Below are 250,549 nucleotides of genomic sequence, written 5' to 3'. Positions count from 1 at the left end.
ATACTCGGAGCAGCCTAAACGCTGACTGCCAGTAGTCAGGAGGGGAAGATGGGGTGGATCTCTAAAGAATTGCCCTGTTTTGTACACTCCCCCTGAAGTTCTGGTAGTATCTGCTGTCAGAGATAAGATACGGGGCTAGATGGACCATTGGTGAGACCCTGTATGGCTGTTCTTTTCCTCGGGGTTAGAGAAGAAAGCACCCAGAAAACTGAAGTGTACCATATTGAAACTTAAGTTCTTTTTAGTTTATGGTAGTCAGAAAGAGGTGGGTACACCACTTGTTTTGTGGTTTGTTTTTTATTAGCCTAGATACTGTTATTGTGGGGTCTGACCCATGAAAGATACTGAGAGCTCTTACATCTCATTTAAATCAATGGGAGTTAAGGATACTCAGCACTTTACAGGATTGGGCCCTTTGTTACGAAGTGTAAGCTTGCATTAAAATGGACCTAAGAAAAATAGTCATTTTGTTTAATGACTCAAAATGAGCAATTTTAAATATTTTACCATCTCCTTTATAACCCCATTCCATTTCTTTGATCCCTCTTTACCTGTCTGTTGCATGTTACTCTGTTTTTTCCCAGAAGCCTCGCTCCTTTTTCAGCATCTATTGGTTATATAAGCCTGCCTTACTTTATATGATATATGAATCCTGTTGGGTCTTGAAATATGTATTTAAAGTTAATTCATCAAGATAAAAATCATTTTATGATTTCAGTATTTAAATTGACAGTAGCTTTTATAGAATATTACTAGATCAGTATCTGTCATTGTCTTCTCTAAGGCAGTGGTTCTTAAACTCTTTTTTTTCGTGGACCATTTGAAAATTGCTGAGGGTCTCGGCGGACCACTCAATGATCTTTCCAAATGTTGTTTGTACCATTAGCTAACTATTGTAAAGCAGTTTGGATAAAAGCACTATATAAAAAAACCCTTAATAATAATAATTGTTTTGTTCTACAGATAAAAGCACACAACTCATATTTTTATATCAGTAGTCTTACTTGCTAATGCGATGGATGTGCCCTCTCACTCCTGCTGTGACACCCCTTTCTTCCCAGCCCCGCTTGGGGGTTCTCTCCCCCATCACACCAGCCACAGATCTGGGGCTGGGAAGGGAGAGGGTCTCTCGCCAGCAGCCACAGCCCTGGAGCTGAGGAAAGTTGCCTCTTTGTCTAGCCGCCACAACTCTGCACATCCCAAATTCCTCCCACTCCCTCTTCTCACCCCACTGCCCCCTCCCACCTACTCCCTGTTCCCCCCAAGGCCACCACCTCACCTTACATGTGCGTCTTCTCCAGGGTCCAGGCACCTAATTAGTGGAGCCATGCCTGCGCAGCTTCACTAATTAGGTGGGTTGCCCTTCATTCTCTCATGTGCGGCCACCCAGGTGCGCACCTTAGAGGAAAGTGTCCGTGGACCACCTGAATGGAGCTCACAGATCACGGGTGGTACACAGACCACAGTTTGAGAGTCTCTGCTCTGAGGTATTTCAGAAGATTTTTAAATGTTTTATCATAGTTCATAAAGCCCAACTTCTTTCTGATACTGCAAATGTACCAACAATCTGATACATATTAGATGGTTAAAGAAAATAAATAAAACAGCTTAATTTTCATAGTCATAACAGAAGTGGTATTTAGAACTAATTTAGATATTTTTTAAACCCTTCCCTTAATTTCCATTAAAGCGAAAGTAGTTAGTTGGCATGATGAAAACAACTTGAATGCAAAAAACAAGTGTTTCCTATTTTTTTATAATAATATTTGTGTCTGTGCAGAAGGCTTTCATCAAATTAATCTCATAGCCTAGTATGCCCTATTCCCCGGTAAAAACTTGCCAATTGATTTATAACTTCGTAAGTAGCAAATTTTACTTCAATATTTACAGCATTCAATATATTTCTTTCTACAAGTATAGAAAAGCACAAATACTGTAGAACTAAGATAATGTTTAATGGTCAACTAAGGTAAAACAGGCAAGTTTTTTTTAATGCCAATGGATGAGTCAACCTCTGAATATAGTAATATGTCTTTCCTCTATGGGAGACCTAGTAGGGGATGAGACTGTACATATCGGTAAGCTTAACAAAGGATCTGAGTTATTTGTCTAGGAGCTGTTCTTTTCCCTCCAGCTCCCTTAAAAAGAATCTGAATAGCTCTTAGAAAACTCATCTAGCTGAGGAAGCTGGTTAAGGTCTTTCTTATCTGTTAATTGCAAAAACTAATCTGGGAAACAACAGGATAATCCTGAGGTCTACATAAACTGTGCCCTTTCCTTTTTGATATGGCTCCTTTTTGGGTGCGGGAGACCTTATTCAGAGTAGATTTGGCAGTGGTCACTCATGCTATCAAAATCTCCCTGTCTATTGATAGAGATACTGTTTCTGTGATTCCATCTGTTTAAAAAAAAAAAAGTGATTGCAATTAAAAGAGAGCCTGCAAGCTGTACCCAAACATACATCCCACCTATGCTTCTAAGGGATTACTCCTTTTTTTATGATCCAATTTTCAAAGGCTTGCATGGGCACAAATAACGTTTTGCATGCTCCATCTGGGGCTCAATGCAAAGGCAAAGCAATAAAAAAAAATCATTTTGAGCAAAATATCACAGCGAGAATAAGCTGGAATTATAAAATGTTCTGGATACATAAACAATTATTTACTTTGTGTCCCAACTGCTGCTTTTCAGAAGCTTCAGCATGTCCACTCTCTGTTTGTGTGAAGTGTGTGTAAATAATTTTTCTGGTTTATTTTTTTTAAAGACTACTGAAAGAAAGTAACAGAAAAGTAAATGGTAATGAATAGAAAAGCAAATATATTGCTTTCTTGTGAAATCATCATTATACCTTTCTCTATCTGAAAGTTAAATCAGACAGTTTCATATTCTTTCTCTCTCTGCTTTTTGAGTATCTCATCATTATTATCTCTGTATTATAAAGTAGGTATACACAGTATTTTCATAGAACTTTTATGTCAATGAATTTTTAATGAGATCATCTAAATTCTTTTATTTTAGTCAATCACGTTTCTATGGATAACTGTTTTTGCAACTAGTTGATGAAATGATTAATAAGACCGCACTTCAAATTTAAAGGCAACTGTTGTGTGTCAAATGCCATTGGGTTTCCCAGAACTGTACAAATAAAATTAATAATAAAAATACCCCTCTGTCCCTTTCTAGAGAGACATCAGAACGAAAGGGCAAATCCTGCATATGTGCACATGATTAATTTTACCTATATAAGTAGTCTAATTAGAGACATGGCTTGAGTAGGCTGAGCATGCCAGGTTACAAAGAGTTTGAGTGGGACAATTTGTGCAGAATTATACCATTGCTCTTCAAGGTAATTCCAGCTTTAGTGCACAAGAAGCTTCTCCTTCCCCAGTAACTGACCCAAATGTTATATATTCTTCTTGGTATTTGTGCATATGATCAAATGCAATATCTGGACTGTCCGTACTCCAGGTGAGTCTGAACTTTTTGTCTGAGCTGTTTATGACATCTCAGCACTTTTTGGGTAGGGAGGTTAATAAAGTGCATAACCTCCCCAGCTTGACTGTTGTCAATTCTTTTGTAGAATTTATATTCTGGCAAAATCATTAGTTAGCAGTTTGGCAAGTCCAATAGGAGTTACTTCTATATCTGAACACGCACTGTCATGTGGTCTTTACTTAGTTTGAGATGGATGTAGGAATCTCTGGGCAATGCCTGCAGAGATTCCCTGCCTATTTTTTGGTCGACCTAAAGTCTCAAAAGTACCTTCCAGGATATATTCACCAATGTTTTGATTTAAGTAAAATTTGAGACAGTAATGAATATTATATGGGAAGCCTTAACAGTCTTTGTAGTGCGGCTGCCAGACATGCTGCTCTGAGCGGCATGGTAAGGGGGAAGGGTGCAGGGGGGTTGGATAAGGGGCAGGGGGTCCTGGGAGGGGATGATCAGGGGACAGGGAGCAGTTGGATGGTTCTGCAGGGGCGGGGGCTGTCAGGGGATGGGGACCACAAAGGGGTTGGATAGGCATGGGAATCCTGGGGGGCCTGTCAGGGGATGGGGGTTTGGATAGGGGCTGAACAGTCAGGGGACAGGGAGCAGTGAGGGGTTGAATGGGGGGGCGGTGGGGGCGGTTAGGGGTGGGAGGTCCCAGGAGGGGGCGGTCAGGGGACAAGGAGCAAGGGGGGTTGTATGTGTGGAGAGTTCTAAGGGGACAGTCAGGAGGCAGGAAGTGGGAGTGGGCTGGGGCCAGGCTGTTTGAGGAGGCTCAGGCTTCCCTACATGGCCCTCCATACAGTTTCGCAACACCGATGTGGCCCTCTGGCCAAAAAGTTTGCCCACCCTTGGACTAGATGGAAAACATAGATTAGTGAGAATGTACTTATTACCTCTGATTCCACTGCATTTTGGACAATGTCTCCCTCATTTCTTAATCCAGAAAACATAGAAAGTTCTCACTGAACTTCATTCCATTTAGTAAAACTTCTCAACAAAACCTATGTTGAAATGGAGTTAAGCTTGAGAGTATATATAAAACCAATTAATTTACCTGGAAATTCTCAAAGATTATTCAGTATAACATATACTCTATTTTCCTTCAAAATTACAGCACCTTGAGGCCTGATTAAATGTTCTGAGAACCTCTGCTTTAAGTGCAAAATTAAACTCAACCTTTACAATGGCATCTTCCAACTGACCCATCATCACAATTTAAATTAGGTAATTCTCAAAGCCCTTGACTATTCCAGGCAGCATGAAGATTCTTTCCCACAAAGCTCAAGTTTGTCAGCATCCATTTAGTCAAACAATGTCCATTCTGACTGCTCACTTACAGCAGTTCCATGAAAACATCATGGAAAAGTTCAAACACAGAAGCAGCCAGGGCCTATTATGCTGACCGATATTGTCTCATTGTTTTCCTGTACTCCCTCATCAGTCTGTATCCATCTGTTGTCACCTCTTGTCTTGTACTTAGATTATGTTTGTGCTAAGAATTGTTCTGTTTTGTTTTGTTTGTACAGTGCCTAGCCCAATTGGATCTTGATCCATGACTGGGGCTCCTAGGTGATACAATAATACAAATAAAAAACCAGCACCAGAATCTGTATCTATTGGGTTTCTGGGCACCAGAATCTGTAGGTCAAAACTTTTACCATTCAAATCTGATATTTGGTGCTTGGAGTCAAATTCAGTCTTTAATCAGTTAAACATCATTAGTCCTTCAGAGAATCTAAGGTAGTAGTTTATAGTTTAGAACTGATGGTGGAAAGTTTTGAAACATTTGTCACCTATCAAGTAGGTCATCAAGCAAGAGCAGAACAGTAAAAACTCAAAAAACTTTAATTGATGGTTAAATACTTCAGTAGTAGATTGAGGGAGAGAAAGAAGGAAGCCAGAGATTAAAATCAAGAATCCTAAACTGCTCAGAATGACATTTTCTAAATCTACCAATATGTTACTAACTGGAAAAAAAAATAATGTTCAGGTGGATTTGCTTAGCAGAAAGACAATTCATTCAGACAAAATGCAGCACAAGAGAGCTGCAACTGTTGAGGAATTCCAGTAACACATTTAATGATACTTGATCTTATTACCAAGTGACTCAGATTCTTCAGCTTTTATAAAATCCATTTTACAGCCTTTAAAAACATATTGGGTTTTGCCCAGCTCTTGGTTTTTTGACTCCTACCCAAAAAGAAAAGTGTAGAAAGTGTATCTAATTTACCTCAACTTAGCCAAGGAGGTTGTGATTCTCTCTGGTGACATATGTGGGTTAACGTGCTCTCTTGTAACAGAAAAATCTGCTGTGACATGCTGTAATTCTGTGCCTAGCACAGTCACACTGAGACCTCAGTGGTTCAGGAGCCAAATTAGCAGCCAACATTACCCAGAAGAGCCACAGTAGTATGAATTAAACGTTTCATTTTCTATGTTTATATATATGAATTATTCTCACATCAAAATGACTGACCAAGTATTATTATTTTATCAACTACAATTGGGTAATAACATAATAAAAGCATTCTGATTGGTTAATAATTAAATCACAGTGTTTTAATGTCATGTGCTGCAAAGAGTCTCAGGAGACACATTAAAGAGCCACATTTGCAAGCCTCAGGGCTTGTCTATACTTATGGCTAAATCTGCACTGCTGCGATAGATGCAGCGGTATCGATTTAGTGGGTCTGGTGAAAACAAGCTAAGTCAATGGCAGAGCGCTCTCCCACCAACTTCTGTACTCCACCTTCCCGAGAAGCGTACGGTAAGTCGGCAGGAGAGCATCTCCCATCAACACAGCACAGTGTAGACACCGCTTTAAGCCAACCGAAGTTATGTCAACTTCACCGACATAACTTATGTAAGTGAGGTAGCATAATTTAGGTCGACTTGCTCAGACTGAGGGCTGATCTACGCTAAAGCTGTATCACTGGCCTAGCACATGATGACTATATGGACAACCAGCAGCTAATACTTTGTAACTGGCAGGTGTTAATTGCTTGTAGCAGTACCAGCAAAGAAGAAGAGTGTTCATGTATGCAGGGGAGTGTACTCCAAATAGATCATGCAGACTTCTAGAATCCCAGAAGACGATTAGCAACACACAGTTTCTAGTCTGTGATTTAAAGATTACTTTGTGGTGCTCCCCAAGTTTGTGAGGCACTTCACCACTACCTGCCCTTAGCCTGAAGGAGGCTTTTCTATGTTTGCTGTGGGTCAGCTCCCTGAAATCAACAGCTTCTGGTAGCACAAGCACTAGCCGCTAGGCGTTTGCAGGTCTCAATCTCTCTGTGTAGGCAGTGCTAGGCACATATCAACCCTCAAGTCCTTGGAGACTTATTTGTAATATCTTGCCCCTTATCCTGTGGGGCCCAAAGGAAAGTACGCATAGGCTTGTAAGTTTCAGCTCAGGATCAGCACTTTGCTTAACATCATAACATGTAAATATCTTGATAATAAACCTATGCTTATTTTCACTATAAAAGAGTTGAGATTCAAGAAATAGTGAGTAAGAATATTGGAAACAAATGGTTACATATAAAACAAAATCATAACACACTTTCTAGAGACTAACTTTAACTATCAGGTTAACCTCCCGCCAAAATAAATTTATCTCACCCAAAGTTCTCTGCAGAATTTTCAGCCAAGGCTGGCTGAGATTCCACTTTCATGAATGCAAACATGGTGTCCTTTACTTTGTAGGTACAGGATAACAGGATATCTTCTTTTCCTTCTAGAAATACCTCCAAAGTTCATTATCTTTACTCATGGACAGGATAACTCCTGTGGCTTGTTTTTTCCTTTGTGCTCTTCCTGTTGACTTCATATCTCTTCAACTTTTACTTCATATGTAAATGGACATCAATTGGACATCAGTTGTGTTAGCTTACACTGCTTAATTTACATCTCAACAGAGAGATACATGTTTCTTAACTCCTGTCTGAAGGAACCAGTCTGAGACATGTCACCTTCTGGTGACCTGTTTTCACTTTACATGCTGAAGAACATAATTTTTAGTATAGATACATGACTCCTTACATAGTATCTATATATTTTACAATGATAGTGATGACGAGTGGGACACCAGCTTTCATTTGAGACCTCACATGACATTCTTTGGTGAACCAGAATCAGGAAATTCCTGTAACCCCACCACACTCTGTTGTCATTTGGCAGTAAGAAGCTCTTGAGTCACATATATAAAAATATTATTTCTGATCCTAGGGCTCAAAACAAAAGTCTTTCTTTTTTATTTTTGGGTAAATAAATATACTGGGTAACTGAATATTGGCCATCTACTCTCCTCTTGTAGCTGTCACCCTGGCCATTAATGAAAGCAAGATACACAGCCTCAACTTATTTCTATGTTGCTTCTTCAGTTCTCCAGCATGTGGTCTTAGAAAGGGGGCAGCTTATTTCCTCCCAGGCTAGATAGCAGTACCAAGCATGTCAGTTAGAGGGCATACCTTTTCTCACACAATTTGGGAAGATGGAGTTCTAAGGTCATTCCTGAAGCATGCGTTACTGCATGATGATATATTACTGTTCAGCCTGTTTTCTCCTAAAATGTCATGTCAGAGAAATTATATAGCAGATTAATAAATCAGGTCAGATCTACTCCGTATATGTTTCCTTCAGTCCTGTCTTGCCACATTCAGCTCAATGGTTTTGCAGTGAAAAGATGCCCTAAGTTATACATGGAAAATGAGAGATTCTCCAAACCTACAAGTCCTCGATAAATCCTCAGGTCATATTCATATTGGACTAACTAATCAGCTACTGATACTAACAGTAATAGTGCTCTGTCAATATTTCTTTTTTCTTCATGATGTTGCCTCCACAGAGTCCAACATGCCTAGCCATGGAAACTTTTAAAGGAATAATTGTCGATTATGTGGTGTACGTAAGTTCCTAGAGCCCTACATCCCATAGATGGACCTTGTGAAACCCCCATCCTATGCAACTACTGAATTCCTTTGTTTATCATCTGGAGTAGTAATGGAACAAACTGATCTCTTCCCCCCCCCCCCATCATAATAGATGCACAAGTCTCACTGTAAGGTGCTTTTTAAAAGTTGCATTAAGTTTAGGCTGAAAAGTTTCTGATTTATTATTTTACTTTAATGATTTTTTTTAATACTTTTGGTTAAGATGATGGAATTTAGAAGCTGATTCTCTTTCCCCGTGATGTTCTTCAGTTCAAATAGATGTGAAAAGTACCCTTTGTGGCTTGGGGGGAGGGAACTCAGCTTTATTATTTATTATGAACAATTATATTGCTGTAGTGCCAAGTTGGGGCACCATTGTGCTAAGCACTATACAGACATAGAAAATGGCAGTCCCTCCTCCCAAAGAGTAAAACGACAGTAGGTCAATAAGACAAATGAGTTCAGGGTGAGTAAGAGTGACAAAAATAGAGGGTAGGCAATTCATAGCCAGTAAAAAGCAGTAATCACAGCTTGTCACCTCCCTACCTGTTATCAAGTTGTAGTTTACTGTATGAATTATGGAAGAGGTCAGTTTTGCAAAGGGACTTGATGGAGAATAAGGTTGTAGCCTTAGGGATTTTGATTAGGAGGTTTTCACATGCATGAAGTGGCAGCATGGGGGACAGTACAGAGAAGTGTCCAAGTTGGCAATAAGGGCTGACATCATTGGCACAGTGAAGGCCATCTGATGGCTCAGAAAGCTGATGAAGATAAATGGTAAGGCTTCAAAGACACAACCAAGAAATTCGTGTTTGATGCAGTGGTGGATACAGCCCATGGAGGGATACAAAGATGGACATGAGGTGGTCAGAGTGACAAGTCAGGAAGATGAACCTGGCAGGAGGATTTAAGGGGGTAGAGATGAGGTTGCAATGTATTTGGCATCAAGGGCAGAGAGAGGAGGAGTAAAAAATTGTTATGTAAGTGATTCAGAAGCTGAAGTCCCACTGAAAGTAAGTGGGCTTCGGGTCCTAAGGCACTTGAGTACTTTTGAAAAAAAATTTCCACAGAGATTATTCTAGTAAAGGTATAAGCTGATGAAGGTCTGAAAAAGAGCTTTGGTTCTCTGGACAGACAGAAAAGGCTGAATTTTTGAAATATGGAGATAGACATGGCCTAGATGTATACTTCTAGAGAGGGCTGAGTTAATGATTATACCCAGATTATAGGCCTGTGTGACTGGGAGGATGATGGTGATTGAGAAATCGAGAAGAGGGGAAGGCATGGCGGGGGAGATTAAAAATTCAGTTCTGGAACGTATTGAGCTTAAGTTGTCAGTTGGATATTCAGAAAGAGATGTCTAAAACATAGGCTAAGGTATGGAAATGGACGCAGGAAGGCAGGTCTTCACTAGAGAGAGATTTTCAAAATTGTCAGTACAAAAATGACATCTAAAGCTTTGGATAAGAGGACTTAGAGATACAGTGTAGAAAAGAAGAGCAGATGGCCAGAGACTGAACCTTTGGGGACATCCACTGAAAGAGAGAGGAAGAGGAGGACCCACCAAATGAAGGCAGTCATGTCTGCAAGGCCTTCTCACAGAGAGCCCAAAAGGCTCCAGAAGACTGTTTTGTAATCACCTCCTGCAAAATGCTATTGTAGCTCAAGAGTCTGGGAGTTTTCCTAAAAAGGGTAACTTCAGGCATATGTAGTGTGACTCTTGGTTACAAAGTATGATGCGAAATCCTAGGATGAAGGGGATTCATCCTCTTGTAAAGAATCCCTATAAAGAGCTGTCTAAGTGGATTCTGCTTCAGAATATATTGTCTCCACAGTATCACAATGACCTTCCTTCCTCCTCTCTACTTCTGATCCCAGCTGTAAGTAGATTTGGGAGGCAGGGAGGGATGGGATATTTATGCTATTTGTTTATGGAACACAAGGCTTTGGGGGGGTTTATATGTACTGTAACTGCCAACTACTGCTTAAGAAGGTTCCAGTGCTAATTCTACAGCAGAGCTTTGTTGAAACAGAACATGAGTTACTGTTGGTAAGTAATCCCTTTTTATGCAAGTTAAGAAGTTGTTTTGTTTGAATCATATTTTTACATTTCCTTCCTTCTGAGTTACCATTGATGATCTGTGCTACTCAGAGCACTTAAAATCACAATCTTTTTAAAAAACATGTCTATGTACTGCTAAATGTGAAGAACATATATTTAGTTTGGTTTTGTGAGCTCTAATAAAACTTGAATTGCTTGCTAGTGTTACAAAAGATTCCCTTTCTGTGTAACCAACCAGTTTACAGAATGCAAGATGATCTGTGGGCACAGATGCAACAATGTTCCACTTATGCTTTTACTCATATGTCCAACACATATAGTGCTACAGTCTTTCCTTCCATTATGTAGGAAATATGAATGATAGATATGTATGCACATCTTCAAGAGAACAACTTCTTGTACATGTCACTCAGCAGTTGATTTTATATTCGTATTTCACTTTTGTATCTGAAGTATGCTGAACTTTACTCACTATAAGCCAGATTCATTCTTGATGTAACTCCAAAGACTGAAGTAACACTGGGGTGAGTTTTTGCCCTGTAGATAAAGGTATATAATAGTTTTTTTAAGTGATGAACTATAAAAAATTAGGCACAGAGTGCCTGTTTAGTGTTCAGAAGACTGATTTGTCTTTCAGAGTTTTGGCATGTTTTTCCATTTCACATGAATGTGTTTATTAGTTCTTTGCAGGAAATCAATGCAGTATCAAAAGCTCATTAGTCTGAATATACATTTCTTAATTAATGTGTGGCTAGTTCTCATAACCCTAGTGAAACTTTTCAAACTTTGAACGTGTGTGGGCAGTAGGATAAGTTGGTTTTTTTTTAATATAATTTGAAAACATAAGGTGAAAATTTACCATTTTCTCTGTCTCTTTCCCTAGGTGGCTCCACTACCTGACTGCAGGCTTGTTTGCCATCAACTGGCATCTGGCACCCATAGAGCAATGCAATCAGCAATGGTTGCAGAGAATCTGCTGCCAGATGCCCCCTAGTATGGAAATGAGATCCAGACTCTGGTGTGATGGGTGAGCTACTGCAGGGAGGATGATTGTTGAAAATGGTTTAGGCCAGGTAGTTGCTGGCAGAGCACCCCTACAGTAGAACCTCAGAGTTAGGTTCTTCTTCGTAACTGTGAAATGTATATAACACTGAACAAAACGTTATGGTTGTTCTTTCAAAAGTTTACAACTGAACATTGACTTAATACAGCTTTAAAACTTTACTATGCAGAAGAAAAATGCTGCTTTTTACCATCTTAATTTAAAGGAAACATGCACAGAAAGTTTCCTTACCTTGTCAAAAAAAATTATTTTTTTCCTTCATTGTTTTTAGTAGTTTACATTTAACATAGTACAATGCAATTTTTGCTTTTTTTTGTCTCTGTTGCTGCCTGATGGCATGTTTGCGGTTCCAAATGATGTCTGTGATTGACCAGTCAGTTTGTAACTCTGGTGTTCGTAACTTTGAGGTTCTACTCTATTTGTATGGTGGAGGTGGAGAGGAGAAAGGATTGGAGAGAAGGCTCCTAAAAACGCATTGTTTCAGAGGGAAAGTTGCTGAGCAGAGAAGTTTTTGAGTGGGGAGCAGAAGCTCAACAGGACCGAGGTAGGGAAAGAAAACAGTACGGCTGGAAGTGCACCAGGCAGCCAGTGAGGTAGTTGTTAGAAGGCTGGGAAAGAAAGGAACAGAATTAATGTTTTTCCAGTAAATTGTTTCTAGCTCAGCTCCCTCCTTCCCCTTCCTTCTGCTCTTTTGGATACATCGAGCCTCCCACAGAACCTTCTAGTTGAGTAGTGTCCCTTTACTAGTCTTGATGAGCTCCTGCTCCACTGCTCTTTGGTCTCTGGTCTCACCAAAGTCTGGATCCTCTTCATGAAAGAGAAGGTGCTAGATAGCAAATCCACTCCATCTGATGCTTATCACCTTATTCAGAACTGCCAGATCCCACTTCCTATCACACAGTACCAGTTCCTTGGGTGTCATAGGTTTGCTGCCAAGAAGTGGAGCAACCTAACGGAGAGAGAAAAGGTAAAAAGAAAATACTTTGACCTTTTTTTCTTTTTTTCTTTACTTTCAGGAATTAACTAAAAAATCTACAATTATTGTTCTTCTTCGAGTGCTTGCTCATATCCATTCCAGGTAGGTGTGCGCGCGCCACGTGCATGTTTGTCGGAAGATTTTTACCCTAGCAACACTCAGTGGGTCGGCTGGGTGCCCCCTGGAGTGGCGCCGCTATGGCGCCAGATATATACCCCTGCCGACCCAGCCACCCTTCAGCATAGTTAGTTTAGTAATAGTTAGCGGGGTTCGGGGAGTAGCCCCTTCCCCGCACCCGGTGCCGGAGCCCATGCCCGGCTCACCGGGTTTTAAACCGTGCTCGGCCTGCCACAAGCCGATGCCGACAGGAGATCCGCACGACTCCTGTTTGAGGTGCCTCAGGGAATCGCACTTCACAGCTAAGTGCCCCATTTGCAAGGCTTTTAAGCCGAGAACAAAATGGAGCGGGACTTTCACTTACCCCTCCACCTTCGGCACCGAGTGCTGATCAATTGGCAGACAGAAGTGCCTCCCCGGCACCGGACCCTGCCGGCACTGCCAAGGCCTCTCGGCACTGGCCGTCGCTGGCACTGAAGTTGACTCAGCATTGCTCCCTTTCTCCGAGGTCGAAAAAGCCCACGACTCCTCCTGCCAGTGCCTGACAGCTCCCCTGCACGTGCTGTGGTTGAGCTTTCTGCTCCTGCTGCTTCCGTGCCAACTGCACCACAACCAGAGAGCTCGTCCAAGTCGGATCACCTGGCACCGCCACCTGCTGGGGCACCGACGACGTCGGCACCCTCAATCCCGGTCCCACAAGGGCCGTCGAATCCAGTGCCTGACTGCTCCCCGGCGCATGCTGTGGTTGAGCTCCCTGCTCCTGCTGCTTCCGTGCCAACTGCACCGCAGCCAGAGAGCCTATCTAAGTCGGATCGCCCGGTACCGACACCTGCCGAGGCACTGATGATGTCGGCACCGTCGATCCCGGTCCCATGAGGGCCATCGAATCCGGTGCCTGACAGCTCCCCGGTACACGCTGTGGTTGAGCTTACTGTTCCCTCCACGCCGGAGACATTCCCAGCGGCGAGGGATCTCATTGCCATGACAGAGTAGATGCTGCCTGAACCCCCAGCACCGCCAGTGCGGGTAATACAGTCTCTTGGCAAGCCTCCCTTGATATGACCATCCTCTGTCGGCACAGCAGAGCAGCACCATTCATGATCACGGTCCCGCAGACGCTCCAGGTCCCGTCGGCACTCCCGCTTCCGACACCACTTGCAGTCCCGATGCTGTTCTCCTCCTCGGTACCGGTCGCACTCGCCGCACCGGTCGGTGTCCCGTTCGCTGACCCACTACTCTCAGCACCGTTCCAGCTCCCGGCACCACTACAGGCACCATGACTCCCATAGCCGCTCCCGACATAGAGCCTCGAGATCTCGGTCGACCTCCCGGCACCACTCTGGTCGCAGGTCCAGATCTTGTTCCAGGTACCAGTACGCCTCCCGGTACCAGTCCCCGGTGCCGAGTTGGGCAAGGTCCAGTAGAGTCAGAGACTCTGACCACGATTTTTCAGCACCTCCATGGCCATCCGGACACGCATCAGTATCATCCCACGCGGACAGCTCTTATGCTCAGGACCGCGATTCTGATGTGCCCACCAACAACCTGAGAGCCCATCAGGACCTCCTAAGGAGGGTAGCACTCTATATGGACCTCCAGGTGGAGGAGTTCCTGGAGGTAGGGGACCCGGTAGTGGACATTCTATCAGCGGTTGCCCCACTAGAGGGGCCCTACCCATTTATTCGGACCATCCAGGCGAATGCCGATACTCTATGGGGGGTACGACTACTTGTATGTCCGTCCTCCTCCCTGCTCACTAGTCGTTCAGTCCGTTAAGGAAAGGGAATGGCATGGCCAGCAGGCGCCAGCCCCGAAATCGAAGGAGGCTAGGCGAATGACCCTACTCAGCTGCAAGATGTACTCTGCAGGGGCCTTATAGCTCTGCGTAGCAAATCAACAAGCCTTGCTTAGCCCATATCATTATAACACCTGGGTGACGGTGGATAAGTTTATGGAGCTTCTCCCTCAAGACTCCCGCCAAGAATTCACTGCTCTCTTGGAGGAAGGAAAAAAGGTGACCAGAGCTTCCTTCCAGGCCTCGTTGGATGCAGCAGACTCAGCAGCCAGGGCTCTGACATCGGGTGTTACCATGAGGAGCATCTCATGGCTTCAGGTTTCAAACCTCCGGCCGGAGCGGCAGTATACCATTCACGACTTACCATTTGATGGTAAAGGCCTTTCCGCAGCGAAGACAACCCCAGGCTGCAAAGCCTGAAGGACAACAGGGTCCTAATGCGCTCTCTCAGCGTGCATATGCCGACTACCTAACGCTGGCCTTTCCGTCCCCAGCCACACTGCCGTACTCTGTGCCTAGCCACAGACAGGACTCTGGCAGACGGCGTGGCTGAGGTGGTCGCAGACGACCGTCAGGACCCCTAGAGGGCCAACATCAAGGTCCCTCGCAATCACCACCAGAACCAAAGACGAACTTGCGAAGGTGCGCCCGAGAGCAGCGTACCAGTTACAGGCGGGATCCCACTCCTACTTCCTCTTGGCATGGTCCCAGTTAACTTCAGATTGCTGGCTCCTACACATGGTGGAGTATGGGTACCACCTTCAATTTGTTCCAGCCCTGTCCCTCTTCAGGGACCCCTCTCAAGAGCAATTCCTCTTACAAGAGGTGCAGACGCTGATGGTGTGGGCAGGGGTGTTGTTCCATCCGCCCCAGCCCTCACTGTCCCTGACGACGGACGCGTCATCTCTCTGCTCAGGTGCTCACCTTGGTCACCTTCGAGATTAAGGCCTTTGGTCTTCTCAGGAGCTGGCGTTCCACATCAATGTCCAGAAATGAGAGCAGTCCACCTGGCATGCCAGGGGTTCCAGCAGCAGCTGTGAGGCCATGGTGTCTCAGTGTTTACAGCCAACACAACGGCCATGTGCTACATGGTCCTCCTCCTTTTGTCACGAGGCCATCCATCTCTGGGACTTTTGCATAGCCCACTCGATAAATCTGGTAGCGTCCTTTCTCCCAGGCGTTCAGAACGCCTTGGCGCTTCGACTCAGCAGGTCTTTCCTGTCTCACGAGTGGTTGCTCTGCCCCGATGTGATGCATTCTGTTGCCAGAAGTGGGGATTTTTCCCCACATAGACCTGTTCGCTTACCATGAGAACAGGAAATGTCCGAGATTCTGCTCCTTCCAAGGTCTCTCCCCAGGATCGATTTCCTCATGTCGTGGAAGGGCCAACTCCTTTATACCTTCCCACCGTTCACCCTGGCTCATTGGGTCCTGCCCAAACTTTGCAGGGGCAGGGCGTGCATCATCATGATCACTCCAGCGTGGTCCAGGCAGCAGTGATACACCATGTTGCTCGACCTGTCAATAGCCAACCCAATTACCCTGCCACTCCACCCAGACCTCATAACTCAGGACCACGGCAGGCTTCGCCACCTGGACCTGCAGTCTCTTCACCTCACGGTGTGGCTTCTGCGTGACTAAACTGGGGTAGCAGGAAGCCTTCCACCTGGTCAACGTACCTGGCCGAGTGGTAGCGTTTCCCCTACAGGTGCGAAACACTTGATCTTACTCCTACTGAGGTCTCCATCCCCTCTATTTTGGACTACCCCTGACCTACAACAGCAGGGCCTAGCGGTGTCATCGCTGAGGGTACACTTGGCAGCCATCTCTACCTTCCACCCAGGCTAAGGTGGTCGTTCCGTGTTCTCACACTCTATGGTTTCGAGGTTCCTCAAGGGCTTGGAGCGCTTACACCCTCAAGTATGCCGCCCAGCCCCAACCTGGGACCTCAACCTGATTTTAACCAGACTTATGTCTCCCCCATTCGAGCCGTTAGCGACCTGCTCGCTGCTATACCTGTCTTGTAAGACAACTTTCCTCGTAGCCATTATATTGGCCAGACGAGTCTCTGAGCTAAGGGCTCTTACGGTGGTTCCGCCGTACACTATGTTCACAAAGACAAGGTGCAGTTATGACCACACCGGGCTTTCCTCTCTAAGGTGGTTTCGGCCTTTCATGTTAACCACATTCAACGCAATGAGGACAACAATTGCATTCCCTGGACGTCTGTAGAGCGCTTGCATTTATATTGAGCGGACAAAACCATTTCGTAAAACACTCCAACTCTCAGTCGCAGTAGCAGACCGAAGGAAAGGCCTACCTGTTTCCTCTCAGAGGATCTCATCTTGGGTGATGACGTGCACCCGCACTTGTTATGATTTGGCTCACATTTCCCCAAGCCACATCACCGTGCATTCTACCAGGGCTCAGGCTTCATCGGCCACCTTGCTGGCTCATGTACCTACCCACGAGATCTATCGCGCAGCTCCATGGTCCTCGGTCCATACTCTTAGCATTACGCTCTGGTTCAACAGTCAAGAGATGCTGCAGCCTCTGGCTCAGCAGTTTACATTCTGCCACATTTCACTCCGACCCCACCGCCTACATAAGGCTTGGGAATCACCTAACTGGAATGGATATGAGCAAGCACTCGAAGAAGAAAAGACGGTTACTCATCTTTGTAACTGTTGTTCTTCGAGATATGTTGCTCATATCCATTCCATACCCACCCTCCTTCCCCTCTGTTGGAGTAGCCGGCAAGAAGGAACTGAAGGATGGCTGGGTCGGCAGGGGTATATATCTGGCGCCATAGCGGTGCCACTCCAGGGGGCGCCCAGCCGACCCACCGAGTGTTGCTAGGGTAAAAATCTTCTGACGAACGGGCCTGCGCGCGCGCACACCTAACTAGAATGGATATGAGCAACACATCTCGAAAAACAACAATTACAAAGGTGAGTAACCGTCTTTTCTACTGTCCAGGAGACTCCCCTGAGTTTGAAGAATTTCATTAGAAAGTAAAGCCACAATTGCCGATAGTACAAGTACCTTACTTAAGAGCACTATAAAGAGAATTTTCATGTTCCTCTTCATCAATATGCAGTTCTGCTCTACTCCACTATATATCTATGTTAAATTGCTATTTTTCTGATTCATGATCAGGGTATATAGCTCAAATAAAGCATGAAAAAACCACTTTTTTCTATTGACTAATAATACTTATACAAGCAGTATAGACATGCACTGTTATGATTAATACAACTCAGCCAGATTTTGTAGCCATTCCATACACAGCTCCCCATTCCACACACAACTCCTATTTGATATTGGTGGGTTTTGCCTGCATATAACCATTTGCAATAAGGAGCCCACTTATTTCTATATTTTGTTTCCTCTTTTTCATGTTCTCTAGTCCTTAGATTTAAAATTGCTTTTCTATGAAACAAGACTGTAGGTTGTATTTGTTCAAATTTCAATTAAGCTACAGAGTGTCATATTTAGAAGAAGTAATGAGAAACCATTTATATTAGATGTGAACCTGTCATCTAACTTTCCTTTTTTCAAACTTCGTGGAATTCAGTGCTCTTGAAAGTTGCTGTGCTGAGACTCCTCTATCCACCAAATAGGTACAAGACAGACAATGACAGCACAAGTTTCTACATACTGCTCCACAAATGTGCCACAACCTTCATTTAGCATCACCAACTATGAGAGGGTTGTGGCAAGTCTCTGTGACAAACCAATTCTTGGCCTCTGTGCTAAAACCACCAAGATTGTCAGTTAATGCCAGTGATGTTTTGCAGTGGGTACTAGACTTGAGATTTTTCAAAGACATAACCAAATAGACATCAAATGGAAAACCTTTTGGCTACCAAAAACCTGAGCTGGATTCAGACTTGCATCCTAGAGGCGAATGTCTGATTTTCCATTATTGACCTCTTTTGACATTCCATTGCCCTCTGCTCTAGGATTTACTTCTGGTGGTCACAAATTAAAATGGTTAGTTAAGACTAATTTCAAAGAAGTAAAAGATACTTGAGCAAGCCTTTTATCTGTTCAGATTTTGTTAGTAAACATTCGTCAGCTGTGACATTCACATAACAGGTACATCCCAGGTAGAAGTTCCTTGCTCTGCCTAAAAGGCAGATACTCTTCCTCTGTAGAAGGGTTATAACTGCCTCACTCCACAGAGTACAAGGATTGAACAGTTAGTTTTATTTTGATTTTTTAAAAACCCTCTCAGTAATTTAAAATGACCGTTAACCTTTCAAACAGTCACAGTTTCAACTTTTCACTAGTATAATGCTGTCTGTATTGTAGTGGGCTATTACAGCTGTCTGAAGAAGTATTATTTGATGTCTGTAAGCACAGTCAGTAATCAATAGCTTGAAATTTGTGCCATTTAAATCCTTTGCAATTTGCCACATCATTTTTTATTTCATTCAATCTGCTTACTGTAGAATAAAAAGAGTTTTGAACCATTGCCACAAAGCACATTTATGTGTGAAACAATATTCATTGATATAGTGGCAAGTAGATCATTTTGACATGTATTTTCAATATTAATTGTACTTATTGATTTGTTTTGTACAAATTGTAAATTTATTCAAAATATCTCAGTCGATGACAATATTTTGGTAGTGATGCGCAACTATAGAAAATTATCACAGTTGCACAAAAAGCATGTTCCTGTTAAATATTTTAAGAAAAATTATAAAATCGGTAATTAATAAACTAAAATACCTTTTGCAGATGTTTTGACAAGGGTAAGTGGAATGGTAAATCGTTGTTGTAGCATTGCTGACAGTGTCATTGTTGTTGAGGTTCAGAAGGGTATTGCACATAAATTCCTATCTTGTGAAACTATTGACTAGAAAGAAATAGGAAGATGCATTCTGGGTGATATATGCCCCCATAGGAAAAGTCTTTTGCATTGGAATCCTGCTTACAGATCATATTCCACATGCACCTACACATTAAAGACAAAGTTTAGTCAACTTTCTTATGTCTTTGCACAGATTCACTAGAATGTTGATACTGTCCGTTGAAAATTCCACTCAACTTAATGTATATAGTGCTAACGGAACGTTGGGAGAGCTTTAGTTTATCAACAGAAACTAACTGTGCATGCAGAAAATACTGATTTTGGTTGTCTGCTTGGAGGCTCAAGCCTGACTGTTCATGTCTGTTTTTTCTTTTTTCTGTTTCTTAGACACTTTTTGAGGAAGAAAAAACTACTTAAATGTGGTGTTTTGGTGCTTGATAATACCCCTTACTTTGCTTCTGTCAGTCTGACCTATCTTGCCCAAGATTACACAAATTACAAAATAACCATGTTCAGAAAAAGGTATTGTTCAAATTACTTTATATTTTAGCAGCTTTTTGGGCTCTCCTCCTTGTATTCCCTGCTAGGTATCAGGATTTGACTTTTTTTTTATTTTTTATTTTTTTTTAAGGTTTGCTCCAACTTGTTACGAATGATGACCAATCAGATAGCCAAGTCAAACTTGGAGAGGCCTGTACTTCAGAATGGTGAGTACATTGCTGCAGCTTTACATTTAATTTGAAAATCTATATTTTATCTTGGTATTTGTTTGTTTCCTTTTGTCTCATCAGCCATAGTTTCTTGTGCTTTCTTCATGATCGCAGTTATTGTCTGAAATTCAGCAATGTTACAACTTACTAGAGACTTCCTGTTCTTTCTCACTTGGGGCTAGTAGATTCCTAACCTTTATGCAACTATAAACAATGCAGCCCAATTGGCCTTGTTTACGCTACAGAACTTGCTGTGTTCTGAAACCTGGTGTTTAAAAAAATGCACGTGGGTTTCCAGTTTGGAAGAGACAGAAAATCAAGTTTCAAGGCTTGGTAATGTGTTTGCGAACCTTGATTATTATTCTTATTTAATATTCATATTATAGTAGTGCCCGGAGGCCCCAGTCAGAATCAGGGCCCTGTTGTGCTAGGTGCTCTACAAACATCAAAAAGTACACAGTCTCTACCCTGAAGAGCTTGTAGTCTGTTAGTACAAGTGTGTTAGCTGTATATTAAACAATTGTTCAGAATCAGAGGTGATGGGTCATGTGTTATAAATGTAGACTCAGACTCCCTTATTAGACTAGATTTAAAGCCATTACCTGTGTGTAAAGAAATCTCGGTGTAACTTATACCTTCTTTTGACTCCTGTTTGTGTAAGTTTAAATAAAAGAGGGTGCCTATTTTAGCTTATGCTTTCTTAAATGCTCCAATCAGTTGCTTCTTTCTGTGCTCCTTTATTTTGACTACTGAATGTGTAAATTACAAACTCTCTTACTTTCAGTTAGATTCACTGGGCGAAATTCAGAGATGATATGTATGGGAATGTGTGGGTGTATATTGCATGGTGGTAATTTGGTATAAAACTACCTTAAGAAGAGAGGGACTGTCAGGCTTGATCTACACTTAAAAGTTGCACCACTACAGCTGTGGTGGTTAGAGGTGCTATTTGATTTTTTTTTTTTTAAACCAAGGTAGTTATTCTAGCATAAGCTCTAGCTTGAATGCAGTTATTTTTATATGGTTATTTTTATGCATCCACACTAGGAGAGTTTTGCTGGTTTAACTATACTGATATGGCTAAAACAGAAAAAACTTTGTAATATAGAGAAGGCCTTAGCTGTGTAATGTACATATTGGCAGGGAGGATGGAAGATGTAATGTACATCAATTTTGACTCATTCTAGACTTAGACTCACCTCTAAATTTGGCCCACCATGTATAAAATCCATTTCTGTAGTGTAGATGGGGCCAGTCGGGTCTTGTGTCGTCAGAAGAAATGCAAGTCTTCTCGAAGTAATGGCAAAGAAAACAAATTATTATATTAATGCCCAATAATTTAGGGGAGAAAACAGGGGACTGTTTTTCAGAGATGTTCCCAGTGATTTAAGTTGGTGTACTGAATATCAGACCCTAGTTCTCTCATTTTCATTTGTAACTAACTAAATCTAAAATGATTAATAAGAAATAGGGAACAGAAATTTGATCTTGTTTGTATATGAGAAGGCTCTTTCTGCGGTTTAAAATTAACAAATAGAAACAATGTACATATTTTAATTAAAGGGTCACTGTCATATATTTTGAGCCCAACATTTAGGTTTTGTAAGATGAAAGTCTTTAAGAAAGCCTAATATTGACATAAATATTTTTATGACTTTAAAAAAAATTTCAGTGAAAACTGTTTTTATTGAGTTTCTTTGCCCGGAAGTGATTACAGAGTTACCCAGGAAGCTGCACAAATTGATATTCTTCATGTGAATGAACTAGCCATCCTGAAGCAAAGGCAGAAATAGTGTAAATTGGCAAAGCTCCATTGATTCCAAAACAGTAAAGCTGCTGAGTCAAAGACCACAGAACGTAAGAATGGCTATATTGGCTCAGACCAAAGGTCCATCTAGTCCAGTATCCTGTCTTCCGACAGTGGTCAATGCCAAGTGCTTCAGAGGGAATGAACAGAACAGGTAATCCTCAGGTGAGCCACGCTGATTTGCACCATTTTAGCTCTTAATGTATTTTAACATTGTACCTTCTTAAAATGTACAAAAAAGTGGTTTTGATCCTTGCTAGCTTTGATATCCCATATTTGCTTTACGAATAACCCTTTATTACTAACAGTAAAGTAGGCAGATTTTCATTTGTGTTTGCATCATGATTATTTTAAAATAGCTAGGTAGTCAATAGGTACTTCAAGAGATCAAACTATCTGTGGACATTAGGAATAAAGTCTCAGATTTGCAATTTAGGAGATACCCAACTATAACTGCTCAAATGTTCTCTGTATCTGAGATAAATACGTTGATTCCCTTGCCTGTAAGTTTCATTTACATATGAGTCAATATTTAACATGTCATCATCTATATTGTTCCTCTTGTATGTTTAATTGCTTTACAGCAAGTTTTTGTTTGCTTACTATCACTGTTTGCATTATTCATTTTCATGAATTGTTTTATTGTAGGAGCATGAGTTATTTCCAGTAGACGCTAGGGGGCTCTATGACTCCACCTTTTGAGATAATAAACACTAGAATGGTAGAGGTAGGCTCAGTCTGTCTAAATCATATTTTTTAGCCTATATATTAATGTACTGTCTATACTAGCTAAAAATAGTGCAGCTAAAATAATATGTTTTTAAGATACATACCTTTATAAGTGGCTAGGATTTTTTCACATTTTTTAATTTCTCTGTCAAAGTAAATATCAGTAGTTTTATATTTTCTTCTGATTTTTACGACTCCGTATTTCTGAAGTCTGGTGCAGTGTTTCAGTATATTTATCCCATATCCTGTTGAAATTCAAAATCAACTGATGCATATTAATGGGGTCTATTCTGTCATGTATAAGATCACTGAAGAACGCATCAACTTTTGTCGTTAACTGGGCAGATAATATTTAAAGCACAGCATTTCTGATGATTGTAGCTGGCAATTGTGAGCTTGGAAAAACTATTGGGTGAACAAGCTCACTTAAAAGAATTGTTCTGTGAATTAATAAACAGTGCAGGCTCAATTAAAGTCTATGGTGGGAAAAAGCACTGAAATGGAGGATCCAGAAGCTTAATCTTCCCTTCTCATACACTCTGAAGGTCTGGGGAGTGTGGCAGGAAGGGTATGGCACTTAATGGTAATACTTTGAGTCAGCCTTCCTGTCTTTGTGCTCCTTTTGCTCTCTGACACTTGTTGGAAGCACTAAACCCACTTCAATGACAGGTTCAGTAAAACTCCATCTTATTACCAGGCCACAAAAGCCCTTTCAAGGTTTCATAAACTCTTCAAAATTGATTTGGGGGGGGATTGTGCAGGTTTCTGTTGTTTGAAGGATGGACAGCATTGTTACTTAATCTGAATTTTACAAAGATTAAATGCCTTGGGCTAAATCTTTGACTTATTCAAGCAACTACTTATATTGACTTCATGGAATAAAGGTAAATTCAGGACAAGTAAAGCAAACTAAATTCCCTCCCCTTAATAATTTCTGCATCTTCTCTCTTCTTCTCTCTCATACTCTTGGAAGAAAAAAGCCCTTAAAAGTACTGTTTTCTGGATCCTTTCCCACTAGTCTCTTGTTCTCTCTCACTCTGTGTCACCCATTAGTTCAACCTCAGATTCACTCCACCTGTTCTTTCCCAACAGAATTACATTTAGAAGTTCATGGCATTGTTCTTTTTCTCAACATACTTCCACTCAGCTGCTCCATCAGAGCCACACTTAATAAAATTTATACTTCTCATGGCTCAATGGCCTTGACTTCAGTATTTTCATTCAGGTTTGCTCTGTGAAATGAGTCTATGTCAGGGATGACAAACATGTGGCCTGCACGCTGGATGCAGCCCCGTCAATGTATTAATTTGGCCCTCACGTCAATTTACCATTCCATTGTCATCGTGGACTGCTGCCAGCAATAGCAATTGACACAGTGCTCCAGCACTACAGCTTTTGCACATGGAATCTGGCTGCAAAAGCAAAACTGACTAGTATTTTAGTCAGTTTAATTTTGCAGATGACTCCTTTTTATGTGTTTGGTGTAGAGTGACCATTCACTTACATACATAGGGGCGGCTCCAGGCCCTAGCGCGCCAAGCGTGTGCTTCAGGCTGCAAGCCGCAGGGGGCGCTCTGCCGGCACCGCGAGGTCGGCAGGCAGGTTGCCCTCGGCGGCTTGCCTGCAGAGGGTCCACTGGTCCCGCGGCCTCGGAGGACCTCCCGCAGGCAAGCCGCCTAAGGCAGCCTGCCTGCTGTGCTTGGGGTGGCAAAATTCCTAGAGTCGCCCCTGTACGTACAGATGGGGATGCAGAAGGAAAGCCATTAGCATTCCACGTGGAACAAGTACAGAACATGCCATTATGTTTGTAACACTGGCCCATGGATTCCATTTGAAAATGTCATTTGGCCCTCAGCACAGAACGAGTTTGATACCTCTCGCCTACTGAGTGCATCCAGTTTCATGCAATAAGGTAGGGTCTAACCTGAAAACTAGAAAGCTAGTAAATTTTGAAGGGTCTCTTTGCCTAGACTCACTTTGAAATAAAGTTTTCTGAAGCTTCCCTTTTACAGTTGGTTTAGTATGTCAAATAGTCCCCTTATCATCACTACATTTTATCTTAGTGATAGTTATTGTTCTTTCTTATAGAAAAAGAAATGAAACATCTTTTTGAGGAAAATAGAAAATGTCTATGAAAAGTAGGTGCTTGGATTAATTTTGTTTTCAATTGACATAGATTTGAAAGTTAGCAAACTGAATGAAAAGCTTCACTTTGTTAAAATAATATCAGCCAGCACAGACATAGCTTTTAAAAAAACCCTTAAAAAGTGAAGTACCAAGAGCAATGCCAACTGTCATGGCTGCAATCAGAGTGGGGCAGCTGCCCAGGGCACAAAGCTGTGGGAGTGGGAAAATGGGGCAGAAATAGAGGCAGCACCCCCGACTCACTTCAGCAGGGCACCCAATCTGGGTTGTGGGGGGCAGCCAAAAACTGGGGGGGGGCATGTGACCTTGCACCCCCCCCCCACACGTCACCTCTGAGCAAAAAATGACTAACCCGCCCCCACCCCCCTCATATGCTTGCTCACCCCAGGCACTAAAATGCCTAGTTACAGCTCTGGAAACAATCAAGCATCCTTGAGGACCGAGAGGCAGTGGAGCCATCATCATGGAGGCTGAAGTCCAGAGTGCAGTTGGTGTCTGCCTTGTTTCTAAGGGGACACCTCTTCACATCTTAAAAACCAGCATTGTAATTGGCAGTGTTTTTGTCAGTCTCCGCAGAGACAGAATAAATGTGGAGTGTGGCTAATTACTGAATTGACATATTGGACTGGATTCTGGTACAGCAGTATAAATCAAGAGTAAGCCTACTGAAGTCACCAGTATAACTAGGAGCAGAATGTAACCAGAGGATTGAATTTCCCTCTTATTTCTAGAGGCAGTCTCTCCAGAGCAATATTTTAGGCATGTTAGAACAGACTTGTGCTTCGACTGCCCATGCTGTTCCTGTTCTGTAGATAATGGGACATCAGTGTCTAGTGTTTTCAGTCTGGTACCTAAGCACTGAAAAAAAAAATAAAAGGTGACTTGAAAACATGATTTGTCGCAGCATATATTTAAACAACACTAATATGACATGACAGGCACTTCATTTCAATAGGGCTGCATACTGTGAGTGCCTTCTGAGGCACGAGGCCAATGCGCAAGTGACTTTAGGTATCCAAAAATACAATACTCTTCTACAAAAGTTCTGTAATACCTGCTCTGCCTGATGGCTAATAAGAAATGAAAATTAGTTTAAAACTAAGGGAGGGAAGTGATACCCAGAGATTTACTAAGGACAAAATTAAGTCAACAATGGTAAATAAGAACTCTAGGTGTAGAAAGAATTCAAAAAAGATTTAATCATTTCTGTTACAGTGCAGAAATCCTTGCAATTTGCAACTAATTTTTTCATATCCATGTGAAGGGGAGCGGTTATATATTCAGAAAAAAGTTATTTAGCACTGTGGATTCTGCCTTGGTTTTGTTTTCAAAACATAGAGTTGGGCTGTTAAATCTGTTTGAAGTAATGGGATTTTAATCTTTTTCACCTTTCATGGGGTGCTAATTTTTCAGTGTTCACCAAACAGATGTGAAAAAAAAGAACTGTACTTACACAATATCTATAAAACTTGGAATGCACAAATTTCTAACTGGCTTTTGGGGCTTTCATAACCATTTCAATGATATCCTATGTCTGACTTTTAACATTATTATCAAATATAAATTGAATTTCATAATAGTGGCAAAACTCTCTAGAAAAATATTCCCCGGAGGATCATTACTCCTCTTATGTGGTTAAGTTACTTAGACCCATATCCACAAAGGCATTTAGGCACTTAACTAACATTGAAATCAATGGGAATTAGGTGTCTAAAGACATTTGAAGATCTGGGCCTCAGCCTGTAGCTTCATAGTTTAGAACACCATCCAAGGTGAGCGGCCATTAGCTCAGAAGAGCCCTGTTATGTTATTTCTTATATATACACACCACATAATACTGTTAAATATATTACATAACAGTAATATAGCATCAAGTTATTACATTTTTGTGGTGGTTTTGCAAATAGTGAGCCTGATTTTCTTCTCAACTGCACTTATTTTACTCTGGTGTAAAATCTCTTTATTGAAGTTATTCTTGATTTATGACAACGTAAGTGATAGGTGAATCATGCCCGCTATACCGTAAGATATTTATACATATTATGTTGTGTGATAATGTCAAATTTGGAAATGAAAAGAATAATCTTCATCATCCAGTCCAATTTGTACTGAAACATTTGCAAGGCCAACTTGCTTCACTGTTTTAATTATCAGCTGTTTCAAAAGCTAGAAACAATCATTTGCTGAATATGATACTGTAAATGTCATTGCTAAGTTAGTGCACTTTAAATATTTTAAGGACTCTGAGATTTAGCGATAAATTAAAATACAAAGAGCTGAGATTTAAAAAATCAGGTTATGACCATTTGCTCAGTATCACATTATGAATATACCTTTGTAAATTATGCAGAAGTTCATAGATTTTCTTTTCCACCTTGGAATAATATACATTTCTCACCTCTGAAATGTGAATCCTTTGTGACATAACAATTAGTTGCATTGTGACATCACAAATATTATGAATTCATCTATGGAATAAGCAGCAGGGATGGATGAGATTCTAGAGAATCAAGATTCCCTTTTCATGCAGATTTGCATGTTTAAAAAAAGAGTGATGGAAGAAAAAAATGGGAAAACTTCCTATTTAAAAATAATTCTCCCTTTGTTATATTTTCTGTATTTCCCAACATATGCCAGTGATTCTGAGCTTGTCTTAATGACAACTATCCTACAAAATTGTTATAAAATGGTCAGCTTGACTCACTTTCTTATCAAAAGTAACCAACAAAATTTACCCTAAAGAAAAGAATATTCTTTAGTCAAAAGGAAAACAAAGCTTGTTGTCAAAAATATGTAGGGAAATATACTTATTTTTGTTGTTGGTGGTGTTTTTTATCTCAACTCCAAACAATGTATAAAAGTAGAGAAATATGAACACTTGAATCAGGTTTTGCTGTATATAAAAACTTGAGAAAATCTGGAAGCTAGCAGTATTTTAGCTTAATTACATTTTGGTTGGGTTTCTGGGGAACTCCATGTAGTAGCAACTGTGGGGAAACCACTAAATAGCTCTCTGTTTGAACCATCTGTCATGAATATGTGACATATGTTTGCTTTGTTTATTCAGGAGCCAAGTGTAAATTGATACACTGAACTAGAATTCTGTCCAAATGGTAGTATATATGGACCCATCTAATAAACCTGGGTACACACAAATATCTGAGATCTATGAAGTTTGCTAGTAATTTGCAGTTCATGGAAAGTACTGCTAACTGTTTACACACTCTACTATGACCAAACTAAGCACATTATATACAAGGGGAAGGTGGTGGGTGACTTTCTATTCTGTAAGTATCTGAGTTGTATTTGAATGTAGGAGGACTCTAATATAAAAGGGAACTAAGCCCTCTGCTCCTCTAAATAGCCATTGTACTATAAAGAAGAAAAATGCATTTTGATCACTTGATGATTGCCTGATCTGTTCATTCCCTCAGAAGCACCTGGCATCAGCCACTGGTCTGAGCCAGCATGTTCGTTCTTATGTTACATTTTTATATTTTGTAATGAAATACTTAGTAGAGGGCTGTCTGGGCATCTCTCTGGTCTCCCCTATATGCTTTAAGCCCTACATTTGCCTTTGGAGACTGCAAAAATAAGACTGGACTATATGAACAATCATGGCTTTCACATGGGCGGTCTGAGGTACCTACTCAAGCACGTCTTGCTTTCCTTTACAACCTATTTCTCTTTCCCCCAGAGCCCAGCGCACCCGAGGCTGACTGCAGGGGGGAGTTTTCCTCCTGAACAGTGGTGTGGAAAATAAGTTGCACGTTTTAACTTTTGAAGTGGCCAGGGTGGGAGCATGTATTTGAGATCGCAGCAGATGCTTGTTTAAATAGGTCTCCTCCTTGCTCCATGGGTCCCTGTTTGCTTCTTCCCGCAGCCTGTGGAAGGGAAGGGGGCGTGCGCTAACCCAAGTCCAGGCTTCACGCTGGAGTCACGTCCAAAAGTTTCTTTTTCAGACAGCGGGGGGAGCTGATTCGTGTGTGTGCATAAAGCGGAGGCACCTTTCCGCAACCACCACCCGCCCCCCCGTGTGGGGGTGGGGCGGAGGGGAAGGAGTAGGAGGAAGAGGCAGCCTAGGGGTGGGGGAGGAGGTTTCTTCTCATCAAAGTGCAGTCAGGGTTCACCGAGGGACTCCCACCTTGCTGTCAGTAATTTATTAAGAAGTCAGGCGGAGGGGATCCGGAGCGGAAATTGTCCCGGCGGCTCCGTGTTCCGAACTCCTCCTGATTTAGCATCTCTCGAGCGATACAAAACTAACCCCTGGGGCACAGAGCCTGGCTGGCACCTTTCCGTGTGGGTGCTGGGAGGCGAGGAGCCCTGGTAGTGACGGCCCTGAGCAGCTGTCCCCGTGGGTGCTTTGATCGGGGGTGAGGGGGAAACAACCCCCCACCCAGCCAAACTTTCTGTGGAGTCCCCTCCAGGCCATGCCCTGGTTTGCCTAACGCCTCTGATGGAGCCGTCCGGCAGCTGCACCTGCCCGGATTGTATCACACCCAGCGCCGTGTGAGTGATCAATAGCTCTGTCTGATACCTGCGCCGCCTTATTCAATAGAGGGGGCCGGTTGTGAGCGCATCCCAAAGCCCAGATTACCAGCGCGTCAGCGCTGAAGGCCCCCCAGCCGGGTCCCCTCACACCGCTCATTCCGGCAAGGGAGAGACGAGCACCCACCGCTTGCGGATTTTGGGGGTGGCGGTAGATTCCGGGGGGAGAGGCTCCACTCAGGGTAGCCAGGAGCTGTATAGACACCATGACTTGGAGGAGGCTGAGGCTCCCTGTGTAAGTGGAAAGCATTTATTTTGTGTTCAGTCCGGAGCAATCTTTGATGGAAGCCAGGCTGCGGGACTGGGGGGAAAATCGCCTGGATTTTTTTCCCCCTCCCTGTTTCCGAGTCCCTCCCTGGGAAAAAAGTGCTGCCCACCCAAGGAGGCAACCGAATCGCCTACTCTGCCTCTGTCTGTCTCACACGCACCGCGCAAGTGTCTCGCTCTCCCCTTGCAGTGACTGCTTGTGTTTTCAGGTTGCTCGGACCTGAAATCTAAGCGAATAATCTCAGCGTTCGCCCCGCTGCTGCAGCTGGTGGTGTTACTGGTGAAGAGGGGGGTTTCTTTCATTTCGATGGATCTGAAATCAGAGTCTCTGGACCGCCGTTGTTTGGGAATATCTACACGCTGAGCCTCTTTGGGGTGGCGCATCAGCTCATCAGGGTGAACCATCTGAAGAGAACAAGATGTTTCTTGCTACCTTATACTTCGTTTTACCCTTAATGGGTAAGTTGCCGGGGTTTACATTGGCGCTTTTCACAGGGCTTGGTAAAGCGTTTATGGGATCTGATGTCTGGTTTAAGGAGAACGGGGAAGTTGCCAGTAGTTTTGACGGATTTGAATGAGCACAAACCACATTTAAAGCTTGGTGAGATTTAGCTACTGCCTGCAGAGCCCGTTGTTAAATTGGGCTCTAGTGAGTTGGGGGAAAACTTTTCAATAGTCGTTTTTCATCTTAATAACACTGTGGGTTGGGGTAGGGAGGGGGGTGTCATCAGTGAGAAGAATGATTGATTGCATCGCTTACCTGAACGTGCCTTCCTGCTTGGTGGCAAATATTGTAACAATACATGTTTAGTGTGTATATTGAGGAAGGGAAGGATTTTACTGGCGTTGGGGAGTGCAGGAGGGTGGCTCGTATCGTTCGCTGTTTCCTTCTCCAAAAAAGCATCCTACGTGTCGAGAAATATGGGAACAAGGGGGAGAAACATAACAAACTGCCTTTAAAACATGACTTCAGTAAAAAAAAAAAAGAGCTAGTATCAGTCGCCGAAGAGACTTCTCCGCTCTCGGGTTTCGCATGAATGTAATTGAAATCACAGCAAAACCCTTATAGGAAGCCAGGGCGGATATTTAACCCCTCGGTAGAACATAGGCGGGGAAGGGTTATTAATTAAAGGAAGGTTGATGTAAGGAACAGTGACTATTTTACTATGCACATTAACCTCTGTCCTTTCTGTGGAGTTCCGGTAAAGAGATTTGAAGGCGAGCCACCCTCTTGAAACCTCATTTATCTTCCCAAACATTCAGAACAAGCTCCTGGCTTTGCCCCGGGCTGAGTCAGCTAGCGAGCGGCTGCCTTTGGAAAGGGGTCGCGCGTTTCTTTTGTTAGAAGGTGGGCTGCCCTCCCCAGGTTGGGCTGGCGCGGAGCCCAGTGTCTCAACAAGAGTTTTTTGGTTGGTTTGTTTTTTTCTCTCTCTCTAGATGTACTTTTGTCCGCAGAAGTGAGCGGGCTGCTTGGCGAGGACCGTCTGGACTGCGTGCGAGCCAGCGATCAGTGTCTCAAGGAGCAGAGCTGTAGTACTAAATACAGGACACTAAGGCAGTGTGTAGCCGGCAAAGAGAGCAACTTCAGCCGGGCGACAGGCCTGGAGGCGAAAGACGAGTGCAAAAGCGCCATGGAGGCGCTCAAGCAGAAATCTCTTTACAACTGCCGCTGCAAGAGGGGCATGAAGAAGGAGAAAAACTGCCTGCGCATTTACTGGAGCATGTACCAAAGCTTACAGGGTACGTTGCGAAACCCAGAAACATTCCACTCCCCAAAGGCAGGGTGGTTTCCCAGCTCTTCTCAGCCGCAGCTAGCTACCACCGCGCAGACTAAACGGAGGGTCTGACCTCATAATTAACATTGTGCTCTTCAGCTGCAAACTGAGGATCTTTCATCCGACTCAGGAACAGCTGCTGCTGCAGTCTCCCGGTGTTGGGCAATTCACAATTAGGGTTTCCTCCAGAGGACTCCGGTTGACCTTTCTAAACCAAAGTCAAAAGATTAGGGCATTAGCAAGTGCAAAAGCGCCAGGAACAATCAATTTGTGACTTCACCCTAAATGAGTAGTTTAAACACTCATTAACTAATCTCACTTCACAGGGACACGATGGGAAACTTAACTAATTAGCTCCTGGGTGTAAGATAAAACTAGTGTTTATTTTTAAAAAGGCCCGTTCTTCCTGGTCTTGTATTTACCAACAGGATAGAGCTATATGAAAGAGGATTTGGTACTTTGCATAGCATGCAGAGGAGAGAGTTGCAAATAGCATGCCAGTGTTAAATGATAAGGTTGACTTTATACCCATTAAAGTCCTTGTCCCATTGAGTCTACTTGGAACAGAATCAGGTCCTTAGGTAATATTGCTATGTGTCACCTGCCTGGATTTTGCATTGCTGAAGACCCCCAAATGCCTGCTGAATTCAGTGGCAGTTTAGGGCCCCATCCTGCATTTTTGTGTTGGCCTAGTTTGTCTCAAACATCCATTTTGAAGGTGCTTCCAGCATTATATTGGTCCCTGGAAGCTATACAGTATGTATGCATTAGCCAATGAAAATGTCAGTTGGAATATTTTAATTGATATGTCTCTTTGCTCCAACTTTCATCATAAAGTACAGTTGCTACATTATAAATCAATTTTCTTCCCAACTGTTTTGATTAAAAAAACACTTCTGCTCTTTCTCTTCCAAGAATGAGTTGATGTGAAACTTCCTTTTCCCCTCCCCACCATCTCTTCTCCCTCTGGCAGCTGAAGATAGGCAGCACCTGTGATGTCACAGACTGCCTCTTCTGATTTGTGACTTCATTCCATGCTGGAGGAGGGAGGGAGTTAACAGCAAGAAATACTTCTTTCTTTCAAGTGTTTCCATCCTCTCCCTTGGGAAGAGAAAACAGCATGAACAGTAAATGGGAAACACCTTGTGACATTAGAGTGGGTTTCTTTTTAACCCAATCTAATTATTTTTAGAATAAAAACACCATCATGTGAAGTAACAAAACCTCATCCGCAAAAGAATGTGTAAAAGAAACCCAAATCTTTTGTTGTCTTTAGGAAATGACTTGCTTGAAGATTCCCCCTATGAACCAGTTAACAGCAGATTATCAGACATATTTAGGCTAGCACCAATCGTATCAGGTAAGCAGACTTAAAATTCTTTACTAAAACGTGACTACAAGCTACTTCTGTCCAGTTTGGTCTACATGAGTTTTCTTGGTTTATGGAGTAATCCTCTTCCGTAACTACAGAGCAAAGTGATTACTTTCTGGATCTGGGAAAGTCAAAATATGGTTATGGTTCCAAAATATTTGAAAACAACACTAAAATTGAAGAGGGTAATTCCCTCCACCCCCCTTGTTTTAGCATTTGTTTTCAGAAATTGACTAATTTACCTGTAGGTGGCAATCTGATTCCCTGTGTTTGTAATTTACAGTACAATGCCTTGTTGGAAATGTGGCTATGTAAGTTACCTCCCATTGACATTAAGGTATTTTATACCTTTTGTTTTAAAGAAGATGTTTTATGATTAAGAATAGTCTCTCTTGGTTGAATTAACTGGTTTAGTTTTTAAAGAGCCTTTCATAGTAGTTTTGCTTTGGAAAAAATCTGCTGTGTAGTTATCTGGCGCATTTTCTTGTACCATGCAGATGATACTGTTTGTGTTTTCAGACTTAAATATTTTTGGTCCCAAATGAATATAATTTATTGGAACTGTGGATTTGAGACAGTCAGATGTGTTACAGAAAGAAGTCATTATACTTGTTTCTGGTTTCCAAAATGTCCTGTAAGGATGTGGTCTGTATAAAATACCTTCACTTATATAGTGATTTGATGTCAGCTCATTGAATATAGTACAGTATCTCATCATAATTTATATACAATGTAAACAGTTAATCTTGCAATTAACTGCATTGTTAAGGAAAACAGCTTTGTTAATCACACTTTGAAAGAGAAAAGGTCTATAGAACCAGAGCAACAAGAAACTTGGAGTGATTCTTCAAAAGAGCCTAAGTCCCATTTTCAAAGGTGACTTGGGAGGAATAAAATTTTCAGCAGTGCTTAAGTAAATTAGGAGCCCAAGTCTCTATGAAAGTGAGTGGATTTTAGGTTCTTAAGTGCCTAAGGGCCAGAATTTTAAAGATATTTAGGTACCTAAAGATGCAAATACGTACCTGTGCACTTTTGAAAATCCCACTAGGTGTCTACATTCAGATGTAGGTACCTAAATATATTTAAAATCTAGCCCTGAGTTACCTTTGAAAATGTGATTAGGTGTCTAAATCACTTAGATGCTTTTGAAAAAAATTGTTCTTAGTCTAGAAAGCTAGCAGTAGGAGAGACAATAGGGACAGGAGACAACAGATCCAAGCAGGGATCTGTTGTCAAGAAATACAAAGCCTTTTCATTTTGGTGTTCTGGCAGCAAACCACCTAAACTCTGCTCTTAAAGTTTATGGTTGATCTACTTAAGACCAAATTTTGATCAACCTTGACATTCTTCTGATTTGAATGGAAATGTCTTTTGTTACAATTTTTCTTTTCTTGATATACCGTTTCTTTGCCAAGGTAGTTTTAAAAAATGTGTGAAATTTCTCTGCTGCTCTGCAACAACAAATTATATACACTGTCCCAACAACTGTAATGATTCCTACAGCCGCCATTTATGATCGTGGTGCATAGGCTGAGTCTGAATCCTTGTGTACTTAAATTTCCTATTGTCTCCAGTGGAAGTTTTTGGGTGTGTAAGGATTGCAAAATTAGATCCAGAGAAGTAAATAAAATTTGAGTTGCATTGTCCTTTATATTTCATTACATATAGAGGAAAAATGCCAATATTTAGTAAATGTTTAAGGAAAAATTAGTAGGAAATATTTGTATTGTTAAGATTATGATTTTTTCATATGTCTGCATTTAACCAGGGTAACAGAATTTATACAGGATTCTCAGATCTTGATTGTTTTTCTTTTTTTCTGATTTGTATTAGCAGAGTTGCCTGTCGGCAAGGTTTTCATATCTTGTCTTCTGCCAAACCTGGTCAGTTTTTATGTGAAATATAATTAGGTTCATATTCACCTGATGAGGGTGAATATGGCTATCAATTGAGGGCAGAAGTTTGGCCCTGTAGCTTTTATAACTTATTTTTGTGTGTAACTACATGTGCTTTTTATGTAGTGTACAGTCCGGAACAAGCTTTTTAGTCACTTATCAGAAACAATTATTATGACTTTGTACATTATTTCTATTTTACAAGACGTGGACAAGAAACAAAAGTTTGGCTGAAAATGAATGCAATAATACACTTTATCCAGCATATGCATGTCTAAGAAATAGAAGTGAGGTTTTTTGTGTTTTTTTGTTTTTTTTAAAAGCACTTACTCTAATTGTCAGTATTAGTCTCATATTACATAACTCAGGAATTATTTTAATTTATCCATTCTGTGTTTTGTTTTCGGTAGGCAATTTCCATAGTGTTGTGTTCTCTAAACCACATGGTGTTGTCAAACATTTAATATTTTAAAGTAAAATGAAGAACTTCTTTTAATAGGGTCTGTTACACTTGATTTAATTACTGTATGAATAATATTCAGTCTGAAAAATGTCACTAATGTAAAAAACTAAAAAATCCTCTTTAGTAATCCATTTATTTGCTTATGGACCCAAAGGGTCTCTCATTGAGATGAAATCCACGGCAACTAAATTTTGCATTTGTACCTCTAATAAACCTGCAAAGAAGGCCTGTATTCTTGAAAAAGAAAGGGTAAAGTGGAGAAGTGGACTGAGGGTTAGTTGCAGTTGAATTAAATTTACCTTTTTCCCCACAAGTCCCTTCCTTAAAAGGGAGCCTATGACACACCATCCTCCTAACTCCAGGCCTGTGACTCTCTCCCAGTTTAAGGCCAGGACCATCTGACCTTATAGACCCAGACCTCAGATTTGACAGCCATTGTTGTCACAATATGAGCATGCAGCAGAACCTGAGCCTCGGTGTTGGGCTCACATAGGTTTGTTTTAGTAATCGTGTCCAGCTCTGGAACTTCTCTATTTCAATTGTGAAATTCATGCTACGATTAGGGTGACCACCTGTCACTAACTGGACGGGACAGTCCTGAAATGTACATTTCCAGTCTTGGTCATGGGTTGAATGATTCCGGGACAGCATTTGTCCTGGGTTCCCTGTGTGCCTGCATGAGGTTCAGAGGCAGTGCTAGCCTCTTCCCGGTGTGTGTGTGTGTTGGGGGGGAGGCACTGAGGTGGGCCTTGGTTCCCCTGGCCATGAGGCCTCCACGCTAGGCCAGAAGCCTGGCAGTAGTAAGAGCCACCCAGAGAGCCCGGGAGCCCTGGACTCTCCACCTGCCCTGGAGAGTGCTCCCCGGGGAATGGGGACATGGGTTGGGGCTGCTCTTGGTCATCCCAGCCAGCTGCCCAGGGCAGATGGAGGGTTCAGGGCTATGCACAGTGGCCCGAGCCTGGGTAGCTCTTACCACTACCTGGCTCTGACTTCCAGGCTGGCCAGGGGGTAGGGCCAGGGGGAAGAGGAGGGGCAAGAGGTGGGGCTACTGCATGTGTCTCGGTTTTGCATTTTGAAAAAGTGGTCACCCTAGCTAAGACGCAACTCTGTACATTAGCCTAAGACCTGGGTGCCTTTTTCAGATAATAGCATGTAGTTCATTTGAGGGTTTCATTAAAATCTCTGTTTTTTGGCTAAACCATAACTGCTTTTGAGACACAACACCTTCTGGGACATTTATCTCCATTACAACTATAGTGAATATACAAATCAATTGATTAGGTTTTTGGAGATTAGCTTTATATCATTAACCTCTATGCCTCAGGTGTGATCTTTCATTAGTATCTCCAATGTTTAACTTATTTAAAATTCAGCGATTTCATCTTCAACACAGAACAGTTTGGCCTTCAACATGTGAAGATGAGTAACCCACCCCTTAAAATGGCATTTGACATGTTCCTCACAACTGGAAATATAAACTCGAAAAGTAAATATTATAATTGAGGTATTCATAAAAACATAACTATGTATAATTGAAGAAATATTTACAAAAGAGATGGTTTCTGAAATGCATCATTCACTTCAATACAAAATAGAGCGCCATTGAAGCAGAACAAAACACCTAGGGCCATTTCTGTGAAGTGGTGTAAACAGAATACATAGTGACAAATAGAAGAATATTTAATTCTACTCCTTCAGATGACCTAATATATTATACACACAGTATTAAACTCGACTCATGAGTTGAATGATTAATCACAGACTCATTACTCTGTTAATCTTTGTATATTTTTTCTCATTTATCCATTTCTTTTGGAAATATGTACTGATTTGCTGCACGAGGCATGTTCTACAATAGTGGTTCTTAAACCATTCTTGGTTCAGGGAGAATTTGCTGGTGGTTTGTGGGGAATTGGCTGGTCACATGCTTTTGGCTCCTTATTGTTTCCAGCTGTTAAATCGCATTCAAAGACCCCTAAAAATAAATAAATACTTTCCTAATGTTTCTTTTCCATGTAACTGACTGCTGTAGTTACGACATGGATGTTACATAAGTGACAATGTGCATTAGGCAGTGGTTCTCAAACTTCATTGCACTGTGACCCCCTTCTGACAACAAAATTACTGTGTGGCCCCTGGAGGAGGCCCTGAAGCCTGAGCCCACCCAAGTAGGGGGGCCAAAGCCCAAGCTCCACCGCCCTGGGTGGGCGAGCTGGTCAAAGCTGAAGCCCCAGGGCTTCACCTTTGGGCGAGGGGCTTGTAACCTGAGTCCAGCCATCCAGGACTGAAAATCTTGGGCTTCAACTTTGGCCCTGGGGCCCCAGCAAGTCTAACGCCATCCCTGGTGTCCCCCTTAAAATGGGGTTGTAACCCACTTTTGGTCTCAACCCACAGTTTGAGAACTGATTCATGGACACCTTCCCTCTAATGCGGCGATCTTTTATAAGACATGGGACTTGTGTAAAGGTTTGAGAACTTTCATTTGTAAAAGATGTCTAGAAGTTTGTACTTTGACAAACATAGTGTTTTTAGAATTTATTATAGTATTTTTTACATAAACTTATAGATCTGTAAAAGCGGAATTTAGGAGACAGCACATTATGCTCCAATAAGAATCCTTAAATTCCATATCAGCAACATACCATGTGAAGTTTACATGTTTGATTTGCATAGTGAATAAGCTGTAAGTACAAATAAAGCAAATTATTTTCAGTAAGAGATGGTCCTCTAACGTATTAACTCCAGCACTTCCCATTTTAATAACCTTATGCTTCTTATCACATTAATTATGCACATCAGTGAGAGAGTTTAATAACTATCTTGTGTACACTTGTAACTTGAGAATGTTTAAGTATTTTATAGTGGGAGGCTAGTCTCTGGCTCTCCTTCCCCTTGATGGTAGTATAGGGAATCAAACACAGGAGGGACTGGGGTGTTGAGCAGAGAAGAGAGAGTAGTTTGGGGGCATTCTCTCTCCAATCCTATGAGCTTCAAAAGCCCCTTTCTAGATATAGTGTGTGGTTGGGTGTCCCGGGTGAGTGTGTCAGTGATGAGAGAGGAGAAAATATACTGCAATACACTTCCCTCAGGACCTGGTGGAATTCCATCAGAAAATTCACACCAGAGTTAATGCTGCTATGAGCATTAACAGCAATAAAGAGACAAGGCAGGCGAGGTGGTATTTCTTATTGGACCAACTTCTGATGGTGAGAGACACAAGCTTTCCAGCTATGCAGAGCTCTTCTTCATGTCTGAGAAAGGTACTATGGCGGTGTCAATGGGCCACTTCCCCTTGAATGGTCCCTTAGAATTTGTGCTAACTGCTGTTTAGCTGTGACACCTTTAGTGCCTTTCCCTGACCTGAAGAAGAGCTCTATGCAGCTTGAAAGCTTGTCTCTCACCAACAGAAGTTGGTGCAGTAAAAGATAGTACCTCACCTATCTTGTCTCTCTAATATCCTGGGACCAACATGGCTACACACTGCATATATTAACAGCAATAACAAACAGACCCATACTCTTCTCTCCATATATTTTTACCCTTCTCAGAAGTGCAGTAGGACACGTGGTAGAAAAGGGTCTGAAGCTGTGTGGCTTCCTGAGAAGACCTGCTTCCATCAAAGGAAGAGTAGAGTGGTTCTTCATATGAGTTTTCTGGTGCATTAAACACAAAAGGAAACATAGGGTTTCTATATCTCGCCCTTTGTCCCTCTGTAAGATCAGGATTCCCAGCCTACAGATGGGACGATTGAGAGGAAGTGCCATCAGGTGAACTCCATAGAAAGTCCAGCATTGCTTTTCCCAAATTTTCACAATCATGACTAATTTCTTCCTCCCCTCCCCTCCCCTCAACATTTTAAGATGTTTGAGTCCATTCTCTCTGATTCCATATTTCACGGGTGTAATTCTTGTAACAATGCAAGTTAAGTGTATCCGACGAAGGAAGAAGATGCATCTTACTTGTAATCATTGTTTTACACTCTTTCTTTACTAGGCAATCTTCTTTCTTTTTATATAAGCCCCACATTGCATCTTTCTTCTTTTTTTGTCAAAAAAGATGAGTTAGTTTCTGTACCCTAGCCAATGTGATGCTTTCTCCTTTTGGATTGTGGTGTATGAATTAACGGCTTTTCCTAGTGACTTAATACTGTATGATGTACCCAAATCCTACAGCTTAGGGCAGTGGTCCCCAACCTTTTCGTCTGGCGGGCACCAGACAAAGGACCATGGCAGCGGTGGAGCACCTGCCGAAATGCCGCCGAATTTCTGCGGCGATGCCTCTCGATGTCGCTTGTCGGTGGCAAGTGGCGTCATCGAGAGGTGTCACCGCCTAATTTCTGCAGCATTTCGGCGGCGACGCCTCTCGATGATGTCACTTGCCGCCGACAAGTGATGTCATCGAGAGGTGTCACCGCCAAAACACTGCAGAAATTCAGCAGCATTTCGGTGGACACTTCACCATTGGCCAGGATGCGGGCGCATTTAGATGCCAACACGCGTGCCATGACACCCACGGGCAGCGCGTTGGGGACCCCTGGCCTAGGGCCTTTAATGCTGGGTCCATTTCTAAATGTGTGTGTGTGTGTATGTGTATATGTACACACACATCAAATATTATATACTTTCTCTTATTTAACATTACCTGGTCTTTTTGAGAAATCTCTATAAGAATATTTGAGATTCATTGTATTTTAAAAAAGTATGTTTATGGTAAATGTTTGTTTGTTGGTATGGTAAATATTAAGTTTATTGGTTTCTCCTGACAGCTTAAAATACACCAGTTGTCTTTTACACGGTTACTTTTTTTTATTTTAAAAGATGAGGCCTTTCATATTAGAGTTACTTTCACCCAGTTTCAGATACAGTGAATCAGATCTTATTAGGTTAATAGGAGTCTTGCAATTTATTTTAGAGGGAACAGGCATAGTATATCATAATTATTTAATTGATTATGTTTCCTATTGTAATTTTTTGTCCTGAGTCCTATTTTTTTTTATGTGCATAGAGGACTTTTGGGTTTTGAGCACTATAAAAATAAGAGTGCATTATTAATTATGATTGTACTTGTATGATCACAATACATAATTGTATTTTTATGTGTGAGATGATTTTTGTTTTCAGAGTAATAGTCTCTGAGCCAGTGTGATGTTGGTAACACTGGTACAAATCTGAACTAACTCTTGTCTCCAGTGAAGTTTTGTGGCTGTTTTCCCTGTCCAAGAAAACATCAGGAATCTATTTTAGTGGCATTTAACAAAGGAAAAATAGTTGTTTTTTTTTTTTTTAAAAAGCTAATATGAAAATATACAGTGACATTTCTGTCTGTACATTTGCTTTGCAGAGACAAGGTTTGATTCCAGTGATAAATACTAGTTGCTGAATCTCTCTTCTCCTTTCTATAATCAAATTGGACCATGTTTAAAAGAAAATCATGTTGGTGGTTTTTGACTCTCTGAAGCTCTTTGAGTTTCCTATTTTGTGTGTTCCCCATAGGATGAATCTGACTCTGACAGGAGAATTAAGTTCTCTTCTGAAATGGCAGACTGGCCAACATAGGGTCTACTCTTATTCCCACTGACCTCTGTAGAAGCAGAAGGGGCTGTCTTTCCCAGTTATTACTCCCCCAGTGCTTATGGGGCAGGTAGATTCTTCTCCCTACCAAGAGTCCAGCCTAACAGCTTCATGAACCTAATACACCAGGAGGTAACACAAAGGCCATTAATAAGGGAAGGGAACCTCTGGCAACATAGCAGAGAGTCTGTGAAGGTAGAGTCAGCATCTTTATGTATGCTGTGGAGAAATGTTTTGTAGGGACTGCTTTTGTGGTTCCGCTGAGGAGTACATTTTGGGAGGCCAGTTGAGAGACAAACATAGCCAGAGGTTCTGTGTACAAGGTGGAAATCCTTGCAAAGTGCCACATCCTCTCTTTTCCATACCCAGGTATAGTAGCTGCTTGCTGGCTTCATAGAAGCATTGGGCCTTACCTGAAGGAACAGGGAAAATGTCTTCTGTCCCCTTAATGCTTCACTTAAATCTTCCAAGAAAAGCTTGTTTACTCAGCCCTTGTGTGGTGGACAAGGCATCACTCTAACATGCCAGTCAGCATTCTCTTTTGCCCAAAAGATTATCAAATACTTTCTAAATTGAAATGTCTGTTTTATAATCATGAAGTGTCTCTTACTGGTATGTTTTAAATTATATTGGAAAATTTGTACTCTAAATTATTCTTGTCAGTCCAATTCCAACTAAGAATTCTTCATACACTTTTTACACCATTTTTTTGGTTAAGGGCTGGATTGTCTGGCTATGCTGAAAGAATGGCAGGAGATTTTAGATATGGGTTTAATCAGGCTGCACCTTTATTATTAGATATCTAGGACTAACCTAGGGGATAAAATATGTAGTGCAGGTGAAACCCCCACAATTAACTGCAGGGTTGGGGGGTGAGTGCTTTTACCAGTTCTCCCCTCCCACCCTTTCTGTTCATGTCCCTCTAGCAGATTCACTGCCAGGAAACTCCAATTCCAGCCAATTTTTTTTTTTTTGGTGGGGGGGCTTCCACCAGCTCCCCCTCCTCTTCATCCATGTCCTTCCAACAATTGCCTTGCCGGGACCTTACCAACCATCCCCCCTCGTAGGACGCGTTTAGGTGGACTGCAATGATGGGAGGTTGGCTCAATTTCCAAGCACCTCTCCTTAATTCCTTTTCCAAGCCATTAATCCGTTCTTTTGTGCCTTAATTTATGGAGTACCTGCACTGAATGTCCACTGTACACTTAAATAAAGAGTTGTGACATATGGCCTACCGCCCATTATGCTATGCATAAACAGAGCCCACCTGAAGCTGCTGTGAGGAAGATGAAAAAACCTCCAATTGCACCTGGCCAATATGGTGGTAAGCACAGGCGCCAACTTTCCTTGGCACCAGTGGGTGCTCGTGCTCCCCCGCCCTGACTCCGCCCCCTCTCTCTCTCTATTGGACTCCTCCTCAAATCCCCACCCTGGCCCCACCTCTTCCCCGAGTGCTCCACATTCCTCCTCCCCCCTCCCTCCCAGCACTTGCCACGTGAAACAGCTATTTCACGGTGAAAGTGTTGTGAGGGAGGGGGGAGAAGCAAGATGCGGTGGTGTGCTCAGGGGAGGAGGCAGAGCAGAGGCAGAGGTGATCTGGGGTGGGGGAACAGGTCAAGGAGCTACCGGTGGGTGCAGAGCACCCACCAATTTTTCCCTGTGGGTGCCCCAGCCCCGGAGCATCCATGGAGTTGGCACCTATGGTGGTAAGGGAAAAATTCCTTCTCAGCCTCCCCTTAATGGGGCGGCTAGCATAATAACCACAGCAGACATAACTAAACACCTGGCAGGCCCAGGCTGACCTTTTTAAATGCCTCATTCCCAAGTGTCAAGTATCAGAGGGGTAGCTGTGTTAGTCTGGATCTGTAAAAAGCAACAGAGAGTCCTGTGGCACCTTATAGACTACAGATGTATTGGAGTATAAGCTTTCGTGGGTGAATACCCACTTCATCAGATGCGTCAGCCACGAAAGCTTATGCTCCAATACATTCCTAGGCGGTGAGTCATCCACCAGCTGACTGCTTTTCTAGCAGTTTTATGTCTCCTCTCCTCCCCTGAAGCCAGAAGTTATTGCCTGGTTTTCCTGGGCGGCCAGACAACCCTCCCTCCCTCCCTGCCCCCTCCAAAGACCTTGCTCAAAGTGCAGGGCAGTGATTCTCTCACTTTTTATTCATGTTGAATTGCATCTTCCTCTACAAGTAGTTCCATTGATTTCAGTGGGATTATTTGGAAAGTGAGACAGAGGAAGGGACTAGAGGAGTGAGTGAGACAGTCATCCCAAGGTCTCTGCTCACAGAAGCAGTTTTAGATTGGTACAAGGCTTCTAGCAGCAAAGACCTCAGCAAGAAGGGTGGTATGGCGCACAAGGTGTCTGCAGGCTGTGCTCTGTTGTGGGGACAGGCAAGCAGCCACTGAAGCCCCAAAAGCAGGCAGTGCTGGTGGTTGTGGACAGGACATGGCAAGTGTGGCAAGGTCAGGAAGGGAAGAGGAGGAATGAGAGAACAAACTACATCTGACAGATTTTAGTCACATTGTTTAAATGACTACTGTAAAGCACTCAGATAACAGGGTGACGAGGGTGGTGTAAAAATGAGGGTGCACTGATTAGGTTATTCTTGTGGCAGCCTCCATCACATGGCTACTATGGATGACTTTAAGCTTCGTCCCTTGATGGGCCCACAAAGAGAGAATGGGCAATAGGAGCAGCACCCTGGAGTGCTGTAGCTCTGAGTGGCACAGTGAGGTGCAATTTACAACAGGTGTTTCTAGTTCTGTCTTTAATGTTAAAATAATTATAAAATTCATTTTAGAGCACTGTTTTTAAATGTGACTAAGGAATTACTTTCACAGTACTAGTAGTATCTGTCAGCTATTGACAGTAAGTTAAAAATTCTGATAGTAAAGTGCTTGTGGTTTAATGAAGACAAATAAGAATTCTTGTATTGTAAGACAGAACTTATTTGTCATAGGATAAGATAATGTATGTTAGGGTTCATCTCAGTTAAGTTTCAGGAAAGAATGTGGTTACAGTATTTTAATTTTAAAAATATGTTTTTGTTTCAAAATAAAGATTTTCCAGTGTAAACTTGGTAATATATTTTTACATTAGTATGTTGCTAACTTTTTTAAAAAACACTTATTTTGGCATATTCTATCATTTTCTGTGGATGAAACTCATGCAATAACTTAAATCATTGCTGCTGACACATCTCATTAACAAATTTTGTTGTATTTCTCAATAGTTCTCAATTTATGACATGTAGTGCATAAAAGCAATTTTTATACCTTTCAAGCTATTGTCCTGTACAATGTGTAGTCGAACTACAAATGTAACATGAGATACATCACACAGTTTAATGGCACAGCGATAGCTCATCCTATATAGAAATTTGAAGAAATGATGGGTTGTAAAGAGTGCTGGAGATATCAAACAATTTGAATAGAGCCCATAAATAAAGATGAATTTCTACATTCGCTGGCTATATGATTTTATCACTTTCTGGTGTCCGTAAAGTACACTTTTCCGTTAAAGTCTTGTTATGCAGCTGACGAGGTTCAAAAGTGTTCATGCTTCCACACACTCTTCTTTTTAAATTCTATATCATAGGGCCCAGTACTAAAACTCAGGATGGCAAAAACAGAACTCATTTCTCCTCTCTTCTCTTCCATCCCAATAGATAATTCCATGGTTTTGCCTTTTCCCCAGGTTCAGAACTTCCCTGTCTTTCTTGATGCCTCTTTCTCCTTTATTCCTCTCATTCAGGCTACTGCTAAATTTTGTAATTCTGTCCCTTCTTCTCTTACAAAATATCCAAAACCTATTCCTTCCTTTCCATCCTTGGTCCAGATCTCATGTCCATGTATTGGTAAACTCCTTTGACTTCATTAATATCCTTCTCTCAGGTCTTCCTGATGCTCATCTTGCTCCCCCTTGATATATTCAAAATGCCTCTGCCAGAATTTTCTTTCTTGTGTATGACTCTGAACCGAGGCGATGCATGGAGGGCCATAGGGGATCATGCGCCCCCCCCGATATTTTTGGTTGTGCTGCCCCTAACCCAGACAGGCTGGGTGACCTGCAGGGCTGGTGTTGCTGCTCATCCCACTGAATGTTCTTTCATGCCCCTGTGGGTTGCGCTCCACAATTTGAAAACCTCTGTGGTGGTCACGTGCCCCCTCCCCTGAACTTTTTAAATTGTGCTTCCTCCTTGCTATCAACGAGGTGTCATCTCTGAACATCCCACCTCTATTTTCTGTGACCCTTTGCTGGTTCCACTCTCTATTTCCCCCCCCGCCGCTCCTTTTTTTTGTTTCTTTTCCCTTTCAAGGCTCTGCACATGTCATAAACAGATAGCTAAGGGTTAATGTCTCTTTCACCTGAAGCACCTGACCAGAGGACCAATCAGGAAACCGGATTTTTTCAACTTTGGGTGGAGGGAATTTTGTGTCTGAGTCTTTGTTGTCTGTCTGCTTGCTTTCTCTGAGCTTTGGAGAAGTAGCTTCTACTTTCTAGTCTTCTGTTTCTAAGTGTAAGGACAAAGAGATCAGATAGTAAGTTATATGGTTTCTTTTCTTTGGTATTTGCATGAATATAAGTGCTGGAGTGCTTTGATTTGTATTCTTTTTGAATAAGGCTGTTTATTCAATATTCTTTTAAGCAATTGACCCTGTATTCATCACCTTAATACAGAGAGAACATTTGTATGTATTTTTTCTTTCTTTTTATATAAAGCTTTCTTTTAAGACCTGTTGGAGTTTTTCTTTACTTCAGGGAAATTGAGTCTGTACTCACCAGGGAATTGGTGGGAGGAAGAAATCAGGGGAGATCTGTGTGTGTTGAATTTGCTAGCCTGATTTTGCATTTCCTCTGGGTAAAGAGGAAAGTGCTTTTTGTTTCCAGGACTGGGAACGGAGAGGGGGAGTCACTCTGTTTGGATTCACAGAGCTTGTGTCTGTGTATCTCTCCAGGAGCACCTGGAGGGGGGAAGGGAAAAAGGATTATTTCCCTTTGTTGTGAGACTCAAGGGATTTGGGTCTTGGGGTCCCCAGGGAAGGTTTTTCAGGGGGACCAGAGTGCCCCAAAACACTCTAATTTTTTGGGTGGTGGCAGCAAGTACCAGGTCCAAGCTGGTAACTAAGCTTGGAGGTTTTCATGCTAACCTCCATATTTTGGACGCTAAGGTCCAAATCTGGGACTAAGGTTATGATAGCACAGCTCTGCCCTTTCTTTCTTATTACTGGTCCACCACAACTCTCCTGTTTGACTCTTTCCCTTCTTATATGCTGCCCCTGCACCTGACATATCCTTTCTTGTCCAATACGGTGTGTCAGCCAACCCTTCCTTTCGCTCTTTCTTCAACGCTTTCCTCAACTCTGTTTTCAGAACCTTGAAGTGATTCTCTATGAGCAGTTTCGAATGCAATTAAAAAACAAAGCAAACGTGATGTGTACAGTTCTACCCAAGCAATCCCATAACTCATTCCTTCCTTCCACACTATCTCTTGTACCTGTTGTATGTGGTGTTCTTTTATTTTTTTTTAAATCAAACATACAGAAATATGCTAGAGATCTCAAAAAACAAGTGAGGACTCAGTAAAGTGAGACAAATGAGGACACAGATCTTTCATCAACTTGGACACCAAAGGTGTCCCTTGATCAGTCAATATCTCCTTGGGTAGCCCAACTCGCAAAAAGATCTGTACTAGCTCCTTAGCTATTCTCTTGGAAGCCGTGTTGTGTAGGGGGACAGCTTCCAGGTATCGGGTTGCATAGTCTAGTACAACAAGCACATGCTGATGGCCCTTGGCTGTCTTCTGTGGTGGCCCAACCAGATCCATGGCTATGCATTCAAATGGTACTTCTATTATTGGAAGAGTTATCAAAGGGGCATGCAAGTGTGGGCAAGGGCTGTGTAGCTGACACGCCGGACAAGAGGAGCAGTATCACCAGACATCTTTGTGTATTTCTGGCCAAAAGAACCTCCGCAGGATCCATGTCTGGGTTTTCTCTACCTCAGGGGTCCTCCAAATAGGTGACTGTGGGTTAGGCTCAATATGGCTTTTTGATGTTTTCATGGCACCAGAAGTTGATGTACCTCTTGCTCCTGCATTTGTACCATGCGGTACCTGAGATCTTTTTTCACTATAAAGTAAGGTCCTGGACCCCAGACCTCCCCATCCACGGATATCCCATCTACCTTGGTCACCTCTTTCCTGACATTATATCTAGGGTCCTCCACCTGGTGCCGCCCGAAAGTCTCTCTCTCCCAGGACTAACCTGCCCAAGCTCCCAGGAGCCAGCTTCTGCTTCTTCCAACGGCTCACTGCCATCACGGCTGGGGCTAGCCTCCAGCTCACCTTCCATGGTGGTAGTTTATCTGATGACTGCTTGTGTCCATCTGCCTACTAGCGCAGTCTTCTGGCCCTGGGTCAGGATCTGGGTTCCCAAAGCTTTCACAGCCTTCCTCTCTTTTTTTGTGTGTGTCTTCTGGGTTCTTTTGGGGGTGAGAACAAATCCTGAGAAATCTCAGAGAACATTAGGGGTTGACATTCCCCCAATGACAAGTCGCTGTCATCAGGGTCCCCACCTCCCTCCAGCCTCTCTGGGAGGAGTAAATGATCAAACCCTGGATAGTCCCTCCCAGTGACTACAGTATATGGGAGTTTAGGAACTATGCCCACTGTCACCTCAATGGGGTTCCCCTGAACCTCTATCTCCACCAGGATGGTGGGGTAATGGCTCACAGCCCCATGCACACGCATCACTGCTTCGCTTTTGGCTTGTGGCAGCTAGCTACTTTTTACCATCTTACCTGATATAAGGGTGATAGCACTCCCAGAGTCCACAAGCACTTTGCTCCATTTATCTTCACAGGCCTAGTGTAGTTATGGGGGGTGTAGACGGGTTCCACCGGGGCTCGACCCTCTCTGAGGGGGAGGGGAGCCACACCGGCCTCGATGTCTTCCCTGCAATTACTGTCTGCTCTGGCCTGTTCGGCAGGTCAGAGCAGTGACAAAGTCAGAGGGGGCCCAGCCCTTGATTCAGGCGGGGCACCAGATACAGTTTAAACAGTTACAGGCCTCTCTGACTGGGGAGAGGGGAAATCTGCCACCCGGTTACGGGTGGCAGGGGGAACGCAAGCCCACCCACTCCTCTGCGTTCCAGCCCGGGGCCCTGGTAGCGGTTGTCACCGCTACTGGTGGTCAGTGGGGTCCTGACCGCAACACACTGACATGGGCAACGGTAGCTCTGCAGCCTGACTGGAGTCAGCTGCCCCCGGGCTACTTCCTAATTCCCCCTCTATTCCTACCTGGTCCGGGGCCTCTGTTCCGGAGACGTCCAGGACCATCGGTTCCTCCCAATCCGGGCTGGGCGGCAGGTCCGGTAGGGTTTCGGGGAATTTGGGCACGCCTGGTCTGGGGGCTCCTTGGGGCCGTAGTAGGGGCGAGGCAGCTCCGGCAGCTCCTCGTCGTAGCAGGGGCGAGGCAGCTCCGGCAGCTCCTGGTCTTGACCTCTGGCTTGGGCAGCCTCCCAGCCACGAGCGGCGGCGGGCACGTCTGCTCCTGCTGGTGGCCGAGCTGCAGCTGAAGGCTGGAGCCCGGCTTTTATTCTTCCGGGTCGCTGCCTGACCCTTTGAGGGGCGGGACTTCCGCCCAGCAGCCCCGCCCCCGTGGATGACTGATGGGGCTCGACCCTCCATGAGGGGGAGGGGAGCCACACCGCCTCACTACAGGGGGCTAATGCGACACCCGCAAGGTGGATAAGGGATCACGGAACCTCTCAGCCCCCCAAGTTACATTGCATAGGCTCCTTGGTGCTGAGACACTGTGCTGCTATGTGTCCCCACTGCCCACATGCATAACATCTATAATTGTTTCTAATCATTCCCCTATCACAGAGGTTAGGGGTTTAGTCCCAGGGTTCCCCCCACTCAAGCCACTCCCTTCCTTCTGGGATCCCTGCTGGTTTTCAGCCCCAGCCCCCTTCTACCTAGGACTCCCCAGGGGTATGGCTGCCCAACCTTCCAGGGTTGGGGTCAGGTGCTTGCTTCGAAAGGGCCTTTCCTTGGGTAGTCAGGTCAATTCCCTGGCTATCATGCGTCTTTCTACCAGTGTGATCATCTCGTCATAGGTGGATGGATCATTCTGGCCTGCCCATTTGCAGAGATCTGGTGGCAGTCCTCGTATGTAATGGTCCATGACCAGGGTCTCCAAAATCTCCTCCAGGCTGTAACCACTCCGTGCGAGGTGTATGAGGTTGAATAGCTGGGACCTCCGGGGTTTGTTTCCTGGTAGTGCCAGTCATTGAACCGTTGGGGCCATACTGCTGCTGTCACCCCTGATCGTGCTAGGATCTCTGCCTTCAGCCGGGTATAGTCAGTGGCGTCCATGGCAGGCACGTCAAAGTAGGCCTTCTGGAAACAAAATGGGGCAAGAATGAAGGTCCACTGCTCCTGGGACCACGTCTCATGCTGAGTAGTCCTTTTGAATGAGAGGAGATATTGCCTCTACGTCATCTTCTGATGTCATCTTTGGCAGACAACCAGTGGCCCTCAGGGTTCGCGTTCTATCGGACCCCGGGCCTGGGTGGTGAGGATCTTCAGCTGGCCCACTACCTCTTGCAAGAGGGCATGATCTTGGGTCACTTTGTCCATTAATAATTGATTGGTTTCCTGCTGTAGCCGCATAGATTCTGGCTGTGCCATTGCCTGAACCCAGGTGCCCTCCTGCTGGGCTGCAGTGGCTTGTACCAGAGCTCTTACTACCACCTCCATTGTGATACAAAGTAAACAACAAAATCTAAAACCGTAGTGCACTTTTTTGTAAACCTCTTTCTTCCACCACACTATGAATGTTAATCCCACCTCTAACACCAGTTGTGACAATGTTCTGTCCTTGTCTCTGTGCATCCCATGTTTCCTGACAGATTTTGCTAGCCTCAGAGGCTCACTGTGACCCTCCACATAGCCCTTCTCTCTCTAGAGGCAAGAGTCACATTTTACTGAGCCGTTTTCATCATAAACCAGCAAGGGAGGTGAGGAGAAGCAACCCTCCCTCACCCAGTCTCTGTCTCCCAGTCTCAGTGATTAATTGGGGAGGGGAGGGGGGAGCCTAGGCCCACCCACTCTCTACTCCCAGGCTCCAGCCCAGGAACCCTAATAGTAGCAGCTATGATAGCTGACTTTTTGGAAATAGGACATATACAATTCCCTGAGCCACTTCCCCACAGCAGCCCCCACTCAATATCTCCTTCACCATTACCTCAGGGCCTCCTTCCTTGTGCCTGATATGGATTTGTACTGCTTCGTTCCTCCAACAGCACAGCTTCCTCCTACAGCTTCTGACACATGCTCCTCACTGACTAACTGGAAGGCTTTTAACTAGTTCCAGCCAGCCCTTGATTGACTTCAGGTGTCCCAATCAACCTAGCTATCTCCATTGCTTTCTTAAAAGATCTTAATTGGCCCCATGTGTCTTGATTAACCTGGAGCAACTGCCATTTGGTTACCATGATACCAAGGATTTGTTCAGCCTGGGGCTAACATACCTGTTCCTCACTACTTTACTATAGCCATCTGGCCTTGTCCCGTCACAAAGCATACAGTCTAAACTCAATATGACACCACAGTTGAGGGTCATAGACACATGGAGACAAGGGGGAAGAGGACAAAATGAAAAGGTACAAACAATAAAACCATGTGGCTACTCAGGCATATGGCCATCCTGACAACTATTTATTTTTGCTGTTGTTGCACTTCCTCCATCATTCCTCATACACAAAATAAAGAAGTGAATTTTTGGGACAGATGACAATATTGTGTGGAAGGCAGCTAAATGAATGGATTTCAGGAGTGTGTTTGGTGTTCATATAGGCCTTGATTCTGCAAAGACTTATGCACGTGCTTCACTTTATACACGTGAGTGCTCCCATTTGAAGAGTTAAACGTGTACCTTGGTATTTGCAGGATTGGGGCATTATAATCTGCCTTTTTTGGGGCATGGTGTTTGTAAAGCACCTAGCCCTTTTGGGTGCTAAATAAAAATGCAATGGATTTAAAATGTATAGATAACAAAGTACAGTTTGTAGTTAAGTGTTATGCTAAGCACTTGAGTGTCACAGGATTCCAATATATTTTAATAGATTACAGAGAGGGGGAAACAATTTTGTTATTTAGATTAGTGAGCATAAAGATTATGTATTTGGATTTAGAAACTTAAAAAAAAATCAGAAGAGGTAAAATTATTTATAAAACATAAATATTATAAGTAGTAAACTAGTATTTGCTAACCTCATTTCATCTAGTAGGGGGATCTTTTATATGGAGAGAGACCTATATCATAGAACTGGAAGGGACCCCGAAAGGTCATCAAGTCCAGCCCCCTGCCTTCACTAGCAGGACCAAATACTGATTTTTACCCCAGATCCCTAAGTGGCCCCCTCAAGGATTGAACTCTCAACCCTCGGTTTAGCAGGCCAATGCTCAAATATCTTCTTTTCTAGATGCACTGTCTTGGAAGAATATTTTTAGGAGAGAAGGATAAGTTTGAGATTTTTACAATTTTTGATATTAAAGATATTTTGAAAGCAAAGTTATGAAAGATTTACTTGCTGTTTTACTAGTAATCCCAATGCACTGTTTAAATATATTGAGATCACCAGTTAGAGCTTGCAAACAGATTAGGAATCTATTCTTCAGAGTAATAGCTTGGCATTATCATTTGAAAAGCAGATTAAAATGTCTGTTAATATTGTTTAGTGCAGTATAGGAACACAAGTCTTAGATGTTAATAACAATGGAGATTACTTTATTGAGCAAATTAAAAGCAATTAAATCTTAACCACAAAAGCTTTTGTAAAATAAATACCTGATCAGAAACCCAATCCTGTGGGCCTTATTCACATCCCTATTGTGGAACTACTCACAGGCCTAAGTGCTGCAGGATCTGAGCCTGACTACAGCATCAAATTGTCATTATTATTGATGATCATTTATATGGCCTTGTAAATGTGTATGATACTATACATTGGGATCCAGACAAACAAGATCTTTCCCCCAAAAGGCTTATTATTTGCCCACACTAGAGAAAATAAAACATGACAGAAAAGCGCAAAGTGTCCCTATTATAACAAAATCTATTATAAATTGATAAATCTACATATCCAATTCTTTAATGGTCTGCATAGGTAAGGGCTGCATGTATTATTCCCTCATGAAAATTATGGGGGTTTATACATAAATTCATATAGATGGAAAAAATGTCACTTCTTTCACTGTCACTTCACTTAATTTTAGTTGTCTAAAGAGTGAAATGGAGACAGGAAAACTTGCAATGTTCTGATGACACTTAAGACCTGATGAAGTAAGCTACTTCGATATTTTGAGAGGTCAAATTGTGTGTGTTTCTAAGCAAGCATTCTCCAAGGCTGATGATGAATGAGATGTGTCTTCCTGGTTTCCAAATTTCCCACCTTCACAGCAGAAAATTAAAGGGGACTCTGCAAAGAAGCCCAGCATGTTAAAATGTACTTAATCATCTCTGTAATTTGGTGTTAAAATTATTGGAGCCTTGGGTCTTTTGTGCAATTTTAAAAAGCAGTCTAGGTTTGACAGCATTGCAGTGCAATTAGTAGGTGAAGACCTATATACAGTTATGCCTAGGCAGAAGGAAAAACAATGTTTTCAAAATGTTGGAAATGTGGACTAATTGCAATTCTGATTTGGGGAGTCATTTAGCTTTTGGTCCTGTTTTTTAGTCCATTTCTACTATAAACAAAATGTAACTTTATTTCCAATCCACCATGACCTTAAGTCTTGGAACACAAGAAGAACAATGGCTGTCAGCAGAAGCATAAATGGGAAGTAATGCCTTCTCAGTTTTCTTAACTTATCCTTCCAGAATTAATGTTATCATTTATTTGGTGTTTTTTTCATTTTTAAGGAAAAATGTAGTCAAGAAAAGTCTCTTGACAGCCCTGGAAATACTATTAAGCTCTTTCTTTATAGACAGGTATGGCAGAAACAAAACTGAGTAAAACTACAGCATTGCCCTGCCGACACATCTCATTACAGACCTCAAGGCACACAGTCTCCATGTCTATATGGTCCTTGGCTGCTTTGTTGGGACTGACAACATGGGTACTGGTCATAATAGTGATTTCTGAAGCATGGACATCCACCCTCTAAGCAATAATAACCACCGACTGATTCCACATAGATTACTATACTTCTATATGATGGTTATTTTTGGTTACTGCCTACTTTGACTCTATTTGAACCAGTGGCTTAAAGGTAAAAGGCTTCATATATTTCATTATTCATTGTTCATTCCTTGAGCAATCCAGTGCCATGAACAATGCATAATTCTGATCCATCTTTTTTATTTACAAAACATGTTATATGGTCATTTATATTACAGTGATAACTGTGTGCGTGTGTGTGGGGGGAGAGCTGTATGTCACTAATTATGTTAGTCTATAACAAACCAGGAGATGTTTACAGTTGTGAAATTGTCAATTTTTAGGTTTCTTTCCATTGTTCTGTGGCAGATTTACAGTATGTAGGTAACTTTCATTAATGATGATTGGAATTAAGCTTGTAAATTCTCTATGCCATCAGTAGGAGAGTATTCTTTTTTCTTTCTTTTATTTTAGATCTTAAACTTGATAGATTATGGTAATACTTCAAAGGAAAATGTCTGCATAAAAATCTAGCATAAATCAATGTGTCCAAAGCCAACAAAACGAAGTTTAACTATTACTCCACTTTTCCTTGTTTCAGAATTAAATCTGTAGTGTTGCAGCTCTAAGTACTGTAGTCACAATTCAGCTTTTTAAAATGAATTTGGGACATGTAAGCGTGTATATTTAATCCTGGAAAGAACAAAACAGAAGCCACATCTAAAAAGTAATCAATAAGTCACTATACCTAGGACAGTAACTTGAGGCAAAAGAAATTGATACAGTAAATGACAATCTTTTCTCGAAAGCTATACTCACTGGGATCTTCAGAAAACAATCGCACCTTCCTGTAATGCAAGCAGTATGCAATATCTGGCCTTTATATAGTAAACTGAAGTGAATTAAAATGCTGTCATTTAAAGTAAAACAGTTATTTACAAGATACAGAAACGCTTTTTTCCACAAATGTATAAAACAGGACAAAGGGCATTGTCCCTGTTAACAGATATTTGTGCTAACTGGATTGCTCAGGATTGCTTTGTAAGAATCAGTACTGAAGCATGTAGGCTGCTTTAAGTGACTAGTTTCAGTCTGTTACCAGAATAAGAAATATCTATAATGGGCTTAAAGTTCACCAAAAGGAGCTACTTTAAACATTTCCTGTTCTGATAGCTGCCATGGGAAGAACTCTTTGTAACCCATAGCGCTACAGTCTCTGCATAACAGGTTACACTTCTTTTGTGGCAAAGGGTGTCACTGGTAGAGGAAGGCGACAATTTATAATGTTCCTCAGAGTACATGCTGCATGTTGAGCAAGATTAGAGACTCACAGAGCATGTCTTACAGAAAGAAGGGTTGTTACTTATCCTTCCTGGTGACTTTCTACATTTTTAAAGGATTTTTCATATTTAAAATATGTTTTAACTCAAAGTTTTGGTATTTGAAGTTTATTTTACAAATCATCCATTCCCTAAATCTTCAATAATTGCAATGGTCTAATTTTTCATTACAGCTTTGTTGTGTGAGATGCTATTAAAAATAGATTATTTCCATGTTTTAGTTTAAAAAATTACTATTTATATTGAGAATCCTTTATAACAAAATATGAAAGAGAAACTCAGGTGTGTGTAGGGAGGGTTGTATTTTTTTTAAATTAGGTGACTTCTTAAATGTCTCTTATTAGTGTACAGTAAACGCATGTATTTAAACTGTTTGTTTTTAGAGAGTAGCAAAAGTATTTTAAATACACATCTCTCTGAATCCTCCTGCAGCTACTTAAAAAAGGCCTTGGCCAGCTGCCGAATAAGGTCATGTAGTATATATTTAACTAGAGGAGGCAAGCTCGCTGAGGATTTTTTTTACCACTGTGGGACTCCTGCTGTTCACATTACTTCTGAGTAGTTTGGAATATGTTTAATTTGTTTGTTTTTAACTAATTTGAATTCCAATTTTTGTTAAGGGCTCAATGTGTGCTGGCATTGGACGCAGGTGCAGCCAGCTTCCTTGCATTGGGGGATACATGGCATTTTTATTTGACAGAAGTACTTCTCCATTTCACGTTTTTTATGCAGAAATTAGTATTGTTAGTATTTCTTCAAGGCAGTTTTTCTGTGCTTCTAAAATTAGCACAAAAAGTTGTACTGGTTTGTATAAATTATGACTTGAGGTCATTCTTTTGACAGCTTTGCCCGTAATTGCTTGGAGGTTTCAGTAGGAGTTTGTCAGAGCTCTAACTTCCTTTCCTCCCAAGTTGCTCTGTGTTCTGCTCCAGTCGAGCAGATATAGTTACTTTCTGACTCCTGTGCACGCCAGGCCTGACTATATTCGTGATTGGTTATCCCAGTGAAGGCTGTACTGCTGTGGCTAACAAAGGTGCTTGAACCCTTTATAGCTTCATAAACAGGGTCATGAATTTGGCCCATAATGTTTTCAGGAATGACTATGTAGACAAGTTGCATGCATATATATGCAACTAGATCTATTTCTCTGGTAGCATGTCCTTGTTCGGTGAAGGTGGTTTTAAGTGCGTTTAGATGTGTATCCTGGACTTTCTTCTTGAGCTGTATTCTGTGATATCTGAGTGCCTAGCCATAGTTAACAGATTTTTTTGTGTGTGTTTGGGATAGTTAATAGATCCATGGAGGTAAGTGTGGCAATCTGTGGGTGCCTGGCATATAGTTGTCTGTAGGGTTCCAGTGTTGAAGCTGATTGTGGTATCCAGGAAGTTGATGCTGGTGCGGGAATCTTCTAGAGAGAGTTGGGTGATTGAAGTTGTGTTGGAAATCTATAAGGAAGTTTAGTCATTTGTTCAGTTGATGAAAATATGTATATATGTATGATGTATCTCAGGTATATCATTGGTTTTGTGGTGCATTTGTCCAGTCTGGACAAATGGACCCACCCATCCAACTCTCTCTAGAAGACTCCTGCACTAGCATCAACTTCCTGGACAACATGATCAGCTTCAACAATGGAACCCTACAAAGGGGCGCATGAAGAGGCTGGCATACCGGGGAGCCATCCTACTACCCATAGCTGTTCTCATAGTTTGGACAAAGTGTTGTTGAATGTAAAATTGTTATAGATGAGGATGAAATGGATGATTTTGGGGTGGAGATCTAAGTTTTGTTCATAAATATTTGCGGCTGGCAGCGCTACTGGCGTTTTGAGGAGTGTTGATGTATAGGGAGGTGACATCCATGGCAAGGATAATATTCTGTAGGAGGTTGTTAACTTAAAACTGCCTTCATCAAACAAGGACGCTCCACCAGAGAAGTAGATTGCATCATGGAACAAGCTACCCAAAGACCCCAAGAGAATCTGCTTCATTACCGGGCAGGGGGAGAGAACCACCTCTGACGTTGTCACCTACCACCTCACGCTAGAATCCATATGGCATATCATTAAACAATTACAAATCATACTCAATGGGACAACATCCTGAAAGAAATCTTTCCTAAGCCCCTTCTTCTGGCCTTCAAACAACCCCCCCCACCCCAACTTTGTTAAGCTCATCGTCAAAAGCAAACTTCCTATTGACTAGAAATACCAACTCAAAACAGCTACAGACCTTGCCATAATAACAGATGTAAAACCTGTAGACATATCTCCATTGCTACAATGATCAATACCCCCTGTACCACACCTTTCAAGATCCATAGGTCCTACATATGCCTATCACAACATGCAGTATACCTCATCCAGTGCACTAAATGCCCCAGTAATAATTCTGTTAGTGAAACCAGGCAATCACTATGCTCTCAAATGAATTCTCAGAAAAATAAGGAAAAAAGCCCCTTATCACCTGCAGTTGAACACGTCTCACAAAATGATCACTCCATAACTGAACTCTCCATCCTTGTCCTCAAAGGAAACCTGCACAACATCTTCAAAAGATGAGCCTGAGAGCTTAAATTTATAACTTTGCTATACACTAAAAATCATGACCTTAATAAAGATACTTGATTTATGGCTTATTTCAGCAATCTGTAACCTACGAACCCCTTTTTGTTTGTTCTGACTGAAGAGGTGTTAATGGGCCACTTTACCATGAATAGTTTCTTTAGCTGTGATACTGAGGGCAAGTCTACACTACAAAATTAAGTCTATTTAAGTTACATTGACATACAGCCACCACAGTAATTAAATCAATTTGTTCATGTCCACACTACCCTTCTTTTCTCAGTAGTGTGCGGCCTTACCAGGAGCAGTCCACTGATTGGCTGACAGCACCCCACAATGCCGCATACTATCAGCTGCCATGGTCTGACAGCTGGAATAGTCAATGCAGTGTCCGAACTGACACTGCCTTGACCTAACTACATTGACCGAAGCACTACGCCTATCACAGCAGTGGAGTTATTACATTTGGCAGGAGCAACGTTGTAGTGTAGATGCTTTCAGAGTTAGGTTGATGTAACTCTGTAATGTAGACCAGGCCTGCGTAAGTTTCTCAGACCTGAAGAAAAGCTCTGTGTAGCTCACAAGCTTCTCTTTCACCAACAGAAGTTTGTCCAACAAACGATATTACCTCACCCACCTTTTGTCTCTAATATCCTGGGACTGACACAGCTACAAGAACACCGCAGAAAAGAAGGCAAGGCTCTTAGCTATCCTAGGACTTAGGGAACTGAATTAATATCTGGCCAAAGAAAACTCCTTAATGGTCCCCTCGGGAGGAGTTCTGTTTTTCTTAGTAGATAATGACTAGGTACATGTTGTGGACCTTGCAGTTCCAGGGATATTTTTCAAGCACTGGATGTATCTTTGCTTTATCATCATGTACTTCCAGTTTTGTGTTTTTGTTTCATGGAGTTACATCGTTTGGCCACCGAACTGAAAAATCAATTATTTGCCCAGCTGTAATAGCCCAGACTTTGCTTTATTCTAAACTGCCCGTCAGTGGAAAAATTACATCTACTCCTGTCTCAAATGGTTACATATCTAACCTCAGTCTAGTTGCAATAGAATCAGAGGAAAACAAATGATTTGCAAGTTTAAATCTGAAGTTTTGCCAAGCAGACACAAGTAGTTGTGGGGGAGGAGAATTGTGGGTTCAAGTATTTTGTATTTATGTATCAAGTGTTGTTTTTAAAGTGTGTGTATATTTACAAGGCTTTTTTTAAATGCTTGAGTGAAGTCCAGAAAATCTCATATGAGATCTGGTCTTTAACTGTATTTCAGTTCTTGGATGGTGGAAACACTGCAAGAAAACCAAATGTGGTGCCACTCTGGCCTTATACATTGCTCCTGGAAACAACAACAAATCCTTTCATCTAGGGAATTGGAATTTACAGCACTACATCATGACAAAATCTTTGTTATGGACTAAAATGACATAGATCTGAGTTTGGGTTTTATACTTAGCTACAGAAAAGAATGTATAGAACTTATCTCCCATCCTTAAAGAGAGTCTCTTATGTGCTCTGTAGGCCTGCAACTCCCATTAGGTGAATGGAAAGACTCCAGTTTACTTCCATAAGAGTTATCAGGTCACACATGCATATATAATTTCTGTTAATTTCACTGGACCAAATTCTGTAGTCCTTATTCAGGCAATACTACTTGGATCAGAATAGAGCTTTGCCTGAGTAAGGAGTGCAAAAAATATAGTCCATTGGCAGTAGTGTGTGTGTGTATGTATGGGTAAACAAATATAACCCTTAACTTAATAACTATCACTAATGTACAACTCATTACATTACCCCAAACTGTGCATAAAGATTCAAGTACAATGTTTAAAATATTTTTTCTTTTGATACTTATCATTTTTATCATTGTAAAACTTGTTTTTAATCACTTTTTAAAAATAATTGCTATACAGCTTTGGTAACTTTGAAGTATCTTTCAATAAGTTTTCTGGACCCTGCTTATGTCTAGAGCATGTATGCTTTATAACTACCCAATCCACCAATATTTAAATGGCCATGTGTTATCTGGGAAAACTCATGCAGAGAATCAGCAGCTCTAACCATAGGAATCAATCAGCATAGTACTGCAAACTAGGGACCTCTTGTACCCTCTACAAGAGCAGAACAGCATGAATTTTATAACTGATGAGTGTACTTCTAAGTTAATTACCATTTAGAGTCTAAATAAAATAATTCTCCAGAAAAAATTGGGGATGAAAGACATTTTAGTGGCATATAAACATATAACTGGAATTATGATCAGCAGTTATATTTGAGTCATAAGTTGGGGGAAGTGTGATATGACACCGAGTAATAAATGTTTACATGACTGTGGCACTGTATAGACATTAAGCAAAAAGACATGGTTCTTCTCTAAGTGATGGAAGCATCATTGCTTGAGAAATTTTAAAACTATGCTGGAAAACTTACTGGAAAGTATATTGCAATACTGCACTGATGGATAGCTGCACTGATTTGGATAACTGCACTGATTTGATCCCCATTTTGAGTCCAAGTTGATTAATTGAGGAACCAAAGAATATCTCAGAGCATGGATTCAAGTCCTTTTCTGAATGAAGCTTTGAACCAAGGTGGAGTAATTCTCCTTATGAAGCAGAAAGGGAGATATCCAGAGTACTTTACACAGTATCCAGTGAATTTTTTCCCACTGATTCTTATTTTTGAAATCTTCAATCCCTCTAGTGACTCTAGTTGCATTTGGGTGAGTTTCAAGTTACCAGATTTTCCAAGCACAAGTGGACCTTTTGTGAGAAAACTGGAAATTGCTTTATTTTCTTTCATTGATATTTTTTTTTCGTGTTATTTGTGCCAATCAGTTGAAGTTTCTTACGCTATCTCCATGTGAGTCCAGGTTAAATTTTGAAACCTGAATAAAGCAGCACATTGCCAATTGTATTGTAATCAATACACCCATACACAGCTCTTTTTCATAGGGCCTATGCAATTGTTGCTATGAGTTGCACCAGATTTGTAATACTCTTATGTATTTCCATCTTCTCTTTAAGGACCAAAACATTCTTATACAATAAACATTGACTCAGTCTCACTGTGTTTAAAAACACAATGCTTCAAAAGTATCTCTTGTTGCTTTTTGGTTTTGTTTTTTTTTTAGTCCTACTTTGAGAAAAATGTTACTTTTCCAAAACAGTTGATTTGATTGTTGTGTCGAGTACATTATATTCCATCTTGCCAAATAGTCATAAAATGTGACTGCTGTGGACAAATCAAGTACATTCAGAAGCATAATGTGTAAGAAGGTGATGTGGAAAATATATTGCTTTGAACAATAAAGAATGCCCTTAAAGATTTATAAAAGGGCAGTGTTTAATCATTTACTTCTGGCTTTGACAAAAATGTCCATCTCTTTAAATTAGTGAGGCAGGCGTTTGCAATGTATTATGTAATGCAACTTACCCCTAAAAAGGTCATGTTTTGACACAGGGGAAAAAGAAAGGACAAAGCAAGGGTTCACAATTCAGTTGTGTTCCCCTTACTATTCTTCTTTTCTTATTTCCAATGTCAGAACCTCTCAATTTTTCTTTCTGTCTGAAGTTTTATGATGGTGGTATTTATTATTATAATGTACAAGGGCCTCTCTGAGAGAGAATCATAGAATCATATACGTGTAGGACAGGAAGGGAGCTTGAGGTCTTTCAGTTCAGACCCCTGCTTTCAAGGCAGGACTCAGTATTATCTAGACAACTCCTGACAGGCTTTTGTCTAACTTGCTCTTTAAAATCTCCAGTGATGGACATTCCACAAGCTCCTTAGGCAGTTTATCTCAGTGCTTAATTATCCTGATGGTTAGGAAGTTTTTTCTAATGTCCAACCTAAACCACCCTTGCTGCAGTTTAAGCCCATTGCTTCTTGTCCTATCTTCAGAGGTTAAAGAGAACAATTTTTCTCTCTCCTTGTAACAGTTTTCAAGTACATAAAAGGTAATGCCCTTCCTCAGTCTTCTCTTCTTCAACCTAACAAGCCCAGTTTCTTCAATCTTCCCTCATAGGTCATGTTTTCTATATCTTTAAACATTTTTTGTTGCTCTTCTCTAAACTTTGTCCAGTTGATCCACATCTGAAATATGGCACCCAGAACTGGACACAATACTTCAGTTGAGGCCTAATCAGCGTGGAGTAAAGCGGAAGAATTATTTCTCATGTCTTGCGTACAACACTCCCGCTAATACATCCAGAATGGTGTGTGGGATTTTTTTTGTTTGTTTTTTGCAACAGTGTTATACTGTTGACTCATATTTAGCTTGTGATCCATTATAACCCTCAGATTCCTTTCTGCAGTACTCCTTCCTAGGTGGTCATTTTGTATGTATGCAACTGATTGTTCCCTCCTAAGTAGAGGACTTTGCATTTGTCCTTATTGAATTTCATCCTGTTTACTTCAGGCCATTTCTCCAGATCTCCTGATCATTTTGAATTTTAATCCTACCCTCCAAACTCCCATCTTGGTATCATAAGTGTACTCTCTGTGCCATTATCTAAATCAGCAATGGAGATATTGAACAGAACCAGACCCAGAACTGATCCATGCGGAAAGGGTATTTTATAAATGTATTGTCTTCAGATATTCTAGTTTCTAGGGTTTCAGAAGCATAGTCAGCTCTAGACTATAAATACTATGAAAGCAAGTAATAATATATAAATCCACAGTGGTAGGATCCCAGTGGAAGGGAAGGTTTTTGAATCTTTCTGCCTACCTGCTGCCATCAGAGGAGGTGAATTGAGCCACCCAATACCTCTTTCCCTGAAGAAGATCTGTGGAAAAAAAAGGGAAGCAAGCTCTACAACTCCCATCAAAAGACGCTGTTTGGAGACAACCACCTTTTTACTACCAATAGCAAAAAACTTCTGAGATAAGTGAGGCAGAAGAAATCCTGCTGCAGCAGTGATAGATCTTCAAGGGTAGGAAGGGCGTAGTGCACCTGATTGGGCAGGTAGCATTACAAGGGGAAGGAAAAATATGGGACCTGATTTAAGAAGTGGGGTTACAAACTGTTTGGACAAGACTTGGATCCAAAACTTTACAGTTTGAGGGTTTGCTTTATCTCTAAAATATTATCCTTAGTATTCTCTGTCCCCTTCTTAATTCACATTTTATTTGCTATTTTAACATCTGCTGCATATTAAGCAGACATCTTCAAAGAGCCATCCAGTGTGATGCCTAGATCTTCCCCCAAGGGTTTCAAACTAATTCATATCCCATCAAAGTGTTATAAGTATTTTAAACTGTTCCTTCCAATGTGCATGGTATTTGTCTATGTGAATATTATTATTATTATTATTTATTATTATTTGTATTGCAGTAATGCCTAGAGGCCCAAGTCATGTTTGGCATCCAATTGTGCTAGCTGATGTACAGACATATAGTAACATATGGTCCCTGCCCTGGAGGCACTAAATTTCATTGAACCTGGTGATGCTCAGTTATTTAGCTTGTTTAGGAATTTTTTGAAGTTCGTCACTGTCTGCCTTTGTATTGACTAATGTCAAGTTTGTCTCCTCATCAGATTTAACTAGTGTATCCCCAAACTGGAATCCATAAATATTATGATGAGATTTCATGAGTTCTGCGTGACTTTCTCAGGGTGCCCAGGACTGAGTCATATTGTTACCCCTTGCCTCCAATGAGAGAGACTGACTTTGCTGATGCTTAACTAGGTGTAGTTTCCCTAACACCTCCAGCCTGAGCTACACCAAACATTCTCCTCTCAGCAATGCTAGCCTCAGTTTGCTGCAAAGATCAAAAATAGGTGTACCCTAGTTCCCCAGCCCCTTTCGAGCATTCCCCTATGATATCCAGCCCGTCACTGGCTTCTCACAGGAATACCAGGTTTGCTATATACACTAGCTTGCTTGATTCAAGTGAGGATCAGCTATATAATATCTCAGCACTGAGAAATAATTTATTGTGAAAACAATCATAATCTTTGATAATAAACTTAAGATTTAAGAGACAGGGAGCAAAGATAATAATGGAATCAGAAAGGTTACATATAAAACAAAATCATAAGTTTAATGTCTAGAAAGCATCATAACTTAATAGGCTAACATTCTGTCTAAAGCAGTCTGTTCTCACCAAAGCCTTCTCTAACTAGAAGCTCTATAGGGCAGGTTGGGAACTCATTTTCATTAATGTAATCACAGTGTCAATTACTTCCTCAAGTTCAGGATAAAGAAATGTCCTTTTGCTTTCCCTTATCCTTAAAACTCATGGTTGGACCCTTGAGTTAGGATGACCCCTCTGGGGTTTATTCCCTGGTGTGCTGTCTGCACGTTGACTTGGTATGCAGAGGGGGCTTCCATTGTGTTGGCTTACAATGCTTAATTTACATGTGGACCAGGGCAGATGGGTATGGTTTGTCCAGCAAAATCCAATTTGTCAGCCCTAACTTGATTCAGACTTTAGGAACATGTATTAATTATACATATACAACTTTTTACATAATATCTGTATATACCTTTCACAACAATATTAATGATCAGCGTGATTCTGACTTTCATTTAAGATCTTACATGATATCATTTATGGATAAATATCATGGAAGTGGGATGCTAGGTGTAATGAGTTTGTCCAGCCTGTTAGGAACAGTGAACCACTTGCCACTGAGGGGATCTTAGGGTCATTGTGTGCTATGGAGGAGCCCATGGGAGTGCAATGCTTAATTTGCCTTGCCTCATGACTGCTGTGTATTCACAGTTAATAATAACTTTTGAGGAACATTACAAATACTCCTAACACAAAACCACACTCAAATGTGACATGTATACATATTAAAGCAAATATATATTTGGTACCCAATTCTCTTCACTTGATCACTTCAGTGACAAACAAAGTGATTGCCATATATTATTTGTAAATCTTTAGTAAAATACTTCGGGAACATTTTGGATGAAATGTGCAATATAAAGGTAAGATCATTATCAGTCTAATCAATTTTATTGATAAAGCTACTTTTTGGAGATTATTTAGGGCTGGGACATGTCAAAAGGAATTTGCTGCAGAATCAGTCCAGTCAGTACTGCAGGATCCTAGGAACCATGTCTCATTATTTAAACTTTAATTGCCTTTGACACCCAGAGACTCTGACTAGACAGTACTTTTGTGCCAAGCCATCATTAATAGTGCTTACTGGCATTCTTTTATATTTTTTAAATTGCACATTAAAATAAAAAACTAACCAGGAGCAAGATACTCTATGCAGTGAGTATCAGTAGACATATGATTTGAATTCAGGCTTACTAGCTGTAAACATTAACTAGCATCTTTGATATACCTCATGGGCTCTCCATAGGGAATATATAGATGTGATTTAAATTAACCAGTTGACTCATAAATACAACTGAAAGAGCATTTCTCTTGAAGTTTGAAAAACAAAAAAAGAATTTGTAAAGTTGGCAGTTTCACTCTAGAGGTGATTTGAGACATAACTGCTATACTGGGAAAATACTTCCTTACAGACAATAGATTTTGAACATACTTTGGAATGTCCATTTCTTAGTGTGTGTGGGAGTGGGGGGGAGGACACAGGGCGGGTGAAAGGATGTTTCACGCCCTAGGCAAATCTTCCAGCCCCCCGCCCTGAGGCGCCCCCCGCATGGCAGCTGCCCCCTCTGCCCTGAGTGCTCCCCCCCCCGCGGCAGCTCCCCTAACCCTGGGAGCTGTGCGGCAGCTCCCTGCCCCATCTCACCTCTGCTCCGCCTCCTCCCCAAGCAGCATGCTGTCGCCGCTCCACTTTTCCCAACTCCCAGGCTTGCGGCGAAGCCTGGGATGGAGAGAAGCAGAGTAGGGTGGCGTGCTCAGCGGAGGAGGCGGAGCAGAGGTGAGCTGGGGCGAGGAGCGGTTCCCCTGCCTGCCACGCGCCCCCCCCACTTGCTGCAGGCCGCCCTCCCCACGCCCTTCTGCCCCAAGTTCCTCCGCCTAAATGCCGACGACGACCGGGCCGGCCGAAGATCTGGCTGCCACAGTCGCTGCCAAAGGACCCGAAATGCCGCCCCCCAAATGCTAGTGCCCTGGTTGCACCGTCCCTGTGTGTGGATAGGAGTGGGGGGCATGGGGTAAGGAGGAAACTGCATATTGTGAAGATAAATGTGTTTATTAAATGCATTTTGTTGAGAGCTGTCACGCCTGGATGTATGATCTAATGAAATGCTCAACGTAGTTTGTTACTCAATAAACTTAGTATAGTAGTGTGTATGTTGGGAGATAGTCTAGTCACCAGACTTGCCTGTTGTTTGGACTGCTGGTAGTCTGCAGAACACTCCCAGGTAGTCTATGGCACTGCATCAATCTGTTACACTAGTATAACACCTGTCAGACTTCAAGCAATGACTGACCACCTTTCCTGCTGGTTGGTGTCCTTAGAGCTTGTTTCATGAACTAAACTAAACTAAAAAAATAATCACCATATGCCTCGTGCTTCACATCTATCTTTATTGGGTGTTTCTTTGATGTAATTTCAACAATTAAATTTGTGGGTGACACAAAAATGCATGGGCAGAGAATGGTATTGTAGCCAGGTCAAGCTTCAGTGACTGAAAGCAGGGCTGCCTGGGGGGTGGGGGCAAGTGGGGCAATTTGCCCCAGGCTCCACAAGGGCCCCCACGAGAACGGCCGAGGCTCCAGCCCCGGCCCAACCCCGCCTCCGCCCCTCTCCTGGAGCCTCAGTGCACCCAGGAGCGTCCCTGAACAGCTGCAGCGTGGCTCCGGCAGGGCCTGAGCCCCTCCCCGCTCAGAGTGGAGGGAGCTCGGACCCCACTGGAGCTCTCAGCCCAACCCCCTTACCACACAGCTCTGAGCGGGGAGCAGCTCAGGCCCCGCCGGAGCCATGCTGCAGCTGTTCAGGGATGATCCTGGATGCAGTGCGCTGAGGCTCCGGGTGAGGAGGGAGCTGGGGATAAGGGGCAGGGAGTCCTGGGGACAGTCAGGGGATAGGGAGGAGGCAGAGTTTGGGGGTGGTCGGGGACAGGGAATGGGGGGGTTGGATTGTGGGCACTCTGGGGGTCTCAGCAGGGGGGTAGATAGGGGTTGGGGCAGTCAGGGGACAGGGAGCAGAGGTGGGGTCCCAGAGTGGTGGTTGGGGGGAGGTCTCTGGGGGGATGGTGATGGGATAAGGAGCAGGATGGGTCGAGGATTCTTTTGTACTGATGACTCTCTTCACATAGCAAACCACGGAGTGTGACCCCCCCCCTTATAAATTGAAAACACTTTTTTATATATTAACACTATTATAAATGGAGGTAAAGCAGAGTTTAAGGTGGAGGCTGACAGCTCACGACCCCCAGCAATAACCTCATGACCCCCTGAGGGGTCCTGACTCCCAGTTTGAGAACCCCTGGATTAATTTAATTATAGCACCCTGTGTCCATTCACATGCATGTGCTATTTTGAGTGTTTCAGTTTTCACAACATAGGCTCATCCCAGATTCTGGACTAGCTCAAATGCTTAATTCATGGAGTATGTACATAGCTATGCTAAAGACAAATCCATAGTAACTGTCTCCAGTTAGTGAGAGCCCATGGAGCCAGTCTCTAGGAAACAGATAAATGCATGGAGTTTGTCTATTAATGATTATTAGCCAGGATGGGTAAGGAATGGTGTCCCTAGCCTCTGTTTGTCAGAGGGTGGAGATGGATGGCAGGAGAGAGATCACTTGATCATTGTGTGTTTAGGTTCACTCCCTCTGGGGCACTTGGCATTGGTCACTGTCAGTAGCCAGGATACTAGGCTGGATGGATCTTTGGTTTGACCCAGTATGGCTGGTCTTATGTCCTAAGCTAAATGAACCCAAAGTTATGGAAACAGATGAGAGTCCGGGAAGCCAGCAGAATATCAGAAACCTGCAAAAATCTCTGACTGGATGGGCTCAAGTATTTGGTCACAAGCTGAGATGGTTCAAAAGTTTTGGATTTTTTTTAAGCAGAATTTTTGTATTGTTTCTTTAAGCAATCAAACACAGCAAGCAGCAAATATTTGGCCACACACTTCTGAAACCCCAAACCATATTCAAGTTTTGGCAGACTAATTTCAGCTTTTCAATTAAAAAAACCACAACAAATTTTGAAGGAAAGCAGACATTGTCCATGATTTTTTTCTGCTTTTTAAAAACCCCTAGTTTTTGATCCAAAACAAGTTTTGACAGAAAATATTTGTCCAGCCCTTTTAATGAGCTTTAGTACCTTTTAGCACTAGCTGATGCTGAGATACCTTGTAAAGACGTTTTCTCAAAACTGAGTTTGTGCCGAGATGCAGAAGGTTTATTTTTCCAAGGGCCGCCTGTGGGGGGGAGCAAGTAGGGCAATTTTCCCCGGGCCTGCAGGGGCCCCCATGAGAATATAGTGTTGATTAGTATTGCAATTTTTTTTATGGAAGGGGCCCCTAAAATTGCTTTGCCCCAGGCCCTCTGAATCCTCTGGGCAGCCCTGACTTCAAGAGATTAGAATAGTGAAAGCTGCAAGAAACAAAAGGAGATTAGATTCTAGTAAATGTGAAATTGTACATACCCAGGGCGAAGAAATAAACAGCACAGATATTAAAATGAGAGGACCTGACCAAAGAGACTGTCATCTTAATTCTATCCCAATATATCTTCTTATGTAAGGCAACAATTCAGACTATTGCAACTATCATCAGGATTGTGATGCTGGAAGGGAAAGCTGAGTAATGTGGACCAATTCTCTCATGCGCACAACATGAAAAAAGTGTGTAAACTGCTGTAGTAATATAGTTAGGTAGTTTACAATTCAACGTTCAATATGACCTTAGAAGGGACTTCAGAGAAAGTAATCTATGTTGCTTTGCTAAACTAAGATAAGTCATCAATGGTTGTTAAGAGGGAGTGAATTTTTAATATATTTTTATATTCTGGAGATTTTAATAATACAGCCTAAAGTATTTGTACCTGAACTTGTTATGCTTGAATTAAATTTATTATTGCTTTAAAAGCAATTCAATTTAAAAAGTTTTAAATGGATATAAAATGTAGTGTTAACATAGTACTACAAATTTCAAATTGAGGTTTCGTGTTCTACAAGGTATGAACAAAAAAGAGCACTATATCTAAATATATGTATTTTAAAAACATTTTTGTGGTTAATTGATTATAAAGTTTCATCTGAACTATACCAATGAAACAATCATGCCTTTTTTAAAACTTACTGCTTAGAGCTGTATCATTTGTTTTATTTATGTCTATAATCTATTGACAATCAAAGATTATGTGATTTGCATGTGTCTTGATAGTTTGACTTTTTTCTGTTCTTTGTCAATATTTCTTTGAAGCGCGGAGAGGCTAGCATTTGCAGGCCTTGCGGAAGAGCTGTATTTGAAAGAGGAAGTCATAGAGTCCTGGCAGACTGGCTCTGCATTTTTGTACTGTAATGGAAACAAGAAATGATTGGGAGTTGATGTTCAGAAAAACACAAATTGGGAGTGATGCTAGCAAAATGTCTAGAAAATGATTCATGACAGTATCAGATTGAGATGATGAAAAAAATCTTCAATTGTACGTACTACTAGGAGGCAGAATAAGTACAGAAGTAAAGAAAATGGCAAGTAGAGGCTTGTTCCTAATCATAAAAAGTGAAGGGAGACCAAAAGTAGAAGAAATGGCAAAGCTTTACATAGCCAGAGGCATAGCGAGCGCCCTACGTACCCTCCAACTGGAGGGGGCCCCGCAAGGAAGGGGGCCCCTAAAAGTGGCAAAAAAAATGTAAGGTATAACTAGGTAAGTGACATTTATTGACGCTATTGCACAATCCATGTCGGTTTTACTGACAAAACCGTGAAGTCATTATGATACATCATAATGCTATTGGCTACATCAGTTGTCTGTCGGTCAGTTTCGAATTTTAGTTGGACCCATTCAAAGAATTTGTATTTGCGTTCATAATGGCGGTCAGCGGATAAATGTTATTTATTTAGTTGTTTAGTTTTTTATCGTTTCCAACGCAGAAGCGTTCTTTGTGATGTCTAAGAGAATGTATAAGAGCGGAGCTAGTAAACGAAAGGCAGCAAAAGATGCCGAGAAGGAACTTGAGAAAATTCCAAAGTTGTCAACGTATTTTGCGCTGCAATCCAATGTACAGGTACAGGCACGTGAAATGGACAGCGTTAGCAGCGACGAATCGTATCCAGAAGTGCTTCAAGTGAGGTCGAAGGTGAAGCCAGTTGTTTTACCAAACAAACTGTGACAGATATTCCAGCTGCTGCCGGGAAAGAAGTATCTGAATCTGAACCGCTGACTGATGATCCAGGAGATTGGCCGTCTATAATATCGGACAGGCAAGTGTGTGACATTGTTGCATGTGGCCCACCGCAGCAGAATGAAAGTTACGAATTTCCATTTAACGAGGAAAGACAGAGGTTCACAAGTACTCATTTCTATCGAACCATGGCAAATGGTGAGAAAATAAGATGTTCATGGTTAATGTATTCAGTTCAGAAAGATGCCATTTTTTGTTTTTGTTGTAAATTATTTGGCACTGGCGACATACTGCTTCGTCGTGGAACATCTGCTTGGAAAGCACTGTCAAAAAGACTTCAGCAGCATGAAACGGGCAAAGGTCATCAAGACTGTATGGTGAAATGGTTTGACCTTCGGTCAGGCATAGTAAACCGTACATCTATTGACCAACTCGAATTGCAGGCTTTTCTGAAAGAAAGAGATTTCTGGAGAAATGTTGTCAAACGCATGGTTGATGTCATTATTTTCTTGTCCGAAAGAAACTTGGCATTTTGAGGAAGTAATGAAAAGCTCAGCGATCCTTTGAATGGCAACTTTTTGGGACTGTTTGAATTGCTTGCAAAGTATGATACTGTCCTCAGTGAACTTTTACAGAGGATTAAGAAGGCAGAGACACATGTTCAGTACCTCAGTCCACAGATCCAAAACGAGTTGATTCAACTTGTTGCCAGTAACATTCAAGAGGCCAACATAGCGCAGCTTAAAAAAGCAAAATATTATTCAGTTGTTTTGGCCTGTACTCCTGACGTGTCACATGAAGAACAGATGTCTGTGGTGTTACTCTTTGTTGAATGCAACGGTGAAGATGGTGTCAATATTCGTGAAGCATTTGTTGGTTTTCTTAATGTTCATGATACAACTGGCGAGGGCTTATTGGAAGCGTTTCTTGAAAAGGCAAACAACTTAGGAATAGACATTGCTGACATGAGAGGTTATGATAATGGCGCAAATATGAGAGGAAAGAATAAAGGAGTTCAAGCTCGCATGCTAGAAATAAATGACCGTGCCTTGTATGTACCATGTGGAGCTCACGTTTGGAATCTTGTGATCTCAGACGCGGCAAAGTCATCGAAATATGCTGTTGACTTTTTCAGTCTGATTAACAGAATATACGTTATCTTTTCTTCTTCACCTTCACGTTGGGATATACTTCAAGAACATATGCCAATATCTGTTAAAGGGTTATTGGACACTTGTTGGGAGTCGAAAATTGATGCTGTGAAGCCATTGCGTTATCACCTTGAAGAATTGTGCAACGCTTTGTCATCTTTGCGAGAATATGCGCTCGAAAAGAAAGATGGCAATACAGCAACAGAAGCCGGTGCGCTTTTAGACCATGTTACTACGTGGCCTTTTGTTCTGACTGTATACACGTGGTACGATATACTATTTCATGTCAATAAAACCAGCAAATTAATTCAGTCACCAGATGTGTCAATTGACGTACTGCAGGCAGAAGTCGGTGCTACAATGAAGTTTTTGGAAGACTATTGAAATACAGGATATAACTCTGTGGTCACAAAATCACGTGAAATAGCAGAGCATATGGGTATTGAACAGGTGTTTCCAGAAACCAGGGTGCGACGTAAGAAGAGAATGTTTGATTACGAATATGCTGATGATTCGAGTCGTCTTTCTGCCAAAGAAAAATTCAAATCGCAGTTCTTTCTTGTTCTCACTGATCAGGCCATATTTTCTGTTTCATCGCGATTTGACCAACTCGTGGAGTGGTATAAGTTGTTTGGATTTCTGTACAACGCTAACAGCCTGAAGCAGTGTCACAGAGAAAATGAACTGGAGAATCACAGCAAAAATTTTGAAAGAAAAATGGGAGACATTGATGTCAACGAACTCATAATGGAATTGAATCATTTTATTTATGTCATCAAGAAAGAGAGAGGACTTGTCACGGCAAACAATTTTTTAACGTACATATACAAGAACAGCCTTCAGGAGATATATCCGAATCTTTGCATTTGCATCAGAATTCTTCTGACCACACCAGTTATTGTCGCTGGTGCTGAAAGGAGCTTCAGCAGAATGAAACTGATCAAGAATATCCTGCGCTCAACCATGACAGATGACAGGCTTTCTGCGCTTGCAGTTATCGCAATCGAAAACAAGTTTGCCAGATCTCTGGACTATGACGCATTGATTAACCAATTTGCGGAGAACAAGGCTCAAAAGAAGTGCTTTGCGTAAATACGGAATACATGTACACTGTAGGCCTATGTAAACATAATATGAACCCTGTATATTGTATAAAATAAATACCGCATTCCAGTTTCTGCATTGTAAGGGGCCCCGGACATATGTTCGGAGGGGGCCACGTTCTTTGTTGCTACGCCCTGTACACAGCATGTATCAAACATGAGAGAATTCAGTGAAGTGAAAGTAGAATACTATCATAATTTGGTTTCCATAAGGCAGGAAAAAAGAAAAGGAGACTTGAAGACCTAGGGAAGTTGCACTTCTCTGCCCAGAATTTTTAACATTACCAAGATGAACAGGCCTCTCAGAGAAAAACTACATTTGAAAACATGGGAAGTCACAAATACAGAAAGCTGACTGATTTTATTTAGTTTAAAAAAAATCAGTCCTGGGTTCTGTCTTCTTTAATGGCATGCCTAGGGTTATGATTTGCACTTCTATAGCACCTTTTATCTTAAATACTTTCATATTCTCTGCATATTAATCAAGCCTTACCCAGATGTGGTAGAGAAGTATCTGACTTTGCCACTCACTTATTGTATACACATGAAGAGGTCAGACAGCCTTCTTGCCTCAGTTTCCCAAACAGCATCATGTGGATATAAGGGGTAACCCTGTGTAAAAGCTCTTTGAGATCCCCAGATGAAAAGCAAAGCCCACATGATCAGGGTTTAGCTGATCGCCATAGTTGGGGTGAGGAAGGAGTTTTCCTCCGGGCCAGGTTGGCAGAGGCCCTGGGGGGTTTTCTCCTTCCTCTGCAGCGTGGGGCACGGGTCACTTGCTGGAGAATTCTCTGCTGCTTGAAGTCTTTAAACCATGATTTGAGGACTTCAATGGCTCAGACATAGGTTTGATACAGGAGTGGGTGGGTGAGATTCTGAGGCCTGCGTTGTGCAGGAGGTCAGACTAGATGATCATAATGGTCCCTTCTGACCTTTTAAAGTCTATGATTCTCTTTCTGCAGTAGTGATGGTGCTGCGGGGGAGATTGAGCATGATGAATTTGTTTTCAAAAATGGAATAATCCCCTCCAATCCTACAGTCAAATTATCCAGTTCATACCTTGTTTAAACATGTATTTTATTTCATTCCCTCTCCCCCAAATAACAGGGAGGGCAAAGACCAACAAAAAAGCAAAGGAATGGAAAGGAAGGTGTAAAAAATAAAAGGGAGGAAGTGGGGCTGGGAGGGAAAAGGAGAGTGATCTGTTTTCTTCCACTAGGAATTAAAGATTTCTAAAAAGTTAGGTCAAATCTTTTCAGATTTGTCTGAGGTCCCACTTCTCCAAAATATTACCTGCTGTTTAGCTGCCAGGTCAGTCAAGTTGCTGTGTCATGCTTCTGTCCCTGGAGGCAATCTGCTCTTCTCTCTGAGCAATATGAGTTGTTTGACCACAAGCACGACTGGAGAGAGAACCAAGCTTTTCAAGCCTTCTGGGAAGTAACTTTAAAGGAGTTAGCCTTCAAATTGTACAGCCTTCAAATTGTACTGCCTACTTCTAGTCAAAAGGACAATCCCAAAATATGTGAGCAAGTGTGGCTCCAGGAGATCCACCCACATATTTAGCAACAGTCTGTTTGTAAGGCTCATGCACTGTAACCTATATGAGGTCCAGTATGAACAAACTGTAATTTTCTGCTGAATCAAGCTGAATTGTAGCTAAATAGTAGAGTTTTTAATGCTTTGAAAGACACTTTCTTATTGTCTAGGGTTCAAGGATACACAGAAATCTTTATTTCTGGTCAGGCACGGGAAATCTAAATGGGGGGGTGTCTTTTGGGCCAGGAAGTTGTTAATTGTTCACCCGTTCTTAATCTAAAAGAGATTTTTGTACAAGGAGATATATTAAAATATTTCCTAAAATACTTTCCTCTAGATACTTCAGTGCTAAAAGAACAATAGACACTTAAAATTTCTTTCCATAAAGACAGATCCACAGTAGGACTGAAGAATTTTGAAGCTTGATTTCTAATTTTTTTTCGAATCTTAAAATGTATTGGCCTCTTGGTGGAAACTTTCTGTGAGAAAGCAGTGTCTTTGGGCTGGGATTCTCTGCAAAGATTGGGATGGGTGGACAGAATTCTCTTCTCTTTCCAGGCTGCAAGTACTGATTGAACTGCCTGTGGGGGGGGCAGGAGGGTGTGTGTGTGGGCGGGAGTTGCACTTAATTTGCAGGTCATCTGCCCCTGCTTTGCTGACAAACCTTCTCTGGGCTACTGCAGATGCTCTGCAAGGCACAGCCAATGGCGTACAGGGGTACAGACCCAGCCTCTCTCATGACTTGTGTGAGCATTGCCTTAGGGTATGGCTACACTTGAAACTTCAAAGCTCTGCCGCGGCAGCGCTTTGAGGTGCAAGTGTGGTCACAGTGCCAGCGCTGGGAGAGAGGTCTCCCAGCGCTGCACATACTCCACATCCTGATGGGGTTTAGCTTGCAGTGCTGGGAGCCACGCTCCCAGCGCTGTAGCACTGTTTACACTGGCGCTTTACAGCACTGTATCTTGCAGCGCTCAGGGGTGTGTGTTTTTCACACCCCTGAGCGAGAAAGTTGCAGCGCTGTAAAGTGCCAGTGTAGCCAAGGCCTTAGTTTTGCAGAGCAGCTACTTGTTCTGCTGACTTTCAGACTGTAGAGGGAAGTTAGGGCAACACAGAGTAGATTTGAGACTCTGGATCATAACCTCAAACTGCCAGTTCCTTTTCTTCTGTAATTGTGAGGTGAGGTTCAACAGTACTGGATGCTACATGTGTGAAATTCTTTCCTTCATAGCCCTTTTTTCTCTTCTTTAAATTAGGTAACTTTCAATGACTCCCTTTTAATGGGACTAGCTTGTTGTAGGAAGCACAGAAATGAGTTTCTTTGTGCAACGGGACTGCAGTCACAGAGGATCTTTTTTCTAGGTTATAGTCTATTGTATTTCAACAACTTTCCATTTAATTTGTCAGCCTTAGTTTTGTGCTGATAAAATTAACAGTACCATATCTGTCTCTTTGGGATCAGGTATTTTTTGGAACAGAAATTGGGCAACGGTCATCTTTGAGGGGATTACTGTGAAAATGGTTGAACTTTCAAATGAACAAAACATTATCAGTTGCATGAATTTTTCAGATTGTGTGTGCCTCCCTGTAAACAAGTTTTATAGACTACACTAATTTTCTCACAAGGAATCCCAGATACTGCAAAATATTCTAATGTATGATATGCATTAGGCTTGGGCTCATATACAATTACTTTGGAATTCCTTTTTTGTTAATAAAGCCAGATACCAGAAGAGGTTCTTTATTTATTTATTCTTACCTTGACTTTGTAGCTTTAATATTCTTGCAATGCATGATATGACTAAACCTCATGTTAGGTGGGCTATTTGAATGAACATGTTAAGGAAAATTAGTTTATTTTTTATAAAAAGCAACAAAGAGTCCTCTGGCACCTGATAGACTAATAGATGCATTGGAACATAAGCTTTTGTGAGTGAATACCCACTTCATCAGATGAAAGTAGTGAAAATTTCCAGAGTGAAATTTCCACTACATTCATCAGACGAAGTGGGTATTCACTCATGAAAGCTTATACTCCAATATGTCTGTTAGTCTGTAAGGTGCCACAGGACTCTTTGTCGTTTTTTACAGATCCAGACTAACACGGCTACCCCTCTGATACTTTATTTTTTATGAGATGTTTATAAAGTTATTTTGTTCCCGTAATGATTTCTCTAGTCAAAGCAATCATTTTTTAGCATTCTCTATCCCCCCTCCCCCGTCTTCTTAAAAGTGAATTTACTAGTGGCACATTGTGCTTAATTTACTGAATTTGAGAATATGTTTCTATCTATCCACATATCAGTAGAAACATCATTCCTGATCAAGACAGAGCTTGTAAGAATGAGAAGGTGGTGCAGTTTCCATACTAATTCAGTCTTTGGTCTTTCTACTGGGACTATAAATAGGGTGGCAGGATTTTTCTGTTAGTGTTAGAAAAACACGCAGATATAACAAATAATGGTAACTCACTAGGCAGATGTGATGCAGTAGACTCCACCATAAATAAAAGTGGGTATAGACCTATGGCAGAGAAAGCTAGGGGTTTGTCCACACTTATCTGCACTGTTGTAGCACTTCCATGTTGACGCTACTTGTGCCAAAAGGAGGGGTTCTCCTGTTGGTGTAAGTAATCCACCTCCTCAAGAAGCAGTAGTCCAACCATGCACCAGACCCAATTAAATGTCTGGTATGTGAGAGAGGTGGGCATATACTGTCCCTACCCAATATTACTTTAACACTTAAAATCCATTCCAGGGCTTGACTACACAGTGCATTAATCTGCACCAGAGAGGTGTAAATTCTAGTGTGCACTAGTGTGTCATACATTAACTGGACCAGGTGGACCTTATTGACCACCGTAAAAGTTTCCTAGTGCATGTTTATGTAGTCCCATTTCAAACAGTACAATGTTAATATGCACTAGGGAACTTTTAGTGCATGCCAGCAGGGTCCAATCAGGCCAGTTACTGTGTGGGACACAATTGTACACTAGAGTTTACTTCCCTCTGGTGTATGTAAACAAGCCCCCAGTGTCTTGTACAACTCCATGTCTTGAGGAATAAAGCCAGACCCTAGAAGAGAGGATATATTTTCACTTTGTGAGTGTAACTTGTTTGAAACTGGCTGAAAGCTCTGCCGGGGGCCAACTAGTGAGTTGTGAAGTAAAGTGGGTATTTGTCCATTAGGATCTGGAGTAAGAAGTGTGTTCACATAAACCACTGATATATAGACCCTCATAATCATAACTTTCAGTCATTGCTCACCTGACCCACACTTTAGCTGGTGATCTAGGAGGAAATCCTCACGAGGGATAGCTCAGTGGTTTGAGCATTGGCCTGCTAAACCCAGGGTTGTGAGTTCAATCCTTGAGGGGGCCACTTAGGGATCGGGGGCAAAAATTGGTCCTGCTAGTGAAGGCAGGGAGCTGAACTCGATGACCTTTCAAGGTCCCTTCTAGTTCTAGGAGATAGGTTTATCTCCATTTATTATTATAATGGGAGTTTTGCCATTAACTTCAATGGGATCAGAATTTCACCCCTAGAGATCAACAGTTCTGCATCTCAGAAAAGCGTGAGTGTATCCCTAAAGCAGGGGTCAGGAACCTTTCAGAAGTGGTGTGCCGAGTCTTCATTTTTTCAATCTAATTTAAGGTTTTGCATGCCAGTACTATATTTTAATGTTTTTAGATCTCTTTTTATAAGTCTATAAGATATAATGAAACTGTTGTTGTATGTAAAGTAAATAAGGTTTTTAAAATGTTTAAGAAAATTCATTTAAAATTAAATTAAAATGCAGAGCCCCCTGGACCGGGGGCCAGGACCTGGGCAGTCTGAGTACCACTGAAAATGAGCTCACGTGCCATAGGTTGCCTACCCCTGCCCTAGAGCATCCAGTGGTCTGTGGAAATGTTGGCATTTGCAAAAGACAGAAGTTTGTTAGGTGGTTTTGTCAACAAGTGAGATCTAGTCTAAAGAAAAGTCAAATGTTTGCTTTAATGCGACTTGCATGAACCCCATTAATAAGACAGTTTTATCCCTCTTGGGTTCACTGTTCACTGAGTTCTTTGAAGCCATATTATTCATTGTAGTAAACACAACATCGAACAGTAAATATTTGCAGGAAAGGCTTCTTGTTATATTGAAAGGGCTAGAATGGGAGGAAAAATGTGACTGCATTGCTTATAAACTAATAAGTGCATCCTCTTAGAGTTTACTAGTGCCACATGCTGATTTACTGACATCCTTAGTGCTGTAGTATATAGCTACATTATTATCCAGAAACTGTGTAGACTAATACAATGTGGTTATGGACTGAGATAGTAAACTATTACACATGGATTTCAAATGCAGTCAGATTGAGTAGTGTGTATCTTTTCACTGTTATCTAATGAAACAAAGCAGTAGACGAATGAAGAGGAGCAGACACACTTAACCTATGTGGCTTGTACAGTATGCTAATTATTCATTTAAATACAGGACAGGGGTTCATGGCTGTGCAGAACAGATTAAATCATATTGGCATAGGAGTCTAACTCTACTCAGAGATATGCAGATGGGACACCTAGTGGAGTGCAGCTCTCCGTGGGCAGATTTTATCCATCGTTGTTTAATGAACATCACATTTGTTATTTTAATACATAACTAGCAAAATACTTAGTTCACTTATTGGGATAAGAATTAGAAGGGGGTACTTTGAAAATGATGCAGACGACTAGAAATTTATCTGAAGTTTACCTGAACATTTTTGGCAAGAAAATAGGAATTGGGATAAATTAAACTTGTCCTCCTACTTCAAATCGCTGTTTCTAGAGTGAGAGAGTATGTTTTAATACTTCCTGGAAACATATCTATTATATTTGACTTCACAAAAAGGTTGAGATGCATTATGGCTTCTAGTTGGAGATAGCCCAGTTTTCCCTACATGGTATTAGCTTTCCATTGTGGATCACTGGTTGTTCGATAACAGTATCTTTCCTATAAAAACTCACTAGAATAGTCCTTCTTGAGAGATTATCAATATGTCTTGATTTTATCTGGTGCAAAAATCTTCTGATATTTCTCATATTTCCAGTCCTTGCCCCAGACAAACCCAGAGAGTACAAGGGCATGCAATTTTTTTTAATATTCTACAGTAGGCTTTATCATGTATATTACACATACATTACAACCATCCACTGACATACTAGAAATGTACATACATTGTTCTTAAACATCATGCCCACATTTGGTACTAAATTCTACCCTGTTTGGCAACCTTAAAAGAGTCTCTAAGGATTGTCATGCTTATTGGCAACATCTGCAGAGAGACCATGTCTCTACAGGTCTAGGTTTCATCTCACGGATACGACAGTATGTGGAAAGCTTGCAATACCACTAATACTTTCAAATTCATCATTCATTTTAAGGGATTGTAAACGCAAAGACTAGAGTAATATTCCAAAACCTGATCTTTGAACTAGATTGCTTTCATTTTTTTTATTGGACAAGCTTTATTGTTAATGACCATTCTTTGGACAACATAATCCTAAATGATTTGCTTGATTTGAGATTGATATAGTACTTTATAAACTCTAGTCCATATGCTTATACAAAGTGCCTACTTATAGTAGAGTACAAAGAAGATGCTATTTTTAGTTTGTTCTTATGCAAGTTCCTCCTCTTTTTTGGCCATAGTTGATAGCTCCTCTAGCATACTTAAACTATATGGTATTTCTGCAGTGTGAGTGGTGATTGTGCTCAAAAGCTCAAGTTTTTTTAAGTAAATGGTTGAGTTTATATATTTGTAGGAGATTATAATCAATGACAACATTTGGTATGCACCTTGCTGGTGTGAAAGGGGAGGGAAAAACAAAAGGACCCTCTTCCACTTCTGCACTCTTGAATTTAGTTGGGTAGAATTCCCCTATTGCACAGAATAGTCCACTGGAGGATATTCCTGGCTAAAAGGAAGAAAGCATACCTTGTTGAAATAGAGCCACGTTCAGCCCTCCCGAATGTGTTTGTATAGTGTGTCTCCAGACTTACTTTTTGGAATCCTGCTTTACTCTGGCAGAATTCCTGTTACACTGAATGCACTGGTCAATGGCACTGCTTATCTTCATACTAGTGCTTCTACCAAATACAGGTGTAGCACAGAGCAAACAATAGTATTTCAAAATACATTTATATTGGATCATTCTGTAACCTGTAAAAAGAAACAAACCAAAATGGAGTTCTGCCTGAATAAAGACTGCTGGATTTGATGCATAGCTCTCATAATGCTATAATGATGATATTGCTATATATTCAAACAATAAATTACATTAAAGGCTCCATTCTTCTCAATTTGAAGTCAATGGGCATTTTTCTATATACATCAGTAGGAGGAGAATTGAGTCTTTGAATAAAAACAAATGGGCCGTATTCTCTGCTGTCTTACACTTTCCGTAGTCATTACACCTTTTTAAAGTGAGTATAAAACTATCAAATCTGAACAGAATACACAAGTTGCAAGACCATGGAGAATCAAGCCCAAATGTTTTAAATTCTGATTTCCAAGGGCATTATGGAAAAGGGGTACAGGAGAAATCTATACTCTCTGTAGCATTGACTTGAAGTAGAGGCATGAAGGACTGGTTGGCCATACTACTGACCTGGATTTCACTATCTCATCCTAATCCTGTGGAACCATGATATCCATTTCTGACATTCTCATGAGATTATTCCATAGTGTTACCTAAGTTTGAGTCATGCAGGTGGTGTTCTAAAAATCTGGGAAGCTTCTGCGTTAACTACATGAATCAGACAATGAATACATTTTTAATTAAAATATCCATCAATAATAATGCATTTTAAAATTGTTCATTCACTTGAAAACTTGTGCATCTTTCTTTTGAACAGAAGGAAATTTCAATGATTTTGTTGGCATATAGTAGAGAAAGGAGATGTTTGTCTGTCAGTTATCTATTAATTTTTCTATTAGCACCCGTAATGCCACTGTTTCTCCACAGACTTGCTTTGTAAGGCATACATTCCAACATGCTATGTTACATTATAAGTTACATTTAGCTGAAGTCAAACAAATGAGCAAAAGAGAAAAGTTGCTGAGATTGTTTCTTTAATGAAAGAGCTTTTGTGGTGATGTATTTCTTTAGAGAACCTTTCTAGTTGATGTAAGGCATCTAGATGGCTTTAGGTGTAATATATTCTATAAATCAACAGTAACTACTACCAAGAATATAGATTATATTTTTATGTTAACGTGGTATAAATTCATATTGTGAAGCAATCTTTGTGTGCAAATCACATGACAGATTTATCATTTGAGATGATAAAGTACTTAAATTTTATCTGATTTTTTTGCAAGCACTGTCTGAGTACAAAGGCTAGATTTAGGTTTATTACAGCTATTACTAATAACTTGCCAGACTTTGTGAGATTTGCTGTTATACTGATAGAATTTGCCAGTCAGTAACAATGATATGCTGAATAAGTGTAATAATCTTAAAATCCCTGGCTATCAGAAACGTAATAGTTTATTTTAAAGACTGAAGCAGCAAGCAGTCAATTATCACACATTATTGTATGGTGACAGTTTTCTGATTGGGAGATATCAGGATTATGAACTCTAAATAAAGTAAAAACATATTTTAAAATTATTTACTCTGCTGTAATGTAACATGATGTTTACACAGACGTGTACTGTGTAATAATGCCTGAAACTGTCTGGTCAGTGTCTCACTCTTCTGCTTCTGGGTATAAGGTAAAATTACTGAGCTAGATCCACAACTGATATCAATTCATGTAGCTTAACTGAATTAATTGTATAGATTCAGTCTTTGCTTGCAATATTAAAAATCAAACAAGGAATATCTGTATTTAGCAAATATGATATCAAGGCTACCATAACCAGTAGCTCCTGGTAGAATGCCAGCATATTGTAAAATGAAAATATTTGCAATATTTTATTTTAATTCTCACCTGAAATCCAATCAGTTTAACTAATAAGGGCTTAATTCAGAATCTTTCTTGAAGGCGGCAAAGGAAAAGAAATAGAAATATGTTTTACCTCTGTATGCCATATGGGCCACCCAAATTCCACCACTGCAAATACTGCTATTTGTATGTGCAGATAAGATGATTATCTTCGAACTCCTACTCCTTCTTTTGAAGTATCACTCTGATGTACAGTTAGAATTTCAGTTTGTGTACTATTCCATGATTTCAAATTGTATAGCATATACTGTTATGCAGCATAAATTGTACATGGCATTGTTTAGTTTCTAGACCACTTTAAGCTATGATTTTAACATCTGAACTAAATCAACCAATTGTCAAACAGTTGGTTGCAGTTAGTTTGCATACTTCATTCTCATAGGTTAAAATGTTCTAATATTGTCTTTTCTGGTACTTTAGGAAAGTCATAATGTATTTCACAGTTATGACCTCCTAGCCATAAAACATATCCCTCTGATGTTGTCATAGAAGTGAAATAGTATATATGGAGATATACCTATCTCATAAAAGTGGAAGGGACCTTAAAGGTCATTTGAGTCTAGTCCCTTGCCTTCACTAGCAGGACCAAGTACTGATTTTCCCCCAGATCCCTAAATGGCCCTCTGAAGGCTTGAACTCACAACCCTGGGTTTAGCATGCCAGTGCTCAAACCACTGAGCTATCCCTCCCCCACCAAATATGACTTATTTGCTTGCAAGAATGTGATTTTTATTTTTTTTAATAGCCAATAAATATTGTGTTAGTTTTCTGGTAAAAAGCCTGAATTTTCATGTTTCTGTAAAACCGGCAAAAATTGAGTGAAAGAGAACCTCTGTGTGTGGGGGTGTGTATTTGTGTGTATAAGTTGTTATAGTCATATTTATTCATATGTAGTGAGGAATATCTCTGGAGAATTGCAGTCTCAATAGATTCCTCAAACTTGAATGCTCAGGGACTTCTATAGTTTCAAAGTTTTAACCTTAAGATGCTCATAGGAGCATCTTGTGTACTCTTGACTTGGTGACTTGAGATGGCCTTCTGCAGTTCAAGGTCAATGCCTTTCCAACATGTACAGAGGAGGACTTCCTGGGGATCATCAGTGTTTTGCAGATTGTCTGTGCCTGTCAACATCTACCTAAACTATGTATTTATATGCCCCCCCAGCACACACACACCGTAGTATCTGTTCTAGTTTGTAGCAGGGTTCTTTGGCATCCAGCACCTCTTTCCATGGTATTTTTTTCTTTTACTGTCTTGATGAGTTTCTTGAAGAAATTTATTTCTGGTCAAAGCCCCACCATCACCAGTGAAGTAGTAAAGTCCATCTAAAGGTTATGAAAGAATGGTGTAGGGACTGATGTCTCCCAGAGCACAGGCAGTTTGTGCAGCATCAATGCTGAAATGGAGCTGCTATACCAACACAAGCTCACAGTATGTGTGAACTTTACAGTGTAGTGATGGATGTTTATATTAAGTATTAGAATTATGTGGTGCTGTGAAAAGCACCCTAAATTCCCTTCAACAGTGGTGATCACCTCGATGAACCAAACTCTGCCACTGATGCCCTTCTGTGCAAGAGGAATGTGAAAAAGTCCACCAAAATACAACTGGAGACGGTAGAAAGTTGACCCATCCTTTTGTTTTGTTTGCAATGCAATAGGTTCTGCTGTTACAGACAGACAGATATGGGTTGTTTTTTGTTGTTTTTGTATGATTGCATCTCACACTGATGCAGTCTAAGATCTCTCATTGATCAGCCTAGCAGAGCTGCAGTTTGAAGGTCATCTGAAAACTCTGTTTTGGGGGTATGAGATTTTTTTCAGTTCATTGGCTGCATCAAAGAATTGGGAAATAAAATAGTTTTGGGATGACCCAAAACAAAATTAAAAACATTTTTATACAACCAGAAAGTTGAAAATACGTCAGTTTGTAGTTAAATTAAAAATTCATTTGAGTTGAAATGAAACATTTCATTTTTATTTTCAACGTTTTTCAACAGTGTAGCAATGTTGCAAAAAAAGTGAACATCATTCTGGGATGTTTTAGCAGGAGTGTTTGTAAGCAAGACACGAGAAGTAATACTTCTGCTCTACTCCGTGCTGATTAGGCTTCAGCTGGAGTATTGTGTCCAGTTCTGGGTGCCATATTTCATGAAAGATGTGGACAAATTGGAGAAAGTCCAGAGAAGAGCAACAGAAATGATTAAAGCTCTAGAAAACATGACCTGTGAGGGAAGATTGAAAAAAATTGGCTTGTTTAGTCTGGAAAAGAGAAGACTGAAAGGAAATATGATAAGTTTTCAAGTACATAAAAGATTACAAGGAGGAGGGAGGAAAAAATGTTCTTCTTAACCTCTGATGATAGGACAGGAAGCAATGGGCTTAAATTGCAGCAAGGTTTAGGTTGGATATTAGGAAAAACTTCCTAATTGTCAAGGTGGGTAAGTGCTGGAATAAATTGCCTAGGGAAGTTGTGGCATCTCCATCATTGGAGATTTTTAAGAGCAGGTTAGAAAGGCACCTGTCAGGAAGGGGCTAGATAATACTTAGTCCTGCCATGAGTGCAGGGGGCTGGACTAGATGACCTCTCGAGGTCCCTTCCAGTCCTATGATTGATCTTTTTTATAAAATGGAAGTACATTTCAAAATGAAAAGACATTTGGTTGTTTTGGAAATTTGGGTGTTTTTTTTGTTTTTTGTTTTTGTTTTGTTTTTTGTTTAACACCAGAACAATTTGGTGAATTTGACATGAATTTGCTAACTGTTTTGTTTGACTGGAAGAAAAAGTTCATCCAGCTCCATTGGACAGTGATAAAAATAACAGGTCTGATGCTTAGAAGTGCTGAGCACCCACAACTTCAGCTGCAAAATCACTATTTTTTTTTTAAAGAGACGACATCCGCTGACCTTTTTAGTCACTGAGTCTGCTCTGGTGAGAGCCCTGAGTCTGTAGAGATCTGGTGCCTAGATTTGTCCTTTACAATGAATAAGAGAAAGGAATCAATTATAGAGGTGAGCTCTCAGTGCAGCTAAAAAACCTTCAATTAAACAGTAGTGTCAAAAAGGTATGTGAAGGACAGATAAACATACTATAATGTGCAAACTCATTTTTTCATTAGTGACCTTTTCTATAGTAGCTCTCAAGCTGAAGATAAATTGAAGATGGCATTGTGCTGTCCCTGATTCAGTGCACTGAATAGAGTTCTCTTATCACTGAGAGAGACACTGTAGTAGCGGGACATGTCATTGTAATCATCTTCCTCCTCTTCCTTTTCCCCAGCTCTGTAAAGAAGCACTTAGAAAGAACTGGTCCACGTGACTGCATAAAACTATCCTATCTTACCCAGCTTCAAATCTTAAGGGGCCACCATTTTCTTACATTATTGCCAGAATTCACTATGTCCCAGCACAGAAGAGTATGAGGACATAAGCAGACTACCTGCAGGTCACAGTGTAGGTGGGAAGAATAGCCACAGCAACTCAGGGCTACTACTTTCCCTTTTATACAGGGTCAGGAGTGGGCAAGCAAGGATGGAGCCGGGGCTGGAGTCTTACTTCCACCCTCCTCCCAACATAGCAATGTTGCAGTGCAACTGAAATTGAGCCCCTGTTGTGGGGAAAGTAAATTATGCCAGCCAGGTGAAGGCTGATGCGGTCGCCTCCTCCACTGGAGGAGGAGGAAACCAGAGACTAAATTGTGCCTCTCTAAGTCCGCTATGTAGCTGCACTGCCTTTTTTACTTAAAGTTCAGGCTAGCTGCACAATCTAGCCCTTAGAGCAGGGCTGCCCCAGGGGAAGGGGGGGCAATTTGCCCCGGGCTCCCACAAGAGTTTTTCAGGGCCCCTGGAGCGGGGTCCTTCACTCGCTCCAGTGGCCCCGGAAAACTCTCGCAGAGCCCGGGCCCTCGGAGCGTCTTCTGCTCTGGGTCTTAGGCAGTAATTTGGCGGCTGGGGGGGGTCCTTCTGCTCCGGGACCTGCTGCCAAAGTGCCCTGAAGACCTCCGGCGGGAGGTCCTTCCACCCCGGGACCCGCTGCTGAAGTGCCAGGTCTTCAGTGGCAATTTGGCAGCAGGGGTTGCCCGCCAACGAAGACCCCAGGCCCCTTGAATCCTCTTGGTGGCCCTGCCTTAACGGTTAGGTGAAAGTGCTTGTGCACACTAATCATGCAATGATCCAACATTTCCATACCACTTTTGTAAAATATGAAGGTGCAGATTGAGTGTTAGTTTAAAAAATGATAGAATTGGACTCTCTATATTAAAGGTGTATGATCCAACATGTCCTGGTTAGTCCAGGTCGTCTTCTCATTCAAATCTCAGTGGAAACATATTCATGGGTCTTACATTAGTCTTTACGTGTGGGCTCTGTAGTTCTCTCCCATTAAATACTGCAGCTTTTATTTTTATTTTTTTTAAAGAAGATGAAGTTAAACTTTTCATGAGATATTACTGGTTGTTAGGAACATGACAGAATCATCTAGAAATCCATTTGTGCTATTTGTGACAAATTATGAATCTGCATTGATTGCTATTGGTGTGTGTGTGTGTGTTTATCATTTTTGGCTAGGGATAATCCTTCCATGTTTCCACAGTTTTATTTCCCTTACACATACACCCCTTCCAACTGCCACCGCCAGCTCAGTAATCACTCTCTAGCCAGTGTTTGGAATGTGCTGTTTCTGCGGCTGCTGGTAATGCCTCTCAATCAGCCAACAGACAGGACACATGCAGAGATGTTTGGCATCCGCTTCCCAACTTTCTAGCTAGCAAGCTTGTACCACCTGGTACCCACTGACCCAGAGTTCCCTGCTCGTTCTCGAGCCCAGTGCTTCAACAAAGATGCTCTCTGTGGGCCAGATTCATTGCTGATGTAACTTCACTGAAGTCAGAAGAGCTACAAAAATAATTTGGCTCTGTGTTTTATACTTCATACTGCTAGCGAAGCAAAACACTGAATAATATTTTGTATTGCTTTATTGAGATTTTAGTCACAGCTGTAGACAGAGTTCTCAGCTTGCGTGGAAATCTGAGATTTCATGGATTTTTTTGCTTTCAATCTGGCAGCTCCCAGATTACATGGATTTCTCTGCTCTGCCTCTTACTCTTCTCATTGCAGAGGAATCTAGTTTGGAGTGCATAAAAGCTCTGATTACGCAGGGACTGCAAGATCTGGCTGGTGGAGGAAGGTGGTTTCTGTTCTCACAGGAGCTCCTCACCCCTCATGATGATTTTTTTTATTGAAAGTTTGCTATTAGTTTACTTAGAAAATGTAAATGTGAATTCCCCTTTTCGTGATACCAAAGCCTCTGTTTTGACCATGCCAGAGATGTTTCTCCATTATTCCATTAAGTAGTAGGCAATCGGTGTGGCTTTCATATTTAATTGTGTTTCTGTAAATACCCCCAGTGGCTTCTGTGATGCATGAATATAAACAATAATAATCTAGAGGTTCTTCCATTTAAAATTCTTCCATCAGCTTTCCCTCTCAAATTCACCAGTGATGTTTCTCAAATGTTTCATTCTGTGGACTACTGGCAGTCCATGGCTTGTAATTTAGAAACTGATATACTCAGTACAGGTGCCATTTTAAGCTTATTGAGCAAGTGGTATCACATGCTGAACACTTTTACCCACTGTCCCATATTCTCTGCTTCGGACATTGAGAAATACATAACTGTATGACCATTTTGAGGCAAGTTCCTATATTACAGAAAGGTGGTTGTAATAAATACCCTAGATTGCCAGGATGATTGACTTGGGTGCATATATCATGACCAAAGTCTTGTGTTCATCCAAAATGGTATTTGCATTAAGATAACATAGCAATTGCCATATAATCAAAAAAGGACTAGATAAGCACCTAATATGCAGTAATCAGTGGGTATTGAATTCATATTTCCAAGTAGATATGTATGTAAGTATCTTTCACTGACAGGTTTATAATACAGGTCAAAGTAAAACAGATAATGATGATTGCAAGATTTTGCATTACTTATAGATGTAACAGTCTCTTTGAGGCAAATCCAGTTCTTCCTTCCCCTCATGTGGAGGTTCTGAAAGCCTGTAAAACAGCCTAACTGACATGGTTCTGTTGAAGAGGAAGGTGGGGGGAGATTGCAGAATCCATACCAGGGGAGTTGTCCAAAATACAACCCTGTGATAAAGCACATACCTATGTGATCAATGGGAAGTGATGATGATGTCTTCATATAGTGGTGAACGACAGACTAGAATGATAGAACACTTATTTCAATGTCTCAAGAGAATGATTTTAGTTATATTTGTGTCATACTTGATTCGGGAGGAGGATTTCTCAATTTTTCTAAAAATGTACCATTTTGTCTGGAATGTAGCTACATGTCACTTGCTGTGGATGGATTTGTCTGATTTCATGTCAAATCAGTGCTTATCCACAGAAATCTAATTTTGTTGGGGTTTTTTACACAGAAGTCTATATGCTGGTGAGCATCAGCTGGCATCTCTGCCCCCACATCTGTATCTATTTCAGTCTTCTCAGAGGACAAGGACATACATTTGATGTTTTTCTCTTTTTTCTTTTCTTTTTCTGGATCTAGATGATGGTCATAGTGGCTGGCTGATTGACAGTATATGAGAGGTCAGATTAAAGGCCAAAATTAGTTCTTTTATAGATGGGTCAAGCTCCATTAAATATATAGCTGTACAGGAAAGGGCTGAATTTGGGCCTTTGAAGTCTGGATGGATGACTTCTGAGTAGAGATGAAGGAAATTGGTTTGACTGAAAAAAGAACTGACTTGCAAAAAATATTAATGTGGGTTCAGTTCAAGTGCAAAAAAGTTGAAATAGCTTTTTGTCAAATTACTAATTCAGCAAAAAGTCTCTTCTTGTCATAAACCTGGCCCAACTAGAAGTGGAATGTTCCAGAAATCTCAGAAGACAGTTCTTCATGAAAAACTTCTCAGACACCCAAAAGTGGAGTATCCGTGGATAATAGCCATCAGCTATGTTCTGTACATTTGATATAGAAATAGACTTCATGTTCATCTCTAAAACCATAGACCTTTATCAGTAGTGTTAAAGGAGAATCTTTCACTGTCAGTTACAGATATGCTTATAGCTTCTAATAAAACAGCCATTACACTCAAGAAAACCTCTAATTCTACACTAGCAAGTCTGACTCTGATTCAGTATCAGGCAGTGACTTTTTGCTTTTGTCAGATTTGCCTCTTCCCCCTCCATGGAACGTGTCTGAGAGATTGGGAGCTGTAATTTGTTTTAACTTTAGGGCCCAATACAAATCCTATTTAAATTACTAGGATTGCTACCATTTATTTTAATCTGAATTGGATTGGGCCTTTATCATTAATGACTAGGAATAATCAAACTAATGTAAATTAATCCTGTACTGAAACCAAAAAACAGCTTTTACTGGCTCATGTACTGAAATCTCAGCACTTTTATCCTTTGAATCCTTAAAGAAGAGACACACATGATGGGAGAGTCTTCAGATTTAGGAAAAACACAGCATTGGTTTACACTTTTACTAGTTCTCTTTGAAAGAGAATATTTGCCGGAATAAGGGTTAGAATCTGTTTGGGTTTGTTTGTTTTAATGAAGCTTTAATTCCATAATAACTGATGGTATTTGCCTTGGAAGGCTTCCTACACATGCATAAGAAGCAGGTAAATGGATTTTGAATCCCTGCAAAAGCATATGCCAAAGCGAAAGCGGGGTATTCCTTAAAGAAGAAAAGTAGCCTCATGATGCATGCACCATATTGAAAGAATGTATGTGTAAACTCAACCATCTCTGACCCTCAGGTGGAATCCCTTCAATCTAGTTTCACTTGGAGATCTAGAAGTTCTAAAGCTAACTCCTAAATACAAAAGCAAAAAAAATAGGCATTTTTTCCCAACCCATTAATGATGTCAAAATGTAGTAATTATTAGCTTTCATGAAAATGAGGGCTACTTATCTAATTCATAAATCATAATAGTTCTCTGATGCAGTAGCAAAAACAAAATGACTTTAATGTAAATGAAATCATTACACAAACGAAAGTAATTGCAGAATATGTAGCAATTAATTTATTTGTTAACCATATTTTTTAAAAAAATCAATGAACTGCTGGACATTTACTCCTCAATTTTTGAAACAGTTCTCAGAAGTAGCTAAATGACTGCCATTATCTTGAATGGGAGCCACATGGCTAAATCTATAGGGAGTGCTTTGAAAATGTGAGGGTTAGTCCTTTCTTCTGCTTGTTTCCTTCCAATTACTTTAAAATGTTTTCATGTATTTGGAGGACTTCAGAAGACAGACGTGTAGTTAAAACACTACAATTTAGCACTTGTATAAGTTACCATTTCCCACACAGAAAAAGGTTATAGTTAAAAATACATTGTTTATTTGATGTTACAAGATTTAATACTTCTGCTTGTTCACAGTGTAACCATTGAAAACCTTATTGCCTGTTGTCAAAAAGTCATTTTAATTTAATTTTTGAAACTTAAATCTAAAGGTGAGAGCATGCTTCCTTTATAATTATACATACTTATTTGAACAGCATATGGTGAAAATATATAAGGCTTTCCAATGCAAAAGAATAGAACAGGAACACTAGGCTTTTATGGTGATTGCACCTATATGGGGGCTTTATAAGCTTACAATTTGAATCATTTATAGATGCACACTCAACACAGTTCTAACATAACTAGCACTGTGTGGGTTTTTTGCTGACTAAATGATAGGCTAAGCAATTTTCAACAAATGTCTCCCAGTAGGCTGTCATCATAGAAGCCTTGTAATATTGCTTTTCAACCTTAGTACTGGCAGCTATCCAGAAATTATTACATTTATACCAGACTGCTTTGCACCAGGCACTTGCCCTTTTACTATATGGGAACAGAATGAACTTTACCTGCCTACCTTTACCTACTTTCTCTCCAGTTGTTTTTGTTGCAAGATTTTTTTATCTGTTTTCGCTCCATGCTTGTAGGAACATAAAAATCGATCAAACACTGAACTGATCCCTTTCTCGTAACTTTTGAGATTATTTTAATTTGATTTGTGTAGGGAGAGATTTTGAAAGGAACAAATGGGAGTTAGATGCCCTGCTTTCATTTGTTCCTTTGAAAATCTCCACTAGTTAGAGTTAGTTTCAGACTTTGAGTATTACACAAACAAACTGTACTTTGTAATATTTAAGTTGTATGCTTAATTTAAATATATTTGATTTAAAAGCCATGTTCAAACTGTATTGGGGGGATTTCAAGTGATTGTGTGGTGACGTCTATAAAAACTCTTATGTTTTCTCAATAAATACATTCAGTTAACATCTGTTACTATCTCACTGAAGGGTATGAAGCTTTAAAAAAGTTAAGTAGAAGAGACTCAAGGGCGTAGGGTGTGGAGAAATTACATTTAAGCTATATTTTGGGGTCAAGGCCAATTCAGAAATAAATTTGGGTTCAGACTTGCTGTCACTATAATATCACAAGCTTTTAGTGTCTCATTTAGAGCATGTTTGAAAGGGAAATGGAAAACCAGTTCATTACAAATTTAGATCCAACTTGGAACCCAAACCTCAAGAAATCAAAAGAATTTGGAATTGAGAATCCCATTTTAGCCAATTTCTAAGTACAATTGTACTTTTTTTTTTTTACTAAGTAGAAAAGCTTTTTAAAATCATTTAATGAGACTATTTGACTAGATTCTGTAACCTTCCTTTTTCCATCATCATACATTGTGCTCAGTATTTTGAAGATTGTGTTTATATATGTAGTGTGTAGTAAGGGACATATTTAGAAATACATAGTACTTTATATTCATTTTCTGTTCTCATGTAATGAAAGTGAAATTGTAAATTCTTTGAAAACTTGCAGGAGTCAAAAATCTAAGAACTGTTCACAAATATCCACAAATTCTGCCCTATGCAAGGTACTTGAAGACAAGTAATGCTAGATATATCTTTTTTTTACAGAAAGCCAGCTCCCTCATCAGTGACCCAGTGAATTAATTTTCTTTGTTTGTGTACATCTTCTCTGAAATTAACAGCAAATGGAAAAATTTGCCTTTCCATGGATCTTGAAGTTTTATTTTTGTTGTGGTTTTCTTGGTAGTCCTCAGACATGAATATGATGTTTTAGCTTAAGAATTAGTTCTTTCAAACTATTGCCAAGTTCCTTCACCTCCTATGAGGCAGCCTGACTTCAACCTTCCCTTCTACCACCAAAGAGTTTTGGGAGGCAATGTTGTCCAGTGGATAGGACACTGGACTGGAAATCAAGAAACCTGGATTGTGTTCCAAGCACTGCCACTGACCTGGTATATGATTTAAATTACCTAGATTAAAAGTGCTACATATGAGCTGGTATTATTTTTAAAGAGCTATTGAAGCAGGAGACCTGGACTTTGGGTTCCCACCTCCCAGGTGAGTACCTGAAGCACCAAGCTATAGAATTATTCTCACTTTCTCACTCAGTCACTCACTCACATGCATACGTTCTCTCTCTCTCACACCCCATTGACCCTTTCAGCTTTTATCCAAAATGGAACAGCTTCAGCAGGGAGATTAAGGGAGCCCCACACCACAGTATCCCATGTCTGCTTAGAAACTCTGCTGAGAAGTGGGAGACCCCCTATTCAAATCCTTTCCCCTCCCCCTCAGATGGAGGGGGGGGAATTGAACCTCGGTTTCCCACATCCCAGATGTGTGAGCTACTCACTGGGCTAAAAGTTATAAGGTGGGCACTGCCTTCTCCTCAGCTGTTTTTGTTTTGAATAAAACAGGTGGCAAGCAATGGCTTGTGAACCTAACCTCTCTGACTCCAGGAGAGAGGTTCCTGGTTGTGATCACAAGCAGGTATAGGTATCTCCTCACAGCCTGGAATTTGGTGCCAAACTCCATGAGAGGGATGGGGCTTATGACACACTGCTGTCATTGGCAGCTCCCATTGGCTAGCTTAGGTGGGTCCCCAGCTAGCATGCTGACTTTTGTGGCTCACATTCTTAGGTGCCCATCTCTTCCTATTTGTGGTATAGGGAACCTAGGCACCCAACTCAAGCTTTGTGGATCCCAGTGTTGTTCCTGTGGGTTTTTTGGGCATCTAAAAGTTAAGTCACCATGACACTGAGCATTGCAATGCTGTAGTCCCTTTGTGGATCCAGGCCAAACTCTTCAACTCTTCAGACTCTTCAGAGGTAAGCTTATAACAGAGATTTATGAAGACACACAAGAAGGGAAGTATTTCTTCATGTAAATAGGAGAAAATTACGTTTCTAGAGTTAGACTTTTTGGCTCCTATATATAACAAAATAGTAGTGTTGTTGTTTGAAGAGTTTCAGTAATTTTCCCCCAATCTTCATGTTCAGTTCCTGAGCATTATTTCTATCATCTAAAGGGCATAGTTAGCCAAGTATGGCTGGGAAACAAGGCAAAGATACAACAATAAGAATTTCACATAGACTATTAACTTAAAACTTCCAAGAGGCTTTATTAGTTGCAGGGAGAAGGGTCAGGTCTCTTTGTGAATATATCTCATGCTGGCTTTTAGCCTAACAGCTTTAAGGGACATTAGCTTGGAACTGAGCAATATAAGCAGAAAGACGTCTGTTGCTGCTGCTTGGTGGGAGCTCACAGGTGCTTGTAATAAAATTGGTTATAAATCGTTTCATTAGTTCGCAAAAAGCAGATTTCTTAGAATACTGTACCTTCATTTGCCAGAAATACCTACTTTGTTTTAGACTCTATATATGAATGAAAATGCTAATAGAAGTTTGCTTACAATTAATTAAGATGAGGATATATGGGACTTACAATGGATATACAGCATTCTTCCATTTGCATGCTGAATACAAAAGATAATTGGAGAGGAAACAATATGGCATTTAATGCATCTATTTTCCAAAAAAATAGATATCAACCTTCTAGAATTATATAATATCATGGACCCATGAGTAAAACTAATCAGATATGCCACATGCCCTCATTTTGTAAGTCCAATAGCTCATTTGACTGTTAGCAAAGCCTTGCTTAGTGATGCATCAATAACTAGAAACTGTCACACTCTATATATGAAATAACACTTTTTTTCCCTCTTGCTATTTTGTTCCTTGAGAAAAAAAATCACATATCACATTTCATCTGTAGTGGAGTACAAACATATTTGGACACATCAAGATGGCTATAGACCATTTTTTAAACATCAGAAAGTAACTCCAGAATTTTTAGGGTTGTAATTATGAAAATGTATTTGTTACACAGTAGGCAAATATGAGGGGTTGTTCACCCTAAGGTAACTTTTTGCATTGCACAGAGTACTTTATACTGTGTAATCTGCAGGACCGGCGCTAGGGGTTTGAGCGCCCTTGGCGCACGGCAATTTCGCCACCCCACGCGCTGGTCCCGTGGCTCTGGTGGAGCTGCCGCAGTGGTGCCTGCGGAGGATCCGGTGCTCCGCGGCTCTGGTGGAGCTGCCGCAGTCATGCCTGTGGGCAGTCCACTGGAGCCGCGCGAGCAGCCGACTGTCCGCAGGCACGACTGTGGCAGCTCCACCGGAGCCGCCTGCTGCCCCCTCCGGCAAAACGGCTCCCACCAATTATTCTGGCGCCCTAGGCGATTGCCTAGACTGCCTAAATGGTAGCGCCGGCCCTGGTAATCTGAAATTAATATACATAGGTTGCCATGCAGTTGAGAATATACATTTTAGAAGCATGAGAAAGGAATTTTTTCATTATAAACAATATATTTATGCATATTACTCTGTTAGAAGAGCCTCAGCAAGCTGTTCGCTAGTGAATTTAGCAAACAAGTCTTTCTAAGCTCATAGATTTCACTCATTAGTCTGGCAATGAGGAGCAAGTTGCAGTTGTGCCAGTCAATGGCTAAGCCTCCAGAAAGCACCAAACCAGTCCCAGCACAGAAACAAACAGAGCAGAAAATGTTGTTATATCATCCTATTTTAATATCCTTTTCTTGGCAGATCATCATAGCACAACTGAAAAACTACCTTGTTACAAATAACCTTTTATGGGAAGTTTCAGATAAGAATGAGGCAGCAAGTCATGGAGCTCAGCTGCTGGATTGTGTCCCTAGCTGCAAATGAAGTAACTAGGATAAGTTAATTGTTATCAGCATCCATCTTCACAACAGAACCATATTACACATCATTCATCAAGATGGTTTAATTATTAGAGATCAAGCTGACATAGAGCATGACTGGCTTGTGCATCTTTTTATTCAAACAATGAATACATTTATTTTTTGTGGCTCATTGGAAGGAATAACATAATGCGATGAAGATTAATTTAATGTATTATTTACTTTAACAAAAATAAGGGGGCAAATAAATTCAGTGATCCTAATAAAAGACACTAGACAGCCTCTGCTGGAAACTGAAGTTATCCACAGATAAGATACAGTATAGACATTGGCAATATAAGCCTCCTTCCCAGTGCCCTGTTTATGTGTACCTCAGTGACACAGAGGCCTTCTGGTGCCAGCTGGCAAAGGGGTCACTGTTCTGACAGCAGCTCATAACAGGCCTGATCTCACTAGCACCCCGCTTTCTTGGAATTTAGCCATAAATGTTTTCATGTAAGATCTTAAATAAAAGCCAGGATCACACTGACTGTTAATATTGTTGAGAAATGTATCTACAGATATATCTAAAAAAATCATATTTGTGTGATAAAAATATGTTCCTAAAGTCTGAAGCAATCCAGGGTTGACTAACATGTTTCTAACAAAGGATATATATTTACCTGTCTGTCTCAGATCACAAGTAAATTAAGCACTGTAAGCCAACACAATAGAAGCCGTATTTACATATGAAGTCAACAGAGAGACAAGACACCAGAGGTTCAGTCACACAGGATTGTCCTGTCTCTGGGGGCAAACAATCAACTTTGTGTAAACTATAAGGAGAGTACAAAAACACACTCCTTCATCCTGCCCCGAGACAGTAAATGGACAGTACATTTACATTCATGTTGGGGAAGAGTCAACATGGTTTTTGTAAAGGGAAATCATGCCTCACTGATCTACTAGAAATCTTTGAAGGGATCAACAAGCATGTGGACAAGAGTGATCCTGTGGAAATAGATGTTCAGAAAGTCTTTGACAACATCCCTCACCAAAGGCTCTTAACCAAAGGTCTTCTCATGGATTGGTAACTGGTTAAAAGATAGGAAACAAACGGTAGGAATAAATGATCAGTCTTCAGAATGCAGAGAGGTAAATAATGGTGTCCCCTAGTGGTCTGTACTGGGCCCAGTCCTATTCAACATATTCATAAAAGATCTGGAAAAAGGGGTAACAGTGAGGTGGCAATATTTCCAGATGATAGAAAACTACTCAAGATAGTTAAGTCCCAGGCAGACTGCAAAGAGCCACCAAAAAATCTCTCAAAACTGGTTGACTGGGCAACAAAATGGCAGATGAAATTCAATGTTGATAAATGCAAAGTAATGCACATGGGAAAACATAATCCCAACTATACATATAAAATGATGAGGTCTAAATTAGCTGTTACCACTCAAGAAAGAGATCCTGAAGTCACTGTGGATAGTTCTCTGAAAACATCCACTCAGCATGCAGTGGCATGTCAGCAAAGCTAACAGAATGTTGGGAATCATTAAGGAAGGGATGGATAATAAGACAGAAAATGTCATATTGCCGCTATATAAATCCATGGTACATCCACATCTTGAATATTGTATGATGATCTGGTCACCCCATCTCAAAAAAGATATATTGAAATCAGAAAGGATTAACCATTAGACATAAGGCTTTTTAATTGTTCTGAAGCTGGAATTCCCAAGTAGATTCTTGCAGTTGGAATGCTTTTTTTGTCTGTCACTTATGTCTTATGGGATGATTCTGTGGACAACTGGTAGTAGGTAATATGTTCACCCTTTCTGATGACATAAATGGCTGCGAAGTGAGACCTAAGATACTATTATACTCGAGGTTAGCATTTTTAGATGGAGCTCAAAGTCCAAACACAATGGCATTTTCTTCTAAATTCACCATCTCATGTAGAGGCTTATAAGCATGCAGTTTTCTAAAACTGGCATAGTTCAGAGGGGGATTTTAGTCTGTCAATACACACTACAAACTATGTATTTTTGGAGCCATGAATGTGAAGAATCTTATAAATCAGAGACAAAAAGCTCTTCAAGAGGAGTTGAAGTTGTAGAACTGGAACTGAAGATAGGAGTGCAAGTCTAAAACTACGAATTTTAATACGTAGGTGTTTTGTTTTGTTTTTTTGCAGTATTTTCAGAAAATATAGAAAGAAGTTCTAACAACACTGATGGCTCTTAATTTCCAGGCCCTTAGTGCTATTGTTTGCAGGTTTTTCCCCAGGGATCTCTAGTCCTACAGCTCCCACTATGTGTGAGCAAGAGTCAGTGGAAGTTCTGATTAAAGCGATGCTATCAATTTAAAAAACACACTTCTCTCTGAAAATGTGTCACTATTGTTACAAGGAACACCCGAGAACTATAATTGAAAGAGATTAGAGGAAAAATAATTCCTCTTGGTTTTTCCATTTGTTGACAGCATTTTTACGTAGTCTTTTTCACTGTTTCCCCTATCGTCAGTTTCTCCTTTTGTTGTGTGGATCTTTCACACAGCAGTGGGAAGAACATTTCATAAAAATATTGGCACGTGATTGTAAAATCACTGGCAGGGTGATTCAGGGCCAAGTGTATCACCTGAATCTACTTTTCATGTATTTTGAAGTTGACTCTGCCTCTTAAGTACCATTATATATGTAAAAGGCTCTTAACCAAAGTTCTGACAAAATGGAGAGATTTAAACCAACATCCAAAGCAGTGGACTTGACTTTAGCAAAGCTTTTGATACGGTCTCCCACAATATTCTTGCTGGCAAGTTAAAGAAGTATGGGCTGGATGAATGGACTATAAGGTGGATAGAAAGCTGGCTAGATCATCTGGCTCAACGGGTAGTGATCAATGGCTCCATGTCTAGTTGGCAGCTGGTATCAAGCAGAGTACCCCAAGGGTTGATCCTGGGGCTGGTTTTGTTCAGTATCTTCATTAATGATCTGGAGGATGGTTTGGACTGCGCCCTCAGCAAGTTTGCAGATGACACTAAACTGGGAGGAGTGGTAGATATGCTGGAGGGTAGGGATAGGGATACAGAGGGACCTAGACAAATTAGAGGATTGGGCCAAAAGTAATCTGGTGAGATTCAACAAGAACAAGTGCAGAGTCTGGCACTTAGGACGGAAGAATCCCATGCACTGCTACAAACTAGGGACTGAGCGGCTAGGCAGCAGTTCTGCAGAAAAGGACCTAGGGGTTACAGTGGACGAGAAGCTGGATATGAGTCGACAGTGTGCCATTGTTGCCAAGAAGGCTAACAGCGTTTGGGGCTGTATAAGTAGGAGCATTGCCAGTAGATCGAGGGACGTGATCATTCCCCTCTATTTGGCATTGGTAAGGCTTCATCTGGAGTAGTGTGTCCAGTTTTGGGCCCCACACTACAAGAAGGATGTGGAAAAATTGGAAAGAGTCCAGCAGAGGGCAACAAAAGTGATTAGGGGACTGGAGCACATGACTTATGAGGAGAGGCCTAGGGAACTGGGATTGTTTACTCTGCAGAAGAGAAGAGTGAGGGGGGATTTGATAGCTGCTTTCAACTAACTGAAAGGGAGTTCCAAAGAGGATGGATCTAAACTGTTCTCAGTGTCACCAAATGACAAAACAAGGAGTAATGGTCTCAAGTTGCAGTGGGGGAGGTTCAGGTTGGATATTAGGGGAAAAAAAAATTCGGTAGGAGGGTGGTGAAGTACTGGTATGGGTTACCTAGGGAGGTGGTGGAATCTCCTTCCTTACAGATTTTTAAGGTCAGGCTTGACAAAGCCCTGACTGGGAAGATTTAGTTGGGGATGGTCTTGCTTTGAGCAGGGGGTTGGACTAGATGACTTCCTGAGGTCCCTTTCAATCCTGAGATTCTATGATTCTTTTAAGCCTGCCAGCATCCTTGATACCCTTTATCACTGACCTGCCCATGGGCTGTGGTTGAAGTAGACAGGATGGCGCCTGAGTGTTTCCATTCTTTCCTCCAAGAGAGATCCAGGAGGATGGTCCTGGCTAATTGCTTATTAATTCTCTCCCTGTCTCACTTTCACGGTGTTCCTCAAGGATATATTCTGTCAGTCAATCTGTTCAACATGGACACAAAGCTGCTGGTGAGACAGTGAGACTTAGGCTGTATCATCATTTTGCAGATGACATAAAGCTCTACTCTTCCATCAAAAGCAGATGGTGCAGTGTCTTTGCTTTCTTAGTGTCTAGCCAAGATCAGAACTAGAATGACAATTAGATGATTGAGGTTGATAGAGATGATGCTGGTTGTCTGGGGGAATGGCATAGTGTCCTTCCCATTGCGGGAGGATAAGAGGACAATTTAGGAATGCTTTTGAATACAAGAATGCATTCAGATTGTTAAGGATTGTTCAGTGACATCATTTGCCAGACGCATCTTTTTCATCTGTCTGATTAGGTGATTATGATCATTTCTGTCTGATATGGATTGTTTATGCCTCTGATTTTATTATTGCAATGTAGTGTACTTGCAGCCACTCTTAAAGGCTGTTTAGAAACTACAGCTAGTATAGAATGTAACTGTTCACATTCCTTGGTGGTATTAGCTTCAGGGAGTATATTACACCAATCCTTCAAAGAGTGCACTGACTCCCTATTTGCTCATATGCCATTCACGCTGCTGATACTGATTTATAAAGCCCTGCTTGGGAAACAACATGTCTCATCATATACTGCTATAGAAGTTTAGTTACCTGGAGCCCTTTTTGCTGACAGTCCATAATTTCGAATATCTGGGGCCTTGAAAAAAATGCAGCTAGCTACAAACTCCCATTGAAAGATTTGGTTTTAATATGTAAAGTACCTGCTATCACTGGAAAGAGGATGGTTCTTTTACGTGAAGTGCTGGAGTGAAACAGTAATTCAGATCAGGGATCGAAAATCTTCCCTCACTTCTATGCTCCCGAGCCCCATTCAACCTCTTCACCTACTCCAAATTCCTACTTGCCCCCGGCAAGCAGACATGTGGGATTTTGAAACCCTAATTCAGAGAGCAGCTGCCTCTGTTGATTGGAAGGGAACTGATGTGGATGATGCCATGGACTCTTTATATAACCTAATGCAGAATGTTTGGATGCATGAAAGGGTGTGGAAATAAACTGCTTTGGACCCATCTTCCTGGATGGTTCCAGGACTCTGGGTGCCAAGACTTGCACCCCCATGCATGGGGATCTTCAGGGGCAATTTTCTTTCTCCTCCAGCTGGAGGCATAAATATGAGGGGTGGGGGTAAAGATCTGCATCAGGGTTCTGTTGTTCACCATCAGGAAACATTTGTGAGCAGTAAGAAAATACACCTTCTGCTATTTGCTACTCAATATGAAATGAAAATACCTCCCGCACACAGGCAAGAAGATACTATTACAAGAATGGTAAAGTTGAAACAATTTTATGAATTGATATATATTAGAACTTGACAAAGCTTTCCACTGATAGGGTTAAAAACAGAAGTCAGTGTAGCTATACCAGTCTATGCCACGTGTGGATCTGGCCCAGAGGGCTTCTCCCAGTGAAACCCATAAAGGCTGGCTAGAGCATCCAGAACTTGATGGCCATTCAGGGCAATAGATGGGTTGAGCACTGTGTTTGGATAGCTTTGCAGAGATAGCAGCTCACGTGGGCATTCATGATAGATAAACCTGTCTGAGGACCCCCATTGTATTACAGGGTAAAAGTGGGTTAATGACTGGGCTCACCAGAACTAGTCCATGTTCACTATTGAGAACAATTAGTATTGTGTGATTCTAGTCCTTTGTGTCCCTATACTCTCAGCACAGTCATTGTGCTGACAGGAAGACAAAGAAAAAAAATCAGAGTGCGAGAGTGAATGCAGACCCCATGCTGTAGCAGCTACTAAAGGGTTAATGGGGCGCAACACTGCCTTCTCAGCTGGGGCTGATTGGTAGTACTGCAATAGCAGGGAAAATAAAAGGGCTGCAGGGCGGAAGGAATTGGTGGCTGCCAGGGAAGCTCAGAAACCACTGAGCACAGGAGCTTTCATCAGTGGATGCGCAGGAAGCCACCCAAGTAGATAGACCTCCGGAAGAAGAGGATCACAAAAGTAAGTCTTGGAAACAACCTATAGGAGAGGCAAGATAGGAAGCAGTAAGGGATTAGAAGAAACTGGTTCCAACTACTTCCCACAGGGTTCCTTGGACTGGAACCCACAGAAGTGTGTGGACTTGGGTTCCCCTATCAGCCCCAGCAGTTGGGTTAATAAAGCCTGAAGAACAAAGGACCCTGAACCCCAAGATGCTGGAGTCTGTTGACCCTTTACTAAAGTTACCGGCCTCCTGACCTAACAATCTCTCCCCTCTCAAGAGAGCGAAGAGACTGTTAACGATCCAGCCAGAGGGCTAGAGTCAGAGGAAGGAACTACCAGACATGGCACTGAACAGCAATTGCCTAAACAAAAAGGAAACTGAGGCAGATGTGCCCTAACACCCAAGTCAATCACATGGGGGTGTCAGCAGCTGAAAGCAACCCTGGCACAAGGCCATATTGACACCAGGAAAAATTCATTTTTTATGATGATAGCTATTTCATGAGAGTTGTTCTAAATCCCTGATATAGATAAGGGGAGGTGGTAGTGATGTAAAATTACCTCTTGCCTTGTCTACACTCATTCTGCTGTGAGATGGCTTTTTCATGTTGGGGGGTTTCAGTATTAAAAACTCTTTTCATGGATCAGAGAGGGAGTTGTTTTGCCTATAGGACTGAACACAGCAGTGTCTTAGCTGGGATTATTGAAAGTGGAGTTTCAAATGTGCAGTTTTGCTGTTGTTGCCATTGCATAGTTGGATATTTGTTGCTATTGTAGATTTGTATATTTTGTGAATAAAACGGGGAAAAAATACCGAGTCTGTGTGACCAGATTTTCTTCCAGCAGCAACATGACCTATTGTCATGCCCCCAATGTCTAGTACTGTTTAGCAAAGGGGCAACAGTATAATACTGTAATCCATTTTTCTCTGCTGTGAACCTTACAGAAACCAGTTTGAAACCTTGTTGAATTTGTCCCTTTATATTTCTTTGTTTCTAATGTTGACTGATGCAGACTAGTAACCTTATACTACTGCATTATAATTCAAGCTACAGAGGTTCATAAGAATTTATCACATGCTGTTAAAGTGGCTGAATAACGAAGGGTTGATGTTTAATAGTCATCACTTCATTGTGCTTTTCTTTTCATTCTATTTGTCTACTTGAATTAGTGTTTGACTGAGCATTGATAAGGATACAGATGTTTGAGTTAAAATATTTGTAAAGTCACAACTTTGGGGGAATATATCTATGGAACTGTGGAATAACAAAAGAACATCTGTTTGAAGGGCAATATACATTTCTAGTTTTTATTAATTTCCTTGCCTTTGTTTTACAAAAAGTGTGTGTGTGTGTGTGTGTCCAGTGTACCAGAATGTATTTGGAAATGTCTTATTAACAATATAGCAAATTGAGCGGTGTGAGTTTTCTTTTGGAAATGCCATTGCTTTTTCTGAATGTTCACCTCCACCCACTGCTTTAAAAGCTTTGGGCTAAGACATTGTTGCCTGAACCGATCAGATGTTTGATCTAAAAGAACTACTGAATACGTACAGTGGGTTATGATAATGAATATGCATTCCTTCCTGTTGAACAAAAAGAATGCTCTGAATACAGCATTATAGTAACTAATGATTCGTGTGAGAGACAGATATTATACAGTATTAAAGTTTCATATCATGGGCCTAATCGTGCAGTCCAGATATATATTTCATGTGTCTTTATTTCTTTGGAAATGGCACCTACTCTGTAGCATCCTCCAGATGTGCCAGGTATAATAGACAATCCTCAGATTGGGTGCATACGTAGCCAGTAGCCTGTGTTGTTCAGACAGGCAGACTTATCTGCTGGTTAGATCATGGGATTATGCATCAGAAAACCTGGATTCAGGTTCTGGCTGTCCCACTGACTTTTTTTTTTTTTAATTATCTCTTTGTCTCTATTTCCCATCTGTACAATGGGGAGAGTATTACTTGTGCATCTAACTGATTCATAGGGGTATTGCAAGTAGGGTGACCAGACAGCAAATGTGAAAAATCGGGACAGGGGATAGGGGGTAATAAGAGCCTATATAAAAAGACGACCCCAAAATTGAGACTGTCCCTATAAAACGGGGAGACATCTGGTCACCCTAATTGCAAGAATTAAAGTTTATAAAGTGCTTTGAACATGTACATCACTATATAAATGCTTATTATTATTTTATTGTGTGTGATACAGCATGGGGCTAAGATGAATTGATATCAGTTATTTAAATCACACATTTTAATAATGGTGTAAATCAGCAAGCAGGAAACCTTGATTTAAATAATAGATTTTAATCTTGGTTTGCATTTGTACTTTAGTTATTTTCCTAAAGAAAGGTTGATTCTCATAGATTGGTAACCATTAAAACATGCTTACTTGCAATTAAATATAGCCTGTACAGGAAATTTAGTGGTACTTTTTGCTAACCAGGAAGATACAATATATCTATACAGATTTAGGTAAACAATTATATAGCTTAACATACACATTCATATTTTTAATTTTCACATTTTTTAAAGTTAGAAAATGGTGAATGATGCATTTCTTAACTACTAGATGACAATTTTTATTTGGATTTGTGTTAATCTCCATTCAATTAAATTAACCAAATTCAATTAAATTTTCAATTAAAATAAACAAATAGCTTATTTAAATTGTTTTTTATTAGTTTAATAAAAGTATCTTAAATGTGCAGGATATCTAAGAAATAAAAAGTGATTTTTTTTTAAAAATATGTTTTGCATTTAAAACTAGCTGATTTATTAAAGATAGTATTATCTGTACTTAGGAGTTGAACGGATGGTTTCGGCCATCGTATCCTTCAAGATTTTAGAACTAATAGATTTCATCCTCTCACACTTCATTTTGATTAATAGATTGCAAGAGGAAAACATAACCTGCTTTTTTCAACTCCAAATTGGCTTCTCAACTTTTATTGAACTAGTTATTGAACAGAACTAATGAAATAAACTGAAAGGAATAAAATATTTTTTCCTGCACCTGCAAAAGAGACTGTTGTTGTCAAAAGTTGATTTAGCACTTCTTCACTTCCACTGGTTCAGTGGTTTCATTTTTAAAAAAACTTTGGCAGAAAACATGCACAGCCTGAATACAGATCTTTATTTTATTTAAGTGATTTTAATAGATTATAGTAAGTTTAGACCTTAACATACTTTGTGATAATTTCAATTTTAATTTTAAATGTTCATTTTTAAAGAGAAAATTATATTTAATTTAAAATAAGATCAGATTAAAATTACGAAATGTTTTCAAATCATTTATTTTTATTCCCCCTGTATGGAACTATACATGTGACTAGTTCTGGTAGACTCTACTTAATGTACTTTGCAGTTTACACATGCTATCGCAATGACAAGTGTTCAGTAGTAATGTTGCTTATTGAACTACTGGAAAGTGCTCAGATACTTTGGTGATGAGTGAGGTATGAGAAGCTATATAGACTAGATTAGAATCTCTTGCAGATATGCTGTTCCTTACATTATAAGCAAAGAAAAGTTATATTGAGTTGTTTTATCTAAGGATTGATCTGAATCAGATCTGCCTATGAATCCCCATGCTGTTAGCACAGGAATATCTTGTCAATACAAATACAAAATACCAGAAAGAAAAATCTCAAACACCTTAATGCAATCTACACAGTATAAAAGACACGTAAATTCTGATACAGCTTCCTAGAAAAAGACGATAAGAAACAGAAAATCAAACAGTCTCTATCAAGCTCTTTAGTGTAATATGACATTCTAACATTTCTTTTCTCATAAATCTCTCTCTGGAGGATGGGGGCATGCTGGGGGTTTTCTTTGCCATTCTTTCTGATATATATTGAAGAACAATTAGGGAAGCTGACATATAGTTTGTTTTTGCTAATTGGTCATTTGAAGTCTAAGGATAGTGTTTTATATTAAAGGTTGAAGAATGTAGCTGCTGAACTTATGGATGCTTCTTGGTAAAATTGGTATTGTAATCTGTTTCGGCAGAGTCCCACGTTTTACTTCTGGTATCACAATCAGACATTTTATTAAAGCAAATATCACAATGGGAGAAGCAGATTGTCAGAATAAATATTTGCTGTTAAAATTTAGAGGTTCTAGATTATATTTAGTGCTGAAATTTTCTGCATATTGAATTTCATTTGACACTTAGGTCACCAGCATGAGGTATCAAACAGGCAGAGATGTGCGATTGCATGGGGAGGAGGTCGAGGGTTCAGATCTGGTTGAGACTTGTCATCAGCATAGAAGTGGTGTTGAATGACGTGAGAGCAAGTACGCTCACAGAGAGTGGAACTGGGGAGAAGAAGCTGATGAAATTATGCACCAAAGGAGTGAGATCAAGAAGAGAACAATGACCCAGTGGAATCCTAGGAAGGACAGTAGTGTCAGTAAGAATGAGTCATCACCTGTTGTAGATGCAGCAGAGTGATTAAATGGGATGAGTAAAGAGAATTAAATGTTATATTTTTCCAGGAAAAAGGCAATGCTGATTTTTATTAAGAATATTGTCAATTGAATGTAAGGATCAAAACCTTGATTGAAACTGATTTCAGGAGAGAGCTGGAGTTGAGGTAGTAGGAATAGCATGCTGAAGGAGTTTGGAGAGAAAAAAAGAGTGCTATATCTGAAAAGACCAGTTAGAACAAAGGAGTTTTTTCTTAAGGTAGCAGACCTTAGTCCTGATGCATTCAATTCCAACACCAGTTTCTGATTTGAGGAGAATATCCTTTAATAATTAATGGAGCCAAATGGGACACAGCACCATATCTGTTGTTGCAGTTCTCAGCTTCTTAGACATTGTCTCAGTTCCCTATGACCCTATGTCTAGAATCCTTCTTCAGCTTCAAACTATGTATACTTTGTCTTCAGATGAATAAAAAAGGGTATCCACTGATGCTATCAACAAACAGATAAATAACATTTTAGATTAGCATATCAACACAGACATTACATAACAAATATAGTAACTGTCATCCAATGTTGCAGTTTAAATAAAACAAACTCAAACTGTTCTACAATGCCATTTAGTGACATTGAGGGGGCATGATTTTCAAAAGTGACTACAGACTTTAGGACTCAATTTCTAGGTGCCCAACTGGAAATACCCTAAACGGGTCTGATTTTTAGAAAGCAGGTGTTCAGCACTTTCTGAAAATCAGCCTTCTTTAGTGTGTCTCAAATGTAAAACCCTTTAAAATTGAAGCACATAAAATGAATAGTTGTTCTTGAAAACCTTGGTCAAGCTTCCAAAGTCATAAATGTAACTATTACAGCATTTCTCCATTGTAAGTTGCTTGTGTATATGTTTGCTTGTGCACAGAGTTATCCTGTTCATATACTATTTGCTCATATTGCTTCCCTCTGAATCATAGTGTTTTTTTCTAATATATCATGAACTGTCACCCATTCTTTGTGGGAATTATTTGATTAGAGTCCTTAGAGAAATATGCACGTCACTTTAAATTGATTAGAGGAAGACCTATCTAGAGTGAACATTTAAATGTTCAGGTTTCTCTTATATCATAAGATATCCTGGAGGACTTTTGAACGTGAAAAATAAATCCATAATTCTCTGAAAGACAGTAAATATTATTTTTAGCTTTAAACACTGAGAGAGAAATCATTTTAAAAGCTTATTAAAATGTTATATGAATATTTTTTAAAATATAATATATATTATCACTGATGCATATCCTTTCAGATGAATAATTCACAGCCATGACTAGTCACTTTTGATAATCTATAGTGCTATGCTGTGTTGGTGTTCTACTGAGAGATTAACACTTATGGCCCAAGGAATAAAACTGAAAAATCTAATTCATTTGTTTGCCTATTCACAGTGACAGATATTTTCTTAAATTAAAACCTATTAGTCTGAGTTCATAATCTTAAAATTTAATTGGTTCTAGCTCATTTTAGTCTTATAAAAAATTATGTGTGATAAAGACCCTCTGTGTGTGTGTGCACAAAATAATTATACATGCAGGATACTTAAGATGAAGTGGGATTTGTTCCGTCATAAACAGATGGTTAAAGGTTAATGTCTCTTTTACCTGTAAAGGGTTAAAAAACTCAGTAAACCTGGCTGACACCTGACCAGAGGACCAATAGGGGGACAAGATACTTTCTAATCTTGGTGGAGGGAAGTCTTTGTTTGTGCTTTTTGTTTGGTTCGTTGTTCGCTCTCAGGACTGAGAGAGACGAGACATCATTCTAGGCTTTCCCAATCTTTCTGAATCAGTTTTTCAGGTTTCAAAATTGTAAGTAATAGCCAGGCAAGGCGGATTAGTCTTATGTTTGTTTTCTTAACTTGTAAATATGTCTTTTTGCTGGAAGGATTTTTACCTCTGTTTGCTGTAACTTTGAATCTAAGGCTGGGGGGGGGATCCCTCTGGTCTATATGAATCTGAGTACCCTGTAAAGCATTTTCCATCCTGATTTTACAGAGATCACTTTTACTTTTTTTCTTTCTTAATTAAAAGTTTTCTTTTCATGAACCTGACTGATTTTTTCCTTGTTTTAAAATCCAAGGGATTGAGTCTAAACTCACCAGGGATTGGTGGGGGGAAAGGAGGGGAGGATGGTTAATTTCTCCTTGTTTTAAGATCCAAGGAGTTTGTATCGATGTGAAGCCTCTCAAGGCAACCCAGGGAGGGGAAAGTCTGGGGGGAAAAGGAGGGGATGGTTAATTTCTCCTTGTTTTAAGACCCAAGGGGTTTGGGTCTGGGTTCCCCAGGGAAGGTTTTGGGGGAACAGAAAGTGTGCCAGACACTAAATTCTGGCTGATGGCAGCGTACTAGATTTAAGCTAGTAATTAAGCTTAAAAGTGTTCATGCAGGTCCCCACTTTTTGTACCCTAAAGTTCAAAGTAGGGCAAAAAACCTTGACAGTTCCTTTGGTGTAATTAACTCTTTCTACAATCTGTGCTCCATGAATCTATATTTTGATGTAATAGTTTTCAACAGTCAGAAGAGAGACAGACACCAAATTTATGTGCAATATATATGCAACTTTGTGACTAAAAGAGTAATGTCTCTCAAAATAAGATGCAGAGAAGAGATATGGGAGACAGTGAATGGCGTGTGTAAAAGTATGCAGTATTAATAAGTAGAAGATAATGCCCAGGTAACTGGGATAATATTGGGACAAATAAAGCTCTCACTTAAATGCAATTCCAGGGATTTCAATGTGTATTTTGTGTAACAGAATAGAAATCAAATCATTATTTGTAGATGTATATAGTTAATTCAAAGTAAAGGAATAGAAACATGGAAAAACATTTAGAAGAAAAAGTGTTCATTTTAATTTAAAAAAACACAAAAAGCTTGATTTATTGTAAATAACTCAGATAAAGAGAGAAGGCTTGATTCTGAGTTTACTTATACTTGATTTCCACTGCTATCATTCTAAAGACTTGAATGGTGCTATTCCTAATTTATATCAGTGTGCAGCATATGAGGATCAGAATAAGCTCAGAAACTGGTACAATAGTTACTGTGTCACCCTTACTGCAGTCATTCATTTGCAGATTCAAACATCTGTGCTGAAAGAGAAAGAATGACATTTTTCTAAAATAGACCTTACGTGGGTGAATTTCTGGCCCCATTGAAGTCAGAATGGCAAAACTCCCATTGACTTCATTAGGGATAGAAAAACACTAATTATTTAGTAAAAAAAAAAAAAAAAGTCTTTATACAATGTGAGCAAATCAGAACCTAAAAGTCAAAGCAGAATCTTAAAAAAATTCAAAATGCTGAGTTGATGTGCAGAATATCAGAACTGTGCTATATGATTCATAAAATGTTCAAATTTAGCAATTTATATGAACAAAAATCTTAAAATATTAACTCAGTCTTTTCTTATTGCCAATATTTATTTATTACTTTATATGGTGCACCTGTCACCAATTTTAAGGGCACATTTACAATATTTAAAAAACAAACACGCCTAATAAATACTCCAGTAAGGGCTCAACAAATCCATTCTGGGATGCTGACTGCTTTCTCGATGAGTGTAGAGGTGGGAGAGAGCCCTCAATTTCTAAAGAGTTTAAGTTTTTATTGGGAAACACACACACACACGTATTATATATAAAGGGTAAAATTTTAAACTTGGCTGTTTAAGGTTAGTTTCCTAAACAGACGTGGTATAATTTTCAGAAATGTTCAGTAATCCTACCTCCTCCTCAAGTCAACAGTAGCAGTGAGTGCTCTGAAAGACCATGCCACTTTGATTTAGGCGCCTGCATATTAATTTAGAGGCCTAACTTTAGGCACTCAGGATTGAAAAGAATGTGGACATGGGTTCTACCCCTTATGTTTGAAAAGCTATCTTTTCAAATGTGAACTGAAAGTAAACCAATGGAATATTTATTGCCTTGTTGAGCCTGTAGAAAAAAACACTTCAGTACCTCATCTGCTGCTCATAGTTTTGCAAAAAAATAAAACTGTCAATGTTCCAGTCCCTTTCATTGCTGCTATTGAGAACCACATGGGGCAGCAGTTATACTTTTAAAAAATCATGTCAGTCATGCGGCTGCTATTTTTGAACACTATGAGCAGCAAGCACAGGCAAAGACTGGGTTATTCAGTGGGGATTCACCAGTACATGGCGTTAGGAGAGAGGTAGAATAGCAAAGATCTGTGCTTTTTCTCCTTGCAATGGTCAGGAGGTAAAGCGTAGGCTAATGCTTGGTAAAAGAGGAGACTTTACCTCCTCATTGCAGCCAGAAAGTTCTAGGAGGGGTGGTAGAATTAATGTTAGCAGAGAAACTTCCCCTTGAAGCTCATAACATACTTTCAAGAAAAGAGAAGAATATCCTCCTCCCTTCTAGCAGCTAGAGAGAGAAGGGATGAAGCTTCAAAGTTATCCTTTACTAGGCTATTACAAAAGACAGTGTCCCAAAATGAGCAAGAGACAGCACCAGCAGCTAAAGGTGGACTGGGCTTCTTCCTCCCTGGAGTTCAATAATAATGTTCTTCTCCCTATCTTCAATGCCACATGCGAGTAGGTTTCTAGTTATTTTTTCAAAACATGACAAATATAGCAGCATCAAAAAATTTGAACATTTCCTAGCACCCTAAAAAGGAAGAAAAAAAAAGAACCCTATTGACCCCACCCCTTTAGATTCTTGTGCTGCATCTAACACTGTTCTACTGGAGCACATTTAGGACTCAGGAAAATCCTGATTAAATAGATGGGCCTTGGACTGAGTGCAAAGATCAAAAGACTCAGGCTTGGTTAAGAATTACACAGTATTATGTAACAGAAGTTATTCTCAGTGTTCTGTAGATCTTAAATTAAAATAAAGACAGAATTGTGCTCTGCTAGCTCCAAAGAGATGCAAAGACTTTATTTTTCAAAGTATGTTACTTTGATAGTATGAATTCTGTCAAGTGGTCCATAGAATAAATTTGCACACAGTTCAACAAAACATGAGCAGATTAAATAGGATTTGACATTAAAAGACTCAACATTGAATGAAAATCGAAAATAAATGCCCACATTCTCCCCAGAAGACTATTCCACCCAAGGCCTAAGCATTAATTTAACTGAATGAGGAAGCCACTAGGGCAGCTGTCGGTAGCTTATTTGATTTGTGAATAAACAATGGCTTCATTTTAAATGCTATTCACTCATACTCTCTACACTAATGTAAAATCAAAAACACAAAAGGAACTAATTATTTTTAAAACACACACTTTTCCCAAAAAGGTTTAATAATTTGAAGTTTTTAGTTTTCACACTGTGAGAAAATCAAATAATAAAAACTTCTGTTTCATTATTAATTTTTAACTGCTTCTAATGGTAAGAAGCCCTGAGGTTATGTCTTATAGTTAATTGATATTGTGCACTTGGCTGTATATTAATGAGATGTTAGGGTATCATAGGTCATTCCAATAAAATCTTTGGGCTTGTCAGCTTGAATTATGTATCTTTACATCTGTAGAAAACAGTGACAATATGATAATTACAGTAGTTGACACATGTTGTTATAGTTTGCTAGCACAATCAAGTACATCATGTCCAAAGTGCAGATGCCAGTCTACTCTGGCACTAATCATCTATCAAACAGATTATTAATGATGAACAATTTTATTCAAAGAGAAGCATTTAGAAGTACAGTGCATTTTCATAGGGGAGCACACCAATGGCCCTTTGACACTAAACAGCTTTAGCGACATTATACATCCGGCATCTTACCAATGCTAATAGAGGTGAAAACAAGGGCCTTGATCCTACAAAGCCATATGCACGTGTTAAAGTTTATGCATGTGTTCTGTATGCGAAGAAAGGTTTGTGGAATTGGTGCTAAAATTTGTAGTTTGATAAAAGAAAAAGTATTAGTATTCTCTTGAATGAATAGCTTAATATACGCTGGGCTCACATTTATATACTTTTAGATTTTACCATATGCAGGATTTGGAGAGTTTCTATTTAGGGAGTCATAGTACTATGGTTTACTGAAGGAGAGCACAGACACTGAATAATTTAGTTTCCATTTCATTTAAAATAGTGGAACTCAGCTGTCCCAATTTGCAGTCAATTCATATTTCCCATTCAGACTTACTGCCCCATGATCAGATGCTTGTTTGAAATATAATAAAAAAGTGTAGAAGTCCAAAAGAAGAAGGGTAATATGCAAAATGGGATGGATCTGTTCCAAATAAGCGAATTTTATCTGTTTCTGAATGCAAAAATTGAAAATAAACCAAACTGAGTGCACAAGTTAAAGATGCCCTGGTGCAACTGGCACTTCTACAGCTGAGAACGCAAGATGAAACTAACCTTGAAAACATAATGGCAAACAATCTATGGATAAATTGTTCTTGAACAATTTCTCTGATATATTAAGCACAAACAGGCTAGTTTTCTCATCCAGCATACATTACAGACTCACTCTCCCACCCTCTCAGCCCTTGTCCTGAGTAAAAACACACTTATTCTGGATAATGCAAAACAAAACAAAAAAAAAAATTCTAGCTCTGTGGGTCACATTCTAATCTCCATCACAAAGAAGGAAGTCTAGAATGATTCCATTGACATCAGTGAAGTTACTCTGGATACTTTAAGATCAGGGTCTAGTCCTGTTTGTCTCGTTTCCTTTGTTTCTTTTACTGAATTTCAAGGTTGCTGATTTTCTTTGTACTTAAGTACGGAGTCACATTGCTTATTCATGTATTTTAGCAGGATTTTAAGAGCTATTGAGCAACTGGAACTGTTAAATAACTTTCTATAGCACAGGGGTCAGCAGCCTTTCAGAAGTGGTGTGCCGAGTCTTCATTTATTCACTCTAATTTAAGGTTTCGCGTGCCAGTAATAAATTTTAACGTTTTTAGAAGGTCTCTTTCTATAAGTCTGTTGTATGTAAAGTAAATAAGGTTTTTAAAATGTTTAGGAAGCTTGATTTAAAAATTAAATTAAAATGCAGAGCCCCCTGAACCGGTGGCCAGGACCCAGGCAGTGTGAGTGCCACTGAAAATCAGTTTGCATGCCGCAGGTTGCCTACCCTTGCTATAGCAGTATGTTTGTTAATCTTGTGTGTCATTAAGATTGATTTTCTGCATCCTGGCATGTGAAGATCACTGTTGTGGTCTTTGACACATTGCTCACAGATTGTCAAGTGCCACCAGCAGCAGAGAATATACAATCAGCAGGGTTTTGGATAGGGGTACAGAGACAAGGGGACAGAAGTGGGTGGAACCTTGGCTCTGTCCCCATAATATGGCAGACAGTACAGCAGAACAATGGAGTGGGGAAGTAAACTGGACCAGGTATAGGGCTGAGATCACTCCTCTCTTGGAGCGTGGGGGTACCAAAGACCAGATGGTGATTCAGAGTCTGCTCTTGGGTAAGTGCAATTACATGCAGCCTCTTACTCAGGATTTGTTACAATACCACAATTGATGTGTTCAAGTACATGGTTAACCACGTGAATGACTCAAACCCACATGCATATGTATTTTTTAGTACAGTTGACTACTACACTGTATATACCATGCATAGACAGGGCTTTATAGAAAGCAAAAAGTATGTGGAGGGAGACAGATAGCACAACCCACACAGACACATACACTGATATTCCAGACAATACTGATTTTCAATCAGAGAAGAGCCGTGTCCCTGACTCAGACAATCTCTGAAGTAACCAGCAGAGCTGACCAGCTGTGAAAAAAGAACATTCAGCATTTTAATGGGTGTAGCAGTGGGTACACTTCTCCCCTTGTGCGATGTCTCATTGAACTGATACTCAGGAAATGCAGCTCTATGCTGCCCCCACCATGGGCCAGGACCTAACAGCCCTAACTGAATACAGCAGAGTTGAAATACAGTATTATAGGTTATGGATTATACTACCAATGCTACAGTAAGTGTTAGTGGGATGAACTGATTGAAAAATCTTGCTTTCTAATACTTATTCATCTAATATTTATATCCTGTACTTAGAAATGGATGGGGAAAGCACAGTGTCTCTAAAAGGTTCATTCCATCTCTACCTTCTAATTTCTATTAATCTAATTCTGGACTCTTCTCTCATGTATTTTGGTCTCGTGACATCATTGTGTTCTGGTATGAAAAACAACAAAAACAAAAAGCCCAAACTCAAAACACAAATGAATGTGATAAATTCATTTCTTATTAGAAATTAAGACTTTTTTCTTTATAACTTAAAAGCCAGGTGGTAATTACAGAAACACAAAAGAAAGTCCAGGAGGAAAATTACCATTGTTAGTAGGATTATTAAAATAATCTTTAAAATGTATTATTATTTTCAGTTTTAATTCAGAAGTCTTTAACTAAAAGAATTCTTCTTCCTTGTTGCTGAGTGTCTAAGGCCTGGTCTACACTATGCTGTTAAATCGATTTTAACAGCTTTAAATCGATTTAACGCTGCACCTGTCCACACTACACTGCTCTTTATATCGATTTAAAGGGCTCTTTAAATTGATTTCTGTACTCCTACAAAACGAGAGGAGTAACGCTAAAATCGATATTACTATATCGGATTAGGGTTAGTGTGGACGCAAATCGACGTTATTGGCCTCATTATTTTACAGTAGCTACCCACAGTGCACCGCTCCAGAATTCGATGCTAGCCTCGGACCATGGACACACACCGCCGAATTAATGTGCCTAGTGTGGACGCGCACAATCGACTTTATAATATCTGTTTTATAAAATCGGTTTAAGCTCATTTGAATTTATCCTGTAGTGTAGACATAGCCTAAATGTAGGAACCAAATCTACATTTAAATACTCACCTAAATTTGACCTAATTGCCAGTACCATAGGGGCACAATGGCTGTCAGCCACTGTCTCTCAAGTTTGACTCCTTTTCCCCAGCCTCAGGCATTTTCTTACATAAAGGAAGAATATTCATTTTAGGAAGAAAATCAAGATTTTAGAGAAATACATGTAATATCTTCACAAAAGGGTGGGGTGGGGGTGGAGGGGAGGAGAACAGACTCAACCCCACTGTTTCAGACACCAGGTCTTTTAATTAATTATCTTCCTTAATATGGCATCTCAAATAATATGCAAAATTTCATTCAAAATCCAACTATTCGCTGGAGGAAAGAGTGCATTTTATCTTGTTCCCTCAAGAACCCTAAAGCCATTTTACTAATATTTATATTCTAATCTTTCCATGCTCACTTGTAAAAGCTGATAATTAGGAAAGTCTCTTTGATGGTCAGAAGCTGCACACTATGTGTGTGTGCATGGTAACAGGATGAATCACTGCCTGCACTAATCCTGTAAGAGTGTTAAAGGTCCCATGTGATGGTTACCGTGAATGCTAAAATCTGCCCTATGTTATGCTACTTTCCACTAATCCTAAAAAAATTAATGGTAATTTATCATGAAAAAGGGTTAATTATACATTTGTTTCTAGTGTAAGCACATTAGACCAGACTCAAATAATATAGCATTTTTTTTTTATAAAAGGAAGAGGGTTCCACTTAAAGCATTTGATCAGAGACTTCACTCAGCATAACATCTATGACAGGTTGGGAGTGGGGAAAAGAAAGGCAGGATAACGATAAGATCCAATAGTAATTTTAATTACCATTATGGTCCAGTTTAAAAGTTTTGACTTTTGTTCTTAATACAAAATATATAACATCTGTTTTTATCTCCTCTGCTTCCTGTTTTCAAAATGACTTTGGATGCCATGTCAGATTCAGAAAACAGATTACAATATTTGGTTTCCTTTTTGTTCCTTACTAGAGTAATTATGTATAGACAAACTTGTTCCCTTAAATACTTTGCTATAATTAAATCAAAAGTTTTTAGCGGACATGAAAAAATGACAAGAAAACCCCATATTTTGAATAATTTATTAATATTAGCAGAATCCAGTCCTTAAGTACACCCTTGGCATTTCACCCAATGTCATGTATTGTTATTTGCAGTATGTACTATGGAAACCTACTTTTATAGATTTCTTGCTGTTCAGCATGATCCAGGAAGCCTGCTCTAATATGAAGTGTTTCTGAGTATCTGACAAGGGAAGGATTAAAAGACTGGAAACATCTTTTGCAGGACTACTCTGTTCATCAGGCCCAGTAATATCTTAGCTAACTTGCTCTTGGAGGATTTGACCACCTCCCTCAGTCAAAATTATTCTGATACTCAGTTTCTCTGTTAGGGAATGTATAGTGACCCATAGCCTCAACTTTTTCAAATTTCATTTTTAGGCCACTACTTTTTGTTCCATTGTGTATAGAGATCCCCATTAAAAGGGTTAACATCTGCCAAAAGTTACCTCTCAGATAATACATGTCTTCATACAAAAATAGGAAGTGATGGTTGTATACCAGATACCAAACTATTCTACTATTGGCATATATTGTCTTTTTAATAGCAAATCACTGTCAGTAAGGAAATGGGATTATTCACATTATATCTTTGAAGTCATTTATATGTTATGATCATGCACCATATTTTATATTTTCCTGAGCTGCCTTGCCAGGCTCATTTAGGGCCAAATTCACATCTGACAAATAGGTACAGCTCCACTGCCGAGTTGCAATTCATTTATCTTAATAATAAATTTGACCCACAGAGTTTTATGTTTTATTGTCCAATTTTTGTATCATCTCTTATTTTCTCTAGTTATTCAGTGTTTTAAGTGCTGGGATTACAGTTGTTCAAAAATATTCCAGATACACAATGGTTGTTAGAGGGCTGTTTACAGCAACACTAGGATTTAAGGGGCCTATCCTTCCCTCCACAGTGTGTGCCTGGGGGGTGGGTGTGTGCCTCTGGAAGAGGAGTTACACCCTTGTGGAATGTTCCCCTTTTCCTCAGCCCCATGGAAATTCTTCCAACAAGCACTTGGAAGGGGCACTGCTTCCCCCATTGCACCGTGAAGGGGCAGCTCTAAGGGGAGCCTCTAGAAGAATGGCTTCTCCACGAGCTGGTGGGGCTGCTTGGCAGAGGGGAGGCCAGCAGCATCAGCGTGGATGCACCTCATCTCCTACATGCCCAAGAATTCACCTTTGGGGGTGGCAAAACACAGGGTACCCCGCCATATAAAAACTAAGAAAATTCTGCAGGTTGAAATTCCACATACAGGAGATTGGAACTGTTAGTTTTTACACAATATATTTCTGAATATAATTCCCAAAAGAGTACTGTTGCTTCAAAAAAACAGACAGTATTGCACTGCAAACTCACCTTTACTATCGATCCCTGATCTCTGACTTGTTGCTTCCTATAAAGCCGCCTTCCAGTGTGTATCTATGTGGTTTACTGCCTCTTTTTACAATTATTAGTATTGAATCCTAACCTTCTGTAAGTTACCTCCTGTTTTTATTTCTCCAAGTCATGTAGCCTTTATATTTGTTTTCATCAGATTTCGGTGTTAATGGAAAACTTGATGAATGTCATTTTTGTACTTTTTTTCTTTAGACCATAAATGAACATACTAAATATTATAGGTCCTACTCAGGAAATGGCCATTGTTAGAGAGAGGATACTGGACTAGATCATAGGTCTGATCCCAGATCCTTCACATGTAATGGGAATTCCTATGTTCTGACCGTTTGAAAGATCTAAAATTACTGTCTGCTTCCAGAGACATAGGCGCCGACTCTGTGGGTGCTTCAGGACTGAAGCACTCAGGGGGAAAAATTAGAGAGTGCTCTGCATCCCCTGGCAGCCAAGCTCCCCTCCCCCCTTAGCTCCCCTGCTCCTTCCCTCCTGCGCGCACTGCATCCCTGCTCCTCCGCCTACTTCCGAGCATTTTCTGCACTGTTAGCATGCTCCGGGAAGGAAAGGGGGAGAAACATGGAGCACTCAGGGGAGGAGGCAGGGAAGAGGTGGGGCTGGGGCAGGGATTTGGGGAAGGAGTTGGAATGGGGGCGGGGAAGGGGCGAGGCCTCATGGAAGGGGTTGAGTGGGGACAGGGGCAGGGCTGGGGGGAGGGGTCAAGCATCCATGTGAAAGAGGGGAAGTCGGCACCTATGTCCAGAGAGACTCACTGTACATGCACGTGCAATGTGGGGAGATGCACACTTTCTAAAGACAAGCCAAGAAGCTGCCTGCAGGGCTGGCTTTAGGCTGATTCCCCCAATGCCCATGAATCAGGCCCCGCACCTCAGAGGGCCCCGCAAAGTAAGGCCCTGGAAGATAACTGCTGCAGAGGAAGGCCCCTCAGCCGAAGTGCCACTGGAAACAGCGGCAACCGATTGAGCTGCTGCCGAATTGCCACCACTATTTTCAGCGGCAACTCAATCGCTGCTGCTGTCTTTGGCAGCATTTCGGCGGCAGCTCTTTCGAATCGGGCCCTGCATGTCCTAAAGCCGGCTCTGGCGACCTGATAACTGTTTTAATTACCTTGAGCCTCTGATCCACTAGCCATGCCTTCTGGGCCCCTTACTTTCTCCCTCCAGCTGTGTCTTTTTAAATATGAGATCATTCTTTCACACATTCGGCCTACGTCTTCCTTGACAAAAAGCTGTGTGTGCGTGTGTGTGTGTGTGTTACAATAGGATAATTAACACGTTAGCTATTCTGCTGTTAAATCCCTAGCAGAGACAAACCTCAGGCAATTTTTAAAGTGATGTACCTAGATGAGGCCAACACAATACACTTTCAAGTGGATTTAACCTTGCCTAACTATATCACAGTAAAAACTACAGAGTCCTCTCCACTGGATTTTACACTGAGATACAAATGGGCATGTTTTATCTCACTGTAAAAACGCAGCTGCCCCCCCCCCACCAGCACCGTGAGGACATAGCTTCTCTTCGGTTCAATTTTCTCCTAGGCGGAAGCCTCCGCAGTCCAAGAGATTTGTAACTAGACGATGTAGTAATGGGTTCCCAGACTACTCCTTTTCTCTCTGGCATGTCTTGAGCCTTCTCCCTATTGCTGCAGTTTCCAAAGCTATCCTTTCCTCCAATGTCCTGATGGGAACTGGTCCTCCAGTTGCCTCCCTTGCCAACTGTATGGATGGAGACAACCTATGTATTTCTCATAAATACTGCACAAGTAACTCAGATATTTCTACACTCAGTACATTACCCACCATCCTCAACATAACAACTAAATCCAAAACAACAACAAACGTTAACAGAGTTTTAGGGTTGGGTCTTAACAGAAAATGGAGAGGAAATGAAAAAGTTAAACTTCCAACAGGAATAATTATGCTGTACTTCATATATTCCAGACACATTCCTACTTTTTCCGGTAATGTTACATCTTAACATGTTATCATTTGTAGTTAAATGTACCATAAAAGAGACAGTATGTGCATATGTCTGAATTAATATCGCTGTAGCAGCATTAACATTTTGTTACTTATTTTTATTTTAACTGTGTAACCTTAATTTGCAACCAAGGACCTCTTAAACGTCATATACTCTCAAGAAAAAGTATAATATCCAATTACTAACAGGTAAAAGCTAGTTAATTTCTTGCATCTTCCAAATAGCCTTTTCAAATCATTCTTCTTCTTAATATTTGTTAGAAACATTCTTCTCTGTCTGTGATAGCAAAACTGTTGCTGAAAATCAATAGTCTCCTTTTGTGGCTACAATACAGTATATATATAGTGCCCCACATTTGAGCCTGGCCAGGCTGAGACATACGCTGCACTCCCTTCCCCACATTCTAGCCCTTTGGTCATGCTTGCTCTGAAGGAGACCACAATCTTCTGTGGCTTTAGATGTTGATCCTTGAGTTCTGTTTCCTTCAACAGTGCCAGTCAGTAATAATTTCCCATCTTACATTAAACAATAGTAGACTTTATTTTATTTTATTTTTTTTACAGAGCAGAGAGACAATAAAAAACACAAGCTGGTTACACTTCAGGGTCTTGCTCCATTTCCCATTAAAGTCAATGGGAGTCTTTCCATTGACTTTACTGAGAGTTGGATCAGTCCCAAAATACATAAGAATGGACATTACAACAAGTTTTCTCAAATCATCCTCGACTTTCATTACATAGGAATGAAGTGGAATGGTCTGACAGCTTCCGTCATGGTAAATGCAAATGACTCAGTCTGTCTTAACATGTCACAACTGCAGTATCTCTGGGTATGACATTTTTCCAAAAAGAATATGTAACGGGCCCCTTTCCCAGTTTGGACTGGATTGTTACAGTTGTACTGCAGTCCCGTATGTGGATGATAAAAAACACTTTTATCTCAGAGGAGCATTGGAGAATGCCTTTGCTGCTGCTGTGTGCACATGGGAGGCAAGTGGTCTACTCTGTGGGCCAGTGAATGAGAGCGCATAGGTCCACCCTCCCTTTCACACTTTTGGCATTCTGCTTCCTCATAGCAATGAGCAGTTCCCATACCCTCTAGAATGTAGGAAATGCTACTGTGAGAGGTCCCTACACCACCATGTAAGGAATGGAGGAGGGAAGAGGCTTCTTGCATATCCCTCTGTGCCCATGGAGGGGTGCCTTACAATCTGGGCCTTTATCAGCTTGCTATAGGATAACTGATATTTAAACCCCGAAAGGAGAGTTGATTACAAAAGAAGTCAAAATTTACATTAGCTCTTGTTCCAAACATTCTTCTTCTAAACACACACATGCATATAATTTATTGTTGCCTAAAGTATTGATTTCCTTTTAAAAATATCTCTTTGGTATTTATTTTCCCACTCATTATCCCTCTGATCCACCTGTTTAAACACAGCACCAGGGTCCTTAAGCTTGATACATAGAAAACAAATCCTTTGAACATTTTTTAATTAACCCCCTCAAAATAGACTGAACTGAATATGCAAAATTTCTTGCATACGTTTCCATTAACTACTGTTTTGTATCACCGAAGATTTAAGCAATGCTTGTCTAGGAGCAGATTCAATTAGCATTTTGATCTGTGTTTCACTCAGATAGTTTGGCCATCTATTTAAGAGTATAGTCTTTTGTCTGCAGATGAATAGAGAATTAAAAATCCAATATAATATGCCAAGTAAAATTTAAATTGGACAGGTTAGGTAATGTGTGATAAGTATGGCTATCATGTAACTCTGCTCTTGATTGGATGAAAACTCAGACTCAAAGATGGCCACCCAGCTTTGCACAGCAGTACTTGGAAGTGCATTCTGTGCCTCGAAGGCTGGAGACCACGCGGTAATAGATGTATTGTGTGGCCTCAGAGGCAAAGGTGGAAGTTCAGAATGCGATACCACACCTGAGGAAGATGGTAATGGTTGTCTGTGTTCACTGAAGTAGTAGTTAAGGATGATGGCAGGATTCCTGAATAGTGAGAACCTGTTTGGATCTCCTGTCTGAGGAATACAGAGTGAGAGGAGGACAAACCCTTAAAAGGGCAAAATAGAAACACACAGGCTGTCTCCTTGGGGAAACAAGATAAGTTTCAATGTAGCTAATACAGTTTCATGTAAAAATAGATGAAGATAAGGAAAGTATTTTTTTTATTTAGTTGTGTTTGTATATCTTCTTAAGAACATAAAAATGGCCATACTGGGTCAGACCAAAGGTCCACCTGGCCCCGTATTCTGTCTTGCAATAGTGGCCAATGCCAGGTGCCCCAGAGGAAATGAACGGAACAGGTAATCATCACGTGATCCATTCCTTGTTGGCCATTCCCAGCTTCTGGCAAACAGAGGCTAGGGACACCATCCCTGCCCATCCTGCCTAAAAGCTACTGATGGACCTATCCTCCATGAATTTAGCTAGTTCTCTTTTGAACCCTGTTATAGTCTTGGCCTTCACAACATCCTCTGGCAAGGAGTTCCACAGGTTGACTGTGTGTTGTGTGGAAAAAATACTTCCTTTTGTTTGTTTTTTAAACCTGCTGCCTATTAATTTCATTTGGTGACCCCTAGTTCTTGTGTTACGAGAAGGAGTAAATAACACTTCCTTGTTTATTTTCTCCAAACCAGTAATGATTTTATAGACGTCAGTCTTATCCCCCACATTAGTCATCTCTTTTCCAAGATGAGAAGTCCCAGTCTTATTAATCTCTCCTCATATGGCAACCGTTCCATACCACTAATCATTTTTGTTGTCCTTTACTGAACCTTTTCCGATTCCAATATATCTTTTTTGAGATGGGGCGACCACATCTGCTAGCAGTATTCAAGATGTGAGCGTACCATGGATTTATATAAAGGCAATATGATATTTTCTGTTTCATTATCTATCCCTTTCTGAATGATTCCCAACTTTTTGTTAGCTTTTTTGACTGCTGCAGCACATTGAGTGGATGTTTTCAGAGAGCTATCCACAATGATTCCAAGATCTCTTTCTTGAGTGGTAGCAGCTAATTTAGACCCCATCATTTTATATGTATCGTTGGAATTATGTTTTCCAATGTGCATTACTTTGCATTTATCAACATTAAATTTCATCTGCCATTTTGTTGCCCAGTCACCCAGTTTTGAGAGATCTTTTTGTAGCTCTTTGCAGTCTTCCTTGGACTTAACTATCTTGAGTAGTTTTCTATCATATGGAAATATTGCCACCTCACTGTTACGCCTTTTTCCAGATCATTTATGAATATGTTGAATAGGACTGGGCTCAGTACAGACCCTGAGGGACACGACTATTTACATCTCTCCATTCTGAAAACTGACCATTTATTCCTACCCTTTGTTTCTTATCTTTTAACCGGTTACCAATCCATGAGAGGACCTTCCCTCTTATCCCATTACAGCTTACTTTACTGAACAGCCGTGGTGAGGGACCTCGTTAAAGGCTTTCTGAAAATCTAAGTACACTATGTCCACTGGATCCCCCTTGTCCACATGCTTGTTGACCCCCTCAAAGAATTCTAGTAGATTGGTGAGACATGATTTCCCTTTACAAAACCATGTTGTCTCCTCCCCAAAGAATTATGTTCATCTATGTGTCTGACAGTTTTGTTCTTTACTGTAGCTTCAACCAGTTTGTCTGGTACTGAAGTCAGGCTTACCGGCCTGTAATTGCTGGGGTCACCTCTGGAGCCCTTTTTAAAAATTGGCATCATTTTAGCTATCCTCCAGTCATTTGGTACAGAAGCTGATTTAAATTATAGATTATACATCACAGTTAGTAGTCCTGCAATTTGACATTTGAGTTCCTTCAGAACTCTTGGGTGAATACCATCTGTCCTGGTGACTTTTATGACTGTTTAGTTTATCTTTTTGTTTCAAAACGTCCTCTAATGACACCTCAATCTGGGACAGTTCCTCAGATTTGTCACCTAAAAAGAATGGCTCAGGTTTGGGACTCTCCCTCACATCCTCAACCATGAAGACTGATGCAAAGAATTCATTTAGTTTCTGCACAATGGCCTTATCATCCTTGAGTGCTCCTTTAGCATTTCAATCATCCAGTGGCCCCAATGGTTGTTTAGTAGGCTTCCTGCTTCTGATGTACTTAAAAAAATTCGTAACTATAGAATCATAGATATATAGGACTGGAAGGGACCTCAGTGGATCATATAGTCCAGTCCACTACACTGAGGCAGGACTAAGTATTATCTAGACTGTCTTCGACAGGTGTTCATCTAACCTATTATTAAATACTCCAAAGATGGCAATTCCACAACCTCCCCAAGTAATTTGTCCCAGTGCTTAACTACCTTTTAGTTAGGAACTTTTTTCCTAATGTCTAACCTAAATGTTTCTTACTGCAATTTAAGCCCATTACTGCTTGTCCTATCCTCAGTGGATAAGGAGAACAATATACCGCCCTTCTCTATAAGAACCTTTTGTGTACTTGAAGATTGTTACCATGTCCCCTTTCAGTCTTCTCTTCGCCAGACTAAAACCCAGTTTTTTCAATCTTTCTTCGTAAGTCATGTTTTCTAGACCATTAATCATTTTTGTTGCTCTCCTCTGGACTGTCTCCAATTTGTGCACATCTTTTCTCCAGCTGAGGTCTTATCAGTTGCTGAGTAGAGTGGAAGAATTACTTCCTGTGTCTTGTCTGCAACACTTCTGCTAATACATTCCAGAATGATGTTCACTTTTTATGCAGAAGTTTTTCGTTGTTTACTCATGTTTTGTTTGTGATCCACAATAACTCCCAGATTCTTTTTGGTAGTACTTTTTCCTAAGCAGTCATTTCCCATTTTGTATTTGTGCAACTGATTATTCCTTCCTAAATGTAGTACTTTGCATATATCCTTATTGAATTTCATACCACTTATTTCAGGCCATTTCTTCTGTTTGTCAAGAACATTTTGAATTCTAATCTTGTCCTCCAAGGTGCTCGTAACTCCTCCCAGCTTGGTATCATCTGCAAACTTTATAAGTAAGGTCCTACTTAATTTGCAATATTGTGGAAATTTCAGATCCCACAATATTAGGCTTCCAAGGCAATTTTGATTTTAATTTGCTTTGGCTGTCAGCCCTGTGTGGGAGGGCTCTGGCTATCAGCCACAATTAACAAAGGTCCATTATTATTTTTCTACAGTTTTTTTCATGTCTTGTTCACAACTCAGCTGCAATTATTTGACAATCATCCCGTGAGTAAAGTAGGACCTTATTTATAACTGTACTGTCTCTGTCATTATCCAAGTCATTTATGAAGATATTGAATAGAATTGGATGCAGGACAGATTCCTGCAAGATCCCATTAATATGGCATCCAGCTTTACTGTGAACCGTGGATAACTACTCTCTGAGTATGGTTTTCCAAGCAGTTGTGCACCTATCCTATAGTAGGTTAATCTAAGATATATTTCCCTAGCTTGCTTATGAGAAGGTCATGTGAGATAGTATCAAAAGCCTTATTAGTGTCAAGATATATCACATCTGCTTCCCCCTCTAGCCACAAGACTTGTTACCTTGTCAAAGAAGGATATTAGGTTGGTTTGATGTGATTTGTTCTTGACAAATCCATGTTGACTGTGTATATCACCTTATTATCTTCCTGGGTACAGAAGTTAAGTTGAGGGGTCTATAATTCCCTGGGTTGTCCTTATTCCCATTTTTATAGATAGGTACTATATTTTCTTTTTCCAGTCCTCTGGGATCTCTCCCATCCTTCATGAATTCTCAGAGATAATCATTATACGTGTATCCAAAGTATTTGTCTAGTTTTATTATGTATCTACAGTAGACATAATTTTCAACAGTCATCGGAGACACCACAGATTTTTTTTTCCTATGTCCAGTAAGGGGAAATAACTGTCATTCCTAGGAAATCATTGTGCAGTATCTGTTGATTAATTTTTCTTTTATAATGGTGATCTGTATAGTTCACCGCTGTGTTCTATATACAGTTATGAATCTGATCATTTTTTGTTTCAATTTTTTAACCTTTTGTCTCCCATTTTGTAATTTTAAAGAACAGTAATTAAGTAAAAATGAAAGAAGTATCCTATATAGTTCTACAGGTTAAAGGAAATCACCTAAATTCCTGAGTTTCATATTCAGACAAAATGACTTGTATAGTTGGAGTGGAATACCATTTTAACTATCTCTCTAAAAAGTGAATCCACTACCATTCTTTTATTGCAGTCAGCTGTTGAGCTGGCAAGTAAAATATGATAATACTTTTGCTGCTTTAGGTATTGGCAAAATTCAGTCAATAAATTGTGCATGCAGTTTTAAAAAAACCGAGTACAATATATTTTGATAGGTGTGTCCTATTAAATCTTATAATGAATAAAAATGTGTAGTATACGATGTGACCTAACATAGCCCAAAGCAGTATAGCACATGCAGTATGCATGCATTAAGCATGTTGAGAAATAATGTCTATATTTGTACATTGTCTGCAGTTCTTTTTCATCTCTACTGTAATACTCATGTATATAGCAGTGATGATCCGAAATGCTTTACTAACACTGTTTATAAACTGTAGTGATTTGGTCCAATCTAAGAGGCAGCTAAGTTTTGGGTGTTTTTGATTTAAGGTAACAGATTTCAGTGCATATGAGCACACATGAACAGAAAGGGCCTGGTCTTTAGCGTCTCACTGAGTTAAAATTCCCATTGACTTTGAATGACTCCATTGGAACTTGTCTCTGAATAAAGACCCAAGGATTGGGCACTGTGTATTTTGCAAGACATTTGAAAGCAAAGGCTGTCTTTTATTGGTGAAGTACTTTTCACTCATCATATAATTTCAACCCGTCTTCTCCCATTGCTGCTGTTTCCCAGGAGCACGATTAACCATCAACAACTACAATGGGGCATGATTAGCAATATAAGAAGCCTGTAAAAGAAATACTTTGAGGTGTTATGAGTGACCCTTTGGCAGACTATAGGCAATTGTACTAACCGTTCTAGAACTGATACTAATTCTTTGTGTTTTGTCTAGTGTTAGCTTTGGTTTTGTTCTTGTGAACATCTCCTCTCTCTGAGGCAACTGATTCTTAAGGCCATATACATCCAGTGTGCAAGTTACCTATATTCTGGATTTTTCTTCCAAGATAAAATCCACAGCCACTATGTAAACAATTTTACATTGTGATTTCAGAGCACTTCAGTTTATTTCCCTTTTTTTAAAAAAAAAAAAAAAGGCAAAACTCCTTAATGATATTTAAACCTGGGTGCCAGATGTGAAGGTTAGGTATGCAGAGCCGTTGGGAAATTAGCAGTAGTTTCATTTATAGCATACACTGTATTAAATTGCTATTCTCATTCTCTGCATTCCCCTCCCCATCGTCTCTTATCCCCCTTTATGTACTCCTCATTATTAGTGACAATGTTTTGGTGTTCACACTCTAATGAAGTAATGTAAGGACAACATTATCAATTTACTTGATTTTGCAACTGAACAGTGTAAAGTCAGTACAAATAACCTTATAAGGCCACTTTATTATAGAGCTGCAACAGCCAATCTATAGTAAGGCTGAGTCTCTCATCCCATTGTATACCCAGTTTTGTGTAGATGCATGAATGCTCACATCAGGGAGGAGGGATAGCTCAGTGGTTTGAGCATTGGCCTGTTAAACCCAGGATTGTGAGTTCAATCCTTGAGTGGGTCACTTAGGGATCTGGGGCAAAATCAGTACTTTGTCCTGCTAGTGAAGGCAAGGGGCTGGACTCAATGACCTTCATGGTCCCTTCCAGTTCTATGGGATAGGTATATCACACACACTCTTAACAACAATAAAATACCCATTAGAAGTCCTGTTAGCTTCAGGCATATGTTTGGTATATGGCGAGCAGATTTATTTTTTTTAAATCAAACTAGTTGTTCAGACAAGCCTTCTTAAAGATAGATCTTCATGTGAGAAACGGGTCTTAATCATAAGTTTGAAATTTTTTCTTGTCATGTCCTAACTACAAAACAGTTTGAGAAACTTCAAGTTAGCTTTATTTGAACTGTTTTGGCGAGAAGTGGTGCATGGGACCAAATATGAGGGATTGAAAGGCATACTAAGGAAGTTCGGTGCCAAGTAAGGAATATCAGAATGTAAAATGAGAATCTGACAAACTTCCGAAGAACTATTGGTGGCTCCAAATATCCTGAGACCGTTTCCCAGTGTGCAGAATCTGTTGCACTTTCCCATGCACTACAGTTCTGAGCACCAGCACCTTTGCTGAATTCACCGGGCCAGATCTGTTTGGTCAGTGCACTGTCAGGAGACTGAGTGCTGGAGCCACTGATTTTTGGTGGTCTACACAAGAGAGCTCCTATTCCTGCAGAACTTCCTCTGGGGCAGTGCAAAGGACAGCAGCTGTGTTCTGGGTTCACCCACCTCTGGCTGCTCACATATACCTCAACACCTACAGAGCCCCATCAGCACGGGGCTCATTTGAAAGGATTTCTGCTGTCTTGGGGGGAGAGGGGGATAGTTCCCCTCTTTCTGAGCCTCTGCCTACACATTAACAAGTATTTCTACTTTTTTGACCACCTCTGTACTATACAATGCAGGGCTGGTTCTAATTTTTCTTTCTCACCCTGGTTATTTTCCTTTTGTCTTTTCTAATCTGTACTACAGGGAACCATATTTTAATAATAAAATACTGCCAGATACAACTTCTGTTTATCATACAAATGCAGCTATAGGCCAGGCTCAGTATTAAAATTTCTGTAAAGTATTTGGGGCATAATTTAGACAAACTCATTTTACCAGTTTAGTAAATTAAAATCCTATAACAGGAGTTGATGGCCCATTATTGCTATCAATGCATCTTTTTGCTCTCTAGGTATTTTAGGAGACCATATTAAAATGGTTTAGAATTGAATATGGCATGTTTTTGGATATTATCTATTTATGGCTGGATGTATAGAGGTCCTTTCCACTTTGGAGTGTTCTAAATGCATGACATGTTAAAGACAATATGTATGCTTTCTAAAATGTATATTGACTGTTGATCCAAAGTTATATTTACAAAGAGTTATATTTACAAAGAAATAAACACAACATGGTCTGTCATATTATATAAGGGTCTGATCCCGTTATCCATACTCAAGCAAAACTATCACCGACTTCCAGCAACTCATTTCCATAGACTTTTATGAGAGTTTTTATCTTAGTAAGGACTGCAAAATCAGAACTTAATAAATACTGAATAAATCAATTAAAGTAAACATGTCCTATAAGTATATTTATATCAATATTTATTTTAATTTTAACTTATTGACTACAACCAGTATATTTTTAAAATATTGTAAGGAAGGATGGTTTTGTGGTTAAGACTCTGAACTGGGACTTGAAATCTCTGTTCAGTCTTCAGTTCTGCCACAGATTTCCTGTGTAAGCAAGTCAAAATAGATCTCTCTGTGCCTGAGTTCCTTGTCTGTAAAATGGAGGTCGAATACTTCTCTACCTCTGTGGGGTGTTCTGAGGATCCATGTTAAAATCATTAGCGTTTGTGAGGCACTTATACTGTGGTGAGAGGGGCCATATAAGTACTTTGACAAAGAGTGACTCAAGCACTGAATATGAAAAAATGATGTTTAAATAATGTTAGTCTGCCTCAAATCAAAGAGAAATCAGATGAAACTCTTATCTTTAATTCACCATGCTTTTTGAGCTTTTCCAGTAGCATAAGTTAGAGGGGGCTTAATTTTGCACTAATAAAATGCTGTGGATGGCTGGGGGCGGGAATCTTGCTGGGACAGGCCAAAATTTGGTATTGACAGTAAGTGGTGAAAACTAAATGGCCTCTTCTCCTTTCTTCCAACTCCACTGATGCTTCTCAATGAAATTTGTATGCATTTAGTGAGCCACAATCATGTAATGCATGGCTGTGCTGAGAAGGTGCTGGACTTGAGAGAGCCCTCTCAGAAGCAGCATTCCCTAGCAAAATGTCGGGTAGCATACCAGTAGCTGGCAAATAAGTTTAATGCTGTCTGAATCAGTTTGAAGTTCAGATATGTCTACACTTGTAAGCTGGGGGTCTGGTTCCTGTCTCACATAGACATACTTGCATTAGCTGTCATTGAGCGAGCACACTAAAAAATAGTAGTGAAGCTGGACTAGCACAGACCGCAACAAGAGGTGGCACAAGCTAGTCCTGCCATGCCCAAACCTGCTTGAAGCCCCACAGGTATGTACTCAGCATGTCTAGCCTGTGCTGCCGCTTCCTATCACCCATGCTACCCCAGCTACACTGCTGTTTTTAGAGTGCTAGCTTTAGTCAAGCTAGCATGAGTATATCTGTGCAAGCTGAGAATCACACCCCAGCTCCAAGTGTAGACAGAGCCTTTCATAGATTTCTGGCAGTGCTACGGGTTATGGATGTTTGGATTTGGTCTTGGAACCACAGCAGTCCTTGCCCTTTGCCATCATATTGTCCCTGAGGCCATGGCTATACTTACAGTTTTGCAGCACTGGTAGTTACAGCTGTGTTCGTACAGCTGTGTAGGGCCAGTGCTGCAGTGTGGCCACACTGACAGCTACCAGCGCTGCAGTGTGGCCACATTTGCAGCACTTGCAGCGCTGTTGGGAGTGGTGCATTGTGGGCAGCTATCCCACAGAACACCTCGTCCCATTTTGGCGCTGTGGCTTGTGGGAAGGGGAAGGAAGTGTGCGGGTCTTTCCGCTTCCTGTTCCAACGCCCCGTGGTGCTTTGCTACACATTCCGAGCAGTTTGGCGGCATTGTGAGTCTGCAGCGCGATTTCTGAGATTTCTGTTACAAATGGAGCCTGAGCTGCTGAGGACCTTGCTGATGAATGTTGCCAGCACATCACGCATGGCTGTGGAGCTATTCCTTCAGCTGCAAAGTGACAGTGAGGAGTCAGACGATGATATTGAAATGCCTGATGCTCAAGACACTCAATTGCTTGTGGCAGTAACAGACATGCTTAGCACCGTGGAACGGCGCCTTTGGGCTCGGGAAACCAGCACTCAGTGGTGGGATCACATCGTCCTGCAAGCCTGGGATGACGAGCAGTGGCTGCAGAACTTTCGGATGAGAAAAGCCACTTTCATGGGACTGTGTGCTGAGCTCACCCCTACCCTGCGGTGCAAGGACACGAGATTGAGAGCTGCCCTGCCAGTGGAGAAGCGGGTGGCTATTGCAATCTGGAAGCTGGCAACTCCAGACAGCTACCGATCGGTGGTGAACCAGTTTGGAGTGGGAAAGTCCACCGTTGGAATGGTGCTGATGCAAGTTTGCACAGCCATTAATCGCACCCTGCTAAGAAGAACTGTGACTCTGGGGAACGTGCAGGACATTGTGGATGGCTTTGCACAAATGGGTTTCCCTAACTGTGGAGGGGCAATAGATGGGACGCATATTCCTATTCTGTCACCACCCCACCTGGCATCAGAGTACATTAATCGCAAGGGGTATTTCTCTGTGGTTCTGCAAGCACTTGTGGATCACTGTGGGCGTTTCATTGACATTTACTCAGGATGGCCTGGAAAGGTGCATGATGCACGCATCTTTCGGAACAGTGCCCTGTTCAGGAAGCTGATGGCCGGGACTTTTTTCCCAGACTGCAAGATCACAGTAGGGGACGTTGAAATGCCCACTGTGATCCTTGGAGACCCCGCTTACCCCTTAATGCCTTGGCTCATGAAACTGTACACAGGGAAGCTTGACAGGAGCAAGGACCGGTTCAACTACAGGCTGAGCCAGTTCAGAATGACTGTGGAGTGTGCTTTTGGCCGTTTGAAAGGCCGCTGGAGGTGTCTTTATGGGAAGCTAGATTTGGGGGAAAGCAGCATCTCCACTATTATATCCGCGTGCTGTACTCTCCATAATATTTGTGAAGGGAAAGGTGAAAGATTCAGTGAGGAATGGACCTCCGAGGTTCGACGCCTAGAGGATGAATTTGCACAGCCAGAGAGCAGGGCTACTAGAGAGGCCCAGGAAAGAGCTTCAAGGATTAGGGATGCCTTAAGGGAGCAATTTGATGCTGAGAGCCAACAGTAATGTTTGGTGCCTTTGCTGTGCTCCTTTCTACCTTGGGGTACAATATTTACCACTTCCTGCAATAATAAAACGTATTGTAAAAGCCATAAAATCCTTTATTCAAAGTACAGTACATAAAAGGTCAGGGGGGTTAGGGTGGTGGACTGTACATTCAGAGGTTTGAAAATGTCCTGTTTTGATTACTGTTCAATGTCTGCTGCACTTCAGGATTACTATGCTGCAGGGTAATGGGGGTGGAGTGCACAGGGTAAGAATTGTAGTTATCAGGGCTGGTAGGTGATCGTACAGGTGTTGGGGGCAGCTGGGGGTAATAAGAAACTGGCTGCTGGAGAAAGGTGTTTTGTGCAAATACTGGGGAACAAGAAAGAGAGCTTTTGGAGGGGTGTGGGTTACCATGGTACAGATCTGCCTGCATGGCTACGAGAGACTCGAAAGAGTCAGTTTGGCGAGCCAGGAGGCTTATCATGTGCTTTGAGGTTTTTTTGGTAGCCAATTCCTTTCTCCTGCTTTCTGTTTGCCTCCACTCATACATTTTCTCTCTCCATTCCTGCGTCTTCCTACTTTCTCTGTTGTAGTGATTCATAACTGCTTTGATCAACTCCTCTTTTGATTTTCGTGGATTTTTTCTCAAGTTCTGCAAGCGACGTGAGGCCGGTGATCCGGCTGCATTAGTCAAGGTCACTAAAAAAAACTTAGATAGAAACATGTAATACACAGAGGCTACATTGTTTATTATCACACAGTGAAGGAGTTTGTAGACTTTTTGTAGCATCATTCCCACATACCTAACATAACACAGAGAGGCCAGGGAAGTGAAGACATGGCAAGCAATGGGGTGAGTGTTTCTGCCCCGACTTCACCTGGGAGAGGGAACTGACTGATGGCTCACTGGGGTTTATCTGCACTGGGTACAGGAGGTAGCTGGTGGCCTGCACAGGGGAGAGTAGGGAACATGAAGGTGGCAAGCTGCTGGCGGGGGGGGGCGGTCCGCAGAACTGCCGGCCTGCTGGTGAGGGGGGGGGAACGCACCGCGGGGTTGGCTGCCTGCTGGAAAGGGGGGGGGAGACCGGAGCGCACCGCGGTGCTGGCTACGTGCTGGAAGGGGGTGGGGAGACCGGAGCGCACCACGGGGCTGGGGGGGGACCACGAACCTGGCGCCCTGCACTCAAGTATCCCTAAATTCTCAACAGAGTTTCCTACTGCCAGATATATCACTGCTGCATGTTACCTGGGAAGAGAGGGAGGGTCTTCTACAGCAATGTGCATTCCGCCCTGGCCCCTATGCAGCTTGCCTGTGTGCAGCCATGGTCCCCCCAGCCCTCACTGCACAGTGGATCGGACAAGTTAGCCTGACCGGGACAAGGACCACGATGGCTCTCCCTATAAACTTGCGCAAGCACATTGCCCACACTCTGGCTGCAACTTTTCAAGAGATTACCGAGGCCGATTACCGAGACGTGATAGAGCAAATCAATGGGCTATTCCACGTTTAGGCATGCATGCAGGCAGCCATAACCCAAACCGTTCTCTCCCAAAACATAAAAATCTGCTTACCCCGAGCACACTCCTCAGCTTCTTCCTCACCAGCAACTTCAAGCTGCTGCGACTGGCTAACCTCCTCCTGGCTTGAGAAGAGCTCCTGGCTATGTGCCTCCTAGGACTCCGGGGTGTCTCCCTCCACCACAGTAGCCTGACTCTCGGCTTCCTCTACACCCTCCCCCACTTCTCCCTGCTTGGAACTCTCCATCGTGCTCCTAGGATTGGCAGTGGGGTCACACCCAAGTATGGCATCCAGCTCCTTGTAAAAACGGCAGGTTGTGGGGGCAGCTCCTGAGCGGCGATTTCCCTCACGGGCTTTGCAGTAAGCACTGCGCAGCTCCTTAATTTTTACCATGCACTGCAACATGTCCCGTTCATGTCCCCTTCTCAGCAAGGACTGTGATATCTGCCCATAGATATCATAATTTCTCCTTCTGGAGCGCAGCTGTGCTTGCACAGCTTCCTCACCCCAAACACTGATGAGGTCCTGCAGCTCGGAACTGTTCCATGCTGGGGCTCGTCTGGGGTGTGGAGGCATGGTCTCTGATTGATTGATTGCACTCCACACCTGGCTGAGCAAACAGGAAGGGGATTTTTAAAATTCCCGGGCATTTAAAGGTGGGGTCAGCTGAGCCCAGGGCAGTGGAGTGTGCATGATTACCAGAGAGGCTTATAAGGTATGCTGGGATACCTCCTTATACCCCGGAGGTCAATAAAAGCGCTGGTGGGCATCCACACTTGCTGACCAGCGCTGGATCACCAACGCTGGAATCCCTGCACCCGAGGCTCGACTGGGTGTACAGCTAGCGCTGCAACCAGGGAGTTGCAGCGCTGGCCATGCTTTGCAAGTGTGGCCACATCCTAAGTTGCAGCGCTGTAACCCCCTCACCAGCGCTGCAACTCTCTAGTGTAGCCATGGCCTGAGGCTGAAACAGAAAGTACTGGCCAAAAAGAGCTCTTATAGATGTATTTTACTGCTCGTTTTCCTATTCCTTGCTGTGTACTCTCCACAATGCTGTCTGTCCCAGAAAGCTCTCTTCTTCCTTATCTGAACTGTTATATCTTGAATTTGTTTGTTGTCTGACTTCATTTTGGGGGAGCAAGGAACTTAGTTTACCGTGTGTTTGTAAAGGGCTGTGTAAACATATGGTGTGTTTGTGTGAAATTTATTCATAAAAATCAGTTGTTTGTTGTCTTAGATTCCAAAGTTTTCTTTCTTTTCTAACCAGCCCAGAATTAAGATGTTTGTATAACCTGGAAAAGTATTACCAGCCAAATTGTGTTAAACATGGTCAACTTGGAAAGAAGAATGCTTTGAAATTTTAAAACAAAACATAAACATACAAAACAAAATATTCAGTATATGCTTAAGAAAATGAAGAAAATCATTCAACCCTGTAACATAATTTGAATTTACTCTAATGACCTGTAATTTCCTTCTTCTGAAATATGCCCCCATTACATTAATCAAATTGACATTGCCATGATATATTATCCTCATTAGAATGGTGATTCTTTTGTTGCAGTTAGTTAACAATTCAGTATCCACACAGTCTAACCAGTGACAACACTATACAGAAAATTATGATTCTGTTTTTTGTTTCAGGTGAGCCAGGAATGCCTTGGATAGAATCTGCCATTAATATAATGCTATATTGCATTAATAGTTAAACAGAGCATATTCTTGAACAAGACAATATATAATAGAGAATGTATAATAGGACATATTTTAGATATATTGAATAGATCTAGATCTAACATTAATTTCTTTTATTGTCTAGAGTTTGTTTTCAGCTGTAATGCTGGAAGCTGATTTGAATAAAGTATTTTCTCTCCCTTTTTTTCTTTTTCCTGTGGGCCAGATTCATAAACCAACGTTTGGTCTTTTACAACCATTAGATTTTACCAACTCAATAAAGCTTGATAGCTCTGGCCCAGTAAGTAATTCAAGTATGTATCCAGCAGGATTATTGTGCCACGTGATAGCAGTACCATTTTACATTTAGGCAGCCAGGTTTTAAATATTTCACAGGGCATTAGAGGAACTATTGTTGAATCCAAAAAATTAACGTGTATATTGCTTTTGGCGCTCTAGATTTCTCCCACTTGTTATCCTGTTTCTGTGACCAAGAGTATGCTGTAGTAAATATGTTATAGGAAACAAACAAAAGTTAGGGGAACCCATAGAATCAGACTTTGATTATGTATTTATCCAAGTTTATTTGTCTGTACATAAAAAAAAAAATCCATATGATGCTGAAATGCGGAATGCTGGTTCTTTTAATCATTTAGAGACTTACACATACATTTGGAGCATAAGAATATAAAATTGTTATACTGGATCAGGCCAGCATTCCATCTAGTCCATTATCCCATCTCTGAGAGTGGCCAATACCAGATGCTTCAGATGACATTGCAGTCCTTTTTATCCCCATTAAACTGTGACATAGTAGGTGTGTGTCCTCCTGGTATCTAGCACAATTAATCTGTCTTTGCCAAGGATGGGAAGCAAAAAAGGAATTGGTAATTAAAAGCTAAAGCCTGACTCCTCCTCAAAGGCTTAGTACCTGAGGGTTCTTTCTGGCAGCTAGGGAGGATGGAGTCCTCCCTCTGTTTAGATTTATGGATAGCAGAAATTTGTATGCAGAAACTGGGTACAGAAATTCCCAATATTGCTCTATGTGATGGTTTAAAAAGCTATCAAATTCCTATTCTGTGCTGGAAGAGCCAATGCGAAGAAGGAAGGATGGCATTAAATGAGCTAGATTTTGATCTCCTTGACTAAAGTAGTAGAGTTACTCTGGATTTACACCAGGTTAATTGCAAGCGGACTTTAGTCTCCTGCATCTTCAGATTGATGAGAGTTTTAATCTGTCTTCCCAAGAAGCTGATACAACTTTTAGACAGTGGCAATAAACGTGAACCATTTTCTACTCTATGGCACTGGAACACTTAATACAATTCCTCCTAAAGCTATTCTGTTACCTCATTTTTCAGAGACATGAAGATTGTTCACACATGAATTCATCATGTTTATTAAAGTACTGCACTGGGGCCACCAGAAAATTGGACTCCTTTGTGCTCAGCAATGTAGAAACATAGCATAAGAGACAGACCCTTTCCCAATTATTTTATAGTCCAAATAGACAAGACGACAGGGTAGGGGAAAGGAATAGAACATACAGGCAGAGTGAACAATGTGAGGGATGTAAATATTACGTTAGTCCCACATTGTTTTGTTGTTTAAATCCTTATGTTAGTAGAGACTTAATTTTTCCTTGTAATGTCTACGGTAAACATGTTTAATCAAGGAAATATAAATGGCAAGAGAAGACAAGCATGCTTGATGCTGATAGAAAGCCTGTTTGGAGAAATTGTTCAGGAACAGTTCATCCATGTGAAAATATGATCCTTGTAAGACTGCCAAGGTCAGTGAGGCCTGTGGTGATCTGATGAATAAGTGCTGGTTATGCCTGGAGGTGCTTTTAGTTTCTGAACCCAATTCTTCAAAAAATTTAAAACATTTTCACAGAAGAGAATGTTTGTCATTAGCTCATTGAGGCTATTTGCTTCTTGTTTTTTTCCCCTGTTTTCTTGGTGCCCTTTTCAACATCCATATACCCCTTTGTGTACCTGTCCAATTTTCTAAATATATACAGATGTCAGAAGTGACGGTGTTGGTTTTCATTGTATCACTCAGGAAACAACGCAACCATTCACACTGTCTTGTGGGAAGAAAACCGAGGCGCACACAGGAATAGGTCCAACACTTTTGTTTTAATGGCAAAGCTTTAGCAGTTGGCTTTGCACTCCATAACAGTTAATACACCACTGATGGATATCCCACCAGGTTACAGCTGTGTGGCTGCCTTAAGGGGACATACCATTCTCATGTCTCACTGAAATTATGTGATAGTTTAAGTTACTCATATACCTATGTAAAAACAGACCAGAATACTGAATGAGATGGCTCTTGGGCTGTTATAAAGATCAGTCTTTTCACTGCTGGACCTATGCCATACCCTCTGATTTGTCATCACCCATTAACATTATGTAAATCACTGAAACATTAGGAGCAAATAAAAGGTACCTGCTGTTCTGCCAAATGTACCAGCTGCACTCAAACAGTTAATAAAGAATATATTTTGCAGTGCAAGTTCTCATAAAATTTCAGTCTTTTTTAGTACAAATGTGTCTTTATTCTGTAGTATACCTTGAAGTTTGAATCTGCACACAGTTTAGCATGCCTTTCAGCAGTCAAGTTTTCTTTGATCCCCTTGCTTATTAAAAAATGCAACTCTAAATTGTATCTTATTAATGTGTTTCTTTGTGGTAAAGCTGTGGGGCGTTAAAATCCCAGCTTCCCTAATATATTTGGTGCAAAGTACAATGAAAGCTAGACTTTCTTCGGGCCATATTTTCTAATCAACTGTTATGAAAGATTTTTATTGTTTTTATTTCTTGCTCTCATGGAATTCATGCAGATAAAGAGTAATGACATCTTTGTTATATATAAACTATTTGCAGCCGTGGGTAGAGATCCTTTTTAATTTGCTGTAATTTTTCAAAAATGACAATGAGGAATCCTAGAAGAAAATTCAGAAAACATATTTCTAAATCTGAGAGAGTTTCTGGATGGTGGTTCTCCTGGCAATAGTACATTTTTTTGGTCATAAACAGAGAGGCTGTAATAATAAACAATATAGTCATTCATTTGTCCAGTTATATGCAGTAGTTTTTAGATAACAGTTTGCTCCCTTTCACAACTGGCCAAAAATCCTCTTTAAAAATACAGATACATTTACAGCTATTAAAATGCTCCTGACATTTCTTTTTATACAACACTAGTCCTGTAACTCTATCTACCTCTGCCCTGGTAAAAGCTTTCTCTGCATGTTTAATGTTTCCTTTTCTAGAGTTGCAGCATGTTCCTCAGTTGCATCTTATAAATCCATTTAAATTGTTAAATGTTTTTATAATGCTCTATACAATTTTTAGGTAACAAATGTGTACTGTACTTGTGGTGTTGTTAAATATGAGGTAAGTTAGATTTTGTTGGGTTAAATACCAAGGTTCTTAATTATCATAATGCATCTCAACTAGGGTACATTCTACAGTTAGTGTCAGCTTTTACAGAGACATTCCAGCAGCTAATGAAAGCTAGAGCTTTTGAGAAATATTGTACATGTGAACCACAACCAGAAAAAGTCATCTTTTCACTCTTTCACAAAGAGGCAAATATAACTTTCTCATGGAACAAACGGTCTAGGGAACTACTTTTTAACCTAAGGTCTCATGATAGTACTTTCAGTACTGTTGGCTTCAGTTCCAGGATATGCAAGCTCCTATCTTAACTCAGCTGTAGGTTACCATTTGCTGTGCTGCTAAGAAGCAAGGATGCTGTCACCTATTCTCTTTCTCCCTACCCCTTTCTCCTCTTGCTACCTCAGAACCCCCTGGGATTGCTTCATTTACAAGAAGCACACAGTGGTATCAGTGGGCGGGTACCTCATGCAGATAATAGAGGGCCTTTAGTACAGGGCTGGGATAAATGATGGGATAGGTGTGTTAGGTTGGTGCTTAGTCATACACTATGATAAGGGTAGGCCTTGAGGTCTTCTGTATGTAAGGACAGTTTCATCACAGCGTGGAGCTCTGAACTTCTGGGAATGTGGGAGGACTTCACAAGGCCCTATAGTTGCCTTAAGTGCCCTTGGTTAAATTGCATGGGAGAATGGCTGGTTCTGTGTTTGGTCAAATATAAAACAGAACCCAGTATATTCAGGGCCTGATTTACCTGAATGCTCCAGCTGCTCTGCACCACTCTAGTGACACAAAATAGCTGTAAATCTGGTTTAACTGACTAGTTAATCTGGGTTTAGGGTTGTGCCTCACCAAAGCTGCACAAAGCAAGGAAGGCGTACAGTGAATCTGGCCCTTCAGGCCATGAATATTTATTGCTCAATGGCCATGACATCACCAATAGATTTCACATATTCTTGGAAACAAACAAGAAGACCCACTGCTAATTTTAAAGAACCTGTTCTGATGAAAAAGATCATCAAAAAATGTTCAGCAAAACTCATCAAATGGCAGCTTGTCGTGTCATCCTTTGGCACATAGCTTATGGTTTGATATAACGAGATGTGGCACAATGAAACACCTAATGTTAAAGTTTTAAATTCATAACATTGTTGAGTTTAAAATAAATTAAATTTTAGGTCTTTTTTCTGATGGATTAAAAATGTTCTGTATAAAATAGGGTACGTCTACACTACAGGATTATTCCGATTTTACATAAACCGATTTTGTAAAACAGATTGTATAAAGTCGAGTGCATGCGGCCTCACAAAGCACAATAATTCGGCGGTATGCGTCCATGTACCAAGGCTAGCGTCAATTTCTGGAGCATTGCACTGTGAGTAGTTATCCCATAGTTCCTGCAGTCTCCCCCGCCCATTGGAATTCTGGGTTGAGATCCCAGTGCATGATGGTGCAAAAACAGTGTCGCGGGTGATTCTGGGTAAATGTCGTCACTCATTCCTTCCTCCGTGAAAGCAATGGCAGGCAATCATTTCGCGCCCTTTTTCCCTGTATTGCCCTGGCAGACGCAATAGTGTGGCAACCATGGAGTCCGTTTAGCCTTTTGTCACTGTCACCGTATGTGTACTGGATGCTGCTGACAGACGCGGTATTGCAGTGCTACACAGCAGCATTCATTTGCCTTTGCAAGGTAGCAGAGATGGTTACCATCCCTATTGTACCGTCTGCCATTCCACTGTAAATTGGCGATGAGATGACTGTTATCAGTCGTTCTGTACTGTCTGCTGCTGTCATGGGTGCTCCTGGCTGGCCTTCGCTGAGGTTGGCCGGGGGCGCAAAGATAAAAATGGGAATGACTCTCCGGGTCATTTCCTCCTTGATGTTTTATCTAAAAATAGTCAGTCCTGCCTAGAATATGGGGCAAGTGTACTAGAGAACCAGTGTACCAGAGAACCAGAGAGCACAGCTGCTCTGTGTCAGATCACGCAGAAATGATGAGCTGCATGCCATTCTAGGGGGTGCCCCTGCAACAATCCCACCCGTTGCTTCCCTCCTCCCCCAACCCTCCTGGGCTACTGTTGCAGTGTCCCCCCATTTGTGTGATGAAGCAATAAAGAATGCAGGAATAAGAAACACTGACTTTTTAGTGAGATAAAATGAGGGGGAGGCAGCCTCCCGCTCCTGTGATAGTCAGGCAGGACATTAAACGGTGCGGGGGAGAGGAGCCCAGCCTCCCGCTGCTATGATAGTCCAGGCAGTACAGAATCTTTTCTTTAGACGTGAAAGGGGGGGGGGGCGGGGCTGATGGAGCTTTTGTGTATCCCGTAACCGCTGCACACCATGTCATAACTTTTAGTCCCAGATTTGGACCTTAGCGTCCAAAATATGGGGGTTAGCATGAAAACCTCCAAGCTTAGTTACCAGCTTGGACCTGGTACTTGCTGCCACCACCCAAAAAATTAGAGTGTTTTGGGGCACTCTGGTCCTCCTGAAAAACCTTCCTTGGGGACCCCAAGACCCAAATCCCTTGAGTCTCACAACAAAGGGAAATAATCCTTTTTCCCTTCCCCCCTCCAGGTGCTCCTGGAGAGATACACAGACACAAGCTCTGTGAATCCAAACAGAGTGACTCCCCCTCTCCGTTCCCAGTCCTGGAAACAAAAGCACTTTCCTCTTCACCCAGAGAGAATGCAAAATCAGGCTAGCAAATCCAACACACACAGATCTCCCCCTGATTTCTTCCTCCCACCAATTCCCTGGTGAGTACAGACTCAATTTCCCTGAAATTTCCCAGAAAAGAAAACTCCAACAGGTCTTAAAAGAAAGCTTTATATAAAAAAGAAAGAAAAAATACATACAAATGGTCTCTCTGTATTAAGGTGACAAAATACAGGGTCAATTGCTTAAAAGAATATTGAATAAACAGCCTTATTCAAAAAGAATACAAATCAAAGCACTCCAGCACTTATATTCATGCAAATACCAAAGAAAAGAAACCATATAACTTACTATCTGATCTCTTTATCCTTACACTTAGAAACAGAAGATTAGAAAGCAGAAACTACTTCTCCAAAGCTCAGAGAAAGCAGGCAGACAGACAACAAAAGACCTCAGACACAAAATTTCCTCCACCCAAAGTTGAAAAAATCCGGTTTCCTGATTGGTCCTCTGGTCAGGTGCTTCAGGTGAAAGAGACATTAACCCTTAGCTATCTGTTTATGACAGGAGCCCAGCCTCCCGCTGCTATGATAGTCCAGGCAGTACAGAATCTTTTCTTTAGACGTGAAAGGGGGGGGCGGGGCTGATGGAGCTCAGCCCCCAGTTGCTATGATGAAGACAGTTACCAGCCGTTCTGTACCATCTGCCGGGAATGACCGGGAGTCATTCCTATTTTTACCCAGGCGCCTCTGGCCGACCTCACCAAGGCCAGCCAGGAGCACTCACAGGATGATGAGGACGGCTATCAGTCATTTTGTACTGTACCGTCTGCCACCGGGGAGGGGAGGGGAGAGAATGCTGCTGTTCAGTGTCACAGCACCACGTCTACCAGCAGCATGCAGTAGACATACGGTGACATTGAAAAAAGTCAAGAAATGATTTTTTTCTCTTTTCTTTCACAGGGGTCGAGGGGGGAAATTGACGAATGTGTTTGACCCTACAGGCATTGGGAGCTCAGCCAAGAATGCAAATGCTTTTCGAAGACTACGGGGACTGTGAGATAGCTGGAGTCCTCAGTACCCCCTCCACCCTCCATGAGCGTCCATTTGATTCTTTGGCTTTCTGTTACACTTGTCACGCAGCACTGTGCTGTGGCCTCTGTCTATCATAGCCTGGAGATTTTTTCAAATGCTTTGTCATTTCGTCTTCTGTAACGGAGCTGTGATAGAACAGATTTGTCTCCCCATACAGCGATCGGATCCAGTATCTCCTGTACTGTCCATACTGGAACTCTTTTTGGATTTGGGACTGCATCGCCACTCTGTTGATCAGAGCTCCATGCTGGGCAAAAAAGGAAATGAAATTCAAAAGTTCACGGGGCTTTTTCTGTCTACTTAGTCAGTTCATCCGAGTTCAGATCACTTTCCAGAGCGGTCACAATGGTGCACTGTGGGATACCGCCCGGAGGCCAATACCGTAGATTTGCGGCCACACTAACCCTAATCCGACATGGCAATACCGATTTCAGCGCTACTCCTCTCGTCAGGGAGGAGTACAGAAACCGGTTTAAAGAGCTCTTTATATCGATATAAAGGGCCTCGTTGTTTGGACGGGTGCAGGGTTAAATTGGTTTAATGCTGCTAAATTCGGTTTAAACGCATAGTGTAGACCAGGCCATAGAGTGATTGACATTGGGCATGTCTATGTTAAAGGATTTATCGCTGGTGTAATTACACTAATACAATTTACTAGATTAAGTCAGACCCATGTAGGCCTCACTGCATCAGTGCAGCTCATCTACATTAGGGGTTTGCACAGGTTTAACTACATCAGTGTACATCTATGTAGTTAAATAGTTACAGTTAAAACCTATGTCTCTATTAATATAAGGATTTACATTGGTGCAAACCTTCAAAAATATTCTGCAAGTAGGTGGTGATTCTTTGCTGGCACTTTAATCTTTACTAATGCTTTATTTAGCTACATGTGTACCTACTACCCCTCCAATGGGTATTTTGTCAAGGCAGTGTTGTTGTTTAGTTTTAAAAGAATAGAGACACATGCCAGGGTTGCTCTTAATTTCAACTGTTCCTTGGCTTCCTTTTTATAAAATGGGCATAATATTTAGGCATCTTTATTAAAGCATTTTAAATCCTCAGATGCAAGACACTATATTACTATAAAGCATCAAATGTATAGTAAAATGGAGATTTTAAGAAATAATTTTATTGTAACTTTTTTGAGTGTAATAGCTTCATTCTGTGAGTAGTAAACATGATCCTTAAAATTTGAACTCTAATGCCCCCATCCTGCGAACACGTATGCACATACTGAACTTAAAGTACCTGAGTAGTCCCATGGACTTCAAATGGACAAATAATGGCATAAAAATGGGTATGTGCATAAGTGTTTGCAGGATCAGGGTCTAATATGAGGTTTACCTTTCCTGTATGCTGCTCTTTCCTAAGAGATCTAGTCTTTGAATATATTGTTCACACGGTTCAGAGAATTATAGTTTCAGATAAACAACTTTGAACTTTTCAGCTGCAGGCAAATTTTCACTTCCAATTACCTATTTGTGTGATGATCCATCATACACAAACACAGATCACTATTATTTTCAAACATCTCAAAAAAAAACCAACAACCCTATTAACAAGAGTCCCAAACCTTCAACTAATCTGCATGGTCAGAACTCTGCACCTGCATGGACCCATGTTGATGACTATGGTGCTCTGCGTGTGTGAAGAGGTCTGCCCATATAGATCAATGTACAGGACCAGAGCCTAGTTTGTTCATTTTTTTCAACAATTCAATTAGACTTGTAAAATTAGTATCCATTTCTAATATATGGGTCTGAACCAAAGCCCCCTCTTCTATTATGGAAAGCATGAAGTACCCCAGAATCTTGTCCTATATGAAAAAAATAATTTACATTTTATTTTGCTCAGCATTTGAACCAATTGAAATCCCAATTTATGAAATGTTATCCTCGGGTAAAGTTACAAATGTCAGTGTGTCAAAAATTCAGGCGAGTTGGGTCTTGTGCTTTATATCATCTCCAACAGCTCCACTGGGACATGAAGTCATGAATTGCATTCATTGTATGCAACTGGAAAAATAGGACTGTTTTGCTTTAATCTTCACTAGTATAGTTGTTTCATCCTTCTTGTAAAGTAGTGAATGGGTGCACCCCATTTGCCTTAAAGTAACAGATCTGTCTACAGTTAATTTGTGGATAAATATGGGTTTCTGCTATTGATGTTTCTTGATCCACACAAAGTGGTTATATTAATACTGAAACATTATTAATCAATAGTTAGCTCTTTAAAAATACATCAATAAGACTAGCCAATAACCTTTAAGTATATATCAAAGGCCGCAGAGTAATTTGACATATGTGCATGGTCCATTAGAGAGTACCAGACATTTTAATTAAATTTTTTTAGCGATAGTGAAACTTACAAAGCAAATTGAAATGCCTGATTTTGGCATCAAGAAATTTACAAGTCTAGTTGTCTCACTAACAGAGGCCCTGATTCAGGAAAACATATAAACACTTTAATTCAGGAAAGCAGAATGAACTTAAGCCATAAAAAAATGTATCATCTGAATAGTTTAAAGAGAGAGGCCAGATTCTACTTTCAATTATGCAGGCAAACTGTAAAGATAGAATAACTCTACTGAAATACATAGTGGTGCTTTGGTTTCATACCACTCTCATTAAATCCATTGGCTTCAGCAGAGTTACTCTGTATTCACACCGCTGTAGCAAAGTTAAATCTGGCCTATAATTTACTTGTAAATTCTCACAAAATTATTCTGTATTCAAAGAGTAAGTGATGCAATTTTGGGGAGGGTACACTATGTTTTTCATATGTAACAAAATAGTTGAATCCATACTTCAGGTGCCAAACTCACCTTTAAGTGCAAAACTAACTGTGCAGTCACTACTGATTCTTCAACAACGTGTATTGTTGTTTTTCTCTTCCCAAAAACACTATATCATTTTTGTTATTTAAGAAATGTTTGTTATGGAGCCCAATTCAATGAACTACGTTTTTCTTTTGTTACTCTTATATTCAGGGGCTCGTGGTCCTTTTACAATAGAATATTTCTGTTTAGGTTACATAGGTGCTGTGTGAAATAGAGTATTTTTGTTTTAATTTACAGCCAGATGAGAAATCTTACATTTTGTTCAAAAGGATAAATCGTGTATTTGAGACTGGCATACCAGTCTTCATGTGAATGTCTATACTTGAGTGGGCTTTTTTCCCTCTGGCTCCTGTCCCTTGGCCATTATCCAACATAAGCAATTTACTGAAAATAGTGTGAGGTGTAACTCATTGTCATTCAATGCAAGTGAAATCTTTAGGTGAACATTAGTCACTGTTTCAGACATGTTAGCTTGAAGTGGAAGCAGTCAATTATAGACTTAGAGGTTTTATGGCTACGTTATTACCATCATACTATTAGGTTTTCAGTAGTAGCATTCTGTTTGATCGATCTCTGCCAAGACATTGATGGATAACTTTGTTCTTCAAATGTCAACTATGTGGGACTTCTATATTTTATGTATTTACTGACACACTAACCTACAGTGGAAATCTCTCCTCTCTACAGTATTTTGCTTTAATAGATTATCATGACTCATATTGTTTAAGGTCTCTTTTTTTCTTTTAATGGCATTCTTAATCTCACTTTTTACTCATGCTGTTGAAATGCAGGTGAAACCATACTATTTTATTGGAGTTTCACTTAGTGAATGTGTGGAAAGGATCTTTGGTTTACCAAGACCTTGTAGAACAGGAATTGGTGTTATTAATGGTGGAAATACACATACTGTGCCATGGCACAGAATGGATTTGGACAGTTTGATTATTTTTTTCAGTATATTGGTAGGGTGCACTTTTTACACCTCTAGTACTAATACTAATTTTAAAATTCAAGGTTTAATTTGGGTCCCAAGCCTTTAAATTTGCAGCTGTTTTTTTACTAAATATATGAAGATTATATGTGTAGTCAAGAATGAAGTTCTCAATACTGAAGCCTAGCATTTAGAAAGGTACAGATAGAACAGACTTTAATTTCTTTTGCAAGGGGAATATATGAATACTATGACGTAATATATTTGTAAAACATTATAATAGTGAATTTTTATTGTCATTAGACATTTTACTAGTAGGATAACATACCTAAGTTGCTAGTAATCTCATATAGCAACAGCATACCTCCAGCTGGGATCCCAGCTGGGACACAGTAGATATCATCAGCTCAGCTGAATTCTCATAATCTGAGCATGGTCAATATTTTAACGGCCTTCCAGAGAAAGTCTTGTTGTTTCAAGAAAGTATTTTTGTGATTCACCAGTTTTGCAATAGTCCCTCTAAATCACCACTAAACCTCAGTGCCCCAGCATGATAGGCACTATATTGGTGGTGAAATCACTCAGATGAGGCGTAATAATTGAAGTCCAGGCAACGTGTGATTATTAGAACCTCAGTAGCGCTTTTCACCTGAATGGACGTGTAGGGTCACGATCCTGAAAAAAATTCCAAATTGAAGAATAATAATGTGGTAACTAAATTCTTCCTGTAGTTTAGATTGGTGAATTGTTCACTTCCCCTCCTAAAATCTCTTAGGCAGTTGCTGGTGCTGTGAAGTTGCAATTCTCCACTCCAAAAGTGGCTGCATTTCTGTGGTGTGTGAAATAGGATATATAAATGTAAATTATTATTTTACTTGTTGAGTTTCAGTCATCACCAATTAAGAGGCTATTTATTTTAATTTAGTGCCAGTAAACCAAGTAATTAACTTCAGTTTATTATTATATTAAACTTGCCTAACATGTACCATTATTTTTTTATGACTGTTTTTATGTGTAAACCACTGACAGTCCTTTACTCTTGTTCCTTGAAGACAAGGACTCTGGTCAGGAGAGTTGAATGTAAGGCCCGATTCAGGATAGCACTTAAACACATGCTTAAGTTGATTTCAGTGGGACTTAAGCACGTGCAGAATTGGGGCCAAAGGCCCTGATCCAAAGTCCTCTGAAGTCAGTGGGAGTAGAAGTATTGTCTGCAATAGACTTTAGATCAAGCCTTAAATAGACACATGCAACTGAGGCATGAGGGATGGGATATAACACCAAGTCAGCTACTGAGCATGAAATTAACACATCAGATCCCTGATTGTTTCTATCACCTATTTTGTTAACCATTGTCTGAGGGAAGGGTGATGTTTTATAAATCTAGGAGAGGTATATTTTAAGAAAGGACTTTGAGAGGTGGTAATGGCATCCCAGATCGGGGTCAAGGAGGGCAGTCTTTGGGCATCATGTGCTGCAGGGAAGAGGACTGAGAGCTGGAGAAGGCTATAAAGGGAGCAGGTGGTCATGCATCTTTTGTGGAGCGAAGAGAGGAGTGAAAGGAGGCTAGAGCAGAGAGATAGGCAAGCATATGGTTTAATTGATTTGAAACTAGCTAAGCAGCTGCAGGTTAATGAAAAACAGGAAAAATATATACAGAAGGGTAATGTGCATCATATATCCGTCCCTCCCCTTCACTTCTATTTTTGTTCTATACTGTTCTATCTTCAGCATGTGCACAATAGAGCAGTGGCCATTGTTATTTCAACACTAAATCATAAGCACAACATCATTCAAGTAACTTACTATGTTTGAAAGTCTCTTCTTTCCCTGTCTTCCACTAAATACACCTGCATCAGTGTACCTTTTTTGCTTGACCACCGGCTTTTAAAGTCCCAATACAAAGTAACTAAAGCTTACTCTAGCTCACTGAAGCGGATCAGTGAGAAATCTATGAATAGACAAAAGTAACCAATATCATTGACCTCAGTGGATAACTTGCAATACATTACACTGCATTTATTTATATTCAGGTGGAGTATATTGGCCAAATTAGCAGTGAAAAGAACAGCTGGTGGTAGATTAGTGGAATGCAAATCTGATTGTTCAGTAAATAGGACAGATAACTGCCACAGTTAGCAATAGGAAAAGGGGGATAATGCAGTGTCCCTATAGCGGCTATGGTATTTGCTGCTTTCTATGACTCTAGTGCTCTCACTGCTGCCATGATTGCAATCTTAGCCCCACCTCTACTGCTGCTGTCATGATTACAGCATCTGCTCCTGTCTCTGCTGGTGCTACTAGAACTGCGATTTTAGTCTCTCTTCGTCCCTTTACTGATATTCCTTTTGTCATGAATACTGCTGCATGTTCCTCTACCTGACAAACTGAAGAAGAATTTTTGGAAAGGAAGGGCTTTCCCGTGGGTAGTGTGGGAAAGGAGATTTCTTCTTTCTCCATGTTTAATATTTTTCATGTTTCTCTCTTTTCATCACTTTGGCTGTTATTGTCAGGTTTGATTCTCACTCACTTCCCCAAGCCTCCCTCCTCTGATTTTTTTTTCTTCCAAAATGAATAATAGCACAAAGTAAGTATGATAGCGTTCCTTTTAAAGACTTTCCTACTTTGAGTATCTGCCCCAGTTAGAGATCTCAGCAGTGAGCAATAGCATAGTTGAACTGATGCAAACCCCTAATATGGACATGCAGAGCTTCTATAAACCACTGTTGGACTGATGGCAATTTACCCCAGTGTCAAGCTGGAGTAATCTTTCCTGGTGCAAATCAAGGTTTATTGAGTTTTCCTGTCTGCAGTGGGATAACGTACAACTACGCCAGTGGCTGGCCATCAACAGGTGTAATCTCGAGCCCAGTTCAGAACAAGAGAATAAACGAGAATGATCAAACAGAAATGCCAGTTTTGCCATTTATAGTATTTTTCTTTTGAGTTTACTCCATGCCCTAACCAAGCCCTCTCCCTTCATCCTTTACTTTCTTCCCTTATGTATAAATGATGAGTCTAAATGCTGCTGATCTCTTGGGGCTTTATTCATACTAAAGATTCCCGTACAGCTGAAGAGCCCAGGGAAGTTCTGTGATTTTGCCTGACTCCAGACCTGCACAGGCTGTTTCCTGTTCCTCTCCCTTGGAAGCAACTGCATAACAGCCCTTCCTGTCTCTGGTGGAGATTGTGGGCCAGATTATGGCCCTTGGCTCCATCCCTTCTATGCCACTTTGGTGGTGTAAGAGGAACTGAGAGCTGACCTAAGAGGTCAGTCAGGAACAATATATGGTCTCTTTTCCAGGTGTTTGAGGCGTTATGACTCAGAGTTTGACTGGAGCTGGCTGTGCTCTGGTCACCCCTGACTGGGTGAGCAGGTGCCCAAGAGGCTCATTTTAGCTGGCAACCCTTTAGAGCAACCCTTAGCCTGAATTTCAATTCAGCACCCCCATCACCACCACCAAATTAAGACTCTGATTTAGAAGAGTGCAAAGAAGACTCCAAACCATCTCTCCACCTCCATTCCAGGTCCTGCACTGAATGAAATTTAATCAGTTCCAGGGATCTGGCCTTGTGAGTCCACCCACCTCATTACCCTAGGGAAGTGCTGATAGGAGATTGGGTGGTTAATCCACAATTGATTGGCAGGCAGCTAGGGAGAAACTGAGCATCTAACTCATATGTCTTATAGACTGCATCTCAGTCAACAGCTTTCTTTGAGTCTAGTGCTCTTAGAGCGCTGAGACAGGCCACTCTCCCTTGAATGGTCCAACAATTTCCTTGAATGGTCCCTTTGAACGTAACTACTTATGCTGAACAATCTGTTCTAATTTGTAGTTAGCTGTGATGCTCAGAATACTTTCCCAGACCTGAGGAAGAGCTCTGTGTGCTCAAAAGCTTGTATCTCTCACTAACAGAAGTTGGTCCAGTAAAAGACATTACCTCACCCACCTTGTCTCTCTAATATCCTGGGACCAACGTGGCTCAAACTACACTGCATACATCTGGAACTCTCAGTCAGTAAAGGGCCCTCCTCTGATCACCTCTCATGCGCATTTCCTCCTCACTTCAGCACAGTCATCAGATGGGGTAGGGGGAAGAAGTACCTTCCTAATCATCATGGTAGGTTCCTAGACCTCTGCTGCTCGCTTCTCTCCTCCCATGCATCACTTCTTCACACATATCAGGTTCAGTTTCTACCCACCATGTTTCATTATCAGGCAACCTTTCCCTGAATCGGTCAGCTAGTGTGTGGTTGAGGTACTTCCATTCTAACACTTAAAGTTGAGATATTAAAAAAAATAGGACCCCAAACTTAGGCTCGTAGGGAGGGATTTTCAAAAGCACCCAACTGAGTTAGGAGCCCTAAGTTCCATTGTGAACTTTAGAAAATCCCACCCTTGAACTTTAAAAGAACTTTTGATGTAACTTGGGAACTTTTTACCCCTTCCATTTTATTTAATTTAATTATTTATAAATATTTTTATTACGGCAAAGTTGCAATAAAGTACTAACGTACTACATCATACATTACTTACTATTATTTATTCAGGATCAGGTTAATAGTGAAAAAACTTAGCTAAAGATTTGAGCTTGCTGGCTGGGGAGCCCTCCTCCCCTGAGAATGCTAAAATGACCAAAATTCTAAATAGCTATCCTCCTTTTTGGCTCTTTTCTTGTGTATATATTTGGTGGGAAAGCTTTTCCATTACAGGGACAGGCCATATTGTATTACAGTACAATTCCACAGGAGGAGAAGTCACATGTTTTTATAAAGTGCAATATGCATTTTTGGTGGTAACCATAAAAAAAAAGTTATCATTCTGTTTAAAATGTAACTCCTTTACTGAAGCATGAAGTAAGCAGGTTGGGATCTCGAAGAAGCTAGCATTGGGACACAAGATGAATCTCTTTAATAATTTCTTGTCAAAACCATCTAATTCCTGAAGTCAGTGGGAACTGCTGGATGCTCAGCATTTTTGAAAATCAGGCCACCCAATTTGGTAACCAAATATGGAGTTAGGAACATATGGTTGGGGTCCTGTTTTTGAAAGTTTTAACTTGTGTTCTCCATTTGTTATATAAATTGGAAGACTTCTAGACCTTGCCTCTTGCAGCAAGTAGAATTCGTCCTTTGGACTTCAGCTTCTCCTTCCATTTTGATATGCACACTTTGCTTCCACTATGTGAAAGACAGTTTTGCTGCCGAATATAGTTTTTTTCCTTCAGTGTGAAAATTAATACGTGTTTTTATTTATTTATATTTGCCCAACATTTGTGGGCATTCACTTCCCATGTGAAACTTTTCACACAGCTCTTGATACATGTTAACAACTTTGTTGTATAATGAAAAAGCAAAACTGAAAAAAAATGTCAGTTTTGCCAACAAGCCATCTTTGGAATGTCATTGTAGCATTAAAAGTATCTGTTTGCAAATTTCAAAATACTACAGTTACGTATTATAGCAAATATGGTTGTATGAAACTGAACTGAATACAAAAAGTCAAAGAACAGTAGGATAGTATCTGGCATAGTCGCATAAGACATAATTAGATTATTAGAATGGTCTGTCTTAAGATGTCTATTACTAAATTGAAATCCAATTATAGTTTTATGGCATTACTGAAAAATGTTTGGATATTTTGCTTGTCTTTGTGAAAGATCATTTCCTTTTAGTATCTGCTGCACTCATATCAGACTTATTTTTTCAAAGAAATTTGACCTTTAGTTATCTTGGAATCAGCCTTACGTTAAATAAAACATATTTTGATTTTTTTATATCAGCTACTAAGTATGTCTCTTAGCATTTGAAAGATCACATGAGAAAATAATTTACAAAATAATTCTTTAAATTATAAACATTTGTATATACAATATATGCCATCTTAATAAAAAAAAGAACATACTCTGTGTCACCGGTGTAAATCTGGTGAAACTCAGTCGAGCTCAGTGGATCAGTACAATGGATTTATGCCATTGTAAGTGAGAGAAGAATTTGATCCCTGATGTTCATATATAGTGAACATTAAGCTAGTATGTCTAGAAAAAAATATTTGGGGCCAAATTCTGCTCTCAGTTGAAGTCCATGGAGTTATTCCAGATTTATTCTGAGAGCAGGTCTGGCCCCTACTTTTCAGTAATTGGCACCACTACAGATATAAAGCAGTTGTTAGTGTGCAAAGAGGAGGGCGTAGGAATTTCCTGCACTTCTGCCATGAGGATTCAAATGCTAAGTTTAAATAATGCATGAACCCAAGATTTTTATAATTGATCATTGTATGATTTATACAGAGTAATTAGAATTAAGTTGAGAGAGAATTTTCAAAAGCCAGTTTCCTGGTAGCCAAAGCCATTAAATAACAGTAAGCAGCCAGAACAAAAATGAGGTGGGAACATAGCCACAAAGTTCAGAGAGTCTATCCTGTATTTGATTTATTATAATCCTCATTGCATCAACATTTATAATACCTTCTTATTTGTAACCATAAGGACTGCTTGACTAAATCTAAAGACTATTTTTCATGTGATTGTTTAAAACCTAATCAAACATAACTGAAAAACTGCAAAGATTTAATGTATAACAAAAGTAAAAGGTGCAGAAGGTTGAAAAGGTTAATTAAAAATATAACGATTGCATTTACTGAGAGAGAACTATTAATTACTTCACATGGGTGGTCATGTGACTTGGAAACCATTGACTATAGATATATATTTTCAGTGATGTAACATGGTCTGTATTTTTTTAAAATGCATACCCATAACAGGAAAGGATAGGTATGGTTCATATTTGATTTTGGAACCCGTTTTGATTAGGGTTCATTTTTTAAAATATTAGCAAAGATTTAGCCCCATATATAGAAGAGCTTACTCATGTGTTACAGCAAAAAAATTCCCACTGAAGTGATTGAGAACTTTGATTGAAAAAGGATTACAGGATTTGGCTCTTTGATTTTCTAGTCTTCCAATTTTTCCCCAGAGGAGGTTTGCTTACAGCTTAATGCTTAATGGGGTTGTAGGTATGGGAGAAAAAAGGGCAGTAGAAAATTCATCATTATGTAATATAATCTCTGTGAAACAGTTATATGATCAACAGAGTGAATTCTCAAGTGTCAACAAGCACATTTAAGTGTAATTTTTACCACGTCACTGGAAAAAGCAAAAAGAAGCTTCAAGGATCAATTACAAGGGTCACAACCTTGTATTATCTGATTTGCTATTATATTCATGCATGCTTTATTGGAATGGAACATAAACTTGAAAACTAGTGAGCTCAGAAAGGATTGCAATACTAGAGCAAAGAGCTGGAAGCTTTTTCCTGTTTTATTTTGCTGGGGCAGCACTTTAGAGTGAGCCCATTATAAGAGGGAGAACAGTAGTTATGTTAACATGGTAATTAATCAAGGCTGAGGAAAAGAGGAAACAAGTTGTGAATTTAATTCTGCAGTAATAAAAAGAAATGCTGAAAGTTACCCTGTAAATTGGCAAAGCTTTGGTGACCTGTCTCGCACTGTCTTGTGAACTTTGTGTGCAGTAAATCTCTTATCATGCAGATGATGTACGTTGTAATATTTTCACATTTTATTCAATATAGCTGCATGTACAATTTCAGTCTTAGTTCTGTCCACTTAGTATCTGACTAAATCAAAAAAATAGCGAATGGAATAGCTGGGCAGCATATACAGTAATATAAGGTCACTCTGAATAGTCCAGGGGAAATTAATGAGAAGAGCTCAGCTGAAACCTTGGTCAGAGCATTCCACACCACAAAACCAGCCTCTGATTCAATACAGTGCGTGAATTGTATATGGAATGACCGGAGATCTCTTCTCCAGAGGGATTTATTTTGTATAAGGTCCTTCTGGTGCATAATTCATTCCAGATGCTAGTGTTGTGTTACACACTAGGAGGAACTTCACATCCTAAATCCCTCTAGGATAGGGTTGAAATCATTGCTGCAATTTGTGAGAAACCATGACTGGATCAGTTAGCAGCTTCTGCAAGTTTCTTTGTTTAGCAGCTTCTAACTCTGAGCAGAATTACTTTGGTGTAACTACATTGCTGAGGAGTGCGAAAAATCCACACCCCAAGTGATGTAGTTATACTTATATAAGTGCCAGTGTAGACAGCTTTATGTTGGCAGGAAAGCTTCTCTCACTTACACAGGTACTGCCTTTCGCAGACATGGCTTAACTACACTTACAGGAGAGCTCTCTCCCATCAGCGTAGAGTGTCTTCATTAAAGCGCTACAGCTATACCGATGCAGTGTTTCAAGTGTAGAGTTGCCCTTTATCATTATCTCTCTTCCTCTCTGTATAAGACACCTTGGGGGAAAGAGGTAAAACTAGGAATAATGGGCCAAATTCTTCTTTTAGTTAGACTGTTGTAAATCCAGACTAATTTCTAGTGAATCTAACGGATTTAACCAAGCTTTACTCTAGTGTGACTAAAGTCAAAATTTGGAGGAAAACCTGTATTCTTCAATAGTGAAAGGAGAATTACATTTCCATAATGTTTCATTCTGTTCATAGCAGGGATTAAAAGGTGATTGTACTCTAATGCAAATATGAACAAAGGCGTTATGGGCTTGATCCCAAATCATTCAGGATAGTGGGAATGTTTGCATTGACTTTAATGGGAGTACAATCAAGACCTAAATGAGCACAGGTAACTTGTAAGCGTTCTCTATGTTGGGATTCCTCCCTAGGCCTTTTCCACTTGGCATATCCAGAATACCTCATCCGGTTCTGGTAGAACACTTTATCCAGTTCTCAGTAATCCAAGAAATCAGTTCCCCTTTGGACTCATCGCTGCGATTCTTTATTGACATACAGTCAAACTACACTTGAGTTCATCGGGTTCAGGTATAGGAGGTGGGTACAGGGTACCAGTCCAAAGTACAAAATCATTAGTCAGTTTATATACACGTTCTAAAACAAACTGCTGCATGCGACTTCAACTCCACATCATGTCCTGCACTCTGTGATTGGCTCATTAGTTTTTGTAGCCAAGCCCCATTCTAGATCATGAGTTGTTCATGTGTTGCTTTACATTCTAGCCACAAATGCAAGCTATCACATATTACTTACCATCCGGGAGGAGGGATAGCTCAGTGGCTTGAGCATTGACCTGCTAATCCCTGGTTGTGAGTTCAGTTCTTGAGGGGGCCACTTAGGGATCTGGGGCATAAATCTGTCTGGGGATTGGCTCTGCTTTGAGCAGGGGGTTGGACTAGATGACCTCCTGAGGTCCCTTCCAAACCTGATATGCTATGATTCTACTTTCTAAGTGGGGGAGGGGTAGCCCAGTGGTTTGAGCATTGGCCTGCAAAACCCAGGGTTGTGAGTTCAATCTTTGAGGGGGCCACTTAGGGATCTGGGGCAAAATCAGTACTTGGTCCTGCTAGTGAAGGCAGGGGGCTGGACTCAATGACTTTTCAAGGTCCCTTCCAGTTCTAGGAGATAGGATAGGATATCCTATATCCCTGTTTTCTCCTAGCTACATCTTTTACATATTTACAGGGCCACAAAGCTATTGTAAATTCACGCCTTGTTCATTATTCTGGGCGGCAGACATGAAACAGACTTAAACTATATTCAACCTCATTGTGCAGTGATAAGTCTCCAGACCCTTGTTCCCTCTGCTTCCTTACTCTCCAGATTGCAGGCTAAAACAAAGGGGGCATTATGCAGAGTATGGGTATATCCGGTGTCGCCAACTCTTACAGTTTTAACATGAGTCTGGTGACATTTGGTGCTTTTCTTAAAGCACAGCTCCTAGAAGCAAGTGATTGTGTGAGAATCTCAGCCTTAATTTTTTAAAGGTAAGTTTCTAGCTCTCAAGTTTGCAGAAAAAGCATGAAAATGTGACTTGCGTGTGTATCTAAAAGCTGAGAAAGAAGACAAATGGAATCCCAAAATTATATCTCATGATTTTTAAAGCCAGTCTCATGATTTTTGGAGACTTGACCCATTATTTCTGTACACTTGGGATTGGCAGTACATTGTCTGACTAGATGGTGGTTTAGTTGCAACCTTTGCATGCCACTGACAAATGTACCCTCACACTCCCTTCTTTGTTCTTATTCCTTCTACAAAATGTGAGTAAATTGGTGATTGCCGCAGGATCAGATTTTGCTCCTTTACTTATCCTGCTAGACAATTTCAACCTTTGGCTTTTACGTGCAGCACTGTGCCACTCTGCTATGCAGGAACAACCCAAAGTAGTCACCAATAACATTTCACAGTGTTCCCTTTCACCTAATTAACATTTATCGCAAAGATTGCAGTATTCCCTGTGCTAAGTACGCTGAATAGCCTCATAATGCTAATTACTTGCAAAGAGCAATTGTAATTTTAATGGCAACCACTGTAAATTGCTGTTTATGTACTATAAGAAAATTAATATCTAAGTGTCCATTTTGTTTATTCTAAAATTAATTTTGACACTTAGGTTATATGTTCTTTGCAAAACACATCTATCAAAGGCAGGGAAATTATCTCAAATGTCCTTTGAGTTAGGTGGCAAAAATTTTAATAGGGGCTCCCAGGATCTACGAAGCACTTCTGCCAGCACATCACTGAATTAATGGGTGTTAGTCAACGCCTTCCTGGACAACCACAAAGCTTCACTAGGTGCAGAGTGAAAACTAGATGCAAGAAGGATGAAAGACTGACAGTATAGGAAAAGGGGAGGATTTTCTGGCCTGAGTCTGTGATACCTGTAATAATGATAAAGAAAGTAAGATGTAAACTATTTGTCTTTTGAACCTAAAATGTATCACATAGTTAATATTGGATAAGAGTCAGATTACTACTTGTCTTCATAATTTACATTTCACAAAAGAGAGGCTAGCTGAAATTGTGGCCTTAAATGTTACTACCATGCAAATAAACTGGAAGAAATTTTACAGTAAGTACTATGCTGTTTGTAGTTGCCAAAGGAGTTGAGGATAATTACATGATACTTTCACAATGTAAAATAAAACATAAGTAGGCTCAGTTTGTAAATTTTAAATTAAATATACATGATTTAAAGGCTCAGGAAAATCTGGCATTCATGAGCATGTTTGGTGTACATGTTCATATTCAATACAAACGCTGTTGATTCTGATTGCATACTACTTTTACTCTAATGTAAGTATTAATTTAAAAAAAGTTGATTATATATAATATTGTGATAGATATACTGTAGCTGGGTTCACAAGTAGCAAAATAGAAAGGACAAAAGGCAAGTGACAAAATTCAGGCTGTTGCAGCCGTAAAGTAAAAAAGTAAATCTCTGTGCTATATTGAGAGGTGACACACAGAATAGTGTAAGTTACAGGTTGGACATAAAATGTGTAATGCCTTTGACTGAGTGTAAATATCACAGTAGTTTTCTGAACAGTTTATACCCAGTGCAACTTTCACTCAGCATAACTTTCACTACCGTTTTATTATCACTGTGTTTGGCTTATATATTTTAAGAAAATCATTAAAAATATCACTTTTGATTTTTTTCTTGTCCCCCAAGTGCTAATCTTTAAAGCACTTTTTAATTCCATAACAGCATTTATCATGTTTTGGACCCTTAATAAAATAACATACATGATTGTAAACACAATAGAGTGGTATATTCACCTCTTTTTTCTTTCTTATTTTTAAATAATTCTTTAGACTGTAGTGAATTATATGTTTGTTTTGGCATATATCATTTCAGAACTCGTCCACAGATTCATACCAACTGCTTATCCTAGGACATCCTAGTTTAAACAGTTCAGTATAACATTTGCCTTCCAGGCACAAATAAGCATGTAATTACTCTGTAATCACATCATAATTAGTATGTACTATGCATATATTGCATAATTATATGCCCTACAGATTATGTGGTAATTATACGTGGATTAGCATATAATTCTAGATGATAAATAAAGAAGAAACTGAGTTTTAAAGTAAAGGTTATAATTATATGCTGATGTAGTACAACATTTTAACATTATTATAATCTTAAGATTATCCAAACACCAAATGTTTGAAAGTGATGAAAATTGTTATTATAGTTTGTTATTATAATGCAACCTGAAGTCTGTGGTGCTGGCTACTGTCTCCTCGGTGACAATAGTGGCACATTTTGGTTTAGTGTCTGTTCCAAAGACTTTGGAATAATTAAAATTATGTCCTTTTAATTAAAATATTATATATTCTATGGACCTGTCACAACTTGCTTCATCTGCATATGGAATTAGCTTTTCAAAAAACTGAGCTCTTGCTATTTATATACTTTTATGGCTTCATCCCCATAGTATTTGAGCACCTTAAAAGCATTAATTTTTCTTCACATATCTGTCAGATCGGGAGCTATGTTATCCCCATTTTACAGATGGGGAAGAGACACACAAAAAGATGTAGATAGCGTGCCCAAGGTCTCACTGTAAGTCTGTCAGAAAGTGGGAATCAGCTTCAGATCTCCTAAGACCCAGTCCAGTATGCAACAAAAAACCTCCCTTTCTCTCTAAACTAAGTATACATGGTCTGATGTACTATGATAGGGCCTGATTCTAATCTCACTTGCACTAGATCAACACTTTTTTGTGTTTCCAGGGGGAGATAACTCAGTGGTTTGCACATTAGCTTGCTAAACCCAGGGTTGTGAGTTCAATCCTTGAGGGGGGAGCATTTAGGGAACTGAGGTAAAAATCTGTCTGGGGACTGGTCCTGCTTTAAGCAGGGGGTTGGACTGGATAACCTCTTGAGGTCCTTTCCAACTCTGATATTCTGTGAAGTCAGATCAGAATCAGGATAGTGATGCTGAAGGTCAATTTCCAGTCCAGTGGTATAAATCCAGAATAACTCCAATGAAATCACTGCAGTTCTGGATTTACCCTACTGTAAGGGAGATCTGAAGTTGGTCTGTGTGGTCTGTATCATGTGTTATGTTTTGACTATACTATCTCTCATCTAGATTTAGTGTTTAAACTTCAGACGTTGAATGAATGTAAGACCTGATTGGTTCCTTTGGTTTATAGTGCAATGTTGTATCTGTATAGGTTTTTGCATTTTATGAGGAGGATAAGACACAAACAATGGTGATCTATTTACTACACAGGAAATTAGGATGAAGAAAGGCTTGGAATGTGCAATGTAAAATTATTCTACTGTGACTAGAACATATACTTGGACTGAAAATAGATCTAGTGTTTGCTACTTTTGTGTTGCATCAGGCCTCAGAGATGTAGGTATGGGAGATGGTAGTGTACTGTGTTGGTTTTTTGTATCATACTGCCACTGAGTGACTGGCCATATAAAGGCTGATGAGTCTTAGCCTCACTTGTGCCACAGTCAACACTCCTCCCCCAGTGAGGGGAAATGAAGAGGATCATGTGACCCAGTCATGCATTTGGAGTAGAAAAGGCTCTGAGAGGGGAGAGATTTCAGCAGCAGCCTGGAGAAGGCTGCTGTGGGCTTCAGGAGCAGGAAGGCCCCTCTTCCAAAGTAGAATGAAAGCAAATTCATAAATATAGAAATCCCAGAATTTGGCTAGCTCTGCCTCGGAGTAGCTTGAAAGACTCCAGGCAGTCGGACATGTGAGGGGCTTGATGAAGAAGGAACGGATGAATATATGAACTTTTGAGTATTTTATTCTGGAACTATGCACGGTAATAAAGCAGTCTAAGCTATTGCCTACAAGAAAACCTTTGTGAATTACTGAGGAGCCCTGAAACTGAGGCAGAGATGCTGCAGGCCACCCCATGCTCTGGAGGCAGCGACCCTATTACCGTTTAAGAACTTGCCACATTGTTTTGCTATTCATGCTTGCAACTGAAATGATGCATAATGGGGAGTTGTGACTGTTTCTTGAATCTACAGTGCTGGGTGGGTCCTGACTATTTATGGCAGTTAAAATTATTTGTCTACCCTTAACTCCAGTTTTCTTCATTGTCAAATGGTTGGGTTTTAGAAAACTTTAATATTCAGATAAATGTTATTAAATTTGCATATTGTATAGTTCCTTACAACTTTCACAGTTACCTTAATGAGGTTTTTAGTCTGTACATTTCCATAGCTTTGTATCCTTGTGCTAGCCCGTGTCTTTAACACTGACTGTAACCGCCAAAGACTTTGTAAGGTTCAGGGTGCACCTATGGTCCTTTTAAGATTATCTTGCTAGCTCTGTAGAGGTGAGCATGGAGCTTACAAGGTGTGTAGGATGGGCTTACAGAGCTAATAAGCGTTGACTGCACATGCTAACTTTTCAAGTTCTGTGGACTCTGTACCTTGTAAACTCTGTATTAGTAAGCATGTAGTCTGTAAATTCTGCAGAATGAGTAGATAAACTTTTTAAGGGTTGGGCAGTATGGTTGTTGATGTGGTTATTGAATGGTAGTTATACAGTTTTTGGAGAAATGACTAAACAGTAACCTGTGTCTTAATGTGTTTTTTCGCAGTGGACAGTTTTTTGTCCATGTTGCAACTCCATTGATTTTAATGGCGTTACACCAGGGATTAATTAGCTCAACATGCTTTTACTGTATTTGTTTTACAAGGAAGATAAAGTGCAATGCTACTGACTTTAGTCATCCTTCATTTTCCACCATTATAATTTTAACATATGCTCATACACTTTCTCTCTCATTAAATTATGAGCCAAAGAAACATAAGAGGTGGACACATTTTCTGGCAGCCAAGATTTCTTAGCTGACAAATATATGCTCAAGGTCTCATTAACTGTGAAATAGATACAAACATTGTAACACAATATAAACCCAATGTATTTCTTATTTTTTACAGTGGAGCCAGCACTTTCAAAGGGGAACAATTGTTTGGATGCAGCGAAAGCCTGTAACCTAAATGATACCTGCAAGAGGTTCAGATCTGCTTATATAACCCCCTGTACCAGCAGTACATCTAATGAAATCTGCAACAAGCGGAAGTGTCATAAGGCTCTCCGGCTATTTTTTGACAAAGTTCCCCCAAAGCACAGCTATGGGATGCTCTTCTGCTCCTGTCGAGACATAGCCTGCACAGAAAGGAGACGGCAGACTATTGTTCCTGTGTGTTCATATGAAGACAAGGAGAAACCAAACTGCTTGAATTTACAAGATTCCTGCAAGAAGAATTACATCTGCAGGTAAGATAGCACATGGCAGTGAAGTGATTAATGAGGTAGCAGGGAGAACCTTTGGAGCTGCTGAAATTGCCAAGACTCCGAATCAGAATTTCCACCAGGGAACAGGACGGTTAGGGGCGGGGGGGGAGGAGACTTGACATCTTTAACTGAACAACAAAAGTCTGCATCTGGTTACAGTATATATGTTTTCTCAGAAACCGTAACTACTCACTGCATGATGGAATGATCTTTTACCCCCCTAGGAAAGATATAAAAACAGAAATCTCTTTCCTACGAAATTTTGTTGGAAACCTTTCCTTCACGTGTCTTCGTGAAATGATGACTTAGAATATTTTTTTCATAACTGACAAGCTGCAAGAGCTGATGGGAAATTTTAATAATATTTGAACACTCTGACATTGCTTATGAATAGTAGTGTAACTGTTAGTGCAGGAGTGGGCAAAGTTTTTGGCCTGAGGGCCACATCTGCATGGGGAAATTACATGCAGGGCCATGAATGTAGGGTTGAGGCAGGGGGTGTGGGGTGTGGGAGGGGGTGCAATGTGCAGGAAGGGCTCAGGGCAAGGGGTTGGGGCATGTGGGGGATGCAAGGTGTGACCGGGGTTCAGGGCACGGGTTTGGGGTGCTGGCTCCGTCCCAGCGCTGCTTACCTGGAGCAGCTCTAGGGTGGCAGCGGTGCACAACGGGGCTCAGGCAGGCTGCCTGCCTGCCCTGGCTCTGCGCCGTGCTTCGCTGCTCCCAGAAGTGGCTAGCACTATGTTCCTGCAGCCCCTGGGGAAGGGTGGCGGGGGGCAGAGGACTCTGCACGCTGCCCTCACCTGCAGGTACCTCCCCCGAAGCTCCCATTGGCTGCAGTTTCACATTCCCAGCCAATAGGAGCTGCGGGGGATGGTCCCTGCAGGGGAGGGCAGCGCACAGAGCCCTCTGCGTCCCCCGTTCTCCCAGGTGATGCAGGAATGTGGTGCCGGACATTTCCAGGAGCAGCGCGGGGCCTGCGGGGCCACAGGGATGGCAATCCCATGGGCCACATCCAAAGCCCTGAAGGGCCAGATCTGGTCCGTAGGCCATAGTTTGCCCACCCTTGTGTTACTGGATAATAGCCATAGCCAGGACCTTATTCACAGCCCTAGCATGCATGTTGTTCATAGGGGTTTTTCTGCACAGTGTGGGAATCCTCCCTCTCAGGGTATGGATCTGTTCCTGCTGCAGTTTCAGAGCTGCAGTAGGCCTGGGACTGTTTTGTTCCCCCTCAGTATTCCCATAGATATTTGTGTTTGACTGATGTATCGGTAGTTGTTGATCCACTGGTCCGACTCCCAGCCCTCTTCCTCCTCTGTGTACCTGGGCAATGGGTGCCCCCAGGGGACATAGTTTTGCAGGGCAGAAGGGTTCCTCATGTCTTGAGCAAACTCCCTGCACTGGTTCTGCTGCATACAGGGCCTTCTGTGCCTCTAGGAAACCTCATACTTCCAGTTATATTCTGTATGTTTATATCAGAAAGCCCTTGTACTAATGCTGTATTAAAAAAGTTATACACTAGATTCTCATTAATTGCCAGTGGGTAGATCCCAATGTGTATTACCCAAATATCGTGAATTAGCAATGAAAAGAAACATTTTAAGAAGTCAAGGATACTGCAGTAAATTATTTGAGAGCATTTCATATGTATTTTAACTGCCCTGGAGTATATTTTATAGAAATAATTAATATGACTATGAGGCCTCACTATAGTATTATATTATTAAACCTTTGGGCTGGATCCTAAAGTGTGCCTGAGCTCTGCTCTGTGCACCTGAGAAGGTGGGTGGGCATAAATAGCCTTCTTCCCTCTCTGGCCCTTGTGCCTCCCCAAGGACAGATTGGAATAGTCTATGGTCTGCTCTAAGTTGTGTCAATCGTAGTTGGAGTCATTGTGGATAGTTCTCTGAAAACATCCACTCAGTGTGCAGCGGCACTCAAAAAAGCTAACAGAATGTTGGGAATCATTAAGAAAAGGATAGATAATAAGACAGAAAATATCATATTGCCTCTATATAAATCCATGGTATGCCCACATCCTGAATACTGCTTGTAGATGTGGTTGCCCCATCTCAAAAAAGATGTATTGGATCTGGAAAAGGTTCAGAAAAGGGCAGCAAAAATTATTAGGGGTATGGAATGGCTGCCTTATGACGAGAAATTAATAAGACTGGAACTTTTCCTCTTGGAAAAGAGATTACTAATGTGGGCGATAAGATTGAAGTCTATAAAATCATGACTGGTTTGAAGAAAATAAATAAGGAAGTGTTATTTACTCCTTCTCATAATAGAAGAACTAGGGGTCACCAAATGACATTAAAAGGCAGCAGGTTTAAAACAAACAAAAGGAAGTATTTTTTCACACAACACACAGTCAACCTGTGGAACTTCTTGCCAGAGGATGTTGTGAAGGCCAAATCTATAACAGGGTTCAAAAAAGAACTAGCTAAATTCATGGAGGATAGGTCCATCAATGGCTATTAGCCAGGATGGGCAGGGATGGTGTCCCTAGCCTCGGTTTGCCAGAAGCTGGGAATGGGTGACAGGGGATAGATCACTTGATGATTACCTATTCTGTTCATTCCCTCTGGGGCAGCTGGCATTGGCCACTGTTGGAAGACAGGATACTGGGTTAAATGGACCTTTGGTCTGACCAAGTATGGCCTTTCTTATGTTGTAATGCCCCCGACAGGGCCATTCCAGCTGCTCAGTGTACCCAGAATGCAGCACACACTCTTCATTATGAGAGCAGGCAGTGAGTGACATAGAGCTAGCTACCTTAGCTTTTCAACACCCAAGGATTCCTATGCAGGGAAAATCCCCAGCCGCCTGTTAAGGTAGCTTTTGGCCCCTCTACCATGCTACTGGTGCCAAGATTCTGGCCTCTACTGAAAAATGGGGCAAGGCCACTGATTCTGAGAATTATGATCTGTAGGGACTAATGGACTAAGAAGTAGAGAGGGTTCTCTATTCTAGTTATAATAACGAAAGCTTATGCTCAAATAAATGTGTTAGTCTGTAAGGTGCCACAAGTACTCCTGTTCTATTTGCATTCAGAAAGTGCATTTTCACCAGGTTCTCAAAATGTTTTTCCAACATTATTTATCCTGATTTTAACCCTGGGTAATAGGGTTATATTATACTCATTATACTGATGGATAAAATAAGGAACAGTTAAATGACTTGCCCCAAGTTACATAGTAAATCACCACTGGAACCAGGAATAGAATCCAAGAGTCTTGACTTTCAGTCCTCACCACACAAACACATTGCTTCCTGCTAAGAGTATGTACTTAGAATACTCAAGGGGAGTGGAAGATTGTGGGGGGGAAAATGTTAAGGTTCACTGGCCTCTAGCATATCCCATTAATGGGAAACTCAAATCCACGGACTTCTTCTAGAGCTCTTGTCACCGTTGAATGGACAGTATCCTACTTGAGTAAGTAGACAGTGAACCACATTAAAAGTTCCACTGTTTTTGATTGGTTCTACAGTTTTCAGTGACATTCAGTACCCATTTGGAGGAGTCTAAAACTAGATGTGGTAATGTCTTTCCAAATGGTCTGAGACTTTATTGGCATCCGCTTGTAATTTGCTCCACTGCCTGTATATGTTCTGTTTTACTTCTTAATTTTTAATTTTGTATTTACTATTTTGATAAGCAGGACAGTTATTTTTGTTAGGATGAAATGTCCATCTCATAAATTGACTTGGGTTCGATGAGATTAATGTGATGACTTAGTCTACCTGCCATGTTGCCAGGCAGGATTGATTTTCTTCTTATTATTATTATTTATTACTATTCATAAACCATCCCTGATAAATGTGATTCAAGCCTTAATCTGATTCCTATTCCCAGGGACTTACTCCACAGCCTCTCTTGGCAGCTACTTCCAGTGCCCAAACTGTTCTCAGTTATAGGACCAAATGCTACCCACACTCAGTCCCTGAACTGAATATCTCAGAAAGGGTCAGGGAAGAGTTCTCTCTCCAACCCCATAGCTTGACACTGTGCACTGCTACTATACCTTACAAGTTGGGTTTCTGTGCATCCTGTATGTTTAGACCTGTGGATGCACATAGTCCTAAAACAGCTGGCCTCCTGTCCTTTACTTCAATCCCAAGCCCCTTCCTCCTTGTGTACAGCTTCTCAAGAGTTCCATCCTGCCTGCCATACCTCCCAGCGGAACAATGGTATTTCCTCTGTATTTTCAGCCAAGGTTCCACTGCATTCAGTGTCTGTGGGGTGGATTTGTCCCATAAAGATTTTCCTAATGCTTACACTTAATATGCCCTGCTGCAGCCTAAGTGCTGCCATTACTACTTCAGTGATTGTTGTCAGCTCTGGTCAAATGTCATCTCAGCAACTAAGTTGTTTAATAGTATTTTATTTAATCAGATTTCATTAATCTTGCCCTGATTTTATGCCTTTTCTATTACATCACTGCACAATCCAGCTTGGTAAAATTGCGATTACCATTGCCCAAAGCTACAGTCAGCGCTAGAATGAAAATTGATTTCTTAGCAGGTTTCCTATTGCATTCCTTTTCATACAAACTTCAGTTCAGAAAGTTTGGGCTCTCTTCTGGCTCATGGACCCACTATTTTGTGGGTGTGGGTATGCAGAGGTACAGCACTAGTGTGGAGTGCACTGGTGGCATTGTGGGAGCATACCAAAGTGCAGCAGCACTTCTATCTCCTTTCTGGAGGTACGACATGTCTCCTCCCTTCCCAATTGCAGATGACCTACTGGTGAAGACAGTCATGCTTGACCCACTCTACCAGGGGTTGTGGAGACTGATACTGACATTGCTTCATTCCCTGACCATGTACTCATGGAGAGCAATACCCCATCTTATGGCTGCCCTGCTCCATATGTAAATGGTGGAGTGCTCTTCTATCCCTCCTCCTCTGGCCCCGCTATAGAGAGCCAGCCATAACTGTCCCGTAGTCTACTGATATGGTAGTAATAGGCTTTTTCAAATACCTTCACTATTTTTCCTCTCCAAGGAGACCAGGAAGAAAGGCAACAGCTCCTCACTGCTATAATGTTGAGATCCAGAAATAGCCTGTCTATTTAGTGGTACCAGAGCCTAAATTAAAATAATTTAAATCTATGGCCTTTAGGCACTTCTTTCTGACTCCAAGGTTTTTTTGTTTTGTTTTATTTTGAAGATAGAAGGAAAAATAAATGAAGTAATACTTACAAACACACATTTTAACTACGGAGAAATCGTCATTTGCAAAGTATTGGTTATTTTCATGTATATCACACATAATTAAGCACTTTCAGTGTTATTCAGGACACTGGGGCATCCTTTTCTCAAAGGCCTCCTAAAATGCTCTCATACTGTTTACACGGACACCATTTGTGAATAAAAAGTTTGGGCCTGCAAACACTGATGCACAAAATATCTCGTTACTGTACACAACTATCTATTTACATGTTTAGTTTTGTACATCTTTGAAAATGTCATCCTAGCTATGCAGAACACTGATTCTGTCATAAAACAGGATAAGCACAGGAAAACAACTGGGCCAAACTACAGATACTGTCAGCCCATTACTGAGATGATTAACTTAATTTTCTTCTTTGTTCAGAAATGTACATAATCAGCTAGACAACATACACTTTTGAACCATGGAAAGTGGGACCAGAAATGTCAGTAAATACAAATAAGTTCTGGTTTATGTAAAGAGTCCTAATTTTCAGTAAATGGCCATGATGTCTTAAAAAAATTAATCAGGATGTTGAATAGTTTGTTTTTGTAATCACCTTCCTAACTGCTACCTCTCCTTGCACTACAGTTCATGTACAAGTTTGAAACCCATCTTTCAGGCATGCATTAAAAATGCTAATGGTAAAAATGAGCATTGGCAATTTCTTCTTATTCATGTTGATAAATCTTCTAAAGAGAGTCGTCATGCTGTCTGAAGCTCTCTAAAACAGTGTGTGGTCCTGGCATAGTTAAAACATCAAAGGAACCCCATTTTATGACCACTTGAGCCACAAACTGAAACTATTATGTCTTAGGATATCATTTTGCTTTAGATTAGAATGACCATACTGGGTCAGACCAAGAGTTCATCCAGCCCAGTATCCTGTCATCCGACAGTGGCCAATGGCAGGTGCCTTAGAGGGAATGAATAGAACAAGTAACCTGCAAATGATCCATCCCATGTTGCCCATTCCCTGCTTCTGGCAAACAGGCTAGGGACACCATCCCTGCCCATCCTGGCTAATAGCCTTTGATAGTAGGGTTGCCAGGTGTCCGGTTTTTAACTGGAACATCCAGTTGAAAAGGGACCCTGGTGGCTCCAGTCAGCACTGCCGACTGGGCCATTAAAAGTGCAGTCGACGGTGCTGCAGGTCTAAAACAAGCTAATCCCTACCACTCCTGGCACTGCGCTGTGCCCAGACCTGCTGTGCTGCTGACCAGGAGCAGTCCGAGTTAAGCCTGCGCCCCAACCACCTGTCCCAGCCCTGAGCCCCCCGCAAACTCAGAGCCCCCTCCTGCATCCCAGATCCCTTGTCCCATGGCTCACCCCAGAGCCTGCATCCCCAGCTGGAGCCCTCACCCTCTGGCACCCCAAACCCCAGCCTAGAGATCCATCCCACACCCTGAAGCCCTCAGAGGCGCCCTCAGCCCCAGCCCAGAGCCCGTACCCCCTCCTGCACCCAACCCCCTGCCTCAACCTGCAGCACCCTCTCGCACTCTGAATCCCTCAGCCCCCCTACTGCACCCTATCCCCATCCCAAAGACCTCACCCACTCCCACACCCTAACCCTGCCCTAGCCCAGTGAAAGTAAGTGAGGGTGGGGAGAGCGAGACACTGAGAGAGGGAGAATGTAGTGAACAGAGGCAGGGCCTCGGGGAAGGGGTGGGGCTAGGGTGTTCAGTTTTGTGTGATTGCAAAGTTGGCAAGCCTAATTGATGGACCTATCCTCCATGAATTTATCTAGGTCTAGCTGAAGGACAATATGCCACATTTCTATTGCAGTTACAATCTACAATATCTCAAGACATTGTTTTCTTTATATAATGAAACTGTCTCTATTATTTGGGCCTTTTGAATAATATAGGTTTTGATTAGGTGAACCTTCCAAATCCTCCCAACTCATTAATAAGGTTCTAAGCGGAGTACAAGTGAATTGGACACACAATTTATTAAAAGAACAGAAAAGTAGCACAATATTAATCCATTCATACTGTCCAATAAAGATCAGAAGAGAATGGGGAATACAGTAGAACAAAATAAGTCAATTCTTGTTAAAATATTAATGTAATTAAAGAATGTAAGTTTCTTATTCTCTGCAGCTACCATACTCAAAATGGTCAAAGAAAGCAGTTTGGTTGATTTTTAATTGGAAGCAGCCAAAAAATAATACTTGACTGGTTTCAGAATATTGATGCTTTTTTTTCCCCTTTGGCTAAGGTAAATGAATTATACATCATATTTAAAGACCAGGTTTTGCAGTATTGTAATTAGTGCCTCGGTGGTGATTAGGACCATTCGGTGTTATAAAAAATAAAATAGCCAAGTAATTTATGTGCCCATGCAGCATCTAAACAGTATTTTTTACCAATATACATTGCATATTGTGGTACTGTTTTAGTGACTATAAACAAATATCCCATTGCATATCTATGGATTGGTCCCTTCACATACAGAATAGGAAAAATTTTCTCTCTCTGAACTCATCTGTGTGGAATAGCTTCAGAATATGCAATACAAAATATGCAGAGAAGAGAAATATTTCCTAAATGTGCAGTATATCTACACCATGTCCATGCACAGTAAATACTTTACAGCATTCACATATTTGGTGCACCATATATTAATGGTGCTTGATGCTCAGCTGTCTCCTCGCAGTTGTAGATGAACGCACCTGCACACGTGTACCAATGTCTGCAGTTGCAGGTCACGGATTCTGTGGTGTATAAGCATAAGTCTTAAAATTTTGGTTCCAACAACCCTTTCATGCAAATTAAATTTTGCATGTGACAGCTCTGTGATCTGTACACATGTATACAAATTTTAACTGCAGATGTGCACGTGTGTGTTTGTGTGTGCGCATTCCCATACATAAAACCGTGCACACAAATTGGAGTCTGGAATCACTAAAAATCAGAGGTTATATTTCTTAGAAGTCTGAAAAAGTTGACACAAACTGTAATGATTATTTGTAAGTCTTTTCCAGACCAGGGCCACCCAGAGGATTCAGGGGGCCTGGGGCAAAGCAATTTTGGAGGCCCCTTCCATAAAAAAAAAAAGTTGCAATACTATATTCTCGTGGGGGCCCCTGTGGGGCCCAGGGCCTGGGGCAAATTGCCCCACTTATCTCCCCTCCCCCCGGGCAGCCCTGTCCCAGACTGAAAAGGTATTATTTACCCAATAAAGGAACTACTACATCTATACCCCAGCTTCTACAAGACATGCAAAACTGCAAGTGCATTTTGCATGCACTTTTTGAAAATGTGGGCTTTAACATGTAAAGTTACATTTAGGGTCTGTTTCTGTATTACTTGGCATTCAGAACTCCCATTCCAGTAATCTGAGCAATCCCAGTGAGTATGAAAGGCAGGATCAGACATTCAGCAATCTAGGAAATTTCCTGCAAACATGTCCCCTCATGAATATGGCCTGCATTGTCTTCTAGTGGCTTCTTAAGCACTCTGGAGATGTTGTGGGTAGAAGTTAATGTATTAGGGACTCTTTAGTTCCACTCTCCCCCTTTTATTCTCCTGTAATGGTGTCTAGCAGCTTGAGAATTCATAGGGTGCAGCTTTAATGAGAATCAGGGACGTGTGCTCTGATGGATTTTGATAGCTTCAGGGGAGGGAGAAAGGGGTGCTCATTCGTTCCTCATATTTTCGGGGCTTTTTATTTCCTCTTCCCTTTGTAGATATCCCCATTAACTATTAAGCAGTCTCATATCTCACCATAGCTATCTCTCTGCCACCTTATTCATTCTCTCATATTCACTCTCAAGTTCTCCCCCAGCTGCATGCCACTTCCTGGATTTTCTTTTCACCCTCCCCCAGAACCCTGCCAAGTCCAGTCCACAGTTATAGTGCAGGGGAGGAGAGCAGAAGCATGGATGCCAGCCTCCCATCTGGGCTAGTATCTCATGCTGGTGTGGGTGCAGCTGGTTCACTAGGCTGACCAAATGCCCAGGGTCTCAGACTCCATATGGATCTAATGCTGTATGGGAGGGCTGGCTTACGAGGGTCTCATTGGGAGTTTTCATGGAGGACAAGGTAGCAGCATCTAAGATTCCAAGATTGTCACTGTGAAGTCTAGAAAGTCAGAGTCGGCGTGAAGCAATGGAAACAGCTCACTAACATGGCTAGAGCAGGCTTTTTGTTTCGAATATCACCAGCTTGAATCATCACTGGATTTTGTGGTCTGTTACCATCCAGTGTTGAAGTTCTCAGCCATTTTTGGCTTTTTTACACACACTGCTTTACAAACTACACCCAGGTGACAGCAGAGGCATTCAGCTACTAGTTATTGTATTACAGACCCGGAGTGGTCTCTGCAGTGCATATATATCAATTTTTTCACTCGCAGCTGGCGGGCAGCTGTTTCAGGTGGTTATTCTGCTTTGTGTTTTGCAGACTAGGACCTCATAGTAGATTTTGTAAAACTGTCTGGGACCAGCCCTGAAAAAACAGACATTCCTGGTTATCCTACACAGTTACTCTACTTAATTGAAAAGAAAAGAAAAGAAAGATTGTTTTGGGAGGAGCAGAAGCTGGTATGTTTGGTGGGGGAAATAAGGTTGGTTACCAGAAAATTTTTTTGCTAGCCTGGCAAAAAGTGCTAATGCAGGTTCTGCAAAATAAGCAAAAACCCACTAAGTTAATGTGAAGTTAAGACTATTTAACAGTGCAAAAGTCAGGAAACAGTTGGAGGTAAGGTTACCACCGTAATGTCAATTTTACCCACTTGAATGTATTCATTACAGCAAGGTCTTTCATGAGCAGCCTAAAGTAGGCTTAGAATTACTTTGTTTTTAGTAAACATAGTATGTTTTACATTTCTTGCCTTTGAACATCATTCTTGCAAACCTCCAAACTAATCGACCAATTTTCAGTTGTTCTCTCATTTTTATATAATTCAACATAGACATAAACAATCCTTTCCTAAAGCATGTCCAGAAATCCCTGTGGAATTTAACAACAAAACATCCAGGAAAACAAAACATCCTTCCTCCCTAAGTGCACAGAACTGTTTTTGAGGTGCTAAAATCTGGCTAACCATTCCTCATGTATGCTTTCTATGCCCTGCTCAAGAGGTTTTTGAAGATTAGAAGCCTGTTGGATGATTGACAGTCTAATGTGATGGAGCCCTTCTAAACAGCAAGCAAGAATATAATAATTAGAGAAATAGTTCAGATCTATCTTGCCGCCAAAACTTTCATATAACTCCTTGCTTTGTAGCCAGGAGATTCTCTCTCAGATTCGTTTCATGCTTTAAGAAGCAGCAACTAGACAGTATTGTCGCATTGAGGTCTTTTGTCAAACAATTCTGAAAATTTCAGAGCAAAATACTGTTCAGTCAAGTAGAACTTTTCAGGGATTCCTGAAACCCTCAGAAACCAAGGGAAATTAGTGTAGTTCTCCTCTCCCTTTTATTGTAAAAAAAAAAATAAAATAAAAGTTGTATGTCTTAGCATGGCCAAAGAACTATTCGATTTCTGCCAACTTCTGTTTTGTAAGATATAGCCTTGGTGATGTCTCTGATTCTGCTCAAGTCCTGCTATTACTTTTAGATTATTTTTCAGTATAAAAGCTAACAGCATTCAGCACCACAAAATGGAGAGACTGAACTAAGTGGACAAACATACAGTGATCATCAAATGTTTTGGGATACAAAAGATTATACATAGTGTCCCTAGTATGTCACTATCTGAAAAGGTCACTTGTTTGTTTAAATCGGTGATGCAAGAATACTGCCTTTTTATTACTTCTGCGTGGAGTAAAATGGGGATGTAGACTGTATGTTAGAATCTCAATTAAAGGAAGTAGAGTTGCAACAGTTTGAATTTGACCCATTTTATTTTGTTTCCTTATCACAGTAGGAACATTAAACTGCTCTTAAATGTTACATACTGTGACAGTGTTAAGTAGAATCAGTTGACATTCTTTTACTGTTACACTATATTGAACTTAGTAAAGGTTATTTATATCCCTCTACATAAGACCACAGTGAGAATATTTCTAATTGCAGCTCATATTTTAAAACAGCTCAATGACAACGTAAGTACTGAAACTAGTAGATGATTATCTGTTTCTCATCAGAGCACTTTGACATGCACTTGCATATTTGTGAATTTTAGATATTCTAACTTCACTTTCATTAATTTTAAATACTGCTATCTTTGTGTTCCTGCTTCTCTTGAATAGAATCCAGATTTGAAGTAAAGTACTGATATCTACAGAGACTACAAGGCATAGTTAGACTTGAGCTAGTTATGTGTGAGTCTTTGATTTTCTTCTAGCTCTGAAATAAGTGACATGGAGCAAGTTTCATGGTGTATGTTCACTGTATACATTTACTGTATCATTTGACTGTGACCCTACCTAGGATTAACATATGATCTTACATTCATATATTCTTGGCCATAGTTGCCATTATGGGTATTTTCAGCTGAGACAAAATACTAGCAAGTCTTGCACATCACCATTTTGATCTTGGTAAAAATGTTATACTTTCAAATCTCTACTTTTAAGTATTTTCTCATAGTAATGGGTAGAAATAATGCAAACACTAGCATAGTGTGGATAGATGGCAAATGCCTGGAGACCTAGACTTTGTTGATGATATTGAGCAACACCCATGCAAAGCTACAAAGACAGACACCTTTGCAAAAACAGCAGGACAAGTACGGCTCAAAATCAATTATCCCAACACTTCCTTGAAATCCGGACATTGAACAGTAACATCATACTAGGAGGTGAAAACATCAAAAAAGTAGAACAGTTCCTTTATCTGGGCAGCAGCAAACCAGCCAATAGAGACCTCAAGAAAGATGTGACATCAAGGTTAGGAAAGGCATCCACAACATTCACTACACTCAACAATGTATGGAAATCAATGATATAGAGAACCAAAACAAAATGGAGAATTTTCAACTCAAACATAGTCTCAGTGATAACATACTTCTGTTGGAGCTGAAGATCTATTAATATGTTTTGTGCCTACAAAATAAATGCCTATGTAAGTGTGACAGGTCTCCGGGGTGCAACACAGACAGTGGGACCACTGAGCTCACCAAACCCATCATCCTGGGTTGCCTTTTGCATTGTTATGAGACTGATGTCAAGCTACAAGCTCTGACAGGCACTGCACTCACACAGACATCCACAGCCAGGGACACACCCAACTGAGTTGTATGAATGATCCCCCAGTTACTCGTGAACAACCAATAGGGAGACTCCAGCCAATTCCCCCCATCTCCTCAATCTTTCACCCCTGAACTGAACCGTCTTGCACTGGTCAGAAGCCTGACCAGTGTAAGTTCATTACCTAGTTCACCACTTCATCAAAGGAAAGTGGACATGCACCAGCCTTTGTTAATCTAAGCTGAGATTTCCCGAGTATTTTAGACCAACTCACGGCAAGCATAAAGCATTAAAATAAGTTTATTAACTACAGAAAGATAGATTTTAAGAAAATATAAGCGGTAGACATAAAGGTCAGAGATAGTTATCTTAAGAAAATAAAAAGTAAACACCCATTCTAAATCTTAAACTTTTAGCCTAAGCTAGAGTTGAATCAAACCGCTTTTCTCAGCCTGACAGATGGTACAAGCAGGTTACAGTTCTTCAATACACCAGGTGGGACTACCTTCCAGCTTGGGACCAGACTTCCCCAATTCGAGGTTTTTGTCCTCCAGACATTCATCCAGGTGTTGAGTTGCAGGAAAAGAGACCAGATGAGGTCACTTTCTCTCTTTTTATACCTCTTCCAACAGCTAGAAAGATTCTTTCTGTGGTGTGGGGGTCAATCAGTCCCTCTTGGTCAAGCAGTCTCCATAGTGCACATGCCTTTTTCGAGAAGTCTCTGGGATAGTGGATTCGGTGTTGATTAGCCATTAACAACCAGTTACTCTTTTGTTGTAACTGAAAGGCTGGTTGTGGGTGTTCCTAACCTCATAACATATTTCAGTAACACATACAGCAATAGTACGTGCTATCCAACAGGTTATTGTTGTTCAACAGATCATGACTTACAAAATGATTCCTCACAAGACATACTTTGTACAAAACATGTCATATCACAGTGGTGAGTATGGGGGTTTCAGGATGCTCCTTTGAGGTGCAGAGTGTCACAATAAGATTCTGGGCATTAGACAGAGAGACTTCATTGTCAATGAAGCGATCAGAGAAATTGCCAACCAGCAACTTGTCTCTACTAGAATTAGAAGGAAGCATTGGGCATATATGGGGCATGTATTCTGGATGCCAGCACACAGACTCCTGCATGACACTGTCAAGTGGAAACCAACTGGTTTGAGGAAATGAGGGAGCCCAAGAGAAATCTTAAGAACCACCCTTGGCAGGAGGACAGAACAATCTATCTCAAGCCCAAAGCAGATGGAAGCAACAGCTGAATACAGAGAGGATGGAAGAAACTGGTTTCTGCTCTGTACGCTGACATTGGTGCGAGAAGTATATTGAAATAATATATGGGTACAAAATATATTGATTATTTCTTATTCTGGGAAAGTGGGACCCACAAAGGTAACAGTAAGCAACCTTTATCCCCCTGTGATCCTTGGACTGATAGTTGCTGGATCAGTCCTGATGGACATCCTGGAGCAGCTTCAGGACTAGTTCAAGGGGTACTAGTTTCCCACAGGGATAGCTGGAGTGCAGGAGCACTCTGGTCACCCTCCCTTTTCCCTGGTCACACCTGCTATGTCAAAAGAGGACAGAACCATGTATGGCAGTCCAGTGATACCAGGGATTTCCATATAGCAAGGGTCTCCCTAGTTAGCTAGTTATGCCAGCTTTAAGGCCTGTGCACTGCCAGAATGGCACAAAACAGCCTTAACAGAGCTGAGGATCTACCCCCAATAGATTTCCTGGTAGACAGAAGTACAGAGACCAAAAATAGGTTTTAAGAGGGTTTGCACAGTCTCCAAACCATATAATAGTTTCCAGTGAGTCAGCTGCATTGCATTATAATTTACTCTAGTGTTTACAGATGATATTGCCACAGTCGTCTCTCCCAGGTGCTTTGATATTGCACCCATTCAGTGCTCACTTGTGATGCAGCCTTAGATAAATACGTAAGGTCCAGTGGTTCACCCAAAGTACTGCAATTGCATCAATATCCCAGGGTACTTTTTTGAAAGAGACAATGGCTTCCCTAGGTTCCCAGCCTGTAATTCAAATACACTCCTGACTGCCCATGTAATAAAGTGAGAACAGCTCCATCCATAATGGACTAGTTCTTTCTTAAGTAACATTCTTTCAAGAGACACTCTGAAAGATGAACATCCTTAAACATGATATAGTCATTTATATGACAAGTCACAAATTAAATAGCATAAAGAAATGAAATGAAAATATACAAAAGCTGCTTTATTAAAAGTCATCTAGTGGATTTGTTCATGTTATTGGAAAGCTTTGTTGCAGAGACAGGCTATAAAACTTACAAGCACTCTTTGTCAGGAAACATAGCCTGAATGCAGTGCCAGATGTATTGGGAGACTTGAGAATGCTGCTTTTTAAAGTGCTTTCATTTCAGATGCTGTACCCTTTTGCTTCAGTCAATTTTGAAATGAATATGTTGTCACCTTAACTATAAAGTTGAAAGAAAAATAATCTTTCCAACCTACAGTTAAAGTTCAACTCATAATTTTGTAGAAGATTCTCAAGCGTTTTGTTTGCAGTCAAGGAAACAGAAACACATTCTACATGTTTAAAGTCAATGCAAGGAAACAGAACTCCGCAATACATATTTAATATAGGTTTGATTTCCTGTGGAGTGCTTTCCAGATGTTCTCTCAAACAGGCCTCTAGAAAATATGGTCTGGAGTAATTTTTTGAAAACAGAAAATTCTGTTTTGTGTCACTGTACCAGAAAATTACTGTTCTAATGCTTTATTACTTTATCCTGTATCCATAATTAGCACCATATTTTTGAAAATTGTTTTATTACACAGAAAGATCAGTAGTATAAATATTTATATTACTCTATTACAAATAAATCATATTGATTTAGACTCACATCTGAGAGTGGTAGTTTCTCTTAAGACCCAGTGGACACATGGTTACCTTAAATTAAAACTGCACTAATACATGATCTTATGGTACTCAGGGGTTTAAACTAACACTGACAATCATTGGATTACAGTTCTGGTGAGTTCTTTTGTCTCATTGTACCAGACATTGAGTATAAGGATATGTTGTGTCCCAAGTGATTAATCCATGCAAGAGAAGAGGAAATAAAGAAAAATTCCTACAGTGCTGACTTGGCTTATCTTGCTTTGCTTAAAATGCAGTAGCAAAACATACCAGGAGACAGGGAGTATATTTATTGTTTTAGACCAGGGGTTCTCAAACTTCATTGCACCGTGACCCTCTTCTGACAACAAAAATTACTTCACGACCCTAGGAGGGGGGACCAAAGCCTGAGCCCGCCCAAGCCCCACTGCCCTGGGGAGGGGGAAAGTGGGCAGGGCAAAGCCCCACCGCTCTGGGCAGTGGGGCCAAAGCTGTGAAGCTCCAGGGCTTCAGCCCCAGGACTCGTAACCTGAGTCCTGCTGCCCAAGGCTGGAGCCCTCGGGCTTGGCTTCAACCCTGGGTAGTGGGGCTCGGGCTTCAGCCCCGGGCCCCAGCAAGTCTAAGCCAGCCCTGGCAAATCCATTCAAAGGGGATCCCGACCCTCAGTTTGAGAACTGGTTCAAAATAATTGTTACTTAGAAAAAGAAATGTAGTTATGCAAAAACAGAAAAACGCACTTAACTGAATGTAGGTATATATTGTCAGTTTTAAAAGTGTCTTTTGTGTATATGTGTTTTTATGGAAATACTTGTGTTCTAATTGACTTTTTCACTGATACTTATTTTAAGTAAGATGAACTAACTGTTTTTTTAAGATAAATTAAAGCAGGAATGGAATATCTGTGTGATACATTAAATAAATAATCAGAAAATAGTTGAAAATCAGCTCCTGAAGTCCAAGGTTCTGTTTGTTACTTGTAATACAGAAGTTGCCTGTCATCAGCTAATGTGGAGAAACAGCATTCTATACTCAGCTTGGGGAGGGAAAATGTAAATTCATTTAATCTTCACTGTTTCTGGCTTTTCTCCCCTCACCAAAAAAAGAAAACACAAGAAAATGTTTGAAGGGAAGCCTTCCCCGCTCTCCCCCTCCCCCCCAAAAAAAACCCAAACACTAATTTTTTCAGTGAAGTTAATAGAGCTGCTGGTTAATTGATGTATATAAAGGTATTTCATAAGTTTTTTAAAAATGAATTAAGACCTGTTAAAATTCATAGTTGTGCCCAACTACCCAGGAGTGTGTGTATTTAAATAAGTAAATATGATACCAGTTAAAAGCATGCAAGTTTAGAGGTACTGAAGGAAAAAAGTCAGCACAGACAAGTCAAAATAAAAACCACAGGTGCTAGTGTAACCCCCTTTCCTGTCTTTCCTTCTTTCTCCCTCCCCCACTTTTTTCTGGTGTTCAGTCAGAAACCTCATTTCTATAATTACAGCTGCTGTTTCTACTTGTTCTGAATTGACCAAACATTCCCAGATAAGGTGGCAGTATAGAGGCTTTAGTGACTGTATATGAGTAGTTGCTATTTCAGCAGAATAGAGGGAGTGCAGGAAGATATTAGCTATGTTCAGTAGCTGTTTTGGAGCTAGTTTGGAAGTCTTTAAGGGCAATCATTCCTGTAAATGCATGCACACAGCTTTAATTCGAAGCTGAAAGCCCTGTCCAGTCAATAGTGAGATCTATTAGGGGTGCAAAACTGGCAGGCATTTTGAGCACCAGTCAGATGATCCAACTCAGGGAGAAGATAAGGCTGCCAGCAGTAACCCAGAATGAATCTGTGGGTTGGATCTCAATACGCTTTCCTGTCATTTTACAGGTGAACTGGCCCTTACTGGTGTGAAGCAGTTATATGTTAAGGTATCTGTAAAGTCCTTAGTCCCAAGAAAGAAAATAAGTAAATATATATATATATAAAATATAGCATTGGGTTATAGTTAAGGGGATAGGGAAGTTTGCTACTTGCCTAAAAGACTGCTGCCTTACTCTTGTTATTCTAACAAGAATTAGAATTAAATAAGATATGTGTATATATCTATATTGATGAGACAGAAAGTATGGTCTTGTGCCCTGACAAGTAAAGCACCAGTCAGAGCCAACCCAGCCCTGCAGAGAGAAGCTAGAGCTGCCCGAGTTACCCAGACTGAATCGGTGGGTTGGCTCTCAATATGTAATTCAGATTGTAATTTTATAGTCAGTGGGACTGAGACTGGGAAAACACCATAAAGGAGGAATTGGAGACTAGGGGCCAAATGTCTTAATGACTTGTATTACATCATTGAAACAAAGACCCCGTGTTAGCTTAACTGCAACAGTAATTGTCAGTTTTTCTTATATGAAATTGTGTATGTGCTCAATATTGTTGATGCTGAACTGGACTGGAGTGGGGGACACTGAAGCCTGAGGGGTTGGAGTGCTCTGGGGCCCCACGACCCCGGGGCATGCGGCTGAAGCTGAAGAAGTCATGGAGGTCTCTTAAAGTCACAGAATCAGTGACCCCAGGACAAAATTATTTCCTTAGTTATAAGTTACCAGGGGCGGTTCTAGGTATTTTGCCACCCCAAGCACTGCAGGCAGGCTGCCTTCGGCGGCTTGCCTGTGGGAGGTCCCTGGTCCCGCAGATTTGGCGGCACGCCTGCGGGATGTCCACTGAAGCTGCGGGACCAGCGCACACTCCGCTGAAGCCGCGGGACCAGCGGACACTCCGCAGGCATGCCGCCGAAGGCAACCTGCCTGCCGCCCTCGTAGCGACTGGCAGAGTGCCCCCCATGGCTTGTCGCCCGCTTGGCATGCTGGTGCCTGGACCCACCCCTGTAAGTTACACAAATACAAAACCTGAGAGTCTGTGCACTGGCCAATACCATATCCATACTCACATACCCAAAGATTTCATAGTTGGGTGGATCTCTCAACAGGTGGTCATCGATAAAGAGTTTCTGCTGGGAGTTTCCCAATGAGATCTTCCCACTCTAGCCCAGTCAGGGGACCTCCTTTTATTGTATTGTTCTGACCCCACATCTAACACCTTAGATGTGGGGTCAGAACAATACATAGATGTGTATGTGGAATAGATGTGTTCCAACCCTCCTTTTCCTTATCTGTATGTCTACACCCCATAAATTTTGGGTCTCCCTGATGGTCATAGGTTGTTCTCTTAGTTCCCCTTTTGCTTATTAGCATCTTAACATTTATGTCAACCTGTTTCCAAGGTAAACTGTGTTCAAAACAGAACTTGCTGTTATGTTATAATAAGGTGTCTTGTGTTCTTGCCTTTCTAGATGGGTGCATTACAGCATACTTACTGAAACATCACCTATTGGCCCATTCTTTCCCATAATTGTGTGACTTTACTGACAAGGGTTATTCTTAGGTCACCCATTTATGTCTAGCTTCCTTAAGCATAGTGTGGCTAAGCTGAAACATTAGAGGCCTCAGCCTGTAAGTCTTGTATTACAGCCATTCTTTACTCATATACCTAATACACACTCATCGCTCCTAAATACTTGTCAATAGTCCTATCCTACTTATCCATTCATCACGCATTGATTATATATGACATAACATATGAGTTCACCATGACACTAACACACCTCAGTGATCAAATGAACTAAGTGGCTACATGTTGCACAGTGCCACAGACAAGGCCACTTTATTTGCTTTGTACTAGAGAGGAATGGTATATTTCAGCTTGGCTTTTCTAGTTTGATGTGACTGAAATCACTGTATACACATATTCAGGGCTGGTGCAAGGAAGTTTCGCTCCCTAGGCAAAACTTGCAGCTTGAGCGCCCCCAGCCCTGCAGCAGCTCCCCCCCCCCAGAGGCGTGCCCCCCATCCTCTGGCCCGGGGAGCCCTGCGGTACCTCCCCACCCCAGCTCACCTCTGCTCCGTGTCCTCCTCGAGCATGCTGTCCTGCTCTAATTCTCCTCCCAGGCTTGCGGCGCCAAAGAGCTGATTGGTGCTGCAAGCCTGGGAGGCGGGAGAAGCGAAGCAGCAACTGTGCAGTGGAACCTCCAGGCTGCCGGCGGTGCACTGACCCAGGGGAACCCCTGGGCTGCCAGCTGCCAGTGGCGGCGTGCTGAGCCAGGGGAACCCCTGGGTTGCCGGCGGCAGCTCAGACTCCCTCTCCCTCCGCAGCCGCTGAAATGCTTAAAAAAAAATTGGGGGCACCGCTTTTTGGCCCCCCCAAATCTTGGCGCTCTAGGCAACCACCTAGTCCGCCTAAATGGTAGCACCGGCCCTGCACATATTTATGTACTTAGCCTGAAATTTTCCAATATCCAAGGTATGGTATCTTGCTGTTTGAATTTTAATGCAGCACATCCCTTAAAGTAGCTGTGTTGTGTCTAGACACCATTTGGCAGACACTGGAGCAGGTTTGATTAATTAGCGTAGTCACCAGGATGGCTCGACTGGTGTCTGTGCACTCTGTACATTTGTGCAAATGAGACAGAAATGGAAACGTAATCCACAGGCAGTATCTCCGCTGAGTCCAAATGGCAGCCTATTGAGTATCCTTGCTAAGCTTGTCACATCTGGAAATTGCTCTTTATCTCATTTACTGACCAAACTTATGGACTTTGGGGACATATTATCTACTTGCCGTAACAAGTGAATAAATCATGTTTTTAGCAGTGTCCACTCAGATCCACCACAAACTCCTGTATGGTCTCATGCACTTAAGCACTTTTGAAATTCTGTCCAAAAGAGGGCAGTGGTACACTCCCTGTTTGCAAAAGGAAAGACACTCAGTGGAGAAAGGCATCTGTGGTGTGGTTCACAAAAGCCCCATTTTTAGGTACCTCAGCAATCCAGAAAAGTCCCACTTGGCTGCCACCTAACCCTGTGTGTTCAGGTGCCTAAGTATTTTGCAGTAAAAGTTCTCTAGGTGCCTGTATTTCTGCCTCTCTGCATGCCTACTGCTGCCTCCTTCTGAGTGCCTATCTCCTGCCAAAGTCTTAGAGCAATTCACAAACCAGGGATGGTAGGTATTCAGCCACTTAAGTCGCACGTGGGGGCTTGATTTGGTAGCCATACTCAGAGGCTGCCTACTGGATCAGGTCCCTCAGTCCAGTTCATACACAACAACTGGGCAGGGAGGACAGCATCCCTTATAACTCTTAGCCTAGTAGATAGATTGCTAATCCAGGATGTGGGAGACCTGTGGTTCAAGGTCCCCCTCCTGAGGGAGAGAAGGGATTTGAACAGAGATCATCTGCTTCTTAGGTGAGTGCCCTAACCACTAGGCCATGGAATATTCTGATGTAGGTCTGCCTCAATCTCTCTTATTGAAATTGTTTCACTTCAGTTAAATAATTAAATATCAGTTGGGCCTGTGAATAAGCTAGAATGACTCTATAGCCCAGTGGTTAGGGCACTTACCCGAGAGGTTTCAGGAGGAGGGGACTTTGTACCAGGGGTCACTCACATCCTGAGTGAGTATCCTATCTACTATGCTAAAGGTTATAAAGGAGGTCTTTCTCCTCCGCTGTTTTGTTTCAGGCCCCACACACAATTTAGATAGCCAAACACCTCTCTTCCCCCAACTCATGGTTCGAAAGCAGAGATAGACATGTCCCTGCAGCCCAGACTTAGCCCTTCTTAGAGTTCAGCACCTAGGTCTTAGCACACACAACCTCTGGTGGTATCTTCCATTGGCTAGCACAGACAAGTGTTCCTGTGACTTTTCCAAAGCACCTAAAAGGGCATTCAGCCTTGCAATATTTAAATCCATTTGCTGATTCCGCATAATACTTCCTTTCTCCACTCTTTGTTCTGCTTTACTTCAAAAGTAAAGTAAATTCTTTGTGGAGGAAGGGCAGTCTCTTGCTTTGTGTATGTACAGTGCCTAGCACAATTAGACTGTAGTCTGAGTTAGGGTCTCTAGGCACTACTGTAGTAGAAATACATCAGCTGCAACAAAGAATTTTCCTATGCTAAGTGAAAATAATTCACCGGAATTAAAACTAAATTGATAAATTTACAGTGCCAGGAAGTGTTCCTTGCTCTCTTTTACTATACAGCACCAAGCAATGATGGACATTTACTAAATGCTGAATAATAATTAATAATTAAGTCCTTTGGAAACTTAATAGTAAGCCATTTTGGTCAATTCCTCCTATTCAGATATCTGTTTTAGTCAACGCACAAATAATCAGATAGAGGTCTCCTTTAGGATGTCCCTCCCTCACAAAAAAGTATAGAAAATCATGTTAGTTAATGGAGAATTGAAAAAATTTATTCCTCATCCATATAATACACTAAAGAGAAAAACTGTGAAAACATTAATGTCTTCTAAGTGTGTGTGTGAAACATCTTTTAATATATATAATATATACTCAAGGGGTGTATGTGGTTGTCAGGGAGGGGTAGTACCTCTGATAGGGGAGCAGTCGTACTCCTAGGAGTGGCTCATCCACTTTGGTCCCCACTTGACACCCAACTCTCACCTGTGGCTCCAAGTAGCTGTCAGCATGCAACAGCGGCCACACTCCGGAAACCGTCTCGACTGGCGGGCTAAACCAGGTGAGGGTAGCCGATGAGTCTGAGACCCTTGGTGGGTTAGGGCCTGTCTACCCATTGCATACGAAGGCTGGATCCGGCTGACTGAGGAAACCTGGTTCAACGGTCAAGAAGGCGGTGATAGCAAGCGTTGTGGAACGCTCAAGAGCACGACAAGACACGTAGGCATCCTGGTCATCCACTGCGCCTTGCCCTATCTCCAGCCGTCTCGACTCTTGTCCTGCCACTGGATACAGAAAGGAACTGGGAAGAGAGAGTGAGGTTGACGTCGCGCAACTCTCCCTCACTTTAATTCAATTCACATGCAAGTCTCGACATCATATCATATCAAGTCCTGTGGTGATGGGCAAGCGGCGAAGCAGCAGGTGTGGATACACTGGGAAGTGTAGCCGCGGACCTGCAGACAGGCGGCTCAGGTATAATTGTCATTCCTCACAGCAGTGGAGCTCAGCGTCTTCTTGAGCGACTGAGCAGCCCTATTCAGGATAGCACTGCTCACCTCTGTAGAATGAGGAGGGGGCTAGAAAAGGTGCCCTAAACATTGTCTGCTTCACCTTACCTTGGCCAGCAAACCTTGGCTGGCGGGGATCCCATAAAAGCAGTCGAACAAAAACAAAACTTAGAGTGACACCGATCGCCATTGGCACATGGAATATGCACACTATGGACAACATCACGGCAGACAGACCAGAGAGAAGAACAGCACTTGTCACCAGAGAGCTCGCACGCTACAACATTGACATTGCAGCCTGTAGCGAAACTCGCCTTGCTAATGAAGGACAGCTGTCCGAGTCAGGTGGAGGCTATACATTCTTCTGGAGTGGCCGCAGCAGTGATGAACATCGTGAATCTGGAGTTGTCTTCGCCATCAAGAATCATCTTGTTCGGAAACTTGCCAGTCCCCCCAAGGATGTGAATGATGGTCTCATGACAATGCAGCTTCCGCTTCAAAAAGGAAAACAAGCTACTTTGATCAGCGCATACGCTCCTACAATGACCAACCCAGAGGATCTGAAGGATAAATTCTACAAAGAACTAGATGCTCTGCTATCATCAGTGCACCGCACAGACAAGCTGATCCTGCTTGGTGATTTTAATGCAAGAGTCGGATGCGATGCTGCAGCCTGGGAAGGAGTCATCGGGGAAAAATGGAGTGGGAAAGTGTAACAGCAATGGTCTGTTACTGCTGAAAACGTGTGCAGCACATGACCTTCTGATCACCAATACTGTCTTCCACCTCCCTACCCGTAACAGGACTTCGTGGATGCATCCCTGTTCCAAGCACTGGCATCTGATCGACTATGTCATCATCAGGAGAAGGGACAGACAAGATGTCAGGGTTACAAAAGCTATGTGCAGTGCTAACTGTTGGATGGATCACAGGCTCATAGTATCTAAAATGAAGCTCCGTATCATGCCGAAGAGACGACCACAAGGCTGTAAGACTCTCTCGAAAGGATCAACGTGTCGAAGCTGAAGAACAGCCGCATCACTGAAAATCTAGCAGGAGACCTAGAGAATGAGCTTGCTGATCTTCATATTGAGGATGATGCTGAGAGAGACTGGGAGCGATTCCGCAACACTGTCCATACAGCTGCATCGAAGGTATTGGGACCCTTCACACCCAGGCGGCAAGACTGATTTGATGAAAATGATGCAGAAATCCAGGCCTTACTTGCTGAGAAGCATCGCCTGCATTGTGCATATCAGAACGATCCATCCTCAGCGGCAAAGAAGACCGCCTTTATCAACGCTCGCAGAACAGTACAGAACCGACTGTGCAAAATGCGGGACTTGTGGCTGAGTGCCAAAGCAGATGAAATACAGGCGTACGTTGACAGGAATGACTATAAGCAGTTCTATGAAGCCCTCAATACACTCTCTGGTCCACAGTCTTCTAGGAGCTTTCCCCTTCTGAACTCTGATGGCACTGTGCTCCTTATAGAGAAGACGCAGATTCTCCAGAGATGGGCTGAACATTTTGAAGCAGTTCTCAACTGCCCCTCAGTCATCAATGATGAGGCCATTGACAAGATGCCCAGGTTGCAGTCAATGACTCCATGGATGCTTCACCAGAAGAGGATGAAGTGAAGAAAGCCATCAACCAGCTGTCAAGTGGCAAAGCCCCAGGGTCAGATGCCATACCAGCAGAGGTGTACGAAGTCGGTGGACCCGTGCTGCTTCAGAAACTCACTGAGCTCTTTGAGTCCTTCTGGAAGCATAGATCCATTCCACAAGAATTTAGAGACGTGTCCATCATGCACCTCTATAAGAGGAAGGGCAATCGCCAGGTATGTGACAATCACCGTGGAACTTATTGCTCTCTACAGCGGGGAAAGTTCTTGCACGGGTTCTGTTGAACCAATTGATCACTCACCTGGAGCAGGGCTTACTGCCAGAATCACAGTGCGGCTTCCACAAGGGACGTGGGACTATTGACATGATCTTCGCTGTGCATCAGCTACAGGAGAAATGTCAAGAGCAGAATCATGAACTCTACACAACTTTTGTGGACCTCACGAAAGCATTCGACTCTGTCAGTTGCCAGGGTCTGTGGAGGATCATGTCGAAATTCGGCTGTCCAGACAGATTCATACGAATGGTACGTCAATTTCATCACGGTATGATGGCTCGTGTCCTGGATGACAGTGAAACATCTGAGGCCTTTCCAGTCACCAACGGCGTCAAGCAAGGGTGTGTTTTAGCACCCACTTTGTTCAGCATGATATTCTCTGCCACTCTAACTGATGCCTTTCAACACTGCACTGATGGAGTAGGCCTGAAGTACAGAACTGATGGGAAACTATTCAATCTGAGGCGACTGCATGCCATCACCAAGGTGGAGGAAACTGTACTTCGAGACTTTCTCTTTGCCGATGATTGTGCTCTGAATGCTAGTACAGAGCCAGAAGCGCAAGCCAGTATGGACAAGTTTTCATCTGCATGCAGCAACTTCGGTCTCACCTTTAACATCAAGAAGACTGAGGTCATGCACCAGCCAGCTCCCCACGCTCCGTACTCAGAACCCGCCATCACTGTAAATGGACAGAGACTTCATGCAGTAGACCACTTCACATACCTGGGCAGTAGCCTTTCCTGAGCAGTGTCAATTGATGATTAAGTAAACTGCCTAATTGCTAAAGCCAGCTCCGCATTTGGCTGATTGCGCTCCAACATCTTGGAACATCGAGGGATCAGCCTACCAACGAAGCTGAAGGTCTACCAAGCAGTGGTGCTTCCAACTCTGCTCTACGCCTGCGAGACATGGACTGTTTATCAGAGCCATGCATGAAGGCTCGATCACTTCCACATTTCCTGTCTGCAATCAGATGGCAGGACAAAATGCCCGATACTGAAGTCCTTACCAAAGCCAGTCTGCCATCAGTTCACACACTGCTGATGAGAGCCCAGACCAGATGGGCCGGACAAATCATGAGAATGTCAGACGAGCGCATTCCTAAACAACTCTTCTTCAGAGAACTCACCCAGGGAAAGTGCTGGAGGACAAAGAAGCAGTTCAAGGACACGCTGAAGACCTCTCTGAAGTCCCTCGAGATCAACACCGCCACATGGGAAACCCTTGCACTGAACCATCCAGCATGGCGCAGCCTCATTCACACAGGCAGTAATACCTCTGAGGTGAGGCGTACTGCTGAGGCTGAAAGAAAGTATGAGCTGCGCAAGTCCAGAGCTGCTCGCATATCATCAACAGTGCCATCACGTCTGCCCGACGTGTGACAGGATCGGACTGATCAGTCATCTTCGGATGCACAGAGTCCGGTCATAAAACGAATGAGTTGTTGAGGTCTTCATCGACAAGGATGGACAAACATCATCATCATATACTGAAGGTTAGAGCCTTCAACAGTCCATTTTGGTCATGAAGACTCTCTTCCTTTTTCTTCACAACTTCTCCGTGCATCTCTTTGAGCAACCAGCTAGTGCCATGTCTTTCTTTAGTTCCTACTTCCATGAGACTTCATGGTCTCTTCTCCAAATCTCTCCTCTTTTGGGGATGAAACTCTTCTCCCATTTAAGTCAACGGAAAAGCTTTCATTAACTTCATTGGGGCACAATTTCACCTCAGGTTTATTCTGTCTGGTTTTTTTTCCCCCAGTATCATTCCTCCAAACCCTTTGGACATCCTGGCCCCAGTGAAGTCAATGGGAGTATTTCCCCAAGTTTAAAAAGTGCTAGACAATAGCTGTGCCTCTAACCACCACTACTCATTGCCATACTTTTTTCTTAGTGCCACTCATGATTATCCCTATTTTATTATAGAGAGTATTGCTTCTGATTATCAGGTTATCCTGCAACTATGACACCTTTTGAATATTTTAAGTAGTCAATCAACAGAGTTTTAAGAACTTTTCAAATGGTTCATTTCCATAAGTGTATTTCTAACCCACAAATTTCAAGTGTCTTGGACCTTCTTTCATCAGTGATCTATTCACCCGTAGGCCAAGATTCACCTCCAAATAATGAAATACACAGAGAAGTTTTGCATAACTCACTGAATACTGCAAAAAACTTACTGCTTTTAAATGTACAGCATTAGTTTTATAAATGGCATACATACCCACAGCTGTGCAAACAATGCCATAGTTCAATTAACCAGCCTTAAAAAGAGACGAAGTGGCAACTGCCTCAGATAATTTCAAAACATCAAAGAGCTTTTTAAAAATACTTCAGAAAGAAATATATAAAGGTGTAATTAATATTGCCTAAAGCAACAGGGCATGCTAATATGAGGTGAGTCCATGTCACAGAATTTGTTTTTATGTACAAGACTGATTTTAAAAAAATCCTTGGGGTCTTTTTTTTTAAAAAATATTTCAAAGCTTATTCATTTATCCCTCAATATTTGAAAGATCAAGATCATAAAGGAAAAACTGAACTTGTGTTCTTTCTGTATTTTTAGCTGCTCCAAATATTTTTACTAGTGGTATTACTAGTACCACGTTTGGGGGATTTTTTCTTCAAATGACTGATAGCTGTTTTGAGCAGATTTGCATGGGATTTATCGATAGGTTCATGCTTATTTTATTTGGTTAGTAATATGCACAATATTTAAGGTACACTTTTCAGAAGATCTGCAGTTTACTTTGAGGAGATTTCATTTGGCTAAAATAGGACTATTTAATTTCTTTTTTCTCCCCACAAAAAGGAAAGATTTTCCTTCCTTAGAAGGTGATTTTTTTAGTGGCGCGCTCAATTCCTTTTTTACGCCAAAGGAGAGGGAAAAAGTCATTAATACGGCCATGCACGTGGAGGATTTGTGATTTGGACACTGGAAATGAATTCATTGTTTTGAATGTCGTGTTATATATTTTACATTACACAAGTGATTGTCTGTATATACTATTCATATATACCTACACATCCTGCGTGAATATAATCATGTAAACTAAAACACAAACATTCACGCTGCAAATGTCACTCACTATCAAAATTCTCAGTTAGATACTAGAGAATTAGCAAGACACTTAACCAAATAGTTTTCCTACTCAAAAACTGGTTAGAACTGCCACATTGAAGGAATATGAAGTTAACATAATATTCAGAGTAACTGTTGTCAAACGTCTTTTGTATTATCCCATTGCTTATTATCAACATCTCCAAAAGGGTTGTCATCTCTGCCTAACAGAGTTTTAATATGATGTACTATGCTTTAGGCAGGGCTTTGGTTATCACCGACTAGGTTATTTTTGTATCCTAGTTTATTTAAAGAGCGGTATCACTAGTTTGGGCTGGCTGGCTGACCATGCTGTCAGCTGGGTCACAGTGATCAGAACATTTTGGGCCAGATCCTCAATTAGTGTAAATCAGCATCGATCAGCTGAAATTAATAGAGCCACAATAATTTACCCCAGTTGAGGATCTGACCTTCTGTTTTTATTTCACACATCACAGGACTTTTCTTTCCACCGTAGACTCAGGTTTAAATAATCTGTAAATTTAGAGGCTCTAAATCTGTGTCAAAGCTAAGATTATAAGTAAAACGAGTTTGGTGGCCTAAGCTTAGTTTCCATTGGAAAGTAATCCACATCAGTATTTGATACAATTAGTTGTCTGTTCAAGAGCATTTAAGAACTAAGGTAGCATGGAAACTCAATTACTTTTTGTCTCTAGAGAGAGACAGAAAGATCCTGCAAGTCAGGGAGAACATTTATTGGCAATCTAGTGCAGTGGTGCTTGAACTACAGCTGTCTGAACTATAATTGGCCTATGAAAATTTAGACGTGCGATGCTACTAGATTGTTAACTTTCATTACCACAAATATTCTCCAGAAATTAACACAGAATTCAAGCTGGATGCATTAGGGATCAGTTGAGCCCTTCTGAGCCTCCTCAAGGGTTTACTACAACAAATACAGTCTTTAAACAGGCTGTACAGTAAATGACCAGTGTTGTTACATCCAGGGGGTTAGTTATGGGAGCTTAAAAACATTTGGCAATGAGGGAGCCTGTTAAGTGAGTTCTGGAGGCAGGCACCTTGTAGTCCAAGGGAAAATGGAACAATTCTAAACATTGTGGCACCTGCCAGAAATATATTGAGGATTTTCAAGACACTAATCTGTGCTCCTGCAGCTCAAAAAAGAGCCTTTGTTTGGGGGGTTTGCCTACTTACATAAATAAGGACATTTAAATCTGTGGAGCTATTTTAATGCCCAGATACAACACATGGAACAATTTTTGTTTCCTGCTCCCATTATGAAGATTTTGTGCCACACAGACTCAGTATGCTTTCTTTACCCGCAGGAGTTTAGTCTATGTCTTGAAACATAATTTATAAACATCTTCTTATATGTAATAACCTAAGAAACTCCCAATGGACTATCCTTCCCCTCCCAGATTCCATTTTCCCAGACATCTCCCAACATGCTCTCTCAGCCCTGGTCTACACTGGGGGGAAGATCGATCTAAGTTATGCAACTTCAGCTATGTGAATAACATAGCTGAAGTCGACGTACTTAAATCGCGGTGAGTTGACTCTGCTTGCGCCTCTCGTGGCGCTGGAGTACAGGAGTTGATGGGAGAGCACTCTGGGGTCAATTTATCGCATCTAGACTAGGGTTTGTCTTCACTGCCCGCTGGATCGGTGGGCAGTGATCAATCCAGCGGGGATCGATCACTGCCCACCGATCCAGCGGGTAGTGAAGACAAGCCCGCAGTCTCTAAGGTATTGATTGGGAAAACACCATAGTGTCTAACTGCTTGCCCAAACTTTCTTCATGATGCTATTGTTCTCTTCTTAACCTGCACATTTAAAAGATCTCTGTGAGGTCAGTTTGCCAACTTGCTGAGCCCTTGCATACACTCTATTCTCTGACATGAAGTACAGTAAAGAGTTAATGAAAATTCAGAGAGCATGTATCGTTAAGTAGGATGTACCTGAAAATCAGCAGACAGTTACATTACTCCACAGAGATCTTTAAAAACAATATGAGGGCAGAGATCCCACAGAGCTTGGAAGAGTGCCGGGGGAGAGGAATGAAGAGAGAAAGGGGGGAAATATCAAGTTGTTGTCAGTGAGACATTTGTACAGGGTTAGAAGCATATAGCAACCGAGCAATAGATTGAAAAAAAGTTCAGATACAGTTTTAATAAGCAGGATGCTTTCTTTAACTTAGTCTGAGAACCTTTTGAAGTTTGCACATCACTACTTTCTATCCAATTAGTAAGACTGGTGAAACAATAATAGCAAACAAAATTAGTCAGTCTCTGGAGGATTCTGTTCTTACTAACACAGAAGTTAGTAAGAACCAACTGGTTTGGACAGGTTTTACTTTTCTGTAAAAGTAAAACCTGTCCAAACCAGTTGGTTCTTACTAACTTCTGTGTTTCCTTTAACCCTGTAAAACTACCTAATGTGATAGAAAATAATATTTAGCCCTTACTGTTCCTTGCATCTGCAAAGTGCTTTGCAAAGCTTAACTAATCCTCAAATGTTTCTGTGAATGACTATAAGCAAAGGACTATTACCCCCATTTCACAGATGAGAAAACTGAGGCAAAGAGGTTAAATAGTTTTCATTTACATAACATCTTGGGTGTGCATGTCCATTCATAGGTAAATAAAAATATTCCTGCCCTGGTTACCCTACAATTTCAAGTATCAGAGGGGTAGCCGTGTTAGTCTGGAACTGTAAAAGCAGCAAAGAATCCTGTGGCACCTTAACGACTAACAGACGTTTTGGAGCATGAGCTTTCGTGGGTGAATACCCACTTCCTCAGATGCATGTAGTGGAAATTTCCAGGGGCAGGTATATATATGCTAGCAAGCAAGCTAGAGATAACGAGGTCAGTTCAATCAGGGAGGATGAGGCCCTGTTCTAGCAGTTGAGGTGTGAAAACCAAGAGGGGAGAAACTGGTTCTGTAGTTGGCAAGCCATTCACAGTCTTTGTTCAATCCTGAGCTGATGGTGTCAAATTTGCAGATGAACTGAAGCTCAGCAGTTTCTCTTTGAAGTCTGGTCCTGAAGTTTTTTTGCTGCAGGATGGCCACCTTAAGGTCTGCTATAGTGTGGCCAGGGAGGTTGAAGTGCTCTCCTACAGGTTTTTGTATATTGCCATTCCTAATGTCTGATTTGTGTCCATTTATCCTTTTCCGTAGAGACTGTCCAGTTTGGCCGATGTACATAGCAGAGGGGCATTGCTGGCATGTGATGGCGTATATTACATTGGTGAACGTGCAGGTGAATGAACCGGTGATGGTGTGGCTGATCTGGTTAGGTCCTGTGATGGTGTCGCTGGTGTAAATATGTGGGCAGAGTTGGCATCGAGGTTTGTTGCATGGATTGGTTCCTGAGCTAGAGTTATTATGGTGCGGTGTGCAGTTACTGGTGAGAATATGTTTCAGGTTGGCAGGTTGTCTGTGGGCAAGGACTGGCCTGCCACCCAAGGCCTGTGAAAGTGTGGGATCATTGTCCAGGATGGGTTGTAGATCCCTGATGATGCGTTGGAAGGGTTTTAGCTGGGGGCTGTATGTGATGGCCAGTGGAGTCCTGTTGGTTTCTTTCTTGGGTTTGTCTTGCAGTAGGAGGCTTCTGGGTACACGTCTGGCTCTGTTGATCTGTTTCCTTATTTCTTCATGCGGGTATTGTAGTTTTGAGAATGCTTGGTGGAGATTTTGTAGGTGTTGGTCTCTGTCTGAGGGGTTAGAACAGATGCGGTTGTACAATTTCAAGTAAATCACCAAAACAACAACTATGAGGATAGGCCAAGGTAGGTAAGGGAATGCCAACATGGAGACTGGAAGGTGTAACTTGCTTAGGGCCATGGTGGGATCTTGATCCTGCTCCATTAAAGTCTATGGGAGTTTTGCCTTGGACCTCAGTGGGAGCAGTATCAGGCCTTTGAAGTGCTGAGATTAAACTCAGGAGTTCTTGGCTCTCAGCCTTTTTCTTGAATCTCTAAAATAAGTTACAATAATAGTCTGCATACATATAGCACTTTTTCATTCAGAGATCTCAGAGCACTTTTCAAAGGTGGGTAGGTACGAATGCTCCCATTTTGGAGATGGAGCAATGGCAAAGTGAAGGTCTCATGGTAGTTCAGTAGCAGGTCTAGGAACTGAACTCGGGTTTCCTTACTCTAAGTCCTCAGCTCAATCCAGTCGACTTCTGCTAAGTGCACATTTTACAAGGGCAAAATGTTTTCTCCAGTACTATTGCTCCAGGGGACTGCGTGCGCTATGCTATCTGGTAAGGCCTGCTTCCCCTGGTTTAGCCAGCGTGTTCTGCGGGCTAATACAGAATTGGGGCAGGCCCAGGCTGGTAGTGCTTGGGATCACATTACATGACAACCCCTTGTGCAACTCCTTGGGCACAAATGTATAGTTCTGCATAATCAATAAACCACTTGTTCTAGCAGATACTGTGTTCTCTTACTACAGATTTTCTTCCAGATGTCATACTCCTGCTCTCTGATCAGAATTCAGAATCACAAAACGTGAACTCTTTAATGATGGATTCTCTTGTTTGCCCATATTTGGTGGGAAATGCAGAGTACTCATTTTGGTATAAAGTGTATAGTTCAGTGTGCAATGTCCTTCGCTGACTGCATACCTTACACTTCTCAGATCTGCACTCCAAAAGCAGACAGGGATGTATTTAAAAAGGGAGTCTTGCCAGTTTAAATGTGTATTATGTATGAATTTAAGAAGATGAAATATTGACAAAAAAAAGAAGAGTGCAAAAGGTAAGGCTGCCTGGAGGCTTGATTTTTAAAGATATGCATTTTTTTTTCTTACCATGTTGCAGATCTCGCCTTGCAGATTTTTTCACAAACTGCCAGCCTGAGTCACGGTCTATTAGTAGCTGTCTGAAGGAAAACTATGCTGACTGCCTCCTGGCTTACTCGGGGCTTATTGGTAAGAGCTTTGCGGCGAGTGGGTGCTCTCTGAATGTTGCTTGCAAATGGAACAAAAGACTGACATCTTGAAGGCCTGCTGAAAACAAAAAATAAAGTTAATGCTCCGGGCCATATTGCGCCATGACATTGTAGGCAGAATTCTCCCAATTAAATCAATGGCCCTTTGTTTTGACTCTAAGAGTCATCTGGAGTAAATTGAGCTGTACAGTAGCAAGCAGAAGAAGGGCAGAGGATGAGGGGAAGAAATGGGCTTGACTGTGAAGAGAATCGATATGGAAGCATGTGGAAGTAAATCTTGAAAACAAAGGGATTGATATTGGACAGGCCCATTGAGTAAAATGTGAATAGAGTAAAAAGAGTAGAAGACACTAAAACTTGCTAGTGTTTGCTGTTATCAGAAAAGCAGGTGGTATTGACACATTTAGGAACACTGACCATGAATTGAAAAATGAGGCCGCAATAGACCAAATCAGTCTCATTTCACTTCCATCAGCTGTAGCTTTCATGATCTTCCTGAGGCCCTTCAAACTGTTTTCTGAGATGCCTGTCTGTGGAGGTGAACTTATCTCCTGAAATCCTCTCCTTCTCCAATAATTCATTTTGCTCGCTGTCACCTGCGTGACTCTCAACCAGGGGACACTTATATGCAAGTCAAATTTCATATCCCACCCATGCTGTTTAATTCCTGATTGGGAGAACTTGTCTCCAGAAGGGAACTTTCCACAGAAATGTCATGGCTGGACAATAAAGGACAACGGGAGCATTAAGACTGTGAAACAAACAAATTACAAAACTGGTCACTAGGTAAGGATTTTTTTTTTTCAAGCTCACAGCCTGCACCTGCCATGATGCATTCATAGCCCCTTTTGTTACACGTGAGGGCCCCAGCCGAGCCCCTGAAGCAGATCCTGCTGTTAAATAAATGTCTTCTGAAATACCTTCCAGAACAAAACATGTACAGAACGGTCTGATCTTGCTGGAAAATGAAATTAAAAGCAAGTCCTCAAAATGAATAAAGTAAATTATACATGGTGAGTACTAAGAAAAGACATAGTAGTTTTAAAGACCACAGTCCAAGATTTAACAGAAAAAATAATATACAGAAAGCAGGACACAGGAGCAGTGACTGATAAAAATTCATTTGACTCGTGAACAAAGAACTGAGTAGCAAAGAAATCAGATCCAGTCAATGAAATTACGAGTGGTAGCTGTTGGCAAGGAGTAACTCTTGTACTAATGGATAACTCTGGATAAGAGCTGTTGGCAGATTGTTACTAGGCCTAGTGATTTTTGCAGAGAATTTTATTGGATCTATTTTGCAATTTAACCTTAAGGATGACCCAGTTCATATAGAGAGGTGCTTTTGTGTTCTTATAGGCAATGATATTGCAGAACTAGTATAACACTGCATAAACACTTTCTGACTCCAGGGACGTGGAATGGGTCCCTAAGGAAGTGAAATCAAAAGGAGATCTAACTTCTGAAGGGAGAAATAAACATTTTTCTTCTCTCCTAACAGCCCCCAGACACATGCATGAAGATAGGAGCTGACTAGTGTTACAGCAGTTTACACTTCTCAGCTGTAGTTCAGATAAACAGAGGAATATACTAAAACAAACGTTCCTTGTTGTGGTACAAGATCCTGATTCTGAGCTCAGTCAGACCAGCATAGATGTGGAGTAAATTCATTAGCTTCAGTAGAGAAACTCCAAATTTGCAGCAGTCTAGATGAGATCAGAATCAGGGCCAAAGTCGTCCTACTGACTGTTATAAAATACATGGGAAGCAGACAAATTTTGGTTAACTCTTTGTAGCAAGCTATTCCAGGTTCGTTCATCTAAATACCAGGCATCTCCAGCTGGCGTGGCTAAGAGAAAATACTGGTCGTTCAAACTGAATGCTCATTCATTTAGTTTCTTCATAAGAGGCTGCATACAATTCTGAAGAGATGGCAGCAAGATTTTTGTAACCTCTGCGCTGTTTGTTTCAGGAACGTGAAGGTTCCCTGAGGAATGGACAGGGGATCTGCCTCTGCTCTCACATACGCTGATGTAAACTAGAGGCAACTCCACAGAAATCAGTGGAATTAGAAGTAGAAGGTGTAAATGAGAGTAGAGTCATGCCCATTGGCAGTAGGTGAGATGTTATACCAGTTAAGTGGAAAATAGGTTGCATGGAGGGGTGGTTTTGGATTTATTGGTATGCTATACACAGTTTGAAAGTATATTTTATAGGAAAGGATTTTTGATTTTGTGTGTGAGCTAATGAAAATTAATAAATACAGGTTTTGGGGTTTTTTTGTTGTTTTTAAAGTGATAACCTGTAAAGAAAAAATACATGATTATTTGGTGTAGAAAAAGGTTGGAGATCCAAAGATGTGAAACCCAGCACATTGGTCATTCCTAAACTAAGCACACTGGTCCCGTCTCTGCTCCCACACTGATTTCATACAAGTGTAACCCTATTGAATTCAACAAAAGGTTTTCCATTAATTTTCTGAAGCATTTTCCCTTATTTGTTTTCCACATCCTGTCCTTTTAATTTCCCTGTATCTCCCTGAAATTCCGTAGGATTTTGTGTGAGTGAACTGGGATTGCAGGATCAAACAATGTAACACACTGCTAGGGATACCCAGAGCTATGAGCCACTATGTTACCTCTCTCGACACGTTCCTAGCTATCTTACATATGAATCATATAAAAACAGTTTTAGCGCTAGAAGTGAGAGTCTCTGTTACCCAATAAGTGTAAATCCTGCCAACTACACCACTGTAAGGTGCTGCTTATAAGCCACTTGTGCTAGCTCTCTGCCTCAGCAAGAGTGAATTTTGTTGGCAGTTGCACTTCATATAAGTTCCTGCCACACCAATCTGTCTTCCTCACGAGCAAACTCCTCATGGCTCTCCTTGCCCCAGCCTTGCCTAGCAGATTACACTCAGTAAACTCCAGCTCCCAAGCTCCTCAGAGATGTTTCTCTGCAGTGTATGGCTGCTCTGTTAAAACGTCAGTATATCACAGCTTATTCGTTTACTGGGGTAAATATACCCTACTGTTCAAAAACAGCACAGAATTGGTTTATAGTAAAACTAAAACAAGTTTTTTAACAAAAGAGAATTGATTAAGTGATACCAAGTAAAAGAGCTAAGTGTAGAGATGGTTACAAGCAAATAAAAGTGGAAACATGCATTTAAAAGTCAAAAACTTAATCTATCAAAATACCGTCTTTGTTCAAGATGGCCTCTCTCACCCACAGTCTCCTTTCCAGCTTTTCACTTGCTGGGTTGGCCAGCACCCATTAAAGAAATCAAATCGCTTGGTTTCTTTGTTTCCTTTAGGTGAAGGACAAAGCAGGGGTGGGGAAGGGACCTCTGTCTGTTTCTTATGACCCAAAAGGGATTTCTTTGTTGTACAAGTCAGGAAACCCTCTCGGGAATTCAGTCTCCTGTGATTCCCTGGGGAGCAGGAGCCCTGTTAATTTTCTGTCTCTCAAGTTCAGGAACAGGATAAATAACCCCAACTGGTTTAGCTGGATAGCTTTGTTTACTGCTAATATTTAAAAATAGGTTAAACCCACATTCCATTGTCTAGGGCAGACAGACCTATGTATCACCTTAACCTAGACTAGGCTGTCTTGTCTTAAACATGTTTTAATAACATCTTACAGAGGGAATGTATAACTTCATACATAAAGTTAACACATGCATTTTACAATGATATTAATAGCCAGCATGTTGTTAGCTTTCATATGATCCCTCACAAGGCATATTTTGTGCAGATATTATTGCAGTAGTGTAGAGTGTGAATACACGAGTGCCTAGAGACACAAGCACATAATTCTGGATCTTGTTATAATTAGCTGATCTTCTGGCCAGGGCCCAATGACTCCTGTCATTTTGCATTCTTGCTGAGTTGTGTTTCTTCTACCTTGCTGACAGTCCTGTTGTAAAGCATATGTACTTAGTAATTTTAACAGTCTCTGCTAGCATGGGCCAATTCCTGTAGTCAAACTTCACATGTTCAGGATCACACCTTGGTTGGAGGAACTTACCAGTAGCTAAACTTCTTTTCATTCTTAAAAGAGATTCTGATTCGAGCTGGGAGATGTGTTGAGGTTCAGGTCAGTTTTGCCTCTGCCTAATGCATGACTTTGATGCCTGCTCCAGAGAACATGATACAGCATTTGGAAATAGTGACCACAACAGAGCTATTATGACCTATTTTACTCCCAACTGCCATGATTACCCTGCTCGGTTAATGTCCTTCAGCAGAATTTTCAAGAGGCCATCTTGAAACAAACACAAAATTCCACACACAGAGGAAAAAGAAATCCACCCCAGGAACCAAACGAGTAATCTACTTGGGTTCATATCTGCCCCCAGGTTTGAATGACAGACTTATTTTCTGCTAGCTGCTCTTTCAGCTGCTCAGTTTTTTCCAGTGTATACATTTTATGTGCTGTATGTACGCCTTCCTCATTCCGCCTTTCCTATAGTCACTGACCCTGCCCACGGTTTGGGACCTTTTACACTTTCGCCCTCTGTTTAGACTCACTTTTATGGCCTCTTCTTCTTGAAAGTCTTGCCTTAGTGGCCCTTCCAGCTTCCTTCATACCCTATTGTTTTCTAATTCTTTATCAAGTATTTTTATCATCAGTTTTTCTGATACTCGTCTATTTTCTTTCCATTAAAAAACTCTGGTTTTTCATTTTCTCTCTACATTACTTTCTTCTTTCCAGATCATATATATCACATAGTTGAAACAGTGGGCTGAAATCATCAAAGGAATAATGGGTAGATATTTTTCATTGCTTTATTTTAATTTAATAACATTCCTATTCTTATTTATCTACTGTTATATTTTCATAAACAGTACAAGTGATATTTGCAGATTTTGCTATATTCCCCACCTGCATTTCATAAACAATTTGAACTGTTCTTACACATATGCTGATCTTCTGTAGTCATTGGGTAATTGTCACTACAACTTTTAGTTAAAAATTGAGAGTAGATAAAGTGATTGCACTCTACTTCAAAAAGATCTCAAAACTATATATATATATATATATATATATATATATATATATATATATATATATATATATATATATATATATATATATATATATATATAAATTGGTGATTCTTGTCATTTGCAGCTAACTTCAGTTCTGCATACCTTTTGGCATTTCTTTAAGACAGCTCATAATGTTTGTTTTTCTTTGTCTTCCATTTCATTTGTGAAACAATTTAAACATTCCCATCAATGCCTGAAAGGTGCTCACATAGTGCAGCATTTTCTATTGCTACTTGTTGATGTGGTATTTGGCAGCCCTTTTCTGTGAGGATTATAAATTCTAGGCTGTATGGACCAAGTTGGCCCCTTCAGTCTGCACTGTGGGTCTCTAATATGTATCTTCATCCATTCCACATGCCCAGCTACCACTGACAATACATTTGCTCTAGTGTGGACCAGAGAGAAGTTTGCCCTGAATCTCCAGGCTACTGGGTGAGAGATGTAGGTGCCTATATACGTACTTAGCCAACGGCTGCCCTCATTAGTACAATTCTGGAGTAATTCCAATGACTTCTTGAGTTGGAATCAATGGAGTTATTTCAGATTTATACCAAGTTAACTAAAAGCAGAAGGGGAATATAAACTTTGAAAAATACTTGAAGAATGAGCCATTTAAAAATAATTAAGGGGATGATTGGTCAACCCTTACTCAAGTTTGTGAACGCTTACTTGGACGAGGAATGACTTCAGTGAGACTACTCATTTAACTAAGTGCTCACCAAAATGAATAAAGGCTGCATAATCTAGATCAATGGAGGGCATTCCCAATGTTTCCTTTAGGACAGGTAATACATGTGTATTACTTTGCAATTGTCTTTTTATTGAATTTCCTCTTGTTGATTTCAGACCAACTTTCCAATTTATCAAGGTCATTTTGAATTCTGATCCTGTCCTCCAAAATACTAGCTACCCTGGCCAGTTTGGTATCATCCTCAGATTTTGTAAACTTACTCTCCACTATGTTATCCAAGTAATTAACGGCATTGACACTAAAAACAAAGTTATTAGTAAATTAAAAGCTGCAGGAAATAAATTCTAGCTAGTTATGAAGATTAATTTTATTGTTTCTGTGTTCCTCTTCTGCCACACTGTTGGCAGAACCTTTCAGAACAGTGGAGTTCTGGTGTTAGGACCCCAGTGAGATGTATGGGGAAGTTCAGAACTTTCATAGCTGTTGTTTCAAGCTATCTGCAAACTCATGTGGATATCTCAGCATCGTTTACACTACAGTCAAGTTTTCACATATTTCTTCACAACCATAACAACCAGAACATTTTTTAAACACATAAAATAAAAATGAAAGCTGAGATTCTTCACACAACATATGACTCTGAGAGCTGGGGTCTTAGGCACCAGGCCTATAGTGTTTATGCCTTCATCCATCCATGTTTCTGTCTTCCACTAGATGTTGTTGGTCACTTCTTTGGATAGTATCTATAAGGGTGGGACATTACCAAGATTACTGATGGTACAGTGTGTTGCTCTTTGTTAATAGGCACAGTTATGACACCAAACTACATAGACTCCAGCAGTCTCAGTGTTGCCCCATGGTGTGACTGCAGCAACAGCGGTAACGACATAGAAGAATGCTTGAAATTTCTGAATTTCTTCCAGGACAATACATGTCTTAGTGAGTACAATATTATAAAATGTCTTCAAACATATATTTGTTCATGTTGCAGCGTGCTGTATTGGGTGGTTTCACCTAGTTTTTAAGTACAGTGTGATACTTCAAGGCCACTTCTATGCATTTTGATAGACTGGATATGTAGTAGGTATAGAAACTAGAACTAAAAGTAGCTGAGCAAATCTACCTGATATGCCATTCACAGCCAAGCTTGTAAACATGAGAAACTGTGGGAGATAATTCCAAATAACAGTGGTACATAATGTGGAAAAATTCTTCTGCTCACAGATATTTTGGGTGGCCATCAGGGAAGGTCTCTACCAGAAAATTGCAAGATCTAAGTTAGTTGTTGTAGGGGACTGCAGAAGACTGTGTCACGGCCTAGCTAGGGTATTTCCGCTTTCTCGGCGGCCTTGTAAAAAGCCCCTGCTTGCTAAGTGGCCGATCGTTGTAAAACACGGCATGCCAGATATAGCTTGCTTTTAACTGGTTAAAACTAGCTTGTATGGCCTTAGGCCAAAGGGCGTACACCACCCGTGGACAGTCCCTGGCCTTTGGCCAAGGGATGAACATAGCCTGTAAAAAGTCCCTTTTTGCATATGTATAAGTTGCTTTTGTATTATGTCTATATAGCTGTATGCTCCCAGTCCCGCCTTTGGACTCCAACCCAGGCCAAGCTGAGCTTCGGTGCTGGGTTCCCCGCCAAAGTGACAGCAACGCCCAGGGTCCCCGTTGCGAATGTGTCACTTTACCTTCATTAAAGCCAAATAACTCACAGTGTGTGTGGGCCTCGTTCTTGCAGAGCATCCAAGCACGTTACAGTTGTGTATAATGTGAGAAATAGACTATGAAGGGTTTCATATAGATATATATGAATTGGGGTTTTATTATCAATAGTTTCTCAGATTCTTGAACTTTGGTCATAAACTTCACTCAAATGATCTTGTTCACAATGAGATCCTGATACCGCAATTTCATTGAGATTGTTACATTATGGTTTTAATAGCTCAACTTACTTTCAGTTGAGGGTCTCTGAGAAATCAGTTTTGGTAGGCTTCCTTTCACCAGCAGCCTTATAACTCAATGATAGGGAGCGTACACCAGAATTTGAATTTCAGAGAAAGTGTTTCACTGCAGTAGGGCAATACAACATTTAAGGTAGTCAGAGGAGTCATACATCACACAAACTTGGTCACCGCTTAAAAAAACAAACCCCAGAAAGTTTTATATTAGCAGTGGATCTGAGGTAGCGCATTCTCTAGTTGGGGATAGGAGAGTTATAGTGAAATTCCATCACTGAGGTATCAAAGACCCTGCACTTCTCTAAGCCGTTGTTTCTAAGAATTTTGCAGTGGTTTGTAGAATATGTGTAGCTACATGCCTCAGTGAAAGGCTCCAAAAGCTCCCCACTGCCAGAGCCTTTCCCTGCCTGTCTTACCCCTGCCAGAGCCTTTCACCACTGCTTGCTTCTTTCAGTGCAGTGGGGAAAGGCTCTGGAGATGGGAAGGCAGCAGGACACTACACTGCTGAAAATAGCAGTGTGGATGGGTGAGGCTCTGCTTGAACATGTGAAGAGCTGTGTAGGATATATACCCTTGTGTTCAGATGTGTAGGGCACTCTACTCTACATTACTCACTTAAGCAGTGCCTCATTGTATACGCTGTTATTTATACCTGTTCTAGCTGGGCAGGCAGTGTTAGTACTCTCCACACCATCAAAGATGTTGACTGCCCTAAGACCATTTTTATCTTTTGCCTCTACCCAACAGTCTCTCAACATGCAATACTTCCATTAAGTATCAGGAGTTCTGTGTGCAGAAACGATGACGGAATTGAGCCCTATTTGTTAAAAGCCTTGGAAGGATTGCTACACGGGAAAGGTTAACGTAGATCATTGGTTAAGCAATCAGTTCCGAGTGGGATTCTGAATGAGACGGGACCTGTATAGCATCCATTCTTTCTCCAAACTGCCTCTATAACATTTCATATTTTGCTAATTTGTAAATGTGTTCATTAGTCATTACTATCATGTTACAAGTTCCTTTTAGACTTTAAGTGTACACCCATCCCTTTGTCCCTGCCGGAATAAAAAGTTTAATGACAATAAAACAGTGAAATTTGAGGTCACTGTGAGAAAAATTATACTTACCCTTGCAGGGAAACCTCTTTTTCATGGAAAAAATTAAAATTAAAGGTGTTCCCAGTTTAGTAGCATTTCACAGAGGGAGAAAAAGTGTTCTCGTGTCTTTTCATAAATGGCCTTTCAGCATAGGGGGGAAAACATTTGTTTCAGAACAGAGACTAAAAAAAATCAGTTCTAATTTTTAAGTGCAGGGTTATTCACATGTATTCTGTGGTTGGAAAATGAAGAATTATAGGTCCCGATCCATCAAACACACATGCATAACTGTATGATTGTTAGTAGTCCTGCTGAAGTAAAAAGAAATGCACTTTACTTAACACATGTGAGTATTTCTTTTTAGTTCAGCAGGACTACTCACATCCATACAGTTATGCATGTGTGTTTGCAGAATCTGGGCCTTACATGAAAATGGCCAGTATTTAAAAAGCCAGAAGCCCAGATTTCCAAGGCGTAAATGATAGTACATTTTGGAATCCCAACCAGTGTTCCTTTAATTCTGTTATAACTCCCAACTGTGGCACCTTTTAAAAGAGGTTGGCCTATTTCAAATCCTAAAGTCCTTTATTAAACGTTTTTTATTAATATTTTAAATATTCTTATAATACGCACAGTGTTGCTTATTCTACACGCTATGGCCTTGATCTTGTGTATACTTGTGCATTGGATAATCCCACCAAATTCAATGGGATTTACACCCCTGGGTAATTTAAGTGTTTTGAGCGATATGGGCATACATACTAGATGGTGGAGTAGAGGGGAAGAACTGGCAAGCAAGGGGAAAAGACATAACAAAGGTGAGTTAATACAGATGATTGAAACAGTCAGCCATCTGCTAGGGCAGTTCAATGTTTGCCATGACATCTTAGTCTTATTATGTTCATCTGCTGTGTTATAGTTGTAAAAATCATGCACATGGTTACAAAAATATAGAAACACAGAAGGAGGAAAAAAGAAGAGAGAGTTATATGGGTAATTTTAGCAGAGAGTCCTGTGGCACCTTATAGACTAACAGACATATTGGAGCATGAGCTTTTGTGGGTGAATACCCACTTCGTCAGATGCATGACGAGGGTACTTTTATTTTTAAAATTAGAGGATGCCTCCATATTCTCCTGTAACTTCTCCTACAGCACACTATTTAATTTAAATAATTATTTGGTCTCCTATGCTATTTACTTGGTGAAAAATACTGCAGCTTACCTTGTTTAAGAGAGAATGCTGGACAGGAAAATCCTTTCATACTGTTCTCGCTTTGCCCCCTATCAGTCCAACCAATTGTAATGCCTTTTTTATGAATCAATTTCTGTTTGTTGGAACGCTAAAATCAAATTCTAGAATAAATTGCTTCTTTCTAAGATGAGGGGTTAATGTAAATTATTTTATAGTGAGATGGATGCCAGTGAAGAGTTTTGTTAATAACTTCCCCATTCAAGTCCCATGTGAAATTGTTTGATTTCTTATACAGTGTGTGGAATAAGAAATCCCTAAATCCATGCTGAATCCCCAAAGACTTGATTAAAAACTGTTTTTCTGTTTATTTGCATAAAAAAACCCCACACAATCAATTTACCCTTGCCATAAACACACTCTTTAATCCCATGAAATTGATAAGCTTTTTACCCTTTATATTTAAACTTTTAGTTTAAGCACACTTCTCTCACTTTGTTTTGTAGATTTTGTTTGGAAACTGGAAGGGAAAGATCATTTTAGTTAAACAGTCCCTTGTTTATGGGCACATCGGTTTTAAAAACAAGCTGTGGAAAGAAGTCAATATATTGCCTGCTATTTATGTTTGGCTTGTTGCATAATATAATCTGTCAGAATTAGGACATAACATTCATATTGTACCTCAAGTCTCAACAGTTACATTTTTTGAAGCTTGGGAATGGCATGCTGATTTGCTCACAGAAGATTTAGGGTTTTGCGCTTCCATAAAGAATGGCTGAAAATATTTCAGGGAGAATTTATCAGTAGATAAACCTGTGGCCCCAAAATTCACATTTCTGGCATGTATTCAAAATACATTGAAACTAGCTTTTCAAGATAAAAATGTGAGTTTGAACGAATAAGGACAAGATTTTGCATGGGAGAGCATTTTTGAAGTTATTTCTGTTCTATGGCATCAGGGTTTTTTTTAATGCCAATTCTCTGTTTGTGGCATTGGTTTATATGCAGAATTTTCTCTATAATTGTTTTCTGCAGAAAATGCAATTCAGGCCTTCGGCAATGGTACAGATGTGACTGTGTGGCAGCCAATCCTACCAGTACAAACCACCACAGCAACAACTACGACAGCTTCCAGATTTAAAAGCATGGGCTCAGAGAGCACCAACAATGAAATATCCACCCACAATGATTTACCAGCATGTGCAAATCTGCAGGTAAGATTGCTTCATAAGTGCTACACCAAGATAGCAATATAAATGTGCAAAATGGAAAGAAGGAAATTGTTATTGATATAGAATCTGTCACCCCTGCCTACTGCATACGTATACAGATACCCGGATACACTTGAATTAACCCGTGTTCTGCTCCGTTGATTCTAATGTTGAGGTTATTTACCCCATATTTTGTAATATTTTAGACACTCTTATTTTAAATAAGAAACATAAATATGAATAGGTTGTACTGGTACAGTAACCCAGGAACAGGACATAGTTATTTAGTGGAACCACAGCTTTGAATATGGAATTGGCATGCCTGCTACCCAGCCAATATAGACCAAATAGAGATGATGCATTCAATCATTCAAATTCAAAGGTTACACTGAGTGTTAACTAGTGTACCTTGCATCATCTTCTTGGCCCTTCATCACGTTAGTTACATTGACGTAGACTCATTTAAACTAAGTGAATGTGAACATAAGCGTGTACGTTGGTATAACTGACATGGGAAAGCGGAAAACTATCTAAATTAGGCATACTTCCCTCTGAATTGGGCCCAATGTCCTGCTTCAGTTAGTCAATTTATGGTGTGGCATTGATTCTGAATTTTAAAGGGGCTAATCACTTGCCCAAGGTCATAAATGCAGCTATCAGAAGATTACAGAATTTGGGCAGGAAAGAACCACAAAATTTTGGCAGGGGAGAACATGAGGTGAAAGAAAATGTAAACTGAAAACATCTCTAGGCCAGAGGATTTTATGAATCCTGTATTATAAAGATTTCTGGTTGTTTAAAGATACTGACTTTGCTCAAGGAGGAGATCTGCTTGGCCCACTTTTAGTTTTGTCTACACAATGGGACAATAGCCATGTGACACAAATGAACTGCTTTCAGCTTTGTTATTAAAGTTCCTATCTGACATGAATTTGGTTTTACACTGGACATCCAAACTATGAATCATAGTTAGGGTTAGAAGGGACTGCAAGGATCATCAAGTCTACCCTCACCCCCCGCCAAAATGCAGGATTTGTGTCTAAACCATCCAAGAACTTACCGTCATTGTTTCCCTATGAGATCGCTTTTATATTTTTCTTACTTATAAAATGTTTAATTGTTGTATTCTTACCGTCATAAAATATCAGTGTCCACATTTATTTCCAGGTACAATTTATACATCTCAAGATTTTCCCAGCCTTTATTCTGCTCCCTCACTTTTCTAATACCATTTCCCCATCAACAACTCCTTTTAATTTCTCCCTTTACTTGGCACGTCAAGTGGGCAAACTTCATATATACCTCATACATTTCACAGGTGTCATTTACTTGGAAGATATATTGGGGTTAATGATGGTGAGAATTGCTTTCTCTTCTTTTTTTAACTCTGATTTTGCATATCTGTATTTTCATTATTAGTCAAGCTCTGTAAGTTATTGCCAATTAAAAAGGGATGTATTTACTTAGGCATTAGCCACTTGATCTGAAAAAAATATTCATGTTAAAAAAGAAATACAACTATTAAAAATGGACTTCTGAATTCTTGTGTTTAAAAACAAAGAATTCATGGCAAAAACATTAACTCACTTCATATTATATTTAATAAGTTGCATTGATGAGTATTTCTTCTTTAGAGCAGGGATCATGTCTATATTCCCTGTTTGTACTGCCCCTGGCAGATCAGGGCCTCTCCGTGCTACGCAAAATAAATATTGGATTGGCAGACTATCTCAAATCCCATTGATTTCAGTTGGAGTTCTGAATGCTCAACACCTTTGAAAATCAAGCCATTTTGAATTAGCCTCCAGTGTCTTCCCTCCCCCCCTACCCCAGTCCTCTAGCATTTAAAAAGTCACATTATCATCTCAGTCATTCAGCACTGTTCGGGGTAATATCTTCACTTTACAAGTACCACTGCTACGGGTAGGTCAGGAGTGACATAGGCATAAATGTCTCTGTGGAGAACAGTGAACCTCACAGAACTGATCTGCTAGTGTTCAGAATGTAGCCATATCCATTTTCAGAAATACCTGAAGTTATCTGAGCCAAACAGCTTTATCTTTTATGAGATGTAACATTCCAGTATCAGAACCCTCCTTGCCCCATAACTTAAACCAAATGTTTAATAATGGAAAGTTTAAACCAATCAAATGTTGTTTTTTATTAAACATACATTTGTCAGGCAATGTGGTGGTACTTTGAATATGAGACTTAAACTCTAAAATATTATAAAGGAACCAAGGTAGTGGAGACATTTGTAGTACATTTTGACAAGCTGTATTGTTCATATGATCACTTCCCAGAGGAAGTTTTCCTTTGTAATATTTTTCGGAAGCTGCACTAGCACTACTGGAGCACTCTAAGGGGCTTTGTTATAGTCTTAGTGTTAGAGATGAAGACTCTTTAAAAAAAAAAAAAAAGAATACAGCATAAAAATTATGAAAAGAAGAATTAAAGGCAAAAGTATCAATACAACAAGACAATTACATTTGAAAAGAAAATGAAAATGATCATTCAGATAAGTCTTCAGATCATAGTAGGTACAGGGTTGTTGTTTTTTGGGGGAGGAGGGGGGAGTTATACAACCCAAAGGAGGGGTGGGGTGAGAAATGAATTGATTAGTATAAAATGTCATAGAAATGACTAAGTACTAACCTCCTGAGGTTGTAAAATATAGAGCATCAGGTAGCCTGCCAAACTGCCATGTCAGAAATAATTGGCAATCATATTAGTAACAAGAATGACACTGGCTGAGCTATTGTTGGTACATTTTTTCTGACTTCTTCAATGTCATATGGAAAAGACATTAATGGTTTCATCAATTTGTATGCTCTCTGGTGTACACACATTTCTGAGGTGCTAGAAATGCTGGAGATGTTTAAACAAAATATATACTTGCTATTTATCTAAAGTCAGTATTTACTTCAAATATTTTTGGAGGTTTAAAATCATTTTTTGCTATAGTGATATCATTTTAAAATTGTTCAGGTAAAATTACCACTTACAGAGACTCTCCAGGTTCTTGAATTATAATATTCTTGTAATTTCTTTTTCAAATTGAAATACTGAAATGTTGACTTCTGATGGAGGCTTTTGCTTTAGATTTTCTGCTAGTTTGCAAGTGAATTACTTCGTTAGCATAATATATTCTATTATGTCCCAAAATTATCTCAGTACTTCATGTTTATCAGGTGGACACTTGACTTCAACAATATTTATAAGCACTTCAATATACCCTGATTCTAGGGACATTCCCCAATGCAGGCAAAAAATAAAATAAAAAATAAAGTGAGCAGTGTCTAGATCTGTATAAAATGCTCAGCACTTTATAATTGCTGTTCAGCACTCAAGGGATCAGACCATAAAATATTGTGTACAAAACGCACATGAAAAGGAGAGAAAAGAAAATTATGAGTACTAGTAGCTTGAGCCTTGTGTGGACGAATTGTTTTCAAATAATACTTAAAAAAGCTTTCTCGTGGCTTTTCTCCATGTTTAGTTCTCTTTCACTGCCATCTTTGGCACCTAGTCTAGTTCTTCTGCATAACCTGTTTCCAGTACTTGATGTGATCAGTTAGCAAATGTGTAAAATTGGGCCGGGAGCAGAAGAATAATAGGCACCTACATAAGACAAAGCCCAGAATATCAGAACTGTCCCTATAAAATCAGGACATCTGGTCACCTCTCACTTCAGCCCAGCATATCTCCATTGGTGCTATGCGTCTGCTCAAGATTTAATATTAAATCCTGCTTCCTGATGTCTTTGGATGTATAGAGGGCCAAGGTGAGGCCAATAAAGAAGTTTGGCAGGACAACCACATAGAAATAAATGGTCATAGAAAGATGATATTTAAATGATATATGAATGATTGTATACATCTGATCCATGATATCAGTAAATACAAAACAAGAAGAATTAATAATGACTTTTGTGGAGAGAGGTGGAAAGTTTTAGTAAATATGTTGTAACTGAAGATTGTGTTAATTTAACAGAAATTGCTGTGTTTTCACCAAAATTTTGAACAAACAGCAGCTGCTTTCCAATCAGTTGCAGTTTCCCTTAGGGCATTCATTATAAAGGCCTGGATCCTTCAAGCCCTTGTACAGCATGTTGAAGGGAGTGTTAAGATTTTTGTGCTCCTGTACAAATATGGACAGTGGATGCAAATATAATTCAATACAAAGCATGGCCCTTCAGACTGAGGGCAAATACTCCTGGGGCTTCTTGTGCACTTGTTCTTGTACTCTCAAAAGCATGTATTAAAAAAGGCAGAAGGAAATGGGAATATTTCAGTAATGTCAACTTCAAGCGTTCAGAGATTGTCAGAAACAAACCATCATGATATTTGCTTAAAATAATGAAATTAAAAAAATAATGTGGGGTGCTTTTTTATTTGCCATCTGGTTTTTGAGTCTTTACAATACACTTGAGTCACATTTTCAAGCTTTTCTCCTCAGCAAATGAGGGCTGCAGGCAACCTTTTTTTTAAATGAAAGCTTTTTTAAATACAGATTTTCATGTATTCCCATGACTCCAGGAGCCGAGGCTTTAAGAAAGTCACCAAATATTGCAAGACTTGTGATAAAATCACAAGATTTGGCAACACCGGAGTTTGAGGAGACTGAGGCCAATGCACAATTTACATCATGCAAATGAAGCACTTAACTATACTCTTTACTCAGAGGCCAGAGTGTTGCAGGTGCTCAGCACCAATCAGTTTCTGTCCAGTGCTTGCAGGCAGAATCCTGTCTATAATTATTTAATGTTTGCCAGTACATAAATGATAAATAATATTTCTGTAAAGTAGGTATTAGTAGAGGGTTAAAAGCTATAGTGTAGTGCTCTGAATATCAAGCTGCAACAGGTGTGCAGCTTCATGGATTGGTAATTTGGTGGTGGGTGAACATAAATAGGAAGCACAGTGAGCATGTAGGTGTTTTGTTGATGTGGGAACAGTACAAATACTGAGGCTGTGCTCTGAATAAAGACACACTGAACTTTATTCCTCTGTGCTGAAGTACTTTGTCTGACTGCTACTCTCACCTTCCAGCCCTTCTACATGGTCTCCTGTTTTTTCTGCTTCTTTGCCATTTTGCAAAGAACAAGCAAGGGGTGACGGTATCTGTTCAAATGCCCTTCCAGCTCCATCCTTCAAGAAAACACTTTTTTAGCTATCTTCTTCCAGACATTTTAACCATTCAGAAAGTTCTAGACTGTGGCAAAAGATTAACAGGATGGTAATGGTCCCATTTCTCTGCCTGAATAAATTGTAAGAAAAACATTTAGAATATTGATTAAATGTTTCATACTAGAAGATTTAAATTTACCTCCTGTATTTCCAGTATTAGCTGACATAATGGGGTCACCCTGCTGGCACAAATGATTTATAGAACACGTATTGGCAGTTTTTCTTCTCAAAAGGATCATCTTTTAATTTGGCTCAGCAGCAATTATGTTTTACCTAAAGAAGCCCTGTGTGCTTTGCATTTTAATATTAGTATCTGACAGCCAGGAGCGGCACCAGGGTTTTTGGCGCCCTAGGCAGGGGTCCTTCCATGCTCCAGGTTGGCGGCAATTCAGCGGCGAGGGGGTCCTTCCGCGCTCCTAGTCTTTGGTGCACTTCAGCGGTGGGTCCCAGAGCGAGTGAAGGACCCGCCGCCGAAGACCCGGAGCGCGGATGGACCCCCTGCCGCCAAATTGCCGCCCCCCTCAAAATCCTGGCTCCCTAGGAGACCGCCTCGGTCACCTAAATGGAAGCACCGGCCCTGCTGACAGCCAAAGATAATCTAAAATTTCATAGTTAATCTTCTAATTTAGACAGTAGTGATCTGAATTCTGTGTTTTCCCAATAAAGAGGCTGATTTCCTACTTCCAACACTATTGACCTCAGTAAAGTTTCTCCTGATTTCCCTCAGCGTAAACAGAAGAATCAGAACTCAGAAGTTTTCCCCAATAATTAAAATACGTCCTATTTAGTTTCACAGTTGCTTACTGTAGTGGTCTGACGTCTTCCTCTGAAGCGCCTGGTGCTTGCCACTAGAAAAGACAGGAAATTAGACTAGATGGACTTTGTCATACTGCATCAGACACAATTCCCATGTTCCTAGGTGTGAAAGCAGGTATACTGATACTTGAGACTAAATAATGCATCATGATTTCCAAAAAAGAATGTAGTTTAGCTTAGACTTGCTCTTAACTTTAGCAGCCAGAACTGGTTTCAGAAGTAAACAAAATAGACCATCTTAGCATAACTATTTCAAAGTCAGCATAATCAATCCATGCATGAATTTGGCCTCGTGAGGCTGGTGGATAAATATTGATTTCTCAGTATGCAATTTACTTTGCCCCAGTCTATTGATTTCAATAGACCAATTTACACTAGCTGAGGATCTAGCTTGATATCACTCTGCATAGGAATTGATGTAATAGATGTGTATTTGTGTGTCCATGTCAGGATGATATTTAAAAGGGTGCTGGTTTTGCCAATAATGGTGCTGTATATTCTTATCTGAGAGTTATATATAATGAGATAATGGCAGTTGGTGGGGTTCACATGACAAATGCAATTTGTTCTCAGTTTCACCTCCCCAGACTAACCTGCTGTGTTTTAATAGCGGGCCCATCAACATATACCATTACCATTTTTTCAATGGAACTACACTGGTTTACCTCAGCTGAGGATCAGTGCCCTAGACACATAGAGCTATTTTGAAAATCTGGCCCCTATATTTAATTATTAGTTCTAAAATGCATGAAACATTTTAAATTATATACTGGAAGTCTGGTTCAAGGAACTTCTGTTATAGAAAGAAATTAAGATGGTCAATTTTGCATAGTTCAATCACAATTTAAATAATGTTTTTGTGAATTGTACACTTTTCAGTGTACCCAAATATAGTACATATATATTATTGGAGTGCATAATAGTTCAGAGTTATTTCATCAGCAATAAAAGATTTTACAATTCATTTTTTTTAAAAGTTGTAATAGTCTCAGCATCTTTAGTATATTATAATAATACAGCCTTTTATAGCTGACTGTAAAACTTCAGATTACAGTTTTAGGAATCAGGCAATTTTGTTTTATAGTTTAATAATTGTTCAAATGTGAGGTTCCTAAAAACCAATGTAATGACTTGTAAAAATACCATTTTACCAAAATCTACTGCACACCTTTAAAGAATACTGAAATTTCAACTGCTAGATATGGACAGATTATAGTTTCTATTCTCAGAAAGCAAATTACTCCTACTAAAAACAGATGCAACATTTGCAGCGTTCCCTTAAGCCACAGTTGTTTCACTGTTTTACAACAAAGTCTCCTCTTACAGGAATAACTGCAAAAATAGGAATCACAAGACTAACTGTGGATCAGAACATTCCTGATCATGCCAAATGTGCCTATGCATAATTAGTGTTATTGCTTTATACAGTGGTTCATCATATTAAGGGTATTCTTAATAATAGGTGACTTTCATTTCTGTCTCCAAATTCAAATCCTTCATATTCTTCCCCTTTAAAATAGATCACTTACTATAACATGCAAAAAATGGCCTTAAAGATGGTGCACAGTATTATAATTTAATTTTAGGACATAACTACAAGTAATACAAATTCTAGTGTATCACCCTGTAATAGAAGACATATTGTCATTATACTACGAACTGCAATTCTAATATCTTAGTACAAAGAACATTATATGCTAAATATTTTAACATTGGTTACAAGGTGTTTGGACATGATTCCGGACTCATTTACACCAATGTAAATCAGAACTAATTCCAGTGAACTCAGTGGAATTACTACATCAATGTAAAACTAGTTCAGGCAAAAGGAGTACACCTATCTAGGTTTCTAGTGGGATGGGGACCCTGAATAAAATCCTGGTCCCTTTGAAGTCATTATTATTTGTGTTACAGTAGTGCCCAGGAGCCCGAGTCATGGGCGAGGGCCCCATTGTGCTGGGCAGTGTAACCAACAGAACAAAAAGATAGTCCTTGCACCAAAAGAGCTAAGTAAACTCCAGTTGACTTCAGTGGGGCTAGGATTTCACCCTATGTATTATTTGTTCAGTAAACCACTTTGCACACTTTGAGTGCCACGTACATAATAAATAATATTTTACCACAATGAACTGAGTTAATTTAATCTACTCCCACAGAAAGTATACCAAATAGAGAGAGAAACACACACACACATATATACACAAAGTAAGGAAAGTGGATTCCGCAGGAGATTGGTACAGTAATTGGATATAGAGACATTTGCCTCTAAGACTTACATATGAAAATGACCAGCTTGGTAGTTACCAGAGCTGGTTGAAATTTTACAAAGTATTTTACAACCCCCAAAAAATGCCTTTTTTTAGAAATGATTTTTATCTGAAAAACTGACTTTTTCTAAATTTTCATTACATTTTTTATTGAAAATTAAAGTGATTTTTTAAAGGTATTTTTAAATCAAGAGTTAGAACAGTTATTAAAGTTTTTTGTTTGCTGACTGTTTATTAAACAAATAGTTTCTTTAAGCATTTTGATAATTATTTTGACTTATTAATCACAAAAAAATGTAAGTAACCCAAATTAAGTGTTTATTTGGAACCCTGCATTATTATTATTACTATTTATTGTTTATATTGTAATAGCTTCTCCAAGCCACAGCCCCATTGTGGTAGGTAGTGTACAAATATAGCGCAGGGAGACCCTTCCCCAAAAAACTTAGTCTAAGACCTCAAGCCTGCAAAGACCTAAGCCCATGCTTAATTTTGTGCACTGTGAGCTGTCCATTGATGTCTAACTTTAGACACCAAATTTGGCTATTTCTGTTGTGGGCTGAATCAATGTTAAGAATATTATGGAGTTGAAAAGTCCTCCATTCAGGTATATGATGTTGTGTATTTCATAATTTTTTTCCTAGAAAAATGGGACAAATGACCTAATCTTATCTTCTCAACTGAAAATTGGTTTAGGATACAACAAATATCAAACAAGCATCTTCATCACCTGTTCTCCACATACCTTAGAACAAAACCTAATGAGCTACTAATGGCTTTGATTACAGTCCTCTTACCTAAATTGACAGATTCTGCAAAGTGAGGGAAGTTTCAACTGTGCTCAGCATCTCTATCATAGTACATCCTGGTCCCATGACCACATTTCCCCCTCCAGCACGAAGTTTGTGATCTTACTTCTGGAGCTCTAAATGTCCCCATCATACTGGCAGCCACAATGTGCCAAGTACTAGAATGCCAGCCCTGAACACTAATGTCTCTTCTTAAAGTGCTCTCTTATGCTATTGAAAAGATCCTCCCTTTTGATTAATCTCACCTTCCAATGACATGTACATCACCTCTAGATCCCAGATATTCCGCAACTCCCTTTAATCACTAGTCCCTTTTCTAACCGTCCTCTATCTTTCTATCTCTTCCTCTGTTCCTCTCTTCTCCTTTCTTGCAGCTCTCTTACTTTACCTTTGCGTATCCACTTAAGAAAAGCAGCAAAGAATCCTGTGGCACCTTATAGACTAACAGATGTTTTGGAGCATGAGCTTTCATGGGTGAATACCCACTTCGTCAGATGCATGTAGTGGAAATTTCCAGGGGCAGGTGTGTGTGTATGTGTGTGTATATATATATACATACATACATACATACATACATACATACATACATACATACACATACACACACACACACACACACACACATACCTGCCCCTGGAAATTTCCACTACATGCATCTGACGAAGTGGGTATTCACCCATGAAAGCTCATGCATATAATACAGTCCCCAACTAAAACCTCTCCAACGCATCACCAGGGATCTACAACCCATCCTGGACAATGATCCCACACTTTCACAGCCTTGGGTGGCAGGCCAGTCCTTGCCCACAGGCAACCTGCCAACCTGAAACATACTCTCACCAGCAACTGCACACTGCACCATAGTAACTCTAGCTCAGGAACCAATCCATGCAACAAACCTCGATGCCAGCTCTGCCCACATATCTACACCAGCGACACCATCACAGGACCTAACCAGATCAGCCACACCATCACCGGTTCATTCACCTGCACCTCCACCAATGTAATGTACATCATCATATGCCAGCAATGCCCCTCTGCTATGTACATCGGCCAAACTGGACAGTCGTTACGGAAAAGGATAAATGGACACAAATCAGATATTAGGAATGGCAATATACAAATACCTGTAGGAGAACACTTCAACCTCCCTGGCCACACTACAGCAGACCTTAAGGTGGCCATCCTGCAGCAAAAAAACTTCAGGACCAGACTTCAAAGAGAAACTGCCGAGCTTCAGTTCATCTGCAAATTTGACACCATCAGCTCAGGTTTAAACAAAGACTGTGAATGGCTTGCCAATTACAAAACCAGTTTCTCCTCCCTTGGTTTTCACACCTCAACTGCTAGAACAGGGCCTCATCCTCCCTGATTGAACTACCTTATTATCTCTAGCTTGCCTGCATATATATATACCTGCCCCTGGAAATTTCCACTACATGCATCTGACGAAGTGGGTATTCACCCACGAAAGCTCATGCTCCAAAACATCTGTTAGTCTATAAGGTGCCACAGGATTCTTTGCTGCTTTTACAGATCCAGACTAAGATGGCTACCCCTCTGATACTCCACTTAAGAAATCCACCAGAGCACACTATTATGAAATTCACTCCAGTGTTGAGGCTGAGTACAAGATTTTCTGCACACATGACCCAAATAGGAGCTGTATGTAAGGGCAGGTCGCTTGCTGAGTGGAAGTAGTGCTGTGTCTGTGTAACATAAGAAGGGTCTCCACACCAGCGCTGGCTAGGCTGCCTGGAGAACTAATCCCCTTAGATCCAAATCTGCACTGTTACACTGGTGTAGATTTGGACTCGACTAACCCCATTATTACAGTGATGTAAATTCTCTTCAGGTGTACTTTATAACAGAATGATATTGTTTATATACATGACATTTTTTAATCAGTCATTGCACCTATACTTGCCTTATTATAAAATAAACTTTAGAAAACAAAAGGCCTTGGTGTTATACAAAGGATAAGATGAAAATTCTTTCATTAAACACAATAACAACATGGGAATAGTTTCCTTCTCACAACCAGCAGTAAGTGAAAGAAATAGAGTGGAATCCATAAATGACTAAAATATAATAAAAACTTGAAAACAGTCATTCTAAACTATACATTGAAATTATTGTATCATGAGCTGTAAAGGTAGCATAGGTAGAAGAGCGAAATACATACTTCCTTCATACATGCCTATATCTTCATAATAGTTGAGCCTGGTTTATAGGAGAGAAAATGAAAAACAGCTTTTTTAACCAAATTGGCTAACATACACTCTTAATAAAAAGCATTAATGCTAAAAAAGATGTGAACATAAATATGTTTTTATTCTGCTTTTAACCTGTCTTCTCATTTTACCTGTAGTCTTCAGTGCACATTTACAATCAAATACTGGCAATAAATCAAATCTGTGTTATTCCCTACTGACCTTTTCTCCTATGACTTCTAATCAGCTGCCTCACTTGAATAATAGATCTCTGCACTACCCTTAAACCGTTCCACTAAACCACTTTTTTCAATCTATTATTCAGTTCTGAAACGTAAGAAGCTGTCACCCATTTTAGTCCCTCACCTTCAAAATCAATGGAAGTTTGAAGTGTTGTTTATTTTATTCTTTACTTTGGAGAATAAGGTCCTAAATATTTCATACAGGATCCTGGTACTAATCAGTGGACTGGCCTCAACCATTCTACCTCATGTTAAGCCCTCCTGTGTGCTTAGCTTGCTCTGTGAGCCACAAATAAACAGACTCTTGTGCGCAACGCAGGATTTTTTTTTCATAGGTTCACACAGCATGTATATCCAGAAGAATTATAGGATTATCCTTCCCCATAGGCTTTTGAAAACAGAATTAGGTAGTCAGGGCACTAAATTACTAAGTGCAGTATTTTACTGTGTATTTCTTCTGTCAGAGAGTTGTTACCTTTTCAGAAGGCTCAGCTTGGTGGTAATGGCCAGAAATTCCAAGTTAGAGGTACAGAGTTACACACACATACATTTGTGTGTCAGAGCTACACACACATACATTTGTATGTGCCTAACAATCTTTGATGTATATGTGTGACTCAGGTATGTCCATATGGTGAGTTTGATGCCTAGATGATCATGTGCCATGACAAATACCTGATTTGTGCCAGCAAGTTGGGTAATTAGTCTTATAAACTAAGCATGCACAGATGAATGCAATACAGTTACAAGCATCTAACTCTGAAAACCTAACCCTAAATTTGTGTCTTCAATTTGTGTATGCATGCAAAAATTTACAATAATCATATGCTAAACAAATGTTATCGTTCACTGTACTCTTTACTATTGGCTGCCTCCCACCAAAATGTGATAGCATAAAAAAAGAGTTGAAAAAGTTGGATGTGTATACATTAATTTCTTTAGGGTCTTTTGGGATTAAACATTCTATATAAATGTAAAATCTTATTTGTGCACTCGAATCATGTATACCCTTATTTGTCCAATTTTGCATACATTTGCAGGGGGTTTGTGTGTGGAAGAAGCTGTTGCATCTTTTGCAAAACTGTAGATGCAAATTTAGAGGGCATTTTTGAAAATTTAGCTTTTTTTTTATACAGATATGAATCCTGATCAACCTGTGGTATACTTGTCCCTGTTGCAGAATCATGTTCTTATCAGGAGTCATCTGGCCAATAAATAATTGTAATGAAGATTTTGTTTGTGATTAGATGTGAGGATATAGTCATGATTATTGCAGATGAGGAATGAAGGTCATTATTTATAAGTAGACACATGTGAACTGGTTCAGTTAAAATCAGCTCCACTCTATACCCAGAATGGGAGTTTAATGAGGGTAGTATACGGCTCAGGGATTGATAATGGGCAAGGTCCTCCTTTCACCTTTAGGTTGCTGGTCAAAATCCAGTCTACACTGGTAATTAGCAATAGTTGGCATCTGAAGGCAGTTTGCTGGGTGGTCTGTGAGAGATGAATTTTGCTCCCTGGCAACTGAATTAGTGGTCAAGATGAGGATTCATAAAGGGCCTTAAGTATGCCAATGCTAGTGCCTCTTAGGCACATAGACAATCATAAGAACGACGCCGCAGTCCACAGAGCCTTGGCTGGGCGTGTAGGGCTCCCTCTGTGAAGAATGGTGAGAGAGAGGCACCTGAGAATGTGGATCCACAAACTCAACACAGTAAGCAGGAAACTGCCTACACTAGCCAATGGGAGAAGCCGGGAAAGATAGGCACTCCCTCCACATTTTTGTGTGCAGTGTCCAGTAGGCATGCTCAGATTCCACCTAGATCTACACAAAAATGGTTGGGGGAGTGCCTCCCTTATAATCGGTAGCCCAGTAGTTAGTGCACTCACCTGGAATATCAGAGACCTCTGGGTCAAGTCCCTACTGTGCCTGATGTGAAAAAGAGATTTGAGCAGGCCTCTGTCACCTCTCAGCTGAGTGCCCTAACCACTGGGCTATAGTCCTCTCTCTTGCACATTTCCTATTTAATTATTCAATTATGTAATTAAAATGGAACGCTCTGACTAGGAGAGATTGAGGAAGACCCCCATCAGAATATTTCATAAACTAGTGAATAGGGCACTCACCTGAGAGCTGGCAGATGCCTGCTGAAATCCCTTCACCTTATCAGGAGGAATGGGGATTTGAGCCAGTGGTCTCCCACATGCTGGGTGAGTGCTCTTACTATTGGGCTAAACATTATAAGGAAGAGGGTCCTCCTTTCCCACAGCTGTCTTGTGTGAGTTAGATAGCCTCTGAGCACACCTACTGGATTGGGTTCCTTCCAGAAATTAGGCAGATGAATGCCTGTCTTTCCCTGGTCCCTGGATTGCTCTGAGTCTTAGGTAGGAAATAGGTGCATGCGCACCTAAAGGACGGCAGCAATTTGCATGCTGGGGGGCAGAAACATAGACACTTAGGAAACTTTTACTGCAAAAATGTAGTCACTGAGCAAGTTTAGGTGCCTAAAGGGGTAGCCGGCAGCCAGGCAGGAGTTCTGTAGATTGCAGTGGCACCTAAAACTGGGATTTAGGCGCCTCACCCCCAGATTTAGTAACCTGAGTACCTTTGTGAATCTGGGCCCAAGTGTCCACACTACAAAAACCACTGCTACACTTAGTAGTGCTTTTTTGATAGTCTCAACAAAGAGGCCAAGGACTAAGCAGAGTACAGAGATTTGAACTACCAGCTGGATCGAGACACTTGTGCTGACTGTGGTGTACTTGACTCATGACTAAATTGAAGAGTCATAGAAGATTGGAGTTGGAAGAGACCTCAGGAGGTCATCTAGTTCAGCCCCTTGCTCAAGGCAGGACCAACCCTAACTAAATCATCCTAGCCAGGTCTTTGTCAAGCCGGGCCTTTCTCCACAGCTGTCAGTCAAACACTTAGACTCACACACATGCACATATTCACCTTAAAAAAAACAAACCCATAAACAAATGCCTTAAAGGGAGTATTTTGGAAGATGCAGAAATATTAATGTAGCTCCTGCACATTCAGGAAAACATTTGCCCCAACAATCCTTTAAACAAGGTCCTATTCAGGTAGTCCACTCGAGTCTCCACTGCAGCATGTATATGCTGGTAGAACCCTATAATTTCTATGTAGGCCCCCCCAAAAGATGTTAAAATTTTGTGTATATTGCACCTTGAAGCCACCAAGGAATTACAAAATCTCTGAGCACATGAGATCTTTCCTGTCCTGACAGAGCAGTGAATCTCAAAGAGAAAGAAAACTGGAAAGAAACATCTGAAACACTATGGAATTTTATAATCATATGCTCATAAATCCTTGGCCTCTCTGATGAGGCTCACTGCCAGAGGTGACAATTAGTGCCACTCTTATACATGGAACCTATGCAAAATATTAGGATTTGTCTATTTATGATACTTACATTTTTCTGCATTACATTATTCTGCTTGAATATAAGCTTTCCATCATTTCTGTGGCTGATTTGGGCAATGAAACAACAGAATTATTTCCTGTGAATATAATTTTGCATAATCTGATAATTATTTGCATAATCTGATTATCATGGACTCATAATTTTCCAAAATGTGATGCATAATTGCTAAGAATTTAAAATGCCCATTCATTTTGTTTGTATGCTCACGTGTGTGTGCAGTGAGCATTTTATTTGTGGCAAAAAGTTAACTGTGGTATAGGACATTTTTCCCCACAGCATATTTGAGTAATTATTCATAGCAGATACAAGTAGATGTTAGAAAGTTACATAGGGTTTTATCCTGCTCCCATATAAGTCAATGTAAAAACTCCTATTGACTTATATGGTGCAAGATCAAACTCATAAAGAATATGGGAAATAGAAAATTAGGTATGATTGTACAAACTCCTGCTCTGATAAATATTTCTCACTCGCTCAGATAGCTCTATTCACTTCAGTGAGACTGTTTGTATGAGAGAGGATTGTTACCCTGTAATACCAGAGACAGACTAAGTCTTTGGGGTGGAATCCTGACCCACTAAAGTGAATAGAAGTGTTGCCATTGACTTGCGTGGGGCCAGGTTTTCCCTGTCTCAGGGCTCAATTCTGCTCCCATTCAAGTAAAATCATCAAAGTCCTATTGACTCCAGTGGGGGTAGGATGATGCATAAGGAATAGCTTAACTAATGGAAGGCAGTTGATAGGACTTATTGGACTGATTTAACATTTTGTTTTGTCCTCACTTAAATCCTTTGGAACATGAGTATATCGTAGAAAATAAAATGTTCACAAGGAGTATTAGCATGATACTAGTTTTACTTTCAAGAATTAAAGTGATCTAGGAATTTAATAACCCAAAATACCAATGGTAAGTGTGAATGTCTCACTGGAAAATGATGGGGAAAGATTCACTGAAGGTAGCATTATTCTAATGAAAATAAGAATAAATTATTGCAGGCAGAGCTGGTAGTCTAACACTTCCCATTTATAAGAGCCTGTTTTCAATGGCTTATAATTTTTTTGCCAAAACCTTACCTGTTTGGGCTGAAATTTTCTGTGCTGGATTTTTGCTTCTGTCTGATTTCTTGTAATGTCTGTTGCCTTCTCATTGTCAGAAAATGCATGTTATTCCTGTTACAGTCTTACCTGGATAAGCTGTATTTCATTCTTTAAAAAGTTAATGTTCCTTCCTCCTATATAATGAGTGATTTTATTCTGAATGGTATATTTAATGCTAAAAATTATTTTCAGTGGCACTCTCACTGCCCAGGTCCTGGCCACTGGTCCGGGGGGCTCTGCATTTTAATTTAATTTTAAATGAAGCTTCTTAACATTTTAAAAACCTTAATTTACTTTACATACAACAATAGTTTAGTTATATATTATAGACTTGAAGAAAGAGACCTTCTAAAAACGTTTAAATATTTTACTGACACGTGTCAAGTATAATTCCCAAATCTGGACCTTAGCGTCCAAAATATGGGTACTAGCATGAATTCCCCTAAGCTTAATTACCAGCTTAGATCTGATAGCGCCAATCAGGAATTTTAGGGCTTGATACCCTCTGGTCCCCCCAAACCTTCCCAGGGGACCCCAAGACCCAGATTCCTTGAGTCTCACCACAAAGGGAAATAACCCACTTCCCTTCTCCCTCTTCCCCTCCGGGTGTTCCCTCCCTGGGTTCCTGGAGAGATATACAGATTCAAGCTCCGTGAATCTAAACAAAGGGATTCTACCTTCCCTGCTTCAAGTCCTTGAAACACAAGTACCAAGAGATCTAACATCTCTTCCCCCTCACCCAGAGGGTATGCAAAGTCAGGCTTAGTAAATCTAACACAAAGAGATTTTTCCCCTCCCTTCATTTCTTAGCCTTAGCCAGTGAAAAAACACTCAAACAGGTCTTAAAAAGAAAGCTTTATATAAAAAGAAAGAAAAAGGACATAAAATGGTCTCTGTATTAAGGTGACAATATACAGGGTCAGTTGCTTAAAGGAAAAAAATGAATAAACAGCCTTATCCAAAAAGAATACAATTTAACACATTCCAGCAACTACACACATGTAAATACAAAAAAACAATATAAACCTATTGTCTTACTATCCGTGTACTTACAACTTGGAAACAGAAGCTTAGAAAGTCTGGAGATAGAAAAATCACTCTCAGAGCCGAGAGGGTCACCGAACCAAGACAAAGAACAAAAGAACTCACATCCAAAACTTCCCTCCACCCAGATTTGAAAAAGTCTTGTTTCCTGATTGGTCCTCTGGTCAGGTGTTTGGTTCCCTGTGTTAACCCTTTACAGGTAAAAGAACATTAACCCTTAGCTATCTGTTTATGACAGCACGTGAAACCTTAAATTAGAGTGACTATTTGAAGACTCGGCACACCACTTCTGAAAGGTTGCCGACTGCTGATATAGATAATCTTATCTTAGTATCTGCAGTTTTCCCATTTACTTCCCTATACTTACTATAGGAAATATCGTGAATGCTTCCATTTAATTATCTAAGGTTTTCTTTGAGGGAATTGTCAGGTTTTTAAAGTGGACCACTATATTTTGTGTGTGCGTGCATGCTCACAGTACGTACACATGCACATATACACAGATTTACTATATGGTTAATAAATGCGAAAATCCTCAATAATTTAGTCTTTTGAAAAAGACTCGGTCAGTAGGTTCTCTAGACAAATGTTTGACAATTCTTTTCCCCTTAACATTTCTGAGTCAATGTAGTGCTCAAGAAAGAGGCATTAATATCCGTTGCTTAAGCCAGGCATCATTCTGGAGAACAGCGTCTTGCACAAGCACCACAGCCGCTGCTCAGGTCTGTCCACAGACAGACGTTCAAACAAGCCAACTTGCTTTCGCCTCCTGGTTGCAGAAATGCAAGTTACCTTTCCTCTGGTCCTGCTGCTGGAGTGTGGAGGCAACTCATGGCCTCGTTTTCCCACTCTGCCTTCCCCTCCATTGGCAGCATGGGGCTTTGTACATATCATATAGCCAGCCTTGGCAGGCAACTGGCTTGCTTCCCCACCCAGCTCTCAATGCAGCTGAATCCTGACCTGCTATGCCACTCCTAGGTTTTTCCTAAGCAGAGACTCCCAATTGTGAACAATCATGTCAAACTGTGCAGAGATTTTGTGATAAATGTGAATGGGAACTTGCTTGTGAGTAGCGCATTTAAGGTTTAAACTCTAACGGGATATGTGGGGTTACTGAAAGCAGGAGTATCACTAGCACTTAGACATGTGGGATGAAATCCCGGCCCCCAGTAAAGTCAGTGGGTTCAGGATTTCAACCATGAAGTTTCTTTATTTAAAGTTAAAATATGACTGTATTCAAATAGGATTTTAATAGCTTTATATTCACGTTTGTTTTCTTTAAGTGAATTACAGTGCACAATATCTAGATGCTACTTATAACTAGTATATAAGTCGCTGGGTTGGTGGCAGTAGAGAATCACTGGGATGATGGATTTTAATAATAAAATCCCAAAGTACTAGATTTTGGATTACATGGTGTTCAGTGTTATAGCTGAGGGGCAAAAAATCCAAGGAGCCTAAGTTGTTAGGATATTAGGCTAGGAAAAGTTATTCTGCCTATGCTTTTTAGTATTCTCTTTTCTTCTCTGCCTTTCTTAATGCAAAAATGTTTCCTTGAGGCAAATCCATAAAAAGACAATATTAGGAGCCTTGCACAATATCCCCTAAAAATATGAAACAAGAATCTAGGGCTATATGAAGTCATTTAACTCAGATCAATGAGTGAGTGAAAAGGAAAGCAAACCCAGAACTAGTTACTCTACCACCATGTAAGGTTAGATATTCAGAAGATCCTAGGTCAGTTGTTTTTGGCGGCTTAGTCTGTGTATTGCATTCTGTACTCTGCTCACTCAAAAACTAACTGTAGATCTGTGTATCTGGCCATGCATAGTCAGGAAGGATTTGTTTTCCGCAGAGTCCTGAGTCAGATATCTATTGTGTGGTCACACAGCTTAGTTATCTTACTCCTAAAACTTGAGCATACAAATTTCACTCAAACACAAACAGCAGGTGCCCTGTGCGGAGGAGGAAAGGGAACTTTGCAGGTAATCTGCCTTCCCTGCGCTTTATGAACATTCTGTGCCCTGATAAGAGAGGGTTATAGAAATGAGCCAGGTTTCAGCTGTCTATTGGCATTGGAATACATGCACATACAAGAAGACTTACTACGTATTTTGTAAGATACTTACTATGTATTTTGTTCCTAGCATTGAAGAGTGATACCAGAAATGTTTTGGTAATATCTACCATTAAAATGTACTTACTGTACCAAATGGGATGATACTGTTAGGCAAAATGACCACACATAAAATTTGTGCTCCAAGGTAGCATCTTTGGGGCTGATTCGGCAAAAAAAATCTGACTTATTCATGGTGAGAATCTACAAAGCATAAATAGCATTACACCAGTGCACGTTCATCGGAAGATTTTTACCCTAGCAACACTCGGTGGGTCGGCTGGGTTGCCCCCCTTGAGTGGCACAGTTATGGCACCGGATATATACCCCTGCCGACCCAACGGCCCCTCAGTTCCTTCTTACCGCCCATGACGGTTGTTGGAACTGGGGAGCGCGGCTTTGCTGATCTCCACTTCCCTAGCTTACTCTTTGTTCTTTACTGTTAATTGTGTTTATAGTTCAAGTTTTTACAGTTGTAGTTAGTGTTAGTTGTGGTATATATATATAGTTAGTGTATATAGTTGAGCAGGAATCGAGGATTAACCCCTTTCCTCCACCCTGTTGCTGGGCTCATGCCCAGGTCACCGGGATTCAAACCATGCTCGGCATGCCAAAAGCCGATGCCAATAGGGGATCCCCACGACTCCTGCCTCAAGTGCCTAGGGGAATCCCACCTTACTGATAAGTGGAGTGGGACTTTCGACTGAAACAGCTCTTCATGGAGGCGGCACTTAGCCCTGCAGCGTCGGTACCGAGCGCTCAACAGTCTGCATCTGTGAGGAGCGCCCCTTCGGCTCCAGACCGCTCCGGTACCGTGAAGGAGCCACGGCACCGACTCTCACCAGCACCGACAGCTGCTCGGCACCGCTCCCTGTCCCTGCAGCCCAGGAAGGAACACAGCGCTCCGGCTGCTTCGGCACCACCCACCACAGAAGGAGCGCCCGTCAACGACAGATCGCCCAGCACCGTCATCTACTGTGGCACCACCGAGTGCGGCACCGTTGATTCCGGTCCCACAAGGGCCATTGAGTCCGGTGTCCGAAAGCTCCCTGGCTCATGCCGTGGTTGAGTTCACTCTCCCATCCACACCAGAGACCATCTCCACGGCACGGGAGTTGATCACGATGACGAAGACCGCGCTGCTTCAACCCCCGGCACCGCCAGTGCGGGTCATCCAATCTATTGGCAAGCCTGTCTTGCTGAGGCCGCCCTCCGTGGGAGTCGCCAAGAGGCATCGTTCAAGATCTCAGTCACGCCGCCGATCGCAGTCCCGGCACCGCTCTCCATCGCGGTACCGGTCGCACTCGCTGCACTGCTTGGCCTCCCGTTCGCCTGCCAGATACTCACGGTACTGATCCAACTCCCGGCACTGTTCATGGCACCACTTATCTCGCAGCCGCTCCAGGCGAAGGGACTCAAGATCCCTGTCGACCTCCCAGCACCGCTTCGGTCGTAGGTTCCGGTCTCCCTCACGGTACTGTTACAACTCCCGGTACCACTCCCCGGTGCCATCCTGGGAAAGACCAACCGAAGGTGTGGCTCCCTCTCAGGGTCTATCAGCACCACTTCGGCTGTCGAGACACACCTTGATGTCATTACAGTCTGGTAGCATTTCCTATCCACAGGATCGTGACTCGGATGTCCTCAGCCATATGTTTCCTGAGAGCCAGAGCCACGAGCAAGGACCCCATCAGTGATCTTTCTGGACACCGTGGGCGTACCACGAAGCCCAGGGTGTTCCCTCAGTTGCACCACAATCTGCCCTGTCAGAACACCGGGCACCAGAGGCAACCGTAAGCTGCCTCCCCCCCATGGGTGTGGATGAGGCTTTGGTCCCATCTGCAGACACACAGGTCCCACCTGAGTCTGACGCTGCTTCTCAAGAACAGGAGTCCCCACAGGACCCTCTTGTCCCTGGCCTCTCCTCTTCGTCCTCACCAGACGAGGCTGTGGCAGGAACATCCTCCTCTGGCCCTCCCCAAATTGACCTAAGGGCACATCAAGACCTCTTGAGATGGGTGGTGCAGAATATGAATCTGCAGGTGGAGGAGGTACCTGAAATAGAGGACCCTGTAGTAGGCATCCTATCTGCAGATGCACCTACTAGAGTGGCCCTGCCGTTTATCCACACTATTCAAGCAAACGCGTACACCATTTGACAATCCCCAGCCTCGATCCCAGGACCGGCACTAGTGTTTTTAGCGCCTTAGGCGCACTGCCATTTCTCCGCCCCGTGTGCTAGTCCCGCAGCTCCAGTGGACCTGCCGCAGTCGTGCCTGCGGAGGGTCCGCGGCTCCGGTGGAGCTGCTGCAGTGGTGCCTGCGGGAGGAGCGGACCGTCCGCAGGAATGCCTGCGGCAGCTCCACTGGAGCCGCGGGACCAGGGGACCCTCCGTAGACACGACAGCAGCAGCTCCACTGGAGCCGCCTGGCGCCCCCTCCCCCGGCAAAATGCCGCCCCCCAATAATCCTGGCACCCTAGGCGATTGCCTAGGCCGCCTAAATGGAAGCACCAGCCTTGCTCGATTCCCCCCCACAGCCAGGGGAGTAAAGGGAAAATACATGGTACCCTCCAAGGGGTATGAGTATCTCTACATACACTCGCCTCCTTGTTCCCTAGTAGTTCAATCAGTAAACGAGAGGGAGCGTCCTGGTCAGCAAGCTCCTGCTCCCAAGTCCAAGGAGGCTAGGCGCATGGACCTCCTAGGCTGCAAAATATATTCGGCTGGGGGCTTTCAACTTAGGGTGGCAAACCAGCAAGCCCTCCTAAGTAGGTATAACTATAACACGTGGACGTCCTTGGGGAAGTTTACGGAGCTTCTTCCCCAGGAGTCCCGCCAGTAATTTGCGGCCCTGCTTGAGGAGGGTAAGAAGGTGGCGAGAACCTCCATCCAAGCTTCTCTGGACGCAGCGGACTCTGCAGCCAGGACTCTGGCATCAGGAGTGACTATGAGGCTTATCTCCTGGCTCCAGGTATCAGGCCTTCCTCCTGAATTAAAACAAACTATTCAGGACTTGCCCTTTGAAGGCCAGGGGCTCTTCTCAGACAAGACTGATCCCAGATTGCAAAGTCTGAAGGACAATTGCGTAATAATGTGCTCGCTGGGGATGCACACACCAGTGACCCAACGCAGGACCTTCTGGCCCCAGCCTCACCGTACTTATGCCCTGCCTAGGCCACGACAGGACTTCAGCAGAAGGCGTGGCTGAGGGAATCGACAGAGGCAGTCTGGCCCCCAATGGGGGCAAAATCAGGCCCCCTCAAAACCACCGGTGGGGCCCAGACAGAACTTTTGATGGGACGCCCAAGAACATCCCGCTAATTGTTTTCCCAGATCCTTCTCTTCCCTTTTACAACCACCTCTCCCATTTCCTCCCTGCATGGTCCCACCGAATTTAGGATTGTTGAGTCCTGCGCATAGTGGAGTTGGGATACCACCTTCAGTTTGTTTCAACCCCTCCTTCCCACCCTCCCTCCTCATCCCTCTTCAGAGACCCCTCTCACAAGCAATTCCTCATACAAGAGGTCCAGTCGCTCCTAACCATGGGAGCCATAGAGGAGATACCAAAAGACCAAAGGGTCAAGGGGTTTTATTCGCGATACTTCCTAATCCCCAAGGCAAAGGGAGGTCTACGACCAATCCTAGACCTGCTAGGACTCAACAAATTCATGATGATGTTGAAGTTCTGCATGGTATCCCTGGGGACCATTATCCCGTCTTTGGATCCCAGAGACTGGTATGCCACCCTCGATATGAAGGACGCATATTTCCACATCGCAATTTACCCACCACCCAGACGGTACCTCCGTTTTGTGGTCAACCATCACCATTTTCAGTTCACAGTCCTTCCATTTGGCCTTTCTGCAGCTCCGAGAGTATTCACAAAATGCACGGCAGTGGTAGCCGCCTCCCTCTGGCGTCATCAGGTGCATGTTTACCCATACGTCGACGACTGGCTCATTCGAGGGACCTCCAAGTCACAAGTGAGACATCACCTGTACATCGTCAAAGACCTCTTCAGGAGCCTAGGCCTGATGATCAACATAGAGAAGTCTATTCTGATACTCACGCAGAGAATAGACTTCATCGGGGTGATTCTGGACTCCACTCTGGCCAGAGCCTGCCTGCCGCAGCCTTGTTTTCAGGCAGTGGCTGCAATTATTCAAGGCCTCCAAACCTTCCCGACAACATCGGCTCGCGCTTGTCTCAGCCTACTCGGTCGCATGGCCACCTGCACTTTCGTGACCAAATACGCCAAGTTACGCCCATCCATTTCAAGCCTGGCTTGCCTCAGTATACCGGCCAGGCCGGGACAGCCTGGACTCAATACTCACTGTTCCCCCCAATGTTTTAGGCTCTCTAACCTGGTGTCTGACTCCCACCCTAGTTTGTGCAGGGATGCCATTCCACCCACCGCAACCTTCGATGGCCCTAACCACGGACCCATCATCTCTGGGTTGGGGCGCCCACCTTGAGGGCCTCCGCATTCAAGGCCTCTGGTCAGCTCAAGAACTAACCTTACACATCAATGTGCGGGAGCTGAGGACAGTTCATCTAGCGTGCCAGGTGTTTCGAGAGCATATCCAAGGCCATTGTGTATCAGTGTTCACAGACAACGCAGGGAAGAGCACGCTCCTCCCTCCTTTCTCAGGAAGCCATTCAGCTCTGGGACTTTTGCATAGCCCACTTGATTGATCTGGTAGCGTCCTTTCTCCCAGGAGTTCAGAACACTCTGGCAGATCACCTCAACAGATCCTCCCTGTCTCACGAGTGGTCAATTCGTCCAGACGTCATCCATTCTGTTTTCCGGAAGTGGGGTTTTTCCCCACATAGACCTCTTAGCCTCTCATGCGAACAAGAAATGCCATGTGTTCTGTTCCTTCCGGGGCGCTCCCCGCACTCCCTCTCAGATGCATTCCTGATACTGTGGACGAACCGTCTACTGTACGCCTTTCCACCGTTCCCGCTGGTTCACAGGGTCCTCCTCAAGCTCCGCAGGGACAGCGCCCACCTGATCATTATCGCTCCAGCGTGGCCAAGGCAGCACTGGTACACCATGTTGTTCGACCTCTCAGTGGCAGACCCAATTCCCCTACCACTCTGGCCGGATCTCATAACTCAGGACTTCGGCAGACTTCACCATCCAGACCTACAGTCTCCTCACCTCACAGCATGGTTGCTGCGTGGTTAAGCCGGTCCGAGTTACCCTGCTCCGTCTCAGTCCAACAGGTACTCTTGGGCAGTAGGAAGCCTTCCACTAGGTTGACATATCTGGCCAAGTGGAAGCGTTTCTCCTGCTGGTGCTCTCAATGTAACACTGTCCCCACACCAGTTCCTGCTGTCCTGGACTACTTCTGGTCCCTGAAAGAACACGGCCTAGCGGTTTCTTCCATAAAAGTGCATCTGGCAGCCATCTCCGCCTTCCACCGAGGGGAGAACGGGTGATCAGTCTTCTCTCACCCCATGGTTTCAAGGTTCTTCAAGGGCTTGGAACATTTGTAACTGCAGGTTAGACGCTCTACCCCTACCTGGGACCTTAATCTGGTTCTAGCCAAGTGTATGGGTGCTCCTTTTGAATCACTAGCCACCTCTCCTGGAAGACAGCCTTCCTCGTCGCTATTACTTCGGCAAGGTGAGTATCCGAGCTTCGGGCCCTGACAGCAGACCCCCCATATACGATGTTTCATAAGGACAAGGTACAGCTGTGATCACACCAGGCCTTCCTCCCTAAGGTGATGTCTGCCTTTCATGTCAATCACGACATCTTCCTTCCGGTCTTCTTCCCGAAGCCGCACTCATCGCGTTGGGAACAATAGCTGCACTCCCTAGATGTCCGCAGGGCTCTCGCCTTTTATATCGAAAGAACAGAACCCTTTCAAAAGTCGCCTCAGCTCTTTGTAGCGGTGGCAGACCAGCGAATTTCATCTTGGGTGACATTTTGCATCTGTGCCTGCTATGATTTGGCTCACGTTCCTGCTAGCCACCCCACCGCCCATTCTACTCGGGCTCAAGCTTCATCTGCCACCTTCCTGGCCCATGTTCCCATCCAGGAAATATGTTGGGCAGCTACTTGGTCATCAGTTCACACCTTTGCATCACATTGCGCATTGGTGCAACAGTCCAGAGATGATGCAGCATTTGGCTTAGCAGTTTTACATTCTGCAACATCTCACTCCGATCCCACCGCCTAGGTAAGGCTTGGGAGTCACCTAATTGGAATGGATATGAGCAAGCACTCGAAGAAGAAAAGACAGTTACTCACCTTTGTAACTGTTGTTCTTCTTCGAGTGATTGCTCATATCCATTCCAGTTAGGTGTGCGCGTGCCGCGTGCACGTTCGTCGGAGAAACTTTTACCCTAGCAACCCAGGCGGGTCGGCTGGGCGCCCCCTGGAGTGGCGCCGCTATGGCACCCAATATATATCCCAGCCGACCCAGCCACCCTTCAGTTCCTTCTTACCACCCGTGTCGGTCGTTGGAACTGTGGAGCACGGCTTCGCTGACCTCCACAGTCCCTAGCAGCTCTTTTCGCTATCGTTGTATATAGTAGTTATAGTTTATTGTTGTACATATATATATAGTTAGTTAGTAGTTAGTCAGTTATCTAGAGTTATTAGTTGTAGTTTGAGGGGATAGGCGAGCCCCCCTCTTCCCCGCACCGGGAGTCGGAGCTCATGCCCGACTCATCAGGCTTCAAGCAGTGCTCGGCTTGTCACAAGCCCATGCCAATTGGAGACCTCCATGACTCCTGCTTGAAGTGCCTCAAGGAGTCGCACTTATCGGCCAAGTGCTCAATCTGCAAGTCTTTCAAGCCGAGGACCAAGAAGGAGCGGGACATGAGATTGACAGCTCCGTATGGAAGCGGCCCTGACACCTCCACCCTCGGCACTGAGCACAAGTCAGCCAATAAGCAAGGGCGCTGCCACGGCACCGAGTGCTGCCACCAAGAAGCCGGCACTGAAACCGACTCCGAGCCGCTCCCTCTCCCCGAGGCCGAAGGCGGCGAAGGCGCAGATCATCCCGCCACCAATTGCCTCGCAGTCAGAGCCTGCGCCAAAGACGGATCGCCCGGTACCGATATCTGCCGCGGCACCGTCTAAGCCGGTACCATTGACTCCGACCCCACGAGGGCCGTCGAGTCCGGCACCTGGCGGCTCCCCAGTGCACACAGGGGTAGAGCCTGCTTCACCTTCTACTCCGGAGACGTTTGCAGCAGCGAGGGATCTGATTGCGATCACCGAGGCACCGTTGCCCTTAACCCCGGCACCGCCGGTGCGGGTACTCCACTCCATGGGCAAACCGACCTTAACCAGACCAGCTTCGGTCGGCGTAGCAGACTGGCACCGCTCCAGATCGCGGTCCCGCGGGCGCTCGGCATCGAGGCGTCGCTCATGCTCTCGACGTCGATCTTGGTCCCGGCACCAGTCAGACTCCCGGCACTGGTCGAGCTCCCAGCACCGATCACCTCGGCACCGATCACGCTCCCGGCACCGGTCGACGTCCCGAGCGTCAACCCGGTACTCCTGGGGCCGCTCCAGCTCATGGCACCGCGGTGGACGCCGCGCCTCCAGGAGCAGATCTAGACAAAGACATTCGGGATCCCGGTCGACCTCCCAGCACCGAGCCGGTCGCAGGTCCCGGTCTCGCTCTCAGCACCGGCACCAATACCGACACCGGTCACCTCTACCCAGAGGTGTAAGATCTGTTGGCACCTCGGCACCGACTTTCGCCGCTCCACCTTGGCCATCTAGAGGCACATCAGCATCCTCCCAGGTGGGTAGCTTCTATGAACGGGACCAGGATCCTGAAGTACCGCTGGGAGTGTTCCAGGACCCCCAACCGCAGGACGCGGGGGCCCAACAGTGGGGTTTTTGGACACCCTGGGCATATCATCAGACCCAGGGTGCCCCCGTGCCCCAGACACGTTCCACCACCTCAGAGCATCGGGTGCCAGAGGCCACTGTTTCCTGCCCTCCCGTGGTTGAGTCGGATAAACAGCCGCCACTAGACTCCCCGGGTCAGCTCGAGCAGGAACCAGACCAAGAACAGCAGACCGCACAGGAGGCCCTCATCCCCGGAGTATCCTCCTCCTCCTCCTCGCCAGATGAGGCAGTGGCTGGGTCTTCGGCGTCAGGACCCTCACCGATAGACCTCAGGGCCCACCAGGACCCTCAATATCAACCTGCCTGTGGAGGAGGTCCCAGAGGTTGAGGACCCAGTAGTGAGCATCCTCTCAGCCGATGCACCTACCCGGGTAGCCCTCCCATTCATAAAGATGATCCAGTCTACCGCCGATAGCTTGTGGCAGTCACCAGCCTCCATCCCGCCGACAGCTAAGGGAGTGGAAAGGAAGTACATGGTACCCTCTCGGGGGTAAGAGTACCTATATGTCCACCCTCCTCCCTAGTTGTCCAGTCAGTCAACGACAGGGAACGGCATGGCCAACAGGCTCCGGCCCCTAAGGCCAAGGAAGCTAGGCGAATGGACCTCATGGGGCGCAAGGTGTATTCGGCTGGGGCCTTGCAACTCCGTGTGGCCAACCAGCAGGCCCTACTGGGACGTTATAACTATAATATATGGGTGGAGGTGGGTAAGTTCTCCGAACTTCTACCCCAGGACTCACGCCCGGAATTTAATGCGGTCCTGGAGGAGGGTAAGAAGGTGGCCAGGACCTCCCTCCAGGCCTCCCTCGACGCGACTGACTCTGCAGCCAGAACCCTAGCCTCAGGAATAACCATGAGGCGCATTTCATGGCTTCAAGCCTCCACACTACCTCCGGAACTTCAATATACAGTCCAGGACTTACCCTTTGACGGGAAAGGGTTGTTCTCGGACAAGACGGACTCCAAATTACAAAACCTGAAGGACAATCGAGTCATCATCCGCTCGCTGGGGATGCATACACCTTCCACCCAGCGTAGACCCTTCAGGCCCCAAGCACGGCGCCCTTACTTCCCACCCCATCAGAGGCAGGACCTCAATAGACGGCGTGGCAGGGGGGGTTGCAGACGCCAATCTGGCTCCCAGGCAGGCCAAATCCAAGGGCCATCCAAGGCACCACCAGGCTCCAAGTCCGGCTTTTGAAGGTGCGCCCGGGGACGACATACCAGGCACAAGACAGGATCCTTCCCCTACCTTCTCCAATCGCCTCTCTCACTTCCTCCCGGCGTGGTCCCGGTTAACTTCAGACCGTTGGGTGCTACGCACGGTGAAGCACGGATACCATCTGCAGTTTGCTTCCTTGCCCCCTTCCCGCCCCCCTTCCCGGTCCCTCTTCAGGGATCCCTCTCACAAGCAAACCCTCCTGCAGGAGGTTCGTTCCCTCCTCGCGGCGGGAGCTATAGAGGAGGTGCCTCCAGGTGAGAGAGGCAAGGGGTTCTTCTCCCGATATTTTCTGATCCCCAGATCCAAGGGATCCCATCCTAGACCTGCGGGGCCTCAACAAATGGATGCTCAAGTTGAAGTTCCGCATGATCTCCCTTGGAACCATTATCCCATCCCTGGATCCTGGAGACTGGTATGCCGCCCTCGACATGAAGGACGCGTACTTCCATATCGCCATCTTTCCACCGCACAGGAAGTACCTTCGCTTCACGGTCAGACATCAGCACTTCCAGTTCGCAGTCCTACCCTTCGGCCTCTCCATGGCCCCGAGGGTGTTTACCAAGTGCATGGCCGTTGTGGCCGCCCACCTCCGTCGGCGGAACAGCCACGTCTTCCGTACCTCGACGACTGGCTCCTGAAGGGGTCCTCCCAGTCACAAGTGCGGAGACATGTCGAGACCGTTACGGACCTCTTCTCCCAGCTAGGCCTGCTTCTCAATGCCGAGAAATCCAGCCTGGTCCCCACACAGAGGTTGGACTTCATAGGCGCGACCCTGGACTCTACCCAAGCCAGGGCTTACTTACCTCGTGATCATATGGAGCTTGCAGGCCTGCCCAATCACCTCAGCTTGCACCTGCCTCACACTACTAGGGCATATGGCCGCATGCACTTATGTGACGAAGTATGCCAGGCTCCGAATGAGGCCCTTCCAAACGTGGCTTCATTCCGTATTCCGCCCAGGCAGGGACCACCTGGATGTGTTGGTGACGGTCCCCTCCGACCCTCTCCGCTCCCTCGACTGGTGGCTGACCCATCCCTAGTATGCGCGGGAATGCCATTCCATCCACAGCAACCGTCGATGACTCTAACAACCGACGCATCATCCCTGGGGTGGGGAGCCCACCTAGAACACATGCGTACCCAGGGCCTCTGGTCGTCCCAAGAGCTGTCACTCCACATAAATGTCCGGGAGTTGAGGGCAGTCCGCCTCGCCTGTCAGGCGTTTCAACGACGCCTACGCGGCCGTTGTGTTTCCGTACTCATGGACAACATAATGACCATGTATTATATCAACAAACGGGGGAACTCGTTCGTCTCCCCTGTGTCAGAAGCCATTCGACTCTGGGACTTCTGCATAGCCCAGTTGATAGATCTGGTGGCATCCTTCCTCCCAGGGGTCAAGAACACACTGGCGGACAGACTCAGCCGATCCTTCCCATGCCACGAATGGTCGATTAGACCGGATGTCATCCATTCCATCTTCCAGAGGTGGGGGTTTCCCCGCATAGACCTTTTTGCGACCAAGTCCAACAGGAAGTGCCAGGAGTTTTGCTCCTTTCAGGGTCTCTCTCCCGGGTCGATCACGGACGCATTTCTCCTGCCATGGACCCGCCACCTACTGTATGCCTTCCCTCCGTTCCCTCTGGTGCACAAAGTCCTGTTGAAACTACGCAGGGACAAAGCGCATCTAATCCTGATCGCACCTGCGTGGCCCAGACAGCACTGGTTCACCGCCTTGCTGGACCTATCGGTGGACCCTCCAATCCCCCTTCCTCTCCACCCAGACCTGATTACGCAGGATCATGGCACGCTCTGTCACCCAGACCTGCAAGCCCTGCACCTCACGGCGTGGCTCCTGCATGGCTGAACACGGCGGAGCTCAGCTGTTCCGCACCGGTCCAGCATATCCTCCTTAACAGCTGGAAGCCTTCCACTCGCTCAACGTACAGGGCCAAGTGGAAGCGCTTCTCTTGCTGGTGCGCTACTCAGGGGGTGAACCCTACGGAGGCCCCGATTCCCACGGTCCTAGACTACCTCTGGTACCTTAAGCAGCAGGGCCTGGCGACATCCTCCTTAAAGGTACACTTAGCGGCCATATCCGCCTTTCGACCAGGAGAAGGTGGCCGCTCCGTATTTTCCCACCCCTTGGTCGCCAGATTTGTTAAAGGCTTGGAGCGTCTCTACCCCCCTGTACGCCGCCCTGCTCCTACCTGGGACCTTAACTTGGTCCTAAACAGGCTCACGCTCCCGCCATTCGAGCCACTGGCGACTTGCTCACTCACGTACCTGTCATGGAAGACGGCCTTCTTGGTGGCCATTACATCGGCCAGACGGGTCTCCGAGCCCAGAGCTCTCACAGTCGACCCAACCTACACCATCTTCCATAAGGACAAAGTACACCTGCGACCCCACCCGGCGTTCCTCCCTAAGGTTGTTTCTGCCTTCCATACCAACCAGGACATCTTCCTCCTGGTCTTCTTCCCGAAGCCACACTCTTCTTGGAGAGAGCAGCAGCTACACTCCTTAGATGTACGCAGAGCGCTCGCTTTCTACATTGTGCGAACAAAGCCATTCCGGAAGTCCCCTCAGCTGTTTGTGGCGATCGCAGAACGGATGAGGGGTCAGCCAATCTCCTCTCAGAGGATTTCCTCCTGGGTGACTGCATGCATTCGCGCATGCTACGACCTAGCTCGTGTCCCCTCTAGCCACCTCACGGCACATTCCACGAGAGCTCAGGCGGCGTCGGCAGCCTTCCTGGCACACGTGCCTATCCAGGAGATATGCCGTGCAGTGACCTGGTCATCGGTCCACACGTTCACCGCGCACTACGCGCTAGTCAGACAGTCAAGAGATGATGCGGCCTTTGGCGTAGCAGTTTTAAATACTGCCACATCTCACTCCAACCCCACCGCCTAGGTAAGGCTTGGGAATCACCTAACTGGAATGGATATGAGCAATCACTCGAAGAAGAAAAGACAGTTACTCACCTTTGTAACTGTTGTTCTTCGAGATGTGTTGCTCATATCTATTCCAAACCCACCCTCCTTCCCCACTGTCGGAGTAGCCGGCAAGAAGGAACTGAAGGGTGGCTGGGTCGGCTGGGATATATATTGGGCGCCATAGTGGCGCCAGTCCAGGGGGCGCCCAGCCGACCCGCCTGGGTAGCTAGGGTAAAAGTTTCTCCGACGAACGTGCACGCGGCGCGCGCACACCTAACCGGAATGGATATGAGCAACACATCTCGAAGAACAACAGTTACAAAGGTGAGTAACCGTCTTTTCTTCGAGATGTGTTGCTCATATCCATTCCAAACCCACCCTCCTTCCCCTCTGTCGGAGTAGCCAGCAAGAAGAAGCTGAAGGGCCGTTGGGTCGGCAGGGGTATATATCCGGTGCCATAATGGCGCCACTCCAGGGGGCGACCCAGCCAACCCACCGAGTGTTGCTAGGGTAAAAATCTTCGACAAACGTGCACGCAGCACGCGCGCACACCTAACTGGAATGGATATGAGCAACACATCTCGAAAAACAACAGTTACAAAGGTGAGTAACCGTCTTTTATTGTATGCTGAATTAGATCCTTATTTTAGTATACTCTGTCTCTGACATGCACTTTGCTTGTTTTCCCGTTAAAAGTAATTTATATTGCAGCATACTGTTGTACCACTGTACTAATAAGAAAATACTATTGACAAGTGTGATAGATGCAGCTAGCACTTAGTGAGTGCAGAAGAGTTAAACTGATTGCATTTTTACACTCTGTGCATTTTTCTGTTTATTGTTTGTGTCCTGCTGTTAGGAAAACAGGTTGGTTGCATAGTAAATCTCTAATCAACACTAGAAAAGAACAAAAAGAACACATAATGTCATTTGTTATGAATATTTCAGGAGTGGGGTCAGCCAGAGGGTGTTTGGGGAGATTTCTTCTTCTCCTTGTTAATACGCTTATTGCTCTCCAAGAATTTGAAAGGATGGCAAAGCCACACCCATTAAAATGACCTGAAAACAAGGATGAAATTTATGTATCTGTCTTAGTTATAGCTATATTGCTTATCACTGGAGTATCTAAGCAATGAGGCCTGTAAAGTACATATTCCATCACGAAACCTAAAGACCAAACTATCAGAGAAATGTTGGTGTGCAGGATCAGCTGCTCATTCTGTACCTCTTACTCTTCAGGCTGAGTACTCCATTGCTCCCTTCTTTTCCCAAATTAAAACTCACTTTGGTTTGGGACAGTCCACAAGTGGACCTCTAGCGTACGTTGAATAACCTATATGAACGCTACATTGTATGTGAAACAAAATCACTGCACTATAAGCCAGAAAATCGGTGGCCTCCCAAGCTCAGACCTATGGGGTTGAGTGGGCTTGAGAGCCCAAGCTGCAACATCCACACTATTGTTTTCAGTGTGCTAGCTCAAGCTTGCTCCCAGCTATAATATGGACATAGGCTATGTAGCAGTACCACGTGCCTTCCAGGGAAAGAGCTAGTTGCTCTGCTAGCTCTGGTTCTCCTTCCCCTCCAGGAAGAACATCTGTCAGCTCTCTGCTGGGCCTGAGGCGCTAGTTCTTTTCCAAAATGGGCTGGGAAGCTTTCTGTACCAGCCAGAACATTGGCCTCAGGACATTGGCTTGGGCATGGTCCCTTATGGGGGGCGGAGGGAGTGGTTTAAAACCCTAAGACTGCCCAAGCTAAACTAAGACTCCTGATAGATGTGCAGTGTAATGAACATTTCATCGGAGTTCATGACTGTTCAAATTCTTAAATATGAATCTTTTCTTTTCTACCATAGTAACTAGGTTAGTTACAAAATTAAGGGGCGCATTTTACAAATTATAAAAGGGTAACTCAGCACAAGACTGATGACAAAAGACAAAACTGAGGCAGCTTCTTAAGACTGGCCAGCATTTCTGAGTCCAACCATACAGGAGTTTCCTGCAAAGCCACAGTTATCAGTCAACCCATCTCAAACGTTCTTAATCATTTCTTGCGGGATGGGCTTTAAGAACTGTAGTTAAACAAAGTTACTGTTTGTTTTTATAGCATCATAAGGAAAAGATATATAGTAATTTGGAGGTTTTTTAGGTCAGTCAGTCAATTACCTGTAACTATTCATTCTACATTCAGCAGTAGATTACAGCTGAGTGTATGAATCGTTAGCAGATTTGATTTTAGCCAATAACACAGATCCCAGACCTCTTTTCTTTAGAATTATTGTAAAACTTCTTTTCCATTGATTATTGTACAAGCCCAATTCTGCTCTCATTTCAGTCAGTAAAAAAATTCTCATGAACATTCTTATGGCAGGCTCTGGCCTTATGTGAAGCCTGAAAATAAGTTTAATTTTGAAATATGCAGGAGAACCTCAGAGTTATAAACCTCTCGGGAATGGACGCTGTTCATAACTCTGAAATGCTCATAACTCATAAAATGTTCTTTCAAAAGTTGACAACTGAACATTGACTTAATATAGCTTTGAAACTTTACTATGCTGAAGAAAAATGCTTTTATACCATCTTAATTTAAATAAAACAAGCACAGAAACAGTTTCCTCCTACCTTGTCAAATCCTTTTTTAAACGTTCCTTTTATTTTTTTAATAGTTTACATTTAACACAGCACTGTGCTGTATTTGCCTTTTTTTTTTTTTTTTGGTCTCTGCTGTCTGACTGCACACTTCTGATCCAAATGAGGTGTATGGATGACTGATCAGTTCGTAACTCTGGTATTTGTAACTCTGAAGTTCTACTGTCATCTTTTTAGTCATTGTATGTTTTATTTTATCTTTACTCTGACTTGAAAAGGCTACTCTTAATACCTTAGGGACAAACCTGTTTCTGAGTACCACGCATGGAATTGCACTGTCCTGAGGAGATCTTTGAGGCTGGGGATGGCATTTACAGTAGCCTGTGTCAGACACAGCTGTGTTCCCCCAAAGCCTCCTGCATCTTGAGGTGCAGAATTTCCCCTGCCAGAACTGCACTCTGCAGCATGCAAGGGATGCAAATTTCTTTATCTTGTATGAGATTTTGGGATATTTTATAGATAAACAGATAATGGGGCTCCACACCATTTCTCATTTTTGTGCATGGGTGCATGTGCATCAAGACCCTCAGTAGTGTGTGAGTCCTGACTTGGCTCCCCAAGTAAAGCACTCCTTTCCTGTGAAACACAGCATCATCCATTTTGCTGTGTTCTCTTCTCTTTGTGTGGGGCAGGAAGAATTTTCCCTTTAGGATGTAATTACTGATATAAGCTTCCCATAGTGCACTCTTCTGCCCCCAGATTCTTTCCCTACCCCCTCCACCTGCAAAATTACTTGTGATTTAGTGATACACTATTGTATTATAGTAGTGCAGCCTATGCCAGCATTTCCATTATAACCATTTTTTCAGGTTTATAACTCAGCAGTAAAAATCTACTCTTCCAATTTGAAACTTGGCAGATAAAGCCTCAAAGCTAATTTTTTTTCCTGCAAACTCGCCCCCCCTCCCGCCCACTACAAAAAATAAAGGTATAGTGTTGTTTTATTTTTGAATTACAAACATTATCCCTTACACTTTGATGGGAGAAAAGGCCACTTCATTATTAAAATTACTTTTTTAAAATCCAAAGGATCAAGGAACATCTGTTCTATTTGAAGCAGATGAATAAACGTATGTATTGTTGTTAAAATGCTCCTCATTAAATATATAGATCACTCTTCCCAATTTAAACCTAGTGAATAATGATCAAAATTATTGAAAAGTTTTTGTTGTTGATTTTGGATTCTACCTGATAATTGTTGATTTCACCTTAAAAATAGTTTTTTTCTAAAATGCAAATATACTTTCTGTGCTGCACTGGTTATGTTTCTTTTCAAGATGAGTGTAGTGGAAGAGGAACATGACCTTGTTCTCTCTCTTCATTTTTGAGAACTATATTAAGTCTTAAGAAAAGATAAAATTTAATCCTTTGTATAGAGCAGAAGCTAATTAGAAATAGTAATATTCTAAATGGTACAGTATTCTGTAACCCAAGCCAGGCATAGCTACTAGGAAATACACATGGGCAGTAGACAGAAGCGTGTATAAGAACTTGGGTATTGAGCACATAGCAAGGAGGTAGAAAATCTCAGTGAAGGCCTTCCATAATTTATACTGTAAAAACTAACGATCCTATCCTATGTTCTTTGGATCTCCACGTTCCCATTTGATTCAGTGGAAGGATGTGTTGAAAAAGAAATGCAGGATTAGGTTCCACTTTGGTTTCTCCTTGCTTTTCATGTTTCCCCTTGTGGCAAGTCAATGAGGAGTGAAATCAGCATTGCAGTCACCAGAGAGAGACATTTCTAATCTGGCCAAATAGCACTCAAAATTCACTGACAGGGTTTTATTTTTTCAGCTAGAGGCTAGACTCATAAAAGACTTAGGTGCCTACCTACCACTTTCAGTGCCTGAATCCCAGAATTGGGCCCCACTGGGATTCACAAAAACCTCAGTTGCTGCTGCTGAACCCTGTAGGTGCCAAAACTTGCTCAGCACTGAAATTTTTGAGGTAAAAGTTCAGTAGGTGCCTGTGTTTCTACCTCTGCACATATGCACTGCAGTCCCACACCTAAGCCCCAGAACAATGCACAGACTGGGGATCCTCTCCCTAACTCCCCTGTGGGATCCGACCCAGTATCCATGCTCAGAACTCACCTACTGAATAGGCCCCTACAGACAAGCTAACAGAAGATGAAACTCAGGATGACATCCCTCATAACTTTTAGCCTGGTGGTTAGGATACACACCTGAGATGTTGGAGACCTCTGATTACAGTCCCCACTCTGCATGAGGGGGAAAAGGAATTTGAACAGGGATCTGCAACCTCACAGGTGAGTGCCCTAACCACTGGGCCATGGGATATTCTGATGAGATGCCCCCTCAGGTTCTCCTGTTAAAGCTCTTTCACTGTAGATAAATAATGGGGGAAAATGAGACAGGGAAATAGAGAGAGAGAGAGAATGACTATATAATTTGGTGGTTGGAGCACTCACCAGTGAGGTGGGGCACCTGGTATCCAATCCCTCTGATCCTCTGACTTCAGTTTGATTTATAGGTACATTCGTTAAAGGAAGTAAATGTTGTTCTGTTTGCATAATCGGGTAACTTTCCAGAACAGGCTTTGTGGCTGTAGCACGACACAGAAATTAATATATTTTTATTTAAAAAAAATTTATTGGCCATCTTAAGATCTGTGTAAAATTCTAACTATTAGCAGAAGTAAAACACTTTGAAATATGGTGTATATTTTCCTAACTGTTAAGAATACACTGGTCAAAGTCTATATTTTCTAGCTAAGATGCACTAGTGTTAGTTAATATTTGATGAAAGCATGATCATATTCCATTTTTCTCTACCAGGACCGTACGTGCCTTTTACATAGACCCTTGATTACTGACTTGATTTATATGTAGGCATTTCTATGGCACTCATCCTGATAATAGTTGAGTGCCTTATGCCCTTATCCTTACTGGGTTTTTCAAAATTTATATTTCAAATTCACAGTGGGGATTAAAACTGAAAGGGCTTGTCTACACAGGGATTTAATGCACTGTAAACCAGACAGTAAATCTGCAGTGCACTAGTTTGCCATGCACTAACTGGCTATGTAGACCCAGCTACTGCACATTAAAAGTTCCTTTGTGTGTTTTGATGAACAACCATTTGAAATATAATGGTTAGCTACCGTTCTGTAGAGTCACACCCCAGCTTGCCATCCACTAAGGCTCTATGAAGACGAGCATTGAGATTATATTGTTACTTCAAGACCGTTATTTTACTATTTGCTTTTCATTCCTACTCACTTACTATAGAGGCATTTTCATGTGAAACAGAACAATCAAGAAGAGCTTCTTCAAACAGAAATATCCATATTATATGTGTCAATATACATCTATACTGTGTGACTTTTGCATTTGTCTATAGGCACAGAAGCGGAAATCCAATGAATCTGTAGACACAGAACTCTGTCTTAATGAGGTAAGAATGTGGATCCTATTACAGTAGCACTTTATTTTTCATAATACAAATATCAGTCTGAAATGTAATAATCCAGGACCCAATCCTGGACTCTTTCCTCAGACAAAATTCTCATCAATATGCTCATGGCTGAGTACCAAGTTATCATAATAAAGGGGGTTTTGCCTGAGTCAGGAGCTCAGGATTGGGCCCAAAGTGTTTGCTACCCTGGTACCATGAGTTGGTGAGATAATTACATTTTAATTCCCACATAGTTGTTGGGATTCCCTCCGAGACCTCTTTCCACTCGGCTTCCCAAGAACTGATTTTGCAGGTCAAATAGTAATTAGTGTTGCACCTAGGAAGTGTAATTAGCTAGTAATCTGCAGGAACATGTAATCATATGGCATTTACCAAGTCCCAGAAATACAGCAGATTTCATTTTATGGCTGACAGAATACTGATTTAGGATAAATGAAATGACAGTTATATAATACATTAGGAGCTAGATTGACAGCCCCTGGAGACTTGGAACCTTTCCCTTTGCTGTTCCACCAGCCTGCTTCAAACCTGACCGATAAGGACCATCCCTAGAGGTGAAAGATTGAAACTAAACTAATCTGTAACCTTTCTGGTGGCCCAGGGGTTAAAGAATACTCCTTGGGTACTGGCCCCTGCGTACCTGCACATGACCTGCCAATCTGCCCCTAATATTATCCTGTTATTTTACTGTGTGTAATGTACAGCTTGCATAAGATACTGCTTTACTGTATGTAGCATTAGTACATGAAAACACAGGGTATATAACAATCCAGCAACTGGGAAAAGAAACTAAATGGACATTGGTCCAGTTGCTAGGCCAACCCATAAGCCTACTCTGATGGTGGTTCCAGTCTTACCTATAGGAATCCAGCAATACTTTGTTTTCAAACAATCCTTGCTGTTGGCTACACAAGACAGACTTCATAGCAAGTCCTGCATCTGCTTTTTAAAAATGAATTTCCATGCTGAACACAGATCTATTTAAAATATTGCTTGATTTTAGAAGGTTAGATCTTCTAATTGGGTCATCTCTCAAAGTATGTCATTTTTTATTTATTCTTTTTTCCCCCACTTGATTATTTTGATGGTGTCCCTTAAAAGTGTTTTGATAGTTACAATCAAATTGTATTTTAATACCACTGTCGTTTTGACATCCTGTTTTATCCTTCTCATAAACTTAAATTCATAGTGGTGAAATACATGAAATTAGAGGGGGAGAAACTGACAGGATGAATTTTATTAAGTGCATCTAAATATATTAAAGTATAATGAAAATGCTTAACAGTGACCAAGGAAAGTGTTGTCTCTTGCAGAATGCTATTGGGAAGGACAACACAGTCAGAGTTTCCACCAGTCACATATCGTCAGAGAATTCATCTGCTCTTCCTACAAGCTTCAGTCTAAGCACACTGCTCATATTGATGACAATTGCACTCTCAATCTCTTTGTTCTTAAGTTCATCAGAAACCTTGTAGCTGCATTACAAAAGGACACGTTAAAAAAAAAAATCTGTTCCCTGTCCTCTGTTGTTTATCTGAAATTCCAGTTCCAGGAGCTGAGTTGAAGCACTCTGCTAAAACAGTTTCATTCAACTGGAATTTTTCTTTCTTTTTCGTTCTCTTCTTTTTTTTTTTTTTAAGCTTCTTGTGATATTTAGGGGCTTTGTGAGATATTTGATGCAGTGTTACATTCCAAACCCAAAAAGCTTTTGGGCATGCAGTGTTTTAAAGAGACAGTATGTAAATTTGCCTGTAAAGCAATCTGTTTGGATTTTTTATTATTATTTCAATTCTGGCCTTTACCTGAGAAGGAAGATGTCAGTTTTCTTAAGATCCTATTTATCTCATTTAATGATTTTGATTTTAAAATTAAATGCACATCAGACTAACGAGGATGCCAGGCTTTTGTCACATGGAGAACGTTCTCCCAGAGAGTGGACTTCATGAAATGTCTTCATTTGATAGATTGCTACTGATGTTTAACTCTTTCAGTGTATTAGCATTCTCCTCTTTAAATGTTTATGTAACATAAGTGGTTCTGCATTCATTGCTGAGAAGCCATTATAAGTCACATACAGGTGTAATGTATATCTTTTTAGTTAAAATCTCATAAAAAACAGTGTGATAAACTTTTACTAGCACTTCAAAATTTTAGTTACATTTAGCCTTAACAAGAGGTGAAAATTCCTTAAATTAACAAGAAGCAATCATTGCAAACACTTCATAATGCTAAATTTATTTAAATTTACAAGGATATACATCATAGAAACAAATTTTGCTAAAGAGTTTCAATTGTACAATTGTTGGTCTTCTATACTTCTATTGTAATAATACAGTCTAGTTATTTTACTGTTGGTTTAATAAAAATGACATACAATTTATTTCATCTACTAAAACAGCATTATCTGCTTATATTTACATAGTATATCAGCTCTAAAAGTTAAAGGAGCTTTATGCCTTAGCTCTTCGATCACACCATTATAGACTGAAAGTAGGACATAAAGCAGAAATGTGAAATTTAAATTGTGTATTATTTCTTATACTGCTAAAATCAACACGTAAAGGGATCATTGTTTCAGTTATGGGTACAGTCATGCAACCCTCATAATTTTTACTCACACTAGTACTCCCACTCCAGCCCATGGGACTGCTGATATGAGTAAGGGTGTGCAAGATGGGGCCCATAAATAGTTTAATGGCAGTTTTGCCAGTGCACATGATTTAAACACTTTTGTTTTCATTTGGTGACACCAACATCCTATGCTGAATCATGATGATTTTCTGCAGTATCTAGAAAGGATTTTTTAAAGCTTTAAATGTCATCAGATAGGCAGTACGTCTCCTAAGGGCTGTCTGTATACCTGACTGTAGTGGCTTAGTGACTGTTACAAGCAGTGATGTCTAAATGATCAACTGTAATCTGGTTTTGTTTTTATTGAAAGTAGACGATCACTTTGCTAGGTGTAGAGTTCATCACTCTGAATTTATAGTTTACACTGAAACCTACATGATGTGTTCAGATTTGGTTGAAATGTCCAGATCAGATATTTACAATAAAAATACAAACTAGAGATCATTGACTTCAGTGCTGCTAGCAATGTGAAAAATATACATCTCACTAACCAATTGTTAAACTATTGGCTGATCCATATTTGGGATTTTTCTTTTTACCAAGCTAATAAAAGCAGTGCAAAAAATTCTAAAAGTCACTTTTGTAGTCTTGGTTATAGTCACATACCATATGATTCAAAGCATTCTCTGACAAACATCTAGAGTACTGTGTTCCACTAAACATAGCAAATTAGACAACATTACTCCTTAATTCTGCACTGATAAAAAAAAACCTTCAAATTATTTTCAAAGACATCAGAGCTACTTTGGAGAAGAAATATATAGTCTATCGTTACTACAAAATCCCCTGTGGTTGCTGTTGCTTTTCTTCTAAAAGCTAATCAAATTATTGAAAAATAGTGGCAACAAGAAAAAAGAAAGCCAGATTGAAGATTTAAAAATTATTTTATGTCAAAAAGAGTTGGAAGTATAATCTATTGAAATGCTAATGCATACAGAATTAAAATTGGAAAGTTTGACATTACCCAATTAAAAATATTTTCAAAACAAATCCATAAACATTAAAACAGTTAAACCCTTCTTTGATCAACAAAGTTTTCTTTACAATATCATTTATATTCAGCCCATTAAATGTTAAATAATATCTGGAGCTTTAATAATCTGGTAGTACAGTGCATACATTTTTTGAAGATTTTATACATTTGTTTTTACTACAATATATCTCTATTATAATGATTATAGCAGCTCTGAACCCATGTGATTCAGAATAAAAGCAATTGATCACTTAACGCTGTAAACAACAACTCTCATTAGCATGTGATAACAAAAGGAATTGTTATCTGGCTTAACAAGAGTCATGTGTATAACACAGAAATAGACTACATTTTGTAAAGCTGGCCGTGTCTACCACAAGCAAGAAATAGCGCTCTGGTTTTTTTCCTGGATAAGTTGAAAGCACACTGGATTCTTGATTTAAAAATACATTTGCTTAAACAAACCAGAGGAAAATATTCCGAGTCTGATGCTTCAGAGAGGTTCTTACAGACATCACCATGCAAATATTGGTGGATTTTTAGCTGTTGGATGTGGCGCTATGTCAGTTTAGCACAGTGACCTTGTCAACACAGTCATTTGCTACAGTACTAAAGGAAGCAAATCGTTTCATTTTTTTCTTTCCCCTTACAGCTACCATAATTGCATGTACTGAGTGCTAGGCAAACATGCGAAGACTGGATTTCATACATTCATTCAGTGCATTTCTATTACCAGTATATCTGCAGCAGTGGAAGCAGCCATCCAAATATAGGATGCACCCATTGATGACAGCTAGGCTTTAAATTGAAAATGTAATCAACTCAGTTGTTTTTAAGTAAGCTATATGTTTAAATTAGATCATGAATTAAAATAAAGATACACAAGCCATCCTTTTTCATTTAACGTAATGAAACAGGTAGTTTCATTAGAATGATTAGAAACACATCTCCACATTTCATGTTAAATATATCTGATAGTCTTTGTTTCTTTTAAAAACAAAACAAAACAGCATGTTAAAGAGCTAATGCACAATGTGTTGATATATGGTCAGCATTTTGCACTATTTAACATATGTCTGACTTTCCCAAGATATTAATATACAAAAGAGACAAGGTTATGAGCTGCAGGAGATACTTTCACTTACTAGTTAAAAAAAAACAAAAAATATATGGAGGCAAATTTTACTCTGTCAAATACCGATGTCCCACAGAAGGCCATATGCACTGCTTTGGTCATATACTAAGAGTCTGATCTAAAACACTGCAGCAAGGTCCCCTTAAATCGTATTAAAGTCAGTGGTTGTGGAGGGCACTCAGCATCTTGCAAGACTATGTCCATGAGGCTTCATTGGTGCATGGGCCCTCTTCCCTTGAGCAAAATTCACCTATATTGTGTCATTAGGAATAGGCAAGAGATCTTAATAATTTGTAAAGCATTTGATAGGCTCTATCTGGATAATTATTTCCAGTAATTTTTTATTCAATGACATCCTGATAAGACCTCTCCTTTTTGAAAATGAGTCCATTCATAACCCGAGGACTGTTGCGTTCTGAATCAATGAACTAAGACTATGAAAACCCACCATGCCTGATAGGAAAATACTATTACATTAGTTCATGCTCATTTTGCCTTTTTCCCTCCCTGTTTCTCTTTAGAAGTATTGCTATTTTTCCTCAAACTTGTGGTGTATCCTACTGCCCATAAAATTATATGAGAGATGGCCAATATTATGGAGTGTGAACACCAGGAAGTAGAGTATGCCTTGAGTACATGCTCGGGGTAACACCAGACCAGGTCTAGAGTTGATTGAATTAAAAGTGACATATCCAGGGAGGAAAGGTAGATATACTCAGTAAGGGAGAAGAATGATGCTTAAAACACTTGCTGAGGAAAGTCAGTCACATGATAGGCCTGTCTCATGCTGCCTGTTGGAATTCTTTATTGCTGACAGAGCAGAACACTAGAAAGTACGTGGATTGAGCCAGGGATTGTTGTTCTGGGGAATAGCTCCTTTTAAGATAGGTAGCAAAAGCTGGGCAAGTGAGAAGAGCTAATCTAGCATGTATTATTTCTTTATTATAAACTATCCCAGCCAAACAGTTCCACTTTATTTGGCTGTTCATAAAATGCAACTATTTTGCTTTACTACATTGGTGGATCTAACACATTGAATAATACGCTTTTACTTACAAGAGCCCTGAATTAAAAACTGAAGCAGTATCCCCTGTGATGTGCCCCAGATTCCAATGGCTTTATGCACTTTGCATCACATGAGCCCAAATAGAAATGTGTTTGCTTCCAATGAAATTGGCAGGAAAATTAATCCAAAGATTTCTCATCTTTAAATGTATGCTCTGTTTTACCAGCTCAGTTCCTTCTGTGACATTTCACTTTATGGCCATTTCAGGCTCTCTTGAGTTCAGAGGGTCATTCTGCCCTCTTCCCCCATTACATTTTTCCGCTAAAGATTTGCCTGAGTATTTTCTTTGAGTATATCCTTTACTTTGTGAAATGTAAACTTGGTCAGGAGCAAGATGTTCCATGTCTCTATTGAACCTCTTCATGCAAGAAACTCAACTTTTTCTCCCTAGCTTTCTGGAAGACAGACACCACTACCAGAAGAGTCAGTGGTTTGTCTAATCCTCTTGGCACTGTTCATTTTGAGTCAAACATCTTAAAATAAAAAGTGGAATTTCTGTCATGCTGGAAATTTTGAGATTTTAAAATTTGGATTCATCCTGAATTAGGAAAATAGTCAAAAATTTGGATTTTTTTTAGGAAGTGAAATAGTTTGTTTTAACCTCATAGAAATATTTCATTTCAATAAAGTTGCTCTTATCCACCATTTTTATAAAGTCAAAATGTTTCATTTTTTACTTTATCATTTTGACTTTAATATTGTCATCAAAGCATTTTGACTATTATAATTTAAGTATATATGTCCAAAACAACAGTTATAATGAAATGTTTTGACCTTATCAAAATGAAACATTATAATGATTTCCAACAGAAAATTTCAACAAAATCAATACATTCCCATGAAATGTTTCCATTTTTTAAAATCAGCCTTTTCTGATGATAAAAGTTGCATCAGAAAAATTTGAATCATCGCTCTAGTTTTGAGGATAAGGATTGGGGTTTTTTTAACTACATTCTTCAGCTTAGTATAGTATCTGTCCATCACACAACTTAATTCTCTGTCTTGTCTTGGCTATATTTTGTCTTTAGGGAAAGTTTATTCTTTATAGATTATGTATTAAAAGTGGTGACCTTGGTAACCATCAGGCCAAATCCTGAAATCCTTATGCAGTGTTTTTTAATAACTTGCCCAGGTAAAATGTCATTGATGAAAACCTTAGAAATAACTTCCAAGGTCTGGCCAAGAGACAGTTTGTAACTTAAAGGGAAAAGAGCAGGGGTCAACCAATTTCTCAATGGCATTTATCAACAGAGATTGTGGTGTCTAGCATAATGTGATACCATTCAGCCAATGTCTTAGCTTCTAATGGTATGTCTGCTACTTTCATTAAAGAACTGTAACCTGGCCACAGCTGGTCCATGTCAGCTGACTCAGGGTCCTGGGGCTCAGGCTATGTGGCTAAAAATTGCAGTATAGACATTTGGGCTCAGGCTGGAGCCTTGGCTCTGAAACTCTATGACAGGGTTTCAGCTCCAGCCTGAGCCCAGACTTCTACACTGTTCCTTTTAGGCCCGCAACCTCCACTAGCCCAAGTCAATTGTATTGTGCTCAGTGCCACGGGTTTTTTTATTATTATTATTGCAGTGTAGGTCTCTGTGCCCGTTTGACCAGAGCAGCTGCAACTTCTGCTGTTTTCCTTTGCCCAGGTTTCAGTAGCTGAATTTTGTCATTGTGTCATTTGGTGTTAATTACTGGCTAGATAAAGCAGCCAAACCGGATGCCCACTTGAGCACAGCTTTTGTCCAGTTTTTCCTTTTCTTAATAACTCCAAAATACCTGAATTTTTCTACACTGCCTTCTAATCTCCTAGAATGGAATTTGTAGAACTAGGAAGAAACTGAGTCACGTATTTAACTGTAACTGGATTTCTTCAAGTCACTCCCACCAAGGTGTCTCACTAATCCACCCTTCTCCCTATAGACCTGCATCCTGTGAAGCTCTGAGCATCTCCTGAAACCTGCTGAGCTCTTTCAATTCCTACACAAGTGAATGGGAGTTGAGGGGACTGAGCACTTAACAGAATCAGGCCATATTTATCTTCAGGCCCTTTCCAAGCTGTTGGATTTAGGTGTTGATATGGTAGATTAATGTAGGTAATTAGAGATGGTATCTTGGCATTACACTACCGTCCAGTTTGCTGGCTTGTGTTCAGTGGTTTTGAATGTGAGCACTAATGATACACAGGTCTGTATGGCTCTGTGATCAAACATGCTCGACAGCTGGAGAAATCATTCAAAGATCTGCAGTTATAAGTACAATAAATAGCCAATTTTATTCTTGTAGTTTATCTCCTATTGTGTACATTAGTTTTGGTTGAATCCTTTGTTTACTCTTAATTTTCTCCTCTTTTTAGTGGGTGATGCCTGAGATTTTTTGGCTAATCTGTTGGAGGGTAAAGAAGGGCTTAATAATGGGATATAGAGCTGTTCACCTTTGCTGCTGGTTTCAGTCAGTTCAGTTCCTAGTGGACATCTGGCCATGTTACACAAAAAGGCAGTTGTCAGAGGTCTCACTTGAGAAGTTATAACCTGAATGGGCCACAGAGCCTGAATTAACATGTCACCCTTAGATGCAGTAGTAGTAAGGTAACAGGCTAAGGGCGGGATAACTAGCATTGCCACTACCTGTTCTGTTCCTTTACAAAAGACTTTAACCTCCAGGGCTGCCAAGCCAACCCTAAATTAACTTACAAATATGTTCGCATACTGTTTTCCAAAAATTCAAACTGACAAATAAGCCCATCCAAGCTTGTAGGCTCATTGGCACTCACCCAGTATGCTCATGATACAGAGCAAGCTTATTAACCTGATGTTTAGTTTGCCCATCACGCTTGCCCTTCATTGTGAACCTTAAAAAATAAATTTGCTGAGCCACAGGGAAATGTAGACTTCTTCAAGCACCGGAGCCGGCAAGCCTGCTGAAACCGTAAAGCAATTTTCGCAACAAAATTGAAGAGTTGGGCTTTTATCCTGGGTGTCAGAGTGAGCTAGAAGGAGTGAGGAGTCTCAAAGCCTTGATGCAAGATCTCAGAAAGACACACAAGTGATGGCTGATGACCACAATGTTTCATTTAACTGCAAACTGTAAGGGGCCAAGTATAAGATGTTAATATCCTGAAGCCTTAGGCTGGTAGAAAAAGAGACCCAAATCCTGCTTGTTTGACTCTTGTCTACAGCCCCAGTGAGAGAAATGACCGCTTGAGACCAGTTTGGGAATTACTCCCATGAGTATGGCAAGCAGGAGTTAGTGGCTAGGGAGCCAACAGTTTCCAATGCCACGAAAAGACGGGAAAGGGATTATTTTTTCACATCTGATTGCTAGGGTGTTATATTCCCTCTACACAATATTAGGTTATACACCTTATCCCTAACTAAGCTAATCTGAGAAGACCCCTCCTCACCCCCGTATGCTAGAGATGGAATTCCATCATGCAACGTGCAGTTAAATATGAGTGCATCTTTCAGGGGTCTAGAATCTTGTTTTATCTGATCTATAATCTGTTTATCACCATCTTCCCGCCCTGCAAAAAAAGCTTCATGGGTAACAAAGTAATGAAAACTATAGTCCTAAACAGCACATTGCCATTTCTTGGTAGGCTGACAGTTCTCTGTAGTAATCAGGCATATATATAACATGTCTTAGCTTTCCCATGGACACTGCATTGTTTCTGACTAAGAAGGAAGCAGACTGAAGCCAAACAGCAGAAGAAACGGCTTCAGAGCACTATGCATGGAAGACAACATTTGCCAATTTGCCTTTGTTTTCCCCCCTAACGGTTATCGCCACTGAGTTTGCTTAATGGCGTTTATACAATGTTATGTGTATCATCAACTTGGTATACATAATTAGCTGTGATTAATCCTCCTCATGCTGGGAAGCTGAGTGAGTGTTTCTTGTAGCTGAGGGTATGTCTAAGTTTGTGTTATTTTTGTATAATACAAGTTGACAAGAACTACAGCAGAGGGGAAATAGAATGAAGTTTGGATTTAAAGTATTTTTATTATGTGAGGCTGATAGAGGGATTGAGTGGAGATGGGAGGAGGGAGGCAAGCTGAGGTAACCGGCAGCATTTGGAGCTAGAAAAATTGATTTTCACTGTGAATATAGTCCATAAATTGAGACCAGCCCAGGTTATTTTTTCATTCCCTTCCCCCCCCACACACACACACAGAACCCATCCATTTATCCCAACTTCTCTTTTTGGAGGAGATTCTTATACAAATATTTACCTTGTTATCTTGTATACATTCTCTATATGTTGTCTTATGGATTTCTGTAAGTCCCACTGTAGGTTATTATGTGTCAGGTCCTCTCACAGTCATTCTGCCAGGTACTTTGTTGTGTAAAAAACAAAAACCCAAAATCAACCCCACTGTTCCTGTTGACTTGAGCTAAGGACATTGCTGTCTGGACTTTGGAAGTAACTTCGTGATGTTTGGATTTTTCTGTTGGCATAATGCTCATGCATGACTATTGTACATAGACGAAAGAAAATCCAACCCAATAAACATTGGTCTCTCTTTTTATTAAAAAAAAAAAGCCTGTTTTTGTGGTTTTGTATGGGTCATTTGTTTTGGCATGGCTGACTCCATGTTTTGACTCTCTAAAAGAAAAGCATTGTGGGTTTTTTTTATTCCTCTTATTCTACGTTTGACTATGGTCTAGAAGACAATGTAATAAAAGATTTGCCCTTTAAAAGTCAGTGCATTTCCTGGCTCAGAATTCATCTGTGATATTGATATATGGTGTCCCACCAAAATGCAATGAGCAGGGTACATCAAATGCAAATGGTTGAGAAATAGGAGCAATAGAGGTCCTCTGTCCATGAGGTGTCTCTTTCACAAACACACAGAAAGGATTAGGCCAGAAAAAAGGATATTTGATGTTTTGACACAAGACGAGTAGCAGTCCAGAGACGCGGGACTCTGAAAAGGAATCAGAAGAGCATAGATGTCATTCCAAACAATGGAAAAACAAAATATTTCCAAAATGAGGAGTGTCCTGAATAGGTAGAAGGAAGGAGGAAAACAAGTTGTAGGACACCACATGTAGGACTGTTCCAGGTACAGTCAGTGACCCAATTAGAAAACGGCAACATTATCGCCACAATCATCCCTTTTCAAAC

The 250,549-nt window shown here is 41.3% G+C and overlaps 1 protein-coding gene across 3 annotated transcripts; it reads left to right on the top strand.

The window, feature by feature from the left end:
- Window positions 1-29,113: 29,113 nt before the first annotated feature.
- GFRA1 (GDNF family receptor alpha 1) lies at window positions 29,114-243,101 on the top strand. Of its 3 annotated transcripts, XM_030570968.1 has the most exons (10): window positions 29,114-29,158; window positions 29,674-29,923; window positions 30,902-31,204; window positions 32,516-32,599; window positions 158,464-158,803; window positions 190,910-191,019; window positions 197,589-197,723; window positions 202,066-202,244; window positions 239,545-239,598; window positions 240,933-243,101. In XM_030570968.1, the coding sequence occupies exons 2-10, from the start codon at window positions 29,884-29,886 to the stop codon at window positions 241,092-241,094; spliced, it is 1,407 nt and encodes a 468-aa protein (XP_030426828.1). In that variant the 5' UTR covers window positions 29,114-29,158; window positions 29,674-29,883; the 3' UTR covers window positions 241,095-243,101. The 3 variants fall into 3 exon arrangements, with proteins under 3 accessions (XP_030426828.1, XP_030426829.1, XP_030426827.1); XM_030570969.1 differs by lacking the exon at window positions 29,114-29,158 and having other exon boundaries at window positions 29,375-29,923; window positions 30,920-31,204; XM_030570967.1 differs by lacking the exon at window positions 29,114-29,158 and having other exon boundaries at window positions 29,375-29,923.
- The last annotated feature ends 7,448 nt before the right edge of the window (window positions 243,102-250,549 follow it).

The sequence above is a fragment of the Gopherus evgoodei genome, chromosome 7, assembly GCF_007399415.2.
Source record: "Gopherus evgoodei ecotype Sinaloan lineage chromosome 7, rGopEvg1_v1.p, whole genome shotgun sequence".
Taxonomy (NCBI): Eukaryota; Metazoa; Chordata; order Testudines; family Testudinidae; genus Gopherus; species Gopherus evgoodei.
This window is presented reverse-complemented; position numbering and strand designations above follow the sequence as displayed.

Coding starts and splice junctions, on each gene's coding strand:
- GFRA1 (XM_030570968.1), top strand. CDS start 29,884: ATGTTTCTTGCTACCTTATACTTCGTTTTACCCTTAATGG. Junction 31,205..32,515: donor CATGTACCAAAGCTTACAGG/GTACGTTGCGAA, acceptor TGTTGTCTTTAG/GAAATGACTTGCTTGAAGAT. Junction 32,600..158,463: donor GCTAGCACCAATCGTATCAG/GTAAGCAGACTT, acceptor TATTTTTTACAG/TGGAGCCAGCACTTTCAAAG.